The sequence below is a fragment of the Pseudorasbora parva genome, chromosome 19 (assembly GCF_024679245.1).
Source record: "Pseudorasbora parva isolate DD20220531a chromosome 19, ASM2467924v1, whole genome shotgun sequence".
In the NCBI taxonomy this organism is placed as follows: domain Eukaryota; kingdom Metazoa; phylum Chordata; class Actinopteri; order Cypriniformes; family Gobionidae; genus Pseudorasbora; species Pseudorasbora parva.
This window is the reverse complement of record NC_090190.1, coordinates 6,508,773-6,797,130: the sequence shown is the minus strand read 5'-3', so window position 1 is coordinate 6,797,130 and position 288,358 is coordinate 6,508,773. Positions and strand designations below refer to the sequence as shown.

The 288,358-nt window shown below is 38.6% G+C and overlaps 8 protein-coding genes and 1 long non-coding RNA gene across 28 annotated transcripts; 5 read left to right on the top strand and 4 right to left on the bottom strand.

Moving 5' to 3' along the window:
* Window positions 1-50,555: 50,555 nt before the first annotated feature.
* sfpq (splicing factor proline/glutamine-rich) lies at window positions 50,556-77,743 on the top strand. Of its 2 annotated transcripts, XR_010899421.1 has the most exons (12): window positions 50,556-51,355; window positions 51,798-51,986; window positions 52,063-52,364; window positions 52,448-52,543; window positions 52,835-53,031; window positions 53,141-53,225; window positions 53,306-53,420; window positions 53,509-53,557; window positions 58,291-58,400; window positions 77,116-77,167; window positions 77,249-77,327; window positions 77,651-77,743. XR_010899421.1 is itself a non-coding variant. In XM_067426659.1 (10 exons), exons 1-10 carry the CDS (start codon window positions 50,708-50,710, stop codon window positions 62,287-62,289), a joined length of 1,911 nt encoding a protein of 636 aa, XP_067282760.1. In that variant the 5' UTR covers window positions 50,556-50,707; the 3' UTR covers window positions 62,290-69,011. The 2 variants fall into 2 exon arrangements, 1 of the variants encoding a protein (XP_067282760.1); XM_067426659.1 differs by lacking the exons at window positions 77,116-77,167; window positions 77,249-77,327; window positions 77,651-77,743 and adding an exon at window positions 62,170-69,011.
* Window positions 77,744-84,863: 7,120 nt separating this feature from the next.
* zmym4.1 (zinc finger MYM-type containing 4, tandem duplicate 1) lies at window positions 84,864-119,613 on the top strand. Of its 3 annotated transcripts, XM_067426538.1 has the most exons (29): window positions 84,864-85,106; window positions 85,257-85,369; window positions 85,662-85,756; window positions 94,785-95,324; window positions 95,445-95,497; window positions 95,600-95,764; window positions 96,721-96,793; window positions 96,886-97,132; window positions 97,825-97,954; window positions 104,907-105,122; window positions 105,202-105,352; window positions 105,437-105,552; window positions 107,285-107,506; window positions 109,447-109,597; window positions 109,704-109,879; window positions 110,008-110,173; window positions 110,262-110,435; window positions 111,104-111,141; window positions 111,527-111,671; window positions 111,759-111,865; window positions 113,175-113,346; window positions 114,754-114,960; window positions 115,068-115,171; window positions 115,871-116,024; window positions 116,682-116,833; window positions 116,925-117,039; window positions 117,117-117,356; window positions 117,448-117,574; window positions 118,672-119,613. In XM_067426538.1, the coding sequence occupies exons 1-29, from the start codon at window positions 84,906-84,908 to the stop codon at window positions 118,874-118,876; spliced, it is 4,755 nt and encodes a 1,584-aa protein (XP_067282639.1). In that variant the 5' UTR covers window positions 84,864-84,905; the 3' UTR covers window positions 118,877-119,613. The 3 variants fall into 3 exon arrangements, with proteins under 3 accessions (XP_067282639.1, XP_067282641.1, XP_067282642.1); XM_067426540.1 differs by lacking the exons at window positions 84,864-85,106; window positions 85,257-85,369; window positions 85,662-85,756 and adding an exon at window positions 93,174-93,390; XM_067426541.1 differs by lacking the exons at window positions 84,864-85,106; window positions 85,257-85,369; window positions 85,662-85,756 and adding an exon at window positions 93,174-93,390 and having other exon boundaries at window positions 94,758-95,324.
* On the bottom strand, window positions 118,706-143,127 carry LOC137048411 (uncharacterized). Its single transcript, XR_010899398.1, has 3 exons — window positions 142,998-143,127; window positions 142,779-142,893; window positions 118,706-118,825 (listed from the first exon to the last, which is right to left on the bottom strand). It is a non-coding gene; the product is annotated as an uncharacterized lncRNA (long non-coding RNA).
* Window positions 120,563-207,925, top strand: zmym4.2 (zinc finger MYM-type containing 4, tandem duplicate 2). Of its 17 annotated transcripts, none has more exons than XM_067426552.1 (29): window positions 120,563-120,875; window positions 150,710-150,781; window positions 152,860-152,941; window positions 157,135-157,371; window positions 189,043-189,098; window positions 189,258-189,332; window positions 190,728-190,806; window positions 190,990-191,197; window positions 191,276-191,405; window positions 193,531-193,746; window positions 194,567-194,714; window positions 195,096-195,211; window positions 196,677-196,976; window positions 197,240-197,390; window positions 197,512-197,687; window positions 198,732-198,900; window positions 199,090-199,200; window positions 199,338-199,378; window positions 199,556-199,700; window positions 199,841-199,950; window positions 201,296-201,467; window positions 201,572-201,778; window positions 202,675-202,775; window positions 203,248-203,377; window positions 203,547-203,698; window positions 203,790-203,904; window positions 203,982-204,221; window positions 204,297-204,420; window positions 207,388-207,925. In XM_067426552.1, exons 1-29 carry the CDS (start codon window positions 120,576-120,578, stop codon window positions 207,605-207,607), a joined length of 4,383 nt encoding a protein of 1,460 aa, XP_067282653.1. In that variant the 5' UTR covers window positions 120,563-120,575; the 3' UTR covers window positions 207,608-207,925. The 17 variants fall into 17 exon arrangements, with proteins under 17 accessions (XP_067282653.1, XP_067282645.1, XP_067282654.1 ...); XM_067426544.1 differs by having other exon boundaries at window positions 150,710-150,958; XM_067426553.1 differs by lacking the exon at window positions 120,563-120,875 and adding an exon at window positions 121,894-122,373.
* A 16-nt stretch (window positions 207,926-207,941) lies between these two features.
* On the bottom strand, window positions 207,942-219,574 carry illr4 (immune-related, lectin-like receptor 4). Its single transcript, XM_067426562.1, has 7 exons — window positions 219,458-219,574; window positions 212,740-212,871; window positions 211,452-211,520; window positions 209,560-209,628; window positions 209,342-209,478; window positions 209,144-209,259; window positions 207,942-209,015 (listed from the first exon to the last, which is right to left on the bottom strand). Exons 1-7 carry the CDS (start codon window positions 219,540-219,542, stop codon window positions 208,844-208,846), a joined length of 780 nt encoding a protein of 259 aa, XP_067282663.1. The 5' UTR covers window positions 219,543-219,574; the 3' UTR covers window positions 207,942-208,843.
* Window positions 219,575-220,239: 665 nt separating this feature from the next.
* Window positions 220,240-226,329, top strand: rbm48 (RNA binding motif protein 48). Its single transcript, XM_067426561.1, has 5 exons — window positions 220,240-220,387; window positions 220,504-220,694; window positions 223,528-223,673; window positions 223,747-224,303; window positions 226,192-226,329. The coding sequence occupies exons 1-5, from the start codon at window positions 220,262-220,264 to the stop codon at window positions 226,261-226,263; spliced, it is 1,092 nt and encodes a 363-aa protein (XP_067282662.1). The 5' UTR covers window positions 220,240-220,261; the 3' UTR covers window positions 226,264-226,329.
* On the bottom strand, window positions 226,298-228,083 carry clxn (calaxin). The gene is made up of 6 exons (XM_067426563.1): window positions 227,771-228,083; window positions 227,445-227,600; window positions 226,948-227,052; window positions 226,726-226,877; window positions 226,535-226,639; window positions 226,298-226,434 (listed from the first exon to the last, which is right to left on the bottom strand). Exons 1-6 carry the CDS (start codon window positions 227,835-227,837, stop codon window positions 226,384-226,386), a joined length of 636 nt encoding a protein of 211 aa, XP_067282664.1. The 5' UTR covers window positions 227,838-228,083; the 3' UTR covers window positions 226,298-226,383.
* Window positions 228,084-228,219: 136 nt separating this feature from the next.
* Window positions 228,220-229,785, bottom strand: LOC137048409 (progranulin-like). The gene is made up of 5 exons (XM_067426564.1): window positions 229,665-229,785; window positions 229,338-229,532; window positions 229,121-229,258; window positions 228,520-228,637; window positions 228,220-228,363 (listed from the first exon to the last, which is right to left on the bottom strand). Exons 1-5 carry the CDS (start codon window positions 229,671-229,673, stop codon window positions 228,350-228,352), a joined length of 474 nt encoding a protein of 157 aa, XP_067282665.1. The 5' UTR covers window positions 229,674-229,785; the 3' UTR covers window positions 228,220-228,349.
* LOC137048410 (progranulin-like) lies at window positions 229,276-255,607 on the top strand. The gene is made up of 6 exons (XM_067426565.1): window positions 229,276-229,293; window positions 253,943-254,050; window positions 254,150-254,344; window positions 254,430-254,567; window positions 255,037-255,154; window positions 255,333-255,607. The coding sequence occupies exons 2-6, from the start codon at window positions 254,042-254,044 to the stop codon at window positions 255,344-255,346; spliced, it is 474 nt and encodes a 157-aa protein (XP_067282666.1). The 5' UTR covers window positions 229,276-229,293; window positions 253,943-254,041; the 3' UTR covers window positions 255,347-255,607.
* The last annotated feature ends 32,751 nt before the right edge of the window (window positions 255,608-288,358 follow it).

Sequence of the window (288,358 nt, the reverse complement as noted above, 5' to 3'; positions counted from 1 at the left end):
AGTTTCTGAGCAGTTTTTGTTTGTTTTTTACTTCGGTGCATGCAGTATCTCCAAACTGCATAAGAACAGACTAAAACCCATAAAGCTATTTACATTTGTAAAGAATTACAAGATATGTAATTATATATACATATTTTCTTTCTTATTTGTTATATGACAAACAGATAACCAGTTTTCATTAAACCTTATGACAAAAAGTATATATGTAGATTATTAATTAGACAGGATATATGAATATATTCATGTGCTGCTTAATATAAGTTGTATTTATTTTTTAGCGATATGCACTTAACTGATGAAAAACACAAGTTAAAAAGTAATATTAAGTTTTCACAATTTTAATAATAAATCAATAAAGAATAATGATTAATTCATCACATCTAGGCTTGAGCTTACTGTACAACAGGCTGAAAAAGTTCAACTAAAGCGCCAGACCCCAAAAAAGAACTGCAGATGCAACATAGTGCACCTCTCCACGGTTTTTTACTTTTTTATAGGCCTATAGTGAGTTTAGCTAAAGTTATTCTTCCCTTTAACCATTTTTTCTTATCACTTTTATTTTGGCTGTAATCTTTCACATTTACATTATTTACATTGCATGGGTCGAATTGGTAGCAGAGCTGTTTCCATTATCCTTGGTCTGAATATCAAAGGAGCAACAGGGAAAGCAAAGAACAGTCTTGAATAAACAGAAACCAGGTTAAATTGGTCTTTTCAAACACAACTTTGGATGCTTGTGTGTTGTACAGTCTGATTAATGCATGAAGAGGAATTTAGAAACATCTCCGTGGACAGAGAAGTGAACTCAGCAGCCAGAAAGCACTGTATACTGGCTTTTCACCCATATCTCTGAGCGATTACACTTTAGAACACTGAATAACTACTCAGGAACAAATGAGTAATGCATTATTAACACTTTAACTACTATTATCTTACAAGAAATTATGTTTAATTAATGAATATGTAAGTAGTAGTGCTCAGTTGTATGTAATAGTTCAACAATAGCTAATTAGTAACTATATTGTATATTCCCTTTCGTTCAGTCATTCCGACGTAAAGTCAGTGACTGACGAATGGGGGTTTCGCCTAGAAGCCAATCATCTTCGAGATCTTAGAAAACGCCCAATGGCAGTGCCAATGCCATGGGCATGCAAGATTTGCATGCGTTACTCCACCTACCCACATGGGTATATAAGAAAGTAGCTGGCATGATCACATTATGTTACCTGCCGAGGAGCCAAGAATGAACTCTCGGCCGTTCCAGCGGTACAGCAGATGTGGCAGCGGGACGTTACATCTCCGTTCCCTCCTCAGGGAACAGGGGTTACATACGTAACCGAGACATTCCCTTTCGTTCAGTCACTCCGACGTAACTTCAGTGTCTGACGAATGGGGGTCCCAATGTAATCACGCCACTCGGCTGTCTTCCAGTGCCCCGTGCAAGCATGAAAGCCCTGATGCAAGACAGTACGGTCGAAGGCCTCCACTTAACACAGGAATACCAAGGTACACTGGGACGCATATTGTGGAAAACCAGGTGAAGATATGCGCCATAGTGCCTACCCATAGGGAGGACTTAAGAATACACATATGACCCGCTAAGGGCTGCTTAGTAGTGACTTTATTAAAGTAATTTAACGCATTACATTTGATTGCTTTCTATTTTCCAGCATGCACTGGAACACATTTGTATCCCTCACCCATGGTGTCAACTCTCAGAGAGGTTGTAGCCTAAACTTTCAGCGGCAATGTGGATTGGTGTGACTGTCAGATGTGGCGCGCTGCTGCAAATTCAAACAAGAGAACCAATGAAAACCATCAGAATAGCGTCACTTTACTAAACAGCCTTTAAATGGCAGGAGGAAACAAAATTATTTTATTCAACATGTCCTAGCTTTTTACAAACAAAACCAAAAATATGATGTAATCAGTAGTAGTAATAATAAAAATATCAATAACTAACTCCTTATACTGTGCATTATGTATAATTCTAAAGTGAAGATTATGGTAACCCCACTAATAATGACTCAGGTCATCATGCTTTTCCCTTTAGAATACTGATCCAAATAATTAGTAGTTCCTTCGGAAGGATTTAGTGGATTACCAAGATCTTCACTTTAGAATTGATTATACATTATGCATTACTTTCATAATTAATGAGAGTAATGCATGATGTATAATTATGAACTAAATAGTAGTACTTAGGAGGTATGATAATAGTAGTACTTAGGAGGTATGAAAAAATAGTAGCCTAGTTACTGATTAGCTAATAGGGAACTACCCCATTCAACTGAGTAATACCAGAAATCTAGACGCACCCTAGCGGCAGCAAATCTAATCTGCTTGCGAGTGTCGTCTAGCAACTCTCAATACCCTTCTGAGCTGGAAAAACCAAACTCTGGTTGGGCCAATCACATCGTGTATTGAGTCGGTGGGCGGGGCTTAACATAATGACGGCAGGGTTGCGCTAGTAAACACAGAAGCTGGCGGCGGTCTTTCGAATTAGCTCTGACCGCGACTCTGGAAGACTTGGAGTTAAGCTTTTCTCTGAGAAAAGAACAAAGAACGGCACTGAAGTCATTCTTAAAATGGGAAGATGTGTTCGGAGTTTTGCCGACCGGATGCGGCGAATGTTTAATCAGTCAGCGAGCTCTGCTTCACCTTCGTTGCTCTGGTTGGTTGTAGCGCTATCCTATCGCGTGCAGAGGGAGTTTGGAAGACAACCGTTTATCCCACCCCTCGGATTGAGCCGTCAATAGTGAGTTTCCAGACCAAACATCTTGATGTGAGTCTGGCTTGTCAGGTTAATTACTGACTAATTTGTTAATCAGATTTTAGTTAATAGAAAAAGATGGCCACAGCCATCTAATTGACTGGATACTTGTTACTCATAGATTTGTTAAAGCTGGTATCCTGTCTAATTGCTTTAGCGATCCCTCAATTATTTATTGTTTATGGAAAACATCAAAGGTCAAGGGAAAACACTTACCTTGGATAAATGCAGAACTTATAAATCGTTTTAGACCGAGAGACAAGCCCTGGGCTAAATTCCGCAAAACTAGAATAAATGAAGACTGGGAATATTATTATCCCTAAAAAATTTATCAAAAACTATGACTCGTAGTGCTAAATCTAATTATTATAAATATTATCATCTACTAACTTTAAAAATCCTAAACAGTTTTGGAGTAATATAAAAGTTTTATTTAACACTTCAGATAAATGTGCTATTTGGCAGATAAGAGATGAAAACATGTTAGTTCAGGAATCCCTATCTATCGCCCAAGTATTTGCTACGTTTTTTTCTACTGTTTGTTCTAATCTAACATCTGATTATTCATACATGAATTGTTGTAATAAATCGTCCTTGCTAGATTATGTTTACCTTTACTAAAATAACTAACGCCTACAGAAGTTCTGAAGGTTATGGATCAGCTTAGTGCTAATAGTGGTGCTGGACCTGATGGAGTTGAGCCCAGAAATATTAAACTTGCCTCTCATATCCTCATGTCCTCATGTATCAACTGGCTGATCTCTTTAACAGACCAGTGAGCGACCAGCCAAATTACTTTTTATAATTTATAAAGGAAGTGATATTCTTGATCCACAAAATAATAGACATACATTTACAGTGTGTGTTATTTCTAAAGTATTTGCGAAATAATTATAATCAACAATTATCAATGAAAATAATATCTTAAAAATAATAATATTTTATCATCTTTTCAAATGGATTATTCAACAACTAGCTCTTCTAAAAGATAATATGATGTATATTCAGCATTAGACATTCGTGATCGTACAGGGGCTCTTTATCAATCTTAAGAAGGCTTTTGATCTAATTTGGGATATTGTAAGAACTCAACTGAAGAAAATATATAACACCGGCCTAGTGGGTTTTGGATATTTTACTGCAAAAATACTACATAGTGCACCTTTAATGTTAAGTTATTTTGAACATTTATCTGAGTTTATAGAATATATTTGTAAAACATACAGCAGGTCCTCAACCCAAGCACATCCTCTACACTTCACCACAATGGTACCCCCCACCCCCCCCCCCCCACCCCACCCCCCCATACAGAAACTTTTAACTTTCAACATAACAAAAACTTTTAAATACCAACATAACAGAACATTAAACATTAAAAAGTCTCTCCATTTTCTCATATTGTTAAAATGCATAAAATAGCACTTTATTTAAACATTTACTCTCTGAATTTAGCCCCTTTGCAAAGCATGATGGGAAGTGAAAGTCCTACTTGTTTGGGTTACTTGATTGAAACATGTTATTTTAAAATGAAAACATCAAGTTATGTCAAAGAGTAACAGTTTTAAGTCAGTTTAACATGAAGCAATCACATTTGAACCAGAAACCTAATGGTGTTAAATGAAGATTAATTGATTAAATAAAGTGAACAGCATCATACAATCAATAATTTTATTTTTGGAAAGCTTTTTTCATTTTGATTCAGATTCTAAAGCTTTTGCCTGATCATAAAAGACAGTCGCACTCCTACTCATCAAATGTCTGACGAATGGTCAAGGGACCCTGGCATTACTTTTTAATACACAGGGTACCCCTAATCATCATTTTACCACATACAGGGTAATCCACTGATTTCAATGAGAAACCTAGGGCGTCATATACAGACGTGTTGGGCATGTGAATGTTATCGTCATGATAAAATGTATTGGGTTATAATTTTTCCATCATGACATGTTGCAGTGTGATTCTCAATTTAATCAGCCAGCACAATTGTATTTACATTTATTTACGGTATTCATACACGTTTGAAACAGCAGTCAAACCCCACCCCGCCCTAAACCTACCCATTTGCGTATTATATGATATATATCCATTTTTCTTTATGAAAAATGGAAAATTTTCACGTCCGGCAAAATGGTTTTTAATCTCTTTTTTTTTTTAATCGTGCGATTAACTGATTTATTGAATAGGGCTAAGTAGTGGACGTATAGATGTTGAGGGATTAGAGGTAACTTTATAGTTCATTTATTGTGGATATTTAAAATGTTTTCCATTTTAAGTATTAAATAGTCTTTAGAAATTAAAGTTGATTGATCTTTGAAAGGGTGTACCTACATTATTATGCCATTATCATAATTTTAGATGAAAATGGTCTCAGAACAACAACATTATCGTTTATCGAAATAATTTCTAGGCCAATTTATCGTCCAGCAAAATGTGTTATCGTGACAGGCCTACCCCTACTGCTTATTGACAACAAGTGCATTGTGGTTTTTGGTCCGAACCACTTTCAACAGTGTTTCTCAGAAATCATTTACTGCAACTTTAAGACAATCAGAATCAGTTTTTGTTCTAAAAAAAATTTCATCATAAGCACAGACAAACCACATGAAAATGACATAAAGTAAAGCATCGCTTTGGAGCACTTCAAACAACCGAGGAAAGACCTGAAGAGGAAAGAAACAAGGCCAAGAAATGACTGGGGATTACCCATCAACCCTCATCACACCACGATTGCACTTTTCCAACAAAGACACTCCCTTCTGAGTTGAATCTGCCAGTGTTGCCACACAGAGCCTATAAAAGCAGGCCGCTTCACTTTTTATGCTGTCATTTATTACACATTCTTTCAGCGATAGTGTTTTTTTTTCTCAATGTCTTTCATCAAGAGGTTGCTTTCTCTTCATATCATGAAATGAAATGCTTTCTTTAGTTTCAAGTAGACGTGTTTTTACTTAATGTACTATTTTGTGCTGATCTATAAAAGAAAAGTTAGACTAGTGAGTTTAGTGCATCCTTATGAGGCCAGCGAACGGGTGCACTTAAAACATCTATTTCTGTGCTCTGTTGTTGTGCTATACTTGAAATATTTATGCCATCTGACGAAAGTAGCTGAGTAAGGCCCACTGTACTAGGAAAATCAACTCCAAACCAGAAATCTCGGGGGCAAGTTGTTTGCTTTATATGACAGGATTCCAAATGTGTAGGATGGTAATGTTTTCAATATGAATTAAGGGGCAAATGTACAAAGAGAATGCTAATGGAGAGGGTTCTCATCAGGGGCAAGGAACTGGCAGAAGATCCCTGTAGTTTGGTAAATCGTGTTACCGTGGCAAAGCAACATGTGCTGGGTAATACGGAGGGCCATGCTAATACGGCACGACGCACTTCTCATTTCAAGCTCCATTTGCTTGTCTCTGGGAGAGGTAGTGCCTCCTCTCACACTTTTGTCTACCGTGGCACACAGTGGCACAGCTACAGTAACACTAGCACTTCAGGGATGATAAATGCACAGTAAATTGACATATTTCATGATGCTAAAACTGTTTAGTCTTTTACAGGATGCACATAAACATTTGAGGAAGATAATGCTAATGTAGTCAAAGGGTGTTTAATAAATGATAATAAAAGGTCCTCCACACGTGAATGTTTTATTGGTAACACTTTTTAGGGGGATTTTGACTTAACACTTCATGGCAAAAAGGTTCTCTATAAAGATAAATGTCTTAAATGATTGCATAATAGTTTCATGTTTTACAAGTAACACATTTTTGCTACTTATGAGTTGTTTAATTTATACAATTCAATTCAAATCAAAAGTCAGTCACGCTTCTCAGGAAAGTAAGTGAGAACACGACCACAGTTTTATCGAACCATACTTACATTTTTTCAGTGTGCTCCACACGTTGGCTTTAGTCCTAGTTTCGGTTTCTCTTTTTGAATGACAAAAACAGACTATCAATACCTGCAGATATAGACAGATATTTACTTAGACACAGGTGCAGAACACACAGCTAGTTGACAGTCATCTTTAGTCCTATATTGGTGTATTCAAACACAGCTTATTGGCCGAGACGCAGCTGACGAGAGGCGACAACACAGTCGATTTTCATTCGCCGCTAAATCTTTGATGTCTGCTTGGTGTTATACAAGCTTAAAGGGTTAGTTCACCCCAAAATTAAATTTATGACATTAATGACTCACCCTAATGTCGTTCCACACCCGTAAGACCTCCGTTCATCTTCGGAACACAGTTTAAGATATTTTATATTTAGTCAGAGAGCGTATCCAAGTGTTTGCACACTATACTGACCATGTCCAGAAAGGGAATAAAAACATCATTTAAGTAGTCCATATGTGACATCAGTTAGTTCATTGGAATCTCTTGAAGCATCGAAAATACATTTTGGTCCAAAAATAACACTTTATTCAGCATTGTCTTCTCTTCCGCGTTTGTTTTCAAACCTCAAAAATAGATTCAAACAGTCATGAATCAGCAGATTGATTCATGATTCGGATCGCGTTTCAAACTACCAAACAGCTAAAATCACGTGGCATTTACTCTCCGACTCATGAATCAATCTGCTGATTCATAACTGTTTGAATCTATTTTTGAGGTTTGAAATCAAACGCGGAACAAACTACAAGTGTGAACACACCTTAAAAATTAATTCATAAATAATCCCACGATTGGAACCCCTAAAAGGTTTTATATATATATATGTTTAAATTCTATATATGAAGCGCCTGACAGAATAATGTTCTATAGAACTGTTTCTTCTATAAGACTGTAGTCATACAGCAATAAGACTTTGACAGGAAAGATTGATTGTAGGTCTCTGATATGTTGAATATCTAATAATAACTTATACTCTGGGGGAAACAGGAGGAACTGTGTCAGAATATTTTGCCAATATGACTTTTAGTGGTAAATATTTGTGATGATAAGATATGTGCAGAGTTTAGGGTGACAAAATGGATGATAGACACATCAGTACAAAGGCAGACAATGTGTTCATGATTGCTGCAAGATAATTATTTACTTTTGTTTCTTGGCACAAAAACACTCATCTGAAGCGCATAACATTTTTCTCTTTCTAAAAAAAAGTGATTTTCTCAGTAAATAGCACTATTAAACAAAACATTCAGCTAATGTCTAAATTGACCCAGGAAAACTATTTTCAGCTTGGGCCTTTAAAAGAACACATTAAAAACTAAAACTCTGTATTCACACTTTTTTAATTCCCTAAACACATTGTTCTTTCCTTCAATTTAACAGTTGTTTTGAAAATAATCTGATGAAAGAACATGAGTAATTACGAGACTATTGAGTTCACAAAAACCTTTCCATTGTATGAAAAGTTACTTCTTCTGGAGCCTTTCTGTAGTTTAATTGATTTTAATCTTAAGATGGTTCTCATTTCATTTATCTTCATGTGACACATCACTCTCTTTCCGGCTATATGCCGGAAGTTAGATATTTTAGTCTATAAGGTTTTAAATATGGATATTTTTCTTACACTGAATCGCTTTGCTTCAAATGGCCTTTGTTAACCCCCCAGAGCAGTTATATGATGGATAGATGCACTTTTATGGACATCATAAATGAGGCAACAGTTCACTCATTATAATGCTTGGATTAGCAAAACATTTTTAATATAATTCTGATTTTATTCCTCTCAAAGAAGAATGTCATATACACCTAGGATGGCTTGAGGTTGAGTAAATCATGGGATAATTTCTATTTTTGGGTAAACTAACCCTTTAAGCTTGGGATAAAAATAAAAAACAAGAGCATATTTTTTTTAAAGATTGTAATACTTTAAATCAGCAAGGATGCATTAAACTGATAAAAAGTGTCAGTAAAGACATTTATATTGTTACAAAGTGTTTATATTTTAAATAATTCTATTTAACAATTCAAAAAATCCTAATAAATGTATCAATGTTTCCACAAAAATATTAAGCAGTACAACCGTTTTTAACATTGATATTAATAAGAAATGTTTCTTGAGTAGCAAATCAGCATATTAGAATGATTTCTGATGAAACGTGACAAGAGTGGAGTAATGCAGCTTTGGTGAGCATAAAGTGAGTTACAGATCCCAAACTTTTGAACCGTACCCAACAAACCCAAACTTTGTTTGGACTGTTATTAAACGTCATTTTAAATGCAAAATCACTTGCAAGATATATTGACATTTGTACAAAAAGTGTCATGAAAAATAATACATTTTGATTATTACCATGTCACATCTGTGTTAGGACACAATGTAAGATGAAAGAAAAAAAAATAGGTTATATCTTTCAGGCACAAAAAAAAAAAAACGCTATGTTTCTCTGACAGAGATTCAATCAAGCACCACACGTAAGATGCCATTTGTTTTAGTTTAAACACACAAGGTCAGTTTTTGGAGGTTGTACAGCACGGGGTTCAAATCAGGTTAAAGCAGTGAGAGAGCACAAGATCAACGCTGCCTTCATTCCAAGGGCTCATATTTTCCACAGTGTGCTAAATATTTAGACATTTTGACAAACAGCCCGTCAGCATAAGTCAGTGGTGAGCTGGCAAGAACCAAAAAAAAGAGGTATGGTCTCTATGTTTGGTCCCATTCCTCACCCCATGGAACGCTTCTGTCGAGCACACTGCTTATATTAAAGCTGCCCTGAGCAGCGGTTTCAGCCTCGGCATCAAACGGAGTCGTTGATGGGAAGGGAGGATAGAGCTGGGCCGAATAAGTTGGTAAAATATGAACATTTCTCTTGGCAGCTCATTACGGCAGGCTGAATAATTTCCATAGCATTTTCCACTCATTGTGAGGTTTTTATCTATACACACAGGATCTGAATAAATTATGAGAACCTTTATATTACAGAACTTGCACCAACTTTTTTTTTCATCACATGACCTCTTAAAAGTAGTTAAGAAAGCATCTGAATTTGAGGTACTGTGTGTAATGTGGATGTTTACACAAGCTCTGCAATTAAGTTCTCTAGTCAATTCACGTCACATTTATTTATATAACACTTTATACGATAGACTGTTTAAAAGAAAGAAGCTTTACAGAAGCTTTACAGTACAGCGAGACACGTCATTTGACGTCACTTCAAGATGGCGGCTCCTGCTACGAATGAAGTATGTCAAATGCAAAAAACTACATTGATCATTACGTTTATATAATGATACCTTAATTATTGCTTTTCGACCGCTGTTTCCAAAGCGGACACCAGCATTTCATGTCATTATTTTTTATTTACCGCATAACTGACAAAAACACAAAATGCTCTCACCCAGCAAGCAATTTTGCATTTAAAAGATGTCTAGCTGTCCAAACACAGTCCTGATTTCTAGGCTAAAAGAATAGACTAGTCATCTAGAACATGAACATGTCAAAGAAATGAAACCAAACACCTTGTAAACACTAGCCTGACAAGCCAGACCCACATCAAGATGTTTGGTCTGGAAACTCACCATTGACAGCTCAATCCGAGGGGCGGATAAACGGTTGTCTTTCAAACTCCCTCTGCACGCGATAGGATAGCGCTACAACCAACCAGAGCAACGAAGGTGAAACAGAGCTCGTTGATAGATTAAACTTTCACCGCATCCGGTCGGCAAAACTCTGAACACATCTTCCCTTTTTAAGAATGACTTCAGTGCCGTTCTTTGTTCTTTTCTCAGAGAAAAGCTTAACTCCATGTCTTCCAGAGTCGCGGTCAGAGCTGATTCAAAAGGACGCCGTTCGCCATCTTCAGTGTTTACTAGCAGCACGAAAGCGCAACTCTGCTGTCATCATGTTAAGCCCCGCCCACCGCCTCTATACACAATGTGATTGGCCTAATCAGAGTTTGGTTTTTACAGCTCAGAAGTGTAACGAGAGTTGCTAGACGACACTCGCGGCAGATTAGATTTGCTGCCGCTAGGGTGAGTCTAGATTTCCAGGCTATGTAATCACTGTTGACTTTACATTTTTGAATATCATACATCGCGCAAGTTATTTTGGCAAAAAATGACGTAACCAAATTCAAGGTTATTTGGGGCTAGAAGTGGGTTATTCATAACTGGACTGTATCGGGTCTATAGTTAACCGAGACAGTGAAATGATGTCTATTGCTTGCTGGGCATTGATGGCCACATCAACATGTGAACATGATGTGTGATTGAATTGGGCTGTGTCCAAAATCGCCCCCTATATCCTTAAATAGGGCACTAATTGAGGCGACATTGTAGTAGTGTCTGAAATCATAGTGGACATTATCACATTGCACTTATTCAGTCCCACAATGCACCGCAATAACAAGCGTACAACTGATGTACAATAAACATCTAGAATACCCATAATGCACTGTGAGGTATAAAATTCCTTTTTAATTGATTATTAAATTGTTTAATTAAGGTTTATACATGCTTGTTTCCATAATTATTTTCATTAGTGGAGCTGCCAGTTGCTAAGTTTCAAATGATTATTAAACAGCAAGTACAAAAAACAGCAGCCCTTCCCTTCCTTCTATATTAGTGAAATAATGTAGGGAATAGTGAATGAGGGTATAAAGCTGATATTCCCACGTATCAAACCCAACATACTGTATCAAGGCCTTTATTCTTAATGCAGTGGTCTCTGTTTAAAATGTTGATATATATCATTTGATTTCCGGCATTATCTACATTAGGAGATTCACTTGTTTCAGACGTAACATTTAGTCAAATACAGCGCTATAGTGAAAATACAGCTATAGCTAAGTGAAAATAATATTTTCTTAGCGATAGATGATATTTACACTAAGTGCAAATAGCTGTAGTTGCTATTTTAAGTAAAATTTGTGATATCTTCTATTTAAATGTAAAAGTAGCAGTTCTTTGCAATATGCGTAAATATTAATTAGATGCTATTCATACTTTATTTTGACAGATACATACTATGTTCACCTCATTATTGTTGTACATAAACAGGATACAATAATAACAGTGTAAATAATTATATTTATTAGAATTATCAAATGGGACAATATAAACCCAATAAATGATGGGAAAAGGGATAAAACGAATAAAAACGGATTTGAACCTCGGGTCAATACTTAGATCTTTAAGCCTTACGTTCTGCTGACTACACCACTGAAGACACTGAAATATACAAGGTTTTTTTTTTTTTTTTTTTTTTTTTTTTTTTTTGTCTTGTTTGGCCCAAACAGGCATTGTTAGATGGAGCTAGTGCTAATAGCGATACTCAGATGTTCACCTCCTAAATCAAGAAGTTTGTTTGCACAGATAAGAAGGGTTGTAAAATTACTTTCGCCCACATTTACTTCCATTGGAAGGCAAGAAACATAGATGTTAAAAGCAAAAAGTGTGAAAGCACACAGGTGCACAACAAAAACAAAAAGATAAAAATACATTTCTCTTCATCTAATTATTTTCTACATTTATCTGAACAAAGAAATGTATTTGAAAACTTTCTGCAACATATTTCATAAATACATGGATTATTTAATTTTTTGGAGAAAATGTTTATCATATTTAAGTTCATACTCATGTGAAAGGATATTATGAAATATGTGGGTTTGATGGAGAAATAAAAATAGGTTAGTTCCACTGCAGATGTTTAATGTTCGACTATTTTTGCCATATATTGCCATTGGTGTCAATTACCAGCAGGATTGATCTTGATCGTCTTCTCCAGCTGGCCTTTGTGCAAATGTAAGAATAAAGGAACGTGGCTTTGTAACACAATTGACATGCTTTATAAGGGTGCTTTATAAAGCATAAAGGTCTCAAGGAATGCTATTATCATCACATTTAAAATATTCAGATCTAGTTGCCCAGGTTACACAAACCTCATTTTACTTAACTCAGTAAGTTCCCTAACTTTTCTGACCTTTCTGTATGCATTTTAATTAGAACAATACAAAAGGGAAACTTTAATTATTTTATCTTATGTTTTATCTGGACTAGTAGTTTGTAAAGCATCATGGTCTGTCAGCTACTTGTGATGTGGGTTTTTTTTTTTACCATCTGCAATATTATGGTAGTTGTCAATGTGTATGTTAGGGTTAAAGGTACAAAACAGATGAAGTGTGTTTAGAGATGGAGTGTGTTTGGAGATGAGTACTTATTTAAATGTGAATTTTCTTGTTTGTAATTTGCTTTACCATTTTTACAGAATTATTCTGGCAACCACTGCTCCCAATGTTTTTGTTGTTGTATTTTGTAGAAGGAACAGTGCAGCAGACAAGAAGATCTGTCTATAAGATTTTTTTTCTTTTTTTGGCACAGGTGACGTACTAAGAATGAGGTCCAATCCAGGGCTCTTGGGGGAATGAGAGGAATGCCCCAACCTCTGCTATTCTCATCCACTGTGATCCAATAAGGGACAAAGAAAAAGGGGAAAAAAAGATATAAACATTGTGACTAATGGAATTGGTAAATCGCCACAGGCTAAAGGAACAGAATCCAGTGTAAATAGAAGCTGACAGATGCACAGAGGAATTATGCAGATGTACTTATGACTCAAGATTTGGGGAAGCTGAGAACAGACACATGCATGTATGGCAACAAAACAAATCAAAAGTATAAGACTATAAGAACTATAACAAAGGAAGTGTATAACCTAAAAAAAGAACATTCAGATATTGAGGAAAGAGAAAGAACAGTATTTTAGCACAATGAAATTTCTATTTCTTTATTTCCTGCTGTAAAGGATTAGTTAAAATTTTGTGAAGAAATCGATCATTTATTCATTCATTGGTTCTTGCAGAAGCTCAAATGTGCTGCGTAAGATGAAAAGGAACCTCACTGGTTCTTGAGGAAGCTGAGAATGAACCTCATTGGTTCTTGAGGAAGCTTAAACGTGCTGCATTACACGAGAATGAACCTCATTGGTTCTTGAAGAAGCTCAAACGTGCTGCGTAACACGAGAATGAACCTCATTGGTTCTTGAAGAAGCTCAAACGTGCTATGTAACACGAGAATGAACCTCATTGGTTCTTGAAGAAGCTCAAACGTGCTGCGTTACACGAGAATTAACCTCATTGGTTCTTGAGGAAGCTCAAACGTGCTATGTAACACGAGAATGAACCTCATTGGTTCTTGCGGAAGCTCAAACGTGCTGCGTTACATGAGAATGAACCTCATTGGTTCTTGAGGAAGCTTAAACGTGCTGCGTAACACGAGAATGAACTTCATTGGTTCTTGAGGAAGCTGAGAATGAACATCATTTGTTCTTGAGGAAGCTGAGAATGAACCTCATTGGTTCTTGAGGAAGCTCAAATGTGCTGCGTAACATGAGACTGAACCTCATTGGTTCTTGAGGAAGCTCAAACGTGCTGCGTAACACGAGAATGAACCTCATTGGTTCTTGAGGAAGCTCAAACGTGCTGCGTAACATGAGAATGAACCTCATTGGTTCTTGCTGAAGCTCAAACGTGATGCGTAACATGAGAATGATCCTCATTGGTTCTTGAGGAAGCTCAAACGTGCTGCGTAACATGAGAATGAACCTCATTGGTTCTTGCTGAAGCTCAAACGTGCTGCGTAAGATGAGAATAAACACCTTGGTTTCATAAATATACTTTTTATTCAATTCATACAATTAAATATATTTAAAAATATATAACCAATAAATGCATTAATGAAAGATAAAAAAAAATTAAAAAAAAAAAAAAAGTTTATACAGCTCAAGCAATGTTTTTTGAATTAATACAAACAAATTGAACCTTATTGTAGAGGTTGATGTTGTTAGTGTGCCTTAAGTAAGTTTTATAAGGATTTTTAAATAACATAGAATATAATTTATCTTTCCATGATATGAAGACTCAATGAAGAAATCTAAAAGAGCTAATTTATTTATCACAGAGCATGATAACTCAGAGGGCAGACATGTTGAAGTCACATGACCAGAAAAAAACTAATCATTTGATATTTTTCTCTCAGATAAAAAGCAGATAAAAGTTTTATTTTTTATTTATTTTTTTTCACTTGCTTTCACATGTGCCACTATGTGTAAGTAGCCAGTTCAATATTTCTGCCATTTCATCCAGTTCAACATCTGGACAATTACAAAAGTCAAATGTGTTATGTCAAATTTAAAAGTCAAATGAAGAACATTTTAACAATTCAATCAGTTAATTTTAGCCCTGTTCTGCTGGGGAAATATTTTAAAAACAATTTTAAAAGCCTTGAAATTATTAATACAGTCAGTAATGCCGATGTTCTGTGAGGACTGGATGACATTTTCTTTGTGCTTTCAAGAGCTGAAAAAAAATAAATCCACGTGTGCTGCCATCAAGCAAAAGCCTTGCCAAGAATTATATTAGCTGATACATCATCATTTTCAGCCTCAAGACATAATGTGCTCATGCCTGTGAGGTAGCTTACTGTATTGTGGCCCCCATCAGCCCATGCCATACAACATATTTCCATCCACTCTCGCCATCAAAATATGCAGAGTGAAAATTTCTGATGGACATTTCTGTAGGCAGCACAATATAAACAAAGACTGACTAACATAAAGGAACTGCCATAAAACTCTACATTGTAAACAAGGTCAGATTAATAACCCAAATTGTTGTTCTAGAACTTCTTTTCCTGTGCTAAATTTCAGCAAAACTTGTGCCGCCACAAATAACATCACACTGAGTTAACGTCAAGACGGAAGTCTGCAGGGTTACTTCAGGATATAAATGATGTTAGTTATCCACATTTGCGCATAACGCACCACTTCGGCAGGGCTGAGAGACGGCGTAGGCTTAGTTAAGCACTAGCTGACCCACTGTCGGCCATGAATCTTTCATCAGAACTGTATTACACTATGTGATGCTCGATCTGTGTGCGGAGCCATCCCTGTGAAGTATCCATTATTAAACACAGCATGGAAACCCACAGGGAGGGGGGGCAGCGGAGACGTATTTGGGGTGCAGTACTCAGCTTGACTGAAAGAAAAGGTTAAGAGCGCATGAAAACACCACCTGTTGTTCTTTTTCTTTTTTCTTTTTTGCAGCATGATGAAGAACGTGGCCCATAAACCCTAAAAATCTGAATTGTGTCTTTGATAACTGCAGCAAGATTGAACATTTTAGGCCAGACATCACTTTTGGCCCCTTCTGTACACTCACCTAACGGATTATTAGGAACTCCATACTTATACTTTGTTTGACCCCCTTTCGCCTTCAGAAAAGCCTTTATTCTATGTGGCATTGATTTAACAAGGTGCTGAAAGCGTTCTTTAGATATGTTGGTGGTCATAAAGGGATGGACATGGTCAGAAACAATGCTTAGGTAGGCCATGGCATTTAAACGATGGGGCTTAAAGTGTGCCCAAAAAAACATCCCCCACACCATTACACCACTACCACCACCGTCACCACCAGCCTGCACAATGGAAACTAGGCATGATGGATCCATGTTCTCATTCTGTTTACACCAAATTCTGACTCTACCATCTGAATGTCTCAACAGAAATAGAGACTCAGCAGACCAGGCAACATCTTTCCAGTCTTCAACTGTCCAATTTTGGTAAGCTTGTGCAAATTGTAGGCTCTTTTTCCTATTTGTAGTGCAGATGAGTGGTACCTGGTGGGGTCTTCTGCTGTTGCAGCGCATCCGCTTCAAGGTTGTGCATGTTGTGGCTTCACAAATGCTTTGCTGCATACCTTGGTTGTAACCAGTGGTTATTTCAGTCAAAGTTGCTCTTCTATCAGCTTGAATCAGAAGGCATTTTCGTCCACAGGACTGCCGCATACTGGATGTTTTTCCCTTTTCACACCATTCTTTGTAAACCCTAGAAATGGTTGTGTGTGAAAATCCCAGTAACTGAGCAGATTGTGAAATACTCAGACCGGCCAGTCTGGCATCAACAACCATGCCTTGCTCAAAATTGCTTAAGTCACCTTTCTTTCCCATTCTGACATTCAGTTTGGAGTTCAGGATACTGTCATGACCAGGACCACACCCCTAAATTCATTGAAGCAACTGCCATGTGATTGGTGGATTAGATAATTGCATTAATGAGAAATTAAACAGCTGTTCATAATAATCCTTTAGGTGAGTGTATATTCTAGCTTTACATATTCCGTTTTTGTTTTTGTTTTTTTAAATGAACAGCAATAATACATTTATAGGAATAAAAAGTTATTTTTAAAGTATTTAGTACCATAAATAATATACTAAAATATATACTTTTTCGCTTAGAATCAATGAAATTATGTCATAGGTTAATGTAGTTTGTAATACCTAAAATATTAAATAACAATTTAAACAACTTAAGAAGTTTAACTCTTTTGTAAAGTGTTTTATTTGTGTTAATAAATATGCATTTTAACCTCTCTCTGTATGAGGCTAGACACTTTATTATACATATGTAAATTACATGCACATATTTAAATGAATTAAAAAAAAGTTTTGGGGTTTTTTTTTTGTTTCTTAGTTCAGTTAGCTTTTATAAACATGCCCTCACTGGTGTGCATCTCGAAACAAATCAATGGCACTGATGTATTTTATGATATGTCAGTGCAATGTGCTTTCGGCTAATACTCAAACATGCGTTTCAGTTTACGACTGGATTAAGCCTTGGGAAAACTGGGGGGAAATAGTTTCAGGCAAAAAATCAGGGCATCAATAAAAATATGTGTGTGATGCCTTTGAATGTAGGTACGGGAGTGGGACCATTATTTTCTCACAAGTGCTGGCTGACGAGCTCTATTGAAATGCAAATGTTTCTAGGCTTTTACTTTTACACTGGAGCAAGAGCTCCAAACGCTTCCTTAAGCACGAACCTCTATACTTCCATTTTTGTTCATCCACAAATGGCACCGATGACCTTTCAAGGATTTGACTGAGAAACGAAATGTGAAGTGGCAGGTAATTACTCATGTGTGATGGCTGCCTGTCAATCTTGTCTCCCTAAGCCATTGTTATTTCAGCCCATTGCACTTCATGTACCTTCCTTAATGTATACATTTTCCTTAGGGTTTGAAATACTGGTCCTTTGTCCTGTTCGCAGACAAGCGCTCAATACTATTGAAAAATGTACCAGCTCACTGCAGGAGGGCCGTGCAGACAAACGCGACTAATAAAAGTAGGGTTTACATGTAAGCAAAGGAAAAGTTTAAAGGCAACAACACCTTATCCTTTAACCTTCAGAGGAAATTTTTAGCTTCATAATGAACTTGCAAAGAAACACGTTCGGTATATTCCAGCTAAGCCCTTTTAACTTTTTGTCAACATAACTGTTCGTCGTCCCCAATGGGCTCTCAAGTCTTCGTCTCCGCTACAAAGGCAGAAATTTGCAAATGTAAAGAGTGCCTCTCCCCAGGGCAGCAATTAAATCTTCCTTTGGCTGAACGACAGCATGAATTCCATCTTTTGGTTGCTTTTTTCTCCATCTTCTAAACTTGTAACAAACTCTTGAAATCTGCACAATAGAAGGCTATTAAAAACAACAGCCCTGGTGATAGAGATGGAGAAAGATGCTATTAGTCACGCATTAGGCTTAAATTATGGAATCATTTCTGAATGTATAATCGAATATCTGGCACTGAGAAATCATTTTCATATGCTTTGCATTAACTGGAGTTGTAGTGTGTATGTGTGTGTGTGTGTGTGTGTCCGTGCGTGCGTGCGTGTGTGTGTGTGTGTATCCAGTGGACTGATGCGTGGGACTGCAAGTCAGATTACTTTTTTTAATACACGTCATCCAGCTGTGCACCAAAAATCAGTTTACCACGCTGGGCCACAGGTTGATATAAAAATTAATATGCTGCATTTGTATTTACATTGGACCAGAAAGACCAATATGTCTCAGAGGGGGGATGTATCACTCTACTCAAGCTGTTTTGTTTGTCGCCACTGCCTACAATCTGAGGAAGGCAAACATGAGATGGCAGCAGGTGGCTCCGGAGCATCGTGTTAGCATTCATTTGAGAGACTAAATCCTGTCATTGAGACAAAGCGAAACTCGTGGCGCTGATGCTCCTTCAGCACAGTTCTTTCACAGCATCAGTCTGCCTTCTGGATGTCCATCTGTCTGTTTGCTACAAGAAACTCGGATTATCCTTGATGGAGTGCTTGAAGGTCAATGAAACAATTGACGTGTAATTGCAGATGCTGATTGTTTGGATACAAATTAATGGACAAATTTATGAGAGGCTGTTTGTGGGCGCTGCCCGAGGCAAACTCAAATAAACAACACGTTTGGCAACTTTATGCAAATAACCTTTTCATTTCTTTTCTTTATGTTGAAATATTGCTGAACAGTGTCAGCCTTGGGATTTTTCATACAATATAAAAGTTGTGTGGTTATGTGGTACATTCATAAAATTCAGCATTTCTTAATGTTCTTGGCCAACACATATTTGGTCACTCATATCTGAAATGAACCTTTCCATAAAAAATATTAAAATGTTAAAATGTATTTTATTTTTCTATATACAGCTCTAAAAATGAAGAAACCACTTAACATTGAGAAATCAATGTTACCTTGGCATTCTGCAGTGCAAACATCTCCTGCATAGTGTGTGTGTGTGTGTGTGTGTGTGTGTGTGTGTGTGTGTGTGTGTGTGTGTGTGTGTGTGTGTGTGTGTGTGTGTGTGTGTGTGTGTGTGTGTGTGTGTGTGTGTGTGTGTGTGTGTGTGTGTGTGTGTGTGTGTGTGTGTGTGTGTGTGTGTGTGTGTGTGTGTGTGTGTGTGTGTGTGTGTGTGTGTGTGTGGTTTATGAGGACACAAATTTGTATGACTACATGGGTATTACACTGGTATTACACTATAAATGTGGTTTATGAGGACATATCAAATGTCCTCATATTTCAAATAGCTTTAAAAACATACTAAATAGATAAAGGTCTTGATGTTCAATCTTTGAATCTAACATCAAAAAAATCTTTCTTTTTTCTAATGTTTTATTTCAAAACAGTACAAATTAATAACAATTATTACTTATAGTAATACTTTGAATCACTCTGTGCCCCATTCCAGTCCAAAACATCTGGACTGCATGATTTATAGCCCAACGGACAAGTAAAAAAAAAAATAATAATAGCAGGTCATCTGTTCATCCAGAGAAGTGCTGAACAAAGAAAGAGAGAAAGAAGTCTTTAAATCCTTTTTGGAACACAAGATAAGGAACAGTAGATATCAGCTGTTGTTAGAAGCGGTGGGAAACCATGACCTTGCTTGAACCAAACTCCTTCTTCCTGAACACATTCTGTCCCTGGTGATCAATTTTGATTCATGCTTGCTCTGCAACATCATCTCAACTAAAGGAAAACACCCTGTATCCACAGCATATTCAGTTTATACAATCTGCCGTGTTCAAAAGTTTAAATGTTAAGAGAAAAAGAAGGAACGTATATTAGAGCCAGCCTGGCTGCAGTTGGTAAATAGCACAGACAAGTTTGCTATTTGTTTTTCGTCAGACAGACTTTAAATTTGGTCTGGGGATTGTGCTACAATAACAGGTTTTAGCTGATAAATCATCCTTCTTCGAACACCAGCAGTACAAAGTAGATGCCTGATTGAGTCTATCACAACACAAGAGACTGAATGTGATTCAAGACCCTGATATACTCACAGCAAAGTCATTTTTTCGTTCTTCCCTTTAATGTGAAAAGTTGGAAATAACAGCAAACATCCAGGCACCGTTCAGATGTAACTAGTCCTAATCGACCCACTCCGAGCAGGATTTGAACCGGGGTTTCCAACGGAGACGGAGGCGGGTGCGCCAACAGTGACTACGTTTACATGGACAACAATACTCCGATATTAATCTGATTAAGACAATACTCTGATTAAGAGGCTACCATGTAGACATGCGATTTCTAATTACCTTAATCTGATTAAAGTCATAATCTAACTAAACATAAATCGGATTAAGACATGTGGAGTATGCCTATTTTAGCCGCATTATCTGAGAGCATTACAGACATGTACACACCTTAATCTAACTATTAACGTTGTGTCGGAGATTTCGCCGCATTTTGTGACAGGACACACGTTACACACAACAGGGAAATGCAGAGGGGAGGCTTTATGGGTTCGAGCCTCTGCCTTTTTGAAAATTAACCAAAAGTGCCCCTTTCAACAATCATTGATAATATTGTGGCCAATAAAACAGAATTGGAATTATAATTAATATAACAACGTCTACCAGTAACAAATGGCGGAAAAGTCCTGTTTATCTTTTACGTATCTGTCCGTCTGAAATGTCATTGCCATAACGCGTTGCTATGGGCGGTGTGTGTTTTACTTGACTGTTCATTTTGAACACTGCGTCCTCTCTATATTTTTATTTTTGTTGTAATTATTATGCTCATTGTAAAAGTAAAATACAATAAGTTTGTATCTGTAATCGCGAACCAGATGGGTCATTCAGTGAACGCCTGTGGCTCGACGGCAGGAAAAACTATCCAAACAGTCACGATTTTTAAACCTTTTTCATCATTTATCAAAGCTATTATTATAAATGTAGGCTGTCAATAAGGAGGAAAGAGGGGTAGTGTCTCTTCAAAAAAACAGAAAGAGACAATACATAATATTACAGAAATAAATCAACGTAAATGTATATAAAACATTATAAAAACGCATGTTTTTTATACTTCTTAATGTAAAGTAACACTGTCCAACAGCGACACCCGCAGGTGAAGTTACAGCGAGATTCCCGAGCCCATAAAATTGACAGACCTACCAAAGTCACGCTATGATTGGATGTTGGAGAACATAGCGTGGCATGGGGACGTAATGACATGCCATAATCGATCTATGTTCTAACACATGTAAAGCAGGAACATGAACGGAGTCCTCTAAAAGCAACTCATGTAAACACCTTAATCAGAATATTGTCTTATTTAGAATAAGGTCAATAATTAGATTACTGCTGTCCATGTAAACGTAGTCAATGACGCTAAAGACCACAGGCCTTTACACCAGCTGCTAGTGCGCCTCTTGAGGCCAGGGGAGTGAGGTTCACACACACAGCTCTTATTGGCCCATTACACTCACCCCCCTAAACCTCCCTCCAATGTACTCAGTCCTACTCCACCGGTTTCGAGCCGGATTTGAATTGGCGTCTCCAGCATGGCAGACCAGAGGAGTGAAGTTAACACACACAGACAACAAGTAAGGGTTTCGAAACAAGGTGTTCATGCATTGGTTAAAAAACAAACAAACAAGGATTTATACATGAAAATTCTTACAATGTGTTATTTGCCCTTTCTTTGTAATTTACTAGCAATTTCTGAGTGAGCATTGTTTCAAAGTAAATCCTACACCACTGTATTTGAGGTGCCCCACTGTGCTGTTTTAAACTTTCCCAATTTTGTTGAGTTCTCCTACTTCACATGTATGGTTTCCATGCATTAAAGGTCAACAAGCACTTTCATTGTCTTATACATTACACATCACTACATTGTTCAATGACTCTCAAATGACTATGGATAATTTAGTCTCTCTAAATCCCTCCATTCCGCAAGCTGCTCTGATTGACCAGATGGCCCAGTCTGTTGATTGGTCTACCAGGCATATCGCAAGTTTCTGAAGCTAAACACTACCATAACTGAACTTCAGCTCGGGGGGCTTCTAAAAGCTTCCAAAAATATATACATCAATAATTAATCATACTTACAGGTTGTGATTCTAAGGAGCAAGCTGGTCCAAATAAACTGAGTACTGACCCATCTTTCAAGAGTAAGAGTTCTGCGAATCCTGCTTTGAAATCGGAGATTTGACAAGTAGTCATCAGTAAAATGACTTGTTTGTGCGGGTCAAGATGTTCGAGCGTTATGCAAATGTCTTTTCTATTGATGTAGAACCTCCACGCAGTGAGATTTTAATTACAGGTGACGTATAGGCGGTTCAGAGTCGATTCTTTCTTTTGGGAGACAATAACTTTATTTGTCGTGCACTTTTGACTTTACAGCTTTGCAGAAGGGTTACAACTTTGCAGAAAGTTTCAATAGAGCAAATTAACTGAAGTGAAAATAAAAATGAGTGGCCATCAAACTAAAATGGAGCTACAAGGAGCTTATAAGAATAAAAATGAATTAATCACTTTGGTAATATTTTCACAAGTATAAATTTTCAAAACTCTTAGTACAAAAATCCAAACTGATCACACTTGTAACACAGCTAGTCATTCTTTTAAAACCTTAGCTCATTCTTTCATTCAGTAGGACATATTTTCAGTACATTATCATTGTTTCAAACACAAGTTTATTGTAATATGTAATAAGAACATTTGGTTTAATCACCGAATCACAACTGTATGATCTTCTTTGAATTTAGTACTTTTAACAATCAGTTCATCCAACAGCAAACAATGCAAGATACACGTTTCAAATCTCCCTCGTTGCTGAATTAATTACAGTAACACAGGCTACAGATGCCACATAAGAAAATATGCTTACATTACCTAACTTATGTAATAAGTTATAATAGTAATGTAACAACCATAATGTTTGTAATAGTATCTATTCAGTGTGTTATCAAAAGGAGTCATAAAGTTATGACACAGCCATGAGGTTCTGGACTACAGAACAGAGTTTGCTGCCAATAGAGTAAATGTTCTCACTGTGCCATATGACTGAATCTATACTGTAGTTGAGCTTTATAAGGATGAGGTACAGTCGTGTGGCAGCCTCTACCATGGTAATCTGTTTACAGTATCACATGACATACATACTGTAATGTACAATACTATATTTGATTCCATCCGTCTTATCTATCCCTTACTCTATTCTGCTCTGTGTTCACTCTCTCTCTCACACACACACACACTTACAATCACATGTCTGTTCCAGGATCTTTCTGAGTATACATAGGCATAATGATTTTTATAATGTACAAACTGTAGGTGGTTTTGTGTTTGTACTAACACAATTGAAAATATGCTGAAATGTTTGAAAAAAGTGAACGTTTGATGATCTGTTGTGATCGTATTAGTTTTGAAAATGTACACCTTGCTTTTGAAAATAGGACCAAAGCGAATAAAAAAAACTGTAATAAAGTTCAACCAAGCACAAAACCTCTGTGTAAGACAGTTCAATTGAGACACACACACACACACACACTTACACACATCCATTAGCATCTCCTTCATGGTCCCTGTGGTCTTCTAAAGTTTCAAATATCTCAAATTCTTCCCCCTTGTGACCTCAGAAAGAAAATTGCCTCCTACATCATTATCATCTATGCCAGTTGCCATGCAGGGAAGGTCAGACTCAAGGGGAAATGCACAACGTTTATATGAGAGTACATCTGCACTGCCACTGTTTATCTTTCCCCAGCACCTTAGAACTAATCCTGGCTGTTCACACCATTTGAGAAGCAGGGTGAGCCACAGGGCGGGACCATATCACCCCAAAGACATTTGCGAAATTCGACAGGGAAATTTGGGGAATCGAGATGACTGAGATGTCTGACTGATGCAGCTCACCTGTTAGAGATCCTCTTTTAAAAGGTCTTCTCATGCCGTTGCTTGCTTTCCTAGCTATCAACAGTCACTGAATAAGTCAATCAAATAGTTTGTAGCTACACTGTAAAAAAAGTTTTGTCAGATCAACTTAGAAATTGTACTTCATTTGGTAACATCTGCTTTAATTGAGTTTGTTGAAGTTAATATCTCATTTTAGATTACTGCGAATAACTCAATTAAACCAACCCGAAATTCCAAGGTTTTACTAAGGCATAACTGTCATTGGTTATAACTTGGTTTGTCCTGCAAGTTTAATTCAGCTTGCAAGTTTGATATTAGCTACATTGTCTTGCATAATGAAACTTAATTTCCACCTTGATTTAAATATGTATGTTATATTAGTTGAAATCTAAATTTAAGTGTCATGTCACTTCATATTTTGTTTTACCTGAAATCCCAATTTTGCATTGATGTGAACTCATGTGTTCTATAAAGGCAAATATCAGTGTGACTTTAATGTAACTTCATGCGTAGCATAACTTCAAATAATGTTTCTACTTTGATTTAAAGTTATTTATTTTATAAGCTCAAAATACATTTTCATTTTGATGTAACTTAATATGAAGCATAACTTTAAATTGCCTTTTAACTTTGGTGTAAGGTAATTTCTTTTATAATGCTAAAATCCAGTTTCAATTTGATGTAAAGTTGTGTGTTGCTTAACTTCAAATCAAGTTTTTACTTAAATGTAAGGTAGTTTCTTTTATATGGTCAAAATGCAGTTTCATTTTGATGTAACTTCATGTGAAGCATAACTTCAAATCACATATACACTTTCATGTAAGGTTATTTCTTTTATAAAATCAAAATATAGTTTAATTTTTGAGTAACATCATATGTAGCATAACTTCAAAACATATTTTTACTTTGATGTAAGGTCATTTCTTTTGTAAAATGAAAAATATATATTTTCATTCTCATCATGCATAGCATAAAAATCATGTGTTAAACTCCTTAATCACTTCTGTACAAAGGTGAAGTCTCATTCACTTACAACTTCTAATCAGTTTCTCAAAATATACTTTAAATCAGTTTTTATTTTAGCAGGGCAGGAAGGAGGCAGGACACAAACAGATGTTTAAATGCCCAGGTGGGGCATTTTATTTTCAAATAGTCAAGGAAAAGGAGGAAAGTGAGGGGCTGAGGGGTCCTCCTGGGCTTTGTGGGGGCCTCTTGTGAGTTTGGGCATCCGGGTGAATTCGGGAAATCACTTGCTTCGTGCTGTGGATAGCTATGTCAGCCCAGCCTGGGTCTTAAGTCGTTTCCTAGGAAAAGGAGAACACACATTAGACAGGTTATTGTACTGACATGTTGATGTAGGCCTAAATGTTTTACTTTGTATAGATGACAATGTTGGCAAAAAATCTGATCACACAGATCCATGAAAAGGACTAACATCGTATGATGTATGCCAGACTCATCGTTGCTTAACTTATGGACTATACGGTTTAATAGCCTATAGGCCTACATGTGCATTCTGTCCGGAGCACCTAATAGTCAACATGAACAACGCACCCACACCCTGTCAAAGTTTTCACAGATTTGTTTTTTGTAGTCTAAACAGAGTATAGCAACATAATTATTAAAAACCTTTACATTAAAACCTGTTTTTACAACCTTCCTTTGCAATATATGCTATAACTGTTTTAGATTCCAGTTGAAAATGGCCTCGTGTAAACAGTCCCTGCTGCTTTTTGCGGCCTTTATATCACTTTCTCCCTGATGACTTGAGTAGGGTCAGCTGTGCCCTGGCAGTTAGTGCAGGAGGCAGCTGTAATCAAGTATGGGTTGCTGCAGAATGGGTGTCGACATGTCATGGTCATAAAGTTTATCATTGGTCAAAGGTGCTCAGTTTACAAATACTTACAGTAAAATAAAGCAATATGCCATCGTATATCATAGTTGTATTACAACTACCACGGTATGAATTATTTCAATGACAGCTATGTTTTTCTAGCATGATGACAACTAAAGCTTTTTTTTATTATTATTTGCAAAACAGCTAGTGCAATTTTGTCTCTTAAAGGTTGGGACCCCATTAAGAAAAAAGAATACGGAATATGGAAGTAAATGGGGTCCACGGACAGTGGCGTGCACAGACCTCCGTAAGACCTCCAAGCGAGTTCGGGGGCAGGGGAGAATTGTTGCTACAATCATGCTATATTAGATGTACAATAACAATTGTAGAAAAAAAAATGTCCAGAAATCAATTTCAATTGTACATTGAGAACATTATTTGATGTCTCTCATAATAGTAGTTTCGAGATTCTTCACTTTAGTGAATAAATACACCAGACCGCAATCAATGTTCAATGACCCCAGTGGTCTAGTGGTAGAATCATGAACCGCAGTTTGCAAAGTTTTGCGTTCTAATCCGGCCTCGCATATTCATTATTTTTTTTAATAGTTGAAGATGTCTATCAGTGGTTTTATATCAGCAGGTACACGTTTGTGTGCATTTGTTTTGTGATTTCACCGGAAAAATATAGCCAAACCTCTACAACGCCGTGTCTGCTGTAAAGATTGTGCACAAGCAAACCCGAACGTAAACCCCGCTTAGCCTACTTTTAAATTTGATTGGTCAGCTCAATCATTTTGACAACTACTGAGGCAGACCAGACAACAAATTACACTTTTTAACCTTTTTATCATCCTAACATGGGGACAGTTTGGCCATTTCTATTATTCTAATCAATGCCTATGGTGGTTAAGGCCCTGGCGCAAAGGGCACTTTCTCTTTTGCAATCAAATGGGCAGGGGCTCAAGCCCCAACCGCCCCCTTCTCGGCGGTAGTGATTGCTCAGAAGTCGCACCTCAGAATATGTCATGGCAAATACACAACATTTGCACCTGGCTCTGATGTTTCTTCAGTGGTGAACCTAGGATATTAATCGTCTTGCACATACCATTCCAATGGTCTGAATCTCTGTTAGCCTACAACTTGGAAAAACAGAGGTTCAGACAATGTGAACCTCAAAGGTGGATTCGGCTCTCCTAACCATATTTTGACACCATACACATGACACTTGGTTTCATTTAAAATCAAATATAAGCGCAACACAATGAATTACAACTTCTCATCTGGTCAATTCTTGTATTTAATAGTCAATTTATCATTGGCATTTTTTCTTTGCTGATAGTTACAACTAATCAGCTACCTATAGAGAAGACAAGTGTGTATAATAAAAAAAAAAAAAAGACTTCAGACAAACCTAAACAAGGTAGATGCTACATTCCTTTAAACCATCTCTCCTTGTTATCAAAAATATTTCAGCAAAACAATAACATAAATTACTTGTCCTCCCACCACCCAAATGCTTACTCCGTTTGTAGCAACTTCACATAAAGATTGTGCACCTTGCTGGACTTTTTCTGACCTTCAAGGTCCATAAATAACTTTTGGATTGTCTCAAATGTGTATTTTAGATCTCGTGGGTAGCTGAGGTTTAGACAATACATAAGGCCAAAAAGAAAAGAAAAGGCAGATGCAACCGATTTTAAATTATTCAACACCACATTTCCTTCTATGACGATTCCCACGTCGTCTGGCATTTCAAAGGGTCTCTCACATGGTTTTCGTTTCACAAAGATGGCCATTGTCTGTTTAGAGAGATCATCTGATTCCTGCTCATCTGTTATATCCTGTTTGAAAAGTGACAGCAAAAGAAATGTAAAGAAAAATGGTACACCACATATTATAATAATTAAAAGGTTTACCTGGCAAAACCAGTACCACACACACTATGATATTTTTTTAAACACTTCAGCTACACAACAGGACTTTAAAATTCAATATTTAACACATTTCTATTGTTAACACATAACTAAAATAACATAAGTTTCATTTAAAATGTAGATCAAATAGATTTTTTATACATATTACAAACAAGTTACGATATTACAACAGAACAGTGGGCATCATCAACCAAAACTGTTGTGTATTTGTCCTTACCATGTAGTCTTTTATCAGGTTTTTTTCATCCTCACCAAGGTAGAGAATGATGGATCTAAGGATACACTCTCTCCTTATATTTATGTCAGTAGTCTGAAAATTAAAGATTTATCAGCAGTAAATACCAATGAATAAAGGCAGTGCAGCAAAAATGTAAACTAAAGCAGGCTGTAAACAAAGCAAACAACTCATTTTACTGTACCTCATCAAATGCCAACATGTATTGGCTAGTTTTGGAACGAATGGCTCCACCTCTGGTTTTGATAACTTTTTCAAGATGTGTGGAAAGTCTGTCTAATTCTGCAAAGAATCGAAACTGAAGGGGGACTGTTGTGATGCGGAGAAATTCTGCATTGATCTAAAAGAAAAAATAACAAATGTGTTCTCATTAGACAACATAGCAATTACAGTAAAATCAAACATGCTTTACTTGACAAAAAAACAAAAACATACCTCATTCTCCTGGAAAAGAGTAGGCCATCTATTCATAAAGTCAGCTATTTTTGGCTGTTCTGTGACGACTTCATAACGTCTATAGGCAAAAGTTCTTGCCATAATTTCCCGAATGACTTTATCATTGTTTTTTTTCTTTGCTTCTTTCAAAAGGGTTGTGCGCAGTTTTTCAAGGCTCTCTCTTGTTTCACCAACTGGCAGACTAGGACAGTAGTTTGCCTCTGCTCTTCTGGGTCTTTTAATATTCTTAGAAGGGTGAGCATCTTCGTTACCTTTAGCTTTTAGTGAATTAACATTAATTTCGGCACAGCCATGTAATTTCAGCATGGTTCTATAATTGGCCATTTTGAATTTTAGCCTCTGCTTCCATCCATAGGATCCACAACAGGAACCAGGCTCATTTAGGCAAGGATGTGTCTCCACTAATGCCTCTGCTACCTTACTAAAATCAGTGTCTAATGGATATGCTTTGAATTTGTAGATTTGATCTGCCACTTTGTGTAGAATATCACTTTTCATCTTTGACCCAACAGTCAACACTTTCTTATTAGCTTTGTAGTCTGCATTACCCCTTTCTAATTGAAGCTCAGTCTCGTATGAGAACAAAGGGATTGGGAAATTTGATGGCCAAGGATGGGTTCTGGACAAAACAGACTCAGGATGGGAAATATTTGTAGTGTCTGTGCTGCTTTCTGTATTATATGAGATTTCAGATGTAATGTCATCCATCTCCGTGGCTGAGGTGGCTGGAGAACCTAAATCTTGCACTGGAAACATTTCATCCTGCAGCTGAATTACTTTTATGGTGCCAAGGTGTTGTATTTCAGAAATGGCAGTAACATTAACAAATTCCCCGAAATCAGCATCCAAGTACTGCAGCCTTATGTTTCCTCTCAAATTAAAAGTCTTCTTCACTTTCTCAACCATATCATCCAGAGATGCCGGCAAGCCATTAGAAAGGATCATTTTATGTGCATCATCTTTACCAAAAAGTACTCTAAGCACTATGTTCTTTGTGCAAGCCATGGTGACAATCTAAAGAGAGAAAAGACATAACATTCATAATAGTCACCAAATAAATAGCAATATATATCTGTCAAATTCCTAATTACAATTACCTAGGCATGTATGTATCTCTTTACTGTTGTAAGATTCATCCCTGAAACACAGTAATCTGCAAGTGGGTACACATCCATTAATTCATGAGGCTCTACAAGCAACAGTTCTGAAGTCAAAGACTTTTCCAAGACAAATGATCTGTAGTGTTCAAAGTACCATGCCTTCAGCTTCCTGACAATAAAACATAATCTGTCTAGCACAACAACCATTTGGACAATTTCACAAAACTCTGGGAGTCCTGCTAGGGAGCCATGTGCCAGAATCATACCAGTCTTGTAATTTAGGCCGTTGTATGTAACATTTTTCGATAAACAAGCCTCTTCAATATGCACATATTTTTGCTTTAGTGCTTGTGCAATGTTTTCATTTAGAACACCAAGTGGAAGTGTAGAAACATCTGTAACTTCAAGAGATGGTTTAGGGACACAGCTCGCATGCAAATAATATGCTATCTGAAATTGATGTTTCATTGACAATGACTGTAGCACATTCTTAAAGCTGCCTGTGTGTCTGACAACTCTCTTAAAGAAACTATGTTTGGATTCAAAGCGCATCGTCCAAACTGCCACCAGTGGACCAAACTGACGAATAAGTTGTGGATAGTGCTCCAAGTAATGGTGCTTTGGCCGAAGTGTTGAATCTGGAAATACCTCTTGAAATCTCACTCTGTGTTCTGAGATCTTAAAATCAAGATATGCAATAGAATCTTCAGTGTGAACTGGAGTGACAACAAGGTCTACAATATCTTTCAAGTCTGTCAAGATCTGCCATGCTTGTTCCTCACAAGGAACCTTACTGCCAATCAACAGAGGCAAAAATCTAATCAAAGCCCAATTTTCATGAGCATTTCCACCCACAGTCTTTTTTGATGCAAAGTTGATAGGGACAGAACAAGGACGATTTGTTTTATCAGTCCACTTAAAAGGAAATTTGTGTATTGACTGATTTACATCATCCAAAGTGAAATACTTCTTGGAGATAAGCACGGACAGGCACAGGGCAATTTCAACTGGCACAATTCCTTCAAATATGTCATGGACAATATCAGGTGGAAATCCAGAGGTTACATTGAAAAATGACAGTTTTTCTGACAAAATGCAAGTTCTCTTCACACCACAGTAACTAGGCAAAGACTTTTGTCTGATTGTTTTAAGGTGCTCTGCATGAATTTCCTTTGTTCTGAAACAAAATGCCCCACTTCTTACTTCTTGGGACTGTATGTCTGACTTTTCAGCAGTACAAAACCTGCACACATAAGTTCCAGAAAAGTTCTCAACAAATCCTCCAATACCATGTGCAGCAAGATTATCAGCAACAACAAATTGAACAGTACCTTTTAGAATCCGGCCCAACTTGCTAATGAAAACACCATGTTGCTCCAAGGTTACAAGATCATTTATCAGTGGCTCCAGCACCTTCTCATAGCCATAATTCTTAACATCTTCAGATTTGATTAAAGCAGCCAAATAAATTGATGACAAAGATGACTGACAATATGAGGGTAAGCTTCCTAGAACCCAATACACTCCACAAACTTTGTGCTTTTTCTTTGATGTGCCAAGAGGATTGCAGATTTCGAAATCATCCACATATAGTATCAAAGAAATAACTGAGGTTTCTGAAAGTAAAGGATTCTCTTTAAAATGTAGTCCATCACGATATGATTTATACACCGATGTTTCAGTGTGTACTTCTGATGTTCCTTCTGTAAAGTTTATTACTTTATCCAAGATAGGTTGACAATTTAGCACCTGCTGTAAAGATTTCAATAATGGTACATACTGGAATGTTCTGTTTTTCTTTGGGTCTAACACATATTCAGTTGGCTCAACCACATTAAAATGATTCTTATAGTAAGCCTTTCGTCTCCATGAAGTGGACAGCGGACCACTATCTGCAATTGCACAATGAATCGGATTTGACTTACAAAGTGTTGATGCCAACTCATGCAGTACACTCTCCTCTATCTGGTAGTTGTGATGCTGAAAGACCTGACTAACAATGCTCTGTGTAGCTGGCACACTTAGAGAGCCAATTAAGTAACGTAACTCACAGAGAAGATCATTAATAGCTGAGCTAGATACAAGATATATGTGCTCTAGCTTTAATAACAGTGAAGCTAGGTTTGCTTCAATGTCATTCAACTGGTCTTGTTCTTCATTGGAAAAGCCCAGACTTGAACATCCCTTAGTTGGTTCCTCAAATTCTGAGTTATTATCAGTTTCTACTGACAAGCCTGAAATTGCCCTTTGTTCAACAACTCCAGGCTTGAAGTCTTCCAATCTGAAATTTCTGTGTTTTCTGTATTTGTGGGTTTTAAAATTGTTATAAATGTTGGTTTTATAAGAGCAACCTAAAAACATACAATTGATTGTCTCGTAGTTTTTAAGATGCACACTAATGTGTTGAAAGTACTCTCTGTCTGATGAAAGCTGATTGCAGCCACAAACATGACATACGTACAGAACAGCTTCAACAGCTTGATGTTGTTGCTTAGATGGATGGCCTCTTGACAAATGGCTTATTAAAGCATTCCAGGTTTTAAAGCGGCAGGGGCAGGTCAAATATGTGCATGGATACAAATGACCTCTTCCATGGTGGTTATGGTCAAGTCGGTAGTGTTTTAGGAGCACAGATCTTCTTTGAAAAGATGCATCACAGTCTTTGCATGTCCACATTAATGTTCTAAAAGACAACAATACAAGACTATTTTATATACAACACAATGCTTTCCAATCAACACTGCTTAAACGTTAAAAAATCATTTTGACCTCTCAATTTTGTGCATTAAGAAACTTGGTGAATTTTATTTGACCATTTACACGTTTTTTAATTTTTTCAATCTCCTACACCCAAAATAATTTCCTACACTGAAATGTTAGTGTATCATGACAACAAAATATATTTGTGTGATGCATTCTGCCAACAACAGAAAAGTATCACTCAACTCTAACAATCTTAAAAAAATATCAACATTATACTAATATTAAAAGGAACATCACAACTTACTTTTAAGCTGCTAAATGAGTTGTACCAAACAAGAAACACCACTTCCAGCTGCTTCTCATCATGCCATCAGGTATTCTTCTTCTTCATATGTTTTTGAATGGTGGTTGGCAACTAGCTTTTAGGAGCATTACCACCACCATCTGGAGAACAGTGTGGCTTGTAGATGACACAACTCTATACCGCCCTCTATGCCTGGGGTTGACATCCCATCCCAAGCTCTGTTAGAAATTGTATGTTGATTCAATGTACCTTATTACGTTTAAACAGCATTCCCTTGTTTTACATTACATAAACTTGATTAAAGTAGGCTACATCAACAAAATTACTTTTTATTGGTAGAATCAGGTAAAAATAGTTCCTTAAGTCAACAACTGCACATGTTCACTTTTTACAGTGTAGAAAGAATAGGTCATAATCTAGAAGTTTACGTACATGTTAAACATTTGGCTTAATGTGCACACACAATGATATGCAAACCACTGGCTATTCACCTAAAACCTTTATGGTGGTGGGGGAAATAATGACATGTGGAAAAATCATAAATCTATGCTTTTGCGTTCTCTCGCAAAAAAACTAAGAAGAAAAAAATTACATTCCTCAGAGAAACATTCGCTCGCAAAATCTTTGGGGTCCCCCGAGAAACTTTGCGTTCTTTTACAAAAACTTTGCGTTCCCCAGAGTCCATGTCCCTTTAGGCACTCCGTAAAATGTAAAGAGCCCAAAGGGACAAGGGGATGGGAAAAACATGAGACAATATCACTGCTTTTGTGTTCTCTTGCAAATGTTTTGTGTTCACCTGAGAAACTTTGCGCTCACTTGGAAAAAAATTAGCATTCTCTTCTCTCAACATTTCACAAAACATTATTTTTCTGATGTTTATGATGTTTAAAATGTTCCTTTAGGGCAGGGGTAGGGAACATTGATCCTGGAGAGCCACTGCCCTCCAGAGTAGAACACAAATGAAGATTTTTAACTGTTGCAGTCGGTCTTCGCCGCGCGATCACTCCGGTGAGGCTGTTGGACATAGTGCTATATTAGAGGTAAAAGATTCTACTGTTCAGTTTATCGCACAAACCGATCGCTTCGTGTCTTAAGACATCAATGTGTCATCACAAGCCGCATATGGACTTGTGCATGTTTTGTTTTTTTTACTCTCATAGTTTTCATAGTTTTTGACACGTGAGAGACATGTCACGTGCATTATATGACTGACAGACTGCAACGGTTGGAGTTAAAAATCTTCTTTTCTGTTTTATTGAAGACACAAAGTCACCTATATCTTGGATGCCCTAGGGGTAACCAGATAAATATTTTTGGGATAAACTCTCTCTTTAAATTTTAACTTGGATGTTTAAGTAATTTCAACTTAAATTACGTTAAACTGGTTTAAAAAAAAATATCTTGTAGAACTGTTTAAAAAAAGCTAAAGCGATTTCATATATTTTAAACATATTTTGTCAAAACTATATAATTTTTACAGTGTTTATTACAAGAAATTATAAGGATTCATGTTGACACTTTCCAAAGCCCCACTTTAAAACATAGGGCATTTTTGGAGTGTACAGTATTTCAGTTTAATATCATGACTGCATCTAGGACAGCTTCAAAGTTTTTATGAGCAGCTCACAGCACAAGAAAACTGACACATTTGTGAACTAAACTTGTCAGGCTCTCCAACAATTTCTGATTGATCAGAATTAGGGAAGTGGGGAAATGCTTGCCTTCCCAGTGAAGGGCGCAGGGCGGTTCACTAAAGCATATCAATAAATCCAGAAATGTTTGTAGGAAGATGGAAATGCGCGATAACGCCACTTGAGACATTCATTATTTTCTCTTGGGTGAATGTGCACATTTCATCAAGAAATAAACAGTGATCAAAACCACTTTAATCTTTCAGACTTCTGCATTTCATAAGATTTCGGAGGAGTGTGCATTAGCATCATGCTTCTGTGTGCACATTTTCAGACCAGTGCTCCATTAATGCAGCATTTAATGCATTCATTAAAATGCATTGAATCTTTATAGTGCCCAAGTTCAGCGCAACATTTTACGATTAACATGCAATGCTCAAAATATGCCATTGAACATGTAATGCAATATAAAGGCAATGTTAATACGTTGAGACCAAAAATAAGGCATATACACCTCTCTCTTTTTGTGTGTTTTAATATAGAAGGTTAGATGGCTCTTAACATAACGACTGCTCTGATCTCCTGTTATCGTTCTCTGCTCACTCCCTTTTCTCCCCTAATTGTCTCACTTAAGGACCATGTTGCGTTATTCAACTGCAGGAATAAATAGCACTTTGATCCCTCAACAATGAGCCCATGATCTTGAGGATAATGCACCCATCCTTCAGCTCGAGCATCTCCTCTTTTTCTCTAAAGATACCCACTCGACTATGTGGGCAGACACTCTGTGGGTGCTCAAAGCCAATGACCTTCAACCACTGCATTTGCATTGACGTCTGACTGCTTACTATGTACATCTCTCAATACACTATAGATTAGCCATCTGTAAAATGTAAAGTAGAGCTATTGAAAAAGATTCCTTTGCAGGGTTCAGTGAAAGTGCGTTGATAAAGCAGATGTTTATTTAAAGCTTATAGTCAACCCGATCACATGTAAATGCATATAAATAGTACTAGTGTGCAATGTCGTGGAATGTATACGCCAAAACTTATTTTGGCGTGCATATGCTACGCTGTTTTTCGCATGCATATGATACGCACCTTATGGTGTGCATATGACACGCTCTTGGGTAGGATTAGGTTGGTGGGGTGGGGGGTTCGTCCATATAATACGCCATAAAGTGTGTATCATATGTACGCGAAAAACAGCGTAGCATATGCACGCCAAAATGAGATTTGGCGTATACATTCCACGACATTGCACACTCGTACTATTTCCTGAGATCCGCCTGAGCTGGTCTTTAAGACAGAGATTGTTTGAAGACCTAGAACAACTACAAACTCTTGTGGGAGGAAATGTATGTTTTTGCCACCCACAATGGCACAATAATATTTTTATTATTTTCATTTGCAGCAAAATGCAAACAAATCCATTTTATGCCAAAATTACATACATCTACTGTACACAAATGTGTATCATGAGTGTGCAATGTCGTGGAACGTATCGGTTTTTGAATGCATATAATACGCACTTTACGGTGTATTATACGCACAAACCCCCCAAAAGGCATTTAATATACATGCCATAAATTGTCGTATCATAGGTATGAAAAAAATCTACATACACTGTAAAAAAAAAAAAAATGGCCCCAGTTGAAAATGTTCTAGTGACTGATCACATCTAAATTCTTCAGTTGGCCCAATTGAAAATCTGGGAATTGATAAATTTTTCACTTGGCCAAATTGAAATTCTGTGAATTGATGCAGTTTAGTTCACAGAAATTCAGTTTGGCCAACTGAAAAATTTAGATGTGTTCAGTCACTTGAAAATTTTCAATCGGAGACCTGAATATTTTTTATATGTGATAGTATTGCATTGTTATAGATCGTTTGATATCTATTGTGTGTAGGCGCCTCACAGAACATAGCCTACCTTAACACACTGTCAAAGGCTGAAGAATCCTTTATTTGTAGTGTTGTTGGTTCATTGCGATTCAGGATCAGACTCTGATATGTATTGGCCAGGGCTCGCAAAGCCCAACGTCCCGGGGCTGTGTGTGTATGTGTGTGTGTGTGTGTGTGTGTGTGTGTGTGTGTGTGTGTGTGTGTGTGTGTGTGTGTGTGTGTGTGTGTGTGTGTGTGTGTGTGTGTGTGTGTGTGTGTGTGTGTGTGTGTGTGTGTGTGTGTGTACGTTACGATTTGCGGTTATATCCACCGATTTGGCAGGCCAAGTAATAAAAAATTACATTCCAATCAATCAAAGGTGGACGAGAGATATATCGTGTTTGTTTGTGAGATATATCGTGTTTGATAAATATATTTTGCGAGCCCTGTGGGGAATTCATTCCAAAACAATCCCTAATATATATATATATATATATATATATATATATATTCCGTCCCAATGTTAACGGGTTACAGCTTTCACACTGCACACGGATGCGGCCCGGCAGTGCTTTCCAGGAGCGGTGTGTCTGCAGCAGCGCGTCGATCGTTTCTGCATCGAGTCTTTTTTTTGCTGTGTTGAGCTTGCTCAATTAAAGTGACAGAGCATTGATTGCATTAAAATAAACATGGATTGAAGTGAAAATCTGGTTATTTCACCACAGATGCATATAATTTAAAGTCTAAAGCCTAGTTCAGACTGCACGATTTTCAAACTCGTCGGGTCACTGCTCTTTTCACACTGCATGACTATCTGGGGTATCATTCAGTCACTGAGACTTGGAATTGTTAATAAAAATTATAAACTGCACAAAGTTTGCTTCAAATTGTATGTGCGCTGATTTGTGGAGAAAAAGAAAAAAGATTATGGCGGAAGAAATTGTTGGAGAGACAGCGGGAGCCAGGATTGTGTTCTGCAAAGACAGTTTGAGGTAAATAAATAATTTTGTAATGTGCTGCTGATGTGGCTGGATGTGCAAATGTTTGGCCTTTGTTTCTGTTTGATAGAATTGTAAATATATCTATTAAAATACTTATATTCTGCTCTATAACTCCTCCCTGAACGTCCTGCTGCCCTGTATCTCACTCTTTCATTGGCTGTCGGTGTAATTTTCAGTCAGAACGCTGTTCACACAGCAGGAGTCTGAATCGCCGACAGCTCCAGATATTTAGCATGCCAAATATCTCACCGGCGTCTGCGACTCGTCGGCGATTCTCTCTGATCGCGTCTTTGGTTATTCACACTGCGTGATTGTCACTCGCGTGCACGAGCACCGATTTGCCTATGATCTCGGCCATTTGTCGGCGATTTCACAAAACCTGTCGGCGACTCAAAATCGGGGCAAAAATCGGGCAGTGTGAACTAGGCTTTAGTTGTTTCAATGACTTTTTGCCTCGGTTAAAGGCAGGAAAAAGACACATTTAGGAAGATAGGGAGGCATAATGGAGAGCTCTCATCCTTTCTTGAAGGTAGAGAAACAAAGTTATTTTTGACCTGCAGGATTTCTTAAAAGATTTAAAAATTAAAGAAATTAAAGACTAGATTTTTTGTCTATTGTAAGTTTTAATGAAAAATGTTTTTGATTTTAACATAGGCCTAGTTTAAATGTTTTGCCACTTGCATGTAATATATAATAAATATAAAGTAAATATAAAGTAATTAATTGAATAAAACGTTGTTTAAAGCTACACTGTGTGATATTTTCCCCCATCTAGCGGTGAAAAGGTATATGACCATCCAGTTTCTGTTCCTCTCAATTCCAATTTCGTTTTAACTCCTACGGTGGCCGATTTAGTCCAAGATTAACATGGCAATCCCCCTCTTCACATTTGACACGGTGCCATCGACTGTTAAAAAGTGAAAAGCAAAGCTTGAATTTACGGGTATGTCCCTCTTTGGCTAATACACTTTCAAGATGGAGGGGCAACATGGCGACCGGCATTCGAACCCCTCACCCGTATGTATTTTCAATGGCATATTATAAACTTACGAGAATACTTTATAACTTGAAAGAAGTAAATATACATTAATGAGTACATATATTTTTGAAAGAACTAAGTGTTTTAGCTAAGAATAAACTATAAAAGTTACACAGTGTAGCTTTAAATGTAGGCCTAGTGCTTTAAACGTGACAAAGGGCCCCGCAAAAGCTTAGCCCAGGGCCCTGCAAAGGCTTAATACAGCACTGCTCACAGCTGTCATTTTTGTTGCGTGTCCATTTTGTTATTAAGAGAAAATCATGCAGCACATTCTTACGTATTCATTTAAATGTCACTCTTAGCAGTTTGGGCAGTACTGCGAAATTCAAACGATGTGAGACTAAATGTGCAAACGATGCAAGATTTGCAAACAGTGTGAGACGAAATTTGCAATAGATGCAACAGTTAAAGTCATCTGTCTGGCACATTTTTACATTGAAAAACAATTAGTGGAAAAACGTGTCCTGTGTGAACGGCCCCAAAGACGTCCATCTAGCGTGTGTTTACATTACGTTTGCTAACAGTATACCACTACAACAGTATACCATTACAACATTATAACCCTAAAAAAAGAACAAAAAACACACTTTTTAAAAGGAGAAGAAGAAATGGCCAAAACGGGTATCTTGAATATGAATGTGCAGCTCCACTTTTTTCACTTAGCAAATTCTGCTGTTGCGTTATCCATGAACAATCAGGCCAACGATATCATTCAATCTAAAGGAACATTAGAGTTGGAAAGTGCTTTAAAGTCAGAAAAGCAGCAAAGCAACAGACCGTGGTTTGATATCTTCTCCAGCCCTAAAATTATAGATGACTTTGCTTCAGTCTTTACTGATATTTTTAATTGCAATGCAAATCCTAACATGTTATACGTCTGTTGTCATTATTTCAGTGCCTGCAGAGTTAATCGCTTCCTGTGTCATTTGGGTTTTGACCTTAGTTAAGGTTAGCAATTAGCACTGTGTCGCCAAAACTACAAAGTTGATTTTCAAAGAATGAAGGCGGCAGATCTTGAAGGGATAGTTTACACACAAAAAATAATTATTATTTAAGCCATTAAGTCACCAAAACTAGTTTGATAGCCTTTGTCACCACTCATTATTTTGCTATAAATGTATCACCTTGAACGGACGGTATTCCATGAACGGACCGAATGCAATGATTTGTTGATATTTATATATAGAGAGAGAGAGAGAGAGAGAGAGAGAGAGAGAGAGAGAGAGAGAGAGAGAGAGAGAGAGAGAGAGAGAGAGAGAGAGAGAGAGAGAGAGAGAGAGAGAGAGACCCAAAATATCCATCTAGCATGTTTACATTGAAAAACAATTTTTACATTGGATACCTGAGAAGAAGATGGCACCAGATCCAGTCAAATTAAACAAAAACTCATGAGTCCCTGGTGTAATAAGTGAGAAATGAAATAGTGGCAGTTTGAGCATCTGGCCACTGCTTATCTGACCGCAACTGACCAATCAGAATGAAGTATTCCAGACAGCCGTGTTGAAAAACCTGACCAGAAGACCCCTGTCCTCATCAGCTTCTACATGTGTCATAAGGGTGTTCTGACAAACAACATTACTATCTGCTATGGAAGCTCTGACAGGAAGGTCTTGAAGAGCATGTTGAAAAGTGCCCAGCGGGCAGTTTTTACTATGACTGGCGACCACCTCCCTTCCATTGAAGACATTTACACTGTGTGGACCAAAAGGAAGTCCACTGTCATCAGGAAGAACCTCACTCATCCTTCACACAGCTTGTGCACTCAACTACCCTCAGGATGGAGGGTGAGGATCCCTACAAACACCACAAAGACCTTTCTGTCCACAGGCAGTTAGAATTCTTTCTTTATTTCTGACTACTCATATACATGACATATACCGTCCCCCGTACAGACTTATCTAGATTATATGGGCCAATAAATTGCACATCACATTATATTCATTGCACAAGTGACATTAATAATTTATCTCTTTCCAAGCTATTTTACACAATATTACACACACTATAAAAGACAAGCAATTGATTTGTTGTATATTGTTACAGGATATTGTTCTTGCTGATTTATGCTTGCTTTGTCTACCGTTTGTATATAGTCTGTATGTAGTGTGTCCCTCATGTGTATCTGTCTGATGTAAATAGTGTTTCTAAACGTTTTCATCTCAAATTAGAATGCCATTGCAGCTTAACCTTTGTGCAAAGTAAATTTTATTGTCCTTTTTTGCCTTGGCAAGGCAGTGAGAAAAGCAAATGTAGTTCAAGGGAAATAGTGAACATGTCGGTCGATTTGATTCAACTTTAATTAGTGATAAAACAATAAGCTGCAATATTTTCAAAAGACACATTAAACCCTTTCTAAGCAAGGTAAATTTTCTATATTTAATGATTTGTACTGAACATTACTCTTTTTGTCCACATTTTTTTTACAGATAATGCAACCCCAAAAATATGTCCCTATCTTCCATCTGATTTTATAGATAAATTATGGGGTTAGCGATGTGGTTACGACAAAATTTTCATATGCAAATGTTGTTCCAGGGTTAACAAATCTTAATCTCTCATAAATCTTGTCATAAAATCACAAATCTTGTGTCAGTCACCACCACCAAGACAACAAAATACTTTATTACAATATAACCAAAGAGAGGCATCCAATAACATAAGAACATATGGTAACAAATCAACCACAACATCAAAAACATTCATATAATTACATAAGAAATTGAATACATCCCAAAGTATTTTGATGGCTCTGAAATGGAAAGATAAAGTGTATTTCTTTCGGGTATTTTACATGCTACATTCATTTAGTGTCTCCTTGAAGCCGTGACTCAATATATCTGGGCCTAAATCTCACCTCGATGGTGCAGCTCTAGAGCCATCAAGTGGCTGATAAACATAATCTTTAACTTAACATTTAATTCCTGATCATTTTACTCTCTCTCTCTCTCTCTCTCTCTCTCTCTCTCTCTCTCTCTCTCTCTCTCTCTCTCTCTCTCTCTCGCTCTCTCTCTCTCTCGAATTTGAATTGAATTTCGATACATGGGGTATCTTATGTCTTTTTAATTGATTTTATGTTATAAGGGGGCTCTGTGTGAAATTATTAATGTGAGTTTACAGTTTCTACACGCTTTTAAATTATGTGATTTGAAAATGTATTGATTTTTTTATTTTGGGTATGTGATATGAATTGAATTTGTATATTTTGTATTCTCTTTTGGTAGGAATTGATTGCTTATTAGTCTAGGATAATTGTAATAAGGGTGTATTGCTCTGTCTCTCTCTCTCTCTCTCTCTCTCTCTCTCTCTCTCTCTCTATATATATATATATATATATATATATATATATATATATATATATATATATATATATATATATATATATATATATATATATATACACACCTAAAGGATTATTAGGAACACTATACTAATACTGTTTGACCCCCTTTCGCCTTCAGAACTGCCTTAATTCTGCGTGGCATTGATTCAAGAAGGTGCTGAAAGCATTCTTTAGAAATCTTGGCCCATATTGATAGGATAGCATCTTGCAGTTGATGGAGATTTGTGGGATGCACATCCAGGGCACGGATCTCCCGTTCCACCACATCCCAAAGATGCTCTATTGGGTTGAGTGGTGACTGTGGCGGCCATTTTAGTACAGTGAACTCATTGTCATGTTCAAGAAACCAATCTGAAATTATTCAAGCTTTGTGACATGGTGCATTATCCTGCTGGAAGTAGCCATCAGAGGATGGACACATGGTGGTCATAAAGGGATAGAAACAATGCTCAGGTAGGCCGTGGCATTTAAATTATGCCCGATTGGCACTAAGGGGCCTAAAGTGTGCTAAGAAAACATCCCCCACTCCATTACACCACCACCACCAGCCTGCACAGTGGTAACAAGGCATGATGGATCCATGTTCTCATTCTGTTTACACCAAATTCTGACTCTACCATCTGAATGTCTCAACAGAAATCGAGACTCAGCAGACCAGGCAACATTTTTCCAGTCTTCAACTGTCCAATTTTGGTAAGCTTGTGCAAATTGTAGCCTCTTTTTCCTATTTGTTGTGCAGATGAGTGATACCCGTTGGGGTCTTCTGCTGTTGTAGCCCATCCGCTTTAAGGTTGTGTGTGTTGTGGCTTCACAAATTAATTATAAATTAAAACTAAATCTATAAAATGATGCCATGATGGAACTCCAAAAAGGTATGAAGCGCCTGACAGAATTCTTTAAGGTTCTAAACAGAACCTTTTCTTCTGAGAGTGAGGATGCCATACGCCATATGCACACCAAAACTCATTTTGGCGTATACATTCCACATTGTTGCACACTCGTATTATTGATACGCATTTTCGTGTGATAGGGCTTTGTGCATTAAAGGTGCACTTTGTAGTAGGGGTGTCCCCGACTAAGGATTTACACATTCAAATCAGAATTTTCGAATCTCTCTATGGTCGACCGATAGTCGAATCATCTGTGTGTGTGTAGACTGGAAAAAAATAAACGGTATAAACGGGTTGGCAAGGGCAGGACACTAGTCGGCAGCAGGCTAAGACTATTTTTATTTTACTTTACACACGGCACACAGCCACCACTTTTAATAAAGTGATCAAAACTAGGCTACACTACACATTCGTAAATTAACCGTTCTCTCATAACATTTAAAAGCCGCGATCGAAACACAGAACATCACACAAATATATAAAAGAACATTTTGATAAATAAACCTTAAAAAATACCTGCCTAGACAGGAAAAGAACACTTTGAGTGCGTTTATATGCACATTCTTAAGCCGTTTGGTTTTTGTGCCTAAAGGGGGTTGCAAACCGGACTGAACTGAAGCTCAGCGCCGTGTCTCATGATCTTACACCAGGCAGACGTGAACATACGCGCAAGCTCAATTTTGAATCGTCTTCTGACATAAGAGCTGCACGATGAGTGTGTCTTGTAGCACAGGGTGAAATCAGTATGTACATTCACGATTTGAGGGAAATATACATTTAATCGTCGAATGCCGCCGTCGGTGTATGTGTTTGAATTTTAAAGGCGCGCCGAGTCCGGCTCAGTGCCCTTAAAGGGGCGATAGCTCAGCGCTGCGACACGTCTTTATAACACTAATATTGAGCACACCCATATTGCCGAAATGGTATGATCCTCGTTTCATAACACCCGTGAAGATTCGACCATGAGATCAGTGGTCGAATCCGGTCCTGCATATCGATGCATCAAATCTTCGACTATTAGGGGTCACCCCTACTTTGTAGCCTAGTATTTTTGCAGTAAAATATCCAAAAACGATTAGGCCAGTGTTATATATTTTGTTAATTTGAGTTCTTACAATATCCCAAATGTTTCTAACTATTTGTAAATTGTGAGAAAATTGCTATTTTAACGAAGAAGCCTGAGCGAGTTGTCTGTCAATTTTGTCATGTCTGCATTACCCTCGGTTTCCAGTTTTAGTTGGCAGAAACGCTTGCAACAAGTTTCACAGCAGCCGCTGAGTGAACGCCCAGAGTAACGTCATAACATCTTTTTAAATACACTTAAATGTATCTAATATGATTAACAGAGCTGCGTTATCTCATACTCATACTCATGACCAGAAATGGCGCTGGCGACTGTGTCCCGTCATAATAAAAGTCCCGTCCCTCACAAGGCGTGTGTTGCGTATCGAGCGGCCTTGCTTAGCTCCACAATACTTTAAGAGTATTTGAAAAGCAGTCAGTTTATACTTAAAATGTATTGGTGGTGTTCAGTACAAGTGTATTGATTGAGTAAGTGTATTGAGTGCACACTGAGATTACATTCAAACAGACAATGTCAGACTGAGGGTCAGCAACTACACGGCAAACTTCAGTTTGAGTAACTGTTTAAAGTCAAAAATCTAAAGTTAAAAAACCACAGGGCATATTTAGCTTTAGGCCAACAAACTTTATTTTGAAGTTGTGTCAAAAAATTGGACTGTCGAGACAATACAACCCATTATAATGAGCTAAACTAAATTTTATCTTGTCACATGAAGTAATTAACAAAAAATGATCATTTAAATTGACAGTGCTGAGATTTAAAGATGTTAAACCCTCTTTTAAATTGACTGGTTTTGCACTGAAGCACCAACAAATGAATGTGTTCTCATCACCCTGGGAATTAACTCAGAGTGCACTGAGCAGAAACAATTGTTCAAAACAGACTAATTGATGTATGTGTTTAACATATATTTATTCCTGTATTAGTAACTAATGGCAGTAATCATATTTGTTTGATTTTCTCAAATGTGTCAGAAGCAATCAAACGTTTCAGGCAAAACTCATTAGTAACAACCAAGAGCACACTAGTGTCATTTTTAAATTGAAAGACTTAATAACAGTTGCCTTCATTTCATAGGTATATTATGATATCTCATGAAAAATGCATTGGAATGAAATGATAAACATAAATGCTGTGATCCATACAAAATTCTGCATAATATTTTTTCTTTTGGGAAAAAGGGGAAAGGAAATGATCAACCAATGCTTCTCTTGTGTTTTATTTATTTAATTGTTTTATTTGATGTTGCTCTGTTAAAGTGTTAACCATAACCTGATGAAATAAACTGTCCTGTAATGTTAAAAAAATCAACAGTTTTAGGCTATAAATACATCCTCATTTAAATGCAAGAGAAGTTCTTATATGTGCTGATACTGTCCTCTAGTGCAAATAAATATATAAAGCAGCTGCAGAAGGCTAAATAAATGCATACAACCCTGACAAACAGGTAAAGATCTGAACCATAAAAGTAAAGCATAACAAATTGAATTCAAGAGAAAATGTTTAGTACTACAGCATCCCACAAATTTAATATGTGGTAAACAAAAAAATGGAACTGCAGCGTGCTCCAATTAGTCACAGCAGTGCCTTCTTTGATTTTTAAAGGGAATCAAGGCAAGTCTGTGAGGGATAGATAGACATACATCTCTTCAGTGGGTTGTTCTGTTATTTAATGTGTTTTTGAATGGTCCTGCGATTTCCGCAGACAAAAAAACTGTGAGTTGTGCAAAATAATGAGTGATCTAAGAGCTTTATTCAGCTTTTTACAGCAGATGCCACTGATAAAAAAATTACAAGTCTATCCCTCACACCCTCAATTTCATACCTGTCATGACGTTGCTCTGAATAAGATCTGTTGGGGCGTTTTTGAGATTTCCTCTTATTTTTACATTATGTAACCCTCGTCCCATTTCCAAGATGATAGCTGTGCTCTAAATCGCCCCCTGTACCCCCATTCACTATTCCACATTGGAAGGAAGGGAAGGGCTACTGCCAGGGGCGTGGGACGGGGGGGATAAAGGGTACTGAGTAACCATGGCCCGAGGCAGGGAAGTCCGTTTACTATACATACACATACATGGTACGGGGGCCCAGCAAGATGGTTTGTACCCAGGGCCCAAAATTTGGTGCTACGCCAGTGGCTACTGCTTTTGTATAGTTTGTGCTTTCTTATTAATAATGATTTTAAACTTAGCAAACTGGCAGCTCCAGCAGTACTGAAAAGATTTATCTTGAACTCTGTCACTGAAACCGGCATGAATAAACCTTAATTATGCCGGGACCACTATTGTCAACGATGATTGATTGACTATTAGCATACAGTTTGGATTGGCGGTATGCTTCTGTTCTGGGCTAACCCAGCCTGATCTGCCGGTGATTTGATTTTGCCCTTCAACTCAGTCTGGCAACCTGTACATTAATTTCTACTGCTTTTGTTACACTTTTGTGGGAACCAATTGCAGACTACCTTGTGAAACTGGCACGCTATTGGCGGGTTTAAAGGGATACTTCACCGCTTTTTCACATTCAACTGTTATTCCCTTAACTAAAACAAGTTGATATACGTACCTCTCTCGTCTGAGTGCGTGTACTTAATCTCTCTGATGCGCGGTGACAATCTGATAGCATTTCTCTTAGCCCACTAAGCCCAGTTTATTCACTATGGTACCAAACAATAAATCAAGTTAGAAGCGACCAAACACCTCCACGTTTTCCCTATTTAAATACAGTTACACCAATAGTTGAACGATCAAGTATGGTGACGTAAAATAAAACGGGGCGCTTTTCTAAGCGGATTAGAAAGGTAGAAAATGCAGAGCAGACTCCCCAGACAAATGTTCAATCTTAAATCTTGAGCTTGATCTGATGATAGCCAGACAAGTTTTGGGCAAGAATTCCCTGCACATCATGGATAAGAGCAGAAAGAGCAGCAATAACCTCCCCTATAGTGAAAACAGAACAGAACCAACATAATATATTGCAGATATCATTAATGTCTATATTTATAACAGGCAAGCTTGCTAACGTGACCTGCCAGAACTGACGCCGCGCTTGTACACACATTGGGCCAGCAGTTTGGATAGATGATTCAGCTGTGGGTGGCCTCTTCTGTTTAGACATGGGAATTCATTTGACATGACCCTCACAGTGCATTATGGGTATTCTCTAGACTTTGAGTGTACGGCTGGATCCGGTAGTAAGGCATCAAGGCATGTCTAAATCCAATGTCAGCTTCACCTCCTGTCTCCTGAGATACTTAGGCTGAATAATGCAAGGACATTCCTGCCAAAATATGTCTCTGTGTGTTCAGTGATTATATATAAACTGGTCCTAAAACCCAGAATCTGTCCTAAATTTACTGTCAGGAGCTGCTGTGTAGCTGCTGTGTTTACTCAATTTTGGTGAAAGTCTATAATGTGAACATACTTATGCTATTGGAATAGCCTAGAAATCTAGACGCACCCTAGCGGCAGCAAATTTAATTTGCCCGCAAGTGTCGTCTAGGAACTCTCAATACCATTCTGAGCTGTGTTCCTCAAAATCTGGATGGCCCAATCACATCATGTATAGAGTCGGCGGGCGGGGCCATAATGACAACGGCCGAGTTGCGTTTGCGTGCTTCTAGTAAACACAGAAACTGGCGAACGGTGGTCTTTCGAATCAGCTCTGACCGCGACTCTGGAAGACTTGGAGTTAAGCTTTTCTCTGAGAAAAGAACAAAGAGCGGCACTGAAGTCATTCTTAAAAAGGGAAGATGTGTTCAGAGTTTTGCCGACCGGATGCGGCGAATGTTTAATCAGTCAGCGAGCTCTGCTTCATGGTGAGTTTCCAGACCAAACATCTTGATGTGGGTCTGGCTTGTCAGGCTACTATTGGAAGTTATCCAGATGTAATTAAGTGAGAGTAAGTATGTTTTGGGGTTGAATTGTAAGTTGAATTGTAAATGTTCATTAATGTTTTGTATAACGTTGTGTGTCCTTGAAATGTAAGTGTATCAGAAGAGTGGGTTACTTTAAGAGTATTTAAAAAGCAGACACTTAAAATGGATTGGTAGTGTTCAGAGTGAGTGCATTGAGGGAGTGTGTTGGGTGCACACCGAGAGTACGTTCAAATTGAAACACTGAGGGTCAGTAACTAGATGCCACACACTTCATTGTAAAATAGAATAACAGTTTAGAGTCAAAAACCTAAGTTGAATAGCTTCAGGCCAACAAACTTTTGTTTGAAGTTGTGTCAAAAATAATTGGATTGTTGAAGCAATGCAACCCATTATAATGAGCTAAACTAAATTTTCTTTTGTCACACTGAAGTAATTAACAAAAAAATCATTTAAATTGACAGTGCTGAAACTTAAAGATGCTGAAACCCTCTTTTAAATTGAGTGGTTTTGCTCTGAAGCACCAACAAATGAATGTGTTCTCATTACACGGGCTGACTAATGCAAGTACATTAGACCTCTGTCAAAAGTGTTGGCAGCCTAAACCCTAGAAACATCCCACCGTACACCCCGCTAGCGACGGCTTTGAAGGAAATGGTATGAATTGAAATGACTCGGATCATGAAAACCTCTTTGGGTTTTTTAGATCCATTTTGGCCAAACCACACAGAACACAACATCATGTCTTTGTTCAAGTCAAGATTTGTCAGTCCAGAGCTGGAACTCTGAGATGTGGGCTTAGGGTTGGACTTAGCATGAAGGTAGAGGACACAACACAGTAACACAGAAGTGCTTCTGAAGTGGCATTTAGTTATTTTTACACACACTGCTTAATGGTGCTCGGAGATGGCATAATGCATTAACACAGCGATTACAAATGAATTCCTTGATACTAGGGTTGAGGCATAATTTAGTCTGTCTTTTTGTGGCATTGCATCTGTACATTTAATCTACTAATCTAATGTACTAAACTGAAGTGGTTCGGGCTGATAGGTACCCAAACTACATGGGGCTGTACTGTATAAATCTCTATATTTGACACAACATGAAAATTGATTATATCTAAACAATAACTTGAAAGAGGTAGTGCTGTATTGTATTTAAGTTTATTTAGTATTACTGTAAAGAGATTACCATGGTAGAGGCTGCCACATGACTGTACCTCACCCTTATAAAGCTCAACTACAGTATAGATTCAGTCATATGGCAAAGTGAGAACATTTACTCTATTGGCAGCAAACTCTGTTCTATAGCCCAGAACCTCATGGCTGTGTCATAACTTTATGACTCCTTTTGCTAACATTCAATTACATAAGTAAGGTAATGTAAGCATATTTTCTTATGTGGCATCTGTAGCCTGTGTTATTAATTCAGCAACGAGGGAGATTTGAAACGTGTATCTTGCATTGTTTGCTGTTGGATGAACTGATTGTTAAAAGTACTAAATTCAAAGAAGATCATACAGTTGTGATTCGGTGATTAAACCAAATATTCTTATTACATATTACAATAAACTTGTGTTTGAAAAAATTATAATGTGGGCTGAAAATACGTGCAACTGAATGAAAGCATGATAAGGTTTTGAAAAAATGACTAGCTGTGTTACAAGTGTGATCAGTTTGGATTTTTGTAAATTATTTAAACAAAATAAGAGTCATCATACAAATTGCATGTTTTTGATTTTATTTTTGATTTTATTTTATGTAGTACTTTCTTGAAGATAACACGATGCATTAAAAACGGGGGTGAAAACTTTTGAAGAGGATGAAGATTTCCAAATAGTTCTTATCCCTTTGTGTGTGTGTGTGTGTGTGTGTGTGTGTGTGTGTGTGTGTGTGTGTGTGTGTGTGTGTGTGTGTGTGTGTGTGTGTGTGTGTGTGTGTGTGTGTGTGTGTGTGTGTGTGTGTGTGTGTGTGTGTGTGTGTGTGTGTGTGTGTGTGTGTGTGTGTGCGCGCGTGCGCGTGTGCGTGTGTGTGTATTAAATAGGTTTACTGTGCGTTATTAAAACTTTTGGGCATTAAAAAAGGGCAGTACTAAATTAAGAAAATAATAATAATAATAATAATCATATATAGCAACAGAACTTTTAATGACACACAGTAAACCCATTTAATCTCAACATTTTCTGAGATATGAGATATATGAATTATCAATGTCAAGTATGTAAAAAAAAATAAAAAATGAAAAGTTCATGAAAAAAAGATGTGAGTCTTGGTCTAGTGTTAAGGCTTTTAAATGACAAACCTCCCACAATTAGGTTACTTGAAATATTGGGTTAAATAGTTGAAATTAATGTTTTATTCCATAAACAAAGACGTATAGCCTACCTTGTCTGGCTAAGTTTTTAAAAAAAACAGCATTCAGACGAACACATTCATTATTTGTTTATTATTATTTTTATTTTATTATTAATTATTGAGACATTTAATGTATTAGCTATAGCTACAGACTTTGGAAGCCGTTTTTCTTTCAAACACATTAAAATATGTACATGCAAAGCAGGGATTGTTGTATTTAAGTTTATTATTTCCATAATAAGTAGGCTACACTCTATTTAAAAGTTTGCTAAAGTGTACTTGTTTTCCACAAGGGAATTGCTTTTACTATATAGGCCTACCATAGACTGTGTCAGAAGAAGAAGAAGAAGAAGAAGAAGAAGAAGAAGAAGAAGAAGAAGAAGAAGAAGAAGAAGAAGAAGAAGAAGAAGAAGAAGAAGAAGAAGAAGAAGAAGAAGAAAGAAAGAAAGAAAGAAAGAAAGAAAGAAAGAAAGAAAGAAAGAAAGAAAGAAAGAAAGAAAGAAAGAAAGAAAGAAAGAAAGAAAGAAAGAAAGAAAGAAAGGACAAGTTTTAGTCAACAGTAGACAATAATGCTTGCACTAACTCATGAGTGCCACCAGAGCGCGCCAGTAAACCTTTTGGACCGCTAAGATTTGATTTGGGGGCGGAGGCTCTTGAGCGCGTCATTCCTCCCATTTCTATGATCTTCTCACGCAACCGACGGCCATTTTACAAAGCCAGGAATCAGCGACCAGGTTGTCTTCTCCTCGTCGGCATCGTATCGTTAGTTTTGAATATATATCGTTATTTAACCAAATCTTTTACTCTCTAAAGGCTTTTTAACTGTTTTCCTGTCCGCTCGTGTGAAAATGTCTCGTGATCGCTCCCGTAACCGTGGAGGATTCCAGCATCGAGGCCGTGGAGGGATGGGGATGCGTGGTGGGATGGGAAACCCTAACTTTCGACATCAAAACCAGCATCCTTATCAAAACCGAGGACCCCATATGGGTGGCGGGTTTAAGCCGAATCAGGGAAACCAGTCCATCCAGGCCTCTACGCCACAGAAGCCGCAGGAACCCAATCAGAACAAGCCAGTGATCCAGTCACCTCCGGCGCAAGGCCCTGGTCTGGCCCAGCAGAGCAACAACAAAGGCCCTTCGCCACAGCAAACCGCCATCGCCGCTCCGCCGAAGATCCAGTCTCCCCCGCCGATCCAGTCTCCACCGCAGATGCAGTCTCCACCACCACTAAAGATACAGTCTCCACCGCCACAGAAGATCCAGCCTCCACCGCCACAGAAAACCCAGCCTCCTCCACCTCAGATGCAGTCTCCACCGCCACAGAATAACGTGAAGAACCCAGACCTCGGTTCCCCACAGAATCAGTTCAGAAAGAACCAACCAAAAGTTGGGATGGGGAACGGTCAAAAACAGGCTGTTCCAATGCAGAAAGAACCGGAAAAGATGCTACCACCGCAACAACAGACTACCACGAGCAACGACGGTTCTCAGCCTCAGGTAAAATAACTTAGTTTTTAGAATAAATAAAATTAAGTGTCGTTTTTAGTGAGAGTGAGGGATATGAGTGTGTCAAAATTATAACGTTGACCATGTCATTCTAAAACATTTTTTTTCAGTAGTACTGTTACTGAGTCTGATCCGCCATTTTGTAGACGCTTAAACAAAGGTTGCACTCCCTACGGGCCGCCCGGTGTTTCGGTAGTTCTGTCCGTACAAGTCATTTTAATTTGTTTGGGCGTTTATTTCGCATTATCAACGTAAACAACGCTATTTGCTACTATTTGGGTGTAGTGTGGCTTGGTTGTTTGATAAATATAGGTCATGATTGTGTTTGCATTGACTGTTCACAAGCATTCTGAAGTAGCGTTGGTTGAGCAATTTGTCTATCGGATTTAGCCCCAGCAGACTTTGTTTTTTATTGTGTAATGTTTGATTTTAGGAATTGAAGGCAACACTGTCTTTGCTTCGCAAACCTGGGGAGAAAACCTACACTCAACGTTGCCGTCTGTTCATTGGAAACCTACCAAACGACATCACTGAACCCGAATTCAGGAAACTGTTTGCAAAGTATGGGGAGCCCAGTGAGATTTTCATCAATCAAAGCAAAGGTTTTGGATTCATCAGACTGGTAAGACTTAACTCCTTTCCGTGTAAGTGTTTTTAGATGTGAATAAGATTTAATTCATTTTTTTTTTTGTCTTTAGGAATCTCGTGCCTTGGCAGAGGTTGCGAAAGCTGAGCTGGATGATATTCCAATGAAAGGCAGACCTCTCAGAGTCCGTTTTGCCACTCATTCTGCTGCGCTTTCGGTGCGCAACTTATCTCCATTTGTGTCCAACGAGCTGCTGGAAGAGGCCTTCTCTCAGTTCGGTGTGGTGGAGAGGGCTGTAGTCATCGTAGATGACCGTGGCCGTTCAACAGGGAAGGGCATTGTTGAGTTCTCTTCCAAACCAGCTGCAAGGAAGGCTATGGATCGTATCAGTGACGGAGTGTTCCTTCTCACAACGTAAGATAAAGTTCTTATAATATGATTGTTAATTTTATTGAATGCACTTGTAGGAAATGTCTCTTTTCTTCATATTTTGCTAGGTCACCCCGTCCAGTTGTAGTTGAATTGCTAGAGCAGTACGATGATGAGGATGGTTTGCCAGAGAAACTTGCACAGAAGAACCCCAGTTATCAAAAGTAAGTTACAAATTATCTTTTTCTTTTACATTCTGTGACTAGAATCAAAGTCTCTTGAGATGAGCAGTCAATTTAGAGCTCTGGTGGTTGCGAACCTTTTTTTATCATGTAAATGAAGTTTGACAGATGGTGTGGCAAGCATTTGGGTGCAGGTGATTTGGTAGCAGTAACAAAGATGTTTATTGTACTGCACATGCCTAGTTTTGTACAGCAGCTTTCTTCTTTCAAATGACCCCACACCTGGTGTATGTCATAATCATGGATTGTTAATGGGCTTTGATTTGTCCTCAGGGAGCGAGATCAGCCTCCTCGTTTTGCCCGTCCTGGAACCTTTGAGTTTGAATACTCCCAGCGTTGGAAGTCCCTTGATGAGATGGAGAAACAACAGAGGCAGCAAGTGGAGAAAAACATCCGTGAGGCCCGTGAGAAGCTGGAAGCGGAGATGGAAGATGCTTATCATGAGCATCAAGCGAACATGCTCCGACAGGGTGAGTACTGTCTCTTAGTAAGTGTATTTGTGTTTGGCTTTTTAACTATGTTGTTTTAATTTAATTATGCGATGAATAATTGTTTTGGGGGTTCATTTTGTTTTTAAAGACCTTCTTAGACGCCAAGAGGAACTTCGTCGGATGGAAGAAATGCACAGTCAGGAGATGCAGAAACGTAAAGAGATGCAACTCAGGTATGTCTGATGATGTGTATTGTGGTGCTGGAAACCCTTGCTGTGATGGTAGTTAACTGACTGGTTGTTCTCTCCCACAGACAGGAAGAGGAACGCCGTAGGAGAGAGGAGGAGATGATGCGGCAGAGGGAGCTTGAAGAACAGATGAGGCGTAAACGTGAGGAGTCCTACAGAATGGGTGGCTTCATGGATAATGTAAGGAATGCTGTTAGAAACCTCTTAGCATTTAAATACTCTATTGGATGAATACTTTCAAATAAAACAATTGTTTTCATTTTTACAGAGAGAGCGGGAGATGAGAATGAACTCTAGTGGAGGCCTGGGGTTGGCTGGTAAGATACATTTTGGATCTGAAAGCTCATAAAATTAAACTGCTGTTGTGTCTATATATATATATATATATATATATATATATATATATATATATATATATATATATATCTTCAGTATAATGTGATCAGAGGGTATGTTGAAAGATGCAACATACTGCAATATGTATCATGTCTTGTACTCTGCAGAAAGGCATCATTAAAATGACTTGTAAACAATGTCATATAATGTTACATATACAGTGAGGAAAAGAAGTATTTGAGCATCCTGCTATTTTGCAAGTTCTTCCACTTGCAAATGGAGGGGTCTGAAATTGTCATTGTAGGTGCATGTCCACTGTGAGACGTAATCTAAATTCAAATCTGGAAATCACATGTATTATTATTTTTTACTATTGATTTGTATGATACAGCTGCAAATAAGTATTTAAACACCGGTCTATCAGCTAGAATTCTGACCCTCAAAGACCTGTTAGTCTGCCTTTAAAATGTCCACCTCCACTCCATTTATTATCCTAAATTAGATGCACCTGTTTAAGGTTTTTAGCTGCATAGACACCTGTCCACCTCATACAATCAGTAAGAATCCAACTACTAACATGGCCAAGACCAAAGAGTTGTCCAAAGACAGTATAGACAACATTGTAGACCTCCACAAGGCTGGAAAGGGCTATGGGGAAGTTGCCAAGCAGCTTGGTGAAAAAATGTCCACTGTTGGAGCAATCATTAGAAAATGGAAGAAGCTAAACATGACTGTCAATATCCCCTGAACTGGGTCTCCATGCAAGATCTCACCTCATGGGGTCTCAATGATCTTAAGAAAGGTAATAAATCAGCCCAGAACTACAATGGAGGAGCTGGTCAATGACCTGAAAAGAGCTGGGACCACCGTTTTCAAGGTCACTGTTGGTAATACATTAAGACTTCATGGTTTGAAATCATGCATGGCACGGAAGGTTCCCCTGCTTAAACCAGCACATGTCCAAGCCTGTCTATGACCATTTGGATGATCCAGAGGAGTCATGGGAAAAAGTCATGTGGTCAGATGAGACCAAAATAGAACTTTTTGGTCATAATTCCACTAAATGTGTTTGGAGGAAGAAGAATGATAATAAGTACCATCCCAAGAACACCACCCCTACTGTGAAGCATGGGGGTGGTAGCATCATGCTTTGGGGGTGTTTTTCTGCACATGGGACAGAGTGACTGCGCTGTATTAAGGAGAGGATGACCGGTGGCATGTATTGCAAGATTTTGGGGAAAGACCTCCGTTAGAGCATTGAAGATGAGTCGAGGCTGGGTCTTCCAACATGACAATGACCCGAAGCACACAGCCAGGATAACCAAGGAGTGGCTCTGTAAGAAGCATATCAAGGTTCTGGCGTGGCCTAGCCAGTCTCCAGACCTAAACCCAATGCAGAATCTTTGGAGGGAGCTCAAACTCAGTGTTTTTCCAGAAACCTGACTGATCTAGAGAAGATCTGTGTGGAGGAGTGGAGTAAAAAACCCTCCTGCAGTGTGTGCAAACCTGGTGAAAAAACTAAAGGAAACATTTGACCTCTGTAATTGCAAACAAAGGCTACCGTACCAAATATTAACATCAATTTTCTCAGGTGTTCAAATACTTATTTGCAGCTAGGGCTGTGTTGAAAAAATTTGATGCACCAATTCTGAATCAATTTTCATATTAATTTCTGAAGATCGATCCGTAACTCAGAGGATCAATTTGATAAGGCCTACATTTTCCCCGTGAATTTTAATTTGCTGCGTCATTGAATTCACGCATGCGCGCGAGGTGGAAGGACATTAAAACAATGAACATGGCAGCTTTGAAAACTCCAGAACCGCCGTGGACAGAGTATACTAGAGTAGGTAAACAAACTCAAGCCGAAGCTCTCGTCACTATGCCACTGTGCTGAAGAAGCGCCGCGGACAGACCGAGTTTTCCCACACTCTTCCTCTTCTCTCGTTACAGCGGCGGTCAGAGAATACTAGTAAGGTAGACGAGTAAACTCTGGCTGCTGGATATGTCAAGAACGCGGCTTACGTCACAGCCGTTCTCACTGCAGCATGCACTTACTGCCAAGGAAGTTGTAATGGCTGGCTTGTCATGACAGCATGCGCCCTCTCCACAGCGCACAGTTGTTCTTTACAACCATCAATACTCCATTAATTTGCAGTTGAATGTCTATAATAATGGTATTAATATGTTGCATAACTACAGTCCTGTAATATTCAGGTAACAGCTGGAAAAAATGCTTTCTTTAAAAACACTTATCGAAATCTCAAAGATTAGATCGAATAATGGTAATCGATTCTTGAAATTTGAATTGAAACCCAGCCCTATTTGCAGCTGTATCATACAAATAAATAGTTAAAAATTCAATACATTGTGATTTCTGGATATATTTATTTAGATTGTTTCCCACAGTGGCCCTAAAGTTATGCATGTCTTTGTTCTCCTATACACAAAGGAAGATATTTGGAAGAATGTTTGTAAGCAGATTTGGCCCCTCCGTGGGCTACTATTAGGAAGAAAATTCTTTGGTAGTCAATGGGGGGGTGAGATTTCTTCCAAATATCTTCATTTGTGTACGGTAAAACAAAGAAATATACAAGTTTGGAACAACTTGAGGGTGAGAATGATGACAGAATTTTCATTTGTGGGTGAACAATCCCTAGACTGGGTAAACCCAGCCTGATCTGCCGGTGATTTGATTTCGCCCTGCAACTCAGTCTGGAAACCTGTACCTTCATTTCTACTGCTTCTATTACACTTTTGTGGGAACCAATCACAGACTGGCTTATCCACCTGGCACGCTTTTGGCGGGTTTAACACGATGACGGATAGATAAGTGATGGGTCATTGCCCGTTGATCATATCTCTTGTGCTCTGATTGGTTGAAGGACTATCCAATTGAATACAGAATCATTTGAATAATGCTCGTTGATCACGCCGCTTGTGCAGTAGACAATACAGAGCAGACCCCCCAGACCAATGTTCAATCATAAATTGAGCTTGGTCTGGTGATAGCCAGACAAAACAGTCCCTTTAAAGGGGGGATGAAATGCTGTTTCATGCATACTGATCTTTTTACACTGTTAAAGACTTGGAATCCCATACTAAACATAGACAAAGTTTCAAAAGTTAAGGTGGACGTTTGATGGGAGTATTTCTTTGTCAAAAATACTACTTCCGGTTAGTCATAAGTTTCGGCAAGTTTTTTGAGATCATGCGTCCCCATTGACGTTAGTGGGGGCGGAATTTCCTTGTATGGGCCTTACGGACAATTCTACCGGAAGCGCGTGAGAGAGAGAGAGGGAGAGAGAGAGCAACAGCCTACGCCCATCAAAGCGCTGGCTTGTAGGATGCTAAACAGGTGATATAACCAGTAGCTACTGACTTACCCACTGATAGGCCGGCGGTCGATCTGTATTAGCACTTTCCTCACGCGACGGGTGAATCACTTTCCTCACTGAGCGACTCACTTTCCTCACGCGGCAGGCGAATCACTTTCCTCACAGAGCGACTCACTTTCCTCACGCGGCGGGCGAATCACTTTCCTCACGCGGCGGGCGAATCACTTTCCTCACGCGGCGGGCGAATCACTTTCCTCACGCGGCGGGCGAATCACTTTCCTCACGCGGCGGGCGAATCACTTTCCTCACTGCAGCGCGCTGCTGCACACGTCATTATTTAGCTCCGCTCACATGACACGCCCCCACCCGCTCGGCTTTTTTCGGAAAGACTCGGAACAGCGCATCTTTCTTATATAATTATAAAAAAAATAAAGACTTTTCGGAGATATGCAGGATGCAATGCTACTCTATAGGTACTCAAGATTGACATGACACTGACTGAAACTGAGTGTTTCACCCCCCCTTTAACTCTATAAAGGCCATTTTGAGATGAGGAAAATGTTTTTACTGATCTCCAATATTTGATGCATGTTTATTAGGTTTCAAAAATTAATTGGAGTAGAAATAATCATGTAATTTAGTTAGTATTAAAGCTTTATTATTATAAAAATGTCCTTGTGTGTGATTAAGGTATTGTATACAAATCAGTTCTTTTTAATCTTCAATATTATAGCAATGAGGTACCAACTGACTCCCCGTATAGTTTACAGCATTGGTTGAGAATTACCTGAATCTTTTGCTGTGAAATCTTTAGATTTTTAGAAAGTAAACCCAAGAATAACTTTTATATTGTTAGTAATATTTCTAGATGAACATGTATTGAACTGAAGCAACTTTGTTTCTTGATTAAACCTAAAATGCTTAAATGTTTTGCCAAATATGATACTAAACGCTTTTGAGGAACATTTACATCTGTCATCCTTGTATTACCTTTTTTGCCTCACAATTAAAACTTCAGATCATGAAACAAAGTATTTAAAAATCATCTTACCAAGACATTAGGGGCACATGCATTTTATGCAAGTAGTCTGCTATACTGTTATACTCGAATTGATTTACATTACACTCTGACAGAAGTTTTTTGTTTGTTTTTTTCTCCTCGATTTTGGTCCTCTGAATAAAGCATTTTTTTCCCTTCTTGAGTATATAATTCTCTATGGGCCATAAAAGCCTAATGTGTTAAATTACTTAATATTTTTCATTTTTATGAAGTTGCGTCAAAGGGCCCAGTAAATTGTTAAAGATTTTTCCATGTCGTATGTCATGCGTTACAGGGCCAATGAAACTAATATATGCCTTTTTAAAAATATAAACAGATATGCCATTTGGGTCATCTAGCCAGAAGTTCCCATTGACTGGAATGAATTTTGAAGGACACCAAGGAATGGGGGGATCAGCAGCAGGGGGCATGGTGTCCAACGAAATGGTAATGTATCCTGAGTTGAAAGCTAGAGTGAATGTGGCGGGTGTATGTGTGTGTATTGAATGCTTGATCGTCTTTGAGTTGCACTATTGTGATTTAATAGGAACTGAGGCCATCTTGTGTTTGATGGTTTATAAGTTGGATGGATTATTAGTTGGCCTGTCAGTGGGAAGTGTGCTTTGATCCCTGGTGTGATTTGATTATAGTTCCTCCATCTAGTGGCAGAAGTTGTCAGCACTCAAGCTCAGCTTCCCTCACTTTTCTTCTGTTGTTGCTTTGCAAGTCTGTCTGTACTAAGGCCCAATAATTTTTATACACCTCCTTACAACATGTTCTTGTAAGTCCTGTCTAAATTGCAAATAAAGACAGGCATGTTTGCACTCTGAAATACCTTTGAAATAGCAATGTGCCCTCTTTTCAAACACAAGGCCTGGTGAAACCGTATGTGGTGAACAATACCCTATAAAATGCTGTGCTGTTTTTGTGGTGAAATACTTTTGTAGTTATTTATTTATTGTAAACTTTTGCAAATCTATGTCAAAGTCATGTCAGTGCTGCGATGGTCATCATATGGAAATGCTATTTCCATGCTTGGAGCTCTTTTTTGTAATTTTGAGAGACTGGGCATTTAGTGCAGATAAACTTGAGCAACTTAATCCTAAAAACAATCATGACATTGTTACAGTGAATGTGGCTGAGCTTTTGAGGAGCTGGTTGGAGGTGTTGGTTGGTTGGCATCCGTTGAATGGTGAGAATGGAGTTGGGTTTGACCCGTATTTGATGATAAGTGATTGGGAGTTTTCTTAAACATGGCACACATTTCCTGATTGTCAAGAAATAATTTTTCTTGTGTGCTTTAGATATTCCTACTATTTTAATTCAAGAGTTTAAGCCATTATATCTTAAGTACAACAGCAGTTTGTATTATGTAATTTTAGTCCATACATTAGGGGTGTGCGATACTGAAACGATACCTCAATATTTTCTGGGATTTTGTCCAACAATGATTAGACGACAGTATTTTGCTGAGTGTGCTATTGTGCTGATACCTTCACAGGTTTAGGACTGTCGTGGACCGCTGACTCCTAACGTTTTTTTTCTTCATATTCTGTGCAGTGGTTCATTCACAGCAGTGACAGAAATTTAGAATTTCTCAGGTTTTTTTACTTTTTATAAGGGCAACTTGTCTAATGTAGTCTATGCATTTGTCAAATTATGATCAATAAATTCAATTAGAATAAGACTTTTTAGTGCTGTAACCAATCGAATGAATCCAGTATCAACTAAATTTGTCTTTGTAATAAAGAGGCAACGGAGGCTGCATTTGAAGTGGCATTTAGATGTACAGTTAAAAGATGAAAAATGTGTTTAACCTGCAGTTACAAATGTGTAAAATGTTTAATTGTTTTTAAAAAGATACTTTAAATATGACACCCATCAGTAGGTGGAGGAAAGTCACTGTTAATGAAGAATCAGAGTCATTTATTCAGTGGTTTTGTTCAAAAGAACAAAATGGCTGTGACTTTCTTATTGAGTGTTATTAATTCGACGGATTCTTTTGGAAAAGAAACACTGCTGTGTTGCTCAGTTATGCTGTGGCCTTCTTTGGAACTCTTTTTGTCTGTGAAATGGAGCAAAATGGCAATATTTAGCATTTAATATTAACGTGTTAAGCGGTTTTATCAAATCAATATACTGATATTTGTTTGGAAAACGGCATTCTTCGTGTGATTTATACTAAAAGGCACCTACTCAATAAAGGGGCTTTTTATGGCAGTTTAATAGTAAATCACGAAATGTGAGGGACATGCTGTCAGATTGCACATCATTAAAATAAAAAAACAATTACAATGTTATTCTAAATGATATCGCACACCCCTTCCATACATATTATCACAGTCCTGTGAATTTCAATTACATGTTTATCTGGCCAAAGCTTTTCCTGGGAAGCTTTGTGTTACAGGAAAGTAATTCAGCAGCAATGCCAGTGCTTTACAATTTGTTGGCTTGTTGAACTTGTTGCCACTGTGCTACTTTGACTTTTGATCACTCCAGTTAACAGGCAGTGATGGGGGGATTGGGGTTTATTTCCAATAGGCTTCTGCAAGTAGAAAATGAGATCTCCACAATTTAAAGAAGAATTTTATGAGTAGAATCTCAAAGTGAAGTCTTAAGAGCATGATCTCATCCTGTTGTCGGATGTAAAGCTCGATAGTGAAACTCAACCCTGGAATTTGCTATTAGCAAAGCAAAAAGGCTTTATGCTGTATTGAAACTGAATGATCTTTTTAAGTGTCTGAAGTCAAGTATTTTGTCTTAAGTTGTATATTTGAATGAACTTTAAGTAAGAAACTCATCTCTTAAAGTCAACATGAAATCAAAATGGACCCCATGTACTTTCTTTAATGAAAGTTAATGTTTTTGTGCATATTATTCTGATGAAGACATTCTGTAATACTTTAACACATAATTATTACTTGCTCCACCTCAAACTATTGTCTTTGTTGGCTGACGTCACTAACACCACCTAAATTTAGGCCTGAGTGAGTGCTGTCTGTCTTGGCCATTTACCTAAAAGTCCTGCCTTAGAAGATATATTGTTCTATGTTAATTATTGTTCGGCTTAGCAATGATGCTTTACAGAACAACAATGGGTTGCAGTTAGTTTCATCTTGACTTTAAGTGATCAGCCATTTTTGCAGATTAAAAATTGGACCCTCAACAACTGAATGGAGTGGCAGTTCTTTTCACGGATTGCCAATGTTCTGTCAATGCAAAAGTAGCAATGTTCAGTGTTAACATTAACAACCCTATGCTTTCACAGTTTTTAAAGAATTATGATCATCTCAAATCTGTAACCTTTCGATTCACTGCATCACTGTGTTAGTCTAGATGGACTAAACTTTTCAGTTGAACTTTGAAAAAAAGATCAAATAGGAAAAGGCTGTTTGCATTTTGACTGCAAACTCAAAATGCCTTTTGTCACATTTGCAGACAGTCTATTTCATCCAACGAACAATCACGACTGCATGTTCTGACAAGTGTCTTAGCCTGTTTCATATGACCGTCGTAATAACAATATACATTTAAGGACATTTTTAAAATTAAACTAATGGCTAAATAGTTCGCAAAAGTGAGAATTTTTTACAGAATGTTTTTTTCTGAAATCACCAGATCTCTTTTAATGTAAAAAAAACAAAAAAAAAACAGTTACCAGTTTTTCAATGGCGAGTTTGTATAATAGTGAAGTAAAACTATTCATAAATACTTAATGCTTATGTTCAGAAATTAATTGATTACATTTAATTTTGCATTCATTATGTAGGAGTTTGTAACTGCCCATATGGCTAAGAGGGTTTTTGTCTAGAAAAGTACAAACCTCTGGCAAAATAAGTCTGGGGCATCCAACGTTAAGCTCAACTTGGACGTGATTTCGTTTTTAAATCTCCCATGCAAATGGGGCTAATATTACTATCCTGCAGAATTTCTTAGCAGCGCTATTGGAATGCAATGTAATGGTATTTGACTAATGAATACATTACCCTCTCTTCCTTTTCCTATGTCACCTCTGGCACCTGTGGATCTGCGTGTTGGAACTGTTTCGCCGGTTGTTTTCCTTGGATCCCACTTAAATAATACTTTGATCAAATATGAACTCATGGAACTCGTTACCCTTTGCTTTTCTCCCATACCCATGGATGTAAACTCCATAATTTCTACAAAACGTAACCCCCCTCCCCGACTGATACATAACTGAACATGGTCCTTGTAGCGCAATGAGCGTTTCCAGCAAGGTGGGCCAGGTGGTCCAAGGGGCATGGGTGCTGGAAACCCAGGATTTGGCAGGGTCCGTGAGGAATATGATGGATCTGCCAAGAAGCCACGCTTCTGATCTGGCACTTTAAAAGCAAAGTTTGTATGTGGAATTCCAGAGGCTCAATTCTGGAGTCACAATTGATGTATTTAAGTTTAAAGAATTTTCTTGCAATTTTAGCCTGAAAGCTCATCCCATTTGTGGCAAGATTTTTTTCGTATTTTTATTTTGTATTCTTAATAGGTTTAATAAAACCATTGATGTCAGCACTGGCTTAGTGCTGCCAACATGTAATCCCCTTTCTTATTAGTCTTTATCTTGTCATGTTACTTGTGTTATGCTGGTGAATATTGTAAATTTGTTCTGACCTTTCTATGGCTGTGTTCTGTGCCATTCACATTTAAACTACTACATGTACATTTTCAATAAAGAGTGCAGTTGGTTCTCCTAAACCCCAATCAGGTGTTGTTGGCACAATGTTTAATTTTGTAATGAGTCGGGTATCTTAACACCTGACATGCATAGGCATCTAGTACATTTTCTTCATCTTAAAGATCGTTGCTTGGAGTTGTACATCTGTAGGAGACCTTTAGGGCTGCCCCCGGCTAAAGCTTTTTCTAGTGGACTAGTAGTCGTTCATTCAAGCTGTTAGATATGATTTTAATGCACAACGTGGAGGCATAGAACCGTCCAAAGCGAAGTGGGGATGTTTGCAGTGCAATATTTAACTAGATGGGTAAAGCTGGGGGGGGTGGATTTGTCATCCACGGCTTGTAGATCTAGCGTTTTGTCTGCTTTTAATCAGACACAGAGATACATTTATTTGAATAAATTAATTCTAGCGTTTATTTGAATTATTCAGGGATGCCTACCTGCGTCTGTTCGGCTTCTCTCTATTAGCTAGGTCGCTTTGAGTAAAATTACTTGAAATTAGCAATGAGTATATCGGATGTATTTCTCTTAGCTGTATGACCAAAGATTATTTTAAGATGTATCCGCTGTTATCAGGAATAAATGCAAGTGAGCGGCATGCAGTAAGCGTGCTAATAATGGCACCCATTTATCTACGTTAATGTTAGAGCAAATTGCCATGTAATGTGGCAACTGACATGTTTCAAATGATGGGCAAACATTTAGATTTCCTGCCCGACATACTGTAATTACCCCAAGGACCCACCATTAACAATGTCCCGCACAAGACTGCGCAACTTCACTTCCTGTGAAGGGTTTTTCCAGCGAACCAATTAATGCAATTTGTCGTCTATTTGGGGGCAGCCCTAGATAACTTGTTATAAGTTTAGATGTATCGTTGACATTGAACGACCTAGGCTGCGTTCCACTCCAATTTATGCCCTTCATTTGCTAACCTCCCTCCATCTTGTGGACTCGAATGTGCGTCATTGCTTAAATTGCACGAGTGCCCACTACTGGTAGAATAAGATTTTTACATGGATTTAAATGGAACACTAAGCCCATGTTCACTTGGAATTTACTTGCTTATTATTTAAACCCCCTTTTTTATGAATTAATTTAATGCCATTCTGTAAACATTTAAGTTCTTGTTGGAGAAAATATAAAATCCTATAGGTGTTTGAGCTGTTGGAGAAAAATAAAATTACACAAACCAAAAAAATCAATAGTATAAATTGTCTGTGAACATAAGGTAGCTGCAGGTATTATGCAATTAAATCTCAGCATGGTTAATATATTATACTTGTGCGGTTTTTAATTATCTTAAATGCAATCTGCTGTGAAGTTACAATCAAGTTTAATTGTGGGATAGAGCTGCTTGGTGTACATCGGAGTAGACTGTCTAAATCGAGGGGGCTAAATAAATGCTATTAACTTAACCAAGTGGAACACACTTAAAAATGATGGCAGGAATTTCCACGAAGGGAAGTGCTTGGGGAAGTTTGCGAGTGTCTAAAAGCGAAGTGGAACGCAGCCATAAGTTCAATATGGATTGCTGATGTGATTTATAAAAATAAAAACATAATTATGGAAGTAGAGCTTAAACAATCTGACTTGGTTTCGTTAGGCCATTACATACTCCGCAAGAACAGAGAAAAAAGTTTGCACCTTGTTCTCGACATCATCTGAGCAGAACTTTTTTCTTGTAGGTATTGTGTGATTGGTTTAAAAGAGAAACTTAAAGTGGACGGGGTTAATGCAGCCACATATTTGGCACTTGCTTTTCTTGTGAAAATATGGACCGTCCTGGCCAGAATAAACTTTGTTCTCGTTCTTACCACCTCGAGAAAACAAACAAATGTATTTGTTCTTGCAGAGTATGTACAAAGCTTTATAAATAAGACCCAAGATGGTTCCACCCAGAACACGCATTGTGTTGCTTTCAATCATAAATTATTGTAAAACCATTTTTTAACAAGGTTAAATGCCTTGACATTAGTGTTAACTGTGAAGTGCAATCACAGAAAAATTCTTATTCTGCTCATTTATTTCATTTTATTTCATTTATTTTTTTCTTACCCTCCATCCAGTTAATAGTGACACAGCAGTAGTTTTGTTTTTTTGGAGGTTTTTTTTTTTTTTTTTGGTGGAATGTCACTGGTGCGATTAGTGTCACCAATTGTAATTGAGGAAAAAATGACATGTTTCCAGTGCAATCCAACTTTCATCTTCCAGTGATTGGATGAACCAATAATCCTAACCTGAGCTCACACCATTGATTAAGATGTGAGCCATTTGGGATGCTTATACAGATCAATGTTTGAATGCTTCCTAGTGATTGCAGTTTTTGGGAAATCAACATTTTTACCGGCTTTTTGCAGTTGGACATGGTTATCCCCGATGAAAGAGTGGAATCACACGGATATCATAGACGAACATTTTTGGCTTTTGACGGAATCCTTGGAAACTTGAACAGAGTTCTTCTAAATAATTTGTCGCATTCACAAGTATGGTTGCAACGGTATACCTGTATGACGGTTTATCACAATATTGACATGTACGATTATCATATTGTGAGAATTAGCTTTCACTGTTTTGGGTGGAAAAATGAAATCAGATTTCACCTCCCCTACTGCACACACGTATGTCAATGTCCTGACACGCGCACACACAAGACAAGAACGTCCTGTCTTTGTGGCTGCGTATCTGATCCCTAGTTGCGCCAGTCTCGTGCGCACAGTTCTTTCGCTCTTGAACAAACATTAAGAACAATACGGAATGCTGCCAAATTGTCAGTTTTGTTGAGTATTCTCATAATAGCAGTCTTAAAATAGTTAAACAACGTCTTAAATGAACGTGAGAAAATGAGGCACATGACTGCGCGTCAGATCCGCGTCATAATCGGCGGCAGCCGAATTTATAGTGACAGCATCACTGATGAACAAAGAAATAACGGGATCAGAGAAAAGATGATTAATCTATATTCAATGTATTATTTATGCAGTTAAGAAAGCTGTTTGATAACTATTACATTTCGGTATATGTCTAACAGGGATGGCCAGCAGTAAATATAAAAAAAAAATGTATAATGAGTTTATTTAAAGATTGGTTTAACTTCACTTAAATAAAATAAAAAATGTATAGCCTTATAAATGTTGTAATTGGGTAGATTTCATTTATACTGCATTGTAATGTAATTAATGTTTAATAGAGACATTGTTGTCAGTGATACTGGCCTTCATTCATAAAAAGATGCCATTACAACACATTTAAAATATGCTGTCTTGAAATTGTTTCTACATTCATTTGGAGAGTAACTGAAATTACAATATCAAAATATAAAAAAAATCCAAAAATATTAAATGTTGGTTTATTTTCTAATCTAAAGAGAAATAGCATTCCTTATTTTGTTAAAATGGGGCGCTCCCCCCCGATATAATAAATCACGTGTTAAATAAAAAAACATCAGTTTCATTTATTGATGGGTCATTGTAGCTGATGATTATAATAATAACAAACAGAGCACAACACAAAAAAAAATTATACCGTAAGCCGTGAAACCTATTATCGAGACAATTATCATACCATGAAAATCTCATACTGTTACAGTGCCTGGTCAGTTTTATAAAACCAAAAGGGGTTGGAGAAGCCAATTTATCAGAATTTGTTCTTGGATTGCAATCCAATTTCTCAATCGAAACAAACACTACAAATATGAAGTATCCTTTTTAAAATTATACTGCTGAAATTGTTAGGCGTGCATCTTGAAAATACAGTACTGATATATTTTAAGATCTATCAGTACAAGTTGCTTTGTCAAATCAGCTCAATTATACATTTTTTGAAGGGACTAGGCTTAAGCCTTGTCTTTGAAATTGGGGACTTATGATTTGACATGATCTTATTTTATGAGGTGTATCAATACATTTTACAAAATTATATAGGATAAGAAAATGCCATTTATTCTGAGTGAGCTGCTGTAGGGAAGTGCAAGATCTAAATTGTCGTAAACATGAAGACATGCTTCAAACAAGCTCATAATCGTAGATCGACACAGCTTGCTCTGACATTCGAGATGAGAGAATTTTACATATGGTACAGGTAATTTAACTTTAACGAGGGACTATTGTAATGGGCAAATCAAATTTAATAACTGTGAAGAGTGAAATTCTCCAAACTCTTACCTTTTAGTCTGCTTTTTTGCTTTAAGAAACGATTGTTTAGAATGTAATGTTTATATTTTAACTCATTTTTTGTACAAAATTTTACAGCCTACCCTACAAGGATACGTTCAGTCGACTAACTGCAGAGATTACAGGGACATGGATACTTATTCGCCATGTAGCATGTTTCTTGTAGTGATTTAATTTTTACCATTTTAGGAATATCCTTTTCTAGTTCCAATGGCTGACTATAAAATAAAATCTTATATTGCTACACTCATCTATTCTTGAAAGCGCATAGTTTGTGGTGGAATTTTGTTTAGTGTAGTAACCACACCACTGCATTGTTTCAGTTGATTGTATTTCAATTTGCCAGTCAATAGCAAATCAATTTGCATAGTTAGTGGCATTTTTAAATGTGCCAAGACAATAAAATTGCTTGCTTTGCTTTACCTTCCATGTCGTTGTATGATTTGAGAGGTGCTGCATAACATGTTATTTCTGTAAATTAGCAAAATCTCAATGACAACCATTAGAAATCATCGGAGTAAGGCCAGTTGCAGTTTACATTGTGCACCTTTAATACAATGAGCAACAAATTAAATACAAATTTCTAGAAATAGTTTACTTATATTTGTCGGGCACTTGACTAACAATTATAACATTGCACAATTTATATTAAAAGCTTGACTTAATTGTAATATCACTGATTAATTTAAAGTATTTCTTTTTTGAAGAAACCCATATTGGCGTCAACATGTCCCACAAAGACAGTATTTAGGAATGGGTGATATACCAATTAAATTCATCTTCCTTTAACAAGTTACTGTTAAAACTGTCAAATTTTTCTTCTAGCGCACATTCTGCTGCTGTCAAAGCTGGAGAAAGAAGTAAATCATTTGACAATCATTTCATTATTAAATTTGTATCTAGTAATTATTAATATAATTGTTAAATTAATTTCGTTGCACTTTGCATGAGACCTACATTTTGGGCATTTGTAATTTACACGTTTCTGTAAATTTCCTTATTCCTGACCCATGCCATTGGTCTTTTACAATTCACTGTATTTGGCTATTGCCTTTGGAGTGAGGACACGGCTACACATTAGCTTGATTTCTTCTACTTTCTTAAATTTTCTACACTTAAAATGTAATTGTACTGTAATTAAAACAAATATTTCTTCATTTTATCGCCATGTTGTAATATGAGTTTTTATTGCTAGTGTACATTTAAGATAGTTTTGCATTTAAATCACATGGCTTATGTAATTTTAGCATCAAGAATGGAGCTGGAAAAAGGTAATTTCACATACAGATTTCCCCAGATACACTGGTAAAATGTATTGTCTCTTGTGTTGGTTTTCTATACATTTTTTTCCTTAACAGGTTTGTTCGTGACTTCTGAAGTGTCTTCAAGTTTGGAACGGTTTTGGATTTTAGCCATTTATCCACTATTAAGCCGCAATACGACATGCCAATGGACAGTTCACCAGCTGTCGAATGTATAATGCTCACAAAATGGCAGAAGAATTTTTAGAATATCCAGCTTTAGTCTGATTTGCTGGCTTTTAATTTTCAGGGTTTATATTGGGGTCCTTTTTTATCAGTCTACCTGGAAATATTTACAATTTTCCATGCTTCCTCAATGAGCCCTTTAAAGGAAGAGCTAGTCGCTGGATTTGCCAAAGATTGTAATGGTCAAGGCATTAAAACTTCAAGAGCTTTGTTTGAGACGCATGGTAGCAAGTAGACAAGTCATTGACCACACCCCAGTATGTTACGTCTTGTTTTTTGTTTTTTAGTTGTTTTTTTAAAAGCACCATGTTAAAACAGACCATGGTTGGTCACTTCATGTCAGTTTGTCACCTCTTTTGCTCTAGGTCATCTGTTTGTTTGTTTTTTTGCCAGAATGAATGTGAGCCTAATCTACTACAATATGACATTTATGGTATGTAACAATTTATTTATCCTTGACCAAATCCTAATTAGCCTGTTTGTCCAATGTTTATTTTGCTTCATTACAATTATTAGTGTGACTTCTTACATCTTTGTGTCCCAAAGTTAGAGTATTGGTGTTAAGTTCTAGGGCAGTATTCATGAAAGATAGAAAATCGTTTTTCATAGTTTATTTTTATAGTTAGAAAAAGTTTAGAAATATTGTTCAATATTTTATCCAAAAAACTTATATTAAAAGTGCTATTTTTTTCTTAAGATTAATCCGATTACATTTTTTTTTTTACATTTGAATTAAAATAAACTCTTACAGTTAGGAAACCTTTCACTTTCACAAGGTAAGACCGCACACACACGGATACAGGATGCGTTCCAGGTCTTGACTATGAGCTGCCTACGGCCAGCACGAGACGCTCGGGTCAGTTGACCGAACTGTCATTAGCCTGATCAGGTACAGAATCGACAGGCATGCATAAACTGCCTCAGACCACCAAATTAAAATAGTTTTGCGTCAAATGCATATAATTGTCAATAGTCAAAATGCTGGTTTTGGCGAGCATCTATATATCCGTCTTGAGATGGGCTCTTTAAAAATATAAGCACTTTTTTTTTTAACTGATGCGGCTGCAGATTACAGTAATCTACCGGCAGGGCAGAAAAACAAAAAACAGCTTTTGAGTTGTTTTAATCCAAGATAATTAGTGAGTCCACCATAAAAATTACAGGAAAAAATCTTAAATATCTAAGAACTTGGAATTTATCTTGTGTAATTCTTGTGTTCCAGTTCTTAAGAATTTGTATTAATTTCAGATTTGTTAATCTGACCATAGGTCTTAATTCTAGAATTAAATGATTGTAGTCCATAGTTCCAAGATGGCCACTATTTTTTGTTCTATTATGTGGTTACTTTTTTAGCAACTTAAGGGACTAAACTTTAGTTTAGACTACTTTTGCTAGACTGCATTGTTGAGGTTCAAGACATTTTTGCCATATTTAGTTTTATTTTAGTGAATATTGGTTCAGTGAGAGATCTTTGTGTAATTCAAAAATGATTGTGGAATTCAAATTGATTTATGAATCTAATCAAACCATCAAATTGCAGAAGCTGATTTCTTCAAGAAACAAGTGATCTACCATATGAGAGCTGAGGATTGCCCTTAATGTTGGCAACTTGGGGATTTTGTTTTGCCCTGTAAAGTAGTAAATTCACATTCACTCTAGTTCAATTTGTAAGCTTTGAAGAAGATCAACTGCTTGATCATTAGAGATGCATGGATCAGTTCTGACGGCACCTGAATCCCCTGTTAAAAATAAATTATCCAATCGAATGGCTGATTGCAACCCTCTCATTCATAAAGATGGGCAGCGACATATGTGCAGTTCGCGTTCTGCTGATGCATTCATTATGAAACGGATGTAATGAACATAGTGGAATCGTTGTCATTTAGAAACACGATCACGTGGGTGTTTGAATCGTGATTGGGATCTTTTAACGATTAATCGTGCATCTCTAGCCTCAAGGAAGGAAGTTAATGGTATACATTTTAAAGAAGTCAAGTCTTTAAAGTCCCATTAATCATTTCACACATCACAATAACGGTGATGCATGTGCAAACTCTGTTCATGCTGGTCGCATCCAGTAGCTTATTTCTTCAGCAAGCTGACGCGAGTGAAACTTCAATGGTCAGTGTTGAATCAGCTTTTTTTCATAAAAAATAGACTTCGTTTATATTACTAACTGATGCCGCGCTCTCCCCTCTAAAACAAATGTAATTCAAGTATTTCATTATGTTGGAAAACAAATTATAAATTATTCTGCTATGTGTGTGTATTTTTACTTAAAGGGGTCATTAACTGGCTTTTTTTTATATATATACTGTTGTCAACGTATGACAGTTGTGTGGTTTTCACATTCAAAAATATAATAAGTAATGAGCTATTTTCTACTCTGGTGAAACATTTGGTTTTTATGGGCATGCCCCATTAAAGACTTGGAAGTAAACACCCATTGCGATGATTGAGTAACAGTTTTGCATATTATAAGGAGCCTATGCTCCCGTCATTACACGTGAGGAATTTTTGAAAACTTCCAATGTGGAGAAACAGAAACCTGAATGATACGTCAACAGGTCTCGCAAAATATCTTTAGACTAAAACAAACAGAATTTATCTCTCTTCCACCTGCAATTAATTGGAATGTCATGTTTTATTTAGCCCGCCCGATCGGCGGATATAACTGTGAGCCGTGCATTTCACTGTTTAAGTTCAAGCCCTGAAGCCCATAAGCTTTATTGCTTGGAAATTCGATCTGATTTCGCACCAAAAAGACTTGTTATTTATCTAATATCATTGCATGCACGAGTCTGTGGGCGGGCTACAGAATGAGGTGTATGTTCTTGAGGCAGTGTGTATGTCTTTACTACACTGATGTCACGGGGACGCACATTTGCAGATCGATTGCTAAGCCAGCTGCCAATAAAGGCTTTTCTTTGCGTAACGAGGACGTTTTCTGCTCTGACACTTTTCTGTTCATCCACAACAGGATATTCTTATTACCATGATCTTTTATATATCAAAAGCTCAGGGAAAGTTGATTTCTCAATTCATGACCCCTTTAAACCTATCAAGTTAAGCAATGTCTCTCGTAGGTTTTTTTTATTTATTTTTTATTAAATTTATAATGACCACTAAAATGTGCTGTAGGCATGTTTTCCTAGAAGAGATGTATACGTTTTCAACAACAATCTCATCCACCTGCAATTTTTGCAATATTATTTTTATTACTTGACCTGTGGATTATCAATGTCTGGATACAACCGCGACCCGTGCATCTCTTCTATGCCTAGTAAAAAAAAAACGCAATCTGTTATTTTGGGAAGACTACTCTAAACCAACCAGTCAGTTTCTAAATTAACTTAAACATTCAGTGTGTAAACAAAGACAGGAGGTCTGTTTTGAAGTTAATTTAAATTATTGGCCACCTTGAAAAAAAACCTTAGAATGTATGGGAAGTTTTCTCCTTCCCACCTGAAGCTATTGTAAGCTAGTTTCTTTGATATTAGCAGGAAGAGAAAGATAAAAAAATAACTGGCTTCTCAATTGTCAAGAACACTACATCACCTCCAGGCTTGGTAAGTGCAAAATGCATGATTATTTTTACAGTCTGCCAAGTCCTGCAATCAAACCATTTTAATGTGTTTGATAATGATTAGGGAATTATTTATTTTCTTTATCAATTTGGCTTCACAGTTTCCTACTATCCACCTTATTTTTAACCCAAGAGGGGACATGGCCATTGTTACTTGAATGTGTTGAGGCTTCCAGGTCCAGGAGGCTTCCATTATTTTGATTTATTGTAATTATAAACACTGGCGTGTAGCGTAACTAACTTTACCATTTACAGCATTTTGACGTTCTTGTAGATATTTCTCTATAGCAGCAAATTAATCGGAAGTCTCTGCACATTCACAGAAAATTGCTTAATAAGGTGGATTTTAACACACTGGGAGAAGAGGGACTGGGGGTACTGATCAACTTCAGACCATATTTAAAGAGATGGTCACTCCATGAAAATGACTCGGCCTTGTGTCATTCCAAACCTATGATTAACCTAAAATTTCACTTTTCAAGTCAACTGGTCAATGTGGCAAATTAGTGTCTTTATCAGTGTCAAATCATTGAAATATATGTTTAACATTTTTATTGATAGATGTTTTTCAGGATTCTTTAAGTAGAAAGTTAAAAACAGAATTTATTTAAGTTTAAATGGTTGTATATCTAAAGTATTCAAATACAGACATGAATGAGTGGAATGGCCAATCATGATTTTATATCTCTCTCAGAGATGCCTGCACAAAGTTCTCGTACCATTCCTGATTTCTAACACACACTCTCTGGTTTCAGCACATTCTTGCAGCTGCTGCTCAGTGTTTTTCCATCGCTTCTGTTTCGGATCGAAATTTACCTGCATAGACCCTTCCCTCGATGAAATCACGACAGAAATGGTTAAAAGTGAAGAAAAGTGATGAATGAAATGGCCAATGATGTGCTAAAAACACATGGTTTTCCGTTTGCGTCATCAAAAAGATCTCTTGTTTACAGGCATCTGCGGAAATGACCAAAAACACTGTCATGCCAGGCCAGTAGTTAGTGAGGGCTAGTCAGTTAGTCAATAGTAGTTAGTCAATTTGTAAATAAATGACTCCTATAGACTGAACTATGCTTGTGCATGATGTTACAAATTTGAGGTTTTGTAGTTTACACAGCGGAAACCGGTATTAACAAAAACTTGATTTTGACGCCCGCTTTGAAAAGTTTCGCTTTCAGGCCCCAAAAACACCATAGTCATGTAAATGAATGGCCAAAACACACATTTTTAGTTGAAAAATATCTTGTGTAAAAAGCATCTTAATATCAGGCGTATATGGGGTTTGGAGTGACACAAGAGATTATATGACACTTTTCATTTTTGGTTAAATATTTGACTATCCAGCTTGGAGCCATTGGAATCATTTTTTATATAGTCTATAAATCAAGACGCACATTTTTAAAGTGAATAAATTCCTTGCTTTAATTTAAACATCTCGTAGGAGTTCACACAGAGGATGTCAACTTTTGTCCGTTTTTTGACATCCCCTGTATGTAGTTAGCACTGTACGCTGGGACCATGGATTTCCATAAACTATTTATGGTGTGACTCAGACTCTATGGTTAAGACTTAATGTTTTTCCCCTTGGCAGAATACAGTGGAAACTTGCCTTTTTCAGTCTCCTGAGATTTTAGCAACATGGCAAGAGCTTGTCTCTGTCTGTACTGTTATTGAGTGAATGGTGGTGCTATAGCTGAGCATTAGGGGCCAGTGTCCAGCTTACCCACAGACCCCAGCAGTTGGTAACATTGAGGATTAGTTCTACAGATCAGTGGACAGTTGAGCCTGGACTTATTTGCATCAAGAGGTGTGCTTGCATATCACCGGAAAAGGTAAGTGATCTTGTCTTTGTTCCATGAAAATAAAGTACTTCTTCTTTCATCAGTTGTGTTGAAATACTACCAATGTTCTGGCATCACACTCCTGAAAATGGATTCACAGTGCAGAAATTGTTTTTGTAAGCAATATTTGAAATGTGTTTGGTACTTTGGCTCCCTCTGTGTGTATTTTAGCTGCTCTGTAATGTCTTCCACACAGTAGCTGTCTTCAGGGACCAGGCGTCATGCATTTAGGCACTGCACATTAATGAAATATCAAGCACCTCACGATCGAGGGGGTGGTGGCATTCTATCGACTCAATGTACTGTGAGAAGCAATATTTTCTTTCTGCTTGGGCAGGGATGAAAGCAAATATGGTCTGTTTATGAAGGTTACGGTGCTGAGAACTATAATCTGAATAGAACTGTTCAGATAATCTTATTTTCAGTTCACTTTTTTGATTTTAGTTAAAGGTGCAGTGTCTATTATTTGAGGATCTATTCACAAATGCAATATAATATAAGTGTTTTCAGTGGTGTATAAAGAAAGACCTTACGTAATGAACCGTTGTTTTATCTAATAATGATCCATTTCTATCTCCATACACCGTGGGTCCCCTTACAGTGAAGTCACCATTTTGTGCCTCATGTTTCTACAGTAGCCCTAAAGGACAAACTTCTCTACAGAGCGTTAGCTACTCTGCTGTCTCTGACAATGACATATTTGTCCTGTGCCGGCCACCGTAGTTTCTCTGTGCTTTGAAAGGGAGGGGTGGGTGGTTGCAATTCACAACCTCACCACTAGATGTTGCTGAAATGTACACTGTGCACCTTTAAAAGGCACAAGAAGTTTCACGGTTTTGTGTGAGGACTTTCTAAACATGATTTTCCTTTTGGAACAGACTCTTCAGGAAAAAATTTGATTACCTATTTTCTTTTTTGTATACCATATTTGACTTTTCCCCCATTATTAATGAATGGAAAATAGCAACATTTGTCTTTAATAAATCACAGTTTTCTTAAAGAAATTTGGAAGCTGTAATGAAGTAAAATCTGACACGATTGCTTGTATATACACATACGAACACCTATCTTTCTGAAGTTTGGTGTTTGTAAGGGTTGTTTTTTTTTTTCCTATGACCAAGGCTGTTTTTTTTTGTTTTTGTTTTTTTTATCAAAATCCAGTGAGTACAGTAATGTGAAATTTACTATTTAAAATAATTCTTATTTTAATGTATTTGTAAATGTAATTTATTCCTGATAACAAAGCTGAATCATTCCTCCAGTCTTTAGTGTCATATAATCCTTCAGAAATCATTCTAATATGCTAATTTATTAACTTTTTTTTTAATAATGCATTTAAGAATACTTTGCCCATAATCTGTATAAAATGCTCAACACTGCTGTGTTCTGCGTCAAAGGGACACGCAAACAAACCACGCTAATGAAGTTTTTAAAATGCCCCAAACAGCCATTAATTTTTTGTAATCTCAATGTTGTTCATCTAAGCACCTAATACTTTAAAGACTTAATAGGCTATTTATTTTCAAACTTGAAAATTTTTATATTTTAATCTGGACTACATGCCCTAATAATGTTCTTCTTATTTGATATAGTTCAGTGAAACTTTGAGACGTACAGCTTCATTAGTTAACATGTTAATTCATTATTACTATACTAAAAATGAAAAATACTTCATTATTCCAAGTAATGTTAATTTCTTATTGTTTATTAATAACATTGCTAAAATCAAAATAACTTATTTAATTGACCTAAGATTAAACCTACAATGATCAGTTGTATTTCTTAACTGACTTTCTGTAACAAATGTAGCTAAATGAGACCGTATTGTATTTTGTTACCTGTTGTTGTTTATAGCCTAATTCTTGAAAGAATGCATAGGATTGTACTTATATATTTTTGGTGCATTGTATTATTGTATTTAAACATTCAGGTATTTTTTTATATTACAAAGAGTTCTTAAACCTATTATATATGACAACACTTTTTTGCAGCTTATTTCAATATCGTGATAATACCGTATACCGTGATAAAAGCTTCATCAGTTAATTGCAACATGAAAAATTGATACTGGCACATGCCCAGTATTCTTTGGATAGGTCATAAGAACGCAATTTTATATATAAAACAATATAAGGCTTTCCTGTCACTGTCGATTTTATTTTGTCTGTATTTTGTAGTTTCTCTGTTGACAAATTTTGGGTGACGTTTGGATTATTTTATTTTACAGTTTCTATTAATTCAGCTTTATTGTCTGATGCCAAGCATATTAGATTCAACGACAACCCAGCAGACTTTTCCCACTCGTACTCTCTGGACTATCAACATGGTCTGTTGTCATTGCAACAAATCACTAATTGGATAGCCTAGATTTTTTTGTTTTTTTAATTTAGTTTTTTTGTCTTGTTGCGAAAATGCATCCATGTCAGTGCAAGTCATTTTTCTTTCTCTCTCTCTCTCATGTCAAACCTGGCAGTCTATCCAGTCTGTTTACTTCATAACTATTTGGTATATTTTTAAATCACAGAAATGCTGCCTCCACTCTTTATGAACTATCCTATGTGGACTGGGGTGGGACATACTCTGGGTAATCAAAATGCTTTAAAGTCCATTTTCTTTGGTGTTTTCACAAATCTATTGTGCTCTTTTATTCTTCACAAAAGTATTGCACTCATTCTCCAGCAGTGTATCACAGCCATGTTACTAAACACTGAACAGACTCTGTTAATGGTGCCCTAAATTCACTCTGGTCAGTGTGTGTGCGCATATTCCTGCTCCCGTTGATGATCGGAGCGGATCTTTACAACATATGTATAATGCTGGATCAGCATTTTGACTGTCTGGATGTATGTGTAGGTGTCTGTTTATCTACACTGTGATCCATTCGCCTTGGTCCCAACCTGTCATTTTGATAACCCTAGTATGGGCCATGAGTTTTCCGCTCTATGGAGTGTGATGCCAGAACTACCCCTTTGACCTAATGGCTGCCTCAGAGAGGCAGATCTTTAACCCAACATCCTTATCTTTTAGAAATCTGCGATCGTGTTTGAGGTTGTGTTGTCTGTATTGAAATGAGTCCAAGTGTCATTTACATTGTCAGTTAGTGATCTGTACCACAACTGTGTTTTGCATGAAGTAATATATGCTCTTTAGCAGTATATTTAAAAAAAATGTGTAACTTGAATATTCCTAACCACTTACTTGCACATTGTGCTTTATTTATTTTTTTCATGATGGGAAATTTTGGTTTTGGAAAGAACTAAAGTAGCTATGCCTCCTTTGTTTTCCATTTTCATGTATGTAGTATTAGATGTTGTTCATGAGAATAGTCACTTAAGGACTGTGTATTGGTTTACTTCTGTATCCTCACTGTCGTTCTCTTACTGCAGGGGCCTCAGGTGATTGAAGGGGGTTAAGAAGCATCAAACCGTTTCAGAATGGGTAAGCATTCACCAAAGACGATAAGCAAGCAGTTATCCTGCATTTATGTGTGTGATGGAGTGAAAAGTTTTTGTCTTTTAGATCAACCAAGGAACCTGTTCTCTGAACTACTGACTTGTTCGGTACGGGATGTTCCTCCACAGTGAGCCATAATGTGCAGGTCTGTGATGTTATAATAGAACAAAATATTTTATATATTTGTGTGTAAATTAATGTAGAAACTACAAATGGTTAATGCCATTTTTTTATTTGGCACAAAGTAATTCTAGCCGTTCAGCATTACAGTATAATTGAAAGTTTTAAATTAAGTGGACTTTAAGGTTTACACCATTTTGCTTACCGTTATATTTCTCAATTTTAATATTGTGTAATGTAATTTAACTACAAGTTACTTGGTGTTAAATCTTTGTTTCCAATCCAAGATGAGTGCTGTTATGGAACCAGATTACTAATTGAAACCTTATTTTTCTTTGTCCTGTATAGTCCTGTGGGAGTGACGTACAGATGAGACGTGACGGGGCAGCTGGGAAGTCTCAAGTGGACACATCATGATTTTATCCATTTTTTTTTTTTTTTTAAATAAACTGTCAAGATTCTTTGCCTGGATTTTTGTGATTTTTATTTTATTTATTTTTTTTTTTATTTTTTTATTTGAAGATGAAACTGTGCGTAATGTAGCTGACTTTTAAATGGATGTTTTGGAGTTGTTGCCAGTATATTGGTATTTTAGTTTAGCGTATCAATCAAATGTCTGCAGGTCTATAAACACAGACAGACCTCTGTAACCCAGTAGCACCCAGACTGCTGTCCAGTATCAATTAAGGTCAAGGTGCTATGTTTCTCTTGTTTTATCACTGTTGTCCTATTGGCTGACAGCTACTTCTGGAAGTAGTTCAAAAAGAAAATAAACCTGCAGTCTGAGAAGTGTGGCGGAGTAAATGTGAGTTAGGGTTTTTAGCAAACGCTTAGGAGGATTTTCTAAGGGATTGTTAGTGGGTTTTTTTTTTTGTTAACTCTTAAATTCACATCCTTTTAGACTGATCAGTTTGATCACTTAATGAGATTGGTTAATCACCATAAATATTTAGAATTTTATTGACATGGCAGTTGGCATAAGTTGAGAAGTTCCATATGATGGACAAGTCTAAGACTACTTGGATTTCAGTATTGTAGAAAACTCAGAAGTGAAGATTGGGGGCCTATTGCGCAAAACTAGGATAAGGGATTAAGCTGGGATATCTTGATCTTGTCATCTGTATGCAAAATTCAGTACACTGCTGTCATGTAAACGTACCCTGAATGCGCGCACACACCAATAACGATAACGAAAGATGACTATATTAGCAGATAAATTGGGCCAAGATCACCAAGATATCCCGGCTTAATCCCTTATCCTAGTTGTGTTTAATGGGCCCCGTACACGAGTGCGATCCTCTTCTATACTGGCGTTTCAGAAACTCTCAGTCCACACTATAGGACCGTTCATGCAGTTTAAACTGTTCCCTCTTGTGCATGTAGGCAGCTGCAGTATTATAAAATACAGCGTTTAACTGTTTAACTTGTTTACATGGTTTCCCAAAAGCATTGTAACTGTAGCCACCAACAGTCTCTAACATCAATTTATGCATACAGTGCTTATGGGAAAACTCTTATTGTGTTCCGGTAGCCACGCCATCATTTTTAAAAGTCTCTGTTTGGCACATGTAGAGGTGATGTTAACCAGCAAATGGGGTTGATTATTTAACCCAGTGTAGTTGATTCATTTTTACTATAATACTAGCAGCAGCTTTTTAAGTGCTCTACAACCACTGGCTTGTTCCTAATTCCTTTTGGAATTATCTAAATTGTCATATTTTATTTTAAGATTTTAATACATATTGCCAACAGTTAGGCTCATTTAAAGGAACTGTATGTAAGAAATGTATATCAATTCATCATAAAATGGCCCTAATATGTCACTAGACTTTAAGAAATCATATTGTCATTTAAAAGTTGTTGCATCCCTCAACTGATGTTGATGTTGACATGTTGCCTTTGGCCTGAAGCTCCGCCCTCCACCTATTGACCAATCACGAAGTCAGTAGGGTTTCAGCATCTGGGTTGCCAGCTCTGCTCTAGTTACCACAGCTGCAGCTCATAGACCGTAAAAAGCTGCAGTTACAAACTCTCCTTCTCAATACTGCAGCCTATCTGGCAACCTTGAGTCGGGGAAGGGGGGATACACCTGCAGTACCAGTTTTGGCCAGAATCTTGCATACACTTCCTTTAACAAATGTTAAAAGTAAATATTAAACCTTTAGAAGTAATTAAAGTGTAGTCGACCAGTCTCTGTTGTCCCGTTTCCACTGTAGCGATGCTGGATCTCGGGAGCTTGTATCATGTTCAGCGGGGGAACTTCTATCTTCAGAACACTGCCATGCGTTTCACTTGTAGCCGAAATATGCAGTGACTGGCTAATATTCCAGACTCTAGTGTCAATGTCATCAGTCCTAATCAAATCAGCATAACTATTAAAGATTGGGACAGGGGCTCTAAGGGCCATTAAAGACACAACAGGTGTGAGTTTCTGGCTCGTTTGATTTCCAATAAACGGAAAAGGAACTGGCAGAAAACACCTGATGGAAACTGCTTAACAGAATCTTAACGCCAAATACACTGTAGGCCTACTTCACCTTAGTTTCTGACGTGTTACGTCAAGACGTAGAATCATATTCGCAGTATTCAAATCATATACTACCACAACATGCATTCTAGTTTATTTCAAATGGTTCTTCTGAATGTATATCCCAAAGATTTATTGAATTAAAAATGATTCAAAGACGACCCCTGACGTCAGATCACCTATCTCCTCCATCATGTCTCAGAAACGCTCAAGTCTTTGTAAGATGACAACGGAACGAGGGAAAATGAGAATTTGGTGGTGTGCGACCAATGGGCTTGCCTGATGTATTTTTAATGTGCATGAATGATTGATCACAGTATGTGGACACATGCACCCCTGAGGGGCGGCTGCAGTCCGTCTGGTGCTGTCGGTGCAGACATGAGCACAACCCCGAGACCTGGACTGAGCGTGAACGCCGTGGGGTTAAAGCATCAGTGGGCGATGCAGAGAAACCGCACTCTGGTCCGGACGTACCTGCTCTCCAGCTCCGCACTCCCACTTCCTGGATCACGGAGCAGAGATGATTTCAGGCTTCCGTCGTTGTCCAGATCAACACATGGTCGGACCACCATGATGCCTCTCAGGTAAGCTGATATCTGGCACCTGGGAGTCTAGAGCTAAGCATCAGCTCTGAGACAGCAGGAGGGATTTTAGAAAAGCCCATAATTATATAGCCTACACACGGGGAGAAAAAAAAAGGTTTTATTCAAGTAAAAAAAAAAAATATTAAGCACTGAATCCAAAGTGAATGCATTGATCATAGGCTACCAAGAAAACCTTTTTTATGCATTAAAACTAGAAATAAGTTTGCAAATGTACAGTGGAATCTTTACTGTATCAAACTATCATTGCTAAAGTATATGATATCAATATCCTTACATTTAAAAAATATATTTTTTATATTTATAGCATCAATCAATCAACAAAAAAATATTAATTTTAGTTTGTTCTCTAATTATTTTAATTATATTTAAAGTTCAGTCAGATTAATACTTACAGCAATGCAATGCCCAGAATTAGTAGAGTTTGTTGGGGTTTGCATTCAACACATCTCTTCATCGGCCAGTAACAGGATGTGTCAAATCCGCTGTACACCGCGGAGAACGCTCTAGAAACCTGAGAAACATTCCTCTTGCATGGCAACACACCCAAACAGCTCAGGGAAAAAACAACAGCTATATTACACGGCAGATAATGTTCCCAGGGTTTCTCAAGCAGTACAATGTAAGATGGACATATTTTAAACAGTAAATTATTAGTATTATTTTTTTACATATATCAATTATTTTTCCTTATTTTAAATTAATATTTTTTCATATATTAATTCTTTGCACATCTTTGGATTTTTTTGGGAGTCTCACCACATTTTAACAACCTGAACTAAATAGATTATCAAAATCATTCCTGAATCTCCAGAGCAGAAGATTTGATGTTTTTTATTCATTTTTAATTTTTATTAAATCATAACAGTTGATTCAAGCACAATTCTTCAAAAGTTTGTGTTTATAAGAGGTTTTTTTATCTCATACTGACCAAGGCTGCATCGAGTTGATTAAAAATTACAGTGAAAACAAAAAAAAGTGAAATATTATTACAATTTAAAATAACAAAACATAATTTTCTATTTATTTATACTCTTATATTTTACTCTATATTTTACAAAATGTAATTTATTCATGTGATATCAGAAGCTGAATTTTCAGCATTACTCCAGTGTTCAGTGTCACTATATCCTACAGAATTAATTGGCTGAATCTGAAATTGCCCCTAATCCCTCAATCCCTTTTCCCTATGTTAGTCCACTACAGTTCACTTGAAGGAATTCATACAGCAAGTTGAGTGCAAACCGGCTGTTTATTGCAGTGCATTGTGGGATTGAATGATCACACTACAAATGGAGAATAATGCCCTATTTGAGGGTATGGTGGGGATTTTGGATTCAGCCATTAGGTTTGTTTGACTTGAAGCGACGCCAAGTAGACCGATTGTTGTATTACAGAAAAGTAATGCGAGAGAACGAAGAACCGTCTACTCTTTAACCTTCGATTCTTTTAATGTGTCCTTAATAAATAAAATATATATATATATTGCTATTTTGAACAGCAGTGTAGTTCTTTATATATTTTTTCCATTCCTTTAGCTTTATACCAGACCAATATGGCAAATAATCCCTGCCTTCTAAATGAAACAACCAATCATTGATTACTAAAGTCATTGTGTCACTGCAGCTGCTGTCAGAAGCTCCAGTTGCTATAGAAACAGGCGGTGTTCTGTATTCAACATAGAGCGTAAAATGTACATACACCATGCATGTGCTTAGGACTGTGCATGCGCATTAGCTTTGTCCTGACTGATCATTCAGTTTTTTGTCAAGATTTGAGCGATTAAAATCAAAATTCATTAAAAAAATTCTTGCCAGATTTCAATGGTGATTTCAAAAATGAAATTTAATCGTAAAGCTCGTCAAACAGTTTTGGAGAATTTGATGTTTCCCCATTCAAAGAGATAGAGGAGGTGTTTCTAAGATGGCCACCAAGTGAAATGACTTGTCTTAAATGGACTCTGTTTATACCAGAAGATTTTCTGATTAGCATCATATCTGTCTGTTTTTGTTCTCCTCCGTTCTCTCAGTGTCAGTGAGCCTTCCCTGTTCACCCCAGGCCAGAGGGTGGTTTTCGAGGGCTTTTCAAAAAACCACCGCCCCCTTTTACGCAAATCTCTTCCCTCCTGCAAGAACCCAGAGAGCACGAAGACACCTCAGCAGAGCTATCATCAAGTGTACATGCATTTCTCTCAGCCTCTGAGGCCTGTGCCAAAGCTTGGACAAACCCTTACTCACAGCCAGTGGCGGCCCACAGAGAGCAGAGGCCGACAGCTGTTAGTGAGGCAGTGCAAGCAGCCCATAAACCTGGAGACTTTATCTGTCAGAGGAAAGACTTGCCTCCACACCGAGCATTTACCCGACACTTCATCGTGTCGTACACAGCTGCACGTGTTCTTGCCTGCAGAGGGTGCTGGACTGGAGGAAGACAGGGACAGCGAGTCTGTTGATGAGGGTTTCATGGATGAGCTGGATAGCAAAGTCACCACACTGAGGCTTCAACAAGATCTGAAGAACCCCAAACAGTGTGGTTTAGAAAAATCACTGACAGGTGAAAGAGTACAATTAGCATCTTAGTGTCATGCTTTTATTTTAGCATGTCATTTTGCGATATCTGTCAAATATATAAATCTGTGATATGTCATTATGATTAAACTAAATTATGATCAAAGATGGTGTGTGCTGATGCATAAAAGGAAGGAAATATTATAATATCCCAATCCATAAATCAACACCTCTCCTCATAGGGGCGGGGAAATGGATTCAGACAACTGGACTGTTTGGTTGGATTCCATTCCCCCATGTTTCTTACATAATGAAATTCTAATATTTACAAAACTGATGCTGGCTAGCTCCAGCCGATATAGCCTTGTGAGCTCATTTGGGCTACCTGAGTTTAAATCCCGGCTCATGGGCTTTTCCAGAGCCAGTCCCTATCCCTCTCTTTCTAACTTTGCTTCCTGTGTACACATTGTCCCATCATTATAAAAGGCAAACATTCCAAAAATGTAATCTTGAAACGATGCTGGTTATGCTCCATCCACATACAGAATAGAATCAGCATCTTTACATGATGAGGTTCTAATATTTACAAAACTAATGCTGCCCAGTTTGTGCTGATATCACGGTGACATATAGTGCTATTGCGCTTTGGGTGACCCAAGTTCTGACCCCTTGACTGGGGTCAATGTAATTAGTAAACTAAGTCCCACACATACCTATGAGCTATTGGGATTTCATGAAATGGTCAATGCAGCCAAAGTCCATCATCTCAACCTTCTCTGGGGAAACGAATGGATTAAGAGGACACGTCCTGGGTAAAGAAATGGATTGAAATATGCATCCCACAAATTGTACAAAATGTTTCAAAAACCGCTTGAATTGCAAGCATATACCAACATAAAGGCAAAAAAGTTAAACAAATATTCTGCAATCTTCTCTCTACTCCTGTCAAGCACTGATTCCCGCTGGTTTATTGTGACGTCACACAGCTCTTGTGTCTTGCAGAAAAATAAATAGCCCCTTTAATCGAAGTTGGAATGCACATAGGCTGTGGTTGAGTGTTTGTTGTGTGCAGTGACTTTCGGTCAAAACCACAATGGCTGATATTGGGTAACTGCAGCGTCTCTCGTTGCACAAATAATAAACAGCGACAACCATATTTAAGTTTTCATGCATTTCCAAATGACAGCTATCTGAGAAAGAAGTGGCAAGAAGACGCATGCTATTTGTCGCATAGAAGGCCTGACATTTACAATCCTTAGAGGTAGCACATTTGTTTGTAGTCGGCACTTCACCGAAGCTGATTATGCAGCCACTACTAGTCGTAAGCACCTCAGAAAAGGGTTCGTCCAGTCCAGATTTATTTGGAACAACAGCATAGGCCTACAGCCTTTAAATGTTTATGTATGATTTACTTATAATAATTATCATCGTAAATAAAAAACGTTTTAAATAAAAATAAAAAAACAAAAAAAACATTTTGCTGTGGCACCAAAATTGGTACTGACTACCGTAAAATGTTTATGGTATTCGTACCGACTATTGGAACTTCTACTATACTCTTTCAGGTGTAAAACAGTTTGGATTGTTGTTAATATGAGAATAATGATGCATTATTGAAGAGTTTTAAGTATTGTAGAATATGAGTAGCTCTTGGCGACTTCCATTTTTAAAAAGTAGCTCTCAAATGAAAAAAGGTTGGAGACCCCATTTTGGACATTTATTTATATATATATATATATATATATATATATATATATATATATATATATATATATATATATATATATATATATATATATATATATATAAACATTTATGGGACAGTTCATTTTAGATTATGTTGCTGATTTGAAATATGTCATTTAATTGACCCTTCGCTAAGCCACGCCCGACAACCGCAACAGGCCAATCGTGGCTTAGCAACCGTAACTAGGCGCGGAAGGTCTGTCAAGCTTTCGAGCGAGGGAAACATGCCGAAGCGTTGTGCATATGGATTGTGCCGATCTGATACCCGGTATCCTAAAAGTTTGGACGGTGGGGTGGAATTTTTTCCCTTCCCTAAACCTAAAACCCAGGGAGAGAAATGCCGAGCGTGGATCAAGCAGTGTGGAAGGCCCCATTCACAACTAAATGTCGACAGGATCAACAAAAATACCTACGTTTGCTCCAAGGTAAGAACTAACTTAGCTAACGTTAGCTAACTCAACTCAGCACAGCATTGCTTGGAAATAATGACGGTTCTTTGTTCACAATGGATATATTTGAACGTAAAATAATGATTAAATACAAGACTGAGGCTCACTGACATACTTTAATTTCAGCATTTTGTTAATCGACGGCCTACCACTGAGTACCCCAATCCGATCGCGGCTCTCCCGGTGTTAGTTTCCAGAAGGGAACATCAGGGGGCTTGCCGGAGATCTCCAAGGAAAAGGTTGGTATGCAAAATGAATCAGTTCATTAACAGTAGTGACTTGCGTGCAGTCATACCTGTTTACTACCGTTTTAATAAAAGTTTTAGACTTTATTTAGGCAGCGGGATTTATTACTGAACACAACATACTCTCATGCTTTATACAAAGTGCATTTTATTTGTTTCTGGTAAGAAACCAATACAGGAACAAAACAACAGTGTAATAAAATGTTATTCAATATATAAAAAGTTAAGTCATTAGGTTATTATAATAATTTAATAAAGACAACTAAACAATTGTTAAACTGGACAGGAAGCCAGCACCTCAAACTCAGCAGGAAGCCAGCACATCAAACTCCCCCGAGGACACATTTCACAGTCCATCACAACAGAGTGACTATACCAATGGTAAGTTTAAGCCGCTTTTTTAAATCTGTTTTTAGTTACTGATAGGGATGGCTGACGCGAACCTGACGTTTCGACGCTAGCTGTGTCCCAAAGTGAAGGGTGCGCACTTCGAAGGCCATGCACTTCGAAGACCAGACCAGGCCACGCCTTCAAAGTGCACGAAGTGCACGAAGGGCGAACCGAGGGACAGGGTTGCCAGGTCTGAATAATAAAACCCCTCCAATTGTTATTCAAAAGTATCGGAATCACAGCCAGAATGGGCCAAAATATCCCAAAATGCGGGGCGCGGGCAGTAGAAATATTGCTTAAGTAAAGACAACTTAACCTGTGGACTATAGGCTACAAACACCCCAAAGCAACAGTAGCTTAAATGCAGCCCCATTCCAGACTTGGCAACAATGAACCAAGCGTCCTTAATGGACTAGCAGGTTCTGACAACTGACAGCGGACGTTCGTGAGAAGATTTTAAAAAGAGAAATGGAGCATATATATATATACTTTTTTGAGCTTTTATTGGGTTTTGACATGCTTCAAAGCCTGCGACGATGGGCTGGACCATAAGCATGTAAATATGTAGCCGGTTAAATATGGTCAAATTGCAAATATTAGTTAACAGTTTATTTCTTATGTTAAATGTAACTGTTACAATATTTTTTAAACATTTAGCCTATATACGTCCAAGTTTTTTTTTAAGTAGGCCTACTTATTTTTATTCAACTCATCATCTCAGATGCATTTTTTATGGCATGCCATGCAGCCGTCGACCGATTCGGCCCCGCAAAGCTGCGGACAGTGGAAATATGCACTCATCCCAGAAGATGATGTCCCGCTCAGGCCTTAGGCTACCAGAGTTGTGCATTATTCCCCATCCCGGTCCAGCTCCAGCTCTCCCGCTCAGCGCAATGAAAGTGTAGAAAAGGGTTTTCTTCTGGTTTGGCTGATAATAAAAATGTGTTGTTTCTAATGTTAAACTTAAGTTATTTTATTGGTCTATAAATAGGCTATAGTTGTAAAAAGCCTACGTAGGCTAATAGACCAATTTATTTTCATTTACACATTTTAAATTACATGACAAGAAAATATATGTATAAACGAAAATGTGTTTAATGTAGCTACAAATTATAACGTGCATTACAAAAATAAACAATAGCTAGAAAAACCACTTCTCTTTAATTTAGCCTACGTTTGAAGTTAACGAAAATGAACAATAGACAGCAGTTCGTTTAATTTACAAATAACTTGCATAAAAAATAATAAGCTAGCCATTTAAATTGTTCTGTGTCGGCCACGCACTCAGCCTTTGGAGGATCGATGTTTCGTTGACCGTCGTCAGTGAACATTTCATTCATTCAAATATATATATATATATAACTTTATTTTAGCATCTAAGTCAGCAGTTTTCGTTTGTTTGTATTTTTTCTTATAATTCTGAGTGACAGATGTCATATTTGATTTAGCCTATTTTTCTGTGATATTTGTTTTAGTTACGGTGTTGACATAGGCTACAGCCTAGGCTGTAAGAAAAATAAATGACTGCACGGACAATTCCTATCCAGTGTCTCTCTTTCTGTAAGGGAAATTTAAAAGATAGATTCTGGAAACAAAATCTAAATTTAGCTGGATCAGTCGGGTCGGGAATAAAATAATTTATAGCGGGTGAGCACGGAGTGAATTTTGCGCGAGCGGAATGGTGCGGTGCGGAATAGCGGGAGCAGGACGAAAATACAGCCCCGCGCAGATTATATTTTGAAGGCTATTTAAAGAAATGTTGTATGGGAAAAAAAGAAACAGCGAAAAGGGTGATAATGGACTGATTCCTCTTCTTGAGATAATGGTTGAGAAATAAATAGCATTTAAAAATTGGGAAATTAAAGTTTATCTTGCTCAGGGCAGGGAACTGGGAACTGTGTGAATGCACTAACGTTGAACGTTTTATTTACTTCTAGCGCTTGCGCTGTTGTGTTCAATAGTAGGCTACCCAGGCTACACTTGAGTTACCGACCGCTACCGTCTTTAACTGGAATCTGATCGATTCGAGTGCCGCGGGAATGCGGACCAGTCAAATCCTGTAGTCACCAGTGCGCTATGAATTCTGGGATAGGGAAGGCTGCGAAGTTATGAGAAGGTCCCATCTGCTGTACCCTTCCTTTGCCTGAGAACCGAAGGGCGCATTTTGAAGTCGCTCATGAATTGCGGCAGCCTTCGTCGCACCGCTGTGACGCAATCGCACTTCAAATGCGGCCTTCAGAGGTGCAACTCTCCCTTTGGGACAGCCTACGTAGTGCCGCTGTGACGTAATCGCACTTCAAATGCGGCCTTCAGAGGGTGCAGCCTTCACATTGGGACAGTCTTCGTAGTGCAGGTATGACGTAATCGCACTTCAAATGCGGCCTTCGAAGTGCGCGCACTTCACTTTGGGACACAGCTGCTGTGTCGAGATCCCGAAGCCCGGATGCTTCGAAACACTGCTCCGAACTGTGATTCGACACACCCATGTCACGTGACTACCGCTAAACGAAGCACCGAAGTGTTTCATCAGGTGCGCCTGTCGAGACTGCTTTGATTAAAAGGGGCGGGGACAAACCACACAGTCACACATCTGAGTGAACCTCATTCCCCACAGTTAATCCATCTTCACCTCGTGGGTTTTTGTGAGAGGAGAGAGATTTTGTGAGATAAGTGAGATTTATTGTGCGCTATGGTTAGTTATATTTAGGCTAGATTTAAATGAGATAGGCTATATTGACTGATAAGTGACCGATAGGATAGATATAGGCTAGTAACACATTCATATAGGCTAAGTTAGAATTATAGATATAGAATATATATATATATATATATATATATATATATATATATATATATATATATATATATATATATATATATATAAGATATTCATAGGTGATATATATTTTTGTTTTATTTTATTCGTTTATTTAATAGGGACCAAGCATGTTCATGAACATTGTTGTATAAAAATACACCATGTAAATATGCCAGAATTAGTAAAAATAACTACTTTTCATCTGCAGTCCCTATAGGCAGATAACAAAAATAACAAAGACAGCCAACAATCATACAACATCATTCACCAAAAAACTAAACAAAAAATTACACAAATGGCAAGACATTGTTCATTCACCTCTATACTACATTCAGATTTACAGTGTAAGTGTACATGTGCTATTGATAAATGTATGACAGTTAAATATGAGTACACCTCTGGTTTTCAAGAAGCCACTGTTTTAAGTGAGTTTTAAAGGTGTTGAATGTAGGACATTCTCTTATTGAAAGGGGCAAGCTATTCCAGAGTTTACCACCTATTACTAACAAAACATTTTGCCCAAAAGTGGTGAGCCTAAATGGTATCACGCAGTCTCCTTTGATACAGGCCCGTGTACCACCTTCACTGTCAAGTCTTTGAAAAAAGCCATGCAGTGGAGTGGGAGCAAGATTGTCACATTTTGTATACTAAACAAGTGTACTTAAATGCCTAAAATTATCAAAGCTTAAAAATGTATGCTTCTCTAAAATATCACAATGATAAAATGACAATGCTTTTTTTAATCAAAAACGAAATCTCGTACTACATCTGGTGTGGGAGCATTTCCATTTGGAAACACCACATAAAGTGAGATGTGTGTATTGTATTGACCCAGAATGCAGGATCCATTAACTTAATTTTCAGTAATTTTCACTCATTTGTATGTCATAATTCATATTTTTTAATAAAAATGTTATGGAACAAATGACACATTGTGGCTTTGTTTCTTTTAATAATCTTAATTTTTCAAAAAACAAAACTAAATTTATTTACAATGAGGAGGCTACAGGTTACAAAACCAAGTAGTTGTGAGCCAGATGTTAAAAACGTTTTTGTTTTTTTGTTTTTTTACATAGTAGATCACAGTCAAGGTTATTTCAGATTAATACACGCCAGTGTCCACTAGATGGGGTCATGGAGACGGGTGTCGGGTGTTGTTTCGAAGCTTCGGCACATTTGCTTCAATTGTTTCCGTGCTTCATGAAGCCTCGGTCTGCCCATCACTAGTTACTGATTGCAACTGGGAAGGAAGTAATCAAAGAAAAACAAATCTAATTTGTCTTTCATCTCACCCCACTTTTCTACATCTAAATGTATCCGCTGCAAGTGGTAGTCTTCTGTGCACATTACAAAAAAGTCACACCAAGGCATTCCTGTCAGTCCCAGCTGGCCTATTATTTGATAGTAATATGCGTTGGTCTCCTTTAGCTTGTAACCACCATCTGCCTGTCTTTGGAGATAGGGACAGTCTTGGCAGCTGTTCTTTGCTGGGCATTTAATTTCCAAAAGGCCAAAGCTTGTACCATCTATGACCTTCCTGTCTGGGGATGTGCCAAGGTGTGGAGCATGGGGGTTCACTACAAAGCCGCAAGGGTATACCAGATTATTATTTTATTTTTTTCAGAATTATTTTCTAATCGGGTGCATGTTATGTCGTGGATATATCCCTCAAATGCATACTGCAGTCCCTTTTGCCTGGCTCTCTCAGATATTTCACCTGTTCGCCAAAAATTACTTAGTATTTCCTCGGGAATGTCTGACACCGGCGCATACATAATGTAAATAGACGTGACAGGCGTGAAAGCTTGACAGGCGTAGCAACAGTAACTAAGGAGGGCGGGGCTTAGCGAAGGGTCAATTGTGAGTCCGGCAAGTCGTTTTTGAGATTTCGGGATTCCCCCATTCAGTGGCGTAACTTACTAATGATGTGCAGGCTATGCAGTTAGCCCCCGACCCCCCCCCCCCCCCCCCCCCCCCCCCCACAACCAAGCATATGTAACACTTTAGGGTCAGGTTTCATTTCTATATCAGGATATCGGTTGTTTATTATTATTTACAAATCAAATATTAATGGCTTATTCTGTGTCACCGTAGGGCCTACATCCCTTAATCGTAAAAAAGACACTCTTTTATAATCACTAAGATTTCAAATGTCAGTTATTTAGGGGGGTTCGGGGGCATGCTCCCCCGAGAAAATGTAGATTTCTGGGATCTACATATGTGCATTTTAAGATGTTCTGAAGGCCAAAAAAAGTAGACAACAATATTACTAGAGACTCATCAAGATGGACATGTTGACATAGGCTACTTTTTTTGTGAGTTTGTCCGTTCAAACGCAAGACTTGAAAGAGAACTCAATATTTGCGCACTGTGAGACTGCGCGCTTTCGGATGAGTGCACAGAGACAGATGTTCTCATTCGCGTCTTCTGGCACTACACGCGGGTGATGATGGTGAAAATCAGGGGCGTTTCTATGATTTTCATTTTAGGGTGGCTCAGCCCCCAGTGAGGGTAGGCCTGTAGAAAAAATGTTAACACTATTTAGTTTAGGGTCCAAATTGCGCTATTAACTAATAGCTTACAAACATGCATACCCCTAAGATATTGGCTGTTTATCATTACTTATAAAGCAAATATTAACACCTAACTGCATGGCCATACTGTACATGCATTAATCATACCCAATAATGTAGGCAGGTTTATAATCACCAAGATCCCAAATGTTAGGGGGTTCTAACATGCTCCCCCGAGAAAATTTTGATTTCTATGATCTACATATTAAGAGCATTTTAAGATGTTCTTTTAAGATAATCTACTTACTTAATTTACTATTTATCAAAGTTTTAAGTTTATTAAAATCACAATATGAACACATTCAATACTAATCTTATGCCCAATACAGGCTGAAAAAGCTGCGTTTAAAAAAAAAAAAATTTTTACTGAATGTTAAAAATAGAATTATATTAATTTACAATATATACACATTTATTATTAATCTTATGCCTAATCTGATGAAAATGGCTTTGTTAATATTTCTTGACGAGCGGTGACAGACCAATGACGCTCAGATTCACACACACACACACACACACACACACACACCTCTGCTTCTGACGTGCGCTGCGCTCTGCTCAGAGCCGCTACGGATTGGAGAGACAGGCTAAAAAACGGGACGAAGCCCACATTCCGGACGTATTGTTTCGGTGATGAAAGTCTTTCGGCCAAGAATGCACCGAGAGAATGCACATGGTCCATTTTCGCCCGAATATTTGATGCATCCCTAATTAAAATAATTAATAATAATAATAATAATAAATTATATTATTTATGGGCTATTATTTAAACATAAATATGAAACTAAATAGGCTACGGTTTCTTTAACCCTCTGGCTGAAGAACGCACGTACCGGCTGTTTTTTCCCCCTCACGAGTCATGACGGGGGATAGCCTATAACTCGCAATACTCCGTAATTTTTGGCCATACAGATAAATGTGAGACATAATTATAAACTATTATTAATTGTCCACTTTTATTTGTGTACACTCACATAACAACAAAACTTTGTGCTTTAGTAAAATAAATTAAAAAAAGGTGCGCTTTCTATCTGCGAGAATCTGAAACTCATGAATACATGACAAACATGAAACATACGTCTAAAGAAAGCTTGAAATCGCTAGATTTAAAATAATAAATAATTCACATTTTATAGTGAATTGTGGAGCTCACTGTCATAGAGCGGAATATCTAGCGGAGCGTCACGCAACTGTGCTCCGCTCACATGCTCTGATGAAAAAGGTGGTCGCCTATCCTAAGCGTGACGGTAGAGCGCGACAGCCGTGTGAAATCTGAAACCAGCGCTTTTCATTTGAAATGTGAGTGTCACAATATTCTGCGGAGTCACTTTGTCGCCATGGGCCCGTGTGCGCTGCGGGCCCCCCTGCCGCACGGGCCCCAGTGCGGCTGCACTGCCTGCCCTGCACTGTCTGTAGTTACGCCCCTGCCCCCATTCAAATAGATAGGACTTGGTCTTGCCCGAAAAGGCTGCCCGGAGGCATTGCAAATATGGCCGCCGAGTGAACAGACTTTCTTTAAAAGAGACTTTGTGCAGACGCACAGTCAACTTGCTCTCGCATGTTCACCAACTAGCTTTGACCGTTCCAATATGGCGGACGATAGAAACCATAGCTACGCTAATGAGGCATCGATGAATAGACAATTCCGGCCATACAATGTGGTAAAGTAGTACGAATAGTATATTAGTTTACTGTTCCAAATTCATCAGTTGAATATTTCTCTGTATTTTCATTCATTGAAAAGAAAGTGCTTGCGACAACCTATTAGCAGAAGCGAATCTATCACGCACGCGCGCCCGTCCAGTGGGCGTTTCTAAATGTGTGGGTTTTTTAAAACTGATGGGTGTTTATAAATCTTGCAATGAAAATTATTTCCTTCACCCGACCCGACCCTACCCCTAAACCCTACCCACACTGTGACGTGGGCAAATCAGGTAACAGAGTTGAAAACGTCCCTCTGTTTATGGCCAAGCCCACTGATGTGCTAACGCCTATTGCTAATCTGCAGAGACAAACTTTACGCTTGTTGTGTGCATCTCCCATAATGCATTGCTGCATGCAGAGAGGGAAGTGCTTTCGCGGGAGAGCCAGCTAGTCCATCCTGCTAGTTGATGCCGTTTTAGCAACTCTTTCATTATTTTGATAAAGAAGCGACCCACCGTGCAACACACAGGAGTTATATATCGGCTGTCTTGCGAGAGGGATTGTTGAAGGATTACGTCAAGCGCTCTGAAGTGAGTATTTAAACTGTTGGGAAGAGTGGCCCGCGTGTTGTTTATCGTCCGTGCAGAGATTCGCTGCAGAAACATGCATGCCCTGCGGTATTTACCTTTATACGATCCCTTGTGGTTGCAACTTTCTTTGCATGCGAGTTTTAAAGCCACGTAATAGAGTATTTCATATTTGCGTTCATATCGAATAGTGGACAAAGAACGACGCCTATATCTTTTTTTTTAATCACCGTATGGACGGTCATCCAGTATTGCTATTTGCCAAAGGTGCATGTTTATAATCATCAGGCTGCATGTTATGTGCAGCCGTAGACTAAAATAAATTGTGGAGGCTTAAATAGGAGTGTAGTTATGAAATGTTTTTAAGAAATAACTCTAGGTTATCTGAATTACGTAAAATATTGCAGGAAAGTGAGTAACATTACATACGAAATGTGGTTTCCATAAAAATATGCGTTTTATTTTCCGCTGTGCTGTTCCTGAAGTGTTTTTTTTCCCATAGGGATTTTTTTAAACGTCTTTGTCAAAGAGTGATGGAAGCAAGTCAATCAGCTCCGAGGCGAAACATAACATTACAAACTTTGATTTAAAGCAAAAAAGTTTGCACACAAGAGGTACGGCAGCCAAGACTTTAGTTATGGTTGAACCACTGTTGTCACGTGAGCTATTTTAACAGTGTTTATACTACCTTTCTGGACCTTGAAAATGGTTTTGTTGCTGTCTATTGGGGACAGAAATCTCTCGGGTTTCATCAAAAAGATCTTAATTTGTGTTCTGAAGATGAACGATGGTCTTATGGGTTTGAAACTGCATGAGGGGGTGAGGTATTAATGACAATTTTAATTTTTTGGTGAACTATCCATTCGAATATACTGTTTACAATGCTTCATATGATTGTAGTTCTTTCACTCACCAAAGCCGTTAACTACACAGTCTTATTTACTTTTTGTTGTTGTTGTTGCTTCAAATTAAAATTTGTAATGTTGTGATTCACCTCGTAGCTGATTGGCTTGGTTCTTGACTTATACCTTTTTAATAGACTATTTTTTAACCACGATGGGAAAATTAATGGAACCGGCGCTGCTGGAAAAATGGGCGAGAACTGTTGAACTTCATAGCAGTAACATAGTTTTTACTTTTCATGGGAAATACATTATATCTTATTAATAAATTATTTTATTTTAATTAAAAAAAAGTATCTATCAATGTTTCTGTATATTCTCCAAAGCTTTGCAGATGAAAATGTCTGCTTTTCTGGATTATTTTATATCATTCAGAAAACCTCTTTCATTGTTGTTATAGTTGTTTTAAAACTATCTTTATTGTTATCACTATAGTCTGGGCCTTTACTGTTGATCTTTGCCATTTAGATAAATATAATCATTTCCCACTGTCAGGAGCTAAGTCTGGCCCCTCAGACTGTACAGAGGCAGTTTCACAGCTGGGCTCTACGTCTGCAGCAGTTGTCCTTATGGCCAGTGAGGATTTCACAGGACATCTCACTGGAGATGCAGCTGGTTCAGAGGAGAAGGCAGATGTAGTGGAGTCATGCAAGCTGGAAGAACCTGAAGATGATGTAAATGAGCCAAACCCTCAAAACAGCCTGATGGAGCAGGTGGAAGTAGAGATGGCCCAAGAGGAGATCGAGGAAGATCTGGATATTCAAAAACCGGATAAGGAGCAAGGAAACGGTCCAGAAAAGGACAGTCCAACCGATCAAGGTGAAGAAGAAAATAGCGTACAGGGACATTGTGAACAGAAGGATGCCGGGGAACTAGTGAAGAACGAAGACAAGAGCAACGTGGCGAGAACGGCACAGAGTTCAGATGAGCTAGTCATTGCTAAAGTTGAGGACTTCACAAATGAAATGGCAGCAGATGTGAACCAGACTGAGGATTGTGTTGGGAGGATGGAGGTTGATACACCAGAAGATGAAGGTTGGTCTGAACTTTTGGCGTTTTTCTAGATACTTTCTTTAATTTGCTGTTTTGTTGAGATGAGTTGCAAACCCTATAATTGTTATTGGTTGTGTTCTAAACAATTTTTACATTTAACAGGAACGTTGTTGCCTAAACCCATAAAAAGCGAGACAACTGATCCATCTGCCATGGTGAGCACAATGTCACTTAAGTTTACCATTGATTTTTATTTGATTTCATTTGTTAATCCATGGAAAAGTACACTCCTAAAACTAAAACCCTCTTCATTTCAGCAAGCACATTCACTGTTAAAAGCAGATTCGAAAGCTCAAGTGGCCCAGCCCTCCATCGCCATACCAGTGAAGGTGAAGGATGAGCCAATGGACGAGGAGTATGAGACTGCGTCTGCTTCTCTGCGACCAGTGGGAAACATTAAAGATGAACCTGACACTGCAGCTGTAAGTTTCTGCCTTTTATTTCATTTTATTTTTTATATGGGTAATTAAATCAGTTCACTGGGGAAAAAATCATGAATGTAGTTTTCACAATATCCAATGCATGTATGGTTCATACATAGTATTTTCTATAAAACCAAAAAATGTTATGCTATATGTAGGCCTGTCATGATTGAGTCTGACAAATAATTGTAACTGAATAATTGTGATTAATAATTTAATATGCTCATTTGCTGCTATAATAACAATTCTTATTACTAATGTTGGAAACAGTTGGTGCTGCTTAATAATAATTCTGTGGAGATGCGATACATAAAAAAAATGTAAAATATCTGTTACTGTCACTTTTGATCAATTTAATCCATCCTTTCAAAATCCTTTTTTCCTCCACTACTTGACTGCACTAGAAAATGTAATTTAGTCGCCTAAAATTCTCTAAACAAGCGATAACACATGGATATGTAAAATAACACGTGTAAATTAACATTAAACGGCAAAAAACGAAACTGCCTAATTGTACGGAATGAAATGTCGGCCTAACAGACTGTGAAGCTTTGGGGGTGTTGATGGACTCAATCTACTCTATCTGTGTTTTTCTCTTGCTCTGAAAACGATTAAGATGTAGTCTTTGACAAAGCTTTTTGCTTGATGTTGCTTGTTTTTTAATCAAACTTAGCCATAGTCAGGTGTTGGAATGCATTAAGATTTAATAAAACTAATCAGTTGTATTCTAAGCAGATGGTCTTTTCTTTTGATAATGAACATCTGAACATGCATACAACACTTGTTCTTATGTTAAAATGATCCAAAACGCTGGCAGTGGCGGGCAATTTTTATTATTAACGCTGGGAAGGAAAGAGTTATGGTGCACAATCACAATGAGATGAATGAAATAACCCAACAAGTCATGACATTTTTCAGGCAATAGAAACATGACCCCATTGTGTTCATGCTTTCAGGATTTTAACCAGACACCTGATGCCATCAAGATCAGTGCAGTGTTCTCTGTTGGAGGAAATGCCACATCCATCGGTATGACTGAAAATATATTATGATATTTTGCTACATGGGTGAACAGTTGATATAAGTTGCATCTTATTTCTCACATATTCGTCTTCATGCAGCTGCAGCTCCAGCAGTCGTCCCAGGAAAGGCAACATCAGGACCACCTGCTCTATCGCTTCGTTCTCTGGCCCCTGCCAATCCAGTTGGTGTGGTGTGCACAGGATGCAACAAAGTCCTGCTAAAGGGACAGACGGCGTTCCAGCGCAAAGGCTGTCCTAAACTCTACTGCTCTCCTCAGTGTCTCTGTAGCACCTCCACGATGGTGGTCAAGATACCTCAGAAGAAACAATGTTACCACTGCCTCAAGTATGCCTGCAATAACACTTTTAGATTTAAATTTTTTCAAATGATTATGTTGCATTACATTTGATATTTATGCATTTGCATTTAAAAATGACTTCCAACGCAAAAATTAAATACATTCATTGTATATTCACTATCTTAATAAGCACATTTGTGTCTTGTCTTTCTTTTTTTATCTTTTCTTTTTTATAACCACACCGAAATTTAAATAGTTCACCCAAAAATTAAAAATGACATTGCAAATCCATAAGACCCAAATAAGACCTCCCTGTCATTTAGTTCATCTTTGGAACAAACAAAGATTTATTTAATGAATCTTTTTAATGAAAAAGCTTTCTTTCCCTCTTTTGAAAGTCTATTCATCTAAAACTCAGATGCTGAACGGCTCAATTTATTTTATGATTTCTTTATGAATGTTTTGAAGCATCAGAGCTTTGGATGAATAGACTTTCAACAGAGGGAAAGAAAGCTTTTTCATTAAACAGATTCATTAAATAAATCTTTATTTGTGTTCCAAAGATGAACGAAACGACACATGGGTGAGTAACTGACAGCATTTTAATTTTTTGGGTGAGCCGCCCTTTAATACCCTATTGTAAAATGATTATTTTGTGTTATTACAAGGGTGTGTAGTTTAATAGATTTTAAATTACAACAATTGCATGTAACCTTTGACCATTTCTGTTTCCTTACAGAGACATTCTTGACCCAAAAGATGTAGTCAATGCCCCAGTGGACATGTCAGGGACTTTGAAGGAGTTCTGCAGTCAGAAATGCCTCAACACGTTAAAATTTAAGTGCAGTGTGTGTCAGAAGCCAGGAATGGTGAGTGTCCATCTCTATCTGTTCAGGTGTTTCCTGCGCTGGTTAATTAATCATCTTTTTGACCCCTAAGGACCTGTTCACACCAAGACAAATATTTTAATATAAATGAACAGCTGTTATTGCTTCTCTTCAGTCACAAATGTTTACATGCTGTTAGTGTGGCACATTTAGTGTGGTGTTCTAATCTCTTGTGAGAAACTGTGCAACCAGTAAGATTTGAGCTTTTGTTCACATGCCCAGAGCTGCTGGAGTTAAATATAACTGACTTGGAGGTGCTCATGAACTGACTATTTTGCTAAGTGACAGTAAATAGCAAGAAAAAGAATCCGGATTTGACTCTTACCACAGGGTTAATACAAAAATCTGATCGACTGTTTGGAAACGTGTACATTTTGTGGCAAGTACAAAACAGGGTTGCGCTACGCTTTTTGTACTGGGCTAACCAGGTTGGCCATTTTCAATTTTGGGGTAACCATTTCTGCTTTTCTACAAATAATTTTTGGGTTATCAGCTCCCTAGTTCAGGTTTCAGCACACAGACCATTTTAAGGGCTGTTTCAATGTCAAAATCCTTCCAGTGCACTGAAACGTTCGCCGTCTCACAATGCTTTGTGAAAATTAGGGAGGATCAATGCTTGCTATGTTCCCTTAACAGAAATTTTAACATAATCCTACTTAGCTAGATTATGTTCATTTCTTGTATATAGCAAACATTTATGATATACAGTGCCTTGCGAAAGTATTCGGCCCCCTTGAACTTTGCGAACTTTTGCCACATTTCAGGCTTCAAACATAAAGATATAAAACTGTCATTTTTTTGTGAAGAATCAACAAAAAGTGGGACACAATCATAAAGTGGAATGAAATTTATTGGATATTTGAAACTTTTTTAACAAATCAAAAACTGAAAAATTGGGTGTGCAAAATTATTCGGCCCCTTTACTTTCAGTGCAGCAAACTCTCTCCAGAAGTTCAGTAAGGATCTCTGAATGATCGAATGTTGACCTAAATGACTAATGATGATAAATAGAATCAGAAGCAGGTCCGAGATACTGTTGTGGAGAAGTTTAAAGCCGGATTTGGATACAAAAAGATTCCCCAAGCTTTAAACATCCCAAGAGCACTGTGCAAGCGATAATATTGAAATGGAAGGAGTATCAGACCACTGCAATTCTACCAAGGCCTGGCTGTCCCTCTAAACTTTCAGCTCATACAAGGAGAAGACAGATCAGAGATGCAGCCAAGAGGCCCATGATCACTCTGGATGAACTGCAGAGATCTACAGCTGAGGTGGGAGACTCTTTCCATAGGACAACAATCAGTCGTTTACTGCACAAATCTGGCCTTTATGGAAGAGTGGCAAGAAGAAAGCCATTTCTTAAAGATATTCATAAAAAGGGTCGCTTAAAGTTTGCCACAAGCCATCTGGGAAACACACCAAACATGTGGATGAAGGTGCTCTGGTCAGATGAAACCAAAATTAAACTTTTTGGCAATAATGCAAAACGTTATGTTTGGCGTAAAAGCAACACAGCTCATCATCCTGAACACACCATCCCCACTGTCAAACATGGTGGTGGCAGCATCATGGTTTGGGCCTGCTTTTCTTCAGCAGGGACAGGGAAGATGGTTAAAATTGATGGGAAGATGGATGGAGCCAAATACAGGACCATTCTGGAAGAAAACCTGATGGAGTCTGCAAAAGACCTGAGACTGAGACGGAGATTTGTCTTCCAACAAGACAATGATCCAAAACATAAAGCAAAATCTACAATGGAATGGTTCAAAAATAACCATATCCAGGTGTTAGAATGGCCAAGTCAAAGTCCAGACCTGAATCCAATCGAGAATCTGTGGAAAGAACTGAAAACTGCTGTTCACAATCGCTCTCCATCCAACCTCACTGAGCTCCAGCTGTTCTGCAAGGAGGAATGGGCAAACATTTCAGTCTCTCGATGTGCAAAACTGATAGAGACACACCCCAAGCGACTTACAGCTGTAATCGCAGCAAAAGGTGGCGCAACAAAGTATTAACTTAAGGGGGCCGAATAATTTTGCACACCTAATTTTTCAGTTTTTGATTTGTTAAAAAAGTTTGAAATATCCACAAAATTTCGTTCCACTTCATGATTGTGTCCCACTTGTTGTTGATGCTTCACAAAAAAATAGTTTTATATCTTTACGTTTGAAGCCTGAAATGTGGCAAAAGGTCGCAAAGTTCAAGGGGGCCGAATACTTTCGCAAGGCACTATGGCTAAAATGTTGTTGGGATATGTAATTATCAATGTATTTATCGTTTTATACTCTTAACATCGCACTGAATTTGTGCGAACATTTGGGTTGGTGTGAACAGGCTTTTAATTCAGACATATGATATGATGAGAGAGAGACTTGGTACTGTGAAATAATATCAAGACAACACAACTTTCTGTTGCATTATCTTTAACAAGCAGGATGTGCTTTCTGTCATCTTGGTCTCTGTGAACTCAAACACAGCATACCATTGATGGCATGACAAATGTCTCTACAAAAACCTTGAGATATCTGCTTTAAAATAAACCAATTCAAATCCAAAAACAAATATTCTCTGATTATGTAATGCATATGAAATTTTCACTCTCTTTCAGCTGTCTTAACTCTCTTTCAGGAAATACACTAAGATTTCTTAAATGTCTTTTATTAAATTGATATTTTTAATCATACAATTTAGGGATGTAACACTTAAAACAATGCATTCATATCAGTCAGTGAAGATTTTTTTTAAGATGCTTGAAATATTAACTGAAATGTGGCAAGCATTTATGTATAAAAATACAGATCTGGAAAAAATTAATACACTCCAAGTTCAGAAATTAAAGTGGTCTCTTTTTTTCAGAGCTGTATATTAATGCATGTATTAAGCATAGCTTACTGGTGGTGGTTGACATTATTGGTCATTTTGGTGTTTCTGTAAATATTTATTATCAATAGTAATTTAAAAACATGCTAAAATATTAACATTTTCATCTATCAAACCAATTTACTTTACAAAGACTACTTTTGATTGCATGTTTTCTCATGTAGGTTGTATAATGTCAGCAGCTCAATAACTGTCACTCTGAGCTCTGACAGGCTGCTGGGCTCATGAATATTACTCACATTGTCTGCGTTTGCCCGAGCTGATTGGCTTGGACGGTCATAGGTAAGCGCTAGCCAATTGGATTTCCGCGTGCGTTTCCACCATCTGCTGAATGATTCGAAAGGCTAAAATAATAAACGAAGTTGGTTGTTTTTGACATGAGAAAAATTAAATAATAAATATCGTTTTCATAAAGCGCGTCCGTTCTACGACTGTCTTGCTCTCTCTGTGTGTACGTGAAGGAAAGCGCCAGTGAGTGCGGCATTAATCTATTGATAAAAATAATAGTGCGCAGTGTTCTGCGGTCTATTTTTTTTACGGTCTATGGGTCCACATCGCTGCGTTCCCGCTAACCTTATTATGAGGATATTTTATTCATATTGTAAATGTTGGATGGATAACGTTTTTCTGCCTCATCTCAATATCGCGTTCTTCTAGGCGCTCCAACTCGGTTATGACAAATATGGTAAAAGCTCCCCCATCAATGTGATAATAGCAAAAATAGCATCGAGCTTCATCCGATTCATTCACTTTTCATCGCTTTTGGAAGATGGCACACTGCACGTGTGAGGAACCTTTCAAGACCATGGAGAGCGAGGACGAATTCACCTATTCCTCAGAAGAAGAGCAAGAGTCTGATGATGAATGGTTGCATTTTGAAGAGCGAATTGATCCAGCAGAGGATCACAGTTCTGATGAGTAAGTAATTTATTCTTTCTGTAGTTAGCATGTTGTTATTATTATTATTTTATTTTTCAGAAAAACATGTGTGTGTGTTACTAGTTGGGCTGTTTGAGAAGAGATGCATCAGTTTTTCAATAAAAATATCTAGCAGCACAGCCATTTTCAACTTATAATAGTCATATAAATATTCCTTGAGCAACTAATCAGCATATTAAAGGATTTCTGAAGGATCATCACTGTAAGATGTTATTCATGTTATGCAAAGCTGAATTTTCAACACCAGTCTTCAGTGTATTAAAGTAGAAGTCTAATAAATCTAATAAATGCAGCCTTAGTAAGCATTTGAGACTTCTTTCAAAAACAAAAAAATCGCCTACCCCAAACCTTTTAAATGGTAGCAATATTAAAATTAAAATTATATAATTATTTAGACTATATTTATGTAAAACACCACCTCATCAGCTTGTTCACAAATATCTGATTAGGTTATTGCATGACACACGTGTGTTTTTTCAGTATTAGTGATCATTAATGTTAAATAATATAGTTGCATGCTCATGATGTGTGCTTTTTTTTTCTTGCAGATATGAGAATGATTTGTATCAGCCTGTTGCAAAGAAAGCCAAGACAATCAGGCCATCCACTCAGTCATGGAAAACCGAGAAACAAGTCGACCCGGATCCACATATTCTGAGATTTTTGCCCGCACGGGATCCTGGACCGCAGGTGCGGGCGTCTGACTCGCACTCCCCTCTTAGTATCTTCAAACTGTTTTTCTCTGAAAGTGCAGTGTCATCTCTGTGCTACAACACAAACGCTCAGGCCGCCAGGTCAATTTCCAAGGGTCGCAAATATAAGTGGACTGATATCAACATTAGCGAGATGTACCGCTATTTTGGGCTGGTATTCTACATGGGGATGGTGAAGCTGAGCTCCATCAGTGACTACTGGCGGCAAGGGACTCTTTTCTCTGTGCCTTTTCCTGCCACAGTTATGTCCAGGGACCGATACCGCACCATTTCGTGGAATATGCACATGAGCCACCCAGCTGCAGACAAAGAGAATGACAGGAAAAAGGGCACAGATGAATATGACCGCCTTTTCAGGGTCAAACCCCTCATGGACACGATCCGTCTTGCATGCAAAACCAACTATCATCCCAGAAGGAATTTAGCCGTGGATGAGAGAATGGTGGCATGCAAAGCAAACACGGGAATGACGCAGTACATGAAAGCCAAGCCAACCAAGTGGGGCTTCAAGCTGTTTGTCCTCGCGGACTCCTCGAATGGATACACTGTGGACTTTTCTATGTACACTGGAAAGAATACCAATGCCACTGGCAATGGACTACCATATGATACTGTGATGTCTCTGTTGGACAAAACATATTTGGGATCTGGGTACCATCTGTACATGGACCATTTCTACACAAGTCCGAAGCTCTTAAAAGATCTGTTAGCCTTGAAGTATGGTGCGTGTGGGACTTACAGAGACTACAGGAAGGAAACCCCACAGAATGCAGCTAATTCACTGACCAAAAAGTCTACCAGGGGATCCATTAGGTGGATTCGGGATGGACCGCTTGTGTTTGTGAAGTGGATGGACACACGAGTGGTGTCTGTCTGTTCCACTATCCACCCTGCCTACACCGGAGACATTGTGCAGAGGAGGGTGAAAGACCAGGAAGGATGGCGCTTAAAGACTTTTCCCTGTCCCGCACCTGTTATTGCATACAACAAACACATGGGGGGTGTCGACCTGTCCGATCAGCTGTTGCAGTACTACACCACGCAGCACAAAACCCTGAAGTGGTACAGAAAGATCTTTCTTCACTTCTTGGATATTGCTGCCACCAACTCCTTCACAATACACAAAGAGCTGTATGGCAACATGACCCACAAAGAGTTCATGGAGCAGCTTATCGCAGAGCTCTGTGGTGTGTCACTGAAAATACAGCGAAAACAGACCAATACGGACCATGTGCCTGTTCCAGGAGCTGAGCTGAGCTCAGATACCAGGAAAATTGCCTCTGCTGGACGTCGGATCTGTGTGCATTGCAAAGCAGTGCATGGCAAGAAGCAGCAAACACCATGGAAATGCCAGGCATGCGACGTGCACTTGTGTCTTCAGTTGACCAGGAACTGTTTCCAGGAATGGCACGCGACTCTTTGACTTTGTGCTCGAAAATGCGCTTTTGACCTTCTGTCTGGTTATTTATTTCCATCTATCCATCGGTCCTTCTGTATCATATTGTACACTATTGTAAATAAACTACAAACAAACAAAAACATTCTTTTTTTTTTTAGTCTTCTAACATAATTTCCTCACCAGATCTGATCATCTCCCCAGATGTGAAACGCATTAAAACAAAGTGTCACACAAGTTCAATTGGAGTTGTTTTTTGTCAATGAATGGACAAGATGGGTTTCACAACATGTAACAAAGGCTCTGCTCTACAAAATACAGTAGGCCATAGTCTTGTGAACAAGGTTTTGAACGTGTTTTATGGCCCCATCTCTAATTCAGAAATTAATCAGAACCCTTATTTATTTTTAGTAGTTTCTATTTCTGATAAATTTGCATACGTTCTCACTCTTGTTTTTTTGCCTTGCCATCAAGCTTTATGAAATGTAGATTGTGCGGGACAATATTTGAAGCAGTTTGGCATAAGGCAGCAACATAAATTATGAAATTATTAAGGGGTCTGTTAATCCAGGTTGTATACTTTAATGATTGCACTGTACATAATTGACTTGTTACTTCTTTATTTTATTTTATTTTTCAGTTTTATTTATTTTATTTTATTAATTTACTTATTTATTTATTGCTGTTGATTGTTTTTAATTCTGTAGCACTGAGATTTTGTTTAATATAAAGTGCATTATAAATAAAATTTATTATTATTATTATATTGCTCACACATTGTAGAACAGCAACTACTGTTTCGTGTACTTTAGGTTCATGAAAAGCAAATGTCTCAGCTGACTGGCTGTGACACACTAGCATTTTTGTTACTTTATATTTCTCTAGAAAACACTATTGTTCTGTTAGACTGAAATGAACTTAAGTATATTATAGTTGTCTCTTTCAATTGTATGCCTATCAGAAATAATAAAGTTTTAAAAGATCTAAAAGTTTGCATTTCTCATAGACTTTCACTCACGAAGTGAACTTCATGGGCTCCATCCAGAAGCTGTGCAGCGACAGCTGCTTCAACCAGTTTCGCTCCTCCAATAAGCTGAACATGAGCAGCTGTGTGAACTGCGGTGGATACTGCTGTGGGACAGACAGTCAGTGTCCGTCTCTGCGGATAGAGGGCAGTGTTATGAAGTTCTGCAAACAAAACTGCCTCCTAACCTTTAAAAAGGTAATGGCAAAGGAATACAGAAATATGGGTTGGTTATTTTGTATAGTCCTTATTAAATGCATTGATCTTCCTTTTGTAGAAGAGTCTGAAACCTGTCCCCTGCAAAATCTGTCGTAACATGCGTCCGGTTGCAGAAATGGTGGACAGTCCGAGCACAGAGGGAGTCCGAGAGCTTTTCTGCTCCGCTTCCTGTGTTACAGCCAATAAAGTTCAGACTGTCAGTTCTTCAGGTATCACAACCACATTCACATTCTTAATGGTCTTCTCTTTTTGGAAGTATTCTCAAATGTCCTTTTTGTTTGAATTCAATCAAGGTGCTCCAGTGGAATGCAACAGCTGTAAGCTGAAACTAACTCCTCAGTATCATCTAGCCATGTCTGATGGAACCATCCAGAACTTCTGCTCCTTCTCCTGCGTAGTGTCATATCAGGTAGAGTTTTGAGCTTTTACGGATCGCTCTGATTCAATATAGGCAGCGGCTATTTGCGCTAAGTGAAAAATAGCAGCATTTTCTTAGCAATATGCTTAGGGTAAATGGTAGTTAGATACTTATAAATAGTGGCAGATACTATCTGCACCTAGTGTTGTTGTATATTAAATGGTCTGCAATAATAACATTGTAAATGATTATGTAAAATGTATTAAATGGATGCTGCTTTAATGGGACAATAAAGCCCTTCCTACACCTACCACTAACTGATAAACACTGTATTATTATTAGGGGTGGGCGATATAGCCTCAAAATTATATCACGATATTTCAGGAATATTTGCGATAACGATATTTATGACGATATAGCAAAAAAATATGGAACAAAGTTTTATTGGTTATTGCAGCGGGTAGGCAGCAGCATTTATTATTGCAAATAAAATTAAAGGCATTGTTTATCCTTTTCCAATGAGCTTATGTAATTGATGAGAGAATATCTACTGACATAAGGTTACTAGTGTTTTCACTGGAAATCTTTTAAAAAAAAAATATTTTTTTATATATAGGCCTAGTCTATAAAACATTTAGTATAGCAATAACTAAAGTAAATTATGTCATGGTCTGTCTGAATATTAAATTCTGATTGGGAAGGTGTACAATAGCAGAGGTCATTCCAAGTTAGCTAAAATACCGTTCTGTATGTGCCGCTTTCATTATGAAGCACGTGCGCACAGAGATCGTGCTGTGGATTCAGGAGCACGGAAGCTAGTTATCAATGCCGCCCCGCGACTTTTAGCAACAAAATATCTAAGCTACTGGATTACTACATCATATTTCTCAGCAATGATGGGGTTACTCGCTATTTTAAAGTAATAAACGCACATCTGCATTGTTAAGAGAGACGCTGAACAGACACAGTCACGCATGAATGTCTCTCTCTCTCTCTCTCTAATTAGTATAAATGCTATAATCCATTCATTCAATTAAACGTTTTACTTTATACACTACTTACTTTATCTCCGTGTCTCATTCGAAGCGTGCACAATGCTAGATCTAACTAACTTGAGTCATAACTGACAAAAATAACCGACAATGTTACCCTTCCGGTTAAATATTGTGTGGCAAACATCAAAATCAGCCATAAGCTGTTCATGTTATGTCAGTTGTCAAGAGAGCTAGAGAGAGTCAAGAGAGCTGACCTCTTGTAACCAAGTAGCTCCCTTTTAGGTACTAAATTATCATCATCGGAGGCTGACATGGTGATCTTCGTGCTCTTCTCTCTCAGACAGGTGTTGTTGTTGTGCGCGATAGGGAAAGTAAATGCGCCTTACGTCATCGCGTCGCTATATCATTATCGCAATATGACACTTTTTTTTATCACGTAAAGATTTATACCGGTATTATCGCGGACGATATGATATGGCACACCCCTAATTATTATGGTTTCACTTTTCAAATATTTTCTTCATTTTTATTGAAAATTAATGCCATTCCGATTATATATGTTTTGGAGGAAAGGGAGTAGAGCGAGTTCGGCAAAAGGCTTACCCCTACACTATTGCTGCTATTGACAATTAGAAACGTCTTCAGTCATTCTGTCTGGCCCAACCAGATGTCAGTGAGCGGAGCAAGTGTAAATAGCCCACCTTGTTGGCAGAGGCCATTTACACTTAGTGTCTATCAATCATAGAAATAGAGATAATTGAATATTTCACTTTTGGATCTTTTTTCAGGAATCCTTCAGTAAGAAACCAAACAACCAGGTGAACACTGTAACCTCCACGACCATCAGCACATCTACCCAAATACCTGTTGCTCCCAAACCTGCTTCATCAGAGCCCAGCTCCTCAACAAAGACTAGCACTCCCAGTGGTTCAGTGCAGACAGTCACCAAGATCCCCTGCTCTCAGTGTCTGAACTCATTCTTCCACAGACCTGAACTGCTGGAGTTTAAGGTACTCCTGTTCACTGGTGTAGACCGGCACTAATAAAGGAAACCTTACACATAATGGGGAGAGAATATAATAGCTGGTACTAGAATAGTTGGAGTTAATGGTTTTAATGGGGTAATGACGTGTAGCAATATGCAGAGATTTCAAGATATACTGATCAATAACTAATATACTGGCCATTTATTAGGTCACAATCTACATTTGAGGCAGATTACAAAAACTTGTAAGCTATATGATAAAAATAATAAACAAAATGGTTTTGCCATGGGGAAAAAAAATCTTACATTCTCTAAGTGCACATTTTTATTTTATTTTAACAAGAAGCAGACCAGCTAGAAATCATGTGAGATACCCCTGGCTTAATTCAGTCCTAGACTAAAATGCATGTTTGAGCTGTTTAACTGAAAGCAACTTGCATTGACATATCATAAAATATATCAGTGCCATTGTTTTTTCTCAAGATGCACACCAGTGATGTTTTCTTTTCTAAGGCACATTTGAACCAAGGCCTAATCCTGGCTTAACCTGTCTGTGAAACCAGGCTGTAATTTATTACGTCTTAAATATATCTGCATATTTTATTTATCAGAGCAGTATCAATAGCATTAACATAAGTATAATTTATTGTCTGAAACTGATGTGACTGCTGATATATCATGCATTCCTATTACACTGATCAGGCATTACATTATGACCTAATGTTGTGTTGGTCCCCTTTTGCTGCCAAAACAGCCCTGACCAGGCATCACGGCATGGACTCCATTAAGATGGCAATGAGATGTCCGCAGCAGATCTATGGCTTCTATGGATCAGACTTGTTTGTCCTGCACATCCCACACATGCTCGATTGGATTGAGATCCGGGGAATTTGGAGGCCAAGTCAACACCTCAAATTCGTTGTTGTGTTCCTCAAACCATTTCTGAACCATATTTGCTTTGTGGCAGGCGCATTATCCTGCTAAAAGAGGCCACAGACCCCAGGGAATACCGTTTCTATGAATGGATGTTCATGTTATGCAACAATTATTAGGTAAGTGTCAAAGTAACATCCACATGGATGGCAGGACCCAAGTTTTCCCAGCAGAAAATTGCCCAAAGCATCACACTGCCTTGGCCGGCTTGCCTTCTTCACATAGTGCATCCTGGTGCCATGTGTTCCCCAGGCAAGCGATGCACACAGCCATCCATGTGATGTAAACGAAAACGTGATTCATCAGGCCAGGCCACCTTCTTCCATTGCTCCGTGGTCCGGTACTGATGCTCATGTGCCACTGTTGACACTTTCGGTGGTGGACAGGGGTCAGCATGGGCACTGATTGGTCTGCAGTTATGCAGCCCCATACACAACTAACCATGATGCACTGTGTATTCACCTTTCTATCAGAACCAGCATTAACTTCTTGAGCAATTTGAGCTACAGTAGCTCATCTGTTTGATCAGACCACACAGGCCAGCCTTTGCTCCCCACGTGCATCAATGAGCCTTGGCCGCCCGTGACCCTGTCGCGGGTTCGCCACTCTTCCCTCCTTGGACCACTTTTGATAGATACTGACCACTGCAGACCGGGAACAGCCCAGAAAAGCTGCAGTTCTGGAGATGCTCAGACCCAGTCGTCTAGCCATCACAATTTGGCACTTGTTAAACTCTCAAATCCTTATGCTTGCCCATTTTTCCTTCTAACACATGAGGACAACTTTGAGGACAAAATGTTCACTTGCTGCCTAATATATCCCACCAACTTACAGCTGCCGCGATGAAGAGATAATCAGCGTTATTCACTGCACCTGTCATAATGTTATGCCTGATTGGTATATATTTTAATTGTAAAGTTTAAAATTAGCATTCTTTCAGTTTAACAATCTGATCAGTAGTTTGTTTATTTATACTTACTACTCGCCAATGACCATAAACCTAATTAGTTGCATGCTTTCCCAACCTTTTAGAGGAAAATGTACGCTTTCTGCAGTATCGCTTGTGTTGAGGAGTTCAAACAGATCAACAACTTAATGGTTCGCTGCGAATACTGCAAGATTGATAAAGTTGTAAAGGAGGTGAAAAGGATAAACAAGATTGACCGCTTTTTCTGCAGTGAGGGTAAGTACTAAAAGCAAAAAATGATGATTTGTACATGCATGTCTTAATCCTAAATTGTCTAATATAATGTGATGTCACAATTACTTGTTTGTTCATCCCTGTACAGGATGCAAGTTACTTTATAAGCATGACTTGGTCAAGCGCTGGGGGAAGAAACACTGTCGCAACTGTTTTTACTGTAGTGGATCCTCTCAGACTGTAGTTACTCAAGTTTTTGATAAAATAGAGGAGGAGTTCTGTGGGAACATATGCTTACAACTACAAACTTCATTAATGCGTAAGGTAATATCAGATCTTTTATTACTATTTTTGAGAAACAATGTATGAGGCTGCCTCGTGCTACAACATTGCACTTAAGACATTATGCAGTGGTTGTGGCTTTTAACTAACTGTGAGTACATTTCTGACAGGAAATAAAGTGCTCCATGTGCAGGCAGGCTAAGAAGATGACGGAGACGGTGAAATGGCTGGGAGAGATTAAGCATTTCTGCACCTTGCAATGCTTGATGTTCTTTTGCAGTCTGCAGGGCATCACTGGGCCAGTCAGACCTGCAAGCAAACCTCTTCCCACACAAGGTTTGCCATCCTGTAGATATCTGTGTATGTGTCACCTCTGTAGCGTTTTTTTTTTTTTTATGTCTGTATCTTATCTTTTGATGAATAGTTTCCTCAGGGACAAGCCCAGCCCCGTCCCCTGCACTGTCTCCAGCCCCTCAAAGTACAGTTAATCGCACATCACTGACCACTAAAGAGGCCACACCGGTCATTGCCAATGTTATATCACTCTCAAGTGCATCCAATGGACAGCCATGCATTTTGGGAAACAGCGTCCTGCAAGGTGACTATACTCTATCCAACCTTTATCATCCCTGTACCATGAGGGATGCATAGCATATCGATACCATAATGCTATCAGTCGACATTAGAGATTTTAATTTATCAGTAATATGTACTTACTTCATTAGTAAGTTATAAATACATTTGTTGAATTTAATTTAAATGAGCATTTTAAATTAAGTAATTTATTGGATATATAACTTTGGATTTTATTGTGCATTCTCATTTCCCTAATATTTACATTTTCGATTTTATTGTTGCCATCATCTTGCAGTCACATGCAGTTAATTGGATAACTAATAATTTAAAAACACTGTTAAATATAACCTTTCTTAAGCCAATCTCAAAATGAATGTACCCTTTCAGTACTGTAATGTTGTAATGGCTAAATTCACTTGTATTGTAAATGACTCTTTTAAGTTGAGCTTTTTGGGGGGTAAAAAATATATAGAATTTGATCTGCCTTTTTATTATTTATATATAAGACATACCATGAAAGTGCTTATCAATTCTCTGCAAGAATTTTAATATTAGTGCCAAAACACATTACCAGTTGCATACTTATTTGCGTTGGCCGTTTATTGCATGTAATGCCAACTTTTTCTGACAACTGTTTTTTTGTAAACTTAGCAATGAGTCAACTATATTGTTATCTTTTTGTTTCCTCAGGGTCTATTCCAGCTGCTACTGCAAAAAGTTCTGGAAATGTGAGTTTTTCACAGTATCGTTAATCTGTGTCAACCTTGTTGTAATGTAAGCCTTGGAAATTGAATCTGATTTCCGCCAATATGGATCAGGGATTTTCTTGACATCACTCTGCACTTCAGCTTCTCATCAGATTTTCTGTCCAATCAAATGCTCTCTAGAATCTAAAATGTCCCGCCCCCTACACTTACACTAAAGCCGCTGCTGAAATCGGTCACTTGTTCACACATTTACTATATTCTACGTGGTGAATGGCACATAGTAGACTATATAGGGGAGAGGGAACGATTCAGACAGTGTAAAAATCACACTAATAAACCAGCTGACGGTTCTCTTTAAATGTGTATGAAAACTAACCAATCATCAATCGTTCTGTGTTGTCCCCAGTCGGCCAGCACACAGACAGACAGTGTGAAGCCGCCTGCTCCAGCACCCCGAATCCTGAAGAACAAGGCTTTACTCTGTAAACCCTTTTGTCAAAACAAAGGCACATCCTGTAAACCCAATGTCTGCGACATGAACACACAAACAGGTACTAGGAAGCACTGTTGCAGACATGTACGTAGTGGGCATTGCATATGATAAAACTCACATGTTGTGCATGTCTGTTGTCTTCTAGATGGACCTTCCATGATGGTGCTTCCTGTGCCGGTGCCAGTCTATGTTCCGGTTCCCATGAATCTCTACACACAATACACACCAAAGTCTGTGGGGTTACCACTACCGGTGAGTATCTCTACCTCTTTCCATCCTCCTCATTATTCCCTTTCATTATATTCATCTTTGATCATTGAAACTTATAGTTTTATACATGGTTGCTACTAGTATCACTGTTAATCTGCTAATGTCACAATAGATGTTTTTATTCATGCTAAATAAAAGCATGAATAATAACAATATATAATAATAAAAATAATGATATATTTATATATAATTATATATAAAAAATAATAATATTTTTACCTCATTAATTAACGCAGCATCCAATTTTTTTCCCTTCATCCTTTGATTGTGCTGGCAGTATATGATCACGCTATCATTCATTCAACTGCCATTAAACCATTCAAGCACGATAAGATAAAAAATTGAAAGCGGCTCTTTGTGAACAAACACCTGAAATGTGTGCGCAGAATGTTGCTTCGAGTTCTCAGTTGCACTTGAACAGACAAAAACACACACAATTATTAGTTAATTAATTAGTTAAACAGTGAAATTAACACAAAGGGTTGCCGGATGCGTGTAAGATCCGGGTCATGTGCTTCCGATCTTAGTGGCAGCAGCCTAATAAACTTGCTGTGTGATTTAATGTAAATCAAAGAACAAAAGGCTGCTCTTGACTGAATAACTTTTTGTAGCTTTAATAAGGATTAATCTATATTTAATGTATCATTTATTACTTCTCATTACTTATTCAGACTTATCTGAAAATGACAGCATTGTTTACAAGGGTAAAAAAGATTTTTATTGGGAAGAAATTAATACTTTGATTCAGCAAGGGTGCATCACATTTATCAAAATTGACCTTTAAACAGTTAAAGAAAATTTCTATTTCAAAGAAATGCTGTTCTTTTGAAATAAGATATATCTGGAGCAAGAAATCAGTCTGCATACTAGAATGATTAAAGATGCTGAAAATTCAGCTTTCCCATCAGAGGAATAAACTACATTTTATGATTTTATAGTTATATAAAAAATTGTTTCTAACTGAAAAAAGCTAAAAACTAACATAGGACTCTAAACAAATAAATGTTTATCACTCATAAACTAAAATAATAGTTTTATGACTAAAACTCACTAGACTGCTGAGAAGTTTAACACACTAAAATCTAAAACTACAAAGCTTTGAAGGGGAAATACTAAAGATAATAGTGAAAACTAGACGAACAGAAATAAATAACAAATCTAAACTATTATAATCAATTTAAATAAATTGCAGATCATAGATATGATTTGAAGGCAACTTAATGACTCCCACTGCTAATTACACCCCTCAGTATATACTTGCACCATCATGTGCCTCTGCCTGTTAATGCAGGTTCCAGTGCCCTTGTTCTTCCCCACGACTCTGGACAGCGCTGAGCGCATTGTGAAGACCATTCAGGAAATCAAAGAGAAGATCCCTGATGACCCTCTGGAGGCCGACCTCATCATGATGGCGGAGATGGTGGCTGAGGATACAGAGAGGGAGAAATGCATCGCATCTAATGGTAAATTAGTGACTATTTGAAGGTTTTTAATATCGGTTTCATGCTTGAGTTTTCAAAAAAATATCTTTTCACATATTTTACAATGTTGTAGCACCTCTCTTCCCAGTCTGTCAGTAACAATGTTTAGTTCCAGCCTCTGTGAAGCCTATCCTTCCAAAAAGTGCAATGTGCTTTGGTTGTTTGGGTCAGTGTGTAGTGATAGTTAGCCTCTTCGAGCATGTCTCTTATGTCACGCCCTTTACCATAACCGGGAGTTTCCACACACTACTAACTCAACCAGGCCTTGTCTAATTTTTTGTATATGCCTTGGCCGGGAATTTTAAAAGTCAAGAATATTGTGACTTCTCCCAGAAGATCCATCAAGACTACAAAGGTGTTTCAGTTGAGAAACAATGCTTATTGAAATAGTCCAGTCCTACATCCGTCCATCAGGTTTCATTATCGTAATGATTTTTATGTTGTATAAACTTTTTCTGTTCCCTACACTAAACCTACCCATCAGTGATCACTGCATAATTTCGTATGTTAAAGGGTTAGTTCACGCAAAAATGAAAATTGTCATTAATTACTTACCCTAATGTCATTTGACACCCGTAAGACCTTCATTCATCTTCGGAACACAAATGAAGATATTTTTGTTGAAATCCGATGCCTCAGAAAGGCCTTCATTGACACCAATGTCATTTCCTCTCTCAAGACTCATAAAGGCACTAAAGACGTCGTTACAAAGCCCATCTCACTACAGCGGCTCTACAATCATTTTATGAAGTGATGAGAAGTTTTTGTACGCAAAAAACCCCCCCCTAAATAACGACTTGTGATGTGCCGGTTTCGAACGGTTATGAATCAGTGTATTGATTCCTGATTCGGATCGCCAGTGTCATGTGATTTCAGTAGTTTGGTGGTTTGACAAGTGATCCGAAACATGCATCAATACGCTGATTCATAACTGTTTGAATCTTTGTTTTGAACTCAGCCCATCACTATATACGTTTTTTTTTGCACCAAAAACTATTCTTGTCGCTTCATAAAATGATTGTAGAGCCGCTGTAGTGAGATGGGCTTTGTAATGACGTCTTTAGTGCCTTTATGGGTCTTGTGAGAGGAAATGACATTGGTGTCAATGAAGGCCTTTCTGAGCCATCGGATTTCAACAAAAATATCTTCATTTGTGTTCTGAAGATGAATGAAGGTCTTACGGGTGTCGAACGACATTAGGGTAAGTAATTAATGAGTTTTCATTTTTGGGTGAACTAACCCTTTAATCAGTTTCCCTTTGGAGGGGACCACTGGCTTGTCCCCACAATGTAGGTGATCTCATTTTTACTATTCTTGTGTGGACATTTGGTCTTTACAGTGTAGTGTTCACATTTTCTTTTTATTCACTGTCCTTGTTTTGTTATTTAGATCAAACTGGAAATATAATGGAGGACCTTGATCTGGAAGCCCTATCCAACAATCTGAGTTGGGAGGAGGATTCTGTGTCTTCTGCTCAGACATGGGATCAACCATCAGAGCCTGAAAGGCCTCCTCCATCCAGATCTGCCACACAGACCCCCGTCTCTACCGCAGCAGAGGAGCCACAGATGGACCTGGAGGCTGATTTCCCAGCCGGTAAGAGCTTTTAATGTCGATGACAGGAACGAAATGCACAAACACAATCCAAGTTGTTTATTATTTTACACTCATATTTAATGTATCGTTATGCTTGCTTGTTTCAGAGAGCATTGAACTTTACAGAGAGCAAGCACAAAAGGAGGCTACAGATTCTGGCAAACGCAAATCTCGCAAGAGAGGACGTGACGGCCTCCCTCAGAAGAAACGGGTAAGAAAAACTACTGTTGAATTATACAGCAATATAGTATAACATTTATATTATGCTAAGGTGGGTGATATCAATACAAGAAATCAATCTGCATACTAGAATGATTAAAGATGCTGAAAATTCAGCTTTCCTATCACAGGAATAAACTACATTTTATGATTTTATAGTTATATATAGATTAGAATAGTTATTTTAAATTGTAGTATACAATATTACTATCTCTACTGTATTTTTGGTCTAATGCAGCCTGGTGAGTGTAAGACATCTTTCAAAAACATTAAACCAAAACAGTATTACCGACCTCAAACTTTTGAACACCAGTGCATATTTCACGTGTCATTTGTTCAGTTGTATTTCATTGCATCAACTGACATTGCTGAAATAAAGGGTTGCACTTTATTTTGCAGAATGTGTATTTACAGTGTACTTGTGTAGTACTCTGTAATATAAGGTTAGGTACTCAGTAACATTGATAAAGGTTAGGTTTAGGGGTAAGTTCAGGGTTTGTGCGTAGTAATTACTCAGTTATTATTACAATTACTGTTAAAAGTACATAGTATGTACATGCGGAACAGGACTGTAAAAAAAAAGTGCTACTCAGTTGATGTACAAATATACTCTTTAATTCAATACATTGGACATATAACATGAAATTGGTAACCTTTCAGAATATTAATTTGTAGTGTTTTATTGGTGTAGGGCCGTAAGAGTGCAGCAGTGGTTCCAGCCAAACCAGCTCTAGAAAACTTCTCGAGCCTCTCCAAACTGCAACACGAGTACGCCGTCAATGCCTGGAAGGACTGGGTGCGCTGGAGGAACGCCCAACCCAACATGGAGACTCCCAAATTTGGCTGTAGGTCTCAGTTTGCTTTATACCCAACATTTTTTTCATCAAAAGAAAGTTCCACAATATTAAACAATTATTAAAAAAAATTCCATGGCATGGTACTGTTTGTAATGATTATAGAATGAATGTTATGGTTGCGCCATCTATACTACTTACTTGGCATGTGGATGGTTTTTAACTGCAAGATGATGTTTGTTTCAAAGGGGGCTGATGTCAGCAAAACAAAATACTGTCTGCAAAATGCAGATGACATCACTTGGTTTGCTCAATCGTGCACAAGAGTAAGCTAATCTTGCATTTAGCAATATGTCAGGGTCTCAATCACGATATCACTGTCACAAAAGCATGTAGTGGTAGCTGGTAGTGACCAATTTCTCTGACCAATCAGTGCTCTGAAGTGTTTAAACATCACATTTTAGTATCAGTATGGCATGCTTGGAACCTCCACTGAGGTATTTAAGCAAACCGTACAGAGCCATATCACGCAGTGAAAAAGTGCCGTTAGACATGTGGCTTAATGCTTTTTAGATTTTTTTTTACTAATGCGTTCACAGGGATTTGAACCATATACTTTACCATTGCTTGCATCATGCTTTACTAGTAAGCTATACAATCTTCAACATGACATTTAAGCATCAAACACATCCTCTTTATCATCCATAGCGCGTACTATGACAATAAAGGAGGACCTTTTGAAGTGTTGCACGGCTGAGCTCAGCTACGGCCTCTGCAAGTTCATCTCTGAAGTCCGTCGACCCACTGGAGAGAAGTACAGCCCTGACAGCATCTTTTACCTCTGCTTGGGCATCCAGCAGGTGAAACGACAAGAAATCACACAGAGTGAACACATTCAGTAATGTTGTATTTAGTTTGTTTGAGTGTCGCTCTCGTCATTCATGTTTACAGTACCTGTTTGAGAACAATCGGATGGAGAACATCTTCGCAGATGTCTTCTACACCAAATTCTGCCATGAAATGACCAACTTGCTTAAAGGATGGAAACCAACTATTTTCCCCAGTGGTGAGTAATTAAGGACACCATCACGAGACTGGTGTGTTTCTCTGTTGCTCTTCAAACACCTCTGTGTGTTTGTACAGGTTACGTTCATTCTCGTGTGGAGGAGGAGTATCTGTGGGACTGCAAGCAGCTGGGAGCGTTTTCACCTGGCGTGCTGCTCAACACGTTGCTCTATTTCTTCACCAAGTTCTTCAACTACAAGACAGTGGAGCAGCACCGTAGCCTGTCTTTTGGCCACATCGTCCGTTGCTCTCGAAGCAAGGGCAGCACCAAAGTGGCCTGTTTGCGTTTCTATCCCCCCAAAGAGGACTCAAGCTCTGGTCAGTGATCAGTCATAATGTCATACCCTGATTGTATGTTTTGTGTTCTTGTTGTTTATATCATTTCTTTATTTTATTTTATTTAATGTAGATGGCATCCCTGCAAAGAGAAGAAAAGAAGAGGAGGATGACAATGACACTATATATGAGATAAAGGAAAATTCAGACAATCCTCTCCGCTGTCCTGTCAGGCTGTACGAGTTCTATATCTCAAAATGGTATGTTCGTTTTAAATGACATCCATCTATCTATCTGCTAGTGTTTATTTTGTCAGCTATTTTTTTTAATGTAGTCTTATTTGTGTCAAATATGCTTTTTAGTTATCATATTTGGTCAACCTTGTCCTGTGTTAGTCTTTTTCGTCATGCTACATTGATAATTTCGGTTATTTTGCTCAAAATTATAAATCACAACGGTTGTTGTCATTTGAGAAATATATTTTTAGGGCTGTCAAAATTAACGCATTAATAACACGTTAACACAAATTTATTTCAGAGAGAGCAGGTTTGAGTACACATGGTTGCCAGATTGCCAAGTTTAAGTAAAACACCAGATAGAAAACATGTTCTTTTAACAAAAGCATGGATTGGGGATTTAGATTCTGGCAACTGCAAACATGAACACCCAAAAAAGAAAAAAATAGAGTAATTATTTGTCAAATTTTACAATACATAGTCTAGTCTTTTTTTTCCCTCACAATATTGCATGTGGATATAGTCACAGTTATCGTTTAATATTGTTTAATAATCTTAGGCAAGTAAAAAAAAGTCAATGAACATTTTCAGTCATATTTTCATTATTAAACACTACTATATATGCTGCCGTTCAAGTTTTGGATTTTTATGTTTTTAAAAGTCTCTTATGCTCATATTTATATCTTAGGTTGCATTTATCTGATTTTAAATACAGTAAAAACTTAGCCTGGCTCCGCCCTCCTACGTACTTCCGCTCAATTTTCATTTTCCTTCAGTTCTCCGTCTGGGATTGCGGTATATTCTCTGGTTTTCTCAGATCAAATTCTAACAGTCCGATCAGCAAACAGAAGGCGTGGCTGAGAATGATGACGTTGATGCCGTGCGCTACAGTCTATGGTTAGAGATTACATACATCACGACCAAACGTCAGCGATCGGTTAGGGCAGATCCAATGGTTTTAAACTTCAACAGAGTACCGCCTTCAAGGAAGTTAACGCTTGTCAATGAAGAGCGGCCAGACTCTGCACAAATTAAATGTATGAGAGTCTGGTATGTAGGGCTGTCACTTTTTATTCGATATTATATATGACCAGGCTATAAGACTTTTATTTTTCTTCCAGTTCACCCAGTGTGAGGCAATGCACGACCCAGTTCTACCTGAGCCCAGAGCGCTCCTGCGTACCCAGCAGTCCCATGTGGTTCTCGACTACCTCGCTGAGTGACGAGGTTCTGGACAGCATGCTCACACGCATCCTTACTGTCAGAGAGCTGCACCTGGAGACGGACAAAACGCCCAATGAGACGGATTCAGACAGCGACTCTTGACTTCAGACTGTGACGTAGAACTGAGACTCACGCCATAAGCGCACATCAAAACCTGGATACCATTGAATGGGCCTTAAGGATATGATAGTGATTCCAAGGACTGGAAAGCAAGTGTTTTGTCATTGTATTTTCCATGTTTAATTGGATAGTAGTTACGAGGCTGTACTGTGTTTTTTGGTTGTATGAGATTCGGTTAGAGGACAATGCTGAATTTTATGCAGTGCCACATGACACAAGTGATCTTTAATAGGATTCTCTGTATTATGAAACACTAAAGACGTTAACAGCATCTTTGTACAACAGGCATTTAAAACAGTGGCTGGTATATCTACCCTTTGTCCATTTGAATTCAAAATGAATATTAAGGTTTTTTTGTTTTCTTTTTGCAACCTTACCATTCCATAGTTTATTAATTCCTGTACTATGGACAACACTGTATTTCTTTGGATAAAGACAATAAAACCGAATCAGAGTCTTTCATTTTGTGTTTCAACATACTTGCTTGTAAGGTGTATCTTCACAAAGTTGACATTTCAAATAAAGAATAGATCAACATGACATTTCATTTTTTACAAATGCTTTTGTGGGTTGTGGTCTCATTTTAAAATAGATTAAAAATAAGTGTACATTAATATTAAGTGTACATATACATTATGTCCACATTCATTTTAGATTTCTCTCATTTTGGAGTTTGTACCAAAACGAATGCTGTTTTATAAATCCATTTTGTGACTGGTTGTGTTTGGATTAATTTTATGGCACAAAAAAGACAGCACTTAATGATTACAGATTTGTTGCTCTAACATCTGTGGTTATGAAGTCATTTTGAGAGATTGGCTTACCTAATGCAGGGATTTTTAATCTTTTAGATGTTATGGACCCCTTACTATTGATCATCCCTGTGTGAGGGATCCCCCCGATGCAAAGATTAATAAGGCATCTGTCTCTTATAAACACTTAATTTATACACACATAATATATATTATAAATCTAAAATTAGTTTGTTACATTATATATTTTGTTTTTCTCATTGTAGTAATGCGTTTATTTCTTTTTTAATTTTAATCTAATTATATATATTTTTATTTAAAGCTAATTTATTTTACTAGATTAATAGCTAATATATTGTAATCATTTATATTTATTTAGATCTAATTAAAAATCTATACAATATCAGCTGTTAATCTATTAAATAAATTCGCTTTATATAAAAATATAACGATTAAAACTAAATAAGAAATAAATACATATGAGGTGTAAATACATACAACTACACTGAGAACAAAATATATAATAATGTAACAAACTTATTTTAGATTTATAATGTGCATTCAGCTGATGGTAGAACTTTTAGCATAGATAATTGAATCTGATTAGACCATTAGCATATCTCGCTCAAAACAGTCCAAACAGTTTCGATATTTTTCCTATTTAAAACCTGACTCTTCTGTAGTCACGTCGTGTATTAAGACCGACGGAAAATGAAAAATTGCGATTTTCTAGGCAGATATGGCTAGGGACTATTCTCTCATTCCAGCGTAAGAATCTCCCCATGGGTGCAGCAGGCGCAATGATATTACCCAGCCACAGCGCCTGAAAATAGTCCCCAGATGGGTACTTCCAACATGACCGACCAGCACTAAGTTTGCGTAGTTGCTTTGTTACAAATTAGGTGTTGGATTTACCTGTGCGATTAACCATGGTTCTGTGCGTTGTAAAGGGCTGTGATAATAAGTCGAAGTGGTACTCTACCATCATGTTTCACAGAATACCAATGAAAAACAAACGAAAGAATCAGTGGTTGGCTGCTCTGAATATAGATCTCAAAACACCAGAAGAATCACTCAAGAAATGGCGTGTTTGTTCAACGCATTTTGGACCAAATGACTATTTGGAGCAGATAGACCGTTTTACCCGTATCATACGGCGTCTAAAGGACACGGCCATCCCAACAATCTTCAGCGCACAGACAGGACCAAGTGTATCATCACCCAAGGCTGTAAGTGCATGTCTCCAAGTTACAAGACACGCTCCCTGTGCTGTGCATGCAGTGCAGGTTGTTGTCACGTTGCTTGCGTTGACGGAAGTTAGTTTATTTTTAGGCGCTGCGTAATATCCGGACATTATTAAAAAGGAATTGCAGATTGTATTTGCAGTTGCAATTGCAGTTTTCACTTTGTGATTTAATCAAAACACGAATGCGTGATTTGCAACTGCATTTGGATTAATGTCCGTGTTTCTAACATGTCTGCCAAATTTCAAATGGAAACGCTAAAGGATTTTTTTTTAAACGCTAAAGGAATAGCAATAGAAAAAAAAAAAATCAACCGTTTGCTATTTCACTTCTTCCGTGTCCTGCTGCCGCAACCTGCACAAAATTCAAATGGGATCGAAATACCCCTTGCACCTTCCGATACGGTCACTGTACCACTAGCGGTCACTCTTGCGTGCTAGATCTAACACACGATTCTGGATACATTGAAAATCCCGATAATTTTTTTATTAACCCTATGGCTCGTGGCGACCTATTTTTTTTACAGTCTATGGTGGCGACACGTTGATGTCTTAAACTATTTAATTCCACCGGTCACAATTGTGACCGCAAATTTTCCTCGCATATTTTAATAAAAATCAACTTCTATTATGAAGCAAATATTCATTTATAATAAACATTTAAGATGTTCTGGGCGGGTCTTACACAGACCGTAAAAAAAAACTAATATTGTTGGGTAGTTTGGTCATGGGACCACATTTATTTCTTGGTACTGCCATCTTAAAGGGATAGTTAACTCCAAAATGAAAATTTGATGTTTATGCATACCCCCAGTGCATCCAGCGTGTCTGTTTCTTCAGTAGAACACAAATGTAGATTTTTAACTCCAACCGTTGCTGTGTGCCAGTCATATAATGCATGTGAATGGGTAACAATTTTGAGAGAAAAAAAAAAAAACATGCTTAGACAACATGCGCAAAGAGCCCTGTAGCTCATGACGACACATTGATACGTCACTCATTGTTCACACAGCGCGCAGTCATCGTTGCTGAAGTGTTCCCTGTCACTGTGAATGTCTAAATAGATTTAGATTTACGGCAAGTCATCACAATGGAAGAGGATTTTGATATATAAACAGACCTATGAAACAGACCAGGTGGATTTTTTGCACGTATACGTCACTTATTGTTTGCACAGTCATATACGGCTAATCAAAATGGTACGTAGTTGCGTTTATCCACATTGTTCAAACCGATTAAAAGTGCAAAGATTACGTTCTCTTGCACAAACTCATTCGGGAGTGGTGACTTTTCACGGATTCCCAACTGCTGAGCCTGCTCGCCTGAAGTTATGGTTAATTGCTATTCGACGGGATATCAACACACCGATTCACGTGATAAAATGTTGGAAGATCTGCAGCGATCATTTTTCCCCTGGTGATTTTACACACTCAGGACGAATTAAACCATCAGCTGTGCCTACAGTTTATCTACATCAACCTGAGGTATGTGAGGTTACTTGTGTCGTTGTCATTTGTAAAGCTGCCCTTACGAAAAGTAACAAATAAAGGGAAGCTTTGATATAAGAATTTATTACACAAGTGGAAATAAACCCTAAAAACACTGCAACTGTAGCCTACTACAGGCAGGCAGACAGGGACACACAGATGTGTTGCAAAACCATTCTGAAACTGTTTACTTTTAATAAGGGTGTGTATTCGTCGATGTCTTGCAGGCATAGTTGCTAGGGTCGGGGTTTTCCCGCACACTTGGGCTATTTTGAAAAAAGAGTCGCTAAAAAAATTACGGAGGCCCGTAAAACAAAACAAAAAACGGAGCTGTTTATTACCTTCCACAGGGGCCTGCTGTTAGCATTCCATTGACTCCCATTCATTTAGGATTTTGGCGTCACTTTGACAGCGAATAACTTTACATCTGATGCGTTTAAAGACTCCATTTGTCCATTGTTTATTTCTAAAGAAACACGACAATGTATAAAATGCTCCATTACCTTGTATCTTACACTATCGCCCCGTATAAGTCGTTTTTGAAAATTTGGCTCACGATTGTGTCACTCAATTTAATTCAAGAAGCTTTATTGGCATGACAAAAATATATTTTGTATTGCCAAAGTTATTACACAATATTTTATAATACAACATAGTTATTTGTAACAACTGAACAAATTCAGAGATAATAAACACAATATTAATAATAATTACAAAATATGAATAGTAAAATAAAGTTATAATAATAAGAAAAAAATAATACAGAAAACATGTAACAACTGAACATATACACTATATACATGAGTGCAGGTCTATTGGGTTTGTTTAATAAGTGTGTGTTGTTATGGCTACGAGAGAGTGTGTGTTTATTGGCTGTTTGTTTGCTTGTCCCTCAGGAGATGCAAGGGGCTACAAATCTTGCAGCTATTTGAGCATTTGGCTTCTTCACCAAGAATGTAGCTCAGTTTTTGGGTTGGGCTACAGGGGATTATTTAATTAATTTTGGGGTAGTAATGGGCTCTGATCATTTTGTATTTGTGCAGTCTGTGAGGAAGTGCAGCTCTGTCTCCGTCACTCCCAGAATGCAGTGCGAGCAGTCTGTCCTCACTGGAGAGCCAGGTCTGTCAGACTGCTCTCACACACACACACACACACACACACACACACACACACACACACACACACACACACACACACACACACACACCAGAGGTGGACAGTAACTAAGTACATTTACTTGAGTACTGTACTTAAGTACACTTTTTCAGTATCTGTACTTTACTGGAGTATTATTTTTTCTGGATACTTTTACTTTTACTTCACTACATTTGAAAGACAAATATCGTACTTTTACTCCACTACATTTTTATCTAGATCGAAATTTGTTTCTGTAGCAGCTCTGAAAGTCGGTGGATGATTTTTTCCATCTTTAAAAGGTTTTTTGTTGTTGTTGTTTCAGACAGTCTATCAGGAATCACTCTTATATGGTCATATACATTTCCCCAACTTTTTTTGAACACTGATCAGTTCATAGCAAAATGGAAGAAGACTGTTCTTAGGCACAAGTGTGTGTGCCCATAGCCATACTTTGAAAGTATGTTTCAGTTTAAAAAAAAATCAAGATTAGTTTAGTTGGCATACACTTGGTACACGTCTTATAAAATATTAAAAATATAAACATGTGGGAGAAAGATAAGAGTAAAGTTGTGAGAGTATCAGATGTGTATCAGTGTATTGGATCCGTGCATTCGGCCTTAAAGTGACAGCAGCTTTATAAAGAGCTTTGTAACTTATCTACAAGTATTTAAATGAGTTTAAGTTAGTCGTATGGTAGTATGTTGAATGGAGCATCACTGAATGACTTAAACCATGATGACAGTGTGCATTTATACAACAATAATAAAATAATGCATTGGCATAAAAAAGGAAATTTACTTTGATACTTAAGTACTTTTGAAAACAAATACTCTGTACTTTTACTTGAGTAAAAATCTGTTTTTACAACTTTCACTTGTAACGGAGTAATATTTGACCAGTAGTACTTTTACTCAAGTAATAGAGTTGTGTACTTTGTCCACCTCCGACACACACACACACACACACACACACACACACACACACACACACACACACACACACACACACACACACACACACTGTGCTCGCTGAGTCTGTACATCGTCAGGGTTTTCCTGAGTCTCGTATCACTCACTGAGCTCAGGTACTCCGCAACGCTGTATTCTCGATTTAGGGCCGAATAACATTCCAGTTCATGCTGGTTTTGAATGGTGTGTGTCCAATGGGTGATGTAATTGTCTTGTTCTGTGATCATAATTTGTGAGGGCCGAATGTGTGTGAGTGTGTGTGTCTCCTGAGGCCGGCTGATCTCTGCTGGTGTGAGCTCAGTCATTCTCAGCACCAGCTGACACAGGGGACTCCTCTTGGTGTTTCAGGGCTGTGTAATGGTATGTGTTGGGGTTGCTTGTTTTCAGGTGTTTCCAGAATTTGCTGGCTCTTTTTTGGATGCTTAGAATTGTGTGGCCATCTTTCTTTGGACTTTGAGGATTCTCTTACAGAAATCTAAATGTAGAATTTCAATCAGTTTTTTTTTCCAATTTAAGAAATCAAATTTTATTGAAGGTCCCCACACTTCACTGCCATATAAAACAATTGACTCTGTTGCACAGTAGAGAAATGACCGTATAGACAGAAGGAGAGGCTTGCAGGCAAACTTTTACTGTCTATGAGGCAATCAGGGGGACATTGAGGCATAAAGTCAAGGAAGACGCATGGGGAGAAGCACATAAAGAGCCAAAAGTAACGGGACAAAATATTTGTAAAACGTGATTCAGATTTCACTTCGCACAACTACTAGAAGACTTACAACAGGTTGCTCGTGTCACAAGTTTATGCTGCGTCCCAATTCGCCTACTTATACTTTGTCCTAAAAGTATGTACTCTTTTTGTGAAGAAAAAGGGCATACTTTTGAGTGTGTAGCAGAAAAGTAGGCAGGCTTCGTCATCTTTAACGGACTCTGTCGCTTAGTTACGTGCATCCCATCACCGTTTAACTGCCTTGTCAATCATCACACAGTTCAAATCCTCCACATTCAGTTTAATCTCCTACCGTATCAGAGAGAAATGTAGCCGCACATTGATCTTCCATTTGTGGGTCTTTAATCCAGAGACTCTCCTCGTGTGTTTGCAGTTTAAATTATGCATTTTTAACACTTTTTATCCGTGTTTGTAGTTCTAATTGAATCCTCGTCCAACTCACAATGGGTTGTGGGCAATATCAGCCGTTAGAGTGCACATCGATCCGTACTTCGAATTCGGACCGGAAATAGTAAACCATCCGGGTATCTTTGGAATAATCTTTTCAACATACTATGATTTGGGACATACTAATTCTATTTTCGAGTACTATTAGTATGGATAGTTTAACAAGATTAGCATGAGACTGGCAAAAACTGTGTGTGGTATAAATTTTAATGGTATAAAGTGTGCTCACAGAGATAAACAGCAGATGCTTGCTTTTTTCAGACAGTTCACGTTAGAGAGTAGTCTACAGCTAATAATAAGCACCACTTTAACATGCTCTCTAACTTAATCAAAGACTTTTAATAATACATATATAGTTAACAAAACAAAACATGGTTCAGTGTATTGGCTCCAGCCTCATGTCAAAACACAGAAAAGTGAAGCACAAAGGGAAAATATCAGCTTTTTTTCTTTGATTAATTAAATCTTTATAATATAAATATATACTGTATTTTTATTTTTTTTGCAAAACAATTTTTTTCTTCTCAATACTTTTTGTTGCTATTCTTTATTTTGTTTGTATAACTTTTGTTTGAAAAGCAACTGTTTTGCAAAATACTTTTCTTTTGCAATACTTTATTCTTTTGCAAACATTTATGATTCCATAGTCTTGCACTATGGAGCCAGAATGGTGACTTTAAAATTTGGCATCACAAATTAAAATTGTCATTGAAAACAAAAGCAGAACTGAAAAAGGAAACATTGGCATTGAAACATTTGCATTGAAAACAGTTGTATTGGCATTGAAACAAGTATTGGCACTGAAAAAATAAAATTATTAAAATATTACAATCATATTCTTTTATTGAATTGGGATTTATTTGTATTTTTCAATGACAATCTTCAGATTTTTTCTTCATGTCACTCTTTTTCAGTGACAGTTTTTTTTTTACAATGTCAGTTTTTTTTCAATGTCACTGATTTTCAGTTTCAACTTTCTGTCACTGTTTTGGCGTGGAGAGGGGCGGGGTCTGAGGGGAGGGGTAAGTAGAGCGTAGTTTGCATATCATTGCATATAGGTATACTGAAGCCGTCACCAGCTCTGAAGCCGCATGACAGATGTCCAGTTTACCGGGAACTTCCAAGCCGCAAGTCTGTTTTTTTTAATCTGCCATTTACATGTTTATTCACGTGCAACCTGGCCGGTTTGCTTAACTTTTAACGGCCGTTATGCTGTTTTTTTTTCTCCCGACGTCAACTGAAACATGTAAATTACTAACGCCGTGTTGGCTAACTTAACTGTGGTTAATGCAGGGTCAAATATAAACACCGGTCACCATATGCACAGAATAAGGCTAAAAGTCCGGTTTGGCAAAAAATAATTAACGTTAGGTGTCTGTCGAGTACATCACAACAGTGGCTAACAGTAACATAGCCTGTGACGTTAACACTGACATGATAATCAGCAGGGTGCCGGCTGACATCCCCAACCACACACACACACACACACACACAGGAGAGCCGCTAGTTCGGCTTAAACGCAGCGTTACACAGTAACTCCTAGGGCCGCGAATGTGCTTCTATCTGTATTTAATGGTGCTCATGTGACGGCACTGGATTCTGCTGTGCTGGTGTGATACTGCTGAACGTTTTGCGTTAGCACGTTTATGAGGTCTTGTGCAGCAGCACAACTAAATTAAATACAGATAAAAGCACACTCGCGGCCCTAGGAGTAACGTCTGTCTCCGGTGTGTGTGTGTGTGGTTGGGGATGTCAGTAGTGTAACTTACACAGTTAAGTTAGCCAACACGGCTAATGTTAGTAGGCTAATTTAATGTTCCAGTCGACGTCGGAAAAAACAAAACAGTATAAAGGCCGTTAAAAGTTAACCAAGCCGGCCAGGTTGCACGAGAAAACATATAAATGGCAGATAAAAAATATAAAAAAAAGACTTAAACTTGCGGCTTGGAAGTTCCCGGTAAACTGGACATTAGTCATGCAGCTTCAGAGCTGGTGACGGCTTCAGTATACCTATATGCAAATGATATGCAAACTACGCTCTACTTACCCCTCCCCTCAGACCCCGCCCCTTTCCACGCCAAAACAGTGACAGAAAGTTGAAACTGAAAATCAGTGACATTGAAAAAAAACTGACATTGTAAAAAAAAAACTGTCACTGAAAAAGAGTGACATGAAGAAAAAATCTGAAGATTGTCATTGAAAAATACAAATAAATCCCAATTCAATAAAAGAATACGATTGTAATATTTTAATAATTTTATTTTTTCAGTGCCAATACTTGTTTCAATGCCAATACAACTGTTTTCAATGCAAATGTTTCAATGCCAATGTTTCCTTTTTCAGTTCTGCTTTTGTTTTCAATGACAATTTTAATTTGTGATGCCAAATTTTAAAGTCACCATTCTGGCTCCATATTGCACTAGGTCTGCGATGCGCGTCCACTTCACGCATTACGTGAGCACGTGGGAAAGGTCACGCGTGACGTATGCGGAAGTAACGACCCAGTGTTTGTTTACAAGTGTGGAGGGCCTTTCAAAAGTAGTTGTATGTTGAATGACATGATGATTCTATATAACTTATCGTTGTGTCAGTTTATAGTTTAAAATGGTCCTTACGTGTTCGTATCCTGGATGTTTCAATCTTTTGAAACCTAAAATAATCTTTCCGCGGGGAAATTACGCGAGTTTTCAGATTTCCTATACACAATCCTGAGCGATTGAAGCTTTGGTTGCTCGCGTTGCACCTGAATGTCAACACACCCAATCATTCTTTGAAAGGTGTGTGCAGTGATCATTTTGTCGACGATGATTTCCGCCACTCCGAGGATGACATGCGTGGTTTTCTGAAAGCGTCGGCTGTGCCTCTGATGTTTTTACAGCATGCCGGGTATGTATTGATACCTACATTGTATTATATATGCGTCAATGCGTTTTATAATTTGTGAATGTTTAAAGGAGAACTCTGGGAATTTTTAAATTAATCTTGATCGTTATACCTTTGTGAGTACTGTCAATAGAAAGAAAGAAAAAACGAACCGGATTGGTGCTTGCAACGCGGAGCTGTTACAGTTAATGCCCACTTCCACTAAGCTAAAACGGAAATTATGGGGGCTGGGAGCATATACATAAAGTGTCTTTGTGCCTCTTTAACAGACACAAAATGCAATTCAGATGTCTGTCCAACATGAACAAGGCCCTTACATGACAACGAGGTGTGTTTAGCCACTTAGCCATTGTTTAAATTAATCAATAGTGTTTTGGACGGCTAGCGGTAGACTCGCGCTGAAGTCCCGTGGGAACTGAGCTGTAACCGGAAAAAGTTAAATAGGGTAGGAGGAGATTGAGCGGTCGCAGACGATAGGCTTGTTCGACTTCACCTAGCGATGCGCAGACCGATCGGCGGCTGACTTGAAGCAGTGCATGCCGGTTAGAAATTTTGTCCGACTTGAGACCATAGACTGTAAAAAAATATGGACATAGTGTCCGTGACGTCACCCATAGGATTCTGATAAGCCGTTCTGAAGCTTAAAGTATGGCCGAGCAGGGCGTTGCCATCTTGTGAGCGAGTCAACGCGTGTCACTCCCGGATAACAGAAAATGGGCAAAAAGGCGGGATGTGCGCGGAGCTGAGGTGACGCAATAACTATAGACGGCGGATAAATGGCTATCCACTTGTAACCACGCCCTTAATTATGCAGAATCTTAAGGCTTAATACAACGGAAACGAATGAGTTATAAAAAAATTCACCCCCCTCAGAGTTGTCATGAAGATCAAAATTAGCCTTATAAGCCAAAACCACAATTTGTACCAGGCTGTAAACATGTTTTTTTCTGCTTTAAAGTTGAGAATTTTAACATGGGGCTCAATGAGATTCTGCTCCCTTCTGGAGCCTGCCTCTAGTGGCCAGTTAAGGAATTACAGTTTACATTACTTCCGTATTGGCTTCAAGAGAGATCGCGGGAGGTTGCCGCTTGCTTGAGACAGCGCCGACGGCACGTGACTGTGACGTATGTCAACAAAGTACCGCGAGAGCGATTCGAGAGCAGCCGGCTGATGCAGCCGGTGCAGATTCTCAAGGGGGGCTGCAGGAGGCTGCTCGAGCTCTTATGACGACACAGCTGATCTACGATTGGCCGATTCACCGCATGACAGCGACCACGTGTGTTTCATGTTTATTCTAAAACCTTATGTTACACTAATGCTCACAAATCATTTATTTATAACAGTAAAACCTCTTTTCATGTAGTCGCGACGTTATATTGTAATGTTTATCAAACTAAAACTGATAAAAACCGTTGAAAACACTTCATTGATAGTGTAGGTTTATATGTTGAACTTTAATCTTGTCCAAATAGACGCTTTATTAAACAGTACATAAAGTATTGGATGAAAATATCATTTGAAACATCTGTGTATTTGAGAAATACTGCATTTATTTAACTTCAGCTGTGATAAAGTTTGCAAACACAGCTCAAGCGTCACCACGGGAAGCAGAAAGTGTCCGACTTCACGTCTCCGTTTGCAGCTCCTCCCCGCCTGCACTCGGCTACTCTCACCGATCGCATCCATCCAGCCGCAGCCGATGTCGAACACACCTGATAATACACATAATAAAGGCCTTTATTATGTATATCTATGCTTGGGCAGCGGAGCACATGGCCTCGGTCGGAGACGCTATTGGGCAGTGGAGAGCAGGTACTGTAAGTGACGTCACTTGCAGCGGAAGTGCGATTGACTGAGCGTGGAAGCTGCTGATCGGCTCACAAGTGAAGAAGAAATGGTTCGCGTTTGTGCCTTTCCGAATTGTGGCAACAGAATGCGAAAATACAAGAATTTACATTTTCATCGTATGCCTTTTCATGACCTCGAGATTCTGCGGTTGTGGCTAGTTGTACTTCAACTTAATGCGCAAACTCCCATAAAAGTACTACGCGAAAAAGATCACCGCATTTGCAGCGAACACTTTAAAGAGGATGACTACAGAGACACAACACATCGGGGCCGATTGAAGAAAAATGCCATTCCGTGGTCGAACACGGGTACAACCACAGTGGAGGTAATGTAAACTTTTTTTATCCTTTAATTTGGGCACACACGGCTTGAGGAAAGATGTGCAGGAATACATTTTTTGTAGTCTTATTTGTAAAACTAGTTATTTCACTAGCTTTGTCTTCAGTTATATTTGTGTTGTTATTTTCTATGAGAATACAATGGACTTGCTAAAGAGAGTAATGCCGCCTTTACGTGCTATCAGAAAATTTGATAATTCCCACTTCTGAAGTCGTGATTTGCATTTGGTGTCTGTTAAGAGGCACAAAGACACTATGTAACGTTATATGCCCCCAGTCCCTATAAAGGCCGTTTTAGCTGAGTGGGAGCTCTGGCTGGGCATTAACTGTAACAGCTCCGTGTTGCAAGCACCAATCCGGTTCTTTTTATATATATATATATATATATATATATATATATATATATATATATATATATATATATAATATATTAGACGGTACTCACAAAGGTATGACGATCAGGATATAACTTAAAAATTCCCCGGAGTTCTCCTATCTGGAGCGAGAACTCACTGATCGTTTCTATTCTAACAGTGGCATTGATATGGTCCAGTCGTGGCAGCGCACACAGTTTCTGCCAGTCTCATTTTAATCGTGAGTGAGTATTGCGTCCTATCGCCGAAGAGTTTTATCAGATTTATAAAATATAGGTTCTACTTATTCTTTCCGAAAACAACAACAGAGCGATTAATTTGAGAAGTTGAAACACTTACTTTGCTCCTCCGGCCACACCGTTTCCATGAATGCCTGAGGCTGCGAGCTGAGCTGTGAGTGCGATCTCCCATCCCCCATGTGCGAGTTGAAAACGTGGAAAAGCTTACTCTGCTGGCTGTAGTCTTAAGCCTCGGCCAAAAATTCCTCCCATGATGCAAATTGATGATATTTGCATCATGGGAGGAATTTTCCAGAAATAAAATGCATAAATCTTTTGTCTCAGGGGGATCTGAGGAGGGGGAGCACAATCATTCGAATATACTCCAGGGTTTCTACTGATACAAAGCCGGTTTCCCTCACAACCACCAAAAACACACTTCTTTAGTGATATTGTTGATTTCATCCCGGAGAAGTGCCCATACAATAAATTCTGCCCTTTATATCATCATACAGGGCAGTATAAATAAATAAATAAATTGTTTGAATCCTGAAGAAGTGTATTTGGCATATAAATACTTGTACAAAATGACCGTTGATTTTGCAAGATAAGACCCATTCCTCATCTAGCATTGCGCAGAGCCCTCTGAAGCCCTTTTGAAACATTGATTTGGACCTTCAACCATAGACTGTAAAAAAAATATGGACGTAGTGTCCGGGATGTCACCATAGGATTCCGATAAGCCGCTCTGACGCTTAAAGTAGGGGCGAGCTGGGCGTTGCCCTCTTGTGAGCGAGTCATCGCGTTTCACTCCCGGATAACAGAAAATGGGCAAAAGGCGGGATGTGGGCGGAGCTTAGGTGACGCAATGACTTTAGACGGCAGATAAATAGTTATCCACTTGTAACCATGCCCTTAATTATGCAATGTAAACTAGTGTTGTCAAAAATATCGATATTTCGATATGTATCGATACTGGAATATCTGAAACGATACGATTCTCAGTTTTTACAGTATCGATACCAGCTGCGCTCTCCTCTCCGACCGAAAGCGAGTTGACACACACCGGCATATTCTCACTCAGCCCGGTTAACCTCTGAGCACGGCGAACACGCGTCCTGCTGGACTTTTTCCTCATGACAGTGTGTTAGTGTTAGTGTGTGATTGGTCTGAATTTCGCACGGGATTGCACATAAATTAATTCTACTAATCCCGCAGATTTCATGCTCACATCTGAAGCGCACACACATAGCCTACCGTAATAAAGCCGCCTCTGACATGATACAAGTGCAAACATTTGCTTCTTTTTCCTGCTTATTATTGGTCAAATACACTCAAAGAATTATCAGTGCACATCTGGAAGAGTATTAACGTAAACACAGTCGCAAACAGTTCAGGAAGAACGAGTAACAGGAACAGTTTTTAGGATCCATGCGTCCGTTAGTCTTAAAGGGACCGCAGTCATTTGTTATTCAAACTACAAAAAGACACGATCAACTGCTCTTGACTGATCAACTTGTGTAACTTTAATAGTTTCATCTGTACGCTATTGATTTTTTACAAAGAACATTATCCAATGTTGTTTTAAATGTAATTACTATGCATTTTTTTTATTCAGGTCCTTATCTGAATGTTAGACCTACCTGAAAAAATAAAGCAGTCTATTTAATTTGTATCTTCTATTCTATTGCATTTATTTGTGCTATTGTTCGTAATCTTTAATTTACCATTCGAAATCAAGCTTTCTTGTGCTGTGTGTAAGCTATTGCGACACAATTACCCCATTGTAAAAAATACATTGAGATAACAAAAATTTGTGAGAAGTAATTGATCAATAATTGTTCAAATCAAAATGATGCCCAACCCTAAGGAACATGCTGGCCACATGAATATTTAGTAAAAAAATAACAATGAATAATAACAAGTTCTGTTGTCATATTAAGTATCTTATCTTGTTTTTGTTTTTTTGTTTTTACTGTGGTATCGATTGAGTATCGAAGTCATAATTTTGGTATCGTGACAACACTAACGTAAACGAATGAGTTATAAAAAAAATTCACCCCCCTCACAGTTGTCATGAAGGTCAAAATTAGCCTTATAGGCAAAAACCACAATTTGTACCAGGCTGTAAACATGTTTTTTTTCTGCTGTAAAGTTGAGAATTTTAACATGGGGCTCAATGAGATTCTGCTCCCTTCTGGAGCCTGTCCCTAATGGCCAGTTGAGGAATTGCAGTTTACATTACTTCATTATCGGCTTCAAGAGAGATCGCCGGAGGTTGCCGCTTGCCTTCAACCTGTTGGCTGCCATTAGAAGTACCGGTACATTATATGGTGAGAAATCCTGAAATGTTTTCCTCAAACTTAATTTCATGAAAGACATGAACATTTTTGATGAGATTGAGGTGAGTAAATTATCAGGACATTTTTATTTTGAAGTGAACTAATCCTTTAATGGGATAGTTCACCCAAAAATGGAAATGTAATGTTTATTTGCTTACCCCCAGGGCATCCAAGATATAGGTGACTTTTTCTTCAGCAGAACACAGATGAAGATTTTTAACTACAACCGATGTGGTCTGTCAGTCGTGCAATGCATGTGAATGGTAACAATCTTAGGCTAGTGACAATGCCCCCAAATTTTTGAGATACCCCTACCGGAGGTAGAACCAAACCCAACAATGTTTTTCCTCCTCTCTAAGGTCTCCCATTTATGAAATGGATTCTTGGCTAAAAATATTTTACTGCTAAGATTGTTAAATTAACAGATATTGTTATACACCCCAAAACCAAAAAGGGACTAAAATATAGCCTGTCCGTATGGGAGTTAAGGCATATAAACTAATGCAGATCAATCACACAAGCTCTGAGAGCTTTGAAACTTGACATGTTTGTAGTCAGGAAGTTGAGCTAACTGCTAGAAAAGACTGGATGTGAATATATTGATGTATGGAATAAATAGAGACATATAAACACATACCTAAAATAACCGGACATGCACAAATTGAATATCTATACAGAATGTTTTCATTTACTTTATGGTTGCTTAGCCAGGGATTGTCATATAAACACATATGATGGCTTGTTGGAAAGGTGAGGTTGTGCTGAATCGAGCAATACCAAATATGAAAATATAGCATGATCAAATCAGGGTATTCTGTTACTCAATGTATGAGGTGTCTAAAATGAATGGAAATGGAACTCTAGCATAATTTAGTAGGCCTACAAAGCCCATTATCAGTGGTGAGAAGAATGTTGAGAAATTCAAATATGAGATACATCTAATAATGAAACATTTCATATGGCACCTTGTACTATATGGAAACAAAGACTGAAATCGAAAGATACCACGTTACCATAGCACAAACAGGAGACTCGGAGTCAGGATAGCAGTTTGACTTTAATGAGCCTTTTAATAGAACTATAACTTAACATCACACAATACAAATTAAATTACTGTCTTAAATCAAACAAATGGCAATCTAACTAAACGAACACTCCACGGGGGAATGAGCCCTGTCTTCTCAGGCTGTTTTTTTTCTAGTAGCAACCATTTGGAACATGAACTGCTTTTGGTAGCCATTCTTAGGTCAGCCCCTCATGATGTTACAACTGCAACACACCACTGTCACTCATCCACATTGTCATCAGTGACAAAGTTGGTCATATTTGGAGAGTCTGGGAAAGGGCAAGAGCAAAACCCTGTGCAGGTCAAGCCCACTGAAAGACACTGGCATTTGGTGGCATCATTGCAGTTTTCATCTTTACAGTAGAGGTGGGTGATGTTTCTAACTTCTTTAGGTGCTGGTGCCTTCTGTAACATCACAGGTTCAATACACCCATCTTCTCTGAGCCTCCATCCTCTACCAACTGGGTTCCAGAGAAGAGGTTTGGCCAGGTGGCTGTGGCGCCACACTGCTGTTTGGTACAAAGCTCTCAGCACATGTTGCTGGAAGGCATCTTCTGTTGGGGGTAGATTTGCTGCTGACAAATCTGTGGTAGATGCTAGTGTGTAACTCAGCTCATCCAGGTTGGTGCAAGGATGCCTATCCACCTTTTTCTTTTGGCCATACAGGAGGAGGGCATACCTTCTTGCCACAGGCAAAGCCTCTTCCAGGCTACCAGAGAGTCCAAATTTGGTCATTTCCTGTAACTCACAAAGATGGGTCTTCCGTCTTGTGAGGGCAGTGGCCTTCCCAATTCTGTACAAACTGCTTGTGGTGTCACAACCCGTGAGGGCGTGGCATGCAGGTAAACACTCACAAAGCACTGCTCCAAGCTTCTGAGCGATCGAACAGATAGGGACAAATCTTTCCTTAAGGCCATGTCCCGAGTGCATAAACACTACTGAGGATCCAAACATCCCTTTGCTTGAATAGTACAGAAGCAAAACGAGTACATCTGTATCATCACATTTGACAATTAGACAAGAATGTGACTGTGCAAGGTGTATTGCATGTAACACCAGCCTCGTGTCAGCCTCCTCTTGGTCACTGTAAAGGTCTTTCAAGCAGTCAATGCCTGACTTGCTAACACTCTTAACCTCCTGACCATTTTCAAAGCCACCTGCCAAGATGACAGTGTTCCCTGAAAGAATTCTCATTGGCCCAGTACTGGTGATGTGGGTGCTGACAAAGCTACATAGAGCAGCCTTGTTTCCACTGATCCTGAGGTATTTTCTGTAGTTTGGAACACTTGTTTGTCCTGTGATGATGTGTGTTTGTCTGCTGGTGTGAATTGTGCCTCTTCTTTGTCTTTCAAGATCTTTGACGGAGTGTTGGTGGTCATATCTATCAAACACTATAACGACACAGCTGTTACCTTCCTTTCCCATTAAAGTTGCAATCTTTTTCCAGACACACTCACCCAGGTCATTGAACGTTTGAAAGACTGAATCATTGAGACTCTGTAGAAGAGCCATGCCATCAATGATATATGCTGATGGTTCTTTAACATTTGGCAGCTGCTGTGTCTCTTTAACAACAGCTATTATACAATGATCTATTGCTTAGGGTTCTTCGCTCAGAGCGTGAAGCTGACTTTCAACTTCACCTGAATTGCATGTGTGAAGTGATACCTTGGTTCAGAGCTGCTGGCAGGACCAATTATGGCAAGTACATGCCAGTCTATGTTGCAGAAATGAAAGCACTTGAACATGAACAACCAGAAGCATACACATTCATGCAGCAAGGCGGTTTTGTTGTTCGCTGGTCTGAGCATCGAAGCTTCAACTGTGTGGCTACTGATCAGGCACTAGAGCAAACCATTAATTGAGAAGGCAAGAGTCAAGGTAGAGTTGTTGGGAGTTGTTGGGTTCACATTACGAAAAGGAGCTCTCACAAGATGGTTGATGACAAGACATGTGACCACAGCATATGTGGATGCCATGAAAGAGCTTTGCGACACTGATGATCAGAGCTCGAAAGCACACAAGGAGCATGGAGCATCCAGAATGGACAGAGACGAAAGAGACATACATAAGATAATGGAAGCTGTGGAGCAGAGGCAGAATCCCTTTGATCTTGATAACATTCCTGAGGAACTGATCAACATTGCAAGTGGTCAGGTTGCATCTGAGAAAGTTAAAATCTGCCAAATGTTAAAGAACCATCAGCATATATCATTGATGGCATGGCTCTTCTACAGAGTCTCAATGATTCAGTCTTTCAAACGTTCAATGACCTGGGTGAGTGTGTCTGGAAAAAGATTGCAACTTTAATGGGAAAGGAAGGTAACAGCGGTGTCGTTATAGTGTTTGATAGATATTACCACCAACACTCCGTCAAAGATCTTGAAAGACAAAGAAGAGGCACAATTCACACCAGCAGACAAACACACATCATCACAGGACAAACAAGTGTTCCAAACTACAGAAAATACCTCAGGATCAGTGGAAACAAGGCTGCTCTATGTAGCTTTGTCAGCACCCACATCACCAGTACTGGGCCAATGAGAATTCCTTCAGGGAACACTGTCATCTTGGCAGGTGGCTTTGAAAATGGTCAGGAGGTTAAGAGTGTTAGCAAGTCAGGCATTGACTGCTTGAAAGACCTTTACAGTGACCAAGAGGAGGCTGACACGAGGCTGGTGTTACATGCAATACACCTTGCACAGTCACATTCTTGTCTAATTGTCAAATGTGATGATACAGATGTACTCGTTTTGCTTCTGTACTATTCAAGCAAAGGGATGTTTGGATCCTCAGTAGTGTTTATGCACTCGGGACATGGCCTTAAGGAAAGATTTGTCCCTATCTGTTCGATCGCTCAGAAGCTTGGAGCAGTGCTTTGTGAGTGTTTACCTGCATGCCACGCCCTCACGGGTTGTGACACCACAAGCAGTTTGTACAGAATTGGGAAGGCCACTGCCCTCACAAGACGGAAGACCCATCTTTGTGAGTTACAGGAAATGACCAAATTTGGACTCTCTGGTAGCCTGGAAGAGGCTTTGCCTGTGGCAAGAAGGTATGCCCTCCTCCTGTATGGCCAAAAGAAAAAGGTGGATAGGCATCCTTGCACCAACCTGGATGAGCTGAGGTACACGATAGCATCTACCACAGATTTGTCAGCAGCAAATCTACCCCCAACAGAAGATGCCTTCCAGCAACATGTGCTGAGAGCTTTGTATCAAACAGCAGTGTGGCGCCACAGCCACCTGGCCAAACCTCTTCTCTGGAACCCAGTTGGTAGAGGATGGAGGCTCAGAGAAGATGGGTGTATTGAACCTGTGATGTTACAGAAGGCACCAGCACCTAAAGAAGTTAGAAACATCACCCACCTCTACTGTAAAGATGAAAACTGCAATGATGCCACCAAATGCCAGTGTCTTTCAGTGGGCTTGACCTGCACAGGGTTTTGCTCTTGCCCTTTCCCAGACTCTCCAAATATGACCAACTTTGTCACTGATGACAATGTGGATGAGTGACAGTGGTGTGTTGCAGTTGTAACATCATGAGGGGCTGACCTAAGAATGGCTACCAAAAGCAGTTCATGTTCCAAATGGTTGCTACTAGAAAAAAAACAGCCTGAGAAGACAGGGCTCATTCCCCCGTGGAGTGTTCGTTTAGTTAGATTGCCATTTGTTTGATTTAAGACAGTAATTTAATTTGTATTGTGTGATGTTAAGTTATAGTTCTATTAAAAGGCTCATTAAAGTCAAACTGCTATCCTGACTCCGAGTCTCCTGTTTGTGCTATGGTAACGTGGTATCTTTCGATTTCAGTCTTTGTTTCCATATAGTACAAGGTGCCATATGAAATGTTTCATTATTAGATGTATCTCATATTTGAATTTCTCAACATTCTTCTCACCACTGATAATGGGCTTTGTAGGCCTACTAAATTATGCTAGAGTTCCATTTCCATTCATTTTAGACACCTCATACATTGAGTAACAGAATACCCTGATTTGATCATGCTATATTTTCATATTTGGTATTGCTGGATTCAGCACAACCTCACCTTTCCAACAAGCCATCATATGTGTTTATATGACAATCCCTGGCTAAGCAACCATAAAGTAAATGAAAACATTCTGTATAGATATTCAATTTGTGCATGTCCGGTTATTTTAGGTATGTGTTTATATGTCTCTATTTATTCCATACATCAATATATTCACATTCAGTCTTTTCTAGCAGTTAACTCAACTTCCTGACTACAAACATGTCAAGTTTCAAAGCTCTCAGAGCTTGTGTGATTGATCTGCATTAGTTTATATGCCTTAACTCCCATACGGACAGGCTATATTTTAGTCTCTTTTTGGTTTTGGGGTGTATAACAATATCTGTTAATTTAACAATCTTAGCAGTAAAATATTTTTAGCCAAGAATCCATTTCATAAATGGGAGACCTTAGAGAGGAGGAAAAACATTGTTGGGTTTGGTTCTACCTCCGGTAGGGGTATCTCAAAAACTAAAGCACTTTTTGACCATTTGTCACTAGCCTATCTATGAGTAAAAAAACTGGGAAAATTGTGGGACCAAAGAAAATGATGAATGTAATTTTGCAATGTATATTATATGGGGTGGAAAGACGGGTGTTGCAAGATAGGGTTCATGAGGCAGGGAGGGGGTGTCATCTGATGGGGATACTGGGAACAGAAGGAGAGGGGATAAAAATCACCAGTAAGGCACCATTTATGTTCATTAAAGATACAGTGTTGATGAGCAGAATGTTTGTTTTAATTTTTTTATAACATGTTACACACTCCTGTACTGTATGTCTGTATGTCCCTTAAAGTTGTTTGCAATCCGCCATTAACGAAAAGATCTTGCCACTCAATGTTTACACATGCAGTGCACAGTAGGCATGACGGCTTATCAAAATGGTATGTACTTGCGCTTACCCGGATTGTTCAAACCGATTTAAAACGAAAAGATTATGTCCTTTCGCGCAAACTCTCTCGCCTTACGTTATGATTGCTTGCACTTTGACTAGATGTCAGCGGCGGCGCCAGGGGGGGGGGTCTCAAGACCCTCCTAAAAAATGCCTTGACCCCCCCACCCACCCACCCACCCTCTTCCTGATTAAAAAAATATATCCGGGATAAAGATTTAAAAATGTTTCTCTTCAAACTACGCAGAACAATAATAATTAATTAACGCGCATAAATTTTAACGGCACTAATTTTATTAACGTGCGATTAATGCAGCACGCATTTTCTGTTTGATCCAGCCATATACATAAAGGATGCAGCGCAAACATTAATAGGGAAAGAAGAGGGTTAACGATAACATTACTATTCTGAAACAAGTGCAGTTATAGCCTAAATAAGCTACCATATTTTCTGCTTATCTTTTATGAGACTCCAGGTCAGAAGAAAAGTGTTTTTTCACTGAGCACATTGTCTGCAGTCCAAGCGCGATGCACTGAAACTCACTCTCGCTCATATCCATTAACATTATCAACACTTACAGTACATGTGTTTTATTGAACTATACATTACAATCGGCTAAAACGAATACAGGTTACTTTTCTAAACAAGAGTGTGTTCCTCACACTGTTAACGTGAATTGCGACAGTTCGGCGCGCACACAAAATACCGGCAGGAACGTCCATCTCTTAAAGGGGTACTTCAGCGCTGGGAAGATGGATCTGTATTTAAACTGGGACATTAATGTAGTAGAAATGTGAAATTATTTTTGAATTTGGCGCTTTCTAGACTAAGAAAAGACAGAAAATGTATTTGTGTCTCATGGGGATGAAAGACAACAATTCCCAGAATGCTTCGCTCAGGGTCCCCGCGGAGTCTTAAAAAGTATTAAATTTCAAAATCAAAATATAAGGCGTTAAAGTCTTAAATTCACGGAAGCATTGCGTTCTAGGTCTTAAATGATGTTAAACACGTCTTAATTTTTCTACGTCCATGTAACGCTACCTCGTTGAAATGCTCTCGCCTCCCGCAGCGCACGTGTTTGTTCCGTGGTGTTTATTGTTCTTTCTTTCGCTAGACCAACTATTGTTCACTCTATTACAACTACAAATTAGACAAGCATGCATCTTATATTGCAGCTAATCAGCTTTCGTGTTATTGGCATGAGCCTCTTTCTGATCGTACCTCACAGATGCATAAAACGGACTCTATTCTTCAGCTGAGTCTGACGGTTCTTGCAGTTCCGCGATCGTGAACACGAAGGAAAAATCTCTCACCATCTTGCATAATGACCAAATAAAAGTATAATATACCTGATTGCACTAAAAAGAGTTAATAACAGTGATGTGAACTCTGATGTCAGGCTGTTTGTTTGCTGCTTGTATTGAATTATTTCTATGCTCATTAGCCTAACGTTACTCTTGAACGATCAAATATACACATTATGCATATGTCTATATCCTGATTGGAGTTAAAAAATTTGGGACGTGTCAGTAAGTACTGGATCTGTGCATTAGTACGTTCTCCAAGTGAAAGCAAACTAATATAGCTTAACAACAACACAAACGGGGAAAACAGCACTTACACTTAAAGGAACACTCCAACTTTTTTAGAAATAGGGCTTATTCAACTTTGCTACATTTTAGTGTTGCACGATATACCGGTACTAAAAAAGTATTGCGATATCCTGCTATTACAAACTGTACGATATGGACTATTATTAGTACCGGTACTTTAAGGAGGACAGCACCTATGAGCTGTATTTCTTAATTTGCGTGGATGTACGTGACAGCAGGTGTAAGGACGTGTGTGCAGAGCTCTGCTTCAGCCGTTCAATAAACATTAGAACTAGAAGAGTTAAATATATACGCACAGCGCATGACAAAAAAAAAGCAACAGAAACATGCGCGCATGAGAAGAAAAAGCGTGGCGCGGGACGTGCTCTCGCTGCCAGACTCTGACCTGAAGCGCGCGCACACGCCTTTCAGACAACAAACGTGATCGCCATTCAGTTCTTTCACCGATTATTATTTGGGTTTGAATGGTCAAAAATATGTAAAAATGCGTGGTCTGGCGAGTATTCAGGTAAACAGTGAATTTTTACTTTAAAAATAAAACAATGAAAAATAAGTTCTGTTGTCATATTAATCATATTATCTGTTTTTTGTTTGTTTTTTACCGTGGTATCGATTTAGTAACGGTATCAAGGTATTTTAGTCTGGTATCGTATCGAAGTCATAATTTTGGTATCGTGACAACACTACTACATTTAGATATGTGGGGAAATGCATTTTAAGCTAAGCTAGCGGCGACCCTGCCAAACTAAAACCATGCATCCACTGAGACAAATGCATTTGCCATTTCTAAAAACGGTGGAGTGTTCCTCTTTGTAGATATGCATCTTTATGTTGTATTTATTTGTCCTATTGCCATTTGTTTATAAGTATATATTTTATTACTGACCGATTACTTGATTACGTAATTACTTGAAATCTTTATACTTATATTAAGCAATTGCTTATTGCTGTGGTTTACTTTTAAGATGTTGGTCATATTTCCCACCCCAAGCGATCGTGTTATTAAAGATAGATAGCACACCACTCGACCAGCCTTTTTTGTTTTTGTAATAGGCCTACCAAACAAGATTCATGCATTTTGTTAGTTTTATTGCCATGTGTGATAATTGTGCATCTAACATAATAATATGGTTAATGTTGCATCCTAATTATGAAAAAAATATAAATGTTTGCAAATTTATGGAAGTGACCACCACAAAATAAAAAATAATTTTGGTCAATTTATATATATATATATATATATATATATATATATATATATATATATATATATATATATATATATATATATACATACATACACACACTAATCCTGGTGGGATTGAGCTATGAATAATAAGTTTACTAATACTTTGTTTAATTTAAATAAATTAAATAATATAAGTTTAAGTAATTGAGTGATTCTGCATTTCCTATGCATGTTTTTTTAATTGCTTAAATTTTATTCATAATGGTCTAAAAAAGGTCTTAAAGTCAACTTTTAAATTTAATTTTGATATGTTTTAGCTTACCTCATGAGCATCTGAGATGTAGGAGTATTTGTTTCCCCAGTAGTTTCAATTTTGATAATTTTAGGTCAAACCGTTCTTGTCTGTGCCTCACATAATGCAGGTCTATGGTCACCACCTCAAAGAGCATACACAGAGAAGTCCAAATTAAACAATCCCCCATCGTAAGTACACACTGATGGCCTAAGACACGAAACCGAACAGTATTTATATAGTTTTTACCTCTTGTACACCACTACGTCCGACTGATCCGAGGGCGCGCGTGCGTGTTCACTGTTGTGACATTCGCGCGTTCTGGCTTTAGTCTGCGCAAGCGCGGAAAGCGCCGGAAGTGGATCTCGTGCGTGTACATCTCTCATTATTTACACAAAACAGATTATAGGTGAAACGGCTAATAGAAATGGTACTAATTTGCGCTTATCCTGGATGTTTAAACCGACGTAAAAGAAAACAATTACGTATGCTTGCGCGAACTCATCCAGGAGTGGTGAGTTTTCACAAATTCCCAATTTATAAGCGTGCTCTCTTGGAGTTATGGTTGATTGCTCTTCGGCTGGATATCAACACACCCATAAAGGTACTAAAGTTGTGGAGGGTCTGCAGCGATCATTTTTCCCCTGATGATTTTACAAAGCAAGGAGCGGATCGCATAGTACTGACATCATCAGCTGTGCCTATGGTGTCTTCGCATTCAACGGAGGTATTGGAACAACGTCGTTCTATGTGTTATTTCTATTTGTAAAGCTGGCATTACATGGATGAGCAATAAAATGTAGTTTTGATGTAAGTTAGTAAAACCATTTTTTCGGGGGGCGTTACTTGCATTTCTATAACTACTACTTTTTTATATGGTCACCATATGTTTGGTAAGAATGGTTTTACATGTGAGAGATATCTAGTACACGCGCGAGATATCTTGCAACACACCCATTTACGTGCTAAAGAGGTCGAGGGTCTGCAGCGATCATATAAATCAGTACGATTTTAATCATCAGTGGTGCCTGGAGTTTTTCCACATCCAACGGTGGTAACTTCTGTAAACAAGATCTTTGCATGTGTCCTTTTTATTCGTAAGCTACCCTTACGAAAAATAACTGAAGAAACAAATGTCACCTATATCTTGGATGCCCTATGGGTAAGCAACTAAGCAGATAAACGTTTCATTTTTGGGTAACCATGCCTGTAAAAGATAGCCAGTCAAAACTGCACAGTCGTTGCAGAACTATGAGTTCACGGAAGTGGTTTAGCGGAAATCTAACACATCATAGTTCAAAAATGGCGGCGCCCGCTCGTGAAAAATAAGCTGGATACTCTACATTGTATTATTAGTCTGATAATGGCGCCTTTGTGTTTATATCCGGGTTGCTTCAACAAAGCAAAACTCATAAGATTACGTGCTTCGACATCAATAGGAGATGCATCATTAATATTTCACCGGTTTCCTGTAAATGATCCGGAGCGATTGAAGCAGTGGTTGCTCGCTATTCGCTGGGATGTGAACACACCCGTGGATAAACTCTATAGACGCATGCTGTGCAGTGAACACTTCAGATCTAGGGATTACAAGACAGAGGAGGGAAAGTTAAAACGATATTTGAACTCGTCAGCTGTACCTGTGTCTGCCCCTGCACTGTTGTCTCAGCCAAGTGAGGTATGCACAGTATTCAACTAAACTGTAATGCGACTGTTGTCTGTATGTTTGAAAAGCCTTCATCTTGTGTTGTACAACATTGCTCAGTCCTGTATTGCTTTCCGCATGAGCACCACCACGTCTTCTGAACTCGGTCTACCCAATTTTGGTGCTGCCTGCATCTTCCGAAGCTTTTGGTCGTTAGGCTGTAACTTAACGTTACTCCGGTTCAAACTAAATATGGCTGGTCAAAAAATGTTCTTCTCCTGAATTATCTTGAAATCCTTCGCCATTTTTCTTGAAACACCCTAGTTTTAGACTTCTAATTCGCGACCGCTGTTTTGTTTTTGCTTGATCCTCTGCGCTTCCGCATTCGTCACCAGAACTTTGAGTTTTTTCGGCGGTTGGCATCCAGCTTTGCATTACCCACATATATGTATACATATCTTTGTCATTACCGCCCCCATGTGCTCCGGAGTGTGGAGCTCGTCACCAAACACGTCAAGTGTGTGTTAATAGGGTTGTTTGAGATGCGCCTTGCCTCGCCTGAAATAAAGGTGAGACTAGGCGGCTGCAGTGAGGGGAGGAGTGAAAAAAGTGCAGGCAAGCCGGACAGTTCTCTCCTCTCGTAGTGGATCAGACACCTGCGAGATCAGTTGCGGATATCACGGGATTCACATGCGTGCGCTCTGTAGCTGATAAACTGGATGCAATTTAATTTCTGTTGCTTTTATATGAAAATAAATATTATGAACAAGACGCAAAGTTTTTGGTATTTATTTCCATTCGAAAGACCTGTTTATCAAGCATTTTTACTTTACATACTTAATAATTAACATAATTATTAATAATATTTAACATACTTAATAATTAACATAATTACATACATGTTTTTATATATTTTTATTAATATGACAACAATCACTCTCTGCGAGAGTTTGGGAATATTCACACATAATTTATACACATAAAAACATGATATCAGAGTTTTAAAATCAAATGTTTTAAAGGGGGGGTGAAATGCTGTTTCATGCATACTGATCTTTTTACACTGTTAAAGACTTGGAATCCCATACTAAACATAGACAAAGTTTCAAAAGTTAAGGTGGACGTTTGATGGGAGTATTTCTTTGTCAAAAATACTACTTCCGGTTAGTCATAAGTTTCGGCAAGTTTTTTGAGATCATGCGTCCCCTTTGACGTTAATGGGGGCGGAATTTCCTTGTATGGGCCTTACGGACAATTCTACCGGAAGCGCGTGAGAGAGAGAGAGAGGGAGAGAGCGAAAGCAACAGCCTACGCCCATCAAAGCGCTGGCTTGTAGGATGCTGGACAGGTGACAATTACACATAGCACATAACAATGTCACCAAAAAAGTGCGTTTTTGGTTGCCAGACCAAGACAGTCCTGCACAGATTCTCCAAAACCCCGCGTTAAGGCAACAATGGATGTAATTTGCTTTTCCGGCTCAGCAACTGAGTTGCGCGAATGTTTATATCTGTTCGCTGCATTTCGGTGCCGACTGTTTCATAAACAAGGCCCAGCTCGACGCCGGATTTTCCCAATCGCCTAATGCTGAAGGATGGAGCAGTCCCAACGTTAGAAGGGTGAGTGAGACTGCTTCAAATGTCTGTGTTTTTTTTAGTCCGCTTACTGTCTACACAAACCACGCGTAAACACACAAACACACGTGCACAACTGCACTTCCCACATGTACACCTTCAAAGACAAAAATACGACGATATAATTCAAGTATAAATATGTAAATAACACAAGCCGCTAAGCATATTATATAGTTAGTGTATAACTTGTAACTTACCACATACAGACGTCCTGCTCTAGTCGTTTTTGCTGCTGCTCCTGTTCAACTGCAGCCTCTGGGTCTGATTCCGGATCATAGATGTATGGCTGTATCTGATTAAAAGCCATATTTTTATTTTGAATAAAGTTTTTTTCCCGCTGTTAGGGATGCACTCGACTCAACACACAGCGCGCTGCTGCACACGTCATTATTTAGCTCCGCTCACACGACACGCCCCCACCCGCTCGGCTTTTTTCGGAAAGACTCGGAACAGCGCATCTTTCTTATATAATTATTAAAAAAATAAAGACTTTTCGGAGATATGCAGGATGCAATGCTACTCTATAGGTACTCAAGATTGACATGACACTGACTGAAACTGAGTGTTTCACCCCCCCTTTAAACATGTAAAAAAATAAATCTGGAGGTGCTCTTATAACTAGGCGAGTTCAGTAAAGTTGGCAACATATTCAGAGATTCTAATTTCCCAGCTCAATAACTCAGGAGCGAAATGTTGTTATTACACAACTGACAGCACTTTTCATCAGAGTAATGTAAAAAAGCAGCTACAACCTAATTTTCCTCAACGTCATTGTGCTCCTGCTGGTTATGCAACAACACTTGTTGAAAATGTATTTTTGCATAATTGAACCATTCTTGGAAACATCTGGGATTATGCACACATTATATTGTATATTACACAAGTCAACAGAATATACAACTATACTAGTGTGTTTTGGATATTTTAATCCTAAAATCTTACATATTGTGCCTTTTTCCGTTTGTGTTCGTCTGAAAGAAGAAAGTCATACGCTTGATGGCGAGGGCATTATGGGATAAATTTCCATTTTTTGGGTTTACTATCCTTCATGGGGTTTGCGGCACCAATCCAGTAGGTGGCGCAGTGGTACCAATGTTGCTTCGGCCTGCTCCGCCTTGTCCATATGTAAAGTGGACGGTGACAGCCATAGACAGCAGCTGTCAAGCTCCAGAAAGTACCATAACAATAGCCCACGTGAAAAAGCTTCCTAAAGGCAGCTCTGCGAGAGGAATAGACGGATATCTTGTGCCATGCAATAGCTATCAAAACTCGTTTCGCTTCTCTTCAAACACTGCTCCTATACGTTGCGTGTAGGCGTAGCAGTAACGTGACGTCCCTGATTGTTTCCCCCTCCGCAATGGTACGCGTGTGCGCTTTTCCTGGATGTTTTAACCGAGAGAAAGCAATAAGACTCCGTCCAACGGCATTACAGGAGGAAAGTTTGACTTTCCACACATTGCCGCTGCACGATCCAGAGAGACTAAAGCTGTGGCTGCTCGCGCTCAAACGGGATGCAAACTCGCCCGTTGAATCGATCCGCGCATTGAGGGTGTGCAGTGACCATTTTTTACCGGACGATCTCACAGGGCCATCTCGACGATATCTGAATTCAACCGCGGTGCCTGGGCAACACACTGAGGTGTGTGTGTGTGTGTGTGTGTGTGTGTGTGAAGGCTCATTAGGGGAAAAAAAGATGGGGGGCGGTGACTTGTCCCTTTAACAGTGATTTATGACAATCTCCCGTTGATGTGCATTATTTTACTTTTCGCTATTCCGCAATCTGACTACCATTGTTATGCTGTTTCCATATCGTCATTTGTTTGCATTTATATACATTTTGAATTCTTGTAATGTTTTCTCAGCTATTTAAAGGGAATTGCTCAACCAAAATAATATCACTTCACTTAACGTCAAATATTGCCATTTGGTCTTGACTTTAAACCGTAATATTAAGTGTTATCATACTATCATAGCTATCAAAATCCAGTGTTCTGTATTTTGCGTACGTGAGTTTTTGTTGTAGCTGGCTATAAAAAAAAAAATGTATTGTGCTAATTAATTGAGATTTCTTACAGCTCTTACAGGTTGTTGGCCTTGTTTGTTTCGTTGCTTCTATTGCTCTACCCTTTAAGTCGCTTTGGATAAAAGCGTCTGCTAAATGATTAAATGTAAATGTAAGTGTTGAAATTATTTCTACAAAAAATTTCCAAAGTAAAATAAAATGGCTCCAAGTGGAAAACAATGTTGGAAATCTGCAGATATTAATGGAAGATTGCTTGGTTAATGGTCAATACTCTTTAAATATTGTATTAATAATAAAATTAAAATACATATACCCTGTTTGTAATTCAACCAAAAAATTATACTTTTAATATTAGAGAATATCGTGTATAATCGTAGGTCTTGCATACATAATTTATTTATATTGATAAACAAACGTGTGTTTATTCATCCACATTATTTAAGGTGTTTATAGTGGAATGTGATTGTTTTATGTCTTTAACAATTTTAAGATATATAATTTTTGGATCCCCTAATATTGCAGCTGCGATGTTTGCTACTGCAACAAAAAAAAATAAACAAATGTAAGGCCATCCTTAAAAATATTTTGGTTTGCAGTAACAGTACATTTTTTTTAAAAAAGGGTCGGTAGGTAGGTCTATATTTTTTTTTTCAAATTTTAATACAAAAAAAAAGTTAATTTTTGGTGATGGTGATTACGTAGGTATGAATTTAAACAAATTGGCATATCCTGACATCACTGACTGGGTCTTCAAGCCGTGCCTTTGGGCGTGTAGGCTAATTGCAGGCTATATAGACCACAAACAAATTGAAATATTTGTCAAAAACATGTTTATTGCATAAATTTCAGGTGCATTCTTTAAGAAAAGGGTCCAACCACCAGCTAGCTGTCATTGACTCAAAGCTGTCAACCCTCCCTTTTTTTCCGGGTTTCTCGCGTATTTTAGCTCTTTTCCCGCTGTCTTCCCGTTTTAGTATTTTTCCGTGATATGTTTCTTATTTTTACGCTCGATTGTGTTAACTCAGAACACGCAACTATCTGTGTCTCTGAAGTGGCTTGCACTTCTTGCCAGACCAACGCATCTGGTGATATAGACTAGTGCATTTGAATATTAAAAAGCAAAAATTTGTTTTTATGAATTCAATTAATTAAGTAGCTATAACCAGCTATTCAATCAAGAGCAGTGAGTGAGTCCTTATCTTTTGTTTGACAGACAGCAGTAAAGGCTACTGCCCCTTTAAGACCTAATACAGAGATATGCATCGTCTTTCTCAACTGTATAAAGTTCTCTTAAGGCATATACAGACTGTCTGATGGATACTCATCAAGATCGACATGTTGACATACTTTTTGTGTGAGTTTATCCGTTCAAACGCAAGACTTGAAAGAACTCAATATTTGCGCGCTGTGAGACGTGCGCGCGCTGCGCACAGAGACAGATCTTCTCTTACTGCAGAGGGTTCTCATTCGCGTCTTCTGGCGAACGAATATACTGGGTGATGACGGCGAAATGACTGGTCATACGGCAGCACTCGCATGCATTGAACACAGTTTACAAAGATAGACCGTTTTGCCCATGTTTTCTTTTATTATCGCTGTTGTAGTGCACGTGTATCCATCGACAGAACCATACATAAAGCATTATTTTTCAAGTTACAACCAGTGCCGCCGCTCCCACCACGCGCTGTGGTCGAGCAGAACACACGCTACCCATAGCAACGCGTTATGACAACGACATTTCATACTGACAGAGACAAGATAAACGGCTTTTCCGCCATTTGTTACTGTTTTGTACACGTTGTTATAATAAAACGTTGTTTTATTCGCCACAATATAGTAATGACAAATGTTGAGAGGGGCACTTTTGATTCATTTTCAAAAAAGGCAGGGGCTTAAAGCCCTCCCCTCTGCAGTGCACTTGCCTGGTGTGTGTAACGTGTCCATGGTCCTGACTCCTGTCACACAATGCGGCGAAATCTCCGACAGGGCTTTAACAGTCTAACATCACAGTGAATGAGAGTATGAGCCGAAACGAACGCACGTGCAGGCCATAGTGTGACATCCGTTAACCATAGTGTAAACATAGATGACGTCACGGGTTTTTCTATAAACGAAAGAACGTAGCCTTCGTTTGTATGGCCCAGGCAATTTATACATTTATAATACTCTAAAATATAATTCATATTATTTTATTACTGTTGTATTAGTTGTTTGAAAAGTTAAAAAAGAAATTGGTCGGTCTTAAAGCCAATTTACAACCGGCAAGTCGGTCGGACTAAAAGGGAAAAAAAATAAAAAATTGAGTCGGCCCTAAATTGACAGGGTCGGTCGGGTTACGGCAAACAAGAATATTTTTAAGGATGGCCTAATAATAACTGATTAAAGATTCTGTATAGCTGCAATATTAGTGAAGATTGATTTGTCTTTTTTTTCTCACACAGCTATAGTGTGGCTACTGCACTTTTTATGTTCAGTTTTAGAGACAAACTCTATGGTCAACATAAACGGCCATTGCTCAGAAAACAACTGCTTCCTATTGTGCTGAGAGATGGTAATAAAAAAATTCAGGTTTGAAATGGCATGAGGATGTGTAGTACTGACAAAATGTTCATATTAGTTTGAACAATTCTTTAACACGGTCTGTTTGCTGATGTTTCAGGAGAAAGTTAGTGATCCAGACGCCCTGTCAGCAGATGACTCTGAGGATGTAGAGGAAGAGGAAGATAAAGAGGTGTGTTTTGCAGATGATATTCAGTCAACTTCAGGAAAGCAAAAGAACCCCAGAACCTGCCCTGTACAACGTGGGCAACGTCAGTCAAAACTCATATTAACTGTTACAAATCAATCTCCATCTCCATCTGTTTTTGGGACCTACTATGCTCTTCCCCCCACATGGTACTACCAAATGGTAAGTCCTCACATATTGTGCCACCAGGTTTTCTGTGGGTCTTAATGTCTTAAATTGGAGTAGGATTGGAGTAATTCTTAAAATATAGTAAATCTTTAAAAGAAGTCTTTAAAAAAAATGAGTGCCCTATGATTTCTGCTATACAGAAAACTTTGACAGAATTGTGGAACCCATTCATAAAAATGAAATTTACTGTATAATGCAGAATATCATGGAGTTTGTCAAATTTTGGATAAATAAATAAAAAAGGTCAGTACATTTAAAGGGACGGTTCACCCCAAAAAAAATGTATTTGGTCATTATTTTCTCACCCTAATGTCGCTCCCAACCTGCAAGAGTTTCGTTCACCATATAAAGCCATGGAGTCTATTCAGAAAATTTGTAATGAACTGCTTGATTCGTATGTATTAGTTTTACAGTCTCTTCATGAACATTTTGGAGCATCAAAGTGGTAGTTGCTGAGACTGTCAATGGAGGGATAGAAATATTTCTGATTTCATTAAAAATATCCACATTTGTGTTCTGAAGATGAATGAAAGTCAGTAAAATGTAATTTAACCAATAATTAAAGTCCAGAAAAATGAAAATAAGCTTTAAAATAAAAAATATATAGGGCCATAAATTAAATTGCATGCACTGCAAAAAAATTACATTCTTCCTCATGAGTTGATTTCCATTCATAAATATTAAACATCATTAATATCTTTATTTTGCATGTCAAATATTGATTCATCTTTTTTTGACAAATTGGTATATGCTTAAAACAAGAACAAATAACTGTCAATGGGTATGAAAATAACTTGCATTTGGATTAAGTTGGTTTTTATGAACCCATTGGCAGATATTTGTTCTTGGTTTAATCATAAAATAAATATTATAAGATTGTTTTATCTCAAACTTTAAGCTTTTGTTTTTGTTTGTTTTTAGGTAAAATTAAAAAAAAAGTTATGGAGATTTGTTGGAAATTGTATTTTCAAACTTTGAAGTGTCACTTATACAACTCATTGTGTGCTTAGACACTCACCGTTAGAGGAAAATGAGAGCCTTCAGAGAACATATTGATCTGTTATGGTCCCTTCATTTTATTCCTAAAAATTTCTTTAATTGGTCTTAATGAATTTCTTTCATTAATGACTCACCCCAATGTCGTTCCACACCCATAAGACCTCTGTTCATTCTCGGAACGCAGATTAAGATATTTTAGATTTAGTCCGAGGCCTTTCTGTCCTTTGGATGTAAGTGTATGCCCACTTGCTGTCCACGTACAGAAGGAAACATCGTCAAAGTAGTCCATATGTGACATCAGTTGGTTAGCTAGACTCTTTTGAAGCGTTGACAATACATTTTGGTCCAAAAATAACCAAAAATGCGACTTTATTCAGCATTGTCTTCTCTTCCGCGTTTGTTTTTTAAACCTCAAATAAAGGATCAAACGGCCATGATTCAAGATTCAAATCGTGTGTCAAACTGGCAAACTGCTGAAATCACATGACTTTTTTTTTTTAAATTTTGGACCAAAATGTATTGTCGACGCTTGGAAAGAGTCTAACTAACCAACTGATGTCACATATGGACTACGTTGATGATGTTTTCATTACCTTCTGGACCTGGACAGCAAGTGGGCATACACTTACATTCAAAGGACAGAAAGGCCTCGGACTAAATCTAAAATATCTTAAACTGTGTTCCGAGGATGAACAGATGTCTTACGGGTGTGAAACGACATTGAGGTGAGTCATTAATGAAAGAAATGTCTTTTTTGGGTGAATTAACCCTCTAAAAAGGTATTGCTTTTACCTTCATAAAACCTGCAGAAACCCTGTGTCACACAGGTGGAAAGTGAGCAGGTTTTACTTCTAAATTGTGACTGTAATATTGCTCACCTGACTGTTTTCTGACAGGATAATCCTGCAGAGATTGGGCTGCAAATTGGAGGAAGTTTTGATGGAAACGTCAGCATGGATTCTGATGCTGCTTCACAAGGCAAGACGGATCTTAGTTTTGTTCCTACTAGTTAGAATTAGGCGATATGACCAATACCTTGTTTCAAAACTTTTATCTCATGATGTATATCATTATAATATTGTAGTTATATTTATTTTAGTTGGTTTATAAAGAATAAAAACAAGGCTTATTCGAAATTGCACAAATACAGGTTTATGGCTAAATGGTGGTGGAAGAGTTTGAGTTAATGTATAAACTGAATAGTACAAGTTGTTTTGTTTGTGATGTATCATGTTTTTTTATATCATTTTTATGTGAAGTTTAAGTAAGTTTCATAGGTTAAAGAATAATAGTAGATACATGCTCCAAATGGCACACACTAAGTCGCCACTTCCAGATCTCTGCCCTTCATAGTGAGTAGGGCATAGGGATGCTCACCTCTGGTTGGAATTCGTTGAAAATTGTGTGTAATTTGTCTATTCAACAATAAGCCCAGAAGGAGAATCTAATTCAGGACCGCATGTTGTCTCGGTCAACTTTCTGTGTGGGCGCTTTAGATGCGTGTCAGTAAGCACGACTACACCATTTAATAATTTTTTTATGATATATAACTTTTATAATAAATAACTCTTTTTAACATCAAAATTTAGTGATAAAGCAACGTTCAAATTCACCCTGTTTAATGCGCATTTTGAAGTATTGGATCAGAAACCAGTTATGTAAACCACAAAAAATGTATATATCCCATACTTCTCAAAATAGTTTCTATGCTCGCTTGAGGCAGTTTTTGACTTGCACATACACTGTGCTGGTTCAATGGAGGAAAAAAAAAGATGTGAAAAATGAGAGCTGGAAATGCATTTACCTAAAAAATTCTGACATGGCGAACTTGTGACTAATCAGCCGTTTCCGCTGATGCTGTTTTATTTACTGTTGGGTGCCAATACCTCGTCATCCTTGATGGACTCCACTTGATGGAAACACAACCTCATTTGCATGTACTTGTTTTTGTTTTTTTTGTGTAAACTTTGGACAGATGTCCTTCATGTTTGGATGGCTGCAACCAGTTTAGCCACCAGTCTGCAAAGGACAGGCAGGAAGTGTAACCTTTCCAACAATATTGTTGATGAAATAGGCTAAAGGAAGTTCCATTTAGTTTTGAGTTCAATCAAGTTGTGTGTTTTAAATTTAAACTTGGTCTTCTCTTTTATAAATTATTTTTAGAACGTGTTTTTCTTTGCTGTCTGCAAACCTCAATTTCACATTTGAAATGGAAAAGACTACTGTGAAGATCTTTCATACCCAAATGTAAAAAAACTAAAAACTAAATTAATAATTTTGTTTTTAAATGCACTAATTCAAAAATAAAATCTTGAAATATACTAAATTCCACATATGGCACATTTGTCAAATGTTATATTGTCAAAACAAATATTTTAGAAATATGTATACTTTAGTCAGAATTATTGCACTCCGTCTGTTTGGCATGCATGCACGGGCCGGCCCTCATTCACGGGAGCCTGAAGTTTAGCGCAGATTCACTTGCAAAAGATTCGTCCTTTCCTGACAGAAAAATGGACATATTTTCATGACTTTCCAACATTTTCAGATGGAGAATATACCAATGAAATGCAAGTTATACACTTTGGAAAGCACCACATTTCACACACATTAAACAGCGCAAATATTTATCTGTAAGTCAGCACAAATTTATTTCTCAGAGTATCAAACTGACAGCACCTTGATGCTTGGGCTGCAGTGGCTCAGTGGTTCATGTAGGTTGTCTACAAACCAGAAGGTTGGTGGTTCAATCCCCGGTTCCACCTGACCAAGTGTCGAAGTGTCCATGAGCAAGACACCTAACCCCAGCTGCTCCCGACGAGCTGGATGGCGCCTTACATGGCTGACATCGCCGTCGGTGTATGAATGGGTGAATGTGAGGCAAAATGTAAAGCGCTTTGGATAAAAGCGCTATATAAATGCAGTCCATTTACCTTGATCACAGTCATGACACGAACATACCATACATCACGGCATACTCTATGCTTTAGGCTTGATTGTGTATTGTGTTTAAACTGTGAAATGCCTGCACTGTTTTCGAACTCTGTGCTCCCTGCAGTTCTGGGTTAGCAAGTCTAGTGACTACAACATTTGCAGTTTATGGAGTTCGTCAACAAGCTGAATTTTTGCATCCAGTCTTCCTGAAAATTTTGTGTTCGGGCCTTTTTCGCCACACAAACCTCTGACTGTGACACTGTAGACTATGGCACTGGAAAAACCGCAGGTCTGAAAAATGAATCAATAGTTTGCTTGCTAATTGAACAGACACTCACACAGACGTTTACACGCGATCAATTATCTCTAGGACCCTCCCCCTCCACACACTAGCCACTTATAATGGCCATTCCCTATTCTTCTCACACTCATTGGCCTGCCACACATTCTGGATTCATTGACGCGCCCCTTCTGCGGCAAATTTACTGGCTGCACGTGCAACTGGATGTAAAATTCAGTTGCGCGCACTCAAATTTTGGTTGCAAAATGCGAGCATTTGGTCGCAGTCTGGAGCCCTGCAGCTAAGGAAAATTCCAAATTCAGTATCTCATAAAATTAAAATATTGTGCAAAGGTTCAATATTGAAGACACCTGGTGCCACACTTTAATCAGCTAATAACTCGAAACACTTGCAAAAGTGTTTAAAGGGTCTCAGTCTAGTTATGTAGTCTACACAATCATGGGGAAGACTGCTGCCTTGACAGTTGTCCAAAAGACGACCATTGACACCTTGCACAAGGAGCGCTGCAAAAAAGGCTGGCTGTTCACAGAGCTCTGTGTCCAAGCACATTAATAGAGAGGTGAAGGGAAGGAAAATATGTGGTAGAAAATAGTGTACAGGCAATAGGGATAACTGCATATGACATGATGGTGAACAAAACCCATTCAAAAATGTGGGAGAGATCACAAAGAGTGGACTGCAGCTGGAGTCAGTGCTTCAAGAACCACTACGCACAGATGTATGCAAGACATGGGTTTCAGCTGTCGCATTCCTTGTCAAGCCACTCTTGAACAACAGACATCGTCAAAAGTGTCTTGCCTGGGCTAAAGACAAAAAGGTTACCAGAGTCTGGAGGAAGATAGGAGAGACACACCATCCACTTGCTTGAGGTCCAGTGTAAAGTTTCCACAGTCAGTGACGGTTTGGGGTGCCATGTCATCTGCTGGTGTTGGTCCAATGTGTTTTCTGAGGCCCAAGGTCAAAGCAGCTGTATACCAGGAGGTTTCCATACCGGCACTTCATGCTTCCTGCTGCTGACCAACTTTATGGAGATGTAGATTTCATTTTCCAACAGACTTTCAGGTGCCAAAGTAGCCAGTACCTGTTTTAAGGACCATGGTATCCCTGTTCCTAATTTGCCAGCAAATTTGCCTGACCTTAACCCCATAGAAAATCTGTGGGGTATTGTGAAGCAGAAGATGCGATATGCAAGACCCAACAATGCAGAAGAGCTGAAGGCCACTATCAGAGCAACCTGGGCTCTCATAACACCTGAGCAGTGCCACAGATTGATCGACTCCATGCCACGCCGCATTGCTGCAGTAATTCAGGCAAAAGGAGACACAACTAAGCATTGAGTGCTGTACATGCTCATACTTCTCAGTTGGCCAAGATTTCAAAAAATCCTTTCCTTTGGTTGATCTTAAGTAATACTCTAATTTGTTGATATACTGAATTTGGGCTTTTCCTTAGTTGTCAGTTATATAGTCATCAATATTAAAAGAAATAAACATTTGAAATATATCAGTCTGCATGTAATGATTAAATATAATATACAAGTTTCACTTTTTGAATGGAATTAGTGAAATAAATCAACTTTTTGATAATATTCTAGTTATACGACCAGCACCTTTATATAACAACTGCTCTCTCTGGAACGGCAGCAGCACCAACACACGTATCAACGCTCGCTGTGATCATACTTGTCAAAGGTTTATAGCTGTAGCAGAATTATTGTCATTTAAGGAAAAGATTGTTCAGGTATTTGATCGAGATTTTGATATTTGTGTAGATATTTGTATATATGTCAACAGGACATCTAGACTTTATAGTTAGGAATAGGGTTTGGTTACTTGCATGTAATTATGCATAATTTACTTATTACTTTGAGTACATGTAATGTATAACGAGCACTGTAACAAAGTGTTTGATTAATTTAATAATTTCCCACTTTTAGGAGCAAAGTCTAGCCCTTCACAGTCTGCAGTTTCACAGCTGGGCTCTACATCTGCAGCAAGTGTCCTTATGGCCAGTGAGGATTCCACAGGACATCCGGACATGTACGCAGAGGACACAGCACAGTCTTCAGAAGAGCTTGTGATCACTAAAGTTGAGGACTGCACAAATGAAATGGCAGTAGACCAGAATGAAGATTACAGTGGGAAGATGGAAGTAGACAGACCAATAGATTCAGGTAATTGAACCAATAATTTAACTTTAGTTCGTTCAGAATCTTGCTCTATATTTGTTATAAATTCCTAATAAGTTTAAACCGTTTGTTTTTTTAATTGAGCATGACTATTCCTGTTTAACAGAAACAAAGAAAAATGAATCATCTGCTCTAACGGTAAGCACAGCACCACTGTTTAATGTTTACCACTGAGTGAAAATAAGTTTGAGTTTGTTTGCTAATCCATGAAGCACATATAAAATCACTTACATTTGTCCAGCAAAGACTGGAGGCTGTTGACGAAAAATTAAAGTGACCTCTGTCATTCTACCTTTGAAGATCAAGGATGAACCAATGGATGAAGAGTGGAAGAAAGTGTTGCAGCCCCCTGTGAGAAACATTAAGGATGATGAGGTGCTCTACTTGAGGAATTCTGAAATTGAAACATTATACTTTTGTTTGTTTGTTTGTTTGTTTGTTTGTTTGTTTGTTTGTTTTAACACTCATTTATGCATTTATAGATGAATTAAGTGTGTTAAAAGTATACCATTCAAAAGTGTGGCCTCAGTAAGTTTTTGTTGTTTAAAGAAATGTATATAAAGACATGCTGTAAGTCACAAGTAATTTCTATTTCAAATAAATGCAGTTCTATTGAATTTAAAAAAAACGTAACTTGAAAAAGTATTATTTGTTTCGACAAAAACATGAACTGTTTTGATAATACATTGATAATTATAAGTCATGTTTTTGAGCACCAAATCAGCATATCAGAATGCTGTCTGAAGGATCATGCGATGCTGAAGACTGGAGTAATAATGCTGGAAATTCAGCTTTCTTATAACAGAAATAAATTACATTTTCAAATGTAATGTTATAATAATTAACATTTATAAAACATTTTATTTTATATTGTAAAAATGTTTCATAATATTCATAATAAGATTTTTTTCTTTTTCTTATTAAAAACATTTTTATTGAAAACATTTTTGGGTGAAACTTATTTCAAAAATAAAAATGGATTATCCCAATGTGTTTATGCTTGCAGGACTTTGAACAAACACCTGATGGTTTCAAGATTGGAGCTGCATTCTCTGTTGGAGTAAATGCTTCTACGGCATCCATCGGTATAAGCATTACAGTGGTTGTAAGCTTTGTATATATTTTAATACATTTGTTCCAAACCCATATGACACTGTCATATGTCACTTTAAATGTGTAACCATTCTTCAAACAGGATAAAAAACACCTTTTTGGGTGAGCTTTTCCTTTAAAGGTCTAAAGTCAGTTTCTTACATTGTTCTCTTCATGTTACAGGAGCTCCAGTAAGTGTCCCAGAAAAGGCTCCATCAGTCCCAGCCGAACCTATTCAACCTTTTAATCAAGTTGGTTTGCTCTGCACAGCCTGTAATAAGGTCATGCTGAAGGGACAAACGGCATTCCAGCGCAGTGGCTCTTCTAAACTCTACTGCTCACCTGCTTGTCTCTGCAGCAGCAAGACCAAAACATGTCACGGCTGCCGAAAGTACGCTTGCAACATTTCATTCAACAGTATAATTGTATATTGCTGGAATTAATTGCCCTGATGTACCTTTACCTTCAGAGAGATTCGAGACCACCATAACACTGTAAATGGCCCGGTGGACATGTCAGGGACTTTGAAGGAATTCTGCAGTCAGAAATGCCTCAGTGCTTTAAACTTCAAGTGCAGTGTGTGTCAGAAGACAGGAGTGGTGAGTAGACTTCTCCATCTGTGCTGAAGAATACGCCGTTCTGTAGGGCAGGGCATTGACAAATTCACAATTCGATTTCAATTCTTAAGCTTGTGATTCAAATAAATTTGATTTTACTTTGATACATTGGGCCAGTCTATGTTGTATATAATATGTGGGCATCATAGAGCCGCTACCAATATGCGGGTTAATTATATTGCTTTTGAATGCGTGTTTGCCTTTCGCTTCCACTTTCTTATTCACAGTTGGTCATACTCTGTGTATAGTGACTGGTGGTACTGTCAGTGCATTTTACAATATAATATATTTGTCAATGACGCTAAGGATCGGTTTGCGCACCAGTTCCTCCAACATCATCCAATCAATCATCTCTCCTTAAGCCGGGGTCATACAAAAAGATTTTTGAACTCTTACAGTTTTTTTTTGTTGAAAATGGGACAGACCAAAAACATGATGATGATTAGAAATTACAGATTTAACCGTTTTGTTCCTCCAGTGTGAGCAAATGGCCCTGCCGCGAGGTATTACTTTTTTTAAAGTTTAGGAACTTTCGAGGGTGGGACTTGGGCGCTGAAAATGCTGATTGGTTTGGCTCACACAGCATTTTATTTCAACCGGCATTTTTAAAAGTCTTTTGCGAGGTTCGTTCTGCGTTCAGTAAAAATCAGTATTACTTTTTCTTTCTGATTACTACTGTCTGCATTTCTGATGAAACGCAGACAGTAGCAGGTCTGGGGGAAAAAAGTTCCTGTAAAAAAAGTTCCTGGTACAAATTGTTCCGGGTCATTTTGGTGGAAATGGGGCTAATGTGACTACGAAAGCACACAAACAGATTCCATTTACAAAGTCCCGCCTGTGAACACAGGAACATCTCAAACGTGACTTTAATATTTGATACAAGGTTTTTATTGATAAGTTTGAGGTAATATTAGGCCTTTTTTGCAAATCAGTAGACTTTTTTTATGTAGGGCTGATGTTCTTGTGTGTTCAATTGAAAAGAGACTTGATAATGCATTGTTAAGGCATGTTTTGTTGCTTTAATTGTCTAATTAATATAGTTGTGGCTGAGTTTTTAAAGATCTGAAATTGTTACTTTTCAGACTCACACTCATGAAGTGAACTCCATGGGCTCCGTCCATAAGCTGTGCAGCGACAGCTGCTTAAACCAGTTCTGCTCCTCCAATAAGCTGAACATGAGCAGCTGTGTGAACTGCGGTGGATACTGCTATGGCACAGACACTCAGTGTCCGTCTCTGCGGATGGAGGACAGAGTTATGAAGTTCTGCAAACAAAACTGCCTCACAGCCTATAAACAGGTAATTGCAAGGGAACAGTAATAGGACTCAGATGCTATTATTAAAGTGCCCCAGTTTTGCTTTTTTTAATATTACCTTACATGCAGTGTGTAATCTAGCTGTTTGTGATTTTGTAAAAGGTCTGCAAAGTTTTAAAGGTCAAAGTGCGCAGCAGAAGAATCTTCTGAAATGCCGAAACGTGTCAGTAATTCCAGTCTTACTTCCGGTTACATCAAATTTCATAATGTCCACCTTTGGTCTTCATTGGCTGCCAACGAACAACTTCTACTTTGACCCTCAAACGCTGTAGCTGATTGGAAGAATTTCGTTTGTGTTGACATGCCGAGAGAACACTTTTTTTCAACTTTGCTGTGAATCCACTTTGCTGAACTTCAAAATGTTAAAGACTTGTGCTGGAATTGATACTGAAAAACTGACGCAAATCGTTTCTGTCCGTACCCCTATGTATTTTGTGCCGAGGAAGTTCCTGGAGCTGAAATTAAGATGCGTTGAGTGTTTTGTTACCAATTTGAGCTGTAAGCGGCAGATTAATTGGAAATGTGGGGATTAGAGAGACAGAATTTTCAAACAATCCGAAAGAGAAATGATGTGATGTGCAATGTATATTAAGAGAAAATTGAAGTGTTTTGTCCTTGGATGCATGTGAACCTATTGTAGGATACCTCCAAAACAAGATTGGGAACCTTTAAAATAGCGTAATAGGGGCACTTTAAAGTTAAGTATTTTAAGTGCAAGTAAATAAACTGGATAAACTCTTCATTTATAGAGGAGTCTGAAACTTGTCACCTGCAAACTGTGTCATACCCTGCGCCCGGCTGCAGATGCGGTGGACAGTCCCAACTCGGAGGGCATCAGGGAGCTTTTCTGCTCTGCTTCCTGTGTAACGGCGAGTAAAGGCCAGACCAGTTCGTCAGGTACCATGACCATACATTTACCACAACTCTATGTGCTTAATCGTAGGAATGCACAGAAACCAATTGCAGTCTGAGCATGAGTACCGATAATTTCAAGATATTAGCCAATACCTACCATTCAAAAGTTTAGGACCGGTAAGATTTTAAAATCTTTTTGAAAGAAGTCTCATGCTCACCAAAGCTGCATTTATTTAAGAATAACATTTAATAATTTTTTGAAAGTATTTTCTATGTGGATATATTTTAAAATGTATTTTTTTCCTGTGATGGTAAAGCTGAATTTTCAGCATAATTACTCCAGTCTTAAGTGTCACATGATCCTTCAGAAATCATTCTGATTCTGATGATTTTCTTGAAATTTTTGTAATTATTATCAATGTTGAAACAGTTGTGCTGCTTTTTAGTGGAAAAAGTGATCATTTATTTTCAGTATTCTTTGATTAAAGGGTTAGTTCACCCAAAAATGAAAATTATTTAATTAATTATTCACCCTCATGTCGTTCGACACCCGTAAGACCTTTGTTCATCTTCGGAACACAAATGAAGATATTTTAGAAAGCTGATGGCTGAGAAAGGCTTCAGATAGGCCTCCATTGACATTCAGTACATTTACACTCACAAAAAAGGCACTAAAAACATCGATACAAAGTCCATCTCACTGCAGTGGCTCTACAGTAATTTTACGAAGCGCCGAGAATAGTTAGTTATTTAAACACTAAGTTATACGCGTTACGCGTTAAACGAACTGGAAGTTACGCGTTCCAGTTCGTTTTTATCATGCCCTTCCCACGCGAACTTCCCTCCGTCTCGTTTACTCGATGTGCGTCATGCTTACATTGCATGAATGCCCACTACAGGCCGTACATTTGCAATGGACTGAACTGGAACGCCCTAAGCCATACATGGGCAATATACGGCCCTGGGGCCGGATCCGGCCCGCTTAGTGGTTCAATCCGGCCCCTGCGATGTGCTGGCAATTTGGATTAAAGTAGAATTTTTGTATTCAGGATTTCAAATGAAATGTTTAAGCTTTTAATCGTTATAGTCGCATATATGGGATTTTTACTTCTGTGCCCCTGAGAGCACTGTCCCACATAGTCAAACTGTGCTTTTGCGCGTTGGTTGGCGCTGAGCCAGAGACGGACAAGCTCAGCCTCAGTGCTCTCATATATCACAACTATGCCGTTTTTTTCAACCTTGTAATGTTTATTTTAGGTGGAAGCAGCAATAACAATCTATTCAAATATCATTTTTCCGAAGTGATATTATATCAGACAAACATACTGGAAGTAACTATTAAGTTTACTCTATTCTTGTCACAGTTCACCGGCCACTTTCTTGCACGTATTTCGGGAGAAACTGATGACCCTGATTCTCTGGGAATAATAGTGGGCTTACTATTCTGCATTAACTGAGTTTTGTGGAGAAATGTTCGTCTCGCAAATAAGACTATTTAGAGCGAACGAATCAATTTTGCATTTAAAATAAGCTTATTTGGTTGTGCGGCGATGTTATACTTCATTTTCATGTTACAAATGTGCAACGTCTCGTTTGCTTGCCCTCCGATACCCACTCTGACTGCTTGACGGCTTGCTTGCTCAACACAACTCAACGTTACAATATGACAATTCCAGCCAATCAGAGATGAGAGGCTAAATTCTGATAGTCTGGCTTAACAACCTATCACAAGACTCCCTGCATTACTCTACAGCGGACAAGGAAATATACATGGTGGAAATATACACGGAAAATCAAATTTAACACTGTTATAAAGTATTTGACATTTATTTCCAAGTTCAAATGTCTACCATTTGACAAACACACATAAGTATCTTATTTTTTCTAAATTAATATCATATTGTATCAAGTAGATAATAGTTCTAAACAATCTATTTTGTTTTATTTTTCCACTATATTACTGATATTTACAATAATGTATTGAATGTGATAGGTGTCTCTCACATTGTCCCACAGTAACATTAAAACAGTGTAGATTAGTGTACAATGTTTTATAATAATAATTTATTCTATTTATTCCATTTCATTAATTTAACATTTAATAATCGGGGCATCCAAATTATTTTACATATTTGAACATTTAAAAAAGGTACAAACTTGTCTCTTCTACTCATTTCAACTGACTTGTGAAAACTGAAACAAAACGCAAAATCAAAACGCGATTTTGTAAGAATTGAACAGATAAATTTACCCATCGCTCTGGGGTCCTTATAAGCGGACACAATTTCACAGGCGGACAGGATTTGGTGCGTCTCAATCAGCTCCCTAGTCTAGTTGTCAGGGCACTGATCAGGGAGTCAGCCCATTGACTTATGTCCTGATCAGTGGCAGTGCCCTGACTAGTGAACTATGGGGCAGATTAGACGCAGGGTTTGTTATGACCGCGGAACGCAGCAGTGAAATCACGAAGCACCACGACGCATGCGCGAGAATATGACGCAGATCCGCCGTTCGGTTCGGACCGGACATCAGAAGCGAGGAACTTTATTTACAAGCAGAGGAAGAGAAGACGCGCCGTAGCCAAGTTGTTGAATTCTAAACTGAATTCTACACATCTTGGCGTATTGGTCAAAATGGGGTTGCTAAAGTGTGCATTTCGTGGATGCCCGAACCGTGAGACTCGACCAAGTAAACGTAAAAGTGCGAATCCGCGAAATGAAAGGCTCACATTTCACTATTTCCCATGGAATGATTCTGTACGCTTGAAGCTATGGCTGCTGGCTGTCCATCGGGATGTTGATTTACCACTTCGATACGTCAAGCAGTTGAAATTGTGCGGTGCCCATTTTTCACCAGACGATTTCAAACCTAGTCAACGTCGAAAACATCTGAAATCAACAGCTGTGCCCAGCCTGTTTTTACAAAACAAAGAGGTAACGTTATGAGTGGAAAAGGGATAAAGCAACGATGCAGCAATGTAGTAACTGTTATATGATTTCAATTATTTTTAATGTTATAATGCTTTGGATGAATATGTAAAGTATAGTGTTTACTATATTACTGAGTTACTATATAATCTATAACTTATAGACTATGAATGATTAACCACAGCCCAGTCAGGAGGACCCCCAGTCAGTATTCCCACCTCATAGCAGTGTCCTACCAGACGTTAGTGATAGAAGTGAAAACAGTCAGAAGATTTATTTTTGCCAGCATATTTAGCTGGTGTAAGTTACACCAGTGAACCCCAGTTAAACCAGAGCAACTGCAGTGAGATGGACTTTGTAACAACGTTTTTATTTCCTTTTATGGGTCTTTCTTGTGAGTGTAAATCTACTGAATGTCATTGGAGACCTATCGGAAGCCTTTCAAGCTTTCAACTAAAATATATTCATTTGTGTTCCGAAGATGAACGAAGTTCATACGGGTGTGGAACGACATGAGGGTGAGTAATTAATGAGAGAATTTAATTTTTTTGGTGAAGTAGCACTTTAATAGAAAGTTTATGATCCATGTAATGCATCTTTATAGAATAAAATAATTTCTTTGTATGGGAGTATATTTATGGTTTTTAATACTCCATAAAAAAGGAAATTCGTCATTTGCTCACCCTCATACCGTTTCAAACCTGTATAAATAGAATATACCTATATAGATATAGAGTATATATAGAATACCCTGTGGAACACAGAAGATATTTTGACCAAACAATTAGACCTCATTGAATTGTATAGACAAACAACACTTGCACACTTGTCAAAATATCATCTTTTGTGTTCCACAGAAAAAAAGAAGCTCATACAGTTTTGGAATGACTTGAGGGTGAGTAAATGAGGATTTGTGTGTGTGAACTGTCTCTTTGATAATGATAACGACATGGCATTATAGAAGGTCATCCAGGCATCATAAAATCCACTGGTTTAATTAGTTTAGTCAACACTACAGTTTAATCAAATGTTTTTTTGTTTTGATCTTTTTATAAATTATATTTTAATGCAGTTAAAGCAATTTGACATTTACAACACTTTTTTTTTTCTTAGGGATGTTTAAGAAATGGTGCTTGTGTCTTTGTTGTCTTGTAAACAAGGTGTTCCAGTGGAATGTAGCAACTGCAAGCTGAAACTAATGCCCCAGTACCACATAGCCATGTCTGATGGATCCGTTCAGAACTTCTGCTCTTTTTCCTGTGTACTAGCATATAAGGTATTGTATTTTTTTATCTGGCACTAGTCTTTCTCTTTAGTATATTGAAAATGTTACATGTTAAACGATTTGAATGCTAATAGTTTGTATTGATTGTTTTGTTTGGTTCAGGAGTTCTTCAGTAAGAAAAAACCTAACAACCAGGTGAACGTGGCAACATCTACAAGCAGCTCCTCAACCATCAGCACATCTACCACAAAACCTGCTGCTCCCAAACCTGCATCATCAGAGCCCAGCTCCTCAACAAAGACTAGCGCTCCCAGTGGTTCAGTGCAGACAGCCACCAAGATCCCCTGCTTTCAGTGTCTGAACTCCTTCTTCCACAGACCAGAATTGCTGGAGTTTAAGGTACTCCTGTTCACTGTTACTTGACTTACTTGTTTTATTAGGCCAATTACAAAAACTGGGTTTTTAAGGAGTCAGGACATGAGAAATCAAATTTGCTATGTGTTTGTGACATGAGCTCTTTGTACTGTTAAACCATCATGGCTTAGAAAGTCATTATAAACAAAGCATTTATTTAATCAAGCTCAAAATAGGTAATTTTGATATTGCGGGGTCTGTGACATCACATGAGTAAAAACTCTTGCATATGCTGGCCTCCAGAGCAAGACATTGACAAATCATTATACATCTGGCCACATCCACGTCGTGTCAAAGGCAAATAGAACCCATAATAATCACTGACACTGTCTACAGTGGATACAATATATGCACACCGCGCTTGAGTCTGTCGACAACGGGACAAAAAAAGAATGTTTGCGTCCGTATTAAACGGCTTGTTTGTGTCCCTGGTTGATTGTTAATGATGGGTGGATGGATGGATGGATGGATGGATGGATGGATGGATGGATGGATGGATAGATAGATAGATAGATAGATAGATAGATAGATAGATAGATAGATAGATAGATAGATAGAGATGGCTTTAACCTCTTTTTTATCTGGTCTTTCAGAGGAAAATGTACGCCTTCTGCAATAATGCTTGTATTGAGGAGTTTAGAAGAATCAACAACATTGTGGCTCACTGTGAACACTGCAAGCTCAATAAATCTGTGACACTAGTGAGAAGGATAAACAAGGTCGACCGTTCTTTCTGCAGTGAGAGTAAGTTTAAGCATTAATATTTAATTTGTTTGGAACCGTTATTTTTTAAATAACCACAAATGTGTTGTTGTCAATTTGTATGTGTGACCTTTCGTTTGTGGATTTATTTATTTCTGTACAGGATGCAAGTCACTCTTTGAGCATAACCTGTTCAAGAAATGGGGGAAGAAACACTGTCGCAACTGCTTCTACTGTGACAGCAGCTCAAAGACTGTGGTGACCGAGGTCTTTGATGGCAAGCAAGAGGAGTTCTGTGGGAAAGATTGCTTATCAAAACATAGTTTATTAATCCGCCAGGTAATATTTAATATTTTAGCACGGTTTGTTGTTGTGGAGGGAAAGAGGTGGGAACAGACAAACTTTAATTATATTAAAATAAACAAAAGAAAGCACATGAAGAATTTGCGTGCATAATAAAACATAAACAAAACACAACGTAAAGTCCAGGCCTGGTCCTCTCTCGTTCTCCTCCTTTTATGCTTCAGTTTTGTCATCCTGCTGTCATTAATTCAAGTGCTAGAAAAGAACCGTCTTTTTTTAGTTTTTTTTATACTGTTGTCTGAGGTCAACCTATTACATTTGTGAAGTTTTTACGACCAAAAACATCATAACTAATAATAGGCTATTTTCTATACTGGTTTTGAGGTTCTCTCCTGAACGCTGGGTTTTGATGGGCGTGCTGCACTGGAGACTTGGAAGTAAATGCCCTTGGCTAGGATTGAATAAGATTTGCATATTTAATGAGCTTCTCCCCTGTCAGTTCAGTTCATATTAGAGAGGGATTGTTTTGAAACCGGGATGATTCTTTCGCAAAAGGGCTTGCAAAACGTCTTTATCAAACAAACACAATGATTCATCTCTCATCCACCCACGATTGATTTGATTTTTTCTTTATTACTTGGCCCGCCTGATTGGTTGATATAAGCCCAAACCGCACTCCCTTCAAATATCAAGTCAAGTCACCGGCCTGCCTTCGGGCTTATGTTTTTGTAACCCGCCGCCTGGAAGTCGCGTAGCCCCGGGACGTTGGGCTTTGTGAGCCCTGGCCCATATATGTTTAAGTCTGATGTCAAATCGCAATACTACCACATATAAAAATGAAAACACGTTTTACTCACATAACAGGTGTTGCACCATTTCTGTCAGATCCGATATAGAAGGCACAGCATTGTTTTATAATCTCAATATGTCCACAAATCCAGCATCGACCTGAGACTGGTTTACAAATGATTCCGCAGTGAAATGTAGCGAACAGGTGTACAATGTCTTCCCCACATGAGCTGGAACTTCATTAATAAAGTTCAACCACACATTCCTAATATTAGGATCCGAAGGAAGCTTATGCAGCGACTGTGTTCTTCCACAACTAGGGGCCTATTGCACAAAACTAGGATAAGGGATTAAGCCGGGATATCTTGTCATCTGTGTGCAAAATTTAGTTCACAGCTGTCGTGTAAATGTACCCTAAAGGCACACTCACACAATGAACGATTGCAATAGCGAAAGATAACTGTATATTAGCAGATAAATTGAGTCAGGATCACCAAGATATCCCTACTTGATCCCATATCCTAGTTCAGTGCAATAGGCCCCAGGAATAGCGCAATATCTTGCTATCTTCTTTGGCATGTTTATTGCTGTTGGCTGGCTGGTGCAATCAGAACTGTTTCACGAGTCGTTGGATGGGGTTACTAAATAAATTGTGTGTGTATATATGTATAAAGCTATTTGTTAGTTGTTTATTTACTTAGCTGTTCATCTATTTAGTTATGTAGTTATTTATTGTGTTTTTTCTTTAGTTATTTACTTATTGACCTAGTCATTTTTAGCCAAAATTAGTTACATAGTTTTACATAGTTTTAGTTACATTGATATTGTTGTTTCTGCTGCACAATTTTGACAGGAAATAAAGTGCTCCATGTGCAGGCAGGCCAAGAAAACGACAGAGACGGTGAAATGGCTGGGTGAGATGAAGCATTTCTGCAGCCTGCGGTGCCTGATGTTCTTTTGCAGTCTGCAGGGCATCACTGGAGCCGTCATTAAAGCTACAAGCAAATCTCTAGCCACACAGAGTATGTTCTCATTTATATTATCGTAGATTTCTTGGATATTTGGGTTGGTCTGCTTTTTTCTTACTGCTTTTATTTTCTCCATTTTTGGTTCATTCTGTAGATTCTGTAATTGGCTGGGGGTCAGTGTGGCAAATCCTAAATGTTTGACTTTCTTTAGTCTGGAGTCCTGCGATGTCACTGTCTCCACAGGTGCGACTCCAGTATCCTCTGCAGTCCCTCAAAGTACTAAAGAGGCCACACCAGTTATTGCCAGTGTTGTTTCACTTTCAAATGCATCTAACAAACAGCCAGATCCAAAAGGTGATTTAACCACAGAAACATTAACCCTTTAAACACTTGTTACACTGAACAGAACACTTATACATTACGCATATGATTATTGACTGAAATGCATTTTGTGCTCAAATCACTCACATTTAACCCTTTTGTGTCCTCAGGCTCAGTTCCAGCTGCTGTTACTGTAAAAGTTACAGAACATGTGAGTTTGTCAGGAAAAATCATTTTTTTACATCCATAGTCTTAAACATGAGGTTTTCAATAAAACTTGTATTTGTTGAGAGCAGAATCTGGATTCAAAAGGCTATTTTTATTTCAGCTATTTTTCAATGCATCTGATTTGCTTTGATCTGATCTTCTGTTCTTTGCTCTGCTCATAGAAACGTACTGTGACATCTCCTGTCTCGTCATCCCAAATCCTGAAGAATAAAGTCTCGCAATATAAAGCCACGCAATATAAATCCACAAGCAAAAACAAAGCCACGTCCTGTAAACCTCACACTACTGATGCTGAGACACAAATAGGTATTCACCAGCTCCAGCTCGTGACTGCTTTTTTAGCAGGCTTATTCTGGATGAATGTTCCCTACTTGTTTTCTCTTTTTATTAATCACAGAATTCGTTGCTGCAACTGTTGCATATACCGATATGTCTTTTGTCCTGCAGATGAAATGCCTAAAGTGATAGTGCTGCCTGTGCCGGTGCCAGTCTATGTGCCAGTTCCCATGCATCTCTACACCCAATACGTTCCACAGGCTGTAGAGCTTCCACTTCCGGTACATCTATTCCCTACTCTTCCTCATCCTCACCTTCCAAGTTTCTTTAGGAACAGAATGCCACAGATGTTTAAAAATGCATCTAGCCTGGTCTATTCCTTTTAAGCATGTTAAAAGTAGACATGTATATCCGGGCTCTTCTCCCGGTAGGGTGCGCGCGCGTGACTAGAGGCGAGAGAGGAAATGCACGCCCATAAACACTCCGCCGCGCTCCACTTTATTCCTATGGTTGACGTTGAGCGACTTCAATGCTTCAGCACAGCATTCCGAGAAGGCAGCGCTGCATTTGAACCGATTTGAACGCAGAAATGACGGGAAGCTTCACAACATCGCTTCAGTCACGTCGCAAAGTAGATCTCCACCGTTCACTGCTGTCAGGACTTTACCAAATCATACCAAAGAAGTGTGTTTTTGACGGAGCGGTCCCAGCGATAAAGGTTCAGTCCTGCTTTGGAAGTAGCCGGTGATTAAAACTGCTTCAAATGTCTATGCTGTTGTCGCGTGAGTAAACATCAGTAAACGACACGATCGCGTGCTTCGTCATTCAAATGCGCTAACGGACTCCATTGTTGTTCTCTGTATAATGTTACACTAGTCTGACGTGCAAAACCGTTTTGCTTGCTACTGCTAAGGTTTAGTCGCGTACAATAGTCCATAAACCGAATCATGTCCTCATAAACTGCGAGTAAAGACACACAAATGATGACAGGCCACTAAATACAGTACATACCACAGAGACGGACGTCCTGCTGTTGCTGTTTCTCCTGTTCAATTTATTTCAGCCTCCGAATGATTCTGGATCATATCTATTAGCTGAGATCGATAGCCATGGGTTTCTCCACGCTTGAGGACGTCACCGCTTTGCGCGCTTGTCATTCTTTAGCTCCGCCCACACGATACGCCTCCAGGCGCTCGTTTTTTTCCGGAAAGACTCGGTACAGCCCATATTTCTTTTATAAATATAATAAAACTAAAGACTTTTCAGAGATATGAAGGATGTAATACTACTCTATAGGTACTCAAGATTGACATGAGATTGACTGAAACTGAGTGTGTGTCTCCCCCCCTCCCCTTTAACACTGCTGACCCATGAGGTAATTGTCAGACAGGAAATACAAACGTCGCCTAATATTCATGGCCTTCAAACATGGCTTATCATTTGAAACACGAGTAATATCCTAATGTTAGCAACTTTACATGGCTGCCACTCTTAACGGTAATGTTAACCTACATAGTGCTGTCAAACATTTTACCAAGACGCTACTGAAATTTTAAAGGGGGCATAACACACAATTTGTCAATCTCATGTTAATCTTCAGTACAAATAGATTGGTATTGCATCCTTCATATCTCCAAAGAGTCTTAAATTTTATCATATTTATAAAAGACAGAGTAAAAGACAGCGCTTGTACCGATTCTTTCCGAAAATAGCCGAACTCGTGGAGGCGTGCAGTGGATGCACCTAAAGAATCTTAAACATGAGGTTTTCAATAAAACTTGTATTTGTTGAGAGCAGAATCTGGATTCAAAATGCTATTTTTATTTCAGCTATTTTTCAATGCATCTGATTTGCTTTGATCTGATCTTCTGTTCTTTGCTCTGCTCAGAAACGTACTGTGACATCTCCTGTCTCGTCAGCCCAAATCCTGAAGAATAAAGTCTCGCAATATAAAGCCACGCAATATAAATCCACAAGCAAAAACAAAGCCACGTCCTGTAAACCTCACACTACTGATGCTGAGACACAAATAGGTATTCACCAGCTCCAGCTCGTCAGACACGTTTCTGGTTTGCAAAGACAGAAAACGCCACGCAGCTGACACGCAACAGAAACGCCACGCAGCCAGTTAATGGCTTCAATAAACTTGTGAACTAGAAAAATCTTTAGTCAGGTGCAGCCCTAGTAGTTTTGTAGTCTGATTATGTAACTGTGGCTCTCTTTCCCTTTGCAGGTTCCAGTGCCCTTGTTCTTCCCCACGACTCTGGACAGCGCTGAGCACATTGTGAAGACCATTCAGGAAATCAAAGAGAAGATCCCTGATGACCCTCTGGAGGCTGAGCTCATCATGATGGCAGAGATGGTGGCTGAGGATACAGAGAGGGAGAAACACATCACATCTAATGGTATGGAACATTTGAAGGTTATGGTGTTTAGGCTGTTTACTAAATCTGCATATGCACATTCAATTGTTTTGGTCAGATATCTTTTAAAGCTTTTTGTTACACAGATCAGACTGGTAACATTATGGAGGACCTCGATTTTGAAGCCCTTTCCAGCAATCTGAGTTGGGAGGAGGATTCTGTGTCTTCTGCTCAGACATGGGATCAACCTCCAGAGCCTGAAAGGCCTCCTCCATCCAGATCTGCCACACAGACCCCCGTCTCTACCGCAGCAGAGGAGCCACAAATGGACCTGGAGGCTGATTTCCCAGTCGGTAAGAGCTTCTAGGTTAACTCTTTCCCTGCCACAGTATTTTTTTTAAGGTGCCAACCAGCAACAGCGCCTCCTACAGCATAACAGGGAAACCACATATTTCTAGCCTGACAAGCCAGACTCACATCAAGATGTTTGGTCTGGAAACTCACCATTGATAGGGCTCAATCCGAGGGGCGGGATAAACGGTTGTCTTTCAAACTCCCTCTGCACGCGATAGGATAGCGCTATCACTAACCAGAGCAACAAAGGTGAAACAGAGCTCGTTGATAGATTAAACAGTCGCCGTTTCCGGTCGGCAAAACTCTGAACACATCTTCCCTTTTTAAGAATGACTTCAGTGCCGTTCTTTTCTCAGAGAAAAGCTTAACTCCAGTCTTCCAGAGTCGCGGTAAAAGCTGATTCGAAAGACCGCCCTTCGCCAGTTTCTGTGTTTACTAGAAGCACGCAAGCTCAACTCGGCCGTCGTCATTATGGCCCCGCCCACCGACTCTATACACGATGTGATTGGCCCGGCAAAAGTTAGGGGAATACAGCTCAGAAGGGTATCGAGAGTTCCTAGACGACACTCGCGGGCAGATTAAATTTGCTGCCGCTTGGGTGCGTCTAGATTTCTAGGCATTTCTGGAATAATTTGTGAAAAAATGTCCATTGACATTTACAGGATTCTCAGAAGTAAAAGTTGTTATAGTTGGGTAAGCCTGTATAGCTGTAAACATGAGAAGGCAAATATCCATATTTCCATTTGCTTGAATAGCAAAAGGGGAAAAAAACCTGTCATAATTTCAACAACTAGGTATCTGTACCTGAAGCCTAAATCCGATTTCGGAAAAGCATGGAAAATTATTAGAACATTCTACTGAGCCCCTTGCTGATGTAGTTGGTTACATTACAGTTCAACAAATTTCACTTATTGTAAAGATATTAAAGAGTGATGATTAACTGAAATCACTGTGATTTTGAGTCACTTATAACGTGCATTTGTAAAAGCAATGCCTTAAATATCTTTCCAAACATGAAGCATTTATCATGTATAATAAATCAAAGCATTTCAATCTTCTGTTTAATTAGCTCACAGATAGTTTGATGTTTATAGGGATTTCCTTGTCTGGCTATCACCAGACCAAGTTCAATTTAATATCAAACATTGGTCTAGGGAGTCTGCTCTGTATTTTCTGCTGTTCAAGAGCCGGGATCAACGAGCATAATTCAAATGACTTGGTACGAAATTGGATAGTCTTTCAACCAATCAGAGCACAAGAGACATGATCAACAGGCAATGACCCATCACTTCTCTATCCGTCATCATGTTAAACCCGCCAATAGCTTGCCAGTTGGATAAGCCAGTCACCGATTGGTTCCTGCAAAAGTGTAACACAAGCTGTAGAAATGAATGTACAGGTTAACAGACTTGAGTTGCAGGGCGAAATCACATCGCCGGCAGATCAGGCTGAGTTTACCCAGTCTAGGGATTTCCTAGAATGACATAGGCTTTTGTATTATTGTATTGCAGCGCATAGTTGCTGTACCCTGCGCGAGAGCTCCCTCTGGCTTGCAGATGGAGCAGCATTTACAACTGAAAACCGTCTTGCTTCACTGAGAAGCTGTGCATAAAATAATTGCATCTTTTGCCAAGTTGCATGCAGTTTAATTGCAATTAACCATGCAGCCCGCTTGTTGAAATCATCTAACATAATTATCCAACCATATAAATGCGAGAGCAAGCAAAAGCAATAAAAAAAAAAAATCTCCCACCTCATTTTTTTAATCACCACCATATCCTATTAGAGTCTCTGTAGAATACGTAATTTCCTTTCCAAACATGGTATTTGGCTTCAGCCATATCCATAACGTTCCAAAACGGGGAAGCAAGATAGATTACGTTGGTATATATTGTGTATTACATTGTATAAAAAATAACTAGCTTTACGATGTGAGGACGGGTTTCCATAGTCCATAGTTTCAACAGTCATATTTTATCCTTTCACATTTCAGAAAGCATTGAACTTCTCAGAGAACAAATACAAAAAGATACTGATTCTGGCAAACGAAGATCTCGCAAGAGAGGAAATGATGGCCACCCTCAGAAGAAAAAGGTAAGAACAGCTATAAAGCAGCATTACTATCATAGACAGTAAAAGAAATGGACAGAGCTATCCCATTGACTTCAACGGCGGAAAAATGAGGCCAATCGGAGGCACTCACTTCCTGATTTCCAAGAGAGGAAATGATGGCCACCCTCAGAAGAAAAAGGTAAGAACAGCTATAAAGCAGCATTACTATCATAGACAGTAAAAGAAATGGACAGAGCTATCCCATTGACTTCAACGGCGGAAAAATGAGGCCAATCGGAGGCACTCACTTCCTGATGGCTGAGCGAACTGCGCAGGCTCAGACTGAGCTTGACGACGTAGATGTGACATAAGCCTCCTGTCTGACAGTTGTAGGTCTTCTAGTAGTTGTGGAAAGTGAAATCTGAATCACTTTGTTTAAATATATTCTCCCGTTGCTTTTGGCTTACCATCGGCTTCTCCCCATTCTTCTCCCTTGACTTTATCGGAGTCACGTTCCCCCGACTGCCTCATAGACAGTAAAATATTGTATCTGAGCGTCTCCTCAGGTCTATACGGTAATTTCTCAACTGTGCGACAGAGTCGCGTTGGTTATGACGCAATCGTTAGCCTATTTTTACAAAAACAGCTTCTACGGGGCGATAGTGTAAGATACAAGGTAATGGAGCCTTTTATGCATTGTCGTGTTTCTTTATAAATAAACAATGGACAAATGGAGTCTTTAAAAGCCTCAGATGTAAAGTTATTCACTGTCAAAGTGACTCAAAAATGAATGGGAGTCAATGGGATGCTAACAGCAGGTGATGCCTTGGTTAGCAATGTCCGCCCCTATGGGTGGAACGCTTTCCGAGTGCTAGATTACCCCCTTGATTATTATTCCTCACCTCCAGCCAAACTGGCCCCATGATTTTCATGATGCGGAAAATGTGAATTTCCGGTCATGGAAAAAAAGGAATTTACTGTATACTGGATGAATGAACCAAAAGTAGGGCTGTACACTTAATCAAACCTCAATATGGACTAGTGTGTGTGAATGCTATTGAAGTGTGCATATTCTGTGAGTCTCTGTGAGACATTGACTGCGTCTGGAATAGACATGTGCCGATTTTCGATAAGGCGATTTATCACGATAATGAATATGCACGATATTGTTATCGTGGGCACTTTAAAATATCGTAAATAATAATTTATTAACAATTTATAAAAAAAATTATAATGCACTCAAGAATACTTTGCCCATCAACCGTATAAATGCTCAACGCTGCTGTATTCTGCCAAAGGGACGCGCTCAGATATAAACAAGCCCAACGTGCGTTTGCACACGACTGAACCGGTGAAGGAGACGCGCTGCTGAAGTGCCGCTCAGTGACAGCAGAGGGCGTTGATGAACTGCAGAATGCAGCCGATTACCCCGGAAACCAGCAAACAAACAAAAAAAACGTGTATAGTTTTTAAAACAGCCATTCGTTTTTGTAATCTCAATGTTGTTCATCACAGCACCAAATACTTAAAGACTTAATAGGCTATTTATTTTCAAATTTAAACATTTTTATGTTTTACTCTGGACTACAACATGCCCTAATGATTAGAACTGTTCTAATTATTTGTTATTGTTCAGTATAACTTTGAGATACGACTTCATTAGTTAACATGTTAATTCTAGGGATGCACCGAATGTTCGGCAACCGAAATTATTCGGCCGAAAATAGCCAAAAAAGCACTTTCGGCATTCGGCCGAATAAGTAAAAAGGCCGAATAATTTTTGCCGAACAATGACGTTTTTAATGACGCGATCAAATAGTAACCCACGTAGAGTGAGAGGCGTGCGCTTTATGCAGCAAACATGTCAGCTGTGTGGAAGCACTGTTTAGTGCTGCATCTCATGTCATCGATGAGAAGAGGAACCGACTTTCATGTAAGAAAGCAGAGAAGCTACTTTTCATAAAGAAGAACCTGCCACTTTTCCTGAACAAGTAGGCTTATGTCTAGGACAGTTATTTATTTGTTGTGGGTTCATCCACATTTTTTGCACTATTCAATGCACATTTGTTGTTGTAGACATACAGAGTTACATTCTTTCAGCAGTCAGTTATAAGCCTAACATAGGCTATTCAAGAAGGGGGGCTTCAAAGATGGCCAAATAAAAATATATTTTTTATTTTACTAATTATTTATTTTAAGTTATGTTGTGCTTAGTTTGTATAATATCTGCTGGAATGTTAAAAAAAAGTTCAGTGTTAAATAAATATTTTGAAATTGTATTTTTTTATTTGATTTATTTCTCTGAAAAGCAACACAAAATAGTAAAAAGTAAAAAAAAATTGTAATGGTAAAAAAATTGCCAAATAAATGGAAAAAATGCGAAACACCGTGTTCGGTATTCGGCCTTCGGCCAAGCAATTCATTATTATTCGGTTTCGGCTTCGGCCAAGAATTTCATTTCGGTGCACCCCTAGTTAATTCATTATTACCAAACTGACAATGAAAAATACTTATAAAGAATTAATCATTTTATGTTAATTTCTTAGTTACTTTTTAATAACATTAAAATCAAAATCAAAATAACTTTTTTAATGGACCTAAGATAAAACTAACAATGATCAGTATTTCTTAACTAACATTAACAAAAACATTATACTTCTCTGTACCAAATGTAGCTATTGCTCAATCTTAGTTAATGCATAAACTAATGAGACCTTATTGTAATTTGTAAGCCTACCTGTTGTTCTTTATAGCCTAATTCTTTTGCACTTTAATCTGTTTGAAAATTGTACTTTTACAGCTCTGAAAAAAATCAAGAGACCACTTAACATTGATTTCTCAAGAGGGGTCTCTTATTTTTTTTTCCAGAGCTGTATATATTTTTGGTGCATTATTGTATTTAAGTATTCAGTTATTTTTGTTCTTACAAAAATAGTTCTTAAAGCTGTTATGCTATGGCAACACTTTTTTTTTGCAACTTATTTCAATATCGTGATAATATCGTATACCGTGATAAGACTTCATCAATTAATCGCAACATGAAAAATTGATATCGGCACATGCCTAGTCTGGAATTAATTATTGGAATTAATATTTAGAAAATAAACCCAGTGTATGAGTTTTGTGCTTAGATTAAAGTGGAATAATTTTGATTAAATGTAAAAAGAAGACACTTGTGATTTTAATCATTTTTGCTCAAAATAATCGTGATGATCAGTTAAATCATTAACATGCAGCCCTACCCAATATCATTATGGAAAGCTGAAAGTCTGATTATTATGTTTTATTGCCATGTAGGGTCATAAATGTGCATCAGCTCATCCAAACAGCCTCTCCACACTGCAACACGAGTATGGTGTCAATGCCTGGAAGGACTGGCTGCGCTGGAGGAACGCCCAACCCAACATGGAGACTCCCAAATTTGGCTGTAGGTCTCATTTTGGGAATTAAATGTTGTATAAAGCAAACTAAGTTCTAAGGTTCAGATGCAATACTGGACCACATCTCTTTGGCTAAAATGTAACTAATATAGTTTACTTGGGAGACAGACTTTTTAAAACATTTTAGTGCCATTTAAACATTAAATGTCCTTTTTATTATCCGTAGCACTAACCATGACAATTAAGGGGGACCTTTTGAAGTGTAGCACGGCTGAGCTCAGCTACGGCCTCAGCAAGTTCATCTCTGAAGTCCGTCGACCCACTGGAGAGAAGTACAGCCCTGACAGCATCTTTTACCTCTGCTTAGGCATCCAGCAGGTGAAACGACAAGAAATCACACAGAGTGAACACATTCAGTCATGTTGTATTTAGTTTGTTTGAGTGTCGCTCTCGTCATTCATGTTTACAGTACCTGTTTGAGAACAATCGGATGGAGAACATCTTCGCAGATGTCTTCTACACCAAATTCTGCCATGAAATGTCCAACATGCTCAAAGGATGGAAACCAACTATTTTCCCCAGTGGTGAGTAATTTAAGACACCATCACGAGACTGGTGTGTTTCTCTGTTGCTCTTCAAACACCTCTGTGTGTTTGTACAGGTTACGTTCATTCTCGTGTGGAGGAGGAGTATCTGTGGGACTGCAAGCAGCTGGGAGCGTTTTCACCCGGCGTGCTGCTCAACACGTTGCTCTATTTCTTCACCAAGTTCTTCAACTACAAGACAGTGGAGCAGCACCGTAGCCTGTCTTTCGCAAATGTCAAATGCTACTCTCGGGGGCCAGCTAACAGCAAAGTATCCTACCTGCGTTTCTATCCCCCGAAAGAAGACGCAGGTCAGTGGTCAGTCATACTTTTTTATAGTTTTTTTTTTTATTGTTACTTATTAATTTGTCTAATTTAGATGGTGTCCCTGTAAAGAAGAGGAAGAAGGAAGATGAACGGCAAAGGGTGCTAAAGATACGGCAGAACTCAGACAATCCTCTCCGATGTCCCATCAAGCTATACGAGTTCTATCTCTCAAAATGGTATGTCAGCAGTTTGTTTAAAGTCAGCATAAAACAAATTGCAATAGTTTTTTCTTCCCTCTTTTGACGCACAGCGCATGCGGGAAGTATTCACAGGACTGCACTTCAACTACATTTTATGATGTTACAGCAAAATAGATTAAATTCATTATTGTCCTCAGAATTCTACAAAACATACCCATAATGACAATGTGAAAGAAGCTTGTTTGAAATCTTTGCAAATGTATTAAAATTAGATTACCTGTATATGAGTATTTTTTGCCGTGACGCTAAAAATTGAACTTGGGTGTTGTCTGTAGACTTCTCAGACAGGATTGTATCAAGGCATGGATCTGAGGAAGGGTACAGAAACGTTTCTGCAGCATTTTAGGTCCTAGTGAGCACAGTGGCCTCCATCATCCGTAAATAGAAGAAGTTTGGAACCAACAGGACTCTTGCTAGAGCTGGCTGCCGGCCAAACTGAGTGATCGGGGAGAAGGGCCTTAGTCAGGTGACCAAGAACCTGATGGTCACTCTAACAGAGCTTCAGCATTTCTCTGTGGAGAGAGGAGAAACTTTGAGAAGAACAATCATCTCTGCACCAATCAGGCCAATATGGCAGAATGGTCAGATGGAAGCCACTTTACAGTAAAAGGCACATGACAGCCTGCCTGGGATTTGCCAAAAGGCACCTGAAGGACTCTGACAATGAGAAACAAAATGATCTGGTCTGATGAAACAAAGATTGCACTCTTTGGCCTGAATGGCAAGAATCATGTCTGGATGAAACCATGCACTGCTCACCACCTGGCCAATACCATCCATACAGTGAAGCATGGGGGTGGCAGTATCATGCTGTGGGGATGTTTTTCAGCAGCAGGAATGGGGAGACTAATCATGATCAAGGAAAAATAAATGCATCAATGTACAGAGACATCCTTAATGAAAACCTGCTCCAGAGCTCGCTAGACCTCAGACTGGGGCGACGGTTCATCTTCCAACAGGACAACGACCCTAAGCACACAACTAAGATAACAAAGGTATGGCTACGGGACAACTCTGTGAATGTCCTTGAGTGGCCCAGTAAGAGCCCAGACTTGAACCTGTTTGAACAGTTCTGGAGAGATCTGAAAATGTCTGTGCATCAACACTCCCCATCCAACCTGATGGAGCTTGAGAGGTCCTGCAAAGAAGAATGGAAGAAACTGCCCAAAAATAGGTGTGCCAAGCCTGTAGCATCATAATCCAAAAGACTGTAATTGTTGCTAAAGGTGCTTCAACAAAATTGAGAAAAGGTTGTGAATAATTAGGTAATTTATTTATTTATTTTTTCCAAAAAATACTTTTCACATTGTCATTGTGAGGTAGTTTGTAGAATTTTGAGGAAAGTAATGAATGTAATCAATTTTGAAATAAGGCTGTAACATAACAAAACATGAAAAGTGAAGTGCTGTGAATACTTTCCAGATGCACCGTATATCTGCGTGAAACCACTTTAGAAAAGAAAGAAGAGTGGAAGAGAACTTGATGTCATCCTTATTGAATTGATTGGATTGTTGAAAGTTGGGCGTTGCAAACTAAACTACAGGGCGGCAGAGGCTCAGTGGTTCATGTAGATTGTCTACAAACCGGAAGGTTGGTGGTTCAATCCCTGGTTCTTCCTGACCAAGTGTCGAGGTGTCCATGAGCAAGACGGCTAACCCCAGCTGCTCCCGAAGAGCTGGATGGTGCCTTGCAAGGCTGACACTGCTGTCGGTGTGTGTGAGGCAATATGTAAAGCACTTTGGATGGCCATGGGTCTATTTAAAGGTTATTTAAATGCAGTATATTTACCATTTATACAGGCAGATTAAATTGGATATTTAGTCCCACTCTCAGCTGATATTTATGTCAAAGAGAACAGATGCCATTGTGATTTTTACATTCATTAAAAAAATGATATGGATAATCCTAAATACCGCAACATTCTGTAAAAAGGTACTTTTTGTTTTGGTGTCTCCTACAATAGGTTTACATGCATCAAAGCTCCCATATATATATATATATATATATATATATATATATATATATATATATATATATATATATATATATATATATATATATATATATATATATATATATATATATATATATATAATATGTCTTGTTCAAAATAATAGCAGTACAATGTGACTAACCAGAATAATCAAGGTTTTTCGTATATTTTTTTATTGCTACGTGGCAAACAAGTTACCAGTAGGTTCAGTAGATTCTCAGAAAACAAACAAGACCCAGCATTCATGATATGCACGCTCTTAAGGCTGTGCAATTGGGCAATTAGTTGAAAGGGGTGTGTTCAAAAAAATAGCAGTGTGGCATTCAATCACTGAGGTCATCAATTTTGTGAAGAAACAGGTGTGAATCAGGTGGCCCCTATTTAAGGATGAAGCCAACACTTGTTGAACATGCATTTGAAAGCTGAGGAAAATGGGTCGTTCAAGACATTGTTCAGAAGAACAGCGTACTTTGATTAAAAAGTTGATTAGAGAGGGGAAAACCTATAAAGAGGTGCAAAAAATGATAGGCTGTTCAGCTAAAATGATCTCCAATGCCTTAAAATGGAGAGCAAAACCAGAGAGACGTGGAAGAAAACGGAAGACAACCATCAAAATGGATAGAAGAATAACCAGAATGGCAAATGCTCAGCCAATGATCACCTCCAGGATGATCAAAGACAGTCTGGAGTTACCTGTAAGTACTGTGACAGTTAGAAGACGTCTGTGTGAAGCTAATCTATTTTCAAGAATCCCCCGCAAAGTCCCTCTGTTAAAAAAAAGGCATGTGCAGAAGAGGTTACAATTTGCCAAAGAACACATCAACTGGCCTAAAGAGAAATGGAGGAACATTTTGTGGACTGATGAGAGTAAAATTGTTCTTTTTGGGTCCAAGGGCCACAGGCAGTTTGTGAGACGACCCCCAAACTCTGAATTCAAGCCACAGTACACAGTGAAGACAGTGAAGCATGGAGGTGCAAGCATCATGATATGGGCATGTTTCTCCTACTATGGTGTTGGGCCTATTTATCGCATACCAGGGATCATGGATCAGTTTGCATATGTTAAAATACTTGAAGAGGTCATGTTGCCCTATGCTGAAGAGGACATGCCCTTGAAACGGTTGTTTCAACAAGACAATGACCCAAAACACACGGGCAAAGTCTTGGTTCCAAACCAACAAAATTAATGTTATGGAGTGGCCAGCCCAATCTCCAGACCTTAATCCAATTGAGAACTTGTGGGGTGATATCAAAAATGCTGTTTCTGAAGCAAAACCAAGAAATGTGAATGAATTGTGGAATGTTGTTAAAGAATCATCGAGTGGAATAACAGCTGAGAGGTGCCACAAGTTGGTTGACTCCATGCCACACAGATGTCAAGCAGTTTTAAAAAACTGTGGTCATACAACTAAATATTAGTTTAGTGATTCACAGGATTGCTAAATCCCAGAAAAAAAAAATGTTCGTACAAAATAGTTTTGAGTTTGTACAGTCAAAGGTAGACACTGCTATTTTTTTGAACACACCCCTTTCAACTAATTGCCCAATTGCACAGCCTTAAGAGCGTGCATATCATGAATGCTGGGTCTTGTTTGTTTTCTGACAATCTACTGAACCTACTGGTAACTTGTTTGCCACGTAGCAATAAAAAATATACTAAAAACCTTGATTATTCTGGTTAGTCACATTGTACTGCTATTATTTTGAACAAGACTGTATATATATATATATATATATATATATATATATATATATATATATATATATATATATATATATATATATATATATATAATATAATCATTCCTCAGGCTCTGAAATAGGCTGGTCAAGGATTTAGTCTCTGTAGTTTGCTTTTACAGATGGCCCAGTCTGTTGTGATTTGGTCTACCACTTAAAGCATTATTTCTGAAAAAGCATAGTAAGGGCACTTTAATTAAATGAGTCATGGTGCATTTTGTTTCTTCCAGCTCACCAGGCATAAGAAATCATGCAACCCAGTTCTACCTGAGCCCTGAGCGTTCCTGCGTACCCAGCAGTCCTACGTGGTTTACAACCACCTCACTGAGTGACGAGGCTCTGGACAGCATGCTCACACGCATCCTAACTGTCCGAGAGCTGCACATGGAGATGGACAAAACGCCCAATGAGACGGATTCAGACAGCGACTCTGACTTTCAGCACAACTGAGAAAACCTCAACACATTCTCTTGGCTATTGACTTTAGTTCTGAATGCAGTAACACGTTTGCCATTGGGCATTCTTGTAACTACAAGAAGATTGTAAATAGAAAACATGCAGTTAAACATCAGTGGGACTATGAATCACCACCCTTGTATTATTTTAAAACACTAAAGACATTGACAGCATCGTTCCAAAAACAGATTTTGAACTTGTTGTTCATGGCAAATCATGTTGGTCCATATACAATGGAATGTTTCTTAAGTTGGCTGTGGATAACTCTTGATATATTTTTTTTTAATTAAAAAATGAAACCGTAAGTCAACACCATGGTTGATTATTTTCTCTTTGAAACTGCAGTGAACCATTGACAGTCTCAAAAACACGGTTTCAAATCACTAGTGTTTCTTACATAAACAACCGTATCCAATCACATAAACATGTGGGTGGGCTTTAGTATAACAGGTGCTGCTCATATAATTAAAATATCAAAAAGTTGATTTATTTCACCAATTCCATTCAAAAAGTGATTACTTAAGACCAATACAAAGAAAATATTTTAAGAAATCTTGGCCAACTGATAAGTACAAACATGAAAAGTATGAACATGTACAGCACTCAATACTAAGTTGTGTCTCCTTTTGCCTGAATTACTGCAGCAATGCGGCGTGTCGGCATGGAGTTTGAGAGCCCAGGTTGCTCTGATAGTGGCCTTCAGCTCTTCTGCATTGTTGTGTCTGGCATATTGCATTTTCCTTTTCACAATGCCTGATAGATTTTCTATGGGGTTAAAGGGTTAGTTCACCCAAAAATGAAAATTGTTATCAATGGCTCACTCTGTCGTTACACATTCGTAAGACCTCCGTTCATCTTCGGAACACAGTTTAATATAGTTTATATTTAGTCTGAGAGCTTTCTGCCCCCTCCATTGAAAATGTACGGTATACTGTCCATGTCCAGAAAGGTAATAAAAACATCAAAGTAGTCCATGTGAGATCAGTGGGTTAGTTAGAATTTTTTGAAGCATCCAAAATACATTTGGTCGATTAAAAAAAAAAAAGCGAAAACTACAATGAGGCAAGGCTGGTCCGAGTCTTGTTCTTGTGTCACGTGACGTGTGGATACAGAAATTAGTTAATTCCCCACAAACAAGTGCGTAGTTTTTTGGTTGTTTGTTTAGATCCGGTTTTGTATTTAATTTTTATTATAACAAATATTCATATATATTTTGTGGATTTTTTTAATACCTATTTTTATAATAATAATATATTTTTTTATAATAATAAACAACCTGCAGTCAATAACACGACTGGCATGGCAACTATGGTGACGCTGCTGACGTGTTATCTTGTGCGCCCGAGCTTCGTTTACAATCTGAGGGAGACGCACGCTGTATTCAACATTTTTTACATTTTGGTATTGCTACAGTTTTATTTTTTAAATGGTGCGTAAGTGTGCATGTCGCGGATGTGATAATCGCCAAAGACGACGACCAAGACGTAAAAGTGCAATACCACCGCCGACAGATGAAAGGATTCAGTTTTTCTCTTTCCCGGTTAAGGACCCAGGGCGACTAAAGCTATGGCTGCTATTTGTTCAGCTAGATGTGGATTTACCTCTTCATTTCGTCCGTCAACTGACATTGTGCAGTGAGCATTTTTCGCCAGACGACTTCAGACCGGGTCTGGGAAAGAAACGTCGAAAACTGAAAAAAACAGCTGTGCCCAGCCTGTGTTTACCATACACAACGGTATGTGTGTGAGCAGTATAGTGAGATCGTGCAGTGTTACTATTACTATACAGTTTATTCAAATTGCTTGACCTCTTAGTTTTATTAAAAATACTTGACATGCAAAATACACTCCCGTTTTTTAGAAATAGGGCTTATTCAACATCTTTCCTACATTTAGATATGTGGCATGCATTTTTGTTTCAGTTCATGCAGTGCTCTAAAAAGTGATAATAAAAAAACCCGCCTAATTACTTCGTGGCCTGCATATTCACAACGAATACAAATACCGATGCAGATTAAGTTTAGGCGATTTCTATTGATTTGGGACTATATTATGGGGAAGCACAGGCGAAGCACTGCTACTTGGGCGCAAAGATATTACGCAACACATCCGAAATCCCCAAACTTCCGTCAACACACCGGCATGACCTGCACCGACTGTCTTATCTTTTGAATTGTTTATTTTGAGAAGTTACAGCAAACATGGCGATTACCTGCGTGGTAAAAGGTTGTGAGAACAAGCAACGGACATACACTAATGTAATGTTTCACAGAATTCCATCGAATGTGGAACTGAGAAATAAATGGCTAGCTGTTCTGGATATCTGTACTTCAACGCCTCTCTACAAAATCAAACAGTATCGTGTTTGCGAAGAGCATTTTGCACCGGAGGACTACTTTGAACAAATGCTATATGGGCCAAGAAAGACGGTACTACGTCTGAGAGATACGGCCGTCCCATCCATTTTCAAAGCACATGCAGAGCAAAGTGCACATGTAATTGCTTTTATTACTCTTCCTTATGTTACTGTCTGTTTTTTTCGGTTGTTAGATAGTTGCTGTATATAGACTGGGATTTCATGTGCTGCGCTTAAATAGCTAGTGCTTCGCCTGTGCTTCCCCATAATATAGTCCCAATCTGTCTAGGAAATCGCCTATTCTTAATCTGCATCGCTATTTGTACTCGTTGTGAATATTCAGGCCACAAGAAATAATTAGGTGGTGGTTGTTTGGATCATTTTTACTCATGCTAAGTGGCAACATAGGATTCCATTCATTATGCTAAGCTAAGCTGGCGGCGACCCTGTACACTAAAACAATGCATGCACATGAGACAAACATGCATTTGCCCACACATCTAAATGTAGGAACAAAGTTGAATACGCCCCATTTCTAAAAACGGTGGAGTGTTCTTTTGGCAAACAAAATTAAGAGTATAACAATAACATCTGTCAATGAGTATAAAATACTTGCATTTGAATTAACTTGATTTTCATAAACTCATTGGCAGATATTTGGTATTGTTTAAATCATAAAATCACAACAATTCTTACCCCAATTTTAAGCTGTTTTTTTTTTGTGTGTGTGGAAAAAAAGAGGTAAATGATGGCCTTTAGAGAACATATTGATCTATGATGTTCCCTTCAATTTATTCCTAAAATTTTCTTTAATTGGTCATAAAAAGGTATTGCTTTTATCTTCATAAAACCTGCATAAACCCTGTGTCACACAGGTGGAAAGTGAGCAGGTTTTACTTCTAAATTGTGATTGTAATATTGGTCACCTGACTGTTTTCTGACAGGATAATCCTGCAGAGATTGGGCTGCAAATTGGAGGAAGTTTTGATGGAAACGTCAGCATGGATTCTGATGCTTCTTCAGAAGGCAAGACAGATCTTAGTTTTCTTCCTACAAGTTAGGATTGGGCGATATGACCAATACCTTGTTTCAAACCTTTTATCCCATGATGTATATTATTATAATATTGTAGTTATATTTATTTTAGTTTGGTTATTAAGAATAAAAACAAAGCTAATTAGAAATCGTAGAAATACAGGTTTATGGTCATGTGACCAAGGGTGGCAAATCCACGATTCATTTTAAAGCCTAATTGGTGGGAGAGTTCGAGTTAATGTATAAACTGAATAGTGCAAGTTGTTTTGTTTGTGATGTCATGTTTTTTTGTGGTCATTTCATGTAAAGTTTAAATAAGTTTCATAGGTTAGATTAAATAATATTAGATACATTTTCCAAACGGCACACACAAGTGTCCTGCTCCCTCCAAAGTCCCTAGTTTCAGATCTCTTCCCTTCATAGTGACTGAGTTGGGCATATTCGTTGATAATTGTGTGTATTTTCGTCTATTCAAGGACAATTGAAGGAGAATCTAATTCAGGATCACATGCTGTCTCAGTCATTTTTCTGTATGCACGCTTTGGATGCGTGTCAGTAAGCGCGACTACACCATTTAATAATTTGTTAATAATATATAACTCTTATAATAAATAACCCTTCTTAACATCAAGCGTGTCCAGCTCTTAAAATTAAGAGTGATAAAGCAACATTAAAAAACAGTAGCTATTCTTCCATAACCCTGTTTAATGCCCATTTTGTAGTGTTGCATCAGAAATGAGTGATGTAAACGACAAAATAAATCCCTTAGTTCGCAAAATAGTTTATGTTCGCTCAAGGTGGATTTTTACTTGCGCATACACTGTGCTGTTTTTTGTTTTTTTTAGTTGATGTGAATAATGAGAGCTGGAAATGCAAATGTTGAAAAAAAGAAAGACAAGGTTTTTTTTAGATTTCTATAAAGAAACGGATTGCAAAACAATGATAAAGGGAGTTTACATCAAAAACACCAATCATAAAAAGGCTATATACCTAGGCTATACAGGTGGTGGTCATATAATTAGCATATCATCAAAAAGTTGATTTATTTCACAAATTCAATTCAAAAAGTGAAACTTGTATATTATATTTGTTCATTACACACAGACTGATATATTTAAAATGTTTATTTATTTTAATTTTGATGACAATATAACTGACAATTAAGGAACTGACAATTATAACTGACAATTAAGGAAAATCCCAAAGTCAGTATCTCAGAAAATTAGAATATTGTGAAAATGTTCCATACTGAAGACACCTGTGCCACACTCTAATCAGCTAATTAACTCAAAACACCTGTAAAGGCCTTTAAATGGTCTCTCTGTCTAGTTCTGTAAGCTACACAATCATGGGGAAGACTGCTGACTTGACAGTTGTCCAAAAGACGACCATTGACACCTTGCACAAGGACGGCAAGACACAAAAGTTCATTGCAAAAGAGGCAGCTGTTCACACAGCTGTGTCCAAGCACATTAATAGGGAGTGAAGGAAAATATGTGGTAGAAAATAGTGTACAAGCAATAGGAATAACTGTACCCTGGAAACAAAACCCATTCAAAAATGTGGGGGAGATCACAAAGAGTGGACTGCAGCTTGAGTCAGTGCTTCAAGAACCACTACGCACAGACGTATGCAAGACATGGGTTTCAGCTGTCGCATTCCTTGTGTTAAGCCACTCTTGAACAACTGACAGCATCAGGTATTGTGAAGCAGAAGAGCTGAAGGCCACTATCAGAGCAACCTGGGCTCTCATAACACCTGAGCAGTGCCACAGATTGATCGACTCCATGCCACGCCACATTGCTGCAGTAATTCAGGCAAAAGGAGTCCCAACTAAGTATTGAGTGCTGCTGTACATGCTCATACTTTTCATGATCGTACTTTTCAGTTGGCCAAGATTTCTAAAAATCCTTTCTTTGTATTGGTCTTAAGTAATTTTCTAATTTTGTGAGATACTGAATTTGGGATTTTTTTTTTTCAGTTATAATCATCAAAATGAAAAGAAATATACATTTGAAATATATCCGTCTCTGTGTAATGAATTAATATAATATACAAGTTTCACTTTTTGAATGGAATTAGTGAAATAAATAAACTTTTTGATGATATTCTAATTATATGACCACCACCTTTATATAACAGCTGCTCTCTCTGGAACGGCAGCAGCACCAACACACGTATCAACGCTCGCTGTGATCATACTTGTCAAAGGTTTATAGCTGTAGCAGAATTATTGGAAAAGATTGTTTAGGCATTTGAATAGAGATTGTGATATTTGTACTTACTTTATGGTTAGGAATAGGGTTTGGTTACTTGCATGTTATTATGCATAATTTACTTATTACTTTGAGTACATAGAATGTGTAACTGTAATTAATTTAATAATTTCCCACTTTTAGGAGCAAAGTCTAGCCCTTCACAGTCTGCAGTTTCACAGCTGGGCTCTACATCTGCAGCAAGTGTCCTTATGGCCAGTGAGGATTCCACAGGACATCCGGACATGTACGCAGAGGACATAGCACAGTCTTCAGAAGAGCTTGTGATCACTAAAGTTGAGGACTGCACGAATGAAATGGCAGTAGACCAGAATGAAGATTACAGTGGGAAGATGGAAGTAGACCGAACAATAGATTCAGGTAATTGAACCAATAATTTAATTTTAGTTGGTTCAGACTCTTGCTCCTTTAAAACTATACTTATTATAAATTCCTAATAAGTTTATACTGTTTATGTTCTTTGAATTGAACATGATTTGTTGTATTGAGCATGACTTCCTGTTTAACAGAAACAAAGAAAAACCAAGATGGAAAAACCAAGACAAATGAATCATCTGCTCTAACGGTAAGCACAGCACCACTGTTTAATGTTTACCACTGAGGTGAAAATAAGTTTGAGTTTGTTTGCTAATCCATGAAGCACATATAAAATCACTTACATTTGTCCAGCAAAGACAGGCTGTTGACAAAAATTAAAGTGACCTTTGTCATTCTACCTTTGAAGATCAAGGATGAACCAATGGATGAAGAGTGGAAGAAAGTGTTGCAGCCCCCTGTGAGAAACATTAAGGAAGATGAGGTGCTCTACTTTTGTAACTATTATACATTTGTTTGTTTGTTTTAACACTCAGTTATGCATTTATGATGCATACATTATAATTCATAAATTAAAATGTTCCAACAACAACATTAACTGTTTTGATAATACATATACAAGACTTGAGTAATGCTGGAAATTCAGCTTTCTTATTACAGAAATAAATTACATTTTCAAATGTAATGTTAATTATATTTTAAATGGGCAACATTATAAAACATTTTATTCTAGGTTGTAAAAATATTTCATAAAGATTTTTTACTTCATTAAATACATTTTTATTGAACTTTTTTTTTGGTGTGTAAGAATGGAAAAACTAGCTGATGCTGAAATGTCTAATCACTCTGAGAAAACAAAGGAAATTAGCATTTGAACTCATTCATACAGTTAGCGTCTCTGTCCGAGACATCACACTGAGTGAACCATCTACTAATGACTAATTTACATGCCTTTCCTTTCACATGAAACTTCCCCCAAATTCCTGCTCCCCCAAACTTGAGATCACCTGAAATGCACCAGAAATCTCTTTGCTACAATGTCAATCCTCATGATACAGTATTATATGTGTTTGATATCATTTGAAATGTCTCAGTGCGACTGGTACAAATATCTCTACTCCACAGAAGTAAACTAGAACATCATAAATGTTTTGAGAGTTTAAAGATATCTTTCCTTGGTGTATGGTGGGTGTGGCTTTCAGCCATTTGGCCTCTCTTCTTCTCAAGTTTATAGGACTTGATTCATGCAAATTCCTATTGTGAACTCTTGTTTCCATTTGAAAGAGTTTCAAATGGTTCTGGGTATGCATCTGGTTCTGGGTATTTAAGGAAATGTTGCAAAGAGCTCAGGGCTCGATTCTGTAGTCAGCTCAGCCCGTAATGCTAGACGTTTCAAGATAGCCAGCATTATGTAATTTTCAGAAGTCAGGTATACATTTCATTCTTTACTTCAGAGTATTTGATGTTATATGGATTAGGCTACCTTTGAATTGATTATATAATTGGCGTTATACATTTACCTGACTGTTAATAAATTGTTACACTTTGATTGATTCTGACTTGCTCTGGAATTATTCAGGTTACGAACGGGCATAATTTCAACAAAGGGTTAAACGGAATAATTAAATGTGTACTTAAACTATTAAATATAAATGACCAGATAACCAATTGGCATTCTAACCTAAATTCTAAATTATGATTAAATGGAGTCAGATAACGAGGAATTGGAATAAAATCCCTTTTCCCCGCTGAAAAGACGAACGCGCAGCGACCTTCCCCCGCGGATTGTTAGCCTCCATTGGGACGATTTGGGCGGCCTTACAGATGAAACTTATTTCAAAAATAAAAATGGATTATCCCAATGTGTTTATGCTTGCAGGACTTTGAACAAACACCTGATGGTTTCAAGATCGGAGCTGCATTCTCTGTTGGAGTAAATGCTTCCACGGCATCCATCGGTATAAACATTACAGTGGTTGTAAGCTTTGTATATATTTTAATGCATTTGTTCCAAACTTGACACTTACATATTTCGTTTTAAATTTGTAATCATCCTTCAAACAGGATAAAAAACCTTTTGGGTGAGCTTTTCCTTTAAACATCTAAAGTCAGTTTCTTACATTGTTCTTTTCTTGTCACAGGAGCTCCAGTAAATGTCCCAGAAAAGGCTCCATCAGTCCCAGCCGAACCTATTCAACCTTTTAATCAAGTTGGTTTGCTCTGCACAGCCTGTAATAAGGTCATGCTGAAGGGACAAACGGCATTCCAGCGCAGTGGCTCTTCTAAACTCTACTGCTCACCTGCATGTCTCTGCAGCAGCAAGACCAAAACATGTCACGGCTGCCGAAAGTACGCTTGCAACATTTCATTCAACAGTATAATTGTATATTGCTGGAATTAATTGCCCTGATGTACCTTTACCTTCAGAGAGATTCGAGACCACCATAACACTGTAAATGGCCCGGTGGACATGTCAGGGACTTTGAAGGAATTCTGCAGTCAGAAATGCCTCAGTGCTTTAAACTTCAAGTGCAGTGTGTGTCAGAAGACAGGAGTGGTGAGTAGACTTCTCCATCTGTGCTGAAGAATACACCGTTCTGTAGGGCAGGGCATTGACAAATTCACAATTCGATTTCAATTCTTAAGCTTGCGATTCATATAAATTCGATTTTATTTTTTATACATTGGGATAGTTGATGTTGTATATAATTTTATATATATGTTGTTAATTATATCCTTTTGAATGCGTGTTTGCCTTTCACTTCCGCTTTCTAATTCATGGTCGTGCAGATGTGTATAGAGCCCGGCGGTACTGTCCGTGCATTTTACAAGATAATATATTTGTCAATGACGCTAAGGATCTGTTGCACACCAGTTCCTCCAACATCATCCTGTCAATTATCTCTCCTTAAGCCGGGTACATACAAAAAGCTTTATGATCTCTTATAGGAGTTTAAAAATGTGACAGACCAAAAACACGATGATGATGAAATCATAATTTAACCGTTTTGTTCCTCTAGTGTGTCGCAATGTGACTAGGAATGATATTCTTTAGCCTGACGTGGTCGTACTCTATTAGTCAGAATATTGAGTCTGATGCTCCATTGGGCTGTGATTATGGGGCGTGTTTCAACCAAAACAGGAAAGACCTCAATTGGATAGACCTACAACCAATCAGAGCAACGAAGCGACACATTACGTTAATTGTCGAATGTCAACAGAGCTCAACTGCACTGTGTTGCTAAGTCCGTTTTTTTCCACGGGTTGTTTTCCATGTCCGCTTGTTGAAGTGACTATTATGTGATATATAGCCATGACCCATGAATGTGAATTTTAGCAGGCAATCTTGCCAAAATAACCTTGCTAGTAGTTGCCGCATTTTGTTGTAAAAACTTGGCAACCCTGTCTGCACGCACGCTGAAATAAACGATCTTTGCCGGTGTTGTAAAAAAAAAAGATTTTAAGGATACACAGAGTATAGGGTTGTGCCGATGGACGATATCATCGTCCATCGTGATGGAGGAACACCATCGTGATGCCACGCCCCGCCCCGCTGCGAGTCTTGCGAGTCAACACCAGAGTAGGCTATGTCAGCAGAATGGAGCAGCGGCAATTTCCCCTCCACGCTCTATACATTTTATCTACGGATCAATACAGATGTTTGCTCATTCAAAATCATATAATAGAATAACTGTATATTGTAACTACAGTACTAATAACTGTAATCAAGCACTACAAGATGTTTTTGAATGCATTAGAGAGAACGATTACGTGTGTGAATAAGTGCTACCTTCAAATGTGCTTTCACGCGATCATATTCAGTATGTAGAAGGTTAAAAAAAACATCCCACTCATGCCCATCGCCGTGATCCATCAGTATCAAGCTTTTTGTTTAATGTGTGAGTTCTGAACACTGCACTATGCTTATTTAAATCATTTAGTTTCTACACATATTAGGCTACATATTTCTCATGTCTGTGAGGCAAGCCTGCTGAGTTTCAGTTTGAGACGCGCTTCAGTTCACAATGAAAGCGATGGTTTCCGCGACCGTCTACTTATTAGCTTTTTATTAATTAAATACATGCAATTGGCCGAAGAAACCTTTATTAAAATTAAGAGACAATTTGTACAAAATGAAAGAGGCTTTTTACAAAACAAAACTTAATATTCAACTAAATATAACCACCAAAATCATTTCTGACCCACTTGCATCTTTGCACTTGTATCAGATGAAATTTAAAAAAATAATATTATAATATTTAAACATAAATATGAAAGGGAAAAAAAACATTGTGTAATGGCTACAACAAGTATAGTAAGCTACAGATGTATGTCATGTCTGAGCTGGATTTGAACGAACATCATCCAAGCCCCTTTGATGACGTGCATGATTATGTTACTGTTGATCATCTGTCTATCATCGTCTAAAGCCCGCCCTGATGATTTCATTGGTCCGAACACTTTCAGTTTGGGCATAATTACTCCTCTATGGATCGAGTCCAGACCGAACAACCCAAGCTCAAATGTTGTGGGCGGGGCTGAGTTTGGCTGGCATCCAGGCTAGATATTTATGTGCTCAATTGAAAAGAGATCTCTATTGGAAAGAATATTTTGTTGCCTTAATTGTCTAATTAATATAATTGTCACTGAGTTTTTAAAGATCTGAAATTGTCACTTCTCAGACTCACACTCATGAAGTGAACTCCATGGGCTCCATTCATAAGCTGTGCAGCGACAGCTGCTTAAACCAGTTCTGCTCCTCCAATAAGCTGAACATGAGCAGCTGTGTGAACTGCGGTGGATACTGCTATGGCACAGACACTCAGTGTCCGTCTCTGCGGATGGAGGACAGAGTTATGAAGTTCTGCAAACAAAACTGCCTCACAGCCTATAAACAGGTAATTGCAAGGGAACAGTAATAGGACTCATTAGGTTATCAGTCATTTTGTTCAAATGCTATTATTAAAGTGCCCCAGTTTTGCTTTTTTAATATTACCTTACATGCAGTGTGTAATCTAGCTGTTTGTGATTTTGTAAAAGGTCTGCAAAGTTTTAAAGGTCAAAGTGCGCAGCAGAAGAATTGATTCTGAAATGCCGAAACGTGTCGTCAGTAATTCCAGTCTTACTTCCGGTTACATTAAATTTCATAATGTCCACCTTTGGTCTTCATTGGCTGCCAACGAACAACTTCTACTTTGACCCTCAAACGCTGTAGCTGATTGGAAGAGTTTCTTTTGTGTTGTTGACATGTCGAGAAGACGCTTTTTTCAACTTTGCTGTGAATCCTGCTGTGGAGACTTGTGCTGGAATTGATACTGAAAAACTGACGCAAATCGTAGTATCCCTGTATCGTAGTATGTCTGTATCCCTGTGTATTATGTGCCGAGGAAGTTCCTGGAGCTGAAATTAAGATGTGTTAAATGTTTTGCTACCAACTTGAGCTTTAAGTGGCAGATCAACAAACTGGGCTGTCTGACCAATCAGAGCAGAGCTCTTGGAAATGGGGATTAGAGAGATGAACAATCCGAAAGAGAAATGATGTGATGTGCAATGTATATTAAGAGAAAATTGAAGTGTTTTGTCCTTGGATGCATGTGTACCTATTGTAGGATACCTCCAAAACAAGATTGGGAACCTTTAAAATAGCGTAATAGGGGCACTTTAAAGTTAAGTATTTTAAGTGCAAGTAAATAAACTGGATAAACTCTTCATTTATAGAGGAGTCTGAAACTTGTCACCTGCAAACTGTGTCATACCCTGCGCCCGGCTGCAGATGCGGTGGACAGTCCCAACTCGGAGGGCATCAGGGAGCTTTTCTGCTCTGCTTCCTGTGTAATGGCGAGTAAAGGCCAGACCAGTTCTTCAGGTACCGTGACCATACATTTACCCACAACTCTATGTGCTTAATCATAGGAATGCACAGAAACCAATTGCAGTCTGAGCATGAGTACCGATAATTTCAAGATATTAGCCAATACCTACCATTCAAAAGTTTAGGGCCGGTAAGATTTTAAAATCTTTTGGAAAGAAGTCTCATGCTCACCAAAGCTGCATTTATTTAAGAATAACATTTAATAATTTTTTGAAAGTATTTTCTATGTGGATATATTTTAAAATGTATTTTTTTCCTGTGATGGTAAGTCTTATGCTCACCAAAGCTGCATTTATTTAATAATATTTACATAATGTAGTATTATACATACGAACATAAAGTGCATACATGTGTCTTTGTTGTCTTGTAAACAAGGTGTTCCAGTGGAATGTAACAACTGCAAGCTGAAACTAATGCCCCAGTACCACATAGCCATGTTTGATGGATCCGTTCAGAACTTCTGCTCTTTTTCCTGTGTACTAGCATATAAGGTATAGTATTGTTATATCTGGGATGGGGAATATGGCCTAAAATCCATATTGCGATATACATTGCAGCCTCTTGCAATAACGATATATATTGCGATATATATATACATTATAATAGAACCTTCTGAAAAATTCTGCTTGAATGTCCTTGGTTCTTAAATGCCACCCAAGATGCAGAGAACAGAAAAAAACTGGTGTCTTTTTAATTAAGGAACAGACACTAACAATACTTTTAGTATTAGGCAAAGACAATCCTTTTGTGTAATGCTCAGATACTTTAAATTAAAACATATTTCAAACTAGTCTCTTACCTCCAGCCTAATATAACGTATTTGGTTTTAAACATTTTGTTCTCTTAATGAATTGAAAACTGATGTCTTGTTAATAGAGGAATGGATACTATGAATCAGGGAACAGAGATGTCACGATTACAAAATTCCTTTAGTCGGTACCAATACCATACACATTTTACAGTATTTTTTAATTCAATACGTTTATTATTTAAGATGATATTCATTATAAGTAAACAGCAACGTTAAATAAACATTAAAGGCTGTATGCTGTTTAAAAGTAAACATTGTTTATAAAAATATCAAGTGAAAAATAATCAACCATCTAGGCATTATTAGTAGTAGTACGTTAGTAGAGACAAATTATTATTATTATTAACGTTAGGTAGAGACTACCGGTAAGTTAAATCAACCAGTAGCCTAATTATGAAAATTCTCACGTTCAACCGAACTTTTATTATGACGGGTTGTCGTGAAGACCTTTGAGGGTCTGTATTAATTTAATATCACATGACAGTTTTCAAATTTTCAGTTTTATGAAAATTTTCTCACGTTCAACCGAACTTTTATTATGACGGGTTGCCGTGAAGACCTTTGAGTGTCTGCCTGTATTCATTCATATCATCAAATCATCAGTTTTCTCAAATAAAACGGTAAATTCTCATGAAGTGATTTATGCGTCCGTGTCTTCATATAGAGACACACGGCAGAGACTAGAAACAGAAAGACAGCGAGCGTGTGTGTGCGCTCGCGCTCGTCCGCGCATCTCTGCGTCGGACGCCAAAGGCCCTTTCACACCGGACGCGTAACGAAAAAGCTAAGCGAATATTTCGTAAAGGGCCTTAATCCGAACCAAGTCCAAAAGGATGTTGCGCCGGCCTTTATCAAAGTTCCTTTATTTCGCTTTCAGCTATGTTTACTCAAGATGACTAATGATGCGTTGCAATCAGTTGCAGCTCGTGGCTCTAAATTTCGCGGGTAGATTCCGTCATCAACATGCATTATCGCGAGAGTGCAATATAATTAAAATCTATCGTAAGCCAATTTTGTATCGTTTATATAGCATATCGTTTATATATCGCCCATTACTCTGGCACTGGTATTTTTGCTTAGTATATAGGAATCGTGCATGTTAAAATATTTGAATGCTAATAGTTTGATTGTTCTGTTTGGTCCAGGAGTTCTTCAGTAAGAAAAAACCTAACAAGCAGGTGAACATGGCAACTTCTACAAGCAGCTCCAAAACCATCAGCAAATCTACTCGCAAACCTGCTGCTCCCAAACCTTCTGCTCCCAAACCTGCTCCCCAACCTGCTCCCAAACCTGCTCCCCAACCTGCTCCCAAACCTGCATCATCAGAGCCCAGCTCCTCAACAAAGACTAGCACTCCCAGTGGTTCAGTGCAGACAGTCGCCAAGATCCCTTGCTCTCAGTGTCTGAACTCTTTCTTCCACAGACCTGAACTGCTGGAGTTTAAGGTACTCCTGTTCACTGTTACTTGACTTACTTGTTTTATTAGGCCAATTACAAAAACTGGGTTTTTAAGGAGTCAGGACATGAGAAATCAAATTTGCTATGTTCTTGTGACATGAGCTCTTTGTACCGTTAAAGCATCATGGCTTAGAAAGTAATTATAAACAAAGCATTTATTTAATCAAGCAATTTTTTTATTTTAAAGGCATCCCGGACGGACGGACAGATAGATAGTTGACTTTAACCTCTTTTTTATCTGGTCTTTCAGAGGAAAATGTACGCCTTCTGCAATAATGCTTGTATTGAGGAGTTTAGAAGAATCAACAACATTGTGGCTCACTGTGAACACTGCAAGCTCAATAAATCTGTGACACTAGTGAGAAGGATAAACAAGGTCGACCGTTCTTTCTGCAGTGAGAGTAAGTTTAAGCATTAATATTTAATTTGTTTGGAACCGTTATTTTTTAAATAACCACAAATGTGTTGTTGTCAATTTGTATGTGTGACCTTTCGTTTGTGGATTTATTTATTTCTGTACAGGATGCAAGTCACTCTTTGAGCATAACCAGTTCAAGAAATGGGGGAAGAAACACTGTCGCAACTGCTTCTACTGTGACAGCAGCTCAAAGACTGTGGTGACCAAGGTCTTTGATGGCAAGCAAGAGGAGTTCTGTGGGAAAGATTGCTTATCAAAACATAGTTTATTAATCCGCCAGGTAATATTTAACATTTTAACACAGTATGTTGTTGTGGAGGGAAGGAGGTGGGAACAGACAAACTTAAATTATATTAAAATAAACAAACATCAAAACAAAAGAAAGCACATGAAAAATGTACACACATAATAAAACAAACAAAACTGCTGCTGTGATGTCTATCAGAAAATCACTCAATGCTCTTGACTCTTGACTACATGAATTCTGTATATTTCCTTATTGTTTTTTATTAATATATAAAAAAAATATTTGTTTTAGCTATTTAGTTAGTTATTTACTTAGCTGTTAATCTATTTAGTTATGTAGTTATTTATTGTTTATTTGCTTTAGTTATGCAGAAAAGGGTCATGAAGAGGTCACATATTGTGTCATACTATGTTACATTTTGCTGCAACATTGCACTTAAAGGGTTTGTTCACCCAAAAATGAAATTTATGTCATTAATGACTCACTCTAATGTCGTTCCTCACCCGTAAGACCTCCGTTCATCTTCAGAAAACAGTTTAAGATATTTTATATTTAATCCTCAAATAAATATTTAAATGGTTATGAATCAGCGTATCGATTCATGATTCAGATCACGTGTCAAACTCCTGAAATCATGTGACATTGGTGATTTAAATCATGAATCAGTACACTGATTCATAACCATTTGAATCGTTATTTGAGGATTGAAAACAAACAGGGAAGACAAGACAATGCTGAATAGAGTCATAGTTTTTTATTTTTGGACCAAAATGTATTTTTGATGCTTCAAGAGATTCTAACTAACTAACTGATGTCACATATGGACTACTTTGATTATGTTTTTATTCCCTTTATGGACATGGACAGTATCGTGTGCATACACTCTCGAGACTAAATATAAAATAACTTAAACTGTGTGTGAAGATGAACCGAGGTCTTACAGGTATGTAACGACATTAGGGTGAGTCACTAATGACATCAATTTCATTTTTGGGTGAACTAACTCCTGAAGAAATTATGAAACCAGTGTGGCTTCTAAAAGTAACATTGGGTGTTTCTGCTGCACAATTTTGACAGGAAATAAAGTGCTCCATGTGCAGGCAGGCCAAGAAAACGACAGAGACGGTGAAATGGCTGGGTGAGATGAAGCATTTCTGCAGCCTGCGGTGCCTGATGTTCTTTTGCAGTCTGCAGGGCATCACTGGAACTGTCATCAAAGCTACAAGCAAATCTCTAGCCACACAGAGTATGTTCTCTTTTATATTACCGTAGATTTCTTGGATATTTGGGTTGGTCTGCTTTTTTCTCACTGCTTTTATTTTCTCCATTTTTGGTTCATTCTGTAGATTCTGTAATTGGCTGGGGGTCAGTGTGGCAAATCCTAAATGTTTCACTTTCTTTAGTCTGGAGTCCTGCGATGTCACTGTCTCCACAGGTGCGACTCCAGTATCCTCTGCAGTCCCTCAAAGTACTAAAGAGGCCACACCAGTTATTGCCAGTGTTGTTTCACTTTCAAATGCATCTAACAAACAGCCAGATCCAAAAGGTGATTTAACCACAGAAACATTAACCATTTAAACACTTGTTACACTGAACAGAACACTTATACATTACGCATATGATTATAGACTGAAATGCATTTTGTGCTCAAATTACTCACATTTAACCCTTTTGTGTCCTCAGGCTCAGTTCCAGCTGCTGTTACTGTAAAAGTTACAGAACATGTGAGTTTGTCTGGAAAAATCAGTTTTTACATCCATAGTCTTAAACATGAGGTTTTCAATAAAACTTGTATTTGTTGAGAGCAGAATCTGGATTCAAAAGGCTATTTTTATTTCAGCTATTTTTCAATGCATCTGATTTGCTTTGATCTGATCTTCTGTTCTTTGCTCTGCTCATAGAAACGTACTGTGACATCTCCTGTCTCGTCATCCCAAATCCTGAAGAATAAAGTCTCGCAATATAAAGCCACGCAATATAAATCCACAAGCAAAAACAAAGCCACGTCCTGTAAACCTCACACTACTGATGCTGAGACACAAATAGGTATTCACCAGCTCCAGCTCGTGACTGCTTTTTTAGCAGGCTTATTCTGGACGAATCTTCCCTACTTGTTTTCTCTTTTTATTAATCACAAAATACGTTGCTGCAACAGTTTCATATACCATATCTCTTTTGTCCTGCAGATGAAATGCCTAAAGTGATAGTGCTGCCTGTGCCGGTGCCAGTCTATGTGCCAGTTCCCATGCATCTCTACACCCAATACGTTCCACAGGCTGTAGAGCTTCCACTTCCGGTACATCTATTCCCTCCTCTTCCTCATCCTCACCTTCCAAGTTTCTTCGTCACAGATGTTTAAAAATGCATCTAGCCTGAACTATTCCTTTTAACATGTTAAAAGTAGACATGTAAACAGTTGCCACTCTGGCTCAATGTAGTTTTAATAGCAGAAAAAAAGTCCAAGAATTCACAGTCTCACTGTCCGTAATGGACAAATCGTTAACACTGCTGACCCATGAGGTATTTTTCAGACATGAAATACAAAAGTCACCTAACATGAAACGTGAGTAATGGCCTAATGTTAGCAACTTTACGTGGCTTAACCTAGATAGTGCCTAATGACGCTACTGAAATTTTAAAGGGGGCATAACACAATTTGTCAATCTCATGTTAATCTTGAGTACCTATAGAGTGGTATTGCATCCTTCATATCTCCAAAGAGTCTTTATTTTTTTACAATATTAATAAAAGGCAGATGCGCTGTACCGATACTTACCTAAAAATAGCTAAACTTGTGGAGGTGGAGCTAAAGAATCTTGAGATATGGTTAACTTTCTGAATAACTTTCAATTCACCATACGTTCGTGTTGATGTGCTAATTAACAACAAAACGGACATTTGATAGTGTTTCACTCACCGTGTATGGTTTCGACTCTGAAAAAACTAACCGTATTAACTGTTTTCTTAACTCTGGTTTCCTGTCGGCTCTCATGTTGGAGCTTGCCTACTGTCTGCGTGACACGCATGTCCGGAAACGTGTACATGCTAGAAATAGAATCGACACTTATTTTTCACATGACACTTGTGTTGGAAGCGTTTCCAGGCAAAATAGGATAAGAATTTTTTTTCATTTTGACACGAATACATATTAATGAATGACATTTTGATGTTTGAAAGTCTGTAGGTTAACTTAAATGCAGGTATAGGCCTAATTGTAATAATTATTGATTTTTATCGATATAGGAAATACAGAACGAAATATTCTGTAGCATATTTTGCCATCAATACTGCTGACGATGTCTTTGCTGCATCAGTAGGCTATACAGCTCTGGACAAAATAAGAGACCACTTAACATTGATTTCTCAACGTTAAGTAGCCTCTTAATTTTTCCCAGAGCTGTATATTTATGTTTAACACGAAGTATAGGCCTTCCCTGTACATCACCTAGCAGCAGCGTCGCGTCAGACACGTTTCTGGTTTGCAAAGACAGAAAACGCCACGCAGCTGACACGCAACAGAAACGCCACGCAGCCAGTTAATGGCTTCAATAAACTTGTGAACTAGAAAAATCTTTAGTTAGGTGCAGCCCTAGTAGTTTTGTAGTCTGATTATGTAAATGTGGCTCTCTTTCCCTTTACAGGTTCCAGTGCCCTTGTTCTTCCCCACGACTCTGGACAGCGCTGAGCACATTGTGAAGACCATTCAGGAAATCAAAGAGAAGATCCCTGATGACCCTCTGGAGGCTGAGCTCATCATGATGGCAGAGATGGTGGCTGAGGAGACAGAGACAGAGAAACACATCACATCTAATGGTATGGAAAATTTGAAGGTTATGGTGTTTAGGCTGTGTACTAAATCTGCAAATGCACATGCAATTGTTTTGGTCAGATATCTTTTAAAGCTTTTTGTTACACAGATCAGACTGGTAACATTATGGAGGACCTCGATTTTGAAGCCCTTTCCAGCAATCTGAGTTGTGAGGAGGATTCTGTGTCTTCTGCTCAGACATGGGATCAACCCCCAGAGCCTGAAAGGCCTCCTCCATCCAGATCTGCCACACAGACCCCCGTCTCTACCGCAGTAGAGGAGCCACAAATGGACCTGGAGGCTGATTTCCCAGTCGGTAAGAGCTTCTAGGTTAACTCTTTTCCTGCCACATAATTTTTTTTAAGGTGCCAACCAGCAACAGCGCCTCCTACAGCATAACAGGGAAACCACCGATTTCTGGAATAACTTGTGAAAAAAAGTCCATTGACATTTACAGGATTATAATATAGAAAGGTTGATTACATTGGTATATATCATGAGTATTAGCCTAGAAATCTAGACGCACCCTAGCAGCAGCAAATTTAATCTGTCCGCGAGTGTCGTCTAGCAACTCTCAATACCCTTCTGAGCTGTATTCCCCTAACTCTTGCCGGACCAATCACATTGTGTATAGTCGGTGGGCGGGGCCATAATGACAACGGCCGAGTTGCGTTTGCGTGCTTCTAGTAAACACAGAAACTGGCGAACGGCGGTCTTTCGAATCAGCTTTGACCGCGATTCTGGAAGACTTGGGAGTTAAACTTTTCTCTGAGAAAAGAACGGCACTGAAGTCATTCTTAAAAAGGGAAGATGTGTTCAGAGTTTAGCCGACCAGATACGGCCACTGTTTAAATCTATCAACGAGCTCTGTTTCACCTTCGTTGCTCTGGTTGGTTGTAGCGCTATCCTATCGCGTGCAGAGGGAGTTTGAAAGACAACCGTTTATCCCGCCCCTCGGACTGAGCCCTGTCAATGGTGAGTTTCCAGACCAAACATCTTGATGTGGGTCTGGCTTGTCAGGCTACATGTGTATTACATTTTATAAAAATAAAATGAAAATATGAAATACTAGGTTTGCAATGTTGGAAACGCGTCATCAGTTTATGAAAAGGGTCCATGGCAGGAAAGCATTTTGTCATAAATTATGGAAAATATCATCAATTGCGGAGATTAAGAGGTCATATTTTCATATTTTATCCTTTCACGTTTCAGAAAGCATTGAACTTCTCAGAGAACAAGCACAAAAAGATACTGATTCTGGCAAACGAAGATCTCGCAAGAGAGGAAATGATGGCCACCCTCAGAAGAAAAAGGTAAGAACAGCTATAAAGCAGCATTATTATTCCTCACCTCCAGACAAACTGGCCCTATGATTTTCATGATGCGGAAAATGTGAATTTCCAATTGTGGAAAAAAGGCAATTTTCTGTATACTGTATACTGGATGAATGAATCAAAAGTAGGGCTGTACACTTAATCAAACCTCAATATGGACTAGTGTGTGTGAATGCTATTGAAGTGTGCATATTCTGTGCGTCTCTGTGAGACATTGACTGCGTCTGGAATTAATTATTGGAATATTAAGAAAATAAACCCAGTGTATGAGTTGATTTGTGTTAAGGTGAAAGTGAAATAATTGTCATTAAATGTAAAAAGAAGAAAGTTGTGATTTAATGATTTTTCCTCAAAATAATCATGATTATCAGTTAAACCATTATCATGCAGCCCTACCCAATATCATTATGGAAAACTGAAATTCTGATGATTATGTTTTATTGCCATGTAGGGTCATAAATGTGCATCAGCTCATCCAAACAGCCTCTCCAAACTTCGACACGAGTATGGTGTCAATGCCTGGAAGGACTGGCTGCGCTGGAGGGAAGCCCAACCCAACATGGAGACTCCCAAATTTGGCTGTAGGTCTCATTTTGTGGGTAATAAAATAATGGGTAAAGCAAACTAAGTCCTAAAGTTCAGAAGCAATACTGGACCACATCTCTTTGGCTAAAATGTAACTAATATAGTTTACTTGGGAGACAGACTTTGTGCCATTTAAACATTAAATGTCCTTTTTATTATCCATAGCGCGTACTATGACAATTAAGGAGAACATGTTGAAGTGTAGCACGGCTGAGCTCAGCTACGGCCTCAGCAAGTTCATCTCTGAAGTCCGTCGACCCACCGGGGAGAAGTACAGCCCTGACAGCATCTTTTACCTCTGCTTGGGCATCCAGCAGGTGAAACAACAAGAAATCACACAGAGTGAACACATTCAGTCATGTTGTATTTAGTTTGTTTGAGTGTCTCTCTCGTCATTCATGTTTACAGTACCTGTTTGAGAACAATCGGATGGAGAACATCTTCGCAGATGCCTTCTACACCAAATTCTGCCATGAAATGTCCAACATACTCAAAGGATGGAAACCAACTATTTTCCCCAGTGGTGAGTAATTTAAGACACCATCACGAGACTGGTGTGTTTCTCTGTTGCTCTTCAAACACCTCTGTGTGTTTGTACAGGTTACGTTCATTCTCGTGTGGAGGAGGAGTATCTGTGGGACTGCAAGCAGCTGGGAGCGTTTTCACCCGGCGTGCTGCTCAACACGTTGCTCTATTTCTTCACCAAGTTCTTCAACTACAAGACGGTGGAGCAGCACCGTAGCCTGTCTTTCGCAAATGTCAAATGCTACTCTCGGGGTCCAGCTAACAGCAAAGTATCCTACCTGCATTTCTATCCCCCGAAAGAGGACCCAAGTGTGGGTCAGTGGTCAGTCATCATTTTTATAGTGTTTTTTTATTTCTTATTATGTTACTTATTAATTTTGTCCCATTTAGATGGTGTCCCTGTAAAGAAGAGGAAGAAGGAAGATGAACGGCAAAGGGTGCTAAAGATACGGCAGAACTCAGACAATCCTCTCCGATGTCCCGTCAAGCTATACGAGTTCTATCTCTCAAAATGGTATGTCAGCGGTTTGTTTAAAGTCAGCATGAAACAAAATTTGCAGTTGTTTTTTTCTTCTCTTATTTTGACAGTGCATCCGGAAAGTATTCACAGGACTGAACTTTTACTACATTTTATGATGTTACAGTCTTATTCCAAAATAGATCAAATTCATTATTGTCCTCAGAATTCTACAAAACATACCCATAATGACAACGTGAAAGAAGCTTAATAATAATAATTCATGTGATTTCCAGATTTTAATTTAGATTACGTCTCACAGTGGACATGCACCTACAATGACAATTTCAGACCCCTCCATTTGCAAGTGGAAGAACTTGCAAAATAGCAGGATGTTCAAATACTTATTTTCCTCACTGTATATGTAACATTATATTGTTTACAAGTAATTTTAACGATGCCTTTCTGCAGAGTACAAGACGTGATACATATTTCAGTAAGTTGCATCTTTCAACATACCCTCTGATCACATTATACTTAAGTTATATATATATATTTAGTAGGGCCGGGACTCGATTAAAAAAATTAATCTAATTAATTAGAGGCTTTGTAATTAATTAATCGAAATTAATCGCATTTTAATTGCATATAAATATTTGACCTGAGAACAGTGAGAAGTAATTTTTCCACATGGATTTTTAGTATACCATTGAATAATGACTGAATACTTAAGCTTAATCAACAAAATATTGTTTATTTATTTCAGACCAGCAGACAAGTGCAATGTTTGCCATTAAGTGTAGCAAAAGCATATTTGTGATATTTGAGGCTCGATGTGCTGCGGTGATACGCAAATTCCTTGTTGTATAGCTTGCATACAACCATGCTCTTAACGACGCTTCCATTCTTTTGTTTTTTAAAACAAAATTTCCCATCCACGGGGCCAAGCAAAGCGGTTCTCTCATCCGCTTCTTCGTTCATGTTCACTATGGTTTGTTGTTGTCGTGACTCCGGAGCGCTAGTTGGTGTTCCAGTATAATCGGTCCGTCGAAACTCATTCATTGAAAAATGTTCCGCGGTGCAAAAATGAGTGTGGTTACATTTTTTTTTTTTTTTCCGTAATTAATTAACGCGTTAAAGTCACGTAATTAATTAATCTTAATTAACGCGTTAAAGTCCCGGCCCTAATATATATAAGTATTCACAGCCTTTGCCATGAAATTCAAAATTGTGCTCAGGTGCTGCTGTTTCCACTGGTCATCCTTGATGTTTCCACAATTTGATTTGAGTCCAACTGTGGTAAATTCAGTTGATTGGACATGATTTGGAAAGGCACACACCTGTCTATATAAGGTCCTACAGTTAACAGTGCATGTCAGAGCACAAATCAAGCCATGAAGTCCAAGGAATTGTCTGTAAACCTCTGAGACAGGATTGTATCGAGGCACAGATCTGGGGAAGGGTATAGAAACGTTTCTGCAGCATTTTAGGTCCTAGTGAGCACAGTGGCCTCCATCATCTGTAAATAGAAGAAGTTTGGAACCACCAGGACTCTTGCTAGAGCTGGCTGCCGGCCAAACTGAGCGATCAGGGGAGAAGGGCCTTAGTCAGGGAGGTGACCAAGAACCTGATGATCACTCTGACAGAGCTCCAGCATTTCTCTGTGGAGAGAGGAAAAACTTTGAGAAGAACAGCAATCTCTGCAGCACTCCAACAATCAGGCCTGTATGGCAGAATGGCCAGATGGAAGCCATTTCTCAGTAAAAGGCACATCACAGACCACCTGGTGTTTGCCAAAAGGCACCTGAAGGACTGTGACAATGAGAAACAAAATTCTCTGGTCTGATGAAACAAAGATTGAACTCTTTGGCCTGAATGGCAAGAATCATGTCTGGAGGAAACCAGGCACTGCTCACCACCTGGCCAATACCATCACTACAGTGAAGCATGGGGGTGGCAGCATCATGCTGTGGGGATGTTTTTTCAGCAGCAGGAACTGGGAGACTGGTCAGGATCGAGGGAAAGATGAATGCATCAATGTACCGAGACATCCTTGATGAAAACCTGCTCTAGACCAGTGGTTCTCAAACCTGTCCTGGGGACCCCTTACCACTGCACATTTTGCATGTCTCCCTCATCAGACACCCAATTCAAATCTTAGAGTCTCTACTAATGAGCTGATGATTTGAATCAGGTGTGTTTGATGAGGGAGACATGCAAAATGTGCAGTGGTGAGGGGTCCCCAGGACAGGTTTGAGAACCACTGCTCTAGACCTCAGACTGATGTGAAGGTTCAAAGGAGTGGCTATGGGGCAACTCTGTGAATGTCCTTGAGTGGCCTAGTCAGAGCCCAGACTTGAACCCGTTTGAATATCTTTAGAGAGATCTAAAAAAAGGTTTGTGCACAAATGCTCCCCATCCAACCTGATGGAGCTTAAGAGGTCCTGCAAAAGAAGAGTGGGTGAAACAGCCCAATAATAGGTGTGCCTAACCTGTAGCATCATATTCTAAGATTTGTAATTGTAATTGGTGCCAAAGGTACATTTTTCATAACTTTATTTCACACCAACATAATTAATTGTTCTGCATCTGTGAGAGTGTGGGCGGGCTTTTAATATCACGACTGTACTTCCTGCTCTACTTCCTGCTCTCTACTGCGCCACTCCGGTCCTGAAATCTCTATTGCACAGAATCGTCCCAAGATGTCAGCGCCGTGCAGGCCGCCTGAAAGCTTCAACTCTGGCAAGCAGAAATGGATGATGCTGAGTCGTCCATATTTTTTACGGTCTATGGTGTGGGTTCGAGCAGGAAGTGAGACTGAGATTACTGAAAACTCATTTCAGTTCTTCAATTATCAAGTTGATTCTTTCTTTTGGGACACAAAACTGCTTTTTGATTTTTGAAACTTTACAGAGCTTTTACATTCAGAAACAGTTATTAGACACTGCATGAAACGTTATTTCTGAAAAAGCATAGTAGGGGCACTTTAGTCAATTGAGTCATGGTGCGTTTTGTTTCTTCCAGCTCACCAGGCATAAGAAATCACGCAACCCAGTTCTACCTGAGCCCCGAGCGTTCCTGCGTACCCAGCAGTCCTACGTGGTTTACAACCACCTCACTGAGTGACGAGGTTCTGGAAAGCATGCTCACACGCATCCTAACTGTCCGAGAGCTGCATATGGAGATGGACAAAACGCCCAATAAGACGGATTCAGACAGCGACTCTGACTTTCAGCACAACTGAGAAAACCTCAACACATTCTCTTGGCTATTGACTTTAGTTCTGAATGCTGTAACACGTTTGCCATTGGGCATTCTTGTAACTACAAGAAGATTGTAAATAGAAAACTTGCAGTTAGACACCAGTGGGATTGTTATGAATCACCACTTTTATATTATTTTAAAACACTAAAGTCATTGATAGCATTGTTCCAAAAACAGATTTTGAACTTGTTGTTCATGGCAAACCATGTTGGTCCATATAGAATGGAATGTTCCTTAAGTTGGCTGTGGATAACTTGATATATATATATTTTTTTGTTATTAAAAAAATGAAACTGAATCTATAAGCCTTTTGTTTTAATTTTCTTAAGATGCAGCACTCTTCACTTGCATTTTGTACATTAACACATCCATCATACATACACAGCACACACACTACATTCACTTATTACACACTCAGATTGCGAGTCAAGCACATAAACAAAACTTCTCATACTTATTTATAATTTGTCTCAGTGCCCTGCTGGTGATTTTAGAAATCTTATGTATTTATAACAACCTGCACTGTTTCTCATGTGACCATATTTAGAAAAAATGTTTAAAGATACAGCTGTGTGTGCTCGTTTAGTGCAATGACCATGAGAAAACATTATTTTTTTACATTTCAAAATAAGTATAATATATATAAATGTAAGCACCTTTCCTGCAGTGGTAGCTCATTTGTGTGCTAAAGTGTTTCTGCTCAATTCATGATAGTAAGCTTTGCATTTGAATGATCATTTCAGTTCTTGGGAAACATCAGAACAAACATTTCTTGGAATATCACCAATCTTAACATCGTTGACAGACATCAAGTTGAATGGAAGCTATTTGAACTCCAATAACTTTTGCATGAAATTCATCTGCAGCTAACTTTGGTAAAGACTGTACCAAATTTGTAATACGAGCAGAATACTTATTTTTTAAAGTAGAGATGGCCTATTTAAACAGAAGAGATTCAAAATCAGTGACTTCACTGAACTTTGCATAAGGCAGGAAGGTCTCAAGGCCTCAAAACCTTCAAGCAGAAGTGGGTTTGAATAAGAGACTGCAAAACTGTCTACTCATTCCTGCCTAATCACAACTGTGGGGAGCCACAGACTCCCAACCAAAGAAAAATCAGGTCAGAACAATAGCAACTGGTGCTCAAGTGCCCCAAAATCGATAAATATACACATTTTCCAAACAATCCAATGCCATACGTTGCTTTCCATGGCCACTATATTTGTCTGGAGGATCTGGTTTCGCATATTCTTCTGTACAATGTACTGCAAAATCCATCAGACCAGCTTTGAGTATTTAACTCTGGTGTGATGATAACACAGTCCTCTCCTTTGTAGTCATTTCCTTTGGGTCCTTTCCAGTTATCTGGTTCACTTTTAATCCAGTACCTGAAAGAAATTAAAATTTTCAGTGAGAGAAATTAAAATTCTCAGCACCTGTCAAAAGGGTCAAATATAATAAGTTTAGATTTAAAGAACTGTAAAAGAAGCATTTTGAGAGCAAAGATTTCAACTACTTAATACTAAGTTTTGTGTTGTCCACCCATAGCCATTGGTTCTCATTCTTCTCATCTGTCAGGCCGATCCAGAACCGCGCTTTATATTTTGTTTTTAGATTACGCATCAGGAACTCCTTCAAGGGCAAAATGTTGGCTTGTTATTTACATTGCATTACTTTATATAATCACAATTATTTTGTGAGTATACAGACTTACCTGTTCATCTCCGCTGTTTATGATCACCAGATGACCGCCATCTGAGATGCAGCTATCTCGACTTTGTTCCCAGTTCATTTTATTTGAGGAGAAGTAGTAACATTTTCCTGCATAATACTCCCAATCCTTTGGACACGCTTGAATTTATAGCATTTGAGATAGGTTATCAATTTGTTTCCTCTTTCATGGTGATGAATGTTGTGAAAATAATCACTCACCACTGTTATTCAGAGCCATGGACAGATTCTGTTGCCGGTGATCCATGTCTTGAAGTACTGCTGACAATTCTGTATGAAATTGATGGAAATAGTCCCAGTTTACAAAAATATGTTGTAAGAACATTTTTCGAATGTTCCCATTAAAACATTTTAAAAATGCTTAAAAACATTTATTCTTGGTTATGCAAATATTAAAGAAAAGTTTTTAATGTTGTTTATATCTGTGTTTTTAATATGCTTTGAACCAATGACAGTCTCAAAAACGCGGTTTGAAATCATTGGTGTTTCTGACGTCACAAATTACTGTGTAACCAATCACATCAACGTGTGGGTGGGCTTTAGCATATCAGTACCATTATCTGAAGAAGTAGATTAGTCTCAAAAGAAGCCAGGTTATCCGAGTATATATTTTTTATTGATATGAAAAAACGTGTAGAATGAGCAATATAGCGGGTGAATCATGTGTTAATGGGATTTGTGAACTATATGCCTTTCTCGTTCAAAGTTGTTCAAAGCGTTTCTAAGGATACTGACTGATACTGAAGAGGCCTGAGATGGTGAACAGGAACATGGTTTGTGTAACATTAGCAACACATTATTAGCTGTAACATATTCAAGCAAAATGATAATCATATTAATTACCATATTAATTATCATATTAATTATTATGTGTGGACATTGTAAAGAGCACCACTGTGCAGTGTTTACCTCAGTAGTTAAGTTGGCTGAGCTCTTGAGTGATTAGGGTGGGGCTATTTTGCATATTCATAAATCTGTGTACTAAATGAGGCAAGGGTGTAGTGAAAGGAACATTTTAGCTTATTCACAGCATCCCCCAGACTTAGAGAAGTCCATACATACATTTTTAGCTCTGCACATGCCATAACTCTGTCTGACACACCCACTGCTAGCTTAGCTTAGCCAAAGACTGGAGGTAAATGGAAAATAGTTCATAGATACGTATACATACGTTGCTTATGTTGATGGAAGTAAGCCTATTTTCACAGGAAAAATAATATCTTGTACCCATGGTACGACAGCAAAGTTCCCTGATTATTACGCAGAAATGAGAGTGTAGTTCCTAGCCATATTGGTTTAGAAAATCACAACATAAAATGTTCTGTCAGTCTTAGTACACAATTAAACTATACACATCACAACATGTAAAGAGGAAAATGTTGCTGTTGTTTTGTCACTTATTGAGCAGTAGGCTAACTGGAGCCATTTACCTTCAGTCTTTGTGCTAAGCTAAGCTAGCGGTGGGTACGTCAGACAGTTATGGCACGCACAGAGATAAGAATGGTATATATGGACTTATCTAACTCCATACATAACAACTAAAACATGCTTAACTCTGCGTGATCCTTTAAGGCATAAATTAAATTTAAAAAATCACAGGAAACATTTTAAAATATGTAATTTTGGTGATCAAAGATTTTAAGGGACAAAATTATTAATTATGAGGGGATTTAATAATAATAAATAATAGATTTTATTTATAACAAACTTTTCATTCAGAAGAATCTCAAAGGGCTGCATAAAAACAAGTAAAACTAGAGAAAATAATAAAAACAATCAACAAACAAAAAAAAGCCTATTTAAGGGAACATTTTGCAAACATTGGGAACATTAAGTGAACATCCAACTAAATTGTTTTGGCAAAAAAGTTCCATGAACGATGTATAAATGTGCTAACTTTGTGAGAACATTATTAAAGACCAGATAACTTTGTACAAATGTCAGTGGAAGAACATTTGTTCAGAACTTTGAGAGAACCTTAGCAAAGCATTGGCTAAAGTTTCTGAACGTTCCCTGTTTGCTGTGATGTTTATAGTGATATAATTCATGACTTTATCGGACAGTTTTAAACTCTATGTAATTTAAGAGTTTACCTGTGAAGTTCTCCTTAAGTGCAGAGTGGAGCTGCTCAAGATCTTTAAACCTTTTCTCTGTATCTACATCTAAAAAAAAATTATAGTTAGATGTAACCTGCATGTATATAGTGAAGATAGAAGCTTGTTTCTGCCACAGAATAAAAAATAAATTAGAAAGGTAATTCTGACTTTTTTTCTCACAATTTCATTAAACCTCATTTCACTTAGGCTACATGGGAAAAGAAAGTCAGAATTGGGGGATCTATAGTTAGATTATATCTGACTTTTTAATTAGCAAAATTAGTTTTTTAAATTAATTTCTCGATTTAAAAAAAATAATTGCAAGCACTATGGAGCACCTAAAGGGACATGGTGGTGAAAAAAAAAATTATATATATATATATATATATATATATATATATATATATATCAGAGGTGGACAAAGTACACAACTCTATTACTTGAGTAAAAGTAAAAGTACTACTGGTCAAATATTACTCTGTTACAAGTGAAAGTTGTTAAAATAGAGTTTTACTCAAGTAAAAGTACAGAAGTATTTGTTTTCAAAAGTACTTAAGTATCAAAGTAAATTTCCTTTTTATGCCAATGCATTACTTTATTATTGTTGTATAAATGCACACTGTCATCATGGTTTAAGTCATTCAGTGATGCTCCATCTGACGTACTAGCATACGACTAACTTAAACTCATTTAAATACTTGTATAAAAGTTACAAAGCTCTTTATAAAGCTGCTTTCACTCTTAGACCAAATGCACGGATCCAATACACTGATATGCTCCCAACTTTACTCTTCTCTTTCTCCCAGACGTTTATAAGAGTGATTCCTGACAGAGAGGGATTCTGACTGTCTGAAACAACCACACTAAAAAAAGTCCTCCGACTTTCAGAGCTGCTACAGAAACGACTTTCGACCTAGATAGAAATGTAGTGGAGTAAAAAGTACGATATTTGTCTTTCAAATGTAGTTAAGTAAAAGTCATAAATTTCCAGAAAAAATAACACTCCAGTAAACACTCCAGTAAAGTACAGGTACTCAAAAAGTGTACTTAATAAGTACAGTACTCAAGTAAATGTACTTAGTTACTGTCCACCTCTGATAAATATATATATTTTCATGCTTTTGCGGTGTTCCCCGGGAAACTTGAGCACTGGGTAAAAGGTTTTAAACCACTGAATAGCACAAAAATCCTCAGTTTAAAAGCACTTTCTTAACCGCTTTTGATGCACATGGAAATTGCAAAAGCTATTTTTTCTCAAGGTGTGCCTTTAGCCCTGTATACGTACATTGGTAGCTGACTGCGATCAGTCCACCCGTGAGGAGAACAGTCAGAGCAGTCAGAATGCACAGAGCCGTTAGTAACTGTCGAACACAGTCAACACAAGGTTTGGTCTTTTGTGAAGCTTGAGAAGAATCACCTACAAGAATTGATATGAGAGAGTATTTTAATATGCTAAATACCAATTCAAAGTTTTAATTAAGCATATACAAAAAAACAGTTTACAAACACAAAGATAAGTAAATTCAGATGCAAAAACCTATGGAAGCAGAAAAGACTCTTTAATAATTCACGCAAAAAAACAATGCACACACGTGTAGACAATTTCACATGCATGGAACCTAACAGGGCTGGACTGGGGCTAAAATTCGGCTCTGGCATACCCAGCACATCCGGCCCATGAGTTCCCCGTGAATGTTTTTGCTGGAGTTGGGGCCTTAAATTGGAGATAATGCAAAATTAAAAATAATGATAGATATTATCGAATTTGCTGCAAATGCAGATAAACTTAATATTGCTTTTTTTTGTCACACATAAATGCCCTTGGCAGTAAAGCACTGATGATTTTGAGCTAGGATGCAGTAAAGTAAATGTACTTCTTTTAAATGCTGTCATCATTCGCTCACTCTTGTGTCGTTCCAAACCTGTATGACTTCTGTGAAACACAAAATAAGATGTTTTGAAGAATGTTGGCAATCAAGCCATTTTGGTTAAGCTACTATTTGAATATTGTATGAACAAAAAACAGACTCAAATTATATTATTTTATACACAGAAATAAATTCATTTAGGTTTGGAATGACAGGTGAGTAAATTATCACATTTTTGGGTTGAACAATCATATTTTTCAAAAGTTAACACATCATTTAAGTAAGACACTGATATCTATCTTTTATGAGGCTATTAAATTTCATTAAATCTATTAAAAAAAAGTTAATACAACTTTTAAAGAGGAAAAAAAAGCCTTGTCCTTAATTCATGGGATCTAGACTTTAAAACAGTTTTATAGACTATAGTTTAACTGTAGGCCAGTTTCATTTAAATGTAAGATCATGGTAGTCACAGGGTAAAAAACATAGACTGTAAAAACCTTGCTCCTCATTATATGGCTATATGGTTTCTAAAACTATATAAAACATATATTGTATTGACTGCACTATTCACACAGACTGCCATTCCTCAGAGTCTTTATTGTTCTTCATTCGTTTACAAGCAATATAATGGGAACACTGCCAAATGGCGCACTCTGGTGGTTACTGTTACAATAGTCAGTATCAGTACATCTCCCTTTTTTTTTTTTAACTATAACTTAAACTAGGTCTGTCAACCTTAATAGCACTTACTCATAATAACACAAAACAACTAGGTTCAACACAATCTTGCAGCGTATTTCTAGCATTAGCTGCACAAAACGTTGTTGCATATAACTATGCAAATACTCACTAAATACTAAGTAAACATTTATTTCAAACCAACTTAGCACTCTTCTATCAGTCTTCTAGGTTTCCTTGCGGGACGATGTGGTCTTCCCTGACCCACCTCAGTGGAAGATGAGTTTTCTGTGATACTTTCAGTGACAGCTGTAGAGCTTGATGAGTTTTCTTCTACCCGTGTTTGCTCAGTTAGTCCATCATAGATAACTACATCTGTACTCTCAATACAGGTGTCTGGCACTTTCAGAAGATGACGGCGATTTCTTCGCAGCGTGTTACCGTACTCAGTAAGTACCTCGTAGGATCTTGGTGTTGTCTCTTTGATGACCTTCGCTACAGGTCCCCATTTTCCTTCACATCTGACACGTACCGTATCCTTTTGTTCCAGTGGACATAAATGCTTGGCATTTCTGTCATAAGTTCTGCTTTGGCTATTTTTCTTCGAATAATCTCCATGTCTCTTTTGAAGCAGGTGCTCTGCTGAGGGTAGCCGTGTTCTCAGCTTCCTGTTCATGAGAATTTCACCTGGAGACCGTCCACATTCAAGAGGGGATGCTCTGTAGTTTAGCAGTGCTAAATAAGGATCCTCTCCAGTCTCTGCAGCTTTCTTCAGCAGCCGCTTCACTATCTGCACTCCTTTTTCAGCCAAGCCGTTTGACTGGGGGTATAGTGGACTTGATGTTACATGTTTAAACCCATAAGTGTCCGCAAAGTCTCTGTAGTCCTGGCTGCTGAACTGTGGTCCATTGTCACTCACCACAGTCACCGGAATTCCATGTCTAGCAAAGATGGCTTTAGTGTGTTTTATCACCTGCTGTGCTGTTGTATTAGTCAGCATCGCCAGCTCTGGGTAGTTTGACTTGTAGTCCATGATGACTAGGTAGTCCCTCCCTGCCAGATGAAATAAGTCTGTTCCTACTTTTCTCCATGGTTCCTCAGGTTTACTGTGGGGCATTAGGGGTTCCTTAGGTTGCTGGTACCTGTGCCGCTGACATGTCTCGCAGCGCTGCACCAGTGCTTCAATGTCCCTATTCATGTGTGGCCAATACATCAAAACTCTTGCACGTCTCTTGCATTTTTCTATGCCTAAGTGTCCTTCATGCGTGAGTTTTGCCATTTGTGAGCGCATGGAGGTAGGTATGACAATCCGTTCCCCTCTCAGGAGCACACCATGCACAACTGACAGCTCGTCTTTAAAGCTCTGATACGGATTTGTCAACCTCTGATCTCCTGGCAGGTGGATTTTGTCTATTACTGCTTGTAGTTCACGGTCGTCTGCCGTTGCTTCAGCCAACTCTCTCCATTTATCCTCAGACACTGGTAGGTGTTTTTGTATGCTGTCCACATGAACCTGTACATCATGTTCCGTGTTACTTGATCCTGTATGGCTCAAAGATGCTCGGCTGAGTGCATCTGCCATCACCAGGTGCTTCCCTGGAGTGAACTCAAATCTCAAGCTGTATTTCTGGAGACGGAGCATCAACCGTTGGATACGAGGAGGAGTATCTCCTAGTGCCTTTGTTGAGATCGCAATCAGTGGTTTATGATCCGTTTCCAGTACCACTTCTCTTCCATAAATATATTCATGGAACTTTTCACATCCAAAAACTGCTCCTAACGTCTCCTTCTCTATCTGGGCATAGTTTCTTTCTGCCTCTGTCATCGTTCGTGACGCATATGCCACTGGAAACCATGCCAAGTCATGTTTTTGAAGCAGAACTGCTCCCAGTCCATCCTTTGAAGCATCCGTAGATACTTTCACTGGAAGCTCAGGATCAAAGAATTTCAGCACTGGTTCTTTAACTAGGCTGTTCTTGAGCATGTCCCATTCAGTCACATGTTCATGCTCCCATCTCCACTCGGTTCCACTTTCCAGCAAACTGCGCAATGCCTTTGTGTTAGCCGACAGATTTGGAATAAATCTTCCTACATAGTTGACTAAGCCTAATGCACGTTGCAGCTCAGTCTTTTCTTTGGGTTGTGGCATTTCTTTTATAGCTCTTATTTTTTCAGGATCTGGCTGTATTCCTTCAGCAGACAGTCTGTCTCCCAGGTAAGTAATGTCTCTCACCCCAAACTGACACTTCTGTTTATTCAGTTTCAGTCCTGTTTGTCGTGCTCGTGCCATCACCTTTCTCAGTCGCTCATCATGTTCTGCCCTTGTCGCACCCCATATGACTACATCATCCAGGAAGACTCCCACACCTTCCATGCCATCGAACATTTGTTGTATAGTCCTGTGGAAAACCTCTGGAGCTGAGGCTATTCCAAAAGGCATTCGTAGGAAGCAATGTCTACCAAAGGGAGTGTTAAATGTGCACAATGCTGCACTTTCCTCATCCAATTTGACTTGGTAGAACCCTGATGATGCATCAAGCTTGGAAAAGAATTGTGCTCCAGTCATTGCGCTTGTGATGTCTGATTTAGTTGGCAACTTATAGTGCTCTCTTTTTATCCATTTATTCAGATCTCTTGGATCAATGCACAGTCTCAGATCACCATTCTTTTTTTCCACAATGACAAGAGAATTCACCCAGTCTGTAGGTTCTTCTACTTTTTTCACTATCCCTTTTTCTATCAAGGATTTCAATTCTTTTCTCAGTCTTTCTTTCAGGGCTAATGGCACTTTTCTTGCTGCATGGATAACTGGTTCTGCATTTTCTTTCAGCCGTATTTTGTACTGATTAGGTAGGCAACCGATTCCCTGGAATACATCCTTGTACTCTCTCACTATCTCAGTGGTAGAATCTGCACATATGTCCATCTGCTTGCTATGTGCTGCACCCCTAGTGGTCACTAGAGTGCTATCAATGACATGAACTCTCTTTATAAGCCCAAGTCCTTCACTTGCTTTCAGTCCTAAAATCGGCTGTCTATCCTCTTCAACTAGAACAAACAGTGCGTTTATGGTGCGTCCTTTTCCTGAAAGACTCGCCCTGAAAACACCCATATATGGAATCGGCTGATCATTAAATGCCCTTAAGTCCAATTTCTTGGGTCTCACTTTTGGCTTTCTGTTCATCTTATTGTAGTATTTTCTCGGCAGGACATTAACTTGTGCACCTGTGTCGATTTTCATTGGCACTGTCACACCATCCACTATCAAAGGTGCTATCCATTCATCATTATTACCATCCGTATTTGTCAGAATTGCTGCTTCGACATACAGTGGTTCTCCATCCTCACTGTCACTTTCTTCTCGTTTCTGTCCGACAACATGTACCCTTTTCTTTGTGAGACAGGACCTGGCATAATGATTTTTTCCTCCACACTTCCTACATTCTTTGCCATAAGCTGGACATTCTTTTGGAGCATGTTTACTTCCACATCTATCACAGTCTCTGCCCTGTGGTTTCCATTTGGATTTCTGTGGCTGTCGTTTATCAAATCTCTTTTTGTGTTTTTGCACCGCATCCACAGCGGCAGTTTCACTTTCGTTTTCAAACGACTTTAATTGTATCTTCGTACTTTCTGCAGCCTGACAAATGTCAATTGCTTTCTCAATGGTAAGTTCTGTTTCTTTTAACAACAGCATCCTTACTCTCTTGTCCTGCACTCCTATTACAATCTGATCCCTGATCATGGAGTTGCACAGTGTGCCGAAATTGCAGGATTGACTCTTGAGGCGCAAATCTGTCACATACTGTTCTATTGATTCCGTCTCAATTTGCATTCTGTTTCTGAAGACATACCTTTCATATGTTTCATTCTTTCTCGGCGTGCAGTAATCCTCAAACTTGGTCAGTACCGCGGGCAGCGTGTCTCTTTCCTCTTCCGAAAAGACGAACGTGTTGTATACATCCAGCGCAGCCCGTCCAGCTACAGTTAGCAACAGAGCTATCTTTCGTCGATCGTTTCTTTCGTCGAGTCCTACAGCTAACAAATAAAGCTCAAAACTTTGCCTAAAGGCTTTCCAGTTAGCGTGGACATTTCCCGTCAACTTCAACTCGTCCGGTGGGCGTATATTATTCATCACACTCATGTTTTACGAGTTTACTCCTGGTACCATGTATTGACTGCACTATTCACACAGACTGCCATTCCTCAGAGTCTTTATTGTTCTTCATTCGTTTACAAGCAATATAATGGGAACACTGCCAAATGGCGCACTCTGGTGGTTACTGTTACAATAGTCAGTATCAGTACATATATAATAAACTATTATATTTGTAAGTAAAAAAAAATGTAAACCTGTAGAAAATACGAAAACAGCCTCTATAAAATGATTTATCTTCTGCAATATTAATTTAAGTAATATAGCAACATTTTTAATAAATGTTTCTTCCAAAACACCATATTTCTTCGCTGTTAGTAGCTGCAAGGTAAATTGTGGCTGTAGGCTACTAAAGTGAAACGTTTGTGTGAATTGTCGTTTTCCACTTTACCTCCTCATACATGCTCGCGGCTGTTTTCAGCTGATTCAACACAGAACCTGTAATGTTCCCATATCACACGATTGTAAAAAACTAAATTCGGAGTCAAAGTGCCGTATAGAGCAGCATTTAAACGCAGCGTACGTTCGTCGGGCGGCTGCGCTGTGCGGATATTCGCCTTTTGCAGTTCCATGCGCTCAAATACTATAGCCTAATTAATTAATAAATAAATAAATAAATAAATAAATAAATAAATAAATAAATAAATAGCGCCTAATATGGAGGGGATCGAGGTCTCTCGCTTCGGTTTGTCAATTCAGAAGACAAACCAATGGGCCACTGTCGCTGCATGTTGTCAGTGGTAAAAAAAAAAATTATTTTATTTTTTTAAAACATACCGGCCCCAAAGTGCGCCGGCCCACCGGGAAAATGCCCGGTATGCCAGATTACCAGTCCAGCCCTGGAACCTAATTTAGATGCACAAAAAACTATTCACGTGCGAAAAATAAAATTATATATTCATAAAATAAATTTCACAAATGCAAAACACAATTCGTAGATTTACAACTGTGCATAAAAACTTTCGAATTTTTAAAATTTACCAGTTGGTTTTTTTGTAGGCCTACTGTTGCCATGATTTCAAAAGAACATGAACATCCTGCCATGGACTTAACAGTTTAAGTTTCTGTTGCTTCCCGTTACTTGAGTTATATTTATAGGTTATATATAGTTATATATATTGAGTTATATATCAAATCCGAATTAATTAATATCAAATATTAAAATCAAATATCTTAATTTTACTTTAAACTTGACATTAACTTGTTTGATCTTCACTCTTCGATTGCAACAGGAGCATTTACAAAAAGGCATTAGGCTATGTAAGAATGTACAAAAACAACTCGTAACCTATACTCACCTAATTGACACTGATCTGGATCATTACTGTCGACTTTATTTCTCCTCACAAATACGACTTCCGAGTAGACAACGTCCTCAGACATTTTACTCAGCCTTTGATTCAGAAAGGATGCTTCTCGATTAATGTATCAGCAAATTACGAAATCAATGAAAAGAGGAACTTATGTTTCTATCGTGTTGTCAAGAATCAGATGTAATTTTATCTTATGAAGTAAGGCAGTGGTAGCCTATACACACAGGGTGGCAAGTTTTACACGGAATGACCTCTCTAAATAATTTTAGGTTTAGTATCTAAATGTTTAAAGTTAGGCCTAATAATACCCCTTGGGTATTATTCATTCATTCATTTGCTACAAATGTAACAATTTTTACAGTTCTCTTAAATGGTCATGTAGTCACCAAAATGTGGTGGGGAGGTTGATGCGGCGGTCCGGGATATGTGTGTGTGTGTGTGTGTGTGTGTGTGTGTGTGTGAGATGAGTGATTTTTCCGTCAGGTCAGATCGGCTCGATATATAGGCCTAGTATTTTTATTATATTATATTTAAAGACAAATTCAATAGGAACAAAACTTTAATGGCTGTTACTTGAATAAAAATACAAAAATACCTAAGTATACTTTTCGATGAGGCTATTTTCCTTGTATTTTGATTTAATACATTACATGTGTTAAATGAATAATTATAAATATAATGCAACTGCAAATTATCACGACAACAAATAAAAGGAATGTTTAAAAAGTTAGACTTTTATTTTGAAAACCCATGTTTTATTTTCTTAGGGTCGCTGACTTCACCTCACAAATGGACAGTTCAGTCGCTAATCCTTCTGTGTGGGACACACAAAAAGTGTATAAACACCACGAGCAACAAAATGTTGCCCAAACACGCGCAAAATACAGAGAGGGAAGACGCCTCAGAGCTGTTAAGGTCAGTTTATTTTATAAATAGTTTTCGCTTATTGTACCCTGCAGCAATCATTAGGTTTTGTGTCACAGCCAGTCAAAATACTAAGCATATTTCCATGGCTGATTCGTTGATTTCAGGTGTACACCATCAACTTGGAGTCTCGGTTTCTGTTAGTTCAAGGAGTGCCCGCTATTGGATTGATGGCAGAGCTGGTGCAGCTCTTTGCTCTCTATGGAGTGATCGAAGAGTACAGGGCACTTGATGAGTACCCAGCAGAGCAGTTCACTGAAGTCTACTTGTTTAAATTCCAGAAGCTGACAAGTGCAAGGTAAAGACACACTGACTAAAACATGTTCAAAGTGAGCTTTTGCCAGAGTTATACAAAGGAACATACACTTTTAGTTCACCGGGTCGTTCAACAAAATATGTGATTTAAACAAAAATGTGCACATGAGTTTTTCTCAAACATACGGTAGACATATTGGGAAATATAATTACAATTTAAAATAGCTTTTCCAATTAAATATACATTTTAAAATGTAATTTATTCCTGTGATGCAAAGCTGAATTTTCAGCATCATTACTCCAGTCTTCAGTGTCATATCCTTCAGAAATCAGTCTAATATGCTGATTTGCTGTTCTAGAAACATTTATTAGAACTCCGGAAACTGATGCTGTTTTTCTTTTTAAAGAAAAACTTTTTTTAAATGTATTTTTAATGAACAGACAGAACAGAGTTTGTTTGAAATATCTCCTCCTTTTGTAACTAAAGTAAGAAGTGGAAGTTTGTTTCTTTCACTGAACAGAAAAAAGAAGGAAACTGAGTCATTTTTACTTCACAATTCTGAACTTTTTCCTCACAGTTGCGAGTTTACATCTTGCAATTCTGACTTTGTTTCCAGACTTGTAAGATATAAACACTCAATTGTGAGTTATAAAGTCAAATTCTGAGGCTTTTCCAATTCTTGTGTGTGTGTGTGTGTGTGTGTGTTGAAGTTTCTATCATGCAATACTTTTTTTTTTTTTGAAAGTCAGAGAAAAAAATGGTGAGAGAAGGTCACAATTACCTTTTTTTTATTTATTTTTTTATTCTGTGGCAGAAACAATCTTCCAAAGTTAATAGCTTTATCTATTTTTACTTAAGGTCCTGATACTTTTTGGAATTTAAAGGAGGATTTAAAGAGGAAAAAATGAAAATTAGCCCATTAATTACTCACCCTCAAGTCATCCTAGGTTATGACCCTCTTCTTTGAGACTAATACAATCTTTGTTATATTAAAATAAATCACCTGGCTGTATAATGGCAGTAAATGGTTGTTTCTAATTTGAAGTCCATAAAAGTGCATCCATCCATCCATGCATGGGTGTCGGAAGCAAAAAAATGTGGGTGTGTCCTCTCTCAGAATTTTTTTACTGGAGTAGATACCATTTACATTAAAGGGGGTGTGAAACACTCAGTTTCAGTCAATCTCATGTCAATCTTGAGTACCTATAGAGTGGTATTGCATCCTTCATATCTCTGAAAAGTCTTATTATATTTGTAAAAGAAATATGGGCTGTACTAAAGAATGACTAATGCGCAAAGCGGTGACGTCCTCAAGCATGGAGAAACCCTTGCTATCGATCTCAGCTAATAGATATGATCCATTGATCCAGAATCTAATTCGGAGGCTGAAATAGAAACAGCAATAGCAGGACGTCCGTCTCTGTGGTATGTACTGTATTTAGTGGCCTGTCAACATTTGTCTTTACTCTCAGTTTACGAGGACATGATTCGGTTTATGGACTATTGTATGCGACCAAACCTTAGTAGCAAGCAAAACGGTTTTGCACGTCAGACTAGTGTAACGTTATAAGTTACATAGAACAGCAATGAAGTCCGTTAGCGCATTTGAATGACGAAGCACGCAATCGTGTCGTTTACTGATGTTTACTCATGCGACGATAAGCAACAGCACAGACATTTGAAGCAGTTTTACTGCGTTCAAATTGGTTCAAATGCAGCGCTGCCTTCCCGGAATGCTGTGCTGAAGCGTTGAAGTCGCTTAATGTCAAAGTGGAGGAATGAAGTGGAGCGAGGCGCGGACTATAACCGACATTAGTGTTCACGGACGAGTGGATCTGCAGCTGAGAGAGTGTTTACGGCCGTGCATTTCCTCTCTCGCTCTAGTCACCCTACCGGGAGAAGAGCCCCTACGGCCCATACTAGGACCTTCCGTTCTATTAACGTCAAGCCGACCCATACTCGAAAAAAACTCTCCGAAACTTGTGAGAAACCAGAAGGAGTATTTTTAACACAGAAATACTCCATCAAACGTCCAACATTAGTTTTTGAAACTTTGTCTATGTTTAGGATGGGAATCCAAGTCTTTAACAGTGTAAAAAGCTCAGTATGCAAATATTTTTAAGTACAAATATACTCGTGTGTTTCCTAAACGTCTGGTTGGAACAGACAAAATTACAAAAAAAATCATGTGGAGTGGCAATAGTGTGTAATTTGCATGAGTTTTGACGCAACTCTACCCGAGGTTCGAATCCGCCTTTTGCCGAACTCGCTCTACTCCCTTTTCCCATCAAACATTAGATCAAAAAGGCATTTGTTTTCAATAAAAAAATTAAGGAAACATTAGAAGTGGAAATAAATTCTCTTACATGTGTTTACTAATAAGTGTTTATCGGTTACTGGTAGGTAAACAGACATGTGCTGAATTAGAGACGATGAAAGTGAGTGGGTCCAATAGCGTTGGTTGTAAAAAGTGGGTCTTGTCCCACCCACATGCAATGGTTATTAAAGGCCTTTTGATTAAAGGACATTTTTACTATAACTCAGATAGATTGTATTCGTCTGAAAGAAGAATGTCTGTCATGACTTTGGTAAATAAATCATAGGCTTATTTTCATTTTTGAGTGTATTATCCCTTTAATCTTAAAAAGTTGTACAAATATAGCCTACAGTTTTAAATTATCAGTTTCTTTTGCGCATAAGCAAAAATCTAAACATTTATTTATTTAATTATTTTAATTCCATGTCTATAATAACACAAAGTTGTAGCAGGCTTTTCATTAAGTAATTATTTTATACACATTATGTTCATGAAGGACTCTAAAAGCACTTGTATCATGGAATGACATGCATGTGTTGCAAATGTGTAAATTTGCAGGGTAGCTAAACGGCATACTGATGAAAAGAGCTTCTTTGGGGGTCAGCTGCATGTCTGCTATGCCCCCGAGTACGAAACCGTGGAAGAGACGAGGCACAAATTACAGGACAGGAGAAGATATGTTAACAGAGCGAGCCAAAACACAGGTATTTTTAATCATGTCTTTTAATGGGTTATATCTGTAGAAAATCTTAATATATCTGCGTGTTGTTTTTTCAGCAAAACATTATGATCAGCTACAGGAAGTGAATACAGAGTCATCAAGCACAGACACACGAGCAGCAGCAGCAGCACCTGAGATCCAGAAAGACTTTGTGAGCACCAGAGGGGAGAATGTAAAGTCTGACTATTTGGGCTTTCCCGTGCAGCCTTTGCCCCCAGCGGAAGATGTTTCTTGTAGACTTCACAATTTTACACATCCATTACAGTGGCAGTGGACCACTGAAACAACATTACCTACTGAGGATAAGATGGGCTCTCTACATAATTTCATCCCTCCTGTTGCAGAAACTTCAAAGCAGAGTGCATCATCCTCATCTTCAAGTGTTAAAGAGAGAGATTTGAGTAAAAGGCAGGCGAACCTTTCACCACCGGTTAGATTTATGCCAAGAACTACACATTTAGAAAGTAGAAAAAGAAAATTGGAGGACACTGTGATCTTTTTGAATGAAACTGAGACTCTAATTGGCCCAAAATTACCAGAGCTGCCCAAGGTGGACATGGAGGATCATTCATTGAATGTAACCGCCAATATGATCCGTCAAACTATGACTAAGGTTAGTTTGTCTGTTTTATTCCTTCTGTAATTATTATTTAAAGAGGACCTATTATGCCCTTTACAGTCTTGATTTTGGTTTTGGAGACGACTAGAATAGGTTTTCCTGCTTGAATGTTCAAAAAAAAATAATCCCAGCTGGATTTCCATCCAAAAATAGTTTTGGAAAAAGGTAGTGCATCAAAATGTTATAGACGTACCTGATGGAAATGCCATTTTTAATATGTCGACACTATCTTTCCTCGTTTACCATTAGCGTATAAATTGTTAAATGTCGATACTTCAAATGTTGTGTGAACTAGTTTGGAGACACTTTTTTTCGAGAAATGTATTTAACGCAAATAAATGTGACGTCACATGACAGAATTAGCCTATACAGCGTCCGCGTTTGTGGCATTGCTCCTGCTAAAGCAACTTTTCTCTGTGGTTTAAAGGCGCATTATTAAATTCATATTATTAAATTATATATTACATTATTTTAATAATATTGGTATGAATAAGACATGTTATTCATCCTTATTTTTTTAGTTTTGTCTGCTTTTTACAATCTAATAAAAGTTAATCAGAAAAATAATAGCTAACCCGAATATTGCTTCATCAAGTACCGATCTAAATAGTCTTTATAATAAAGTACAAGACACTTGTTAATAAAAATAATTTTATGTATATATTTTAATAATATATATATATATTAAAGTTTTGTTTCAAAATGGATGAGAAAAATATAGTGCCTTAAATCTCTGCATCTATAAAAAAGGATTGTCTGTTAATGAAGAAAGGCTGTTTTTGTTTTCAATACTGACAAAAAGAAAGGTAAAATAAGCATTATATTTCATGTGCATGACTCTTGTTAATACAAATATTTTATAATTACAATTTATTAATAGGCTATGTGATATAATTTTATCTCAAACAAATTTAAAAATAAAGTGGATTGAATCCTAAAAGCTCTAAACTTATTTTAGAATTAAGACTGCAGCTCTAAAGACCATTTAAAAAAGTTTAATATAGGACTACACAAATAAAACGTTTAGGTTACAGCTGCATCTGTCTCTGAGGAAAAAATGAGCAGCAATGAGATGTTTTTGATCGATTTTATTGAAACCAGAACAAATTTCTCTTTTGGTTTGAATGATCTGAATACATGCTCAGCACGCCGAACCACGACTGGCTTGACTGCATGTTCAAGGCATATTGTTGCTATTTAACCGAACATTTTACTGTACCAATCTTTTTTATGGATCCTAAAATATTGCATACGGGACAAATAAGCTGCTCTGTGTCCAAACCCATGGGCTTCATCACATAAAGGCAGTCCTGTCAGTCAGACTGTCCCACTTCGTCGTAATCTTCTGATTTATATTTTGCAATTTAGAAAGAGGCATACCGTATTATTTGTGAAAATAGAATAATCTCATTACTCTCTTACTCATTTTACAAATATGTGGGATGCAAAAGATACAATATCATTTGGGCAAAATGTAACAACGCAAAATGTTAAAGACCCATGCAAAAAAGATTCGGCAATGTTTTTTTGTTTTACAATGACGTCATTACAAACATAAAAAATAATATTATCTGTAAAATGTCAATTAAATGGAAAATGACTGGAGACAAATGTCGCAAAAAAAAATGTTATGCATATTCACTTTTGTCAATATACAAAAAGTGGATGAAAATGTGGCTGTTGCAGCTCCTCTCTTGCCAGTCCGTCAGTAACGCTCTGTTTAGTTCCTGTCTCTATGACGCACCGCCTTCTAAAACGCACAATGTGCTCTGAGTCTGTTGCGATTCAAGCACGTTTGGGTTGGGAAGTATCATGCCCCTTACCATAACTGCGAGTTTCAACACAACTAACCAGTTAAATCTTTTTTTTCTTTCTTTTTTAGGTTGCATCTGTTCCAGAGGTCAAACCTGTTCAAGTGAAGGCCACTATTGCAAAGCCACGCAGAAGAATTTAATAAGACAATCGTGGGCTTAAATTAAATAATATTTTAACTATTTATTTCAGTTACAGCCACAAACATTTTTTTTGACAACCTTTTTTTTTTTTTTTTACATACAAAATTCATTGGTTCTTTTCAATGTCTATGTGGTTCCTGGAATGCATGTTGCTCAAATGTCCGTATTCTCTGGCAAACAAATGGAGAGAGAAAAATACCTTTAAGAGCCTGTCCTTTTAAAATTACAACACATTTTACATGCACAAATAGTTGCTTGTGATTTTTCTACCTTTGCATCTGGGAGGCAGTTGCCAAAAGCTTCTAGTAAAAGGTTTTCATCTATGACTGTCTTCTCAAAATCTTGATAAGAAACTCTCCCATCATGGTCATAATCCTAAATTAAAAAAAGAATGCGTCTTTTATACTTAACAATGGTAAAATATACCATATACATTTTCAGAGTCTGACACATAGTAGTACCATTTTTTTCAAGGCAATTTCCACAACATCCTTAATCCCCTCGTCGGGATCCTCTTCGGTGGGTTGCCTGATGAGGCTGTCTTTCAGCATCTGAATCATCTCCTCCCGTGAAATGTGTCCGTCACCATTCAGGTCGTATACATCAAAACAGACTAGGCATTATACATGGAATATGAACTTAATGTACATAACCTTATACATGATAAAATATAAAGAACTTACATTTCATTTTTTCATCCAGTGTGCCTCGTAAAAAGACAGACAGACCTTCCACCCACTCTTTGACACTTATGTAGGTGTCATTGTCTTTGTCAAAGACACGAAAAACTGAATGTACAAGGGGTTAAAACAATAATTTGCAAGTGTCCTTGATACCCTTCTCGAGGCTCAGACCAAAGAGAATCGTTTATATTAGCAGAATTTGATGAATACGAAAATATTACAAAGATTTAGCTATTATTGTTGTCAAGTACTAATATCCTTACATGTATTAAACTGCAAACGAGTGTGTGTGTATGTATATATATATATATATATATATATATATATATATATATATATATATATATATATATATATATATATATATATATATATATACACACACACACACACACACTCGTTTGCAGTTTAATAAACACACCACAATCTAATATACTATACTGTCCACTTTAGTATGTTACGGTCTATAATAGTCTTCATCCAAATCTGAAACGTACCTCTATCCATCATCACATCTTCGGTCATCCCGAATGTGTTGTGCAGGATATTTCTGAACCTGACCCGGTCGAGTCCTTGAGCCGCTCTTCTCTCCGCCTGCTCTCCCAGCAGACCGTTGAACAGCCGTATTAGACATTCCGTCTCGGTTTTATCGACTACAACATGATCATTAAACAAGGGATTTATTGTAACTGACTTTATAGTGCTGGGCACATTCGGGTAATGAACTAACAGCTGCTATCAAACGTTTTATTTGAATTATACAATAAAGAATAATATTAACTGACATATAAGAAGAAGAAAACATAAGTTAGTAGATACCTACAATGTCTGACTTGTTTGCATAAAGTTTCAGCGAGGTTTTGAATGATTTTTCTGTTCATTGCCGACATTTTCTGCAAGTTCCTACACAAGCCTTTCGTTAGATGTTGCTATAGAAACGCGTAATGGAGGCGGAGAAATGTAGTGACGAGACCTTTAGGCGATACAAGATTTGGCTTCACACATCAGCATGAAATATAAAGTAGTGACAGCTTCATTGTCCTCCTGAATGGTGAGTTATTTGAAAATGTCAAATGTGTCGTAGTAGAAGAATATTACCGTATCGGATGAGACTTCATCAGATACGGTAATTAAGTGACTTCAAATTAGTCAGTGAATTTCAGTGAATTTAAGTGAATGAGAACAAATGTTAGCTCTAAAAAAAAATCAAACACTGACCGGAGAAAAAAACAAAACATGAATGGATGAATGAATGATTAGAAGTCCAAACACTTTTCCGAAAACAAAATCGTTTATTAAATGACAATGTCATTTTATTGCAATTCCATCAATTTTTATTTCTTATTCAGCTTGTATGTAGGATAATCTGCTCCTCGAGGCTTCTTGTTTAGTTTAGGCTACTTTACAACACCAACCCTAAAAAGACAGAAATACAACTTATAATATGAGCAAACACAAAACTTAACATTGAATGAGTTTTTATTATATTTAAAGGTTATATTAAATGTATAATGTATCCAGATTTCAGTTTGATGATTGGGCATTAATACAGCAGCATGAAGTTAGTTTTACCGCTGCAGCACCCCCACTGGCCAGATGCTGTCTTGCAGCAGAACTTCTCAGCTGGGCAGTAGACATTTCCTTCACAATGAACTGTCTCAGTCTCAGTCTTGGTCTGACTTTCAAGAGCCTGTTCATTTCCATTCACAGGAATCATGTTAGTTCAAATCTCGGAATAGATAATTTATAATTTTACAACTTAATAAACAGAATGTAATAGAATAGTATACAATAGAATGAACTAAACCACATTTCTGCTTTAAACCAACCAGAATTAATTGCTGTATTTTTTATTTTAATAGAGAGAGAAATAAAAATGACTCTTTATGATAATCAACAACAGTTTCTATAACCCTCTAAGGTTCTTCACTTTTTGACTGTGAAGGTTCTGAGTGTGACTGACTCCTATGAAGAACCCCACAGGGTTAATTCGTGTCAAAAGTCTTATGCCTTTTTCTTGATAGCTGTTTATTGTTCACAGCTTGAAAATGTTCAACTCTGTTTTATTACTGCCGGTGATTAGAAGTCATATGACATATAGACTCAAGTATACGTCTTTGTAACATGACAAGTTGCTTTATGTTGCAATCATTTACACAGAGTAATGATAGACCTGAGTTTTCTGGATAGATTTGGAGGCCGGCTGAGCAGAAGATGGCAGTTTTAACCACCCCCTCAAACAATGGGTCGATGTGGAATCGCAGTGATACCCATGACGGCAGCAGTGAATTCCGTCTCTGCAGCACTGACCCTGAAGAGTGGGCAGGAAGAAACAGGTAAATAAAGGTAAGATTATTAAACAGTTACACATTTTGCTATGATTCACTCACCATTGAGTACGGACAGCAGGTCCACCTTCCATAAGGACTCAGACAGCACGTTGTTCTATCAGGACACACAGTAGAAGCATCACAGTGCACCACTAAGACAGAGGCACTATCAGACTCTACTGGACCTGAGAGATCCATCAGTGTCTCATCTGCAGCTACAAGAGCTGCCATGAGCAACATCAACACTGGAACCATCTGAAAATATCAACATATGTGAAATAATATAATATGTTAATCTATTTTTACAACTGATTTAACATTCAATATTATTGATAATGTGACTAAATCAGTACTAGATTGATTGACAGTGAGAATAAGAACATTTACCTTGTCCATAGGCTGGGTCTCTTCTTTGTGGATGGTGTTTTCTGCTGTCTGAGCTGTCCTGTTAGGTTCTGACTGTATCTCTTATATACATATACACACGGCTCCTCCCACTGTAAAAACGGGACATTTGTTGAGTCAAAATTTAACCATGAAGTTTAGATAATGCTTTATGAGTTTTAAACATAGGGAAGTCCTTGTAGAACATGTAATAGGATGTGAAAGAATGGTAACAGGGGTAAAACAGGACCTTATGAGGTAGTGAGAGGATCACTTCCTCCCATCCAAACATATATATTTAAAACTCAATACAAAATTAATGAATGATTCAAATTAATTAATTAGTTTATTTAAAATAAAATAAAAATTAAATAACTGTTCTATTTTAATATATTTAAAAATGTATCAAACTGGGTGTGAATTCCTTATCTCTGTGCTTTTTGGATCTAAGGGATGGTTCAACTCCAAGGCACTCGAAAGGTGTAAAAAAAGTTAAAAAGCCTTTAATTCATCATGGTGTAAGCTTATAAAAACAGGTGATAAGTACACCTACGCGCTGTGACTTACAAGCCTCACCCTGACGAAGGCTTTATGCCGCAACGCGTAGGTGTACTTGTCACCTGTTTTTATAAGCTAACACCATGATGAATTAAAGGCTTTTTAACTTTTTCTACACCATTCGAGTGCCTTGGAAATTCTTTATTTATATTTGAAAATCTAATTCATTCCTGTGATGCAAAGCTGAATTTTCTGCATCATTACGCCAGTCTTCAGTGTCACATGATCCTTCTGAATCATACTAATCATTCTACTGATTGTTGAATAAATTTTTTTAAGAAAATACAAATACAAATACTCACTGATGTCAAACAACATGATACTGATGTTTTATCTTGGGAAGAGTTCAGCAATCGATACTTGGTGGAATTACTGTAATTTGATTTCCCATCGCAGCTTTTATGCGTCTTGGCATGCTCCCTATCTGTGCGTCACATTACTGTGTGACATTATGCCACTCCTGGGGCAAAAATTAAAGCGGTTTGGCTTTCTTTGATGCCGTGTGACCAAAATTCAAGCAGCTCGGTTGTGTTTGATGGCTTCTTCTTGATCTCATTCCAGAGGTTTTCAGTGGGGTTCATGTGATTGTGATTGGCCTGACCGTGTGGCAGTGTAGTTCTGTCACAGATACCTAAAATAATCACAATGCCATGAAAACATCTGAAATTCAAATATTAATTGTTAATTGAGAATTTTATTACAAGATTTAAAAAAAAAAGTCCTAGCAATACAATTTTGAACAAAGCTTAATGTCTGTGCCAGGGGATTCAAATGAAAATCTTCCTATTGCGATACATTTGCAAACCGGATAGTTTTTTTAAAAGTTGAGGTTCCCCTTTTCTGATTACATAACATTTGGAATATAAACATATATTTCAAAACCACACTAACTGCCTATACTTTCACTTCACTCTTTTAATGAAAATTGTGACTGTTTGTTAGCTCTACATAAGTAAATATGGTATATTTAACCTTTTGTTTCCATGGTTACTGTCTTGAGGTTGTCAGTCTGTCACATTACCTGATGTAGTTGAGGTTAGATGACCCAACTGCAGAGTACAATTTTGTTAGTAAAGTGCAAATTTTATTAGTTTTTTTCTGTTGGTTCACAGACAGGGCTTAGATTAATCCAAGATTATGCCTTAGTGTTACGGGTGTAGGATGCAGCAGAGATGAGGAGATCCAGGACTTTCAAAAAAACAGGCTTTATTTAAATCAGACTCAAAACAGAACATCAAACACCATTAACTTAATCTGAGATAGAGACGGAGTGAAAAAGAGGAACTTAAATACAGGTGACAACGATGACAATTATCTAAACACTGGGGCCTGGCTGGCCGGGGGACCTCCAGGGTGGAGCCGTGGGCGGCCATGGCAGGTCAGGTTTTGCAGAATTTTGTTTTGAGTCCAGGAGGGCATGGAGCAGATTCCAGTGGGGCACAGAGCAGAGTCCAGTGGGGCACGGAGCGGAGTCCAGTGGGGCACGGAGCGGAGTCCAGTGGGGCACGGAGCGGAGTCCAGTGGGGCACGGAGCGGAGTCCAGTGGGGCACGGAGCGGAGTCCAGTGGGGCACGGAGCGGAGTCCAGTGGGGCACGGAGCGGAGTCCAGTGGGGCACGGAGCGGAGTCCAGTGGGGCACGGAGCGGAGTCCAGTGGGGCACAGAGCAGAGTCCAGTGGGGCACAGAGCAGAGTCCAGTGGGGCACGGAGCAGAGTCCAGTGGGGCACGGAGCAGAGTCCAGTGTAGGGATGGGGAAAACTAAACATTTTCTTGACCGACCATCGAGCCTCATTAGCCGGTTGAAACCGGTTAACCGATTAGTTTAAAATATGCTGCGCTATTTGAAATAACAGCCGCGAGCCGCGCCTGCAGTTTCGCAACTCTGTCGCATCTCTCTGCCGCTCTGCTCTTTCATTGTCATATTTGGCAGAACTAACCCTGTAAGCCGTGAAACTTGAAACTGGGGGTTCTTGTTCTTCATCATGTTTTGTAGTTTTCTTAAGGTACGTTTACACGAAAATGATGTGCTAAAAACGGAAAGGTTTTTTTCTTTGTACAGATGATAATGTTATCAAAATGATCCCCGTTCACACGGTTCTGTGGAAATGACTATAATAACGCTTTATTATGCATGCCAGACAAGTAGTTGGTGATGTTAGGATGTTAATCTTGATAATACTGTATTTATTACTTTGTCTTCTGGTTAAATCTTCACAAAGCCAGTATTATTCATTGTAATCCCAATTAGAAAGTTTTCCTCTGAATATCTGTATCTTTTTATTTGCCAAAAAAGAAGAAAAAAAGCCTATAGATTAAATGTAATAGCCTACGCATGTGCATGATTTCAATGTTTTTCACAGATTCAAGTTTTTTGTAGTTTACACAGAAATTAAGTTTTCAAAAACTTGCACTTTTCAAAAAGTTTCGAAAGTTTGAGTTTTCCGGCCACCAAAAAGCCGTTGTCGTGTAAATGAATGGCCAAAACACATAAAAGTCTTCCGTTTTATGCCACCTTCAAGTGCTATCGGAAATGTGATAATTCCGACTTCTGGAGTCGTGATTACGAGCTCATCGCATTCAAATTTTGAAATATGAGGGCGTCCATGTGCAATTTTTACCTAGGAAACTCGTAAATACGGTAATTCCGAGAGCACGCGTGAAGGTAGCATTAGTTATCAGTTCTGTGATCATTCCCAGGTTTGGTTTGTTTGCCTATTACCCCTCTAGTATTCATACCACACAGATTCTTGCTCTTTGTCAAGGTTTGGTGTGTTCATTCTGAACATGGTCTCATGTCATTTAACTCACTGCATATGGATCGTTTTAGAGTTCACTACATTACATGTAGCTTTTGTGGAAAATACTAATTAAAAGGGTCGTATTATTATTTTTTACAAGATGTAAAATAAGTCTCTGATGTCCCCAGAGTGTGTATGTGAAGTTTCAGCTCAAAATACCCCTCAGATAATTTTTATAGCATACTAAAACTGTCCCTTTTTGAGGTTGAGCAAATGCAAATGAGCTGCTGCTCTCAGCCCCCTTACAAGAAGAGGGTGGAGCTTCAAGAGCTTGTGTTAGCAGCTTTGATTACCTCATGCAGACACACACTGAAAATGTCTAAAACTGCTCAGCCTTTTATGTTCAACCCAGAGTCGTACAATGATGGAGAGATTCAAGAAAAAGTGGCAACATCTAGAATGCAACAGAACGTTTTTGAATAGTTAGTTGGTGAATTTAGCTGATGTGGCATTAACTATCTTCAAGTAATTGATTAGCCTATTCTGTCTTGATTTCAATCTATAAACCGGGTTATTGCAATTTTGTGTTATTGCAATAAATGTGAAAAGATGGATATAAAAGCTTGAGCAAACTCCCAAATGGGTTCTTTTCGTCTCCTCTAATGCACCCAAACATGGCCTTTATGTGAATGTTAGGGTTGATGATGTCATCAACCCGGGAAGAAGCTTGTTTTTGTCCCTACCAGCCATCCTTGAAAAGTGATTTCTTAAAAAGAAAATATCTCGCTTTGTATTGAACTTTGAGTGTCGTAACTTTGCAGATGTTATTTATGCTCAAAAAGCAACATTACACACTGACTAGAGTTTAAAAACTGAAATCATAATAAAGGACCCCTTTAAGAAACAACCCCGTTCTCCCTTCCACCATGATTAAAGTTCATGGCATGGCCAACTCAGGAACTTGGGTGTCAAAATAATTTCAGAAACACAGGGCTATAAATACATACTATACAAAATGAGGGGTGAAACAGGGTGACACTAATAATGAAGGACTGGGTAACCAAGGTATATAAACAGGGACAAAACAAGCAATAAAGGGACAATACATGCTTCTTGACTATATTAAAATATTTAATATGAATAAATATATATAAATATTTATGAATAATCATGCAACATATTGTCCATCCATCCCCAAGAAATTTTGCCATTCTAACCTCTAAATAGAGGTTCATATCCAACGATTATGCAAGATGTAAAACTTTCTCTCAAAATGTACAAGATTTCAACAACAGCTCAACGGGCCACCCTTTCACATCACCTTTCAATGCAAATTTCAAGATTATTCTAGAATAGGCTGGTCTATTATCACTTCTTAGTTCCCAAATTATAAAACTGTTGTGTCACTAAAAAAGAATTTAGTGGCTTAAATATCACAGTAATAATTAACTTTTATGACACAAACAGAATATTCGTTTTCGATTTGATTTGCATTGTTTAAAATCTGACATGTCAATGTTTCTTTAGACATGTTTAATTTGAACCCTTTATAGCCTTCATAGGGCACTCATTGAAATACTTGGAAATTCTAAATTTAAACCCTGGAGTATCATTGTAGGTTATTACAAGTATTTTGAACTTTTGTGACTTAAGAAAAAAAAAAAATATATATATATATATATTGAGAATCAAGGTCAATGAAGTTACCAGTTCCTGGTCATTTATGGTCATTTTTACCGTGTGTGTGTGTGTGTGTGTGTGTGTGTGTGTGTGTGTGTGTGTGTGTGTGTATACACATTTAATCATTTAGCAGACATATACACATATATACAGTCAGGAAAATAAGTATTTGAACACCCTGCTATTTTGCAAGTTCTCCTACTTAGAAATCATGGAAGGCTCTGAAATTGTTTCCACCAAAATTACCCGGAACAATTTGTACCAGGAACTTTTTTACAGGAACTTTTCTCTCGCGAGAAAAGTACTACCTCGCGAGCAGGGCCGTTTGGAGGGGGAAATATTTACCCGGATCTTCATTTAGACCCTGGTTCCTGTGGTCAGAACACACCGAGTACCACCCCAAAGTTCCTGGTTCCTGGGTAAAGTTCCTGCGGTGGAAACGCGGCTTAAGGTGCATGTCCACTGTGAGAGACATAATCTAAATAAAAAAATATCCAGAAATCAAATATATGATTTTTTAAAACTATTTATTTGTATGATACATATGCAAGTATTTGAACACCGGTCTATCAGCTAGAATTCTGACCCTCAAAGACCTGTTAGTCTGTCTTTAAAATGTCCACCTCCAACCCCATGTACTATCCTAAATTAGATGCACCTGTTTAAGTTCGTTAGCTGCATAAAGACACCTGTCCACCTCATACAATCAGTAAGAATCCAACTACTAACATGTTAGTAACATGGCCAAGACCAAAAAGCTGTCCAATGACACTAGAGACAAAATTGTACACCTCCACAAGGCTAGAAAGGGCTACTGGAAAATTGCCAAGGAGCTTGGTAAAAAAAGGTCCACTGTTGGAGCGATCATTAGAAAATGGAAGAAGCTAAACATGACTGTCAATCTCCCTTGGACTGGGACTCCATGCAAGATCTCACCTCGTGGGGTCTCGATGATCTTAAGAAAGGTGAGAAATCAGCCCAGAACTACACAGGAGGAGCTGGTCAATGACCTGAAAAGAGCTGGGACCACCGTTTCCAAGGTTACTGTTGGTAATAATACACTAAGACGTCATGGTTTGAAATTATGCATGGCACGGAAGGTTCCCCTCCTTAAACCAGCACATGTCCAGGCCCGTCTTAAGTTTGCCAATGACCATTTGGATGATTCACATGGGAGAAAGTCATGTGGTCAGATGAGACCACAATAGAACTTTTTGGTCATAATTTTACTAAACGTGTTTGGAGGAAGAAGAATGATGAGAAGTACCATCCCAAGAACACCACCCCTACTGTGAAGCATGGGGGTGGTAGCATCATGCTTCTGGGGTGTTTTTCTGTACATGGGACAGGGTGACTGCACTGTATTAAGGAGAGGATGAACGGGGCCTTGTATTGCAAGATTTTGGGGAACAACCTCCTTCCCTCAGTTAGAGCATTGAAGATGGGTCGAGGCTTGGTCTTCCAACATGACAATGAATTAATGAATGAGGCATTTATATAGCGCTTTCAAATGTACTACTGTACACCCAAAGCGCTTCACACTCATGTCAGGGGTCTCTCCTCAACCACCACCAGTGTGCAGCAACTACTCGGATGATGCGACGGCAGCCACAGTACAACGGCGCCAGTGCGCTCACCACACACCAGCGAAAGGTGGAGAGGAGAGAGGGTGATAGAGCCAATCACCCAAAGGACAGCCAGGATAACCAAGGAGTGGCTCTGTAAGAAGCATATCAAGGTTCTGGCGTGGCCTAGCCAGTCTCCATACCTAAACACAATACAGAATCTTTGGAGGGAGCTCAAACTCTCTGTTTCTCAGCGACAGGCCAGAAACCTGACTGATCTAGAGAAGATCTGTGTGGAGGAGTGGGCCAAAATCCCTCCTGCAGTGTGTGCAAACCTGGTGAAAAACATTTGACCAGGTTTACAGGAAACATTTGACCTCTGTAAATGCAAACAAAGGTACAGTAGGTACCAAATATTAATATCGATTTTCTCAGGTGTTCAAATACTGCAGCTGTATCATTCAAAGAAATATTTTTTAAAAAAATCATACATTGTGATTTCTGTATTTTTCATTTTTAGATTATGTCTCTCACAGTGGACATGCACCTACAACAACAATTTCAAAAAAACAAAAAAAAAAGTGGGAGAACTTGAAAAATAGCAGTGTGTTCAAATACTTATTTTCCCCCACTATATATAATATTTAAAAAACACATAAAACATATATAAACTTCATTAAATATTTATTAAGGATTTTTTTTTTCCATGTCAATGTCAACTACTTCCTCAATGAACTAGGGTAATTTACTTTCCAAAAAGTAGATAAATACAAAATATATGATATACTAGAGTCCTTATATGTTATAAAGCATTAATTGAAAAATAGCACTATAAATACTGGTGGTACCACTTAATTTAGCAGTAATGACAAACAATATAAGGTCATAAAACTGATCAAAATTAAAATGTAAATGGTTTCAGTTTCCCACTGGATCACTCTAATGTTATGCAATAAATTACCCTAAGTATGGCTTAGACATATTGACATATTGTCACATGTCTAGTCTGTCTGTTGTGGTTTTTCCCGTGTTCCTGGTTTTGTGTTAGTCACATGTTCCTTTGTTTCACCCTGCGTCCCAATTCGCATACTATCCATCCTAAATAGTATTCGAAAATAGAATTAGTATGTCCCAAATCGTAGTATGTTGAAGGGTATTCCAAAGATTCCCGGATGGTTTACTATTTCCGGTCCGAATTCGAAGTACGGATGTGCACTCTAACGGCTGATATTGCCCACAACCCATTGTGAGTTGGACAAGAATTCGATTAGAACTACAAACGCGGATAAAAAGCTTTAAAAAACTACAAATATGACGGATGTGCGAGTTCGACGGTTAAGTAGAGAAGTTTGAGTGACCAACTATCAATATTTAACCTGACAAAAATATATTTATTCAGTGTTGTCCACATTATATTTCACCTGCAGCAGCATTGTGAACTGTTTTAATGACACGTATGGCCATTAACTTTTAAATGCATCATTATATTTAAACTGCAAACACATGAGGAGAGTCTCTGACCCACAAAGACCCACACATGGCAGATCAACGAGCGGCTACATTTTTCTCAGATACGGTAGGAGATTAAACTGAATGTGGAGGATTTGAACTGTGACGATGATTGGCAGGGCAGACAAACGGTGACGGGATGCACGTAATTAAGCGACAGAGTCCGTTAAAGATGGCGGAGTAGTATGTCCCGAAGCTTGCATACTTTTCTGCTACACACTCAAAAGTATATACCTTTTCTTCACAAAAAGAGTACATACTTTTAGGACGTAGTATAAGTAGGCGAATTGGGACGCAGCATCAGTGTCCCCTCAGTTCGGTCTCCTCGTCTGTTAAGTAATGTCAGCAGTGTCTAGTCATCTGCGCCACCTGTCCCCCTCGTTAGCACTGTCTTCAGTGTTTATTTAGTTCCCTCGTGTTCAGTCCTTCCTGGTCCGGTCTCCGTTATACAACCCGTTATCCCCATGTGGTGTGACTGTTTCCTGTAAAGATCAAGTTTATTGTGAATAAAACTCAGTGTTTTGAAAGTCTTAGTATCCTCATCCTTTGTACTGCAACACCGTAACAGAAGACAGGACCTCGAAGAATAGTTCAGGTCGTGATCATCCAGTCCATCCCCGTCAACCAGAGGACTTTACAGTTCACCTAATTCCGGGACCCTCCACATGCTTCTCCGCGGCGGCCGCTTCTGCCCGGGGGGCCTCTGCCATCGGAAAGCCAGCACAGGAGGGCTGGCTTATGGACTTTTGGACAGCGCCCGCGCCGCTCCCTCAAGAGCCCGCGCTTACTCCTTCACGAGCCCGCTCCGCTGCCTCCACAGCCCACTCCGCTGCTTCCAGAGCCCTCTCCAGGCCTATAGGCCCGTGGGTGGGGAACAGAGGGGTAGGAAGTCAGCTCTGGCCAAGCCCCCAGCCAGAGCCAAGCCTCCAGCCAGTCCCAAGGCTCCAGACCCCCCATGGCCTCCCAAGACTCCAGACCCGCCATGGCCTCCCAAGGCTCCAGAACCTCCATGGCCTCCCAAGGCTCCAGACCCACAATGGGCTCCCAAGGCTTCAGACCCGCCATGGCCTCCCAAGGCTTCAGAACCTCCATGGCCTCCCAAGGCTCCAGACCCACCATGGCCTCACAAGGCTCCAGACCCACCATGGGCTCACAAGGCTCCAGACCCACCATGGCCTCCCAAGGCTCCAGACCCACCATGGCCTCTCAAGGCTCCAGACCCACCATGGCCTCCCAAGGCTCCAGACCCACCATGGGCTCACAAGGCTCCAGACCCACCATGGGCTCCCAAGGCTACAGACCCACCATGGGCTCCCAAGGCTCCAGACCCACCATGGCCTCCCAAGGCTCCAGACCCGCCATAGCCTCCCGAGACTCCAGACCCACCATGGCCTCACCCGCCCCCCCGGGAGTTATGTCACATGTCTAGTCTGTCTGTTGTGGTTTTTCCCCTGTGTTCCTGGTTTTGTGTTAGTCACATGTTCCTTTCTTTCAGTTTCTCGCCTCAGTTCATTCCCCTCGTCTGTTAAGTAATGTCAGCTGTGTCTAGTCATCTGCGCCACCTGGCCCCCTCGTTAGCCCTGTCTTCAGTGTATATTTAGTACCCTTGTGTTCGGTCCTTCCTGGTCCGGTCTCCGTTATACTCTCAGTTATACAACCCGTTATCCCCATGTGGTGTGACTGTTTTGTGTAAAAATCAAGTTTATTGTGAATAAAACTCTTGAGTGTTTTGGAAGTCATGGTAACCTCATCCTTTGTACTGCAACACCGTAACACATATCGGGCGTATGTCTAAAAATTGACATTCTGCCACTAGTCTTACCTGAACAAATATGATCACACCATTTTTCATGCCACAATGTTTATTAATTTGTAGAAACCTTGTTGCATGAAAAATGGTGTGATCATATACAGAATAAGTTTGTAGGTGTAAATAACAAGCAGCTACACATGCTTTGAGTGAAGTTAAAGGTATGCACCTACCATCAAATAGTTGTAAATTCAGAAAAAAACTAAGTGTATTCTTCCAGAAAAAAATTAAATAAATAAAAACAGAGTAAGGCATTTCGGATATGTTCAGTTCTTATCAGACAAAAGAATCAGAATGAGTCTGTGACAGATTTGCGAATATTTCTGCTGCACTCTTAAAGGTCCCATGGCATGGGTTGTTTTATTGTTTTATAATGTGTCTTGGGGTGTACTTATATTGTTAGTATGGTTTTTACATCAAAAATGTCATAATTTAGAAATAAAAGGCTTTTTTTTCTATACTGATATTAGCCCTCTGTTTAGAATGCTCTGTTTCAAGAGGCGTGTCTGCTGTAGTCTTCAGTGAAACCACCCACTGTTGTGATTGGCTGACATCTTTACATTTGAAATGAGATAACGTGTGGATGGGGGCGTGGTTTAGTCTGGCGCGCTTGAGCAGCTGCAGCGCTGCCAGTCGAGAGAGAGAGAGAGAGAGAGAGAGAGAGAGAGAGAGAGAGAGAGAGAGAGCAGGAGAGAGAGAGAGCAGGAGAGAGAGAGAGAGAGAGAGAGAGAGAGAGAGAGAGAGAGAGAGAGAGAGAGAGAGAGAGAGAGAGAGAGAGAGAGAGAGAGAGAGAGAGAGAGAGAAACGGAGCTGGGGAAAGATTGCTGAGGAAGTGTTATTGTACCGAGTTTTTGGGAGCGCGAGGTTATTTTCTTTGTATCTGAGAGCTCTGAATAAACACGAGTGAACTTTGCAATGTTATTTCTCTCACAAAATGCTTTCACCACAGCTAACAACAAACACGACATCGACATCGACATGATACAGTAAGAGCTTCTGTTGAGCATAATGAGCCGCGCCATTCAAACGTGTGATTGACCAATCCGAACATTATAAAGACTGTTCTTTGAATGCTCTCTGTAGTTTAATCATTTAAATAACAGATTTGTTTCATGCTGCTAACAGTAAAGAGGTGAAGTTGATGGTTTTAGTCACTGGCTTGATTCACTGATGCATCAAGACGGCCAGCTGCAGGACTGACAGTTTTAAACGATTTAGAAAGAAAGTCTGTGTGTACTTGAATGATTATCTACACATCAAAACTCACTGATCCCAGATCAGACATTAATGAACACTGTTACTCACTGTTTGTGGTGGTGCTGTTGAATCCATATGGTAAAACATGTGCTGCTGACATCCACTGATAAACTGACTCCTTTCTCTACTAATTCTCTGGGTGGGCAATGCAGGGGAAGGGGCGGAAACCTTTCCTGGTATGACGTCATAACAGAAGAATTCAAGATCAGCTCGTCTGAGCTCTCATTTTTTCAAAGGCAGAGAAAGACAGCCAGATCTCGTTTTATACTGATCAAAATTTCTAGCGACTTAGGGACAACATTCAGGCTAGGGGAACTCATATTAATGTTGAAAAACTTCATAAAATTAATATTTCATGCCATGGGACCTTTAAAACTTCATTGTGTACCCTAGTTTTGGCATGGCCGTCATGACCATGGTTTTTACAAGACCTCATAATCTTTCCTGTTCAAACATGGGCGCCCGCTGAAGAGGTATGTGAAGGAATTTCTGGAATATTTCGATCGGGTGAGCTGGAAAGATCCGATGGTGAATGCGTGCTTCCTGGATGGACTGGATAATGACCTGTTCTTAAAATTATTATCTCCTGAGGTTTGCGATAAGTCATTAAAGGACCATTAATTATGTTCTTCTTCTCAATCTGATTTCTGTGTTGATTCTGTCGGTAAGAATAGTTCAGGTCGTGATCATCCAGTCCATCCCCGCCAACCAGAGGACTTTCCAGTTCACCTAATTCCGGGACCCTCCACATGCTTCTCCGCGGCGGCCGCTTCTGCCCGGGGGGCCTCTGCCATCTGGAAGCCAGCACAGGAGGGCTGGCTTATGGACTTTTGGACAGAGCCCGCGCCACTCCCTCAAGAGCCCGCGCCACTCCTTCACGAGCTCGCTCCGCTGCCTCCAGAGCCCGCTCCGCTGCTTCACGAGCCCTCTCCAGGCCTTCACGAGCCCCCTCCAGGCCTTCACGAGCCCCCTCCAGGCCTTCACGAGCCCCCTCCAGGCCTCCCAGAGCCTCCTCCTCCCGGCTTCCCAGAGCCCCCTCCTCCAGGCTTCCCAGAGCCTCCTCCTCCAGGCTTCCCAGAGCCTCCTCCTCCAGGCTTCCCAGAGCCTCCTCCTCCCGGCTTCCCAGAGCTTCCTCTTACAGGCTTCCCAGAGCCTCCTCCTCCCGGCTTCCCAGAGCCTCCTCCTCCTGGCTTCCCAAAACCTGCGCCTCCCGGCTTCACAGAGCCGCCACCTCCCGGCTTCGAAGACGCCCACGAACGGCCCACCTCAGCCACCCACCATGGCCTCCCAAGGCTCCAGACCCACCATGGCCTCCCAAGGCTCCAGACCCACCATGGACTCCCAAGGCTCCAGACCCACCATGGCCTCCCAAGGCTGCAGACCCACCATGGACTCCCAAGGCTCCAGACCCACCATGGCCTTACAAGGCTCCAGACCCGCCATGGCCTCCCGAGACTCCAGACCTGCCATGGCCTCACCCCCATTCCCCCCCCCCCCCCTGGGAGTTATGTCACATGTAGTCTGTCTGTTGTGGTTTTTTCCCTGTGTTCCTGGTTTTGTGTTAGTCACATGTTCCTTTGTTTCAGTTTCACGCCTCAGTTCATTCCCCTCGTCTGTTAAGTAATGTCAGCTGTGTCTAGTCATCTGCGCCACCTGGCCCCCTCGTTAGCCCTGTCTTCAGTGTATATTTAGTACCCTTGTGTTCGGTCCTTCCTGGTCCGGTCTCCGTTATACTCTCAGTTATACAACCCGTTATCCCCATGTGGTGTGACTGTTTTGTGTAAAAATCAAGTTTATTGTGAATAAAACTCTTGAGTGTTTTGGAAGTCATGGTAACCTCATCCTTTGTGCTGCAACACCGTAACACATATCGGGCGTATGTCTAAAAATTGACATTCTGCCACTAGTCTTACCTGAACAAATATGATCACACCATTTTTCATGCCAAAATGTTTATTAATTTGTAGAAACCTTGTTGCATAAAAAATGGTGTGATCATATACAGAATAAGTTTGTAGGTGTAAATAACAAGCAGCTACACATGCTTTGAGTGAAGTTAAAGGTATGCACCTACCATCAAATAATTGTAAACTCAGAAAAAATTTTAATAAATAAAAACAGAGTAAGGCATTTCGGATATGTTCAGTTCTTATCAGACAAAAGAATCAGAATGAGTCTGTGACAGATTTGCGAATATTTCTGCTGCACTCTTAAAGGTCCCATGGCATGGGTTGTTTTATTGTTTTATAATGTGTCTTGGGGTGTACTTATATTGTTAGTATGGTTTTTACATCAAAAATGTCATAATTTAGAAATAAAAGGCTTTTTTTTCTATACTGATATTAGCCCTCTGTTTAGAATGCTCTGTTTCAAGAGGCGTGTCTGCTGTAGTCTTCAGTGAAACCACCCACTGTTGTGATTGGCTGACATCTTTACATTTGAAATGAGATAACGTGTGGATGGGGGCGTGGTTTAGTCTGGCGCGCTTGAGCAGCTGCAGCGCTGCCAGTCGAGAGAGAGAGAGAGAGAGAGAGAGAGAGAGAGAGAGAGAGAGAGAGAGAGAGAGAGAGAGCAGAGAGAGAGAGAGAGAGAGAGAGAGAGAGAGAGAGAGAGAGAGAGAGAGAGAGAGAGAGAAGAGAGAGAGAGAGAGAGAGAGAGAGAGAGAGAGAAACGGAGCTGGGGAAAGATTGCTGAGGAAGTGTTATTGTACCGAGTTTTTGAGAGCGCGAGGTTATTTTCTTTGTATCTGAGAGCTCTAAATAAACACGAGTGAACTTTGCAATGTTATTTCTCTCACAAAATGCTTTCACCACAGCTAACAACAAACACGACATCGACATCGACATGATACAGTAAGAGCTTCTGTTGAGCATAATGAGCCGCGCCATTCAAACGTGTGATTGACCAATCCGAACATTATAAAGACTGTTCTTTGAATGCTCTCTGTAGTTTAATTATTTAAATAACAGATTTGTTTCATGCTGCTAACAGTAAAGAGGTGAAGTTGATGTTTTTAGTCACTGGCTTGATTCACTGATGCATCAAGACGGCCAGCTGCAGGACTGACAGTTTTAAACGATTTAGAAAGAAAGTCTGTGTGAACTTGAATGATTAGCTACACATCAAAACTCACTGATCCCAGATCAGACATTAATGAACACTGTTACTCACTGTTTGTGGTGGTGCTGTTGAATCCATATGCTGTTGAATCCATATGGTAAAACATGTGCTGCTGACATCCACTGATAAACTGACTCCTTTCTCTACTAATTCTCTGGGTGGGCAATGCAGGGGAAGGGGCGGAAACCTTTCCTGGTATGACGTCATAACAGAAGAATTCAAGATCAGCTCGTCTGAGCTCTCATTTTTTCAAAGGCAGAGAAAGACAGCCAGATCTCGTTTTATACTGATCAAAATTTCTAGCGACTTAGGGACAACATTCAGGCTAGGGGAACTCATATTAATGTTGATAAACTTCATAAAATTAATATTTCATGCCATGGGACCTTTAAAACCTCATTGTGTACCCTAGTTTTGGCATGGCCGTCATGACCATGGTTTTTACAAGACCTCATAATCTTTCCTGTTCAAACATGGGCGCCCGCTGGAGATGTATGTGAAGGAATTTCTGGAATATTTCGATCGGGTGAGCTGGAAAGATCCGATGGTGAATGCGTGCTTCCTGGATGGACTGGATAATGACCTGTTCTTAAAATTATTATCTCCTGAGGTTTGCGATAAGTCAGTAAAGGACCATTAATTATGTTCTTCTTCTCAATCTGATTTCTGTGTTGATTCTGTCGGTAAGAATAGTTCAGGTCGTGATCATCCAGTCCATCCCCGCCAACCAGAGGACTTTCCAGTTCACCTAATTCCGGGACCCTCCACATGCTTCTCCGCGGCGGCCGCTTCTGCCCGGGGGGCCTCTGCCATCGGGAAGCCAGCACAGGAGGGCTGGCTTATGGACTTTTGGACAGAGCCCGCGCCACTCCCTCAAGAGCCCGCGCCACTCCTTCACGAGCGCGCTCCGCTGCCTCCAGAGCCTGCTCCGCTGCTTCACGAGCCCTCTCCAGGCCTTCACGAGCCCCCTCCAGGCCTTCACGAGCCCCCTCCAGGCCTTCACGAGCCCCCTCCAGGCCTCCCAGAGCCTCCCTCCTCCAGGCTTCCCAGAGCCTCCTCCTCCCGGCTTCCCAGAGCTTCCTCTTACAGGCTTCCCAGAGCCCTCCTCCTCCCGGCTTCCCAGAGCCTCCTCCTCCTGGGCTTCCCAAACCTGCGCCTCCCGGCTTCACAGAGCCGCCACCTCCCGGCTTCGAAGACGCCCACGAACGGCCCACCTCAGCCACCCACCATGGCCTCCCAAGGCTCCAGACCCACCATGGCCTCCCAAGGCTCCAGACCCACCATGGCCTCCCAAGGCTCCAGACCCACCATGGACTCCCAAGGCTCCAGACCCACCATGGCCTCACAAGGCTCCAGACCCACCATGGCCTTACAAGGCTCCAGACCCGCCATGGCCTCCCGAGACTCCAGACCTGCCATGGCCTCACGAAATAAAATAAAACTCTTGAGTGTTTTGGAAGTCATGGTAACCTCATCCTTTGTGCTGCAACACCGTAACACATATCGGGCGTATGTCTAAAAATTGACATTCTGCCACTAGTCTTACCTGAACAAATATGATCACACCATTTTTCATGCCACAATGTTTATTAATTTGTAGAAACCTTGTTGCATGAAAAATGGTGTGATCATATACAGAATAAGTTTGTAGGTGTAAATAACAAGCAGCTACACATGCTTTGAGTGAAGTTAAAGGTATGCACCTACCATCAAATAGTTGTAAACTCAGAAAAAAACTAAGTGTATTCTTCCAGAAAAAAATTAAATAAATAAAAACAAAGTAAGGCATTTCGGATATGTTCAGTTCTTATCAGACAAAATGGCGCCAAGATGGCGCCGCCGTGTTCGGTCGCCGTTCAGGTCGCTCCTCTGAGACTTTGCTTTTATTTATTATTCTACACTCTTTTGTTCTCGATTTTTACTAATCTATCTTCAGCCTTGGTCTGCTATGATAGCAAAACACTTTTGGATATAGGTTATCGCTACACTGACCTGGTTCAAGACGCTTTCATCAATCCTCTGTGGCCACCTGAGATTCTTCGGAACGCCGAGTTGAACAAAGGCCACCCGACTCGTAGGCGAAGATTCAAAAAACACTGCGGGAAACGCGCTGGGATCCGTAACAGACTGAGGAAGAGAGCATTCAGTCCCCCTCTCCCGAGCATTCTGCTCGCAAATGTCCAATCCTTGGAGAATAAGATGGACGATCTTAGAGCCAGGATAAGTTTTCAATGGGACATGAGAGACTGCAACATCTATTGTTTGTCCGAAACATGGCTCACGCCCGCGGTCCCGGACACAGCTGTGACGCCGTCTGAGAACTTCTCTGTTTTCCGGATGGACAGAACAGCCGAGGCCGGTAAAACCAAAGGCGGCGGAGTGTGTTTCATGATCAACAAGAAATGGTGCGATCCCAGAAACATCTCCATCCTTTCGCGATCCTGCTCGCCTCACCTGGAACATTTATCAATCATTTGTCGCCCATTCTATCTGCCTAGGGAGTTTTCTTCGGTCGTCGCCACTGTGGTTTATATTCCACCACAGGCAGACACGGGACTGGCTTTATCTGGCCTCCATGATGCCATCAGCAGCTCCACAAACAGCCACCCCGATGCGGCTTTCGTCGTTGCGGGTGATTTTAACAAAGCCAACCTTAAGAAAGTATTGCCTAACTTTCACCAACATGTCTCCTGTCCCACACGAAGAGCAAACACACTGGATCACTGCTATTCTCTGTTTAAGAATGCCTACAAGGCTCGTTCACTACCAGCCTTTGGTAAATCGGACCATGCCGCCATTTTCCTTACACCTGAGTACAAACAAAGGCTCGTCCAGGAACCCCCGGTGAGGCGGGAAGTTAAACGCTGGTCGCCTCATTCAGAGATCACGCTACAGGCAGCTCTTGACGACGTTGACTGGGACATGTTCCGGGCGAGTTCATCGGACGTCAACGAGTTCACTGATGTGGCGCTCTGCTTCATCAACACACTGACAGAGCAAGCCACACAAACAATAACTATAACGTCCTTCTCTAATCAGAAACCGTGGGTGGACAGTTCAATCCGCGCTGCAGTGAACGCCCGCACTGCCGCATACAACGCCGGTCTACTAACAGGGAATATGAGGGATTATAAATCATCCTGTTATGCTCTCCGACGCGCCGTTAAAGCCGCAAAGCTCCGTTATAGGGATCGCGTGGAGTCTTATTTCCAACTCAACGACTCCCGGCGGATGTGGCAGGGACTGAGGACCATCTGTGCTTTTGGAACGAAATCCTCTACAGAAGTGAGAGCTGATCCATTGCTTGTGAACGAGTTAAACTCTTTCTATGCTCGCTTTGATGGCAATCGCGGCAGCGCGACACCGCCGAGTGACGCGTCAGACAGAATAACTCAGAGCTGCAACAATCACGTGATCTCTGTCTCGGAGGATGAAGTTCGTAGGACACTCAAACGTGTGGATGTTAGGAAAGCTGCTGGTCCGGATGGCGTTTCAGGTCGTGTCCTGCGGTCCTGTGCTGATCAGCTCGCTGGACTCCTCACATCCATCTTCAATGAGTCCCTTGCTACATCTGTGGTCCCAACCTCATTCAAAAAATCCACCATCATCCCTGTCCCTAAGAACAGTAAACCCTCTTGCCTAAATGACTATCGCCCAGTTGCTCTCACGTCTTTAGTCATGAAGGTCTTTGAGAGACTCATCAAAAACAAAATTTGCTCCTCCATCCCTGACACCTTGGACCCTTTTCAGTTCGCCTATCGTCCCAATAGATCGACTGAAGATGCCATCTCTCACGTCCTCCACTCCTCCCTCACACACATCGACAGCAAGAATGGGAACTATGTAAGACTGCTATTTATTGACTATAGTTCAGCCTTTAACACCATAGTTCCCATTAAGCTAACTAACAAACTCCTGGATCTCGGACTGAACTCTTCTCTCTGTCACTGGATTGAAAATTTCCTCACTGGCAGACCTCAGGTGGTGAGAGTAGGACAGTTCACCTCCACCTCCATCACGGTGAGTGTGGGAGCTCCACAGGGCTGTGTCCTCAGTCCCCTGCTCTACTCTCTCTATACGCATGACTGTTTGTCCACACACAGCTCCACCTCTGTCATCAAGTTTGCGGATGATACTGTTGTCCTGGGCCTCATTTCCGACAACAATGAGACCGCATACTTGGATGAGGTGGAGCAACTGACATCATGGTGCCAAGACAACTGTCTCCTTCTGAATGTGAACAAGACCAAAGAACTGATTGTGGACTTCAGGAAGAGACAGCAACGGTCATATTCCCCTCTCATGATCAGCGGGACACCAGTAGAGAGAGTGAGCAGCTTCAAATACCTGGGTGTGAACATCTCCGAGGACCTGACCTGGACTGCACATATCCAGTCTCAGGTGAAAAAGGCCAGGCAAAGACTGTACCATCTGCGCCAGCTGAGGAAATTCCGGGTCTCACCAGCTATCCTGAAAACTTTCTATTCAGGGGCAATAGAAAGTTTACTGACTCAGTGCATCACAGCGTGGTATGGTAACAGCACCAGTCACGACTGCAAAGCCCTGCAAAGAGTGGTGCGCTTGTCCGAGCGCATCTCAGGGTCAGCTCTCCCGTCTCTGTAGGACATCTACATCAAACGATGCAGAGGCAGAGCTACAAAAATCATCAAGGACATTAATCAACCGGCCAACCCCCACTTCACCCGGCTGCCTTCTGGTAAGCGCTTCCGTAGCCTGATGGCCAAAACTGAGAGACTCAGGAGGAGTTTCTTCCCACAGGCCATCAGACTCCTGAACGCTGTCACTTAACAACATGTGACTTCACCTCACTCAGTATTAACAAACTCACATACTGATATTGCACTGCACTTTATTCTTGTGTTCCATGTAACTACTCATTATAATGCTGTTTGCACATTACACTCCTGCACTTCTGTTATCCACGTATTTATTTTTATAGTCTCCAGTTTACTTATCTCACTTATTTTATTCCACATCTCTTATTTCTTTTACTTGATGTATGTGTATGTGACAAATAAAACTCTTGAATTTGAACTTGAACAAAATTAGAATCAGAATGAGTCTGTGACAGATTTGCGAATATTTCTGCTGCACTCTTAAAACTTCATTGTGTACCCAAGTTTTGGCATGGCCGTCATGACCATGGTTTTTACAAGACCTCATAATCTTGCCTGTTCAAACAAATGTAAAAAAATTATGTAGCCTACAATACACAAAGACCCAAGGTAACCTGAACATAAACTTATCAATAATAAGCGTAATTAATCATTTATGATACTGAAATATTAAATGATTAATAATAAATAATAAACATTTTAGTTTTAAAGCTCCATTATTTTTCTCCATCACTTCAACAAGTTGATCAGTTTAACATTTTTACATCTATATATTTTTGGAATAGGTACATAAAGAGCTTTTGCCGTTTTTGGAACTATTTTAATCTGTTTTAACATGCGATATTACTGATAATGTGACGGTCTAAATTCATTGATAAATTGAATTACTGTAAGAATAAGAACATTTACCTTGCTTATGGCCATTTATCAGTCTGTTTGTACCACAATCAACCTCAAGATGCAGCCATTAAATCACTTTGATTCAATGTGTGTTGAGCTTTACAGGAAAATTGGAAGGATACCTGTGTAAGGGTCTGTGTAAGCAGGCCTCCAGACCATGCTCCAGACTAACTTTTTGCCTTGGTTGCCCAATATTTAAGTGCACCCAAAAATTTCCCCGGCTTGCATAATACCAATTTCAAGGTCACCTTTTTATCACGTTCCATATAAATTAATATATATTTTGTAAATGACAACATAATATATGCTGTAACACAGGAATTAAAATCAAGGAAAACAATGCTTTGAACATCAGCCTACTATTTTAAAACTACAGTTTTAACAAAGCATTATAAATTAATAAAAAAATGAAATAACTCAAAATAAATAAAAATACAGATTTTTTTATTTCCTCTGCCTGCTATATTATAGCTCCACAGGAAAGTTTTTTCGAAGAGCCAGAACGTAACATTGCAGCAGGCACAACAAATTAACAACTAAGCGTTTCAGTTAGGACATTAGATATATCAGCAAATATCGTTCGCAAAGAGATTATATTTGGAATATAATGTAGCAATGCACAATCACCGTAGTGACGCCGACTGGGTTAACCTTAAGCGTTACCGTAGCTGAGGGAAATGTTGCAGCGAGATCTGCCAGTCTCTGATCCAGTCTTCAAAGGAATATTACAAACAGCAAACGTCAAAACTCAAGAGTAGCCTACACACGACGATTTTGTTTTGGTGGTTTGCTTGACGATGTGAGTATAGGGCTCTTTTACTTTAATGGTAACGTTAGACTTTGTTTTTAATTAGCTTAAAACCAGAGGTGGAAAGTAACGAATTACATTTACTCGCTTTACTGTAATTTAGTAGTTTTTCTGTGTAGGCCTACTTCTACTTTTTTAAGTCTTTTTTAAAAAAATCTGTAATTTTACTTTTTCTTAAGTACATTTTGATTGAAGTATTGTACTTCGCTACATTTTAAATTACATCCGTTACTGAGTAAATAAATCATTAATGCAAAAGGGAGGAAAAACGCGATCAGGAAACGACTATATCGAGAGGGGGCGGGAGAGAACAAGCGCACAAATATCAGGGACGAACAAGACAGATGTCAGTGACGCAGATCCAGGTGAAAGCAAAACGCCATCGTGAGCACTTGCTAGTATGTAAATACTTTTGGACTTTGGTTATTTGAAAAATAACGTGGTGTTCTGGAGGATATCAAATTTGCACAAAATGTGGATGCAAATGAAGAAACACATAGAACATGTTCGGGAACACATCCCTCTGTGCAGATAAAGGTATGTTTATTACTTAGGCCGAATGATTTCTGTGACGCAGAGGGAATCCCGGAATCCAGTCATGAACATTAACTTTACATTAACGTAGAATTCACGTAATCCATGCAAACTGATGGATGAACGAATAACTCAAAAGTAGAGCTGTAGGCCTAGAATAAATTAAATCACGACATGGTCTGTCAATATTAAAGGACAAAACTATATGAAAATATTATCTGCTTGTTCTGTCTCTGTGAATGAGCTGCTCCGACTACATACAGGACTATTATTTTTAAACATTTTAATGAATTAATGATAAAAATAAGTTAATCTAATTCATAATCATTTATTGAATTAAGTTTATTAGACATATTTTATTGGAATTTTAATAAACAAAACAAACAAATGGTTTTAAGTTTTTTATAATAAAGCATTTGCTCAACCAAAAAAAAAAAAAAAAAAAAAGACCAATCATCTTTCATTTAACATCATTTTAACTAGTGATGATAACCATAATTTAATAATAGGTACAGTTTATTTATTAAATAATTGTTTAATACCATGATGATGTTGTCTGAGATAGTTGTCATATCGTGAAAATCTCATTCTATCACAACCCTACAGGGGAGAGTCCCCCACCCCCACTGTTAAAAAAGTAACTAAGTAACTTTTACTCTGAGTACATTTTAAATGAGCTACTTTTTACTTTTACTTGAGTACATTTTTATACCAGTAATTTTACTTGTACTTAAGTAAAATTTCATTGAAGTAACAGTACTTTTACTTGAGTAGAATATTTTGTTACTCTTTCCACCTCTGCTTAAAACATCTATTCCTAGATGTTGATTCTCGCGCCGCCTGAGCTGACACTGACTCTGCTGACAGGCGGTTATCATGACAACGAAGAAGTTTAGGCTCGCGCTCTCTCTCTCACACACACACACACACACACACACATGCTTTCGCTCTTACACACACACACGTGATCTCTCTCTCTCACACACACACGCACTCTCTCTTTATCTTACACGCACACACACACACACACACACACACACACACACACACACACACACACACACACAGAGTAAAATTGGCTCACAAACACGCCCCATCTATGTCTCTGATTGGTTTAGACCACGACATGATCCAACCATGAGTGTATGAGTTCTGTCAAAGGAGAAAAAACGCTTCGTTCGTGGAGGCAGCTGAGCTGAGCAGACGCAAGGACGTTAGGTGCACTGGTGCGACCTAGGAAAAATTTTAGGCGCACCCTTCGTCCTGTACTAACTCTGGCAGATGTGGAGAAGCTTGTCCATGCCTTCGTCTCCTCCAGGCTGGACTACTGCAATGCGCTCCTTATCGGCATCCCTTGCAAAAATCTCCAGAAGCTGCAGTGTATTCAGAACAGCACTGCTAGGATCCTCATGAGGGTGCGCAAATATGACCACATCACCCCCATTCTCAAATCACTCCACTGGCTTCCTGTGTCGCTCAGGATCGAAGATCTCTCTTACCCACCAGTGCATCCATGGTGACGCACCCACCTGTCTCAAGGAACTCCTCACCACACAAACGTCCACACTTAACCGCTCGGTTTCACTATATCTTCTTAAAACTCCCACAACCAAACTCCGTAGGCTACTATGGGAGATTGGGCCTTCTGCTCAGCAGCCCCAGTCTGTGGAATGCTCTCCCTGACCACCTGCGGACCCCACAGACTGTAGATGCTTTTAAACGTGGTCTTAACCCACCTTTTTAGCAGAGCTTTTGATTGATTTGTTACTTCTTCATTTTTGTTTTATTTATATATTTTGTTGTTGTTGTTGATTGTTTTAAATCTGTAGCACTGACATTTTGTTTAATATAAAGTGCGTTACAAATAAAATGTAGGCCTATTATTATTATCATGTTAATGTTCATATTCAAGTTCATGTTTCGTTAATCAAGTCAAGCCAACTCTAAAACACTGGGATTTAAATAAACTGCACTGTATTGTGTCGAAACCAGCATTGTAAAAGATATACGATTTTGTTCGGAAATAAAGTTCCTCTTTTATTCCGAAATGGGTTACAAAATGGGATGTGAAATGGGTTTACTAAAATCTAGTTTAAAAAAATTGCTCAGCATCTTCCATTATTTTGCAAACTATAACAATTCACAGCAGTGAGATTCAGTGTCCAATGACAGATCAGTAGCCTACATTAAAGGCACTTCTGCTTTTGTATGAGTCAAACTTAAGAGAAAACGGCATAAGTCATGAGACAATTAATTGTTGTTTCGTTTGACTTTGAAAAAGTGATTATCACATCGTCTTGTGATGTCCACATCATGAAAAGTTTGTTTTCTTGTGATCGCAACATAACAGAAGTTGTTTTCTTGTGGTCTTGACATAAACACCTGACCTGTTATCAAACATTAAAAAAAAGTTTCATGACACATTTAATTTTTAATATAACACTATAATGCATGAATTATGTTTTTGCAATATTTAATCTTATTTTCTAGAATATTTAAGATAACAGAATAAAAATAAAAAAGATTTTATTTTGTTGCCCCAGGGCAACAGTATGCTAGCCTAGAAATCTAGACGCACCCTAACGGCAGCAAACCTAATCTTAATGTGGGTCTGGCTTGTCAGGCTAACAGTATGCAGTATAGGTAGTAAATCACAGAGAAAAATCTAATATTGTCTTAACGTTTATTAGGCAACTGGTACTCTTTTCAGTGGAAATTATGGTATGTATATGTATAAATATATGTTTCATTTTGGTATTTGGCCACTTCAAATACACTATAGTGCAAAACGTTTTGGGACTCCTGCCTTTACATGCACATGAACTTCAGTGACATCCCATTGTTAATCTGTAGGGTTTAATATGGAGCTGGCCCACCCTTTGCAGCTTTAACAGCTTCCACTTCTCTGGGCAGGCTTTCCACAAGGTTTAGGAGTTTGTTTATGAGAATTTTTGACCATTCTTCTAGAAGCTCATTTGGGAGGTCAGGCACTGATGTTGGACGAGAAGGCCTGGCTTGCAGACTCCGCTCTTCATCCCAAAGGTGTTCTATCGGGTTGAGATTAGGACTAAAATCAGCATATTAGAATGATTTCTGATAGATCCCGTGACAGGGCCATTGTTTAACAAATGGAGGGAGGAATTTAAATTATACTTTTTTTTCCAGTGGGAGGAGCCGTGTGTATACATATATAGAGATACAACAGAACATCACAGGACAGCTCAGACAGCAGAAAACACCATCCACAAAGAAGAGACCCAGCCTATGGACAAGGTAACTGTTCTAAAACATTTTTTTTCAATAATTTGTTTTGTTTTATTTTTTATTCAGTAACATATTATTTCACATAAAATGTTGATGTCATATTTTCAGATGGTTCCAGTGTTGATGTTGCTCATGGCAGCTCTTGTAGCTGCAGATGAGACACTGATGGATCTCTCAGGTCCAGTAGAGTCTGATAGTGCCTCTGTCTTAGTGGTGTACTGCGATGCTTCTACTGTGTGTCCTGATGGAACAACGTGCTGTCTGAGTCCTTATGGAGTGTGGGCCTGCTGTCCATACACAAATGTAAGTGAATGAAACTGCTAATTTTTTTAACTTTATTCATATAAATTGTAATGTTATTTTCTATTTTTTCTGCCCACTACTTAAGGGTCATTGCTGCAGAGACGGACTTCATTGCTGTCCGGCTAGTTCTCTCTGTGATTCCACATCGACCCGTTGTGTGAGTGAATGGTTGATACTGCCATCTTCTCCTCAACTGGCCTCCAAAGCTATCCAGAAAACTCAGGTATGTCAGTATTCTGTATATGACTTTAGTAGCAAACCAACCTATCATGTATCAATGACCTGACAATGACCTTGATCATCTTTACAGACAATGTCATATGACTTCTAATCATTATTTGCTGCAAACATTAAAAAAGGGAATATGATATGATATAAAATAAATATATATGATATTAAAAAAATGACTTTTGGAACAATTAAAGTTATTTTCAGGGTTTAAACAAATTATTTTTTCTCAATTATCATAAATAATAATTTGAGATTATCCCTCAATTTGTTAAAATAAACAATCGGGCAATGATTTCTGGGTGGCTTAAAAGCAGAAATTTGCTTTAGTTCATTATATAATACTATACTAGGCTATACATTTGAGCTGTACAAATGTAAATGGTCCATTTAGGGATTTTTCTAGCAGGTGAACTTCTGGTTATGTGTTTACTGACATGATTCCTGTGAATGGAAATGAACAGACTCTTGAAAGTCAGACCAAGACTGAGACTGAGACAGTTCATTGTGAAGGAAATGTCTACTGCCCAGCTGAGAAGTTCTGCTGCAAGACAGCATCTGGCCAGTGGGGGTGCTGCAGCGGTAAAACTAACTTCATGCTGCTGTATTAATCATGCCTAATCATCAAACTGAAAATAAATGTGGATACATTATTTTGAAATATTTTTATGATTTTATATAACCTCATTACAATAATAACTCATGCAATGTAAAAATTTGTGTTTGCTTGTGTTAAAAGTTGTATTTCTGTTTTTAATAGGCCTGGTGTTGTAAGTAAACCACTTCCATGACCTCTGTGAACCTCTTATCAAAGACTGGAAAAGTGCAAGAGGCTTTCAAACTCTCGAGGGAATAGATTATCCCTATTATTAACATCTAAACTGAATTCATGTGAAACAAATTAAAGACAGAATTACAGTCAACTTTATCTGTCGTTTAATAAATGATTGCATTGAAAAAGTATTTGTATTTTTAATCATCCATCCATTCATGGTATTTTGTTGTTAAATTAATAAATCGTTCTCCTTCACTTCACACACTGACTTATATTGGCTCATATTTTTCTTTACTTAGTCTCCACAGCTACATTCAGATTAGAACAGTTTACTTCCATACTACTGTACAATTTACTGTTGTAGCATATAGTAGCTATCTATACTGCCCACTAGTTTATTGAGGTGCCCCCCCACCACCACCACCAATATTTCAACAGGACAATCACAGTAGATCAAATCAAAAATATGTAGTATTAATTTATTTTGTAACAATACTATTGTTCCTAATCAAAAATGAGTTTGTCATAATAAATCAGACAAAAAATCCGACAATCCCCCTTCATTGAACCGATTGGTAACGCCCAACCAATAAGTCGCACTTTCAGACAACGCGAGTGGTGTTTAAATGGTTTAACGTTAATGGGAGAACACGCGGGTAACCTTAGCGCCGAAAATGAAGGGAATTGCACAGCGGACTATATTTAACTGCTGCTCAAAGAGGGATGCAATAAAATAAAATAAAAATAAAGCATGTACTGAGAATGAGGTATGATGATATTGTGTAATAGCTAAGTACACACCACAAATATTTTAGCTATAGCTAATCCGTTGCATTGTATTTAGCTATAACTACCAGTATAACGTTAACAAGTTACCAACGCAGCCGTCTGTTTATGATATTTATGAATGATTATACACAAATTTCATAACGTTATGAGGTGTATAATCTCTTAAAGGGATACTTCACTGCCTTTTCATATTAAACTATGTTATTCCCTTAACTTAAACGAGTTGATACATACCTTTCTCGTCTCAGTGCGTGCACTTAATCTCTCTGATGCGCGGTGACGATCTGATAGCATTTAGCTTAGCCCACTAAGCCCAGTTCATTCACTATGGAACCAAACAGAGATCAAGTTAGAAGTACCAAACACCTCCACGTTTCCCCTATTTAAATACAGTTACACGAATAGTTGAACGATCAAGTATGGTGACAAAATAAAACGTGGCGCGTTTCTAATCGGATTAAAAAAGGAGAACTATAATGTATGGCGGAATAGCACTTCTGAGAGTACTTCGGCTCGGCGCAGTAAAAAGCCCCGGCCGAAACATCTTCCCTCACATCTCCCTATTGACAGAAATGAGAGAGTGAGGGGGAGGTGTGAGGAAAGATGTTTCGGCCGGGACTTTTTACTGCGCCGAGCCGAAGTACTCTCAGAAGTGCTAATCCGTCATACATTATAGTTCTCCTTTTTAATCCGATTAGAGAAGTACCACGTTTTATTTTGTCACCATACTTGATCGTTCAACTATTGGTGTAACTGTATTTAAATAGGGAAAACGTGGAGGTGTTTGGTACTTCTAACTTGATCTCTGTTTGGTTCCATAGTGAATGAACTGGGCTTAGTGGGCTAAGCTAAATGCTATCAGATCGTCACCGCGAGTCAGAGAGATTAAGTGCACGCACTGAGACGAGAGAGGTATGTATCAACTCGTTTTAGTTAAGGGAATAACATAGTTTAATATGAAAAAGCGGTGAAGTAACCCTTTAACATGTTTTTTTGTATAACAGATTTGAGGTATAGAGAAGCAGGGTAGAAAAGTCAGCAGACTCAGAGGGAGAGGAGGAGCAGATCAGGTAAAGAAAATGCCATTCAATCAGTAACACACCTTTGCCAGGAAATATGTAATTTAACCATAGACTTAAAAAAAATATATATGGATGTTGTGTCCGTGACGTTACAAAGAGCAGTTCTGTATGGAAGGCCAACAGGGCCAAAACGTGTGAAACTGACGCATAAACACATAATTATGTGACTCGGACTCGAAGACTCGAAAGATGAACTAATCTTTTCTGTTTCCGGTGACTGCCTTGTCTATGGGGCTGGGACTTGATGAACGAATGACTCGAAGACTCTGTCTTCGTGAACTAATCAATTCTGACACGGCCCAGATCAGACATGACGACAGAACTAACAGCTCAAACCAGAAGTCACGAGAGGTAAACTAATCTTTTCAGGGAACAGACGTGATTAAATGTGAAGTGACAAAAGAAAGAACAATTTGGATAGGCAGGTAAGGTGAACTAACAGGCTGCATATAGCCTGAAGCAAGCTAAGCAATTCATTAATTTCTTTCTCAAAGTTTGGCCATTAACGTAATTAGTACTTTTGGAATAAAATAAAAAAAACTGTTATGAGGCGCCACTTTTCAGTGCAAACGGAAGGCATTTCAGTGTAAAAGGAAGTCATTTCAGTGTAAAAGGAAGTCATTTCAGTGTAAAAGGAAGTCATTTGTGTGTACACGGAAGTAACCTGCCTATATTTACCTCATTTACAACTTTGCAATCATGGAGAGGGATCGTGCTACAACTGAAGCAATAGAATTTTGCGAAATGTGCTTACTTGGCGGTCCGTGTACCTTCGGATAATTTGTTTTTTTTTCCTTTTTGTCTTCTAAACGGAAAAACTAAGAAAGCATTCATTTATCATATATTCGACCCTCCCTATGAGAATAAATAAACAAACCTCGAGTCGTTTTTCCCCCTCATATTTTTATTTTTGTTTTAATCACACTCTGTTCTAATCCGCCAAATGGGGGGAAAAAAATAAAATGGATAAACAGCTTGAATATTCGATCTCAGCATGGGCGGGAACAAAACGCTCCTTTCTGCTGATTGGTCAACCAAAGATCAAGCCGCGCCTTTCTTATCTCCAGAACTCCGCTCCGCGCAACAGAATTTGATATATTCTGTTGCGCGGAGCGGAGTTCTGGAGATAAGAAAGGCGCGGCTTGATCTTTGGTAGACCAATCAGAGGAAAGGGGCGTTTTGTGCCCGCCCATTTTGAGATCGAACTAAAGCATGCATCCACATTTTATTTTGTATGTGTGCGCGAGTGTTTTATGGTTGTGCGAGTGAGTATAGGTGTGTCTGCATGCAGTGAGTGTATATGTATGTGCGAGTGTTTATAGGTGTATATGCATGGAAGTTTATATGTATATGCGAGTATTTATAGGTGTATATGCATGGAAGTTTATATGTATATAAGAGTATTTATAGGTGTATATGCATGGAAGTTTATATGTATATGTGAGTATTTATAGGTGTATATGCATGGAAGTTTATATGTATATGTGAGTATTTATAGGTGTATATGCATGGAAGTTTATATGTATATGTGAGTATTTATAGGTGTATATGCATGGAAGTTTATATGTATATGCGAGTATTTATAGGTCTATGCGTGTGTCAAGTTTATACGCATATGCAAGTTATTCACTAGTGTGTATGCATTCATTACTAACATTATATGTATTGGTATGGATTTCATATTAGTGTGCACGTGTATTTCATATATGTATTTTGAACATCCAATAGTAGACATGTATATGCGAGTAATTTACATTTACATTTAATCATTTAGCAGACGCTTTTATCCAAAGCGACTTACAGAAAAGGGGAGAGTAATAGAAGCAACGAAACAGACAAGGCCAACAACCTGTAAGAGCTGTAAGAAATCTCAATTAATTAGCACAATACACAACAATTTTTTTTTTTTTTTAGACATCTACAACAAAAACTCCCGTACGCGAAATGCCGAACACTGGATTTTGATAGCTATGATAACAACCCATTAGGACTAAGGCTGTTGCCCCAGCTGTAGTCGTTAATGCAGATTCAGTGGCCCAATGGGTTGGTTTTGTATGGCATTCTAGCTAAACGCGCAGCAATAGCCATCTACAACAAAAACTCACGTACGCAAAATACAGAACACTGGATTCTGATAGTTATGATAACTATGTAACATACCCGCCTGAAGGCACAAATCCGGATGAGAGACGTAGATATGATCCAGGAGTGTGTGCTTTTTGGTCGTTGCTGTGGTGATCAGTAAGTGCTATTCTGTATTGGTCAAGTGCAAATGGGAAAGATGTGTCTTAAGATGTTTTTTAAAAATGGCTACAGACTCGGCAGCACGAATTAAGATCGGCAGGTCATTCCACCAGGTGGGAACGGTCCAGGAAAATGTCCGTGAGAGCGATTTCATGCCTCTTTGGGATGGAACCACGAGGCGCCGCTCGCTCGCAGAACGCAAGCTTCTGGAGGGTGTGTAAGTCTGAACAAGTGAGTTTAGGTATATTGGTGCAGAGCCAGTGGTTGTTTTGTAGGCGATAACTAGTGCCTTGAATTTGATGCGAGCAGCCATTGGCAACCAGTGCAGTTTGATGAAGAGAGGCGTAACATGCGTTCTCTTCGGCTCATTAAAGACCACTCTCGCCGCTGCATTCTGGATCAGCTGCAAGGGTTTGATAGTGCATGCTGGAAGCCCAGCCAGAAGAGCATTGCAATAATCCAGTCTGGAGAGAACAAGAGCTTGAACCAGGAGTTGTGCAGCCTGTTCTGATAGGAAGGGTCTAATCTTTCTAATGTTGTATAAAGCAAATCTGCAGGACCGGGCTGTTGCAGTAATGTGGTCAGTGAAGTTTAACTGGTCATCAATCACAACTCCAAGGTTTCTTGCTGTCCTTGATGGAGTTATGGTCGATGAACCAAGCTGAATGGAGAAATTTTGGTGAAGTGCTGGGTTGGTTGAGACAACAAGTAATTCTGTCTTTGCAAGATTGAGTTTAAGGTGATGCTCCTTCATCCAGTCAGAAATGTCTGTCAGACAGGCAGCGATACGAACACTGACTGTAGGATCATCTGGTTGAAATGAGAAGTAGAGTTGAGTGTCATCAGCATAGCAGTGATAGGAGAAGCCGTGTTTCTGAATGACAGAACCTAATGATGACATGTAGATGGAGAAGAGAAGGCGTCCAAGGACTAACCCCTTGAGAACCCCAGTAGCTAGATGATGTGACTTAGACACTTTACCTCTCCATGACACCCTGTAGGACCTACCAGAGAGGTAAGACCTGAACCACTGGAGAGCAGTTCCTGAGATCCCCGTCTTCTTAAGTGTTGACAGGAGGATCTGGTGGTTAACTGTGTCAAAAGCAGCAGACAGATCCAGCAGAATGAGCACTGAGGATTTGGAAGCTGCTTTTGCCAGTCTCAGTGCATCAGTTACCGAGAGCAAGGCAGTCTCGGTCGAATGGCTGCTTTTGAAGCCGGATTGGTTGTTGTCTAGGAGGTTGTCCCGTTCAAGAAACATAGAGAGTTGATTGAACACAACTCGCTCAAGGGTCTATGCAATGAAAGGCAGAGGGGAGACCGGTCGGTAGTTTTCTAAAAGTGCTGGATTCAGAGAGGGTTTCTTAAGCAGTGGGGTTACCCGAGCCTGCTTAAATGCTGTGGGAAAGGTTCCCGTGTGAAGAGAAGTGTTGACAATGTGAGTGAGTGCAGGAGTGATTGAAGAAGAAATGGCCTGAAGGATAGGAGAGGGTATAGGATCAAGTGGACAGGTAGTAGGGTGATTGGAAAGGATGAGTTAAGAAATATCTGCCTCAGAGAGTGGAGAGAAGGATGGAAGCGTGTTCATGTTAGTTGTTGAGATGTGCGTGTCAGTTTGTGATGAGGAGAACTGTTTGCTAATGAGGGATGTTTTGTTTGTGAAAAATGATGCAAAGTCATCAGCTGTAAGAGTTGATGAAGGAGGGGGAGGAGGAGGACAAAGGAGAGAGGAGAATGTTTTAAAGAGTTGGCGAGAGTCAGAGCAATTGTTGATTTTGTTGTGGTAGTATGTTGTTTTAGCAGTGGAGACATTTGTAGAGAAAGAAGAGAGAAGAGACTGATAAAAGGCAAGGTCAGTATTGTTTTTAGATTTCTGCCATTTCCTCTCTGCCGCCCTGAGTCCAGAGCGATGTTCACGGAGAACATCAGACAGCCAGGGGGCAGATGGGGTGGGGCGGGCTGGTCTGGATGAAAGGGGGCAAAAACTGTCTAAGGAGGATGTTAGAGTGGAGCAAAGAGTGTCAGTAGCACTGTTAGTGTCCAGTGCTGAGAACTGAGCAGGTGGAGGGAGTGAAGATGAAACCATAGTGGATAGGCGAGAGGGAGAGAGTGAGCGTAGATTACGCCGAAAGGCAGGGGCGTTGGACTGGGGGGATAAAGGGTACTGAGTAACCAGGGCCCGAGGCAGGGGGGGGGCCTTAGAAGTCAGTTTTCTGTACATACACATACATGGTACGGGGGCCCAGCAAGATGGTTTGTACCCAGGGCCCAAAATTTGGTGCTACGCCCTTGCCGAAAGGTAATCTGTGTAGGAGTACGTGTTGTATCAGGAGTCAGTATGAGGTTAAGAGTGATGAGAAAGTGGTCTGAGGTGTGTAATGGAGTAACTAAAGTGTTGTCCGTGGAGCAGTTGCGTGTGTAGACGAGGTCTAATTGGTTACCTGATCTGTGAGTAGCCGTAGTAGATACTAACTTAAGGTCAAATGAAGTCAGTAGAGTGCTGAAGTCTGCAGCTAGGTGTTTATCAAGATGGATGTTGAAGTCACCAAGCAGAATCAGTGGAGTGCCATCCTCAGGCTAGAAAGTAACACATCCAACTCCTCCACAAAATTACCGAGGTGACCTGGAGGACGATAGACCACTACCACATGGATTTTAACAGGGTGAGTAATAGTGATTGAGTGCGATTCAAATGAATTGGCCGGTAGAGACGGTAATGGATCAAATTTCCAATCATTTGAGATAAGCAAACCAGTACCCCCACCCCTCCCAATAGGCCGAGGAGTGTGTGAAAAAGTATAATTGGTTGAGAGGGCTGCAGGAGTGGCAGTGTCCTCTGGTTTGATCCAGGTCTCAGTTAGGGCCATGAGGCTGAGCTGAGAATGAGTCCCAATAGATGAAATAAAGTCTGCTTTAATGCATAGGTGTATATGCACGTGTGTTATGTATGTATTGATAAGCGAAGTTTGATTTAAATCCTACGTGGCGCCTCATAAACTGTGTTGGAAAATTTAACATGCAACATTTTAATTAGCTTTATGATGTACGAAATGACTTGAAAAAAGATTTGTTCATTTTGCTTAACGAGATTTAAAGATACAGTAATCAGAATTGAGTAAAGAGTCAGTAAAATAATCCGAACTCCCCACTACTACTCTTCAGTTGTGGAGGCGCGCGCTGTATATCACGTCACAGAAGGACTACATTACCGTAATCGGATCAGTAAACAGTCAGGTCGTTTACATGGTGGAATTTTTCGTTTGATCAGTTCATGAAAAGGTTTATCTCACCTCTCTCAAACCGATTACAATTTCATTCGGTTTGGGCATTTTTATTCCACTTGAGGTGTTTATATGTAGCATTTTCCTTCGGATTGGACTTTTAAACCAATTGCAGTGATCCATGTAAACGCACCTGCAGAATACAGGGCAAAGGTAATTAAAGAGGAAAGATGCAAGCAAACGTTCTCTCCTTCAACTTTTTTTTAATTAACTTTTTTTTTAAACTGCAAATCACACACAGTCAACTTGGATCACACGGGCTTCTTACTAGCATCGTTTTATATTTATAATTAATATGGCTTTACTCCCTAAAAAAAATTATATTTACTTTTAATGGACAGTAATGTGTTCTGTTACTTTTACATTACTATTTCTCATCTGGGCTGGGTTTGTTTGTTTGTTTTTTAATAAGAAAAACTCTATTTCTGGCATATGTAAAGGCCCACACCAAAAGTGCAAAAGGAATTGCTAATTCACACTTGTACAGTAGAGGACGCAGCTTAAACATACCTTTCAAACAAATGCAGGTGAAAAAGTTCAGGAATAAATAAAAAAAATAAGCTTGAATGTGATGTCTAACTATATTTGTATGGTTAAATACATTCTGTCATGAAACCCCAAACAGAGGACCAGGTGACAGGACCTCGACGTCAGTGTTGCCAAGGCAACAGTTTACCTGGCCATTATTATTTTACTTATTTCATCAAGTAACATGTAATATCTCTAGCATGGTGGAAATTGTAACTTTAGGGTTCACACATAGGTGTAGGAAACTTTGTGTGTGTGTGTGTGTGGGACAAGACCCACCCATTTTTTAGACCACTCACTTTTATCGTCTCTAATTCAGCATGTCTGTTTACCTACCCTTAACCAGGAAACACTTATTATTAAACATGTTAAACGCTTTATTTCCCCTTTTCTAATAATTGTCTCCATTTTAATTGAAAATAAATGCCTTTCCGATCTGATATGTGATGGGAAAAGGTAGTAGAGCGAGTGTGGTAAAAGGCGGATTCGTTAGACTTAATTTAAAGGGATGTGGGGAGAAATGTATAATTTCACTCATCTCTACCCCCCCCCCCTTATTTCATTTTATCTTATTTATTTATTTATTTTTATATTGAATATCAGTGTAAAAAGTGTGCAAAATCCTAAAGAGCTTAAGTATGGAAGTGATGGCAAGGTGTTGATATAACAAAAACGGTTCCTCGTGAAGAAGTTAGTTGGAGGACCCGGATTGTTTCTATAGTGAAGTTAAATTTAGGGTATAAGGGTGGTCGAGGAGACCTGGGAAATTTGTTTTAGTTTATTCGTTTTTTGTTTGTTTGTTTGTTTTTTGTTTGTTTTTTTTATGTATAATGGTTCTTTACCTATAGGGGCTGCTTTTTATTTTTGGGGTTTTCAAGTTTACGAAGATGCCCATTATGTTTTATGTTGGAGACATGCAGGGGTTGAATAGAGAACAATGGTGCATTGCATAAAACAATGTCTAGAGAAGTAAATCTAAAGATAACATCCTGGAACTGTAGGGGACTTAACAGTATTACAAAACTTAAGCAGGTCATGCTGCGACTCAAACAATTGCAGTGCAAGATTGTGTTCCTTCAAGAAACACATCTAAGATCTGAAGATATAATGAGGGTCAGAAAGAGATGGCATGGACAAGTTTTTTCTGCATCATATAGTAGTCAATCACGAGGGGTAATTATCTTGATTCATAAATCTATACCATTTCAGATGTCTGAGGTAAATTATGATACTATGGGAAGATATGTTATTGTAAAGGGAACCCTTTTGTCAGAAACACTGAACTTAATTAGTATATACGGTCCCAACGAAGATAATGCTGCATTCTTTACCAACTTATTCTTAACTATTTCCTCACATCATGGCCACTATATAATGGGAGGTGACTTTAATTGCACCCTAGATCCAGGTAAAGATCGATCTTCTGGAGTAGATCGGTCACACAATCAAACAAGAAAAGTGCTAAATAATTTTATGAATGACTTAAATTTAATTGATTTATGGAGAAACCAAAAGCCCACAAATATTCAATTCTCATGTAACTCAAATACGCACAAGTCCCACTCAAGAATTGACTATTTTCTCATATCAGCACCACTCCTGTCAAAAATTCAGGACTGTTGGTATGATAGTATGGTACTATCAGATCATGCTTCTATATCTCTGATATATGTGGATGCTAATTTAAGAAGTGACCCACCAAACTGGAGATTGCATCCTAAATGGCTAGGAAACCCAAAGTTTATTGAGTATGTGGAACAACAGATTGACCTATATTTCGATATGAACACTTCAGAAACATCAGCCGGTATTAGGTGGGAAGCATTTAAAGCCTTTATTAGAGGACAAATAATTAGTTTCACTAAAACAAAATCAAAATTATTTAATCAAAAGTTAAATCTTCTGGATTCTAAATTGAAAGACCTAGAAAAAAGACAATTTCAAAATCAAATTAATGATACAAAAATCAATCAGGAAATTTTATTTCTTAGAGCCCAGTATGAAGAGATGTCCGCCTCTAGAGTGGCAAGCAGTATGATGAAACTGAAACAAAGCTATTATGATCAAGGAGAAAAGCCAGGGAAACTTTTAGCATGGAGAATCAAACAGTTTCAATCAGAAAGTTCAATTAATTCTATTCAGGAAGATGGGGGAGAAATTACAACGGATCCTGTCAAAATAAATAATGTGTTTAAAGAATTTTTTTGTTCTTTATACAGCTCAGAATATACAGAAGATAGGAAACAACAAGAAACCTTTTTAAATGAGATTACAATTCCGAAGATCTCTAATGAGGTAAAAGATGATCTTGAAGCAGATATATCAGAAGAGGAAATCTTGAGTGCTATTGAGAATTTGAGAGCAGGCCGATCTCCTGGACCAGACGGAATACCTATTGATTTCTATAAGAAGTTTAAGAAAAAATTAGCCGCTCCTATTTTAAATATGTTTAAAGAATCATTCCAAAAAGGTGTACTGCCACCATCTTTAAGAGGTGCACTGATAATGCTCCTTCTTAAGCCCAACAAATTAAAAACAAAGTGTGAATCCTGTCGTCCAATTTCATTACTAAACTCTGATACAAAAATACTTAGTAAGATATTGGCAAAAAGACTAGAAAATATATTGCCAGTTATAGTGGACCGTGATCAGAATGGATTTGTGAAAGGCCGTCAGGGATTCCACAATGTCCGGTTGTTATTTCATATTTTACACTGTAAGAAGGACTCTCCAGATACAGCAATTTTATCTTTAGATGCGGAGAAGGCCTTTGATAGGGTGGAGTGGCCCTACCTCTGGGAGGTTCTACAAAGGTTTGGTTTTGGGGAAGTATTTTGCTCATGGATTAAGTTATTATACACATGCCCTACGGCAGAGATTCTGACCAATGGAATCATTTCTAGGGTTTATAAAGTTAATAGAGGCACCCGTCAGGGATGTCCTCTGTCACCACTTTTGTTTCTCTTAGCAATCGAACCACTTGCTATTGCTATACGAGCTGAAAGGAACATAAGAGGAATTAAGATTGGCTCAATAACACACTGCATATCCTTATATGCAGATGATGTTTTATTATTTCTTACAGAGCTCATCCAATCTATTCCAGCTTTACTCAATCTTATTAAAAGGTTTGGGACATTTTCTGGCTATAAGATTAATCCATCTAAATCCTCTATTCTATTTCTTAGTCAAGAGGAAAAGTCTAAATTATCATACTTAACTTCCAGTCTTAACGTAACAGATTCATTTACTTACTTAGGACTTCAGGTTATGTCAGATGTAGAAAAAATAACCACATTGAACTACAACACCCTAACAGACTCTATTAATAAATCTATAGATAGATGGTCAGGTTTACCAATCTCATTAATTGGTCGAATTAATATATTAAAGATGAATATTCTACCCAAATTACTTTATCATTTCCAAAATATCCCTTTGCCCCCAAATACTTCATTTTTCACCAACCTACGAAGAATGTTTATCCAGTTTATTTGGAATAATAAACACCCAAGAGTCCGGATGTCTTTGCTTTACCTACCATATGAGAGGGGAGGATTGAAACTCCCAAATATACAATCATACTATTGGGCATCCCAGCTAAGGGCGATAATGTTTCATTTTTCAACAAGCGCTTTTCCTAAATGGATAGAAATGGAAAATTCATTTGTGAAATCTAAGATTCCTTTTAACCTATATCTTTATTCAGCCAATACAAAAACATTACAGAAAAATTTAAGGGCAATATCATTTAATCCAATAGTCCTGAACATGATAAATGTCTGGGGGAAAGTACGAATTCATTTAAAGGAAAAAGATTCTTTATCAGTATTTAGCCCAATATGGGGGAACGATCACTTTATACCTGGTCGAAAGGATTTAGGCTTTCGACTCTGGGCTGAAAATGGTATGTGGAAAGTTAAAGACCTATACAAAGACGGTGTTCTAATGTCATTTGCTGACATTGTTGATAAGTTCAAAATCCCTAAAAAACACTATTATAAATATTTGCAAATTAGGAATTTTATACGTACTGCCCAGGGACAAGGACTTGCTGAGCCAGAACTAACTATTCTGGAGAAATGTATATCAAAACCAAGCCAAGGGGGAGGGCACATATCTTGTTTATACAATATGCTATTATCAGGCTCTCAGGAGTCATCTGCATCCAGATTAGCCATGTGGGAACAAGACCTCGGATTGATGATAGATAAAGAAAAGTGGGAGCAAAAATGTCTAAAGGCCCAAACAGAGACAGTTAGTAGCAGACTGAAAATGATACAGTACAATTGGCTTATGCGTACCTATATGACTCCAGTAAAATTAAACAAAATTTATGGCAACATACCAGATACTTGTTTTAAATGTAACAGTGAAAAAGGCACATTAATTCATTGCATGTGGGAATGTGATGTAATAAAAGAATTTTGGAAAGAAATTAATAATATGATCTGGCATATAGTCTCTGTTAGATTACCAATGGATCCTGGAGTTTTCATTCTTGGAATTCATCCAGATAACTTGAATATTAAAAAGGATATTCAAGTATTGATTGACATGTGTATTCTACAAGCCAAACGGCTCATCGCCATTTATTGGAAAAAGACAGAAAGGCCTACTATAACTCGTTGGTTAAGAGAAGTATCTTCGTGCATCGCAATGGAAAAGATAACCTATATTCTTAAGGATAAAGAACACAAATTTAAGAGGGTCTGGAGTCCCTTTTTGTTATTTATTGAACATGAGGATATTAACCATATAATAGAGGAGGAACAGAATCTCGGATGAGGTATTATATTCATATAAAAATGTATTTTATCGTACAACATACTAACCCTACTTTACTACTACTATGGCCGTTCATGTCGAGTGCGACGAACTGCTTCCCGTTTAGAGCGTCTCTCTTCCAGAAATGACTTATAGGACTCCTGAGAGTCCCTACGGCCGTTGTTAATTGCTGCACGCCAGTTGGTTCTGTCAAATGCAAGTGCCTCCCAGTTGTCCAGGTTGATGGAGAAGGCCTGAAGATCCCTCTTAATGACGTCTTTGAAACGTAGATGGGGGCGACCACGTTTGCGGGGGGCATTTGCCAGCTCGCCATACAGCAAGATTTTTGGGAGGCGGGTGTCCTTCATTCGATAGATATGCCCAGTCCAACGGAGGTGGCGTTCACGAAGGATGGTGTACAGGTCACTGGAGCCAGTTCTCTCAAGTATGACAGAGTTTGGCACTTGGTCTTTCCAGCATACACCCAGTATGGAGCGGAGGCAGCGAAAATGGAAGGCGTTGAGGCGATGTTCGTGCCTTCTGTAAGTTGTCCATGTCTCACTTGCATATAGCAAGGTGCTAAGTACACATGCATGATATACACGGACTTTGAGGAGCAATGAGAGGTTCTTGTTGTGCCAGACACGCTTGCTCAATTTTCCAAACACCGATGATGCCCTCCCAATGCGCATGTCAAGCTCTGCGTCAAGGTTATTGTTATTTGATACTGTGGAACCCAGGTAGGTGAATTTGTCTACCACAGATAGAGGTATGTTGTTAATGTATACTGTAGGGTTCAGGGTTGCAGGTTGGGCAAGGATAACTGTTTTTTTTAAGACTGATCTGCAAACCAAACTCTAGACATGCAGCGGAAAAAGATGAGCAGAGTAGTTGTAGATCTCCCTCTGAGTGGGCAACAAAGGCAGCATCATCAGCATAAAGCAGCTCACGTACCAGAACATGGCGCACTTTAGTCTTCGCCCGCAGCCTGGCCAGATTGAACAGTTTTCCTGAGCTGCGGGTGTGTAGCAGGATACCCGAGTCATCAGGGAAGGCACGGCGTAGTAGGGCAGAGAAGAAAATTCCAAAAAGGGTAGGAGCAAGGACACATCCCTGCTTTACTCCACACCTTATCTGGAACTCTTCAGAGCAAGTGCCTTCAGACTGTACAGTTGCCTTCATGCCCTCATGAAACTCCGACCTTCAGTAACTTTGGAGGGCAGCCAAGTCTTTGTAGGATGAGGAAAAGTCCAGATCGACTAACGTAGTCAAAAGCCTTGGTCAAGTCTACAAACACCAAGAACAGAGGTTTTTGCTGTTCGATACACTTTTCCTGTAGTTGACGAACACAGAACACCATGTCTGCTATGGACCGGACCGGTATTATATTCATATAAAAATGTATTTTATCGTACAACATACTAACCCTACTTTATTGCTTACATATTTGGGTAACTATTGTTCTCTGTAATGTATTGTCAACCCTGGCTTCCAAAGTACATATTGTATTACCCAATGTCGATTTGTGCTCTTGCACTTGTCTTGTAATATGAGCCCCTTTTTGTTTGTTTTGTTTGTTTTGTTTTTGTACATTATGTGTGTTGTTACAGACATGTGATGTACATTGTTGTGTGTTCAAGAAAATGTAATAAAAATATTATTACAAAAAAAAAAAGGCGGATTCGATCCTGTGATCTATTTGCTGCAAAGTTTGATGCATGCGTATTACCCCTACTCTATAGGCATGATAAATAACCCAGAGATTTCTGTAATTTTGTCTGGCCCAATCAATCATTTAGTTAACAGCACTATTTCTATCTGGACACGGAGCATAATAAACAGGCAACTTGTTCATTATCATTAGCTACCTGTGAAACTGTTGATTTCTATGACAGTTAAATTAATATGGTCTTTTTATTAGACTATTGGTATTGACTCGTTTGATATACCAGGTCTTTTATTGGTATAGGCAAGGGATATGGCCTCAAACGCACCATAATGCAGGAAATCACATCTACAAAATAATACATTTTCTGGGGGAGAACCCCCCCGCACAAAAAAAAGCATTACCTAGAATATTTTTCACCAGCTGCTATTGGGACCCACAAACTTTTTACTTTGCCTCCGACGCCCATGGGTTCACATGACAATGATGTGATAAAAACTGAAAACATTTTGAGATGAAAACATTGTCAAAATAATCCCTGTTCACATATCCGTCACTTAACCTGAGGACAAATTAAATAGAAGGTATCTTAAACTGTGCAAAAAAAACAAAACACAAAAAAACACTTTTCCAAACTACAGTTTGCCCATTGAATTCCAGCCATTTCCACCACTGATTGTACCACAATCAACCTCAAGATGGCGCCATTGAATCACTGTATGTCAACTGATCACTGAGCTGCAGGGCATTGAGCTTCACTGGAAAACAGTCAAAAAGATCATCTCCTGTACTGTGACAAAGGCTGATGTTAAGATACGTGAGTGTTTGTATCTAAATGAGTATGTGCACACAGTTATTTTTGCAATGGCTTGCACACTTTGACACTTGCTTGGATAGTTGTCATGAGCATTCGTCCTGCACTGACGCTGTGCAGGATGGAAAGACACGGCCTGGGCCAAGAGAGACTGGAGGGAAGCCACTGCGTCCCGCTCTCAGCCCATCTCAATGAAGATGAGCTATTGCTTACTCATATGATCTGAGAAGGGTTACACTTTATTTCGATGGTCCACTTTAGACATTCTATAAACTGCATGTCAGCTAACTCTCATTAGAGTATTAGATGACTGTAGCAGACTCTTAGGTTAGATGTTAGGGTTGGTTTCGGGTTGGTAGAAGAAGTTAACTTGTATTGCAAAGATACTTGTACATATAAGATACTATAGTTCTTTCTGTTGGGGACCATCAACGTAAAGTGTTAGCAGATAATAAGCAGACAGTCTAAAAGCCTACTCTATGGAGAGTTAAGCCGCATTTACATGACATTGTTCAAGTGATACTATTCTGATTTTGTCCTCCCATATGGCACAGATCGGACATAACACACCGATATGTAAGGAGGAATAAAGTGTATGGATTCTGATATTCTTATATCAGTTTCAGACCTCATTCATATGTGGAAATAAATCTGATATGATTGGGATGCATGCATCTGCCATGTAAACAGACGGATCAGATATTCCCGTCAATGCGCATACGCCATTAAAAAATTGATGGTGACGAATGATTTCGGACACCGACCATCACCACATGACTCTTCTCAATGTTTTCCTGACCTTTAAATAGGTTGTGAAAAGCAAAAGCTTGTATTATCATATAATTTGTCTTCATTGCAAATCTTGCAGATTTTACTTCCTTCTCGGCCTAAGTTTTTATGGGTCAGTCAGTAGCCTACGTCTACCTTGAGTTCTTTCACCAAGTGTAGATAACGGACATGGGTCACTTTTAAAAGATCAACTGGTCATCAAAAATGATATAATCAACAAATCAGATTTGGCCATTAAGTCAAGACCTGCAGTGTAAACGCAGCCTTAGTTGACATATAGTCGTAGTTGAGTGGCGAACACTGACAGTAACTTTGTTTTTTAGCACTTAATCAAGAATATTTTTATTTTTAGAAAATTTCACTTTCACTTCACTACATTCCAAAGCATAATATCATAGTCCAATTTGGGAACAATTAGATTCTTTCCAAAGAACCTGCTTACTTGGTTAACAAATCACATCTGAATGATTCGTTTGTGAATCGAACTGATCCGATTACAGCTGTTTTTGAGTCAATGATCCAGTCAAAATGAGCCAAGAACAAGGACAAGAGTCACAGGTTGAAGGTGCATGCGACTTATGGCACAAAAAGTGCATTACTAATGTTTTGATGTTGCATAGCGTTCCTCTTTAAATATTAATGCATTTTAGCGATGTCTGTGCATTTGTGTTGTAGCCACATTAGCTAAACAAATTTAGTTTCTCAGAAACCTCATTTTTAAAATAGGCATGTATGATGTATTATTACACTTGTTTTGCACTCAAACATCCTTAAATACTTTGACTATTTTTTTTAAATACCACAAAGGACACATATGGATAATGCAGGTCATTTGTCGGGTCAGTTTTGCAGGTGATGTGCTGCATGTCACTGCCTTACACTAGCAATAAGACCCTGTTCTTCCAACAGAAACACATCGAAGTCCTCCCTGTCAGACGCCCTCCGCTCTGAGGCCAAAAGCTCCAGCTGCAGACTCTCAGCACTAACTCACACTAGGAGCCAACATCAAGACTTGAGCCCCTACAGTGCCTCACACTTGCGGCTGGGAAAAGGCTCCGCTTCTCTTGATTATCATTGCAGTCAGGCAATCTGGTTGGCACTTTCACTGGTCAGTTATTCTCCCCACAACGGCAGGATTTTATCCCACAACATGTGAGACCCTGAGATAATCATCCGGCACGTCCAATCTTAATGACATGACTGTACATGCGGCCCTGTGCACTCTAGAGGTTTTAGCCATGCAGACGTCATATTCTGCTGTAGTTTTCCTCCCACGTTTCTTTAGTAATGCTGTGTTTGACTGATGGTTTTTGGCGTAAGAATGCTTGAATGTACTTAGTCATGCCTGAAGCTGCATGTTTTTATACTGTAACTCTGTTGTTGAACAGAGGCATGATCCTAACTGAGATCGAATCTAATAAGTGATAGCCTATTTTTAAACACTTTATATAGAAATAGCAAATACAAATACAGCCACTCCCCATGCAAAGCGCACAGGAGACTAGACTATCTGCCTGTTAAGTCTTGACCGCGTCCAAGTTTCTACACGTTTCTCTTGAGAATACTATCTCAATTAATTATTTATCTTATTATTTATTCATATTGCACATCTAAAGAAAACATTAAAAAACTTAAGGTGTACAGTACAGTCTCCGTGCTCTCAGTGTCCCGGACACAAACATTTTTAAGGATTAAACTAAAAGATAAAACACTCTTTGGCCATCTGAGATTTTGGTATAAATTTAAGAGATAAAGTTAGGATCATGATTTCATGGTAGTTTTCCAGCATTTGCACAGTTTTTTCATTGTTTTTGACTCCACTAGACCCTTAAAGGTGTGCTGTGGTATCTGGCACCCAAATGTTAGCAGCAGATCCTTTACGTCATGTAAGTTGCAAGGTGGGCCTCCATGGATTGGACTTGTTTGTTCAGCACATCCCACTGATGCTCGATTGGATTGAGATCTTGAGAATTTGGAGGCCAAATCAACACCTCAAACTCGTTGTTGTGCTCCTTAAACCATTTCTGAACCATTTTTGCTTTGTGGCAGGCACATTATCCTACTGAAAGAGCCACAGCCACCAGGGAATACCGTTTCCATGAAAGGGTGTGCATGGTCTGCAATGCTTAGGTAAATGGTACATGTCAAAGTAACATCCACATGGATGGCCGGACCCAAGGATTCCCAGCAAAAAATCTCCCAAAGCATCACACTGCCTCTGTCAGCTTGCCTTATTCTCATAGTGCATCCTGGTGCCATGTGTTCCCCAGACGCACACGGACCTGGCCATCCACGGGATGTAAAAGAACATGTGATTCATCAGACCAGGCCACCTTCTTCTATTGCTCCTTGGTCCAGCTCTGATGCTCACGTGCCCAATGTTGGCACTTTCGGCAGGGGTCAGCATGGGCACTCTGACTGGCCTGCGGCTATGCAGCCCCATACACAACAAACTGCGATGCGCTGTGTATTCTGACACCTTTCTGTCAATTTGAGCTACAGCAGCTCGTCTATTTAATCAAATCACACAGGCCAGCCTTCGCTCCCCACGTGCATCAATGAGCCTTGGCCGCCCATGACCCTGTCACCAGTTCATCGCTGTTCCTTCCTTGGAGCACTTTTGATAGATACTGACCACTGCAGATCGGGAACACCCCACAAGAGCTGCAGTTTTGGAGATGCTCTGACTTGTCTAGCCATCACAATTTTGACCTTGTCAAAATTGCTAAAATCCCAAAAAATAAAAACTTGCCCATTTTTCCTGCTTCAAACACATCAACTGAGGACAAAATGTTCACTTGCTACCTAATATATCCCAACAACTAACAGGTGCCATGATAAAGAGATCAGAGCTATTAAAGGTTCTCATTGTCAGAAACCTCTTGTGAAAGGAGGTTTTGGTTTTTCCAAATTTAATTAGACATCTAATGCCTATAAAAGCCGCTTGGATTCTCCATTCATAAATACAGATGAAAAAACAAAATATACAGAAAGGAGGAAGGGATAACTAGAGTCTTAGATGGGATGTAAGGAGGCATAGCACTCCTAGCAAATCAATCTTAGGCTTTTTAGCTTCATCTCACTAATTACACACATACAGTACACACACACACACACACATATATATATGTATATAATTATATATATATATATATATATATATATATATATATATATATATATATATATATATATATATATATATATATATATATATATATATATATATATATATATATATATATATATATATATATAATTTGTGTGCTGTATTTATTTATATGCACACTTTGGGCAACATTGTACACAGTACAGATTTATTCAAGAATGAATGTGTGTGCATAAGTGATTTTTTTTCCACATCAAGCACATTTCCCTCATTCTCCAAGTACTTGGCCTCAGCCTGCCCGCCCTGATGACTTGTTGCACAGCTCTGCCTGAAAACGTCTTCACATTCTTTACTTCGTAACGGCTCACACAGTCAGAACAGTAGTGTCTATGTGTGTGAGAGTGAGAGAGTGAGAGAGACGGCGACGTCTGTACTTCTGCCTCGCCTCTTTAACGCATTCCACTTTCACTCAGCTATCTCGCCCACACAGTCGGCATGTGACTGCCAGTGACAGGAAATCAAGGATGTCAAATCCAGCACTCAGCTATGCAACGCACCACGCTCTCCAAGAAGGCCTTCTTCAAAGCTCGTCGAGCATTACCACGTTGTCCAATTCCAGCTGTTTTGCCTTTATAGATCTAGAATTCTTAAATTAAAAGTTGGGATAAATACAGGATTTTTCCATAGCTTTCGGTTTTGCATCAATCCCTCACATGCATAGCTTTGTAACCTTAAAGGTGCAGTACGCAATTTCTGAGAAACGCTGTTGAAAGTGGATCGGACTGAGCACCACAACACACTTGTAGCCAATCAGCTCTAGGGGGCGTGTCCAATAGAGAGACTAGAGTGGGAGAGTTGAAGAAAGACTGTAGAAATAGAGATGGCTGAGAGACATTACAAAAGATAAAGGCTCAGAGGAATGATGATCAGGCAAGAGCTTTAGGGCCCGCGTTAATATAAGAAAAGCTTTCCGGCACAGGCGAGACCTAAGCAGGAAGGCCTGAAAGCCGATGCTGAGGTTGCGTTTTTTCTGCTTTACATAAGTGAGTAACATACATACCGGTAGGTTTTGAGTGTGTGCTGCATGCAGGCGATTTACACAACAAAAAAAAAATAACAACTTGTTTGTAATTACTTGTGTACTGTATGTTCATTTTTTGTTCTTCCTCGTCATTCTTCTCTTTACTTTTCACAAAGCTTTATTTTGCGTGGGCGGAGCAATGAAGAGAGGGGTGTGTTTGTTTGGGTTCAAATGTCAACAGTGTTCAGTGTTTCTCAAAAATTGCTTACTGCACCTTTAAAGTCACAGTGAAATCAACATTGGCTAATCTTTTTTATTTTTGCAATATTGTAGTATTTACTATAAATGAGTTATCTGTTTACGTCATTATTTTTTTTTAAGAGCGACATCTCTTCTGGTCTCTGATGAAATTGTTTATTGGCATGAAGGTGGGAAAACCTGTCACTCACATAACATCACAGCAATAGCAAACCACAACCATCCAATCAATTCCCAGTAGACAAATAAAGCCCCGCTCTACATTTTTTTCTTGTTTGAAAAGCTGTTTTACTTGGATAATATACATCACAGTTGGGGAGAAAAAATCTATCACAACATCCATTTCATGAAGAATTTAAAGGGATAAATATATATATGAGAGAGAGAGAGAGAGAGAGAGAGAAAGAGAGAGACTTTTTTGACTTTCAAAATTGCATTTATTACAATAAATACAAAACATTAAAACATTTTTCACAGTAACTCCATTAACAATTATTTATAAACTTGCTGCAAAACACTAGCCTTGAAATCTAGACGCACCCTAGCGGCAGCAAATCTAATCTGCTGTGAGTGTCGTCTAGCAACTCTTAATACACTTCTGAGCTGTAAAAGCCAAACTGGTCGGGCCAATCACATCGTGTATAGAGTTGGTGGGCGGGGCTTAACATAACCGAACGGTGGCGAAAAAACTCTGGAAGACTTGGAGTTAAGCTTTTCTCTGAGAAAAGAACGGCACTGAAGTCATTCTTAAATAGGGAAGATGTGTTCTGAGTTTTGCCGACCGGATACGGCGAAAGTTTAATCTGTTAACTAGCTGAGAGAGAGAGAGAGAGAGAGAGAGAGAGAGAGAGAGAGAGAGAGAGAGAGAGAGAGAGAGAGAGAGAGAGAGAGAGAGAGAGAGAGAGAGAGAGAGAGAGAGAGAGAGAGAGAGAGAGAGATTTCCCTAAAGTGTTTAGTGCTGACATTTCTGGGCTGTATTTCTGTAGAGCTGAGCTTTTTCTGTAGAGCTGAGTTTTAGAGTGCCACATTATGATCTCAAATGATGTCATTGTTGTTTGGTCTGCTCTGCTTTCAGGGACACAGACAGGAGAAGACTGGTGTGAACACTGGTCAACTTGACAGCATGAAGACTAGCCAGCTTTCCACACCACTCTTCTACAGCTAGATCACAGAGCCCTTAGATTTTTTACATCAAAAATGGTCATAATTTAGAAATAAAAGGCATTTTTCCTACCCCAATTTTAGCATCTGATCTGAACACGTTTGAAGGGGCGTGTCTGCCATGAGATTTCAGTGTAAACGCCCACTGCTGTAATTGGCTAACATATTTGCATATGGAAATAACTAGTATTACATGTGGAACTCTTTCTCTAAAATACTTTTAGCATGTTTTTACTATTACAGCTCTCAAGGTTACAGGTGCACTATGTAGTATATTTGCAGTAAAATACCCAAAAACCACTAGGCCAGTGTTATATATTTTGTTTAGTTGAGTACTTACAGTATACCAAATTTATCCAACTATTTGTAAATTGTGCAAAAATTGCTATTTTAAAGGAAGTGTATGTAAGATTGTGGCCAAAACTGGTACTGAAATCACTTTCAAATGACTGTAGAGCGGTGTAGATTGTCAGATTGGCTGCAGGATCCAGCAGGAACGTTTGTAGCTGCAGCTGTGGTAACTAGAGCAGATCTGGCAACCCAGATGCCGAAACACTACTGACTTCGTGATTGGTAGATAGGTGGAGGGCGGTGCTTCAGGCCAAAACACAACATGTCAACATCAACATCAGTTGAGGGATGCAACAACAACTTTTAAATAACAATATCCTGGCTGGACTACTGTTGTCAGTGATATAAGTATTTGAAATTAACAAGATTTCTTAATGTCTATAGTGACATATCAGGGCCATTTTATGATTCATTGAAATACCGTTCTTACATACAGTTCCTTTAACCAAGGAGCAGGGACGTCTGAGCATATATGCTATAGCGTCTGAGGGAGTTGCCTGTCAATATCTGCGTTCCCCTCGGTTTCCGGTTTTATTTAGCAGAAGTGCTTTACCCTTAGCAGTGTGCAACAAGTGTCACAGCAGCCACCGCGCCAACACACAGAGTAACGTCATAACACAATTTTTCAGCATACTCAAATAAATCTAATATGATAAACAGAGCTACGTTACCTTCTACTTATGACCGGAAAAGCAGAAATAGCGTCCGCGCCCGGCGACTGTCCCGTTATAATAAAAGTCCCGCTGCTCGCCAGGCGTGTGTTGTTCATCTCACTAAAGGGATACTTCACCGCTTTTTCATATTAAACTGTTATTCCCTTAACTAAAACGAGTTGATACATACCTCTTTTGTCTCTGTGCGTGCACTTAATCTCTCTGACGCGATCTGATAGCATCAGTTAGAAGTACCAAACACCTCCACATTTTCCCTATTCAAATACAGTTGCACGAATAGTTGAACGATCAAGTATGGTGACAAAATAAAATGTGGCGCTTCTCTAATCGGATTAAAAAGGAGAACTACAATGTATGGCGGAATAACACTTCTGAGAGTACGTCGGCTCGGCACAGTAAAAGGTCCCGGCCGATAAAAATCTCCCCCTCACTCTCTCATTTCTGTCAAAAGGGGGAAGGGGAGCTGTGAGGGAAGATGCTTTGACTGGGACTTTTTACTGCGCTGTTTGGTACTTCTAACTTGATCTCTGTTTGGTTCCATATTGAATGAACTGGGTTCAACTCGTTTTAGTTAAGGGAGTAACATAGTTTAATATAAAAAAGCGGTGAAGTAACCCTTTAACAATCGCTCCAACGGCCTTGCTCAGCTCGACAACACTCGGTCCTGCTCTGCTTCACACTACAGTAACATTAATAACCGCATCCATCAACATGATTTCTGCCAGAGTGCTATAGCCCGATTCTTTTCCACCGGTTGTGAGGTGGACCACATGTCCCAAGATGCTGATTTACCAAAGAATCCAAAAAGAAATTTACAGAACAAACAAATAATGCTCAACTGAGACATTCACATTGTTGAAAAATAATCACATTACTAGCATTAGGATCCTATGGAAGTTTGTTATTTTTAGTCTGTTGGTCTCTCCTTGTCATCTTACTAACAGACCAGCAGGCAGGGGCAAAGCTGCAATGAAGAGGTAGGGGTTGATTTTCTTATTAACAAGTCGTTCGCTGGGCTTTGGTTACAATAAAAGCTGTTTTTGGACTAACAAGGAAGTTTTCAGATATGAAACTTACAGGATATTCTTATAGTATGTTGACCTCTTATATATCAAAAGCTAAAGGAAAATTTTATTTCTCATGACCCCTTTTACATTGATAAAATGGAGTGAACCCCACGTTGTTTACCAGAGATACAAGACAAAGTCTTTGTATATTTGAAAGAGAATGTACCATAGTCCATCCAAACTCCCAAAATATTATGTCATATTCAAGAGTTTGGAAGTAAAAGAGCCAATGTCTTCATGAGGTATCTGAGATTTGAGACCTGTAGCTGCTATAAATCATTCTGTCAGGTCAAGTAATTTTGCTTAGCTGTGGTAAATGTAATGCAAGTACCCACCTGACCTCCCACATGCACTCACACAACTCACGTGTTGTTCTCCTCCCTCACAGACTGAGTGGATCAAGATATGATGAAAACACTCAGAGGGAAGCCAGGGCAAGTTTGCACTCATGTGATGTAATCAAAAGACATGGTTTTCCAAATATTCAGCATGCATGCGTTAGCTGCCAGACAGAAAGAGCCAGAGGTATTTTGGCTCATGTGTTTACTCTGTCACCAAATTATTTAAAAAGACATGCCAGATGGGATTTATTTAACGGCACACACCCAAATTGCTTCACCAAAAGGTTCAATGTTACATTCTGTGGTTAACACAACCGTGATTCATGTAAATGTGATAGATCTCTAAACATGTGGTTTCATTATTTTGAAAAAAAAGAGCTCTTAAATCTTATTCAGGTAAATCATTCAAGGAGGCATGATGACTGGAGAAAAACTGACACGGCATAATGCTTTGTATTTGTAAAATGCACATTTAAATCAAAGTACTGGTAGCGGCACATTCAAAGGCCCAATCAAAGTCTTAAAGATAAAACCATCCTTTATTTCCTTTTATGGCATATATAAAGGATTGAACTACAAAGAACTATATGAATTTATGACTACAATATTTATACAGTGTGGATACTAGGCATATTGCACAATACGGGTAGTGACAAAGGAATAACGCAAAGTAAGTAAGAATGTGAACCGCTGTGTCCACTGGAATGTCATTGTTGACAAAGCAAGCAAAAGCAAAAGCTGTTGCTGAGCTACAACATCAGATATCTTGCACTCATCTTACACAAAGAAAATGACACCAACTCACTTCCTTCACTATGTCGGTTGCTTCTAGGTAAATGTTTGCTGTTGCAGTGCAAAACTGATGTAACAAGTGGCACTCAAATGCCTACAGTAGATATTCACCTTAAAATAAACAAAAACTCTCAACTGAATAAAGATATGAAAGCATACTCCAATTGTTCAAACTAAGGAAGAGCTGTGTCAGTCGTGCTGATTTGTTTGATTCGCAATTCAATTTCTGATTCAGCTGTGGAAATTCCAGTTATGTCCATTTAGCTTACAAATTAAATAAGTTGTCTCTCAGCTTATACCAATTTAAACAAGGAAACTTCTAACGTTTCATTATAAAATATTAATTTAAAAAAACTATACTGTTCAGTTGCTATTATTTAGCCAATTAATTCACTATGAACGATTGAACGATTCATTAAAAAGACCTTCCCATTTGTTCTGGAATTGGACTGTTCCGCAATGCTTTTGATTCGCTGAAAAGAATTGGTTTGCAAAATTTATTTCTTGTATCAATTCAAACTATTATCTGTGTTGATCGTGCAGCCTGCGATGTAAACTCAACAGAAGGATGCGTATTCTTGACATTATTTCATACCACGTGCCTTGGATATTTACCTCAGATAAATAAGGGTGCTTTTGTCGTAGCGCTGTAGACAGTGTTGGGAAAGTTACTCTAAAAAAGTAATTAATTACCAGTTACTAATTACATCTTCAATAGTGTAATTAGATTACTGTACAAATTACTCTCTCCAAAAAGTATTTAATTACTTATTACTAATTACTTTTTAATTACTTTCGAAATCCTAAATCAACCTCGAGTTAAGCAAATCAAGGTTAGACATGAAATGGCTCTTTTAATTAATTCAAATACATAATATAAAACAACATAAATTACTCTTATTAACTGACCAAAGTATTACAAATGTGAGGAGGATACATAAAAACATGCATTTTAAAGTTACACTCTAAAAAATGGTGGGTTGTTTTAACCCAATGTTGGGTCAAATATTGACTAACCCAACAATTAGGTTGTTTTAACCCAGCGATTGGGTTGTTTTAACGCTGCGGTTGGGTTAAGACAACCAAATCGCTGCGTTAAAACAACCCAATTGCTGGGTTAGTCCATATTTGACCCAACATTGGGTTGTAGACTTGTGTAAGACTTTGAATGTTTATGTTAAGCCCACTATTGAATTATGTATAATTATATTTAGTATTTAGTTCAGTTACATCAGAAGTAACTGTTATTAAATTACAGAAAAAATAAGAGTAATCCCTTACTTTACTTTTTCAAGGAAAAAGTAATTAAATTACAGTAACTAATTACTTAGTAACTAATTAAACCCAACACTGACTGTAGAGTCGCACCCCAATGTAAAGAGGAGCGGGAGTAAAAAGGTCTCCAGCTAACAATTTTTGGTTCCCAGAATGTTCTTTTCTAAGATTTGTTTTTGGTTAGCCAGGCAAGTTTTCTCGTCGGAAATGGAACATTGGTTTTTGGTTTGTAGAACGCTATTCTAACGTTTCCCTAATGTTGATTTAACATTGCTCTAACATTATTCTAACCTGGAAACTCTTTACTCCGATATTTTCACCCCACTGTACGTCAGTAATCATCCAGAGTTATTTTTACATTTTTAGGTTATTTAATAATAACCACCCTGCAATCTTCTGTGAACATTATTTTATAGTTGCAAAATAATAACCTAAAAACAACAATAAGGGAACATTCAGTTTAAATCATTTTTAGTTATTTAAAAATAACATCCCAGCTACATTCTTGGAATCTTTTTTATGGTTAGGGGAACATTTTGAGTTTGCTGGATCAGTCTTAACAAATTACTATCGAGGGCTTTCATTACTCGAAAACCGATATACGATATAGCCCTTATTATTCAGTTCAAATAAAGCAAATTAATATTCACTTCTCTCGACTGAAGAGTTTGAGATTCACCCTAACTGACCTCAAATGAACCCTCTCACAGTAATTCTCAGCCTATGAAATGATGTACAGTATCTAAATTTCTCCAAATGTACCCTGGTTTTGGAACAGTGCTTCATTTTCACATGAATGTGAGGAGCAGCTGTCAGTTTAGAAAGTTAAAGGGGCAGCTCTGTGTGAGCTTTGCTAACCCAAGAATAAACAGTAGACAGCTGGCCTGGGACAATGGCACCTCAGTTAATGATTAATGCTGTTAATGAACAAATCAAGAAAGCTCTTGATACTTTCCAGAACTCTTCACTCACAGCCAGCGATGTGTTGACCCTTAAAGGCCCCTCGTCACAGGTCTGTGGTAGAAGTGCCTTGGGAAGGAGAGGCAGAAAATTTCAGTCACTATTTGTATCATTACAGTCCCCCCTGAAAAACACCAGATACGCGTGAGTCAGCACGGTATGGACTGGCTGTCTTTTTCATGTTTAAACAGTACTAAAGCAACATTGTTACTGTGTTTAGCCCCAAATGCTGATGTAATCATCACAATATATGCAATTTCCTGTGCTGAGAAAGCTTCTGCTTAGAACATAAATTCAGATCTGCTGCAAAACACAGCGTTAGCATTGATTCTCCGCTGCGACAGTGAAAGCTTTGAGATCTATGGGATATCCTTACGATGTTTATTCCGCGAGCGCACAGTCCCCTCACAAATCACTGATAAATGGCTATTCATGTAAGTGATAACAGATGTGAGGGTCTCATTGAGAGCCAGTGAAAGTGAGTTCTGTATGATGTGTAAAAGCGCTGTGTGTTCGGCCCTCCATTTGCAGAGGTGGCAGGTGTTCCTTCTTTCTCCAAAAAAGCAAGTTTTTATGTTCCTCCTCAAGTTAGTTACTTGGTTTCCATGGAAATGCTCAACAGAAAGAGTCTTGTCTTAAGGGGCCTGTGTCGGGGAAGGCTTTACTAGCTGCCTGGACCGGACTTTAGTGAAGAGGGGGAGAGAAAAAAGGGGAAAAAAAGATGAAAAATCAATCCAACATGGAAAAACAACTGAGCATTGTCTCTGTGCCTGATGCTGAGATTGAATGGAGATGTTCAGAGCAGATGTTTCATATGAGAGAGAACTGGGCTTTCACATGATTGAATCGCCTTAAAATGTCCTATTTATACGTACATCTAAAGGGGTCCTATGCTTTTTTACAAAGAGTTTTCTTTCGGTAAAACAAACAAGTCGCAATATTTCCCATTTAAATAATTCCCGCCAATTCGTAGTGTGTTAAAACTTGATAAAACTAAATAAGAGGCATGACATTTCTGAAACGTGCTTAAAGTGGTTGACCAATCACATCACACTGGTCCAGTCGCCCAATTAGAACCCAGAAGGAGGGGCTTCAGTCAGAATATGAGTCTTAAAATGGCTCCGCTGTGATTATGGGGCGTGTTTCAACCGAACCAGGAAAGACATCAATTGGATAGAACTACAACCAATCAGAGCAACGAATCCACGCATTACGTTAGTTGTCAAATGTCAACAGAGCTCAACTGCACTGTGTTGCCAAGTCCGCGTTTTTTTCCGCAGGTTGTTTTTTCATGTCTGCGGGTTGGAACGACTATAATGTGATATATAACACACTAATACACATTTTACCCCCCAAACGCCATTTTTTTCCCTGGAGAATCCCCCGAGAATTGTTTAGGGCTAGTAATTGGCGTGTTTTGTTTGCCAACTTGCCAACCCTGTCTGCATGCACACTTCAATAAACGATCTTTGCGGGTGTTGTAAAAAAAAAAGAAGAATTTAAGGAGACACAGAGTACTTACCAACATGATCATCGCTGACTCAACTTAAATTTTCAAGGCAACTTGCTGCACAGCTTTTTTGAGTTTACTCAACTCTGGACTAAGTTGTTCACTCAACCCAAATTACTGAGTAAACTCACAGGACTCTTTTTTTTTGTTCAGCTAACACTGTTTTTTTGTTTTGTTTAAAAGACTTGTAATTCATTGTTGATGTGTTTCAATAAATTATGCCAAGTGAACTTTTTTCTGTGAGTTTTACATACAGGTTGTTCTAGTTAGCATTTATACAATGTTACAAAATAAAACTACAACTGCAGTTTTCAAGTTGTTTATTACACTGAATATTGAAATAAATACAAACAAGGTCAAATAATAGCAATCGTTACTAACAGAAAAAAAAGAGTCAATTAAATAAAAGTAAAAACAATCCTGGGAAAATGTCAAAAATCAATGAAAATAAAATAAAACAATAGATAACTGAAGTATCACCTTTGACTATTTCTTAGAATACTTAAATCGTTAAAAAAGTGATAAAACTTCAGAATAATGGTCATTAGTTCATTATTACATGAACTAATAATGAACTGCACTCATAAAGCCTTTCTTTATTTTTGTTAATGTTAATTTCAACATTTACTAGTACTTTATTAAAATCATGTTAAAGGGTTAGTTCACCCAAAAATGAAATGTCATTAACTCCTCACCCTAATGTCGTTCCACACCCGTAAGACCTCCGTTCATCTTCAGGACACAGTTTAAGATATTTTATAATTAGTCAGAGAGTGTATGCAAGTGTATGCACACTATACTGTCCATGTCCAAAAAGGGAATAAAAACATCATCAAAGTAGTCCATATGTACATTTCTAATAACGGTCATAAATATAGCCGTTTATATAAGGATATACAGTCTTGTTCAAAATAATAGCAGTACAATGTGACTAACCAGAATAATCAAGATTATGAATAATCATAATTTTTCGTATATTTTTTTATTGCTACGTGGCAAACAAGTTACCAGTAGGTTCAGTAGATTCTCAGAAAACAAACAAGACCCAGCATTCATGATATGCACGCTCTTAAGGCTGTGCAATTGGGCAATTAGTTGAATTAGTTGAAAGGGGTGTGTTCAAAAAAATAGCAGTGTGGCATTCAATCACTGAGGTCATCAATTTTGTGAAGAAACAGGTGTGAATCAGGTGGCCCCTATTTAAGGATGAAGCCAACACTTGTTGAACATGCATTTGAAAGCTGAGGAAAATGGGTCGTTCAAGACATTGTTCAGAAGAACAGCGTACTTTGATTAAAAAGTTGATTAGAGAGGGGAAAACCTATAAAGAGGTGCAAAAAATGATAGGCTGTTCAGCTAAAATTATCTCCAATGCCTTAAAATGGAGAGCAAAACCAGAGAGACGTGGAAGAAAACGGAAGACAACCATCAAAATGGATTGAAGAATAACCAGAATGGCAAAGGCTCAGCCAATGATCACCTCCAGGATGATCAAAGACAGTCTGGATTTACCTGTAAGTACTGTGACAGTTAGAAGACGTCTGTGTGAAGCTAATCTATTTTCAAGAATCCCCCGCAAAGTCCCTCTGTTAAAAAAAAGGCATGTGCAGAAGAGGTTACAATTTGCCAAAGAACACATCAACTGGCCTAAAGAGAAATGGAGGAACATTTTGTGGACTGATGAGAGTAAAATTGTTCTTTTTGGGTCCAAGGGCCACAGGCAGTTTGTGAGACGACCCCCAAACTCTGAATTCAAGCCACAGTACACAGTGAAGACAGTGAAGCATGGAGGTGCAAGCATCATGATATGGGCATGTTTCTCCTACTATGGTGTTGGGCCTATTTATCGCATACCAGGGATCATGGATCAGTTTGCATATGTTAAAATACTTGAAGAGGTCATGTTGCCCTATGCTGAAGAGGACATGCCCTTGAAACGGTTGTTTCAACAAGACAAAGACCCAAAACACACTAGTAAACGGGCAAAGTCTTGGTTCCAAACCAACAAAATTAATGTTATGGAGTGGCCAGCCCAATCTCCAGACCTTTATCCAATTGAGAACTTGTGGGGTGATATCAAAAATGCTGTTTCTGAAGCAAAACCAAAAAATGTGAATGAATTGTGGAATGTTGTTAAAGAATCATGGAGTGGAATAACAGCTGAGAGGTGCCACAAGTTGGTTGACTCCATGCCACACAGATGTCAAGCAGTTTTAAAAAACTGTGGTCATACAACTAAATATTAGTTTAGTGATTCACAGGATTGCTAAATCCCAGAAAAAAAAAATGTTTGTACAAAATAGTTTTGAGTTTGTACAGTCAAAGGTAGACACTGCTATTTTTTTGAACACACCCCTTTCAACTAATTGCCCAATTTGCACAGCCTTAAGAGCGTGCATATCATGAATGCTGGGTCTCATTTGTTTTCTGAGAATCTACTGAACCTACTGGTAACTTGTTTGCCACGTAGCAATAAAAAATATACTAAAAACCTTGATTATTCTGGTTAGTCACATTGTACTGCTATTATTTTGAACAAGACTGTATAATATAAGGACTGCAAAACATGAAGTTAGATTTGTTAGATTGGATGTGTTTGACAAAATAATTAATTATCTGATGTTTTACAAACATTTAACAATCTAATGAATATTTAAAAAATGAATAAAGATACTTCATTAGATTGTTAAAATGTTTGTAAAACATCAGATAATTAATTTACTGTATTTTTTGATCAAATAAATGTAGCCTTGATGAGCATCTGTATGGCCCTGTTTAGACCTGGTATTAATGTTTTTTTCTTAGACCACTTCTGTCCTTGATTTCTTTGATGGGAGAGTCTATAGGTGGGTAAACGTATGGACTTCTCAGATCTTTAGATCTAACGGATGAAATAAACATAATTTACATGTGAACGTACACAGAGACGTCGAAAAAACATACGGAGAGCATCTGTCTGACAACCACAATAAAACCAATCTTGGGTCTCCAGCCAATGTTTAAATCCCATAATTTTTCTGCGTTAAGTCAGCAGACGTAGAGTAGACGGTCTTTTGTGCCTGTTCGAACACATTCGACCACATAAGCGTTTGTTTACACTATGAAAGCAATCCAGTCGACTGCGTTTTTGACTACAAGAGGTTGAAAGTGGACATACTCAAAATGTTTTATTCCCCGTTTTCACCTGTGTTTAGCATCATCCACTCTGATCAATTGAAACGCATCTTCATACCAGGTGTAAGCAGGGCCTATGACTTTCATTCTTCTAACACAAAAGATATTTTGAAGAACATGTAACGAAAGTCAGTGGGGTCTAAAATAACATTACTGGACCCTTTGACTTTAATTGTAGCTGACAAAAACAAACCAAAACACAGAGATATTTTCGAAACATCTTTGCATCTATGGATGAAGAAGATTACAAATCAAAAAGCATAACTCTCTGACCAATGCTTTTTGATATGTTATCTTCTTCATCCATAGATGCAAACCAAACATAAGGCTTTTATCATTAACAAAGCACACAGACGCTGCGTTTCGGGTGTGGTCAGCAGTTATTCTGTGCACAGAGGGGACAGTGAATCGACTAAGAGTAACATGAGGACTATCAGGATCACTTTCACAAATGCTGCCTCCATGTGCGGCTGAATCTGATTTGAGAAAGTTGATCTGCAAGGCTGCTGTCGGGCCGACTGGTGTCTGGTCAGAAGTGTATGGGGTGGAAAGGTAATCTGGTAGAATGTCACCTGTTCTCCAATGGAGAGAGTCTCTCTTACATAGACAGACTGATCCCCATCTGTCACTCAAGCTTCTCAAATAACCGCAGAGATTGTCATTTAAAAAGCACTGATAGTGTATGATTGGACCCTTTCAGCCAGTCATTGTAACGATAAGCAAAGCATATGCAAAAAGACACATAAGACGATTGAACTGCTGCAACAAACGGCTAATCCAGTTACTTTCTAATCAAAACTCAAAAGCCTGAACGCTTTAACATATCTCCTGATGCTTTTATGCAATACTGTGCGACCTTTACCATTCATAATACACAACAATATAAACATGAATATTGTGAAGGCTGTCCAAAAAAATCACTGGAAAATCAATTTTAATTGTAAAAACCAAAACAGAAAAATTATCACCGCATTTACATATTCTGACTAAATGGTTCCCTTTTGATTTGAAGCATGTGTTTGTTTTCATAAAACCATTAAAGCTTTTACTGTGAGACAATTAAAATGCCTCGGTAAGAGATAATTATCTCAACCACAAAATTCCTTTTCATCCTTACACAAAAAGACAAATGTTAAAACAGCACACACACCACCATGCTGTATAAATCTCACATACCGGTACATTCATCTCTGTGTTCTTGTCCCCAAGAATGATTTAATGTTACATATTTTGATCATATCCTCTGCATATTTGCTGCATTCTTGTTTTACGTGTCCATCCAGTGACTCATTTGAGTCTTGTTTTATGACATCTGTCTCACACAGAATGTGGCACTGTTTCTCCTTTTTCAAAATGAC

What these genes read in the sequence shown, in the direction of transcription:
- sfpq (XM_067426659.1), top strand. Translation starts at nt 50,708, where the DNA reads ATGTCTCGTGATCGCTCCCGTAACCGTGGAGGATTCCAGCATCGAGGC. An exon ending in ACGACGGTTCTCAGCCTCAG is followed by an intron (nt 51,356 to 51,797) that starts GTAAAATAACTT and finishes GTTTGATTTTAG; the next exon opens with GAATTGAAGGCAACACTGTC. An exon ending in TGGGTGGCTTCATGGATAAT is followed by an intron (nt 53,421 to 53,508) that starts GTAAGGAATGCT and finishes TCATTTTTACAG; the next exon opens with AGAGAGCGGGAGATGAGAAT.
- zmym4.1 (XM_067426538.1), top strand. Translation starts at nt 84,906, where the DNA reads ATGCCGAAGCGTTGTGCATATGGATTGTGCCGATCTGATACCCGGTAT. An exon ending in CTGAACTGCTGGAGTTTAAG is followed by an intron (nt 107,507 to 109,446) that starts GTACTCCTGTTC and finishes CCAACCTTTTAG; the next exon opens with AGGAAAATGTACGCTTTCTG. An exon ending in AAACTTCATTAATGCGTAAG is followed by an intron (nt 109,880 to 110,007) that starts GTAATATCAGAT and finishes CATTTCTGACAG; the next exon opens with GAAATAAAGTGCTCCATGTG.
- zmym4.2 (XM_067426542.1), top strand. Translation starts at nt 144,112, where the DNA reads ATGGCGCCTTTGTGTTTATATCCGGGTTGCTTCAACAAAGCAAAACTC. An exon ending in ATGAATCATCTGCTCTAACG is followed by an intron (nt 189,099 to 189,257) that starts GTAAGCACAGCA and finishes CTACCTTTGAAG; the next exon opens with ATCAAGGATGAACCAATGGA. An exon ending in TGCTTCCACGGCATCCATCG is followed by an intron (nt 190,807 to 190,989) that starts GTATAAACATTA and finishes TTCTTGTCACAG; the next exon opens with GAGCTCCAGTAAATGTCCCA.
- illr4 (XM_067426562.1), bottom strand. Translation starts at nt 219,542, where the DNA reads ATGTCTGAGGACGTTGTCTACTCGGAAGTCGTATTTGTGAGGAGAAAT. An exon ending in TCCAGATCAGTGTCAATTAG is followed by an intron (nt 212,872 to 219,457) that starts GTGAGTATAGGT and finishes CAATTCTTGTAG; the next exon opens with GTGATTCTTCTCAAGCTTCA. An exon ending in GATCGCAGTCAGCTACCAAT is followed by an intron (nt 211,521 to 212,739) that starts GTACGTATACAG and finishes ATTTTTTTTTAG; the next exon opens with ATGTAGATACAGAGAAAAGG.
- rbm48 (XM_067426561.1), top strand. Translation starts at nt 220,262, where the DNA reads ATGGACAGTTCAGTCGCTAATCCTTCTGTGTGGGACACACAAAAAGTG. An exon ending in GACGCCTCAGAGCTGTTAAG is followed by an intron (nt 220,388 to 220,503) that starts GTCAGTTTATTT and finishes CGTTGATTTCAG; the next exon opens with GTGTACACCATCAACTTGGA. An exon ending in TCCGTCAAACTATGACTAAG is followed by an intron (nt 224,304 to 226,191) that starts GTTAGTTTGTCT and finishes TTTCTTTTTTAG; the next exon opens with GTTGCATCTGTTCCAGAGGT.
- clxn (XM_067426563.1), bottom strand. Translation starts at nt 227,837, where the DNA reads ATGTCGGCAATGAACAGAAAAATCATTCAAAACCTCGCTGAAACTTTA. An exon ending in AAATTGCCTTGAAAAAAATG is followed by an intron (nt 226,640 to 226,725) that starts GTACTACTATGT and finishes TTTTTAATTTAG; the next exon opens with GATTATGACCATGATGGGAG. An exon ending in ACTGCCTCCCAGATGCAAAG is followed by an intron (nt 226,435 to 226,534) that starts GTAGAAAAATCA and finishes TTTGTTTGCCAG; the next exon opens with AGAATACGGACATTTGAGCA.
- LOC137048409 (XM_067426564.1), bottom strand. An exon ending in CCTGCTGTCCGTACTCAATG is followed by an intron (nt 229,259 to 229,337) that starts GTGAGTGAATCA and finishes CCCACTCTTCAG; the next exon opens with GGTCAGTGCTGCAGAGACGG. An exon ending in AATCTATCCAGAAAACTCAG is followed by an intron (nt 228,638 to 229,120) that starts GTCTATCATTAC and finishes GGAAATGAACAG; the next exon opens with GCTCTTGAAAGTCAGACCAA.
- LOC137048410 (XM_067426565.1), top strand. An exon ending in CCTGCTGTCCATACACAAAT is followed by an intron (nt 254,345 to 254,429) that starts GTAAGTGAATGA and finishes CCACTACTTAAG; the next exon opens with GGTCATTGCTGCAGAGACGG. An exon ending in AAGCTATCCAGAAAACTCAG is followed by an intron (nt 254,568 to 255,036) that starts GTATGTCAGTAT and finishes GGAAATGAACAG; the next exon opens with ACTCTTGAAAGTCAGACCAA.